General features: G+C 44.2%; 2 protein-coding genes across 4 annotated transcripts; one reads left to right on the top strand and one right to left on the bottom strand.

Moving 5' to 3' along the window:
- Positions 1 to 26,137: 26,137 nt before the first annotated feature.
- Positions 26,138 to 110,724, bottom strand: LOC147893624 (Ribosomal protein L4/L1 family). 3 transcript variants are annotated; one of them, XM_087385822.1, is made up of 8 exons: positions 110,527 to 110,724; positions 109,723 to 109,868; positions 103,419 to 103,488; positions 89,879 to 90,027; positions 78,504 to 78,611; positions 77,765 to 77,884; positions 77,507 to 77,683; positions 26,138 to 27,048 (listed from the first exon to the last, which is right to left on the bottom strand). In XM_087385822.1, exons 2-8 carry the CDS (start codon positions 109,807 to 109,809, stop codon positions 26,947 to 26,949), a joined length of 813 nt encoding a protein of 270 aa, XP_087241948.1. In that variant the 5' UTR covers positions 109,810 to 109,868; positions 110,527 to 110,724; the 3' UTR covers positions 26,138 to 26,946. The 3 variants fall into 3 exon arrangements, with proteins under 3 accessions (XP_087241948.1, XP_087241946.1, XP_087241947.1); XM_087385820.1 differs by having other exon boundaries at positions 26,139 to 27,048; positions 109,723 to 109,924; XM_087385821.1 differs by lacking the exon at positions 110,527 to 110,724 and adding an exon at positions 110,351 to 110,475 and having other exon boundaries at positions 26,139 to 27,048; positions 109,723 to 109,924.
- Positions 110,725 to 150,847: 40,123 nt separating this feature from the next.
- LOC147893623 (ABC transporter D family member 2, chloroplastic-like) lies at positions 150,848 to 273,214 on the top strand. Its single transcript, XM_087386424.1, has 11 exons — positions 150,848 to 150,870; positions 150,924 to 151,364; positions 166,723 to 166,909; positions 167,138 to 167,205; positions 182,735 to 183,061; positions 183,208 to 183,372; positions 183,627 to 183,855; positions 195,893 to 196,152; positions 196,252 to 196,633; positions 210,514 to 210,779; positions 272,726 to 273,214. Exons 2-11 carry the CDS (start codon positions 151,044 to 151,046, stop codon positions 272,867 to 272,869), a joined length of 2,349 nt encoding a protein of 782 aa, XP_087242550.1. The 5' UTR covers positions 150,848 to 150,870; positions 150,924 to 151,043; the 3' UTR covers positions 272,870 to 273,214.
- The last annotated feature ends 1,246 nt before the right edge of the window (positions 273,215 to 274,460 follow it).

Raw genomic sequence — 274,460 nt, 5'->3', positions numbered from 1 at the left:
TTCCAACCAAAATCAGCCCTTACTGCATTTGGAAGTCCTTCTTGAGTGCCAAAATCATGTCTACTGAGGTAATTTCATGAATGGTATGCCCCAACAAGATGTGCCTAAAATGCAAGCTACATAAGGAAAAAATGGAACTCATTTTGGGGTTTTTTGGCCAAAATGAAAAATCCCTCTCCACCAATCACAAGAGAGCCAACGTAACATTGGGAAATTAAGAAAATACCAAATAATTTCACATAATAAGAGAAAGAAACAAAACTTTACGGGATATACAACTATATAAACCTGACAAGGAGTCATTTTAAAAAATGATCACGTACTCAAATGTGATTTCTCGAGTCTAGGATTCTTTTGCTTTCCTCCCCAATTCTCCTACTTGCACTTTCCATCGATGGTAATAGGCAACATGGGGCATCTTTCTTGCCTAAATGGGACTTGTTGCTTGTGTTCCTACTTTTCCTCCTAGTCCTCTTACTTGTATTTCACTCATTTGCAAGTTTAGTTCTCTTTCACAAATCATCCATGGCAATAGGCCCGACATCCCAATGCAAAGTGGTGTGTAACTCAGAATGCAAAGACCTTAACATAGAGGTGAGAGTTGTTTCTTAGTGACCTACGACATGTATATCATCTATAGAGTTTGCCAATAGGGTGAATGCAAATAGTCGCTGAGGTAAAATATTATAGTGTCAAAAGGTAGATGGGTGCTAATGCAACCAACGAGGAGGAAAAAACCACGGTCAAATAACATATTTCTGGCCTCTTGGAAAGGCAGGGTCAAAGATTTCAGAACAATAGATGGTTAGAAAGGTATTAAAGAAATACTAGTCAAGCATGTATATATGCACAATGAACTTGTACTCCATGATTATATAGATTATCTTCCATGGTAGAGGCCCAATTGTGAGTTTTTAAACCTTTCAATTTTGGGATGGTACTTTCAAACATTGCTATTTTTTGTTTAAACTAAAACATGCTTTGGTTTTCAGATTTTTATCCATCATCATATGAAGAATGGTAGCCGGTGGAGTGCATTTTGGGATTCTTGGATGTGTTGCATGGAGCAAATAGGAGAATTACAATATCAAGGTAGATCCACAACTCAAATTAGCTTAGACATGTATCTTCTTTTATGACCATTTTTACGAATTGTTGGACAAAGCAAACACTCACGATGTGTTGAGGAAAGAAGATCTTCTCCCATGGAATTTGATAGACTGGCCTATGCCTCCTAGTAGTGTGACAAAGACATATAGGGCCAAGCTATTTTCAGAAGTTCAACGATCTTTATGTCCAAGCATTACTACAAGAATTATAAAAATCAATGTATGCATTTCAATCACTGTTTTTGTTGACATGTTTAACAAGTATCTAGTCAAGGTGTGCAAAACGATGCTCACCTACAAAGCAACTGGAAATGAAGAGAACCTTGACTTCTTGGATGATGGTTGGGATAAATCAACTTCCAACAAGGTCTACTGTGAGGTGGTGCCAAGTACAGTACCATTAAGTATATGATTGCAAGCCATACTTTTATATTTTCTTTCTACTACAAATGCAGTAGGTTCATTGCGGATAAATGAATTCCAATGGACCAAGACCTTAACTCGTTTTCCTTGAAAATGAAGTATTGGAGATCAAGGTCTATGAAGAGAGTATGAAGATGGAACACTAGTAAGTGTAATCTTAATAAGACAGTGATGTATGCTAGCCTGGAGATATAGGCTAGTGTTTTGAAAGAATTCTCATTCATTTTCAACAACAAAATGGTACCTAGAATATTTATACATCGGTTCTTAATTATCTTCATTTGTTATATTTACATGATTCATTAATTGTCTTCATTTGTTACTAACAAAACATTGCAATAGCTATTGCATAGGAGAGAGAGCACAATTCAATGCAAAAGCATCGCTAGAGAGATTATTTATATTACTTCTCAATAACAATGTATAGGACTTCTCATGATTTTAATACATATATAGCAGTTCTCAATGATTTAGTGAGACCAACAACCACAGTGGTCTTAGTAATTGTGTATAGTACTTCTCATGTGTACATGTGTAAATATCTACTACAGTCCAACTCATAGAGGATCAAGGATGTTTTGATCGAAGCTATTCTTATATATTAATATAAAATCTTGGTGAAAGTTTTTTGAGCTGATTTTTTAGTTTCACAATGTTGATAGAAGATATTACAATTTTATATATTTTCTTTTGAATTTTGAAGAAAAAGTTGCGAATCTTGGCAAAACTTTAAATTTTTTCACATAAAAGTTTCAAAACATGGTGAATGTTTCAAACCTTTATTTTTATTAGGAATACAAACTTTTGACACCAATATAAAAGTTTCAAAACTAATTTAAAAAAATCATCCATGTAGAGGATGCTGATCTGATCCTCATTGACATGCTATTGATTTTTTGGATCCTATCCTGGATGTGATTTCTATTGCTGCTACGATGGAGACTTTCATCTTTTGCTATACCTGGATGCTCCTCAGGAGGACTCTAAGCATGTGATGCACCTACACAATCCTCTAACTTCTCCTCATGCATAGCTCCTCTTGTACCATTTGCTCCTCTAAAGTTCACTCCAACACCTCCTCATCATCTCTTCTTGAGATTTTTACTTCTATACTCTAGACTATTATAGAAGCATACTAGAGAACCCCTGCTACTAGTCTAGCTCTATACTCTCAACTATTGGGGAAACATAATGGAGAAGCTATGCTACTAGTTTAGCTCTAAAGCTGAATACATGCTTTGAATTGTAATAGCCCTCCTTCAAGTGTAACAAACAGTAATGCAAACTGAATTTTTAAATCCTATATGAAACTTTTGTACATGAATTATTCATAATGGAAAGCTTATGGTTTTTACAAGTGATAAGGTCTCAACTTTTGCTGGTTTTTATAATTTCCCATATGCTATCTTTAAAGACTTGTAAGAAGGTAGCCTTGAGTCTTAATTTGAATTCAATATTTTTTAAGAAGGTACCCTTGTGTTTTAATTTGAATTCAACATTTCTACCATTAACTAACACTACATGTTATACGTACTACAAAAAAGAGAAAGAATAATTCTACAAATGGGATTAATCATTGAGAGAAACCAAAACCCATATTACATGTCAATTGTATCAATACAAAATCAGTGAGACATAAGCAAAGACATCCCAAATGGGATTGTTGAGATAAATCAAAACTCATGTTATAGTTATTGTATCAATACAATAAGCGAGTCATAATCAAAATCTAAAGTACCACTATGATGATAGTATCTACTCCTATGCAGACAAAGTTAGAGGCTACTATGAAGGGTACTCATTAGGCTACTGTGAAGGCTGCTCATCAGGGTGAGGCTACTCATTAGGATATTGTGAAGGCTACTCATCAGGGTGAGGTTGCTCATCAGGTTATTTTGGATCCTCCTTATGTAGATGATGGCCCTCACTAGGAAGCTTCTCCTTTACTTTTTGCAACTGTCCTCAACTACTACTATAATGATTTTCTCACCCCCCTCCTCCTTCATACCACTTATAATGGTAGGATCCTTCCCTTCAGCAAGGCTCCATGATAGTAGTAAACTCCATGATAATGGGCTCTGCATCTCCCTTGGGATGCTTTATGAGCACAACCTAGGAGTTTTTCTATGACCATGGCTCTATATCTGTTCACATACACTAATGTAAAACTATCCTTTATAACTTGCAATCAAGAACAAGAATAAGAAAGATTAGATTATATTTTGTTTCACAATGGCATTTGTACAAGAGTAATTATGAATATATAGATTTATATACTTACCCTGTCTGGTTGCAAATCTGTAAAGTAAGTATCTAACAAACACTTGGCATGGATCATTGTCCTCCAAGTATCTAACAAATACTTGGTATGGATCATTATCATCCATCCAAATGAATGGGAATCATCCTATTGTGGTGCCTACACAAACTTGACAACCTTAAGATATGGTTTATAATTCAGGAGGCCAAAAACATTATTGTACATCCAAAGATGTCCTTACCCAAAAATGTCCTTACCCTTAAGTTAACAATTTGAGCAATATCTAGCAAGTCTATATTTGGAGTACAATGATCCAAGAAATCCAATAACATTTTCACACCTCTGCAAGATAAAATCCTATTGTTAAAAATGGAATTAACAACTCATAACTTTATTTATTAAGGCATGCTCTCTCATGGCCTACTCATAAGCAGCCTTGCCCCTTGTGTCCTTGCTATGTGTTACCTCCTCTATTTGTATTTCTTCATCCTTTGGTTTCCTTGATGGTGGAAGTAATAGAATATCCCTAAGTTTTTTCCACCCAATTGCATGGATGGAGTCAATTGTATTATCTATAACAAACTCGCTTGAGTATCTCAAAATCATTCACCATTAAGGTGACTCCATGAGTATGAGCAGTAACAATCATGCTGTCTTGGAAGAATTCTATCATTCAATCTTCAAATGACTCTTGGAGGGCAAGCATTGCAGACCCATGCCATCTATATCCTAGCTGATTATAATCATAGATCTCCCTCACAAGCCTTTGAAAGGAAGCCTTTGGAATTGCATATTCTATGGCCTTTTGTTCCTTCTTTATCTGCCTAAGCTTAGAAACCTTTTGGGAAAACCTCCAAATTCTTATCTTGTTTGTGGATATGAACTGAATCCCCTTCCACTTATAAGAATCTGCACCATTGGCAGTGGCATCTTGAGCAATGGGAGGCCCCTTACCAACCACCTTGGTTATTTGCTTTGTCCTCACCATGATAGTCTTCTAGTCTACAAGCAAGAGCTTAATTAGAGAAGTAGTCCCAATTGGCCCTGCAAAGGAAGAAGAACAAGAAAAAACATGCAACATAAAACATATGTAATAGTGTGCTTAAGAAAGAATTTTGAGTGTTGGGAATTGTCCAATAGGCAAAATTGCTTTCTTAAGCACATTATTGAAAAACTATCCCACACAATCCATTTGTCTCCCAAATTCCATTAAATTTATCAAAAGTCCAAAACATTTGAAAGATGACACACCCAACACTATAGAATATATGTAGAGTACTGGTGTGTGAGCTAGAGGGAGTTGAAGTCGTCTACATTTGGTAGCAAGTGGTTGATTAGAGGTGACTAGAAATCCAAATACAAACTAAAAGAATTGATGGTACAACTTTAGAACAAACTTCATACATGTGCCTAAGAAAGAGATTTTAAGGTTTGGGGGGATGCTCAACATCCCAAATCACTTTCTTGAGCACATTTCACCTATTCCTCCAAATTTTCACATATTGTTGGAGTTACTAACTACCTTCAGAAGCCTGAAGAGAAGAACAACACCAAATATCCCAAAAAAAGCAATTGAGAAGTGTGGTTAAGAAAGTGATTTGCAAAGTTGGTGATAGGTCCAACATACCAAATCGCTTTCTTGAGCAACTTTCCAATGTGCCAATTAGATTTCAAACATGAGTGTATTTTGTGCTCTTTCCAGAGTTACTAACTACCCATAGTTTGAAAATGAGTGCATTTTGTGCTCTTCTTAGAGCAACTTAAGAAATGTGCTTAAGAAAGTGATTTGGAGTGTTGGAGTTTGGCCCAATAGCTCAAATCGCTTTCTTAAGCATAAGATGGAGAAATAGAGTAGATGTAGAAAAGGGTTGGACTCCATCATACCAACTTTTGTGTGTGGTAGAGCCTCTCTCTACAAATTGGTTTATGAAGTGTGGCGAGATGGATCCTAGAGCACAGGTGACAGATGTGGAGTGTGTGCGATGGAATTTATAGAAGAGATCTCGAGTAAACTAGATGAATGAGGTACCAAGCAAGCTATATGCCAACTGCCTCCATAAACGCGGTGAAGTCACCTTGAAACTCGTATACATGTGTGTGCCATAAATAGAAGGATGCCACATTTAGACCCTACCACACCTTCCATAAATAGAAGCATAATGACATCAAACTTGAGACCCCTACTCCATGTACGACTAAGTACGGACCTTGGTAGTCATTCCCATGGATATAGAAGGCTGCAATAGGTTACTTTTGGCCTCCTACTCTTCATGTCTCATTTCCCTACTTCTGTTCTCCCTTCCATCCTTCTACAGCACCACTGTACTCTCCTTCTTCTCCATGAGGTATGCTCTTCCACCTCCATTGTAAGGTTACAGTAGCAACAACAACATTGGCTGTGCTAGGAAATGGAGCAGCCGACAAGAGGCATGTAATTACCAAATGATCCAGAGAATGCAATCTGGGATTTTGGAGGCATGTCCAATAAACACTAAATTGGAGAATTTGGGAATTTTAAGATAGTTTAAGAATTCCCAACATGGTCAAATCTTAACTCCTTACTTGAAAGTGGAATCCACCCTTAACACTATATTTGGGAATCCTCCCAAGTCCCACTTTTAAATGAGGGGTTAAGATTTAGCCACATGGTCAAATCTTAACCCCTTGTTTGAAAGTAGGACTTGGGAGATTCCCAAATTCTCTAATATAGTGTTAATAGGTGAATCGTTTTCTTTAGCACAATCCTAGAAATGTGCTTAAGAAAGTGATTTTGGACTGTGGAGGTTTGGCCAATGGGCCAAATCTCTTTCTTAAGCACAATCTTGAAAATGTGCTTTAGAAAGCAATTTTGGGCTTAAGCACAATCTCGAAAATGTGCTTAAGAAAGCAATTTTGGGCTTAGAAATGTGGCTGACAGGCCAAATCGCTTTCTTGAGATCATTTTTTAGGATTGCTCTACTTCCATTATTTCTTGGGTTCAAGACTCTAAACTATTGTGTTTCCTTTTAAATCAAAGGGATCTAGGCCGAGTATCCCAAAAAAGAAGGCTAGACTTCACTTCTCAGATTGTGTCTAGGCAACATCCTATACCAAGTAGAATCATCACTCTTTGTATCAGGAGTCCTATTCCTCTAATGGTTTAATTTAGACTGAATGTAGATACTAAGTAATGCAGAATTATGCTTAAGAAAGTAATTTTTCCTATTCGAGATGTGCCTAATAGGCCAAATCACTTTGTTGAGCACAATTCTAGATGTGTGCCAAATTACTCCTCTAAACACATTTTTTGCTCTAGTTCTTCTCCCCTTTTGGTTGCTCGTGCTTTGTAAATATGCTTGCTTGCCAGATAAAAAATTTTAGGGTAAAGGCTGCCAAATTTGTATCCTAGACCAGTTATGTTCATCACTCTATGTGTGCTTTTCTATGTCATGAGTCCTTCACAAGTATGGGGCCTCGATTGAGTGTGGATACTAAGCAATGTAAAGGTGTGCTGAAGAAAGTGATTTTACCTGCTGGAGCTCTATCCAATAGGACAAATCGCTTTCTTGGGCACAATTCTTCAATATGTGCTCAAGAAAGTGATTTTGCCAGTTGGACAATCCTACAACAGGAAAAATCGCTTTCTTAAGCAAAGTTTTACATTTTGTTAGTCATATACATATAATAGTGGTTCCACACTGCACAAGGCCTCAAAAAGTCTATAGCTATTATATACAATCCCACAAAAAGATCTCTAATTACTATTTTAGGTGTGCCAGATTGCTCTCTTAAGCACATATTTTTCTCTGGTTCTCCTCCACTTTTGGTTGGTCATGCTTAGGAAACACGTCTGCTTTATTATGTAGTCTCTTTGTGATGTTGTGAATTGCATATGCTTGTGTTATTTTTTATCTTAGGTTTGTGATGTCAAGCATGGCATGATGTGCTTTCAAGCACATATGTAAGTGATTTCATGTTGCTTTTCAATAGATGGATAGTGAAAATCACCATCCAACACATCCAAGGAGTGCTTTCAAGCACATTGGTTAGTGCTTTATAGCACAATTGATATTTCCTCTCACCTATTTTTTCATGTCTTTGTGATGCCATGAATTTCTTGTACTTATGGTATTTCTTGTGTGAGCTTTGTGATGTCAAGCACTGAATAAAGTGTTTTCAACAAGATGTCTCAGTGCTTTCAAGCACGTTGCTTACTACTTTATAACACCAGGATACATCCCTTTTCTACTTTTAATATAAGAACCAAATTGGCATGTGCATTTACATTGAATCATGGGCATATGAAGCACATGTGATTCAGTGTTTGGTCCATGTGGTGGATTCTTTTGCAGGCACTCTTGGCAATGAAGGAGAAGTTGCATGTCTAATGACAAGCAAGTGCTAGAAGCTTGTTCCCAGATGAAGAGTTGGGCTATTGAGCTTGGTTAGCCTCCTTTTGCTCATCCACTTCCATTCTCCCTTTATTGATGTGTATGATGAGAGTTATATAGGATAATATCAAAGTTGTTGTGGATGTGGGTTCTCATTAATGCAAGAGCTCTTGAAGTCTTCTCCTTGCCTTGTCACTTCATGTGTTATGTGCACATGTACCACAAGATAGGCATGTATATAGTGAGTGGATGCAATAATGGCATCCCTATGTTTTCTATGAGTGAGGAAGCTACTACAAACATGGGGAAGAAGACATGATTTAGTGCTTGTAAACATAAGCTCCATGCATATTCATTCTTATATTATCATGTATGTAGATAGTTCTTTTACAGCAGATAACCTAAGTTGTAGGAAAGAAGAAGAGAATGCATCAAGTGAGAAGACAAAGAGTTCATCAAAGACATCCTTGGGACTTGGAGATATGGCTATTCCATCTCCTTGAACTAAGGATAGCAAAGTCAACACTCCCAGGAAGAAAGAAACACCGATTGAAATTTAATGGGAAGTTCATAACGTGGAGGCTGGGGCAACTCGTGAAAACTCTCCTAGTAAATCAAAGGGCAAGTCTCCTTTGAATTCACAAGAGAAGTCAAGCAAAAATATGGTGCTAGATGATAAGACCCTATGTTGGCATGAAGGTAAATGCAAAGGCATGCCTCCCAAGAAGAAGATAGGTATAGACAATATTGTTTACTTTGTGTTGTGTCTATTTTATGTTCAGGTCCTCATCTCCTTAATTTATTGTCATCCAAATTGAAAGTCTTGGGTTTACTGATTTTTTAACCTCTATGTCTGATACATTTTTTACCTTGGGGAAAATTGAACTTTTGAATCATAAGAGGATCATAAGATGATGCCAACGTATGAAAAGAGTAGGAAATGAACCCCAAAATCTCTTGCTCTCAACCCTAAATTCATTGAAATCCACCTTGGGATTAGAACATACCCTAGAATAAGTTTGATCCTAAAAGCATTGATGATATTAGAAAAGCAATCGATATATGCATTAGAATGCCTTCTAATAAAGTTTCTAAGGTTTCTTCATTGAAAAAAGCATACAAAGATGAGGGCTAGAAAATTAAAAGTTTGGCAAGATAAAATGACATCTTTAGCTTTAGCTTTTATTCCCTCAAACCTTGCCTTTACCCTTATCAGCTCATTGGTCACCTCAATCTCTCACCTTTAAACCCTATTTTTCCCTCTTGCCTTGAAATCCCTATCACAATTATCTCCCTATTCTTCCCATCAATTGTCCCATTGTATCCCTCAATCTTTCTTACTACTGATTGTTTTCCATAGGGTATGGGTCACCACCATATATGTGTACAACAAGTGGGGAAGTCCCTTGCATTTGATGGGATTGAGAGTCCTAAGGCCAATTAAGCAATAGATCCACCTACTCCTCCAATTCAAACAAGGATTGGATTTTAAGCTATTTTTATACCAAAGGAGCCATTTTTCACTAAGTTGGTCATATGGGGTAGGTAAAGATGATATTGGGGAAATGTTCTGGGTTCTTTGGTAAGAGGGTCCAAGTGCATCCCTTGAAAAGTCCTACACACAATGTCACCATTTTCTCAATAATAAAAATTGATAGATTGGCGCATTCCCTAAACATAAAAGAAATTTTTGGAAGGCACTATGTCACTATATGCATTTTAACAAAAAGTGAAATTTTTCAATGTTTACTTTGATTCTTTTGCTAATATTTATTTTCTTTGTTGATGTCCAAGTCCTAATGTCCAAAACTAGTTGTCTACTCCTTATGCCCTGCTCAAAATAATTAACATTCCCTTAACATTCAAGCTATTGGTGGTTGTGAATCATGATTTTTGCTCTAGTTGCTTGAAGCCGTTCACGGTTCCTCTTGTATCAGGAAAGAAGTCTAGCTAGCTAGACATGGCATGGAGGCATATTTATTAGTCTCTTGATAGTATATGATGATAACACATTGCATTGAAGTGAGTCCTCTATTTGTTTTACAGCAGTTGGCTAATCCAAACAAGGATTGCAACTAGCTTCTATTTTTATACTCACATCAACATTAAGTCATATTTCTCAAAGAATTCATAACAAGTTTATTTAATCTAAATTTATATTGAAATTAAACACAACAAAAATGTCAAAATTTTAGTCACTTTAATCAAATCACAATAGCTATCCGAGTGACTGCTTCTTGTCTCTTTGCATTCAATGAAATCTAGGATCTCTAAAGGTTGTAAAACAACCTTGTTATTACACCAAAGAAAAATTCTCATAAGGTATATAAGGATGTATTACACAATCTTCTCACTTGGGCTCTACCTTTTAGATAGGAGGATAACAACTTATAAGAATTGAAACAATGTATTGACATTTCATATTATTTTGAAAAACAAGACTAATTAGTAATGAAACCAATCCTCACTTAGAATCTCAATGAGACTTTGGCCATGGGGTAGAGCAAGAAGAAGACCCTACTCCCTTGTCTTTGAGGATCCATGTCTAACCGTCTTTGTAGAGAGGTAGAGCAACTCGAGCTAGAACAAGGGGTCAAGTTGCATCAATTATCTCTAATTATGTAGTTGTATCTACTAGTAGGCACCAGTCATTAACCACACAAGGAAAGTAAGGGCAAGTTACATGATTTAAATAAGCAAAATAAGTGGTATGGGTGGTAACAGTAAGGCCATGCCACCTAACATGCATCCACAATGGTAAGCTTGCACTCTACGCAAGGAGGGCATTGCAATGTTGGCCTTGAGTTTTCCTCCTAGATGGAAGTGATGTTGGGGATAATAATTGAGTTGTTGTAGTCACAAGTAAGCTAATTCTTGAGAATTGATTCTGTCATCCTGAGGGTATGAACGTTCTCCTGATGAGCATATCCATCTCTAGTGGCTCATCAAGTGGCTCATCAATTCCCTCTCATTATATAATTATAACTAACAAGCACATTGACTTCCCTGGTTTCATAACACTAATGCATTCACACATGCTACAAATTAGCATAAATGGTAGGGGAAGATGCATCCATAGCCTTGCACTAAGTCTAAAAATGACAATGTAGTGTGGATTGCTTTTTCATCTTGAGGGTATGCACATTCTCTCACTTAGCCTCTTGATCTCCATAGATCCTAGCAACACCATGAATTCAATCCTCTAGCTTTATCACTAGCACTTCCACCTCTTCAAAAGATTTAATGTTAGTGATCCTTCAATGTGTTTAACTTATTTTTGGAATACTCTAGTTGCTTCTACAATTTCTCAAGGGAAATGGAAACCTCTTGCACAATTTTATTATTTGTTTTATAGGTCCGTGTGCTTACTCAAATGCTTAATCTGCCTGGGATTTTGTAGCAGCCTAACAATCTCTACTTGGATTGCAAGCCTCTTCACCTTTTTGTGTGCTTTGTTACCTTTCTTTCAGTGTCATAAGTTCCTTTATGTGACTCATCTACTGTTCATTATTTACATTATACCTTTGATACTATTGCCCAATAGATGCATCCCATCCTTCGTTCTTTGAGAATATGAGTCGATACCTACTTACCACTACTAAAAGATTCTTGCCAAGCTGTTAGCTTCTTGTCATTGCTATGTATTTCTTGAGTTCTTCCATAGCCTCCTCCCAACCTTCTCACTATAGAAGTTGTATATTACTTGTAGATCAAGTGTGTTACTTGCATGCAATAGTAACTTAGTGCCCTTGTTTTTGCCAAAAAGGTTCTTCTACTTTACCTTACTTCATGTATTGGTTGTAGAAAACTTGGGGTGCACACCACCATTCAATTGCTTTAGCACAACACTTTTCTACTAATAGCTTTTCAAAGAAATTAAAAAATGGATGACCTTGTGAACGGATCCAATAACAATCTCAATCAATTTATAATAGATGATTTATAATTGATGTGAACCATGTGGGCACTCTAAAACAAATGCATCTCCTATTGGGATTGATAAATTTCGTAAACTATTCTTGGAAAAAAGTATTGGAGTTTTTGGAATGACTTCCAATCCAAAAAAGAATTTGCATGCACTCCAAAAAGGAAAAGTGATCGCCTTTTTGAGCTCTACGTGCTATCAAGTCAATTTTGTTGTACGCAATTAGGCACTTCTAGATTTAAAATTTTCTTCAATTGGTAAGACCTTTGCAATGGCAATACACACCCCAACTATTGAGAAGTTCACTGGGGAAGGATTTCACACCTAGTCTACACAAATAAGGTATCTCTTGATGCGTCAAAATCTTTGGAAGACTATAAAAGAAGACATGCCCATTGCACAAAATGATGCCTAGAAGGAAAAAATATGAAGCAGCACTATCACTCATTGGTTGCACTTGGGTCCAAACATAATTCATCATATAGACTCCCAGGATCATGCCAAAGATGCATGGGATGAGTTGAACACAGTGTTTGGTGCAAAAGCCAAAAACCAAGAAATTCATCTTAAGATTGAATTCTATGTGCACATGAGCTTCAATGAATCAACAGCATAATTTGTCAACAAAATCAAAAGCATTATGACCCAACTAGAAGGCATAAATGCAAAAGTAGGGGAAAAGGATGCACTTGCAATCCTCCTTAAAAGCATGCTTGCAGAGTACAGTGCACTAACAACCACTTTGAAGAATTTGCCAGATCCAAAGTTTGAGGAATGTGTATCCTCTCTTCTTGAAAAAGAAGAGAGTTGAAGGCATTGACGTCGACATTGACATCGACCTCAACATGTAGCAGCAATAATGACAAAGCATTGTTCAGTAAAACATCAATAAAGTGTTACCATTGTGGAAGGATGGGTCACTATCAAATTGACTGCAGACTGAAGAACCAACCAAAGTGTCACCATTACAAGAAGCTAGGACACAAGGAAGAAGATTGCAGATTGAAGAACCAACAGGTCAACTGCATGGAGTCATCATCAAGCCATGAGTATAATGACAAGAGCAACAAGTATTCAGAAGCAACATCCTTGCCACCTTCAGCCCACATGTTTGTAAATCAAGCTTGACCACCTACTAAGAGTAGCTATGAAAGCATCGAGGGAGGTATTAACTTGTAAAAACCACACTTGACCACCTTAAGTAACAAGGTATGCACTAAGGGGAGGTGATGGAATGCAAACTCACGTCTGACCACCTTGCACAGTAAGCCAATGGATCATGGAACCAAGGAGATGTGTTGAGATATGGTGCCATGCGCACATAGATTAAAGGCTAAGGTATGGTATAGAAAAGAATTAAAGTAGCCACCCTAGGATGTGGACTACATGATGTGGAGATGTGGATCAAGGATATCCACAAGGAGAAATGTGGATGAGAGGATCCCACATTTTTTGACTATTCTAGAGGCTCTCTCTATATAAGAAGCCTATCATGTATTGTTGATTACACCTTGCAATAGATTGAGTGTTTGCTATCCTATGTCTCTCTTGTGGTGCTTTGATCATCCTTGATCCCTCACTTTAACAGTGTGTCACCAGTTCCATGTGACTCCACAGTGAAAGCTCCTCGATTGGTTGGATCCCTCATCATTATTGCTTTCCATATTTTCAAAAAAGTGAGCATCAAACTCACACTTTCTTTTCAAGGACTCTAGGAAATCATTTTCGAATTGAGTAAAACTCAATTCATTTTAACAATTAGCATTCGGCTTTAGAGTCTCTGCTACCACATTGAAGTTCCCCTTTGATATGTTAATTGGATATCAAACACTTACATTTCTTTTTTTTTAAGAAAAAAAGGATTATATTATAAACGATTTAGAAGATATACAATCATGATCAAAATACAGTTATAGCATAAGTATTGCTTATCCCAAGATGGACAACTGGTTATCTCTATCAAAAGGAGACAAAGAGATCACGATCTCATAATATATGGCTCCTTTGAACCTGCATTCTTCGTTAAAAGACTTGAGGTGCTCTTGCTCATGGTCCTGAATCTCCGAAAAGAAGTGTTCAAGGTCACTGTCATAAATCCAAGATGCATGCTAACAAATGTTCAAGTTGAACTGAAAATCATTTATGGAAATCCAAAAAAACCATAAGGCGTGTGCCCGGAACAAGTGCCCAGTGTGAGTGTTTGACTTTTTATGCATCCCCAAGAAGTATTGCTTTCTAATTGACTGGCTCTCCTGGCTGCATCTGCACCCTTTTCTAGACTTTCTTAGCCGATGGTCATGCCATGAATAAATGAAAGACATCCTCTTGGGGTCCTGGGCAGTGTTGACATTTTCCATTGCCTTTTCCAATCCTTAGCCCCCTTACATTGGTCCACAACACCTTATGCATGATGAGCCAGAGCAAGATTGACATCTTCTCGGGGATAGCTTATCTCCACTTCCAACACTGATCGGAGTTGAAGGTGTTCCAACTAGCATTCGGGATAGGGATCATGTCTCCTATATCATCAAAGGGAGTAGGCACGGGAACCAAGTGGGGGGAGAGGATCCAAGTGAACTCTAAGGCGTAGTAGTTAAGAACCCTGCCCCCCTTCCACTATATGGTTCCTTCCCAAAGTTCTAACCTAGTAATGACAAAAAGAGCATCTTGATTGGTGAGTCTAAATTCCCTTCTCATTTTGAGCATACTTTTCTATCTGAATTGGTCATTGTGCCACAACTGACCCCAAGATTGGAGGCCCTTGTTAAATAGAAAGAAAGCTCTAAGGAAGTTTCCATTGCCGAGAGTAAAGCTTTTCAATGCAAGGAGTAGGTCCATATGGAATCCAGGTGCATAAAGGACCTTTCTCGAAGAATAGTAGCTAAGTTTTGATTGACTCTCAAGAGCTGTCCAAAGAGATTTCCATAAGGCACTTCCCTTATTGAGCAAGGTTCGAGGCAAAAAACAACAGAAAGATTTGGGTATCTTTTCCACCCCTTGACTCTGACAGGTCTGATGTGCTTGAAATTCTATACTAGAAGAGTGGCCCAATCAAGCTCAGGGCTTAGGAGTCCTTTGATAATCCACCTTCAAGCTAGTTTTTCCGTCGCATGTTTGATGTCCACTACTCCCAATCCTACTTCACTCTTGGGTCTAGTACAGAAGCTCGATCCAACTTTGGCGATCATGTTTATTCCACCCCAAAGGAAAGATCTACATTTGGAAATCAGTTTATCCAACCCTGCCTGACTGGGGTGCCAACAAGAGATGTAAAGATAGTAAAAGGGTACAAGAAATGATTAAGAACCATTTGCCTTCCCACTAGGTTGGCTTGAAATCCTCTCCACTTTTCCAGCTTGGCACTGAATATGTTTAGCACCTAGTCCCACCGTTCCTTCAAGGATACTTCGAAACCCATGGGTATGCTGAGCAACTTGAAAAGCATACCTTTCAAAATCACCTAACAGCCCAGGCACTCTAGTTCATCTTGTGGCCTTCCACTGAGAGTGCAATATCCCATTTTGTTATGGTTAATGAGAGTACAATAGGTTTCTAGACATTTTATTACCTCTCGCACATCTCGAGTGGTGTTTCTAGGCATGAGATTAGTATCATCTGCAAATTGCTGCATAACCAGCTACTTTCCAGAAGGCAGTTCAATTCCGATTAGCATGCCATCAAAAGTTTTATGGAGTAGTCATGGGTCTAGATCTTCAGAGCTTGGAGGCCCCTCTTTCTCTAAAGGAACTCAAGGAGGTGGTGCTGGTCATGAAGGATGGCAAAACCCATGGAGAGGACAGTCCTCTTGATGAGTTTTATAAGTCTTTTTGGGATTGGCCCCACCCTACTGGAGGTTTGGCAGGAAAGTGTTTCTACCTCCTCTCTTCTTGAACACTTGAACAATGGTTTAATCAAGCTGATTCCCAGAGAAGGAAGGAAATACTTGATTAAAAATTGGAGACCTCTAACTATGCCTTACTGCAACTACAAAATCTTTGCCAAAGCTTTGGCCCTAAGGATTCGACACAAGATGGACAAATGGATTTTGCAAGAATAGAAGGGTTTTATAAAAGGGAGGCACCTCCTAGAGGCTATTGTAAACATCTGGGAAGGTTGTGAACATAGCAGACTAGCATATGTTCCTTGCTCGTACCACTTCTCCATCTGACTGCATAGTATTTGATAGCAGGTTCTTAAAATGGTCACAAATAAAGTCATTGTTTTCAATGTCTGATTATGCCCATCTTTTTTCACAGACTTCAAGAAAAGGGACTTCCTTAGCAACTCTTATCCTGCGAATGATCTCGAATGTTTCCTTGGTCAGTCTATCCTGTTTGCCTACCCACCATCCTCTGGTGTATAGTCTAGCTGAAGAATATTTTATGAGCTCTAGTTTGGCAAGCTCACTCTTGACAAGGCGAAGGTCAATCTGTGCTTGAATGTCCCCGTTGTGTGCGCATGAGTCTCCAAAACATCGAGTCTCTTTTTTATAGCATCTAGCCTCTTATGGCGGACTTTATCTCTATGTTTTCTAGCCTACTTTAATATTTCCTATGTTTCAAGAACATTTCGTAGCCAAAAGTCTTAAGCTGATTCATCAATGATTCTGGGGGTAGTCCATAGCTCCTTCACTTTGTCTTGCACAGTTCTAGCTCGAAAAGACTAGGGTCAACTCTAAACCAGGATGAGGCCCTACTCCTTGATCCAAAGTTGCACTGAACCAATAGCGGTTTGTGGTTAGAAATTGAAAGGGTGGGATAGACAGTAACTCTAGAGTTGGAGGTGGTTTGGAGGAGACTTTGAGAGAGGTAGGCTCTGTCAAGCCTTGCTTCTCTCCTTAACTCCCCTATCTATCTGTTGGACCATGTTAGGTCCCCTACACAATTCATGTCAATCAATTGAAGAGAATATTTAAGGTCGCTCCATGATTGGAGCTCAGATCCTCTTATTTCAATACCTTTACCCAACCATCTGTCTGTATTTCTTTCCACCATGTTAAAATCACCTATTAACACAACCTCATTACATAGACTGGATAGGGACTGCTAAGTAGAACTTGTCTCATGACAACTTGTGGGGGCATAAACTGACACTAACGAGAACTTGATTCCTTTGAGAAGGCATTTCAACAAGATCCATCTGTTGCCTGTGCGAACCACAACATCAAGAACTCTCTAGGAGTAGTGCAACAAAATTCCAATGGTGCTCCCTCCTCTACCATCTTCGTGGGAGGTGGTATACCATGTCCTCCTCTTATCAATACATCTGAGTCGTGTGATTAGAGCATCACCTATAGTTTTAACCTCTTGTAGAGCTAGAAAAGTAGGAGAAAGAGAGTTTTCTCTTAGCCAAGTGGCCAAGATACCTACCCTGTTGGGGTCGGTGAGACCACATATGTTCAAGGAGAGGAACAAAATGGGTTCCTATCCGAAAGACACATTCTAAAAGCTTGTTGATTGTGTGGCATTGGGTTCACAAACTCTATAGCTCATTCAAGCCCACCTAGTAGAGAAAGGAGCACACATACATGGCAAGAGGTGGAGATTATATAGCTTGTTGCATGGAGAGTAAGGCCCCCATGGTAGGGAGAAGCCTTTCACTACCTATGCTTGCGTAGAGTGTGACCACTCGCCTAGGTCCACTCGCCTAAACTCTGGCCGCTCGCCTAAAAATTTTACCCCTCCAATAGACAATAACTCTGGAGTTGGAGGTGGTTTGGAGGAGAATCTGAGAGTGGTAGGCTCTGTCAAGCCTTGCTTCTCTCCTTAACTCCCCTATTTGCCTATTGGACCATGTTAGGTCCCCTACGCAATTCATGTCAATCAATTGAAGAGAATCTTTAAGGTCGCTCCATGATTGGAGCTCAAATCCTCTTATTGTAATACCTTTACCCAACCATCTATCTGTGTTTCTTTCCACCATGTTAAAATCACCTATCAACACAACCTCATCACATAGACCGAATAGGGACTGCCAAGTAGAACTTCTCTCACGACAACTTGTGGGGGCATAAACTGACACTAACGAGAACTTGATTCCTTTAAGAAGGCATTTCAACAAGATCCATCTATTGCTTGTGTCCAACCACAACATCAAGAACTCTCTGGGAGTAGTGCAACAAAATTCCTATGGCGCTCCCTCCTCTACCATCTTTGTGGGAGGTGGTATACCATGTCCTCCTCTTATCAATACATCTGAGTCATGTGACTAGAGCATCATCTATAGTTTTAACCTCTTGTAGAGCTAGAAAAGAAGGAGAAAGAGAGCTCTCTCTCAGCTAAGTGGCCAAGATACCTGCCATGTTGGGGTCATTAAGACCACATATGTTCAAGGAGACGAACGAAATGGGTTTACTTACCATGCTTTTTTTGCCCCTTTTTGGCCCTGGGGTTTGGGCTACTTACATGCGCAGAAGGACCTTTAGCTATCGATAGCCTCCTCTTACTGTGTGCCATGATAGTAGGTTTTCCTTTGACCACTATATCTTTATCCGCTTGAGGAGGAAGAGGAAGATCTTCCTCAGAGTCATCAAAGTCCTCAGTCAACATATCATCACTCTTGTTGACTTCATCCTCAAAATTCTTGGCTCATTCCTCTCCTGGTTCAAGCTTGGGAATAAGCTGAAGGTTGGGTTCAGGAATCCGCTCTGATAACCCCTCAAAAGTGTTTTTCATCGAGATGTCAGGAGTAATATTGGGTTCTCTGAGGGATGCTATCATTTATTGGTTTAGAAGGGCTGCTTGGATGCATAGGAGCTTCCGGCTATTTGTTGGGAATCCACTTTTCCTTTGGAACCTGAGGAGGTTCAATGTTCACTTTGGGCTTGGTTCTCTTCAAGGGACAGTTCTTAACTGTTTGGTCAAATAGATCATATAGAAAACATGAATTTGGCAAGTTCTTATATAGAACTTTTGTTTCTCTGATCACTCCACCTCTACAATTGAGGATTACAATAGTTTCAAGTAGCTCTTCTGCTAGATCTAGCTATACACACACTTGCGGCTTCGCCCTAGGATTAATGAACTGCTCTCTTTCCACGCTTACTACTTCTCCTAAGCTACTGCATATCAAAGCAGCTTGATTATACATCAAAAAAGGTAAGTTGGGAAGCTCTACCCAGACTGGGAGAATAGTGGACCTGGGGTTATCTGGGCTGAAGGACAGAGACCACTTATCCAGATGCAGTGATTGATTGTTCAGTGAGCAAGGATGAAACATGTTAATCTCGGCTCTCAACTTAGATTTTAGACCTACCACATACTTCTTGCATTGATCTCGCTCATTAACTTTCCTAAGGACTATAATTGGATCAACGTTTGCCAAAATCTATTAGTATATGTGATCGTTTCCTTATCAAACTGCCTAAAAGTATCCCACTGTTGTCTAGCTTTTGCTTTGAAATGTGAGGGAAGAAAATCTCTCTTGATGAGCTTTTGAAAAGACTCCCAAGATTTTAGACACCTTTTACTGTGCTTAGTGATGTTCCACCAAAGTGCAGCACTCTCTACTAAATGATTTGCAGCACATTTAATCTTATCTTTTTCAGAGAATTTCTCCCCTGAAAAATAATCATCTAGCTGGCTGATCAAGACAAGGCAATGCGTGTTTATTTCTTTCCATCGAAATTTTGAAATGAGAAAGCTTTTCTACTTATCTTACTCTTCTTCCTCGAGTTTTGTGCTCTCAGTGTGGCTTTGATCATCCTGATAATAGGATCATCATCAAAATCATCATCAGATGACTCATTATCAAATGAATGCCTCTTCCTTTTCTTACCATTGATTTTCTTTTCCAATCTCTCCCTATGCTCATGCTCATTGGCCAACTGAGCCTGAAGTGCATCTGCTCTTGAAGCGTGAGTGGTTATGGCTGATGCACCATGATAATGTGATAAATACAAATAGAGCAGAGCAGAGAAAAATAAGGATACTATGTGTATGAGAATTAAACGGATGAAAAAGTGTGATTCGAGTGTATGATAAGAAATGGATGGCGGAAGATACTAAGTGTATGAAATATAAAGCAAAAGAAATCACTTATCTCGCTCTTTGATCGAAGGTAGAAAGGACTAGAGTGGGAGATATATGACCGATGATGTCACTTGTAGTCGTCTTTGCACTCGACTGATCTCCAATTAATTGCTCGGTGATTCATGGTTCCAATCACCTTCTTGATTCAAGTATTCAGATTTGGCTATGGTCTTCACCTTGTTGAGCCCCGATCACCTTGTTGAGCCTCGTAGCTTGCTACATTTTCCTCTCTTTTTTCTTTTTCTTTTTTTAAGAGGGCCTTTGAACCTTGGGGTCCCTTGCTTTGTAGGAAGTCAAAGGAACCTTTGACTTAATATGTTGCAGAAATCAACTCGAACAAATTTTTCTTCTACAAGCCTTCATGATCTTGTGCATCATGTGATGGCAGAACCTTCCCAAAAGGCAACGCGATGGAGTCTGTGGAATAATTGCAGACTTACTTGAGTCTGCGCGCGGAATCATGGAAGGCCAGAGGCGTAGGGCCACCAGCTGCTGTCACAAGTACGCACGGGTAGCGGGTTGCAGCGGCTGCTGGTCCTACACTCTGCAAATAGGTGTACGGAGAGAAGAGACTCCCTAGTCCCAAGGTTTCCAAAGGCAACGGTTGCAAAGGCTGAGTAGACGCAAAGCTGCAAAGTCCTTGTTATTACAGTTTACAGGCGGGCGGCACACTAATCGAGGTCACGACGGCTGAAGGTCTGCAAACGAGCTTCTCTTTCCAAAGTAGACCACTCACAAAGAAGCTCTTGTCACGCAGTTCTCTCCTTTTTTTAAAAAAATAGATCCATGACCTTAGATATAGGTCTCGATAAACCCGTCCTTTATTGCCCCCATAACTTACGATTAGCTCCTTACTAGGTGGTGGTAAAGCTATTACATCCGCAGAGAACTTCTCATTTCTCACGAGCTGTGTACTTTTTAAATATGCCACTTTTCACACATCCTTGGTTCCTTGAATTCTCTCTGCGCAATTCAAGAGAGAGCTTCCCCTCTCCAAACCTTAGAGCATACCAAAGCTCTGATACAACTAAAACCTTAAAGGAATTTATCTTCCACACACAAATTCAGCACTTAATCAATTGGAGAAGAAAAGAGCACAATCACACCACAAAAGCGACAGCAGACTGGGTACAATCTCCCCCCTCCTAGATGAGTGGCTCATGCTTCCTCATGTAGAGTATTTATGATATTTCATAAAAGCACCAAGGAGCCAAAATTATCCCTCTCTTCCAAAATGGGGGATTTGCTTTACATAGCCATTCTCGGGCCCAAAAATGAATTATGTCCATTACAAAATATATTGCTCAAACTTGCAATAATAAAGTAAATACAAAATTGGCCCATGGCCATATATAATGCGTTGTGCGACACCTCAATCGGCACCCTCACACTAACTCCAATCCTCGCTATGAGTTCCATCACTTATACTCAAGCCTCCAATTACATTAGTTATTAATAATCAATTGAACGAATCACCAAATCAACCGATCCCAACATAATCGCGCTCAAAGCACAATAATCAAGCACAACACCAATAACACTAGCGACATCAGTATTAACATGGAATCAACCACTATACCGACCATCTAGCATGGCAAACACAAGCTAGTCAGGCATCCCCAACTAACCACACAAAGTATCCACTAGGACCCTCGCCGCGTCCGGTGCACTCCTATGGAGTACTTTGCCATAGTCACACTTGACTAAAATAATAATGTCCAAAGCAAGATATATTAGATATATAATTTTCCGTAACATCTTTTGACCTCATGTTCTTTTGTTTGACTAAGCATATAGGGTGGTCTACAAATAGGGGTAGAATAGGAATTATGTGTATTTTATGATCCACATCTCTCTCAAGAGTTAAACCATAAGGTAAATCACACGAAAAAACATTTTTAAATTCAACTATTAAATCATTAAAATAAGATTCATACTTTTTAACAACATCAAGAGAAAATTTACTCTTTTTAGATGTATAGAAATAATATCATCAATAAAAGTAAGCTCACAGAGATATCCTATCGTTTTCTCTTACACTCATCCACCATTTATAGGCCTTATTTTCAAGGGAAAGGCTCGCTTCCATGACATAATTTTCAAGAGGGGTGTTCCTAAGCCGATGGAAGTCTTGCCATTTTTGCAAGAACATATTTATTGCATCCTTGTTTCATTCTGTCTCTTCCCCATTGAAAATTGATAGTTTCAAATCCTTAAGAATGTTAGATGTTTCTTTAAGTCAAGAGGTAGATCTCTCAACTTGACTTGGATGAGTTGCTGATTTTGCCATGGAAGTTATTGATTGAGAATTGGAAAACTTGGATATGGCTTGTTAGGGTCTCCAATGTATCATTAATAGATCCTAATTGTTTTTCTATATTTTGTGTTCTATTTTCTAGTTTAACAAATTCCAAATATGGAATTCCATAATCATTGTAAATCTATATCCTCCATGTCTATAATATCCTCATGTATTTCATCTTTGACTATAACCTTACCCTTGCCTTTCTAGCACTTTTGTCACTTCCCTTAATCATTCTATCTCTTTTTGGACTCATGTTTTTTCCTCTCAATGAGAATTTCTCAAATATTATAAAGTCAAAAGATTTATAAGAGAAAGAAAATTATGATGCCTACGTCCCTGGTATTTGTTCAAAGTCTTGGAATTGATTCGAAGCCATCTCACTCTTTCCTTTGTAATCTTAGCTTTCGATTCCACTCTTTACTTTTCCTTCCTCGATCTCAATCTCCAAAACCCCTTTTGCTTTTCAATCCTTTGGTTGAAAAAGATGAGGCTAATAAGTTCAAATAGCTATGGATCTTGGGCCTTAGAGAGGGGGAGAAAAGAAGAGGCTTATTGGGAAGATAAAATGGCTTTTTGAACGTTAGAAGCAAGAGGGGTATCTAAGGAGTGACGAGGTGGCTTGTTTTTAAAGGTCAAAGAGGAACGACTAGTTGGCAAGAATCTTCAATTATTGTATCCACATCAATAGATTGTAAAATGAATGCAAGATTGTAGCAAAGAAAATGTAAAGATGGAGCTATAGAGTTCATAGTAAATCCCCTTGGACACTGATGTAGAGGCAAGTAGGAGGAACACTATTGCTTATTGAGTGAGAACCTATTGTAAGTTACCCACTTTGAAAATTCCCTTTAAAGAATCCAAATTGTATATGTTCTTTTTTTACTTCACTTTTGGTAATCTTATATAAAAATTATATCTATTCTTTGATCTTAGATAATGCAAGAAATTTGAGAAGTCAAAAAAGTCAATATTTTCATGCTACTTAATACACATAAAAATAAAACATCCCAATATCCTAGAGGTTTTCTAGAGGGAAACCAGGTGCCGGCACATGATGCCATCAACCTCCTCTAAAAACAAGTCATGAGTTTCATGAATTCAATAAACAATATTTACCAAGCATCAAAAGAGAAGGTCTCATATGTGGGATAAAATCAATGACATTTGGATGTTCCTTTTCTAAGTGGCTTGGTAAAGATGTCTAGAACATTGTCTTTGTTTGGCATAGTGTTGTAATATGGTCTCACCAAATAGCAGCCTTTTTCCTAATGAAGCTCTCTTTGACATCAATATGATTTATCCTTGAGTGAGTTACTAGATTCATTGCCAATGCTTGTGTTGGGTATATATCATATTATATGATTGTTGGTTTTGTTTCATCAAAATAATATGTCTAGGAAAATCATTCAAAGGGTTTGGCCCCCATAAGCATCGGTATGATGACGTCTTTCATTAGTGCTAATGCAAAAAGTACACAGGCCAGGGTGGGGAACGTCGTCTAGATCCCACATGAGATTTCCAAAGCCTAGGATTTTGGATAGGAGATCGAATAATATATATTGTAGTCATCTACGAATATGACATAGTACAAAGCACCATTGATCCTTCTTGTCTATGTACGACCATCTTTCACCGAAATGTATAAGTCTAAAATATGTCTTGCTCGTGTTATGCTACTACTAAAATTGGGTCTAGCTTGCTTGCCAAAAAAACATGCTTTGCACACCTTACCAATAAATCTGAGTCTTGGTATACCAATACCATATTGTTATTCCTGAGTTCTGTTAAGATTTTAAAATTCACATGACCACCACACCATTTGTGCCATAACTTTGAAAGTGCATAGGTTGCCATCTTGCAAACATTGCATTTAACTTTGGTAGCAAGGCTACAATTCTAATAACAATATTTCCTTCATTACCTTTCCAATTGGCATCCTTGTGATTTTCCCCTAATAATACATTCATCACCAATAAGTATTACTTGATAATTCTTCTCTAATAACTATCCAACTAACAAGAGATTATTAGTTGCTAATAACTAATAATAACTATCCAACTATTCTCTAATAACTAATAATAACTATCCAACTAACAAGAGATTGTTGTTGCTATCTTGGAGCATGGAGTATACGTTGACTAATACTTTCTTGCTTGAAAATTCATCCATCATACATCAATGCTTCCTTTGGTGTATTAGTAGAGATATTCTTTGATCCTTCTAATGGTTTCATTTCTAAGAGCATGGGGGGTCGTGCTTCATCATGAAGGTGCCATGTGATCGCCTTTTCCATGGCTTTTATCTTTTTGGTCTACATATTGATTTTAAATATGAATGTTCCCTTGTTAATTTTATTTTCCTCCTCCTCTGTTCTATCCCCCTTGATCGTAGCATTTCTTTCTACAATCTTCTTAAACAATTCCAAAATTTTTGAAAATAGTTGCATTGTAAGGTTGAATTGTATCGTGATGATTGCCTTTACCTTTTTAATAATTCATGTTTAAATCATTATTTCTATTTTAATAATTGCCTTTACATGAATGTTGATGTTTCCATAGTTTTACTTTGTTGCTGATTTTGGTTTTGTTGTTGATGTTAGTGTTGTTCACTTCCTTTGTTCATTACACTTTCTGCACCTTTGTCTCTACTAGTTATTGAAGTTGCTTGCTCATTTAAAAACCTTTTCTTGCTTGAATTGATTCTCTTCACTAAGAAATAATGTAAATCTTCCAATGAGGGCATATGTGTATGCTCCAAATACACCCGTGCTAAGGTCATAACTACAATGTTGGCAACGCTTATAACCATATTACACTTGGAGGAGCACCATTAGATAAGATACGAGCATAGACAATATTGTCCTATTGTTTTGGGAGGTCTCAACAAAGCCATCTAACTCTTCTTTTTTTGCAAATGTAATCCTAGAATGTCTCGACAACAACCATGTCACTCTAAACTAAAAGAATCCTAAAATGTCTCGACAACAACCATGTCACCCAAACTCAATGAAGACATATTACAACAAAGCTATGTAACCCTTTCCAAAGAAGACTAGTTCAAAAGGGATGTATGACTACTTTTCCTATATAATTTTAATTTTTTGAACTACTTACCCTTGTTTAAGCAAATTTACATGAGATTAAACCCTAATCTTTTTTTCCACGAGTAGTTTGGTGTAAAGCTCTTAGAAAATATGGAAGAAAGAACTCGAGTGCGGCTCACTGTCTAGCTGAGACAAACCATCTAAGGTTGTTAAACCCTAGCTACATCTCATCTAGCAAAGAATGCTATGAGTAGCTGCCTTCTTCCCATGCCCTTATCTTAACCCCCCTCGCCCTTTGATTTGAATCTCCAGCTTCAAAAAAAGAGTAGATTTGCTACTACTTTGCACCCCTTGTTCTATAACAATGGTGATTCATGGCAAATGTGTTCTTGCATACTAACAAGGTTGAGATCTCCTTCAAGGCTATTCAAGTAAAGAGCAAAGATTTTATTTTTTTTAAAAGGCTATTCAAGGTAGCAATCATGTAGATAGGCACCACCACAATAATGGTCCGTTGCCAATATGAAAGCTCCCTGTGAACTCATAATAAACTTGAAAAACGTAGATTCACAAAATGGTGAAGCGTATTTGTCTAGAAGCCCTTGAGTTTGTTGTTCCAACCTGAGTTCCTAAGACTACTTATCTACATGCAAGGATGTCTCCACCCAAGAGTTAATTGGTTGCAAGTAAAACTCATTATGGGAGTTTGGAATCAAAAAAGGGTTTCATAAGGTTTGGTTAGGAAGTCTGCATTTCTCAATTAAATGCACCATTTGCCACTGATAAAATGTTTAGGCCACAGGAAATCTGAGCAGAAGATTATAGGCCATTTCAATGCTTATCAGCACCCCTTCTCAAACAGTGCTTCTGCATTTCATCCACATTATAGCACCAAGCATTACTCTTCTATACACAGATTCATTGAAGTGTACCGATACTTAGGAGAACTTGAAAATCTGTCTTCAGTCATCTGAGAACATAACAAATAGGCTTGAATCTAAGTACTAAGACCGACATTTTCATCCATGAGAATGATCTGCCCAAATTGAGATCGATAGTCCTCACTGCAGAAATTCTGTGGAATAAGATATCTCTGTTTTCTAAATGATTTCAATTGACAGGGACAACGTGTAAACATTAAGCCAAGCAAGCAAATTAAGTGTCTTCTGAGGGAACACGCTCTCTTCCTATAACTGCAAATCTGTCAACCATTCCTTTTGGCAATTGCTTATTGCAATGTCATCTTCCTCTACTTCATCTGGGTTAAATGCATTGCCTTAAGGTTTGACAACTCTCAATGGTCCGCTGATAAGCAAATTGTGCATTGACCTGTAATTTTCCCTTATGTTGAGACATGCTCAAGGCTCAACTATGACGACAACCAAGGAAGTTATCCCTTGCATGAGAAGCACCCATCTAGCAGTGCTTCGTGCATTATCTAAGACTCTCTGTAATGCTTGATGTGTAGAGAAAACAGGTCATCAACGATTGATCGGGGTATGCATACGCTCTTCAATTTGACGGACTGCATTGACTGTCATAACCAAAGTATCATGCTGAAGGATGCTGTAAACATTTAAACCCTGCAAAAAGCCAAAAAACCAACCAGAAAATCAGAATCTCTCTCTCTCTCTCTCTCTCTCTCTCTCTCGTGCTATCATTACTCTTGATTCACGAAATTTACAGATCAAGCTTCTCCAACAATCTTACAAGGTGAAACGGACCAAGGTATGGATAGCTGAGGAACTCACACAAGCTCAATTGAAAAATGAGGCAGCAAAATTAGCCAAGGTCCAGGCTGCTGGAAGGATCGAAAATGGGCAGTATACTGTGAGGGCATAGCACTCATCAAGGAGTTTAAATCCAAATCAAAAGACACTCAGTCTGAAACTGATGTATGGCTGATTGTGTTTTTTATTTCCAGACTATAATGTAGATACTCTAAATAACTAGGAGCTTCTTTTTGCACTCCTTGGGAGCTGCCATGTGCCCGCATAAAGCGGATGTACTAGCTGGTGTTTTGATGTCCCATAGACCTATTTGTCTCCCGTGGACATTAACAGACTACATCGTCCATGGGGATGATGACTAGGGTGACATGTATGATGATATTATTGACTATGTCTATACAGTTTTCTCTAGCATCGGTTAGGATGTTCCCTTAGTAGCTCCACTCTTTTGCTCATTGTACCAGGTTTTCTATCAGTCTCATAGACCCATCGGTCTTTAGCAGACTTTAATAAACTCTCTCTCTCTCTCTCTCTCTCTCTCTCTCTCTCTCTCTCTCTCTGTGCGAGTTTTTGACTCAGATTGTACACACATGCAACGGCAAAGAAACATAAAGAAGCAAGACCACTGAGGCAAGCGTGCATAAAAGTGTGCCAAGTGCTATCACTTAAAACAGAAAATACATTATGATAAAACTCTTATGAATGGAATGTAGAGTGCAAACTGTATGTGAGTGGATGAGGGGTCTCCCTTGTAGATACATTAGCAGCCAACACTTAAAATGTCACTCTTCATGTAACGTCGCAGCACGATGAAGAGGGTTACATTGACAGACTCTCATCCTTTGGTACTCCGCACATTTCGATCAAATAAGCTCCTAACTCAAGTTTAAACTACCCCAATTTTGAGACTTAGTTCCGAGTTACGACACCCCTAGGTGAGCTTGTATATATGAGTTGAGGGATCATTTGTAGAGGTCCCTTGGGATGGATTCCATGGGGATACAGGGGCCTAGGGAAAGCCTAGGCTTAACACCTCACTAGAGAAACTATACCCAAGAGCTAGTGAGCTGACCACCCCACCATGGATCCAGTATAAAGAATCACCCTCTGAGCGTGAGGTTAGCCAAGCATCGCATTGCATCCACGGGTACAAATCATGGGTCTCCCATATCACAGGAGTTTCTTCATGGTACAAACTCTATTGCCAGATTTTTGGCACGTTGCCACATTTGTTTGAGGACCGATTTTGTGCGTTTCATCAAAGATTATTTAGTTGAGGATTACCTCCTGGACAGAAGCTTTAAAGACAAAGGTAGTAGTAGACGCAAGTGAGCACAAGTTCCCTATACCTTGCATCATAGAATCAATGAGATTATGGAGCACATTTGCTTCTCTATGGAGGAGCATGTTCGCTTCATTGATTGAACTGCCCAGCTGAAATGAATTGCTGGAGCATGGAGATTGTCAGACTATCGAATTGCTAAGCATGGGGGAGTGCTTTAGATGGACGATTGCTGGTCGCCAAGGAGTTCCTTTACTTAATGAGGGCGAGTGACAGTGCTAGCAGTACAATGATGTTTGAGCATCGTTTTGGAATGTTTTATCAGCCAGGTTATTACAAAGTTAAGGGTGAACAGCAACATGCAGTTTGTGGGCTGCGGTGTAAACAGAAAACACGTTTCGTGGGGATGTGCACAGTTTTCGAGCAAAAACCTACGAGCAAAGAAGTCCGAGCAATAGTTTTTGACACCAACCATGCTTGTATATTTCTCAAAGGAATATACAATTCTTTCTTAATTTCTCATTTATGGAACCATATACTTACTTATTTTTCATTATAACCCTCATTTTAGAGAACATCATCTATATATGAACAAATAGTGAACACTTTAGAAACTCCTATAAATGCCTCCCTACCATACTGTCTTTTGAGTATTATGGTAATTCAATCAATTTAAAAGACTTTCCCTAATCTTTAGCAATCCCATATTTGAAGCTCTCATATAACAATGTATACCATATTCCTTGGATGAGTAGGAAAAAGATTAGAAACCTCATACTTGAAGCCATTATAATCGATCATAAATTAATCTCTAATACATTATCAAATATGGGAAGGCAAGGTAGGGATTTTAAAAATATTCCCAATTCTCTAAACCTAAGTACTTTAAAGGAAATGTGGTCTCCACTGAACTCCTTCCTACCATAATATGAATTAGGGAGAAGTTGTGTAACTCTCATATACATCTTGAATTTTTTTAATTTTTCTCTTTTATAACTATAAAAAGTATAATTTTAAGCCTACCATTGCATAGATCATTAAATTTTGAACATTTTTCCTTTTTACAGCTCCTCAATCTGAGCTAAGGAGCAAAAGTTATGACCCCTTCTGCGTAGGCTCTCCAAGGGTATTTCGCCGGCGGAATAGGGTTGGGGCAAGCTCTTCAAACCATATTCCTCTGGCAAAATACACTAAGAGGGTCTATTAAAAAGGTACTATTTGTTTTTCTTAGGTCATCCCGAGGAACCGTAAAGAGGATATTTGCTCAAAATTTCATGATCCAAGCAATGGTGAAAGGAAAAGAAAGGATTATTCAACGAACGAACTGCCTTGCCTTACGAACCACTTGCCTTGCCTTAGAGTCCCATTGACCGAACCGTACCCGACTAGGTCGAACAGTTCTATATGTCCCATCTTGTCAGTCCTGCGTCGACCCTCCCTGTCAGTTCCGTCGGATTCGCCTCCCGCTCTGTGCAGCCCCACCACGGTTTTTGGCGCCGCTTGCCTTTGTAAAGGTCTCCTCAATGCCCTCGCCATGAGCCCGTGCCACGCCAACGCCTTCCCTGCCTTCTCCGCCGCACCGCCCCGTCGACGCCACCCCTTTCATCTGTGCTACGCCACTTCAAAACCTTAGCAATTGCTAAGGTCGCGAGGGTTAGATTGGTTGGGTTAGTTACTTGGGTTAGGTTAGTTAGATCTAGTTAGCTAGGTTAGGCTTAGTTAGTTGGGGTTAGGTGTTAACTAGGGTTAGGTTGGCCTAAGTCAGTGTCCTAGCAGTGCTAATAGTCTTAGGGTAGTGCTGTCATATCTGTCCTAGGTGACTTAAGACCCCCAAAAAAAAACAAAAAAAAGGTCAACTTTTCAAACTCTTTTAGGGACCTTTCACAGCCCCGTTTGGAGCCATTTCAACTCCATTTTGAAGCCTCTTCATTGATTGTCCTCTCAATCATGGCACTTTATGAGAGAGTCTCAGGCAGAGTTCGGACAAGCACAGGTTGAACAAATGAGATCTTGAGCACCATACGGGTCAAACAAGGTTGTCCCTTATCACCAACCCTGTTTGGCCTCTACATCGATGAGCTTGAGACTTTCATGGGGCCTTCCGAAGGGACCGGTTGCTCACTTGCCGGGATCATCATCAAGATTCTTCTTTTTGCAAATGATGTGGCACTCTTATCATCCACACACGAGGGGCTCAAGCGACACCTGGACGCACTGCAAGCTTTTTGTTTATCCCATGATTTGTAGGTCAACCTTGGCAAGACCAAGGTCATGATCTTCAACACCTCTCGAGCAAACATGCACGGGAAGCAGTTCACTTTTGGTGGGTCACCACTTGAGATCGTATCCTCATACATTTACTTGGGGGTCATCTTCCCCGGCCCGACCTTCATGATGAGACCAACGATGCAGGCCAGACTGAGCAGAGAATATGCCTCACTGGCTCGGCTAGAGAGACAGTGCTTCCACTCCCACTTCCAGGACCCTCGGACCAAGGCTCTTCTCTTCGACTCCTTGGTCCGACAAGCCAGTATGTATGGCAGCCCTTGTTGGGGACCTTACATGTCAGATATAGAGTGGACACGGGTGGAGCGCTTGCAGATCCTTATGCTCTCACGGATGATCCAAGGGAAACCATCTGTTTCACATCATATCATTCAGGCCGAGTTTGGTGCTTCTCCACTGCAGCCTTTCAAACCATCACATATCTACACCGGGTTAGATCATATGGGGACTGCACATCAGGGAGACAAAGGTTGCCATGGTTGGCTCTCGATTCCTCCATGAGGTTGGCAGCCGAGGGAGATGAGCGAGGCTGGTATGCACGGACTCACAGATGGTATGTGAGACTAGGGTTTCACATCGATAGGATATCTCCTTTTCAGTACAGTTTGGATGTCCCTTCGATACTCCCACCCACCATCCCGATCGGGCCACACACCAACCAGGTCATTCGAGAGGATCTCCCGCAGCTACATACCTTTAGGACCTAGTTGGAGCCGAGGGAGCTTCCAGTGAAGCTGAGCTTCTACAGAGATCACTGTCTTCGTATTTCGGAGGGATTCATCACGCCACCAGGGTACACTAAGCTTCACATGCCTCACTCACTACGGATCTCCATCGGACAATTTCGGGTATCGTCACACCGCCTCCACATAGAGAGCAGCAGAGCAGAGGGGATTCCTAGGGAGCATCGCATATGCACATTGTGCGACTGCCAGGAGGTTGAGTCAAAGGAGCATTTTATTTTCAGGTGCCCAATGTACTACGAGATCTAACGTCGTTACCACTGTCTCTTCAGAGACGGCTTCAAGCTTCTTTCCATATTCCTCACCTACCCAGATCAGAGATGCCTAGCGGCCTTCATTCACGAGGGGATCCGACACAGAGAGTACTTACTCAAGCGACGGGGCTTGGCCACACCACCAAACACCTCTCAGAGCAGGATCACAGAGTTCTTCCCATCGAGTGATATTGATCGTCCAGCCTCTAGACGCAGACGTGACAGAGACCCCGACTCAACGACCGTAGCATGACACACGAGGCATCGAGGGGACACAGATCACTCTAGGGGACCTCCCGTCATTGTTTAGAGACCCGGGGCACGCCCAACGAGAATCACGGTGGCTTTGGTCTTGCGTCGAGCCTCCTCTAGGAGACCGAGACGCACGGCACCCCTTGACAAACGCCAACGTCCCATCATTGGCTATGCACCAGCCAAGGCGACATGACATACAGAGGATTCCGCTCCCGCTCTAGTCTTTTTTCTTTTCATTGTCACACTCAAATGTATTTGATTATGTATGATCAGACTTAGGACTCAGCACGGGTGATGATGCTCGTTTAGTAGCTCCACCCTTACTATGATTTGTATCCGGTTTTCTTTCAGTCTCATAGACCCATCGGTCTTCTGAAGACTCTAATAAAATTTCTTTCTTTCTTTCTTTCTCGAGCTTCGCCATCAGCCCTTTTACGCTATCACGTGCTCATTACAGCAAGGTTTTGCTGTCTACTTCATTTCCTTCCCTGCATTCAAGCTACTCTCTCCAGGACAGCCACCATGCCACCTAAGCGTGCCCCTTAGGATACATTGCATGATAGTGATGAGGTTGTTCAGCATGAGCAATTGCCTTCCACAATGGGTGCATCCACTCGTGGTACAGAGATCCCTACAACTCAGCCTCTCTCATACATCTTGAGAAGCGCAGGCAACGCAAACAGAGTTTTTGGATACCCTTGCTTCTATGCTCCGAGGTGCTTTCCGCTAGATGGCACAAGAGTTCAGCCAGCAGCTTACCACGGCCATGGCTATGGCAGCTCGAGCAGCAGATTGACCAGGGTATGCAGGACAAGGGCAAGCAGCCCACACCCCAACAAGGGGAACACTCAAACAATCAGGTTGTCTTTTCTGCTCCACGCAGGGGTTTTATGGAAGATGCCCGCCATGCCTATGAGCATCAATCTTTTGGACTGTTGCATGTACCCCAGCATGGGGATTATTTGGACTTAGATGATGCATTTTTTGTGCCGCAGAGCATCTTCTTGCAAGATGTCAGGCCATCTTTCGGCTCACAATTTTCTGCAGCTATGCAAACTGAGCCGTCTCTTTTGGGCTGACCCGTTATTATGCATTCGATTAGTGCTCCTTTCACCACACCAGCGAGTATGCTTGGAGCTGGTTTTGGTTTATATGGGAGCCACACCCCTGGGAGAGAGGTCAGTCGTCTTCTCAACCCTTTGGCATGCCATCATTTCCGAGAGATGCATTTGGCAGAGAGACCCAGCCAAGGCTTCATGTATCTATCGCTTCGCCAGTGAGCACATATGGCCAGACTCAACCAGTGCATTAGAAGGCAATAGCTAGTACGCAGCAGGGGGTTAATGGTGGGCAGCATGCCACTTTTGATGAGATGCTGGCAGATTCCTTGCTTTCATATAAGGCCCTACATGAGGCCATCAAACTTGAGATGTCTTTCTCGGATTATGTGAACCTCAAGCGTGATGATGCCCGCACTTTTGGAGGTTACGCACACATGAATTATGCAGCCAAGGATGTCAAGGACAAACTCACAGTGCATAAGTTCGAAGGAAGGAGCATGCCCTCTATGCATTGAATGTGTCAGTATCTCAGGGGGTAGCATTCCTCTTGCTGAGGATTGTGTGCAATAGTTACTCTCGGAGTTTGTTGATGTATTTCCTGATATGCCATCCCAATTGCCTCCCAAGAGGTATGTGGATCATGCCATTGTTCTAAAGCCTGGATGTAAGCCCATAAACAAAGCCCCATACCGTCTCTCTAAGGTTGAGCGGGAGGACGTGGCAGTACAGGTGCGGGAATTTCTTGAGAAGGATTTCATCTCTCATAGCACTTCTCCTTTTTCCCCCCCGATGCTTCTAGTGAAGAAGAAAGATGGATCTTCTCGCATGTGCATTGATTACAGGGATCTAAATAAGGCCATTATCAAGAACAAGTTTCCAATCCCCAGGATAGATGACCTGTTGGATGAACTCAAGGGTGCTCAATTTTTCACGGAGATAGATTTGATGTCTGGTTACCATCAAATCAGGGTGAAAGGAGATGAGCACAAGACGGCCTTCCACACAGAACGGGGCTTGTATGAATTCAAGGTGATGCCTTTTGGATTGACTAATGCACCGGCCACCTTCCAGGCGCTGATGAACAAGATATTGCAACCACTTCTTTTCAAATGTGTGCTGGTTGTCTTTGATGATATCCTCATTTACAGCAAGGATAGACAGGAGCACATTAAGCATGTGAAGCAGGTGCTGGAAATTTTGAGGATGCATCAGCTTTATGCAAAAGCCAACAAATGCACTTTTATAGCAGAGTTTGAGTACCTGGGGCAAATTGTGAGTAGATGTGGCATTCGGTGGATCCCGCAAAGGTGAAATGCATCAAAGATTGGACACAGCCACAAAATCCCACCTAGTTGAGAGGATTTTTGGGTCTTGCTTCCTTCTACATGCGCTTTATTCACAAATTTGCCAAGAGGGCAGCTCCTCTTACTGACCTCTTGAAGAAGGATGCTTAGCTTCGAAGATATGAAATTTGCTCTCACTCATGCACCTATCTTGGTATGCCTTGATTTTTCGCTTCCTTTCATTGTGGAGGCAGATGCCAGTGGCAAAGGATTGGGGGCTGTTATGAGACAGGAACATGGGGTAATAGCCTTTGAAAGTAGGAAGTTTGATGCCAAAGAACTCCATTACCATGTTTATGATCAAGAGATGTTGGCTATCTTGCATGCTTTGAAGAAAAGGCACCGCTATTTGTACGCGAGTAAAATTAAGGTGAAAACAGATCATAAGACACTCAAATTCTTCCTCGCCCAGCCAAATTTGTCATATAAGCAGAAGAGGTGGTTGGTTAAAGTCCAATCCTATGATTTTGACATTGAGTACAGAAAAGGGAAGGAAAATGTGGTTGCAAATGCCTTGTCGAGGATGTGGGCTTGCAATTCGTCTGCTATCTCTACCATATATCAGGAGTGGATTCATGGCATTTAAGAAGAGTATATGCAGAATGCTAAGGCAGCTCACAGGAGTGGATTCACTTCTTGTCAAGGTCATCCAGAATTCAAATTGCATAATGGGCTGTTGTGGTGCCAGGACAGGATTTATTTAGTGCCAGACTCAAAATATAGACAGTTGGTTTTGCAAGAAATGCACTCCTCTCCCATGGTTGGACATGCAAGTATCACTAAAACATATGAAAGAATCAAGTAGAGCTTTACCTGGGAAGGCATGTGGAGAGATGTGGTTAAATACATGCCTAGATGCTCGCCTTGCCAACAGAATAAAGTGGACAACAAATCCGCAACAAGGTCTACATAGAGTATCTTATCAAGTGGCGAGGACTCCCTGAGGATGAAAATTCATGCAGCTAGAAAGTATTGTCCAGGATCACCCCTATCTCCTACCGGGCTGATTAGCAGTTGCTGTTTGCTGCACTTTTTGGACAGCCATGTTGGGCAAGATACCATTTTTATTAAGAGATATGGCACATCCGGCACAAGGAGGTCAGTATGCAAGTTTTGTGGTGAGACATTGACAGGTTCTACCCCTCGAGTTACAAGCGCATTTCTTATGAAAGGGAGGCAAGGGTAAAGGTTTTTGCCATGCTATTCCAAAAGGGATCATCTTGGCATATGGAGGTACCTCTACCAAATTTGTTAAGATTCGACACCTCCTCCATTCTGTGATCACGAATCAGGTTCTTCAAGCGAATGTGTTGATTGAACAGCAGAAGTTGGGCATTCAAGCAACCGTCACTGTCACATCATCCCAGTCAGATACTGGGGATATGGAAGATTCGGGTATGTCTCACTCATAGCAGGAGGGGGAACCATCTGCATGGACATCACAGGTGCATGGGGGAGTGTCTCTGCTGAGCCTCTACATGGCACCACTCCACCGGCATTCATGTCAGTTGGGTTGTCCACTATGCAATCAGCACCTCCACGGTCTCCTGCCAAGAGGAGAGACGTGGTCCAATAGCTGCCACTCCGAGAGTTACTCTTATACAGGCTGCTTGGACACCATGCTCGTAGAAAAGGGGGCAGGGCACATTTGAGGAAGGGGAATAGAATAGTAGGAGGGAGGTAGAGATGGGGGAGAAAGAGAGGGGAAGGGGAAGGAGAGAGAAGGATGAGGGGTAGAGAGAGATAGTGAGAGAGTAGGGAGGAGACAAGATGGGAGAGTGTAGGGACAGGAAGGAGGTGGGAGAGTAGATAGGATTAGACATCACATCAAAAAGTATACAAATAGAGGGTGGATGGGGACTTATATAGTCCCTCCACATTTCTCAGCAAAGAGGCCTATGAAGGTCCTCTAAATTGCCCCTTTTTCCCCTTCATTACAGCCATTCTTTCCCATAGAATTTTGCCCTCAAAATTTCAACACATTCCACCTTGTGCTTCCACCGGCACGTCTCGAGGCCATGGTATGGATAATGGGATGAAGAAGGGAGAGGGAATAGACTCTAGAACAAGGGATTGGCAAGGCTAGAGGTTGGAGAGGATAGAGGAGGCAAGTAGAGATTGGAGAGGATAGAGGTTACAAAGGATAGAGAGTAGAGGAGAGCAATGGATAGAGTAGAGGTTGGAGAGGATGGAGGATAGAGGTTGCACAGGAAGAGGTTGGAGAAGGCACTAGGTAGAGATAGAGGATAGAGGTTGGAGAGGATAGAGGCTAGAGGAGAGGGCTGGAGAGGCTCAAGAGAGTCTAGAACTAGTTAGGCAGCAGGCTAGAGGGTATAGGCTGAGATAGTAAGGGCTTTCAGAGGGTAAAGCAAGGAGTGCACAGAGCTGTCACACTAAAACGGCAGCAAAAACGAGGTGAAAACGAGCAGAAAGATCTTTGGGATTCGCGTCACGGGATTTCGTGCCAAGGCGTTTCGCACTAGGCAGCAACATTTCTTATATCTATCTTTGTATGACTAGAATAAATCCAATCGTACAAATTTAGAAATTTTGTTGTTCTAAAGTCCAAAAACACACAGATAGAGCTCTAGAGTAGCTTTCCAAGAAGTACGTTGGGTTATTATCTTCTCCCCTCTTTACTCCGTCTGTTACTCTCCCTCTCTCTTTTCCCCTTCCTGGTCATATAACTCAGCAAAAGCTAGTAGAAGAGACCCATGGCCAGCCACGTCCCAAAGAAAGTGGTCAAGCCTCCACATCTCGCCTAGCCAAGCGTTGCAAGGTCATTCCAACTGCCCCACTTTACACTGAACATTCCATACTACGTCCACCACTTCCCCTCTACGTCATGATTGGCTAACTGCTCTCAATGGCTTGTCCATCCACTCGTTCCACTACAAGCCCCACCTGGACTTCCGCATCTCCTATCATACTTACACATGTTATGAAGCTTGCCATGACCCCAAAGTCCAGCCCTACCTCGAAGACGTTGGCCTAATGCCACTGGTGGAAAAGCTCCACTGCTACCTGGATCTCAATGTAGTGATGCAATTCATCGACAACTACAGGCCACAAAGTTGACATCCTTCACCGATGAACGGGGGATGACCCACCATTTCTAGCTTAGAAAGATGCCATTAGGGCAATTTTTGGATTTTTGGTTATGACCAAGCCCTTCATTAAAGTCTGATACATGGAGCAGAAGCTCATGAAGTGGGTCGATCATGACACCCATCGCCACAAGGGGGTATCACATTTGATGACATCAAGAACCCTGCCTACATCAAGCCAACCCGAGTACTCAGAATGCTCACTAAGGTTGAGATGTCCAACCACCAGAATGTGGTAGTTGCCAACCTGCTACTGAGACTTCTAGAGCCCCTACAATTCACGACAAACTGGGCAGTGTGAGCCATAGGTTTTAAGGGTGATCCTTCCTCTTCCTCTTCAGAGGATGCAAGATTCATCTGTTGATCACAACAGATCTTGGAGAGGAGCCAAGACCCTAGGCTCCCCTAGCTCTAGCGACTAGAGTGTAGGCCGTAGCAGCTAGCTTGTAGCATGCTGCCTGTAGGTCTTCGACTTGGACCCTGGTTTCATAGATGTATACAGTTGTCAGTATATCATTATCACATCACACACGTCACATGTATTACATTTTTTTGTATGTTGTATCGATGATTGACTCTTAAGTCTTGAGCAATAAAATCTGATCCATAAACCGTCTTTCATAATGTGTATCTTCAAAGTTTAAACTTTAAACTTCAAATGGGCATTAAAAATTAAAATCGAAAGTTTAATTTTAAGCTTGAACTTTGAAGTTGAATGAATCATGGTGAAATTTGAATCTTGATTTTGAATTATAAAGTTTACTATTTAAAATATGGGCCATGGAATATGCATGCATTGTGCAACATAATGTACTTGCAACCAGTAAGATCTATGTCGGGACTCGGATGTAAAATTCTATACCGTTTCTAGAAATATCTATAGGCTAATATCTGCAAATGATATAGCCTAGGCCCTATTATCTGCAGAATTTTACATCTAAATGTAAAATTCTGTAAAAATATATGCAAAATACATATTCTAGGCGTTTCTAGACGAAACGCCTGTAAAATTCTATAAACGTTTCTTGTGACACTGGTGGGCTGTTATGTCCAAGTTGAAGGTGTAAGTTGTGAACCAAAGCAAGAACACACACATCTCCCACGATTGTGTCTGCATTCAAATCTGAGGCAGCCAAGCTTCTGGATTGAAGCTATCGGATGCTTTGCACGTGTATGCATGCTTTAGAAGTCCAATGTGCATACTTGTGTGAAGGAATAGAGAGAGTGAGAGCAAGAGAGAGTGAGAGAGTCGAAAGCTTGGAAGCTGTAGTTGCACAATAGAGTGTAAAGAGAACAACACAAAGTAGTGTAGATAAGGTTTTGTCATAGTGACAAAACCTTAGTAGTCACTAACCATAGTTAGTGAACTAACTGCAGTTAGGGGGAAAAACCTCTAAATGAGGGAAAAGTGCCCCTAACTAACTTATTATATTACATTGGTCACTGCTGAATTATAGATATAATTCCAACACACCCCTGCAGTGCCAATGTCATGTACAAGGCTGATCAATCACCAAACGGATATAAGTTCAGGGCACTGCGAAATGCCTCGAACTTCTCACGTGGTAGTGCTTTGGTGAAGATATCTGCAACGTTGTCATGTGTGGACACAAAGATCATACTGATCTCTCCTGCATGTAACTTCTCTCTGACGTAATGATAGTGAACCTCAATGTGCTTCGTGCGAGCATGGAACACTGGATTCTTTGCCACTGCAATGGCACTCTGACTATCAGTGAGAATTGGAGAAAGACCCTCCAAAGACAGATGAAGATCAGCAAATAAACGTCTCAGCCAGACACATTCCACTGTTGCTGTGAAAGCTGCCCTGTACTCAGCTTCACATGATGAGGTAGCCACTGTAGATTGTTTCTTGCTTAGCCATGAAATGCAAGATTTTCCCAAAAAGAAACAATTGCCACTAGTGGACTGCCTAGTGTCATAATCACCAGCCCAATCTGAATCACTGTAGGCATGCATCTGCAAGTCACCCCCCCTGGGAAATAGTAGGCCAAAAGACTTGGTGCCTTGCAAATAACGGAAGATGCGCTTAACTGCCTGCCAATGCATAGTTTTAGGGCTGTGCATATACCTGCTCACCTGAGATACTGCAAACTGAATATCAGGCCTAGTATTGCAGAGATATATGAGGCATCCAACAGCTTGACTGTAAAGTGTGGCATCAACTGATTCTCCTGCATCATGCATTGTGAGTTTCAGCCCCGGTTCCATAGGAGTAGATATGGGCTTACACTCTTGCATGTTAAATCTGTCCAAAAGTTTCTGAACATACTTGGACTGAGACATAACAGTGCCACGTCTCTCATGAGAGAACTGGATCCCCAAATAAAAATGAAGCAGCCCCAAATCTGACATATCAAAGTGGGTCTGCAAATCAGTTTTGAAATCTGCAATTTTGTCGTCATTGGACCCTGTGAGCAGTAAGTCATCAACATAAAGAAGGATGACTAATATTTCCCCCCCATCCATCTTGATGTAGAGGGTGCTCTCAGTAGGACTATTGTGCAGCCCCTTGCTGGTCAAAAAGGCATGTATTTTGGCATACCATGCACGAGGGGCCTGTTTCAGCCCATATAAAGCTTTATTAAGCTTGCAGACTTGAAGTGCATTTGCTGTAATTCCAAAACCCGGAGGTGGTTTGACATACACCTCTTCCAGCAAGTCCCCATTTAAGAAGGCTGTTTTGATGTCCAACTGATGAACATTCCACTCAAAATGTGCAGCCATTGCAATTACTGATCGGATGGTGGTCATCCGGGATGTAGGAGCAAAAGTCTCCTCATAATCTATGCCCTTCTTCTGAGCATAGCCTTTAGCAACCAGCCTGGCTTTATATCTGTCAATGGAGCCATCTGGCTTCCGTTTGACTTTAAATACCCATCGTGTGCCAATAGCATGTTTACCCTGTGGCAAGTCCACAACATCCCAAGTCTGATTTTTGGCAATGGACTGCAACTCATCGTGCATGGCATTCATCCAATGCACATTACCTTGTGCCTCTTCAAATGTGGCAGGCTCCTCTTCATCAAGGAGAGTACCTGCATATGCTGATTCCACTGAATTAGCACCTTCCATGTGCCTTGCTGCACTGCGAGTCCTGCCAGGTAACGGGGCATCAAGTTTACTCTCCCGGAGAGTCTGTAACAGCCAGTTTGGGACTGTTTTTGCTGCATGTATGTCTGCAATTTCTTGCTGTACCACTTGTTCCACTTCCTGTGGAGGAGGCATGACATCCCGTGGCGGAACTGAAGCATTTGAAGGTTGCTGTAAATTCTGATTTGGATCAGAAAAATCAGCAGGGGAACCCAATGCAATGGGTAGCAACCCTTGAAATACATCTTCTGAAGGTGAAGGCATTTGAAAATCAGCCTGAGTGTAAGCTGAATTTTCAGAAAATATCACATCTCTACTTACAATGATTTTGCGTGTAGCAGGATTGTAGAGACGATACCCCTTGCTTTCTGCACTGTATCCAACAAATATGCATTTGATGGCTTTATCTGACAATTTGTGCCTAAATTCAACTGGCACATGTGCATAGGCAAGGCATCCAAAGACTCGGAAGTGATCCACTGAAGGCTTCCTGTCATTCCAGACCTCAAAAGGAGTTTTTGTTTTTAAAGCCTTAGTGGGAGCCCTGTTTAAAATGTAATTGGCACACATCAAACCCTCTAACCAGAATTTATGAGGCATGTGTTTGCTTTTCAGCATACATCTGTCCATTTCCATGAGGGTTCTATTTTTCCTCTCAGCGTTGCCATTTTGCTGAGGGGTCAGCCTAACTGTGAGCTGATGCACAATACCCTTTTGTTTGAGGAAAGCATCAAATTCTGCAGATAGGTATTCCCCACCTCTATCCGTGCGTAATATCTGTATCTTGAGCCCGGTTTCATTTTCAACCATGGCTGAAAAGTGTTTAAACACTGTGAACACTTCAGATTTCTTTTTCAGCCCATAAACCCAAGTAAAATTGGAGTAGTCATCAATAAATGTGACAAAGTAGAGATGACCACCCAATGAAGGAGTCCTCATGGGACCACAGACATCACTGTGTATAAGCTGCAATTTGCGAACAGCTTTAACTGAACCATCCTTCTTGAAGGGAAATCTATGCATTTTACCTAAAATGCACCCTTCACAGGCATGTGGAGGAGGTATCTCAAGAGGTGGCAATGCATCAACCATTGAAAATTTCTGAAGTGTCATTAAGCTGTTGTAATGCATGTGGCCATATCTGGCATGCCATAATTCTGCATTTTGCATGGCAACTGTAGGGGAAGAAATTGCCAAAGCATGAGCTGCTCTTTTCTGAAAAATATCAAGCTGAAAAAGCCCACGCAGCAGAGTACCAGATAACATTAAGGCATAGTTAGCTTCCCTGTCCCGGACAGCACATTTGTCATCCTCAAAGATGACCTGAAATCCATCTCTGTTAAGAGTGGACACTGAAAGGAGATTTTTGGTTATGCCAGGCACATATAAAACATCAGAAAGTCTGAAAATTGAGCCATCAATTGCAGTGAGCTCAACTTCTCCTGTGCCACGTACTGAATATGAGGAGTTGTTGGCACAAGTGACTTTCTTACCAACAGGGGGTGGATGCAAGGAAGTAAAGAGACACTTCCTCGAAGTGATGTGCTTGGATGCACCGCTGTCAAAATACCATGTGGTCAGTGTTTCATCAACACTGAAGGCAGATGCATCTGAAGGAGAGTCAAAACTGCAAGTCAAAAATGCATATGTATCATCACTGCAAGAAGTTGAACTATCCCGATCATCTGGAACAGCCAACCTAGAATTAGAAATGCAAGATAAAAAGGCATAATCTTGACCAACAAAGTTGGCTGTAGCATCCCCACTGTCAGATGCACAAGGGGCTGAATCTGAAACAGCCATTCCTGAGCTGTTTTTCTTTTCCTTTGCAATCCTTTTCCTGCATTCTGCTATGTGATGACCTGGCTTTTTGCAGTAGTGACAAAAACCCTTCTTTTTGGGCTTGCTTGCATCACTTTTAGCCTTTTGTGAAGGCTGTCCTGACCCACTGGAAGGCTGATTTGCTGCTGTTTTTGCCTGTCCCTTTGTTTTTTATTTGAATTTTGAGAGCATGGCTTGTTCACCTGCACGTGAAGCCAAATTTTTCCTGGTCTGCTCTTCCTGAAGCAGAAGTCCTATCAGCTCATGAAAAGAAAGAGGATTTGCACCCCCCCTCAATGATAAATTCAGCAAAGTATGAAAGCTGAGATAAGACTCAGGAAGAGAATTCAGAGTGGTTGTAATCATCTCTGAATCAGGAATAATTTCATCTATATTTAACAACTGCTCTCTGAGATCCTGTAGCTTAGTGAGGTGGGCTGACATGGAGTCACCCTCCTCCATATGTGTATTGCTCAACTCTCTTTTTAAAAAAGATACCCTGGCATCATTCCGTGCTGCATACATGCTTTCCAAAATATCCCACTCTGCCCTGGAGGTCTTACACGACCGGATATGCGGAATGATTGATCTTTTCACTGAAAGAGAGATGCAAGACAAGGCTAAGGCATCCCGTGAATCCCATCTCTTTTGCTCAGGAGTATTAACTGTAGCTGCACCAACAACTTGTCCTGCAGCTGCACCTTGTGCACGACCTCTTCCACCTCCTTGGTGAGGAGGGGTAGCAGGTGCAAGATCTGCTGGTCCGATTTCATCCCCATTGACATAATCCCATAAATTGCGAGAAATCAGAATATTACGTACCATGAAACTCCAGAGGGAGTAGTTGGTACCATCCAATTTGTCTTCCTGAGAAAGACCACCGAACTGAAAATCATTCTGATTTTGATGGGCCATATCTGAAAAAGGAATTGAAGCAGATACAAAGCTGAATTCCCTTACTGGGAATAAAATGCACAACTCCCAAAAACCACACCCAAGCACGGGCTGTATATGCAACTTAGATTTCTGCACTTGAGCTGTCAGAAATCTGTCCAAGCATAAAACACTCTCCAAAATCTGCCAAAAGTGTTCCAAACACTCCAAGAAAGGCAGTATATACTGAATACTCCAAAAAATGCTCTCCAAACACAAAAGCCCCAATTTGTGGCTAGAAATTGCAGCCAGAAAGGGGTAAAAATGCTAAAAGCCCCAAATCTGCAATTTTAATACAAAAGCCCCAAATTTCAGACAAATCTGCAATTTTGCTCTTGTGATAGCTTCAAACTTGCCCAATGATTGCAATGGCTGCAATCTGCAAAATGCCCCAAATGTTCTTGCAGAATACTTAGCCAAACAATGGCTGTCTGCAAACTTAGCCTGTCAAAGATCACCTGCCAAAGATCACCTGTGGCTAAATGCAACCTGTGAAAATCTGCAAGTACAGATCTGAAAATGCAGAAATGCATACAAATCTGTAAAGAGTGCAGGAGGTTCGGTACAGCACTAACTGTACGGTGGTACGGTACAGTACGGACTGTACCGTACAGTCGTACGGTACAGATTGCGATGTACGGTATAGATTGCTATGTACAGCGCTGTACGAAAGCAGATGACGAACAGTTGCGGCGCTGGTACGGCGAAGTACGACTGCAGGTATGGATTTGTACGGAACTGGTACGGAACAGTACTGCAGCAGATGACGAACAGTTTCGGCGCTGGTACGGCGGGCGAAATCGTACGGCAGGCGTAATCGTACGGCAGGCGTCAGACTTCCGTACAGTCGTACGGACTGTACGGGCAGATTTGCGTAGGCTGAAAGTCGAGGCTGAGGTTGAAACTTGAGGGAGCAAGGAGCACCAGGCTCTTGGACCTGCTCTGATACCAAATGAAGGAATAGAGAGAGTGAGAGCAAGAGAGAGTGAGAGAGTCGAAAGCTTGGAAGCTGTAGTTGCACAATAGAGTGTAAAGAGAACAACACAAAGTAGTGTAGATAAGGTTTTGTCATAGTGACAAAACCTTAGTAGTCACTAACCATAGTTAGTGAACTAACTGCAGTTAGGGGGAAAAACCTCTAAATGAGGGAAAAGTGCCCCTAACTAACTTATTATATTACATTGGTCACTGCTGAATTATAGATATAATTCCAACATTGTGCTGGGTACATGTCGGAACATGCATATATAATTGAGGACTGTATGCATGCCATGCAGTGTTGGTAATTTACATGCACTTGTGTCTCAAGTTGCATATCACTTTGCATGCTTATGCATGTATTGGAACGTCATGCACGTAAGTGCAGAAGGCTACTTTTAGTATGCCAATGGCTTATCGAGTTACATATACCACTTTTTGAGTGTACATGAGGGCATGCAAAGATGCATTATATTTTTAGCACTGCCTTCCAGGCAGCGCTCTACTTACACTTTCATAAAAAAGTGTCCCACAGAGCCTTTTGCCACATGGATTCTTTCTATTTTTGAGCTCTCTCTCTATTAGTTGGCCCCCGCCGCCGAGCCCCACCAGGTACTCCAGACATGGTAGCAGACTCCCCCCCCCAAATAGGGAGACATGGTCTATGAGATTCAGACTCAGCACACAGTACCCTTGGCATGCACCATATGGAACTGTAATGGTACCCTATGGTCTGGCCCTGGGAACTTCTCAGAGTCATACACTGGACGGGACATCGTTTTCTATACAAAGACACATGAGAGCCCCGAGCGCCCTCTCCCCTCGGTCAGTGGCTATACCTAGGAGTCAGTATTCCGTGAGGAGACCAGATATACTGGGGGGGTCCGAGGGTCAGGCGGAGTTGCAGTACTCCTTCGTTCAGCGCTCACGAGCTTGACATCCGTGGTTAGACGGGATGTCCATGCCCGTTACCTACGGCTCCGATTCCGACGCCCCTCCACACGCGACCTCTTTATTGCAGTCTGCTACTTTCCTCCTGAGACGTCACATTTCGCACAGATGCTTCGTGAGGATACGGGGGTATCCCCCTATCTAGATCTCTACTCAGACATTGTGGAGTTCTCCAGACGCGGAGAGGTCCTCCTAGTTGAGGATTTCAATGCAAGGACAGGTGCAAGTCAGACATCACTCCTGGACTTCCACTCAGATCCAGTCCTATTACCTGAGATGGACACAGAGGACTCGAGCTTCCCCCGCTCCTCGGCTGACAGTCGCGCTCCCGTTACTGGGTATGGGCAGGCTCTTTTGGACCTTGGACGTATACATGATCTGGTCATCTACAATGGACTAGACCGGTGGCCTGCCTCCTCTGGTTTCACATGTTTCCCACATGGCAGAGGAGCCAGTGTCGTCGACTACATTCTGGGATCTCCTGCTTTAGCCCCACAGATCACTGACTTCCGCACTGCACCCTTACCCCCAGGAGCCGATCACACTTACCTGTTCTTTCATATACTTGCGTCCCGAGCCCCTCCCAGCCACACCCCGCACTACACTACCTATCATGATATACACTTCGATCATAACCTCTCACCTGATTACTCAGCCCACCTAGCCTCCCTCCTCAGACACATAGACACCATACCCTCTCTAGATCACCAAGCCACCCTTATCACCCACTCCCTTCACAATGCAGCCCGCCACATCTTTCCTTCCACTACTCGGTCCACCCGCCCTCCACCCGCTGGCTCCACCCCTTGCAACAGCTGGTATGATGACGAGTGCAAAGCATTACGCCGCACACTCCGACTCACGACCTAGCGAAACGCTAGGGCCAACCCACGTCTCACCAGGGATTATCGTCGACTAGTCCGTCGCAAGAAGCTAGCCTTCCTACGCCTAAATGAGGATACGCTACTGAACATTCTGTTTAGTAGCAACTCCAAGGATTTCTGGAGAAAATTCCTGGAACGCCGATCCCCCTTCCCCCTCACGGACACTTCCCTCTGGCACACCTATGCACGCACACTCTATGATATCCCTGATCAGCCTCCTCCCAACCTCTCAGCCACCCCCTGCCCCAATTCTTGTATCCTCTTCACAACCCAGGGAGTCACCCACGCAGCGCATAAGCTTCATAACGGTCGAGCTAAGGATCATGAGGGCCTATGCACAGAGTTTGTTGCCTATGCCATCAAAACTCTAGCCCCCATCCTGGCAACGCTGTTCAATGAAGCTGTCTGGCACGGGTTCCCCAGAGCCTGGACCCTGAACACTATCACACCCATCCACAAAGCAGGAGATCCCATGGATCCAGGGAATTACAGGACCATCATGGTTGGACATGTTATGTCCAAGATCTATGCATCAGTGTTAGATGGCGAGGTCAGTGCTTGCGCAGAGGTACAGGGGCTCAAGGCATCCGGACAGGCCGGCTTCAGGGCGGATCACTCGACTTACGATCACATTTTTACACTTAGAGGGATCATTGAGGAGGCCAGACACAGGAGACAGAGAGTATATTGTTGCTTTGTGGATTTCCGCAAGGCATTTGACACCGTTCCCCGCTCCCGACTCATCAGACGTCTGCAGGAGTTAGGCTATGACTCGGTGATTATCTGGGCAGTAGTAGCTCTCTATGAGCGGGTGACAGGGCAAGTCAGGATTGGCACCAGCTGGACCCCAGAGATCACGAGCACTATCGGAGTCAAACAAGGATGTCCCTTGTCACCAACTCTATTTGGCCTCTACATCGACGAGCTCGAGACCACCATCAGGACACTCAGAGGTGCAGGCTGCTCTCTTGCGGAGGCTGTCATCCAGATTCTCCTATACGCAGACGATGTAGTACTACTATCCTCTTCTGCTACTGGTCTTCAGCGACACTTGGATGGACTTCAGGTCTTCTGTGATACACATGACTTGAAGGTCAATCTTGGGAAAACCAAGGTGATGATCTTCAACACTTCCAGACCCGCTATGCACCGAGAGCAGTTCCTCTTCGTCGGCAACCCTGTTGAGATAGTTGACTCTTACACATACTTGGGCGTTGTCTTCTCAGGCCCGATCTTCACGATGCGCCCGGCCATGCAGGCCAGGATCAGCCAGGGATACGCCGCTCTTGCCAGGCTGGAGCGACAGTGCTACCACTCCCACTTCCAGGACCCGCGGACCAAGTCTCTCATTTTTTATTCTTTGGTCCGCCCAGCAGGCATGTACGGTAGCCCTTGGTGGGGAGTCGACCTTTCACACACAGAGTGGGCTCGAGTTGAGCGCCTACAGATACTGATGTTTGCTCGGATGATCCGTAGCAAACCATCAGTACCACACCAGATCATTCTAGCAGAGTTCGGCGCCTCACCCCTACAGCTTGATGCGGCTTTTCAGGCTATCACCTATCTCCACAGAGTCAGGGATTTCGGCTCCTCCGCTGACGGTCGCCTCCGCCTACCTTGGTTAGCCCTATCCTCCTCTATGGCCTTATCCGTTGATGGGGACCAACGATGCTGGTATAGTCGTCTTTCCAGTTGGTTCACCCGACTGGACCTCGACTTAGACCGGTTGCCTCCTTTTCAGTACAGCCTCGACGCTCCACCATCTCCCCTCTCCCCCACTGACCAGGAGGTCAACCAGCTCATTCGAGTGGATCTGCTCCAGCTCCACACCTGGCGGACATGGTTTCTTCACTCCGAGCTTCCTGTGAAGCTCGACTTCTACCGCCATCACTGCCTCCAAATCTCACAGGAGGGCTTCATCACACCTCCGGGTTACACACAGCTTCATCTACCACATGCGCTTCGGATCTCCCTCGGTCAGTTTAGGGTCTCGTCACACCGATTACGGATCGAGAGCGGACGCGCAGAGGGTATCCCACGAGAGAACCGCCTTTGCCCACTTTGCGACTTGCAGGAGATCGAGTCGGAGGAGCACTTTGCTTTCAGATGTCCTATCTATTATGCCATTCGAGGCCGATACCACTGTCTCTTCCGCAACGGATTCGGCTCCCTCCCACACATGCTGCAGTTCCCGGATCAGCGATGCCTAGCCGCTTTCTTACATGAGATGACTCGCCACCGAGATACCTCTCTCCGAGCACGGCGACACGAGCAGCACACACAGCGTGAGGACACCCAGCGGCCTATCACTGACTTCTTTCAGTCACAGGATACCTCTTCTCAGTCTAGCCGACGACGCGGACGTGAGCGAGAGCCAGAGCCACGACAGCTGCGTCAGTGGACAGACTCACACATCCAGGTCCATGACATCTCGTCTCTGCTCTCTGCCCGCCCCACTGGGGTTACCATTGCCCTCATCCACAGGGCCACCCGCCGCCCCGGACGACCGAGCTCGACTAGGCCGCGTGACGTCAGAGGCCAATCATCTATCGCAGGGTTTTTTCCGACCTCCCATTTGACGGCCCCTCTATGATTGGTCTCTGACAATCACCACCTACACATGTATACTGTATCTCCCCCCTCTGCCCCATTTTTGGTGCCCCCCCCTTCTTCTTTGTATCATTTGGAGGTAGACACATATTTTTTGTATCAGGACTAGACACACAGTCCTTCATAACCTCTTTTTTGTAGATACGGTTGGTTGGCCCGTTTTGAGACCACCACCGTTATGCTCATTGTATCAGTTATCTTTAGTCTCATAGACCTTCACGGTCTCCCGAAGACTTTAATAAACTCTCTCTCTCTCTCTCTCTCTCTCTCTCCCCCCCGAGTAGTAAAGGCACTCCTTCTCTGCCTCCCTCCCTCCCTTGGTAAAGGCATTGCTCACGAGTACTTGCACTCGCTTGTTACCCACACTTCACCTCAATTGGATGATTTGTACTCCAAAATTCAGCTTTGTCACTCCACCTTAGGTGGCATGCAAACCACTTGTGTGAGTGAAAAAAGTGCATGATCTTACACATGGCATTCGTGCAAGTGATAATGCATGCAAAAGGATCCCATGTGCTTCTACTAAGCCATGCTTTATGGGCAAATCAGGTGTACTGATTGTCGACACATTTCTACTGCAATTTGTCAGCCATTTTTGTTTATACAGGCGCCCCAAGCCTTCTACCATCATTTGGCCCTGTTAGCAAGCTAGCTTACTCGCCTATACACCCATTTCTGCTGGTTCGCAGAGAAGTCCTTGTTTCCTCTTCGTAGCTTCACCCTTTTATCATCCCTCCCTTTCTAGCATTTCTTTCCTTCGATCGTCTCTTCACCTCAACCAATGGAAGGTTGGGAGCTCCTATGGAAGGCACTGAACATCATGAAACAGCCCTCCATAGCCGCCACTTCCCGAGTCCTCATCAATGACTCAAACAATTGCTTAAAGCACGTACATGAATCAGATGGTGGCCCATTTGTAGCAATAGCAACAGCAGCTTCAGCAACTGGCTATGCCTACTGTACCATAAGGACATCGCCTCTCTCTCGATCCTTTTGCTAGGAAGAAGGAGGAGAAAAAGCCTAAACGTGTGCAGTACTGGCTTAATCATTGGGATGCCCATTTCAATTTGGTGAGTTATGCGGAAGTTCGTCGTTGTAGCTGCCGTGGAACCATCTCGAAATAGGTCAAGTATCAGAATGAGACGCTATAATAAAATCACATCTCTTGAGGACGTGGATTGCTTTGCAAAGACGTATGACAATACCATCGCATCACGTGGCAGCCCAGATAAACCAAGTGGCTCAAGTTTAAGGGGGAGAGAAATCCGAGATCATTATTCCAGTCAAAATGTGGCCTTCTGAGTAAAGTTTGCATCCCAAATGTCTAGGGACGCAAGAAAAAAGGTCCTCTTCACGTGTCATTACATCCCTTGTAGTAGGCATCCTGGTATCCAATGAACGTTGGCTTCGGTCAAGTAGAACTTCAATTGGCCTAGGTGCAGACTAATGTCGAACAATATGTTCGAGAGTATCAATAAGGCGGAATGCCTAAGACAAGATGGCTTGCTACATCCATTAGAAATCCCAAATAGGAAATGGAAGAGCAGTCCATGAATTTTATAGTTGCTTTATCATGAACCAACCATGGGCATGATGCCATATGGTGGTTGTGGCTAGAGTAACCAAAATGGCTAGGTTTGTTCCAAAACAGACTAAAATGTCTATTTCACAACTGGTACAGGTGTTTGTTCAGAAGTTATTTAGTCTCTATGGCTTCTAGCTGAGATCATCACTGATCCTAATCCTAAGTTCACGAGGTGTTTCTGGCAAGAAGTGTTCAAAAAGATGGAGATGCTGAGCATGAGTTCATTGAGCATCTCGAATCGGATGGATAGACATTAATCAAATTCTTGAGGAGGATATGCTTCGTAAACATGTCTCTCGAAAGGAATGTCAATGGGAAGAGTATCTTCTCATGGCTGAGTTTGCATGCAATAGTGTGAAACATACAGCTGCTAAGCTGAGTCCATTTGTTTTCATGTATGGATTGCAGCCTAAGGTTCGTGGACTGTTCGGTCTGTAAATAAAGGTTCAAGCGGTTACTGATTTTCTGCAATTGCAGCAAGGTTTGTCGCAATATGCAAAGGAAAACTTTCACGTAACAAAATCTAGAGCTCAATTTTATGCAAATCAGAAGCATTCACCCCATGTATTTACGGAGGGCCAGTTTGCTTATCTCAAAAAGCCAAAAGATTCTAGAGCTTTATAAATTGGTGAATTTTATTAACTGTCAACTCATATTATAGAACTGTTAAGGTTATCCTCATAATAATGCAGCTTATAAGATGAAATTACCTCCCTATGTGAAGGTATAGCCGGTTTCTTCTCTAAGTCGCCTAAAAGAGAAATTAGGCGCAGCTAACAGCTTAGTTTCAATAGAGGAGGTTGTCTGTTGGTATATATTCCCCATGAAATAGAAGCAGTTCTGGATTATATGAAGACACCTCTCAAAAATAGGATGCTCATTGAATTTCTTATCAACTAGAAGGACAGGCCTAGTGATGACAACTCCTAGAAGAGTGCCACGTCTGTCGAATGATAGTTTCTGGGTTTCCTAGCCCAAAACTTCCTAGTGCAGGTTGTTTTGTGGTGGGATAAATAAAGACCCTATTGAAAGAGGTCATGAAATACTTTAGGATTATTCCCCGTGTACAGATACCCTTCTATTAGGGACACTCCTATGTGAGTCATATGAGCTGAGGGCTGGTTTCCTAGTATGGACTCCATGGGGATACCATGACCTAGAGCAAGCCTATAGACACCTGGACTATTGATGCCTCTTCCAGTACCGCAGTCACCTTGGGAGAGCATAGCAATGGATTTTATTTTCGATCTCCCGAGGTCAGAACAAGGAAATAATGGGATCTAGACTATCATTGATAGATTCAGTAAGCAAGCACACTTTGTACCATAGTTTTTTCCATACGTTACCATACGCATGCGTCATACGGGTACAGAAGTATGAATGGAGTATGGTTCAGTCTCTAAGGTTGCATCATACATGACACCCAAAAAAGGTAGGAAAATATACATTGTACACATTTACTTGAGAGAGAGCTAAAAAACTTTCAACTTCAAACTTTTATTAATTTTAAAGTCATGAATCATGATTCATGGAAGAATCCAAGGATTGGATTCTGACATCTAATACATAGTGATAGACACCAAAACATCATGATCAATCATCAAAGGTAGCAGGTAGTAGATACCAGAAAAGTGAAAGAACCCTGTAGGCTGTAGGTACTACACCAAAACATCAAAGGCAAGCTGGAAAACATCATATAACAAACTGAAAAGGCTGCCAGCCTGCAGGCTGCCACAGCCAGGAAACAAAACTGAAATGCATCACAACTAATGAGGCTCAAACCTCAAGCTACATCCTCATCATGTGCCTCATCCTCATCATCATGAGCAGCAGTGTCATCCTCCTCCTCATCCTCATCATTGTCAATCTCATCTGCCTCACCATGGGACTCCAAAATACTGGAGCTGCTTGAAGCTGCAGCAACATCCATCCTTCCTGTAACAAGAAGGGCTGGTCCGGCTGGAATCTCCTCTTCTCCCTCTGTAGTCTCTTGCAAGCAAGCAGCCTCTCATCATCCTTCTCCTTGTTTATGATTTCCAAGGTCACTTCTACCTTCTTAAATCCCCTTTCCTTGATTTTGAAGATCAGTCGCAAATTAATATGGATGTATACTAATTTTTCTGTGTTCTTTGTAAGTAGCCTATTCCTTCTTTTGGTATGCATAAGAGAGAACGTGCTCCAGTTCCTCTCACAAGGAGAAGCACGTGTCCCCTGCGAGAGCACTCGAATAGCCAACTACTGCAAATTTGGAGTGTGAACCCCAAACGTCTCCCACCACTTCACCCCTTGGTGCATCCTCTTATCATCCTTCGCAATTGCCCGAGCAAATGTACCTGACATGGACTCGTAAACATCATAATCATCAAATAAGATGCCCTACCTCTCAACATCATACTTCGTGTGCCACTCTATGGCATCCATCCACCCATCATGCACCTCCTTATCACCATCTAGATTTTTCTCTCTCCAAATAGGATGGAGAATAAAAGCCACTACATGCAAAGGAGAGTGCATCATATCCCACCTATTAACACACAAGGCTCTAACATCAACCGACTTTGAGGAGTCTATTCCATCCATAGTCTGCATCTTCTCCACCATTCGATCAGTGACCTCATATACAAGTCCCATGGTAGCACCTTCCCTATCAATCAAACGAAGGATCTTCAGAATAGGTGCACATATCTTCACTATGACTCTTGCTTCTTGCCAAAATGAGGCACCCAGTACAATGGAAGGCACCTGTTGTGCTTTCACAAAGCGTGATACTTTCTCCCTGCAGTACTCATCCCTCACAACCATATGGCGCAATCCATTGTAGACTCTGTCATCCAACAAGTTTGCTAACACGATAAACATGTAAGCAAACCACGTCTGTGCAGGTTTCACTAGTTCCTTCTTGCTGAAAGTTTTGTGTGCTTTTGAGTAACAAACGTCACAATCATGTTGGCATGTGCTAACACTGGCTTCACCCAAGAAAGCTGCCCACTGTCCTCAAACAAGAGGTCAAGGCGATGACATGTGCATCTAGTATAGAAAATATAGGGCCCTCCTCCTCTATCGATTCTCCTGCTCACACACAGTTAGATGCATTGTCCATGTACACTTGCACCACATTATCTGGCCCAACATCAAGGATGGCATCTTTTAATATCCAAAAATGTATTTCCCTGATCTATATTGCCCACTAGTATCCACAAACTTCAAGAAAACACTTCAAGAAAACACTGCCAAAATGCATGAGACCATGATATTAATGATAGGCCTACGCCGAGTGTCAAACCAGCCATCACACACTATGTTGCATCCATAATTTTTCCATTTCTCTCGAAACTACAGCAACTCTTGATCTATGCATACCACCTCATTTTTCAGCTCCGAAGTGCACAAGGCTTTATAAGATGGAGGCTTAAAGCTAGACCCAACTTGGCCAATTGCACAGACCATTTCCAAAAATATGGACTCCTCACCTTCCAATGAGGAATGTCCTCTACAAAGAAAAAATGTTGAAGAGCAATGTAGGCATCCTTCCATGCCTGGGACTCCCATGCCTTGACCAAGGCTCCCTTTGACACCTTTTGTTTCTTCTGTTTTGGCTCATGTGCAAATGCACTTGCCCTTGCAACACTACTCTCCAAGGCGGCCCAAGAAAGTGTGCTCTTATGCGGGTAGGTCCTCCATCCCATTTGTGAAGACAGTACTTGCATTTACAAGTGAATTGCCCCTTTCCCAAAGGCTTCAGTGTCTTCACAAATTCCCATTCTTCTCCTTTCTTTCTTCCCATCTGCGAGAGAGAGAGAGAGAGAGAGAGAGATGAGAGACTCCGCAGAAAACTTCAAGACTAAAGATCCAACAGAAGCCATGGGGGAGGTAAGAGGGAGTGACCTCGGTCCTCCTTCAATCGATTTCTAAGGTCACAGAGCTAAGAGAGTCTCCTGAGTCCTGAGTCCTATGTTGAAGGAGCTTGTTGAAGCTTGAAGGCCAGGCTCAAGCTTGATCCTGTGGATGTACGGCTCACTGGCTGCCTCAAACGCTGGCTGTACGACTGTTGGAGTATGGGTGAGGGTACGGGTCACGACCACGGCCTCAGAATGCACAGCGAAGGAGCAAAAGGTTTGATGTACGGTCTGGCTGCACGCGCAAAGATATCGACTTTTGACATTTTTTATCCACCAAAAAAAACATACCAAAAGGTATTCTGTACGTGTACAAAAAGGCTGTACGGCAGACAACCATACACGTACGGTTCCAACTATGCTTTATACATGTTGGGAAAACCATCAAGCTGATCATATGGCTAAGGTATTTTTAGCACAAGTTTTCAAACATCATGGTATGCCTAGTCCATAGTCAGTGATAGAGACCCCAAAATGACCAATCTATTTTGGGGAGCTTTGTTTGATAATATGGGAACTAAGTCTTCTTCCTTTCATCCTTAATCTGATGGGCGAAGTGAAATAGCTAATTCCATTGTTTTAGACATGCTGAAATGTTATGTGGCTAATCAAAAGGTTGAGAGGGAAAGATATCTTCTGTTGGTGGAGTTTGCTTACAAGAATACCATCCACATCTCCACTGGGAAGGATCCTTTTGAGGTAACTTATGGTAACATTATGCTCCCACCCATCCTCACGACAAAAGATGAAATTTTTGCTGCTGATCAATATGTATGAGATCTGGAAACGGATTTTGAGCGAGTTAGGACAACAGCCCGATCTCAGGCAAAACAAAAGAAAGCTGCAAACAAGCATCGAAGGCAGCTAGACCTTCAAATTGGCAACTGGGTGCTGTAGGCTCATGGAAGCATAAGGATGCACAAGAGTGGAGAAAGAAGTGGAAACCGTCACATCAACTAGATGAATGAAAATGAAAGAACAAAGTACTATAAAAGAGAACCCTAGGACCTAGTGTCACTAGTACTAGGTATCATAAGACACTAAAAGTACTAGGTGACCTAAGTGCCAATAACTAAAGCTACATGGCACATACCAGGGCCCAGAGGGCATCAATACGACCGGGAGAAGATGGCCTACAAACCCCCCTCCATGGTATGGGCTGAAGTATTATGGAAACATCTCAAAATACCTGGTATTTTCTGGTCATGGTGGCACATGTTCGTCCAAAAGGATATAGCCACCTATGAATATACAAGTTATGCCAGATCATGTAACAAAGGGAACCAAGTGTAAAGCCTGTCGATAGACTTCGAACTTGGGACGAGAAAGTGCCTTTGTAAACATATCTGCTATGTTCTCCTCTGTGGGAAGGTAGGACAACTCTATGTCTCCTGCTGACAACCGCTCTCGAACATAATGATAGTGAACTTCAATGTGCTTGGTACGCACATGAAACACTGGATTGCGTGCAATGGCCAAAGCACTATGGCTATCAGTGTAGACCATAGTGGAGGATGTCTGGCGAATACCAAGATCTGTAAGTAACTGTCGAAGCCAGACACACTCTACTGTAGCGGTGAAGGCTGCCATGTACTCAGCCTCACAACTGGATGTGGCAACTATTGGTTGCTTCTTGCTAAGCCAAGAGATACATGAACTGCCAAGCAAAAAACAGTTGCCGGTATATGACACTCTGGTGTCGGAACTGTTGGGGTAAAGGCACATTGCCACCCTTTAAATGTTATGACTGCTATGACTGTCCTAAGACAGTCATAGGGTGAATACCTAATCCTAATAAAACCTTTGAGTTTGTGGTGTGGCTCAATGCATTTTTACACACCCACACTCCTTGTGTCTCTGTCTCCTATCGTTCCACCCCCTCTTTCCCTCACAAGTGGTATCAGAGCCACCCTCTCCCTCTCATTCCGGTCTACCCCTCCCTCTCCCCTCGGGCCTCGTGCCCTCTGTCAGCAGGCAGCACGCAGTGTGCTTCAGGGCGCAGCAGGGCAGCAGCAAGCAGGGCGCAGCAGGGCAGCAGCAAGCAGGGCGCAGCCGCGCGCAGCAGGTGCGCGACCAGCCGCGCGCAGCAAGTGCGCGTGCAGCCATAGCTGCAGCAGCAGCTAGCTGCTGCTAGCTGCTACTAGCAACCGGCGGCCGCAGCCAGCGGCTGCAGCCAGCCGACCGGCTGCAAGGCAGCAGCCGACCAGCCAGTCGCGACCGCGACCAGCCACGACAGGCAGCTGGCCGTGCAGCTATTAGCTGCCGGGTCGTGTGACCAGCAACAGCCGACTGCACACAGGCAGCCGACCTCCATCAGCGGACGCGTGCACGTACAAGTACAGCCGTACCGGCTGTACCCTCAGCCAAGGGAATTTCGACTTTTTTTTGGGGATCCGTGCCCTCGCAAGTACAAGGTACAGCAGGTACTCTGTGCAGGCACAGCAAGTACTTGCAGGTACAGCAAGCACAGAATTTTTTTTTTTGGGAAGAAGGAAAAGAGTGAAGAGCACTCTGCTCTTTTGCATGGTACATGCAAGTACGCGCAGGTACAAAGTACAACAAGGCTGTTTATACATTTCCCGAGGAAAACTGTTTTTTTTAGGTACAACAAGTACTCTCATTGTCCCTCTTGCTAGGAGGTGACCGGGGCCACAGTGTGTGGTTGTTTGCACAGTTTTTTGACGGGAGATCAAATGCCTTGATTTTGCAGAGGGCTATTATGCTTTTGCTGAGTGCAAATCTCAGTTTTCGGGTGACAATTTCATAGGGCTTTTGCTTGGAAGTGTATGCAGTATATGCCTTGAGGCAGTGTGGAGCCAGGGTGCACACATTGGTCTCATTTTCCGCAGTGTATCAGTGACATTTCTTTGCAGGTCACATTTTGTGTATGACACTTAGAAAATCTCAGTTGAGCCACGCTTGGCCAGGGCGCATCGAGTTTACTCGGTCCCTAACTGTCCATCGTTGACAGTGCTCAAAAGAAAAAAAATTTTCGGTGTTTGTACGTTGGGATCTGTGTTGCTACTGTGCACACATGCAGTTTATGCATTACATTGTCAGGTGAAAGTGCCAGGAGAGCGCTGAATTTTGTATGCTACCTCATTGTTGAGGGTGTTTATCACTTGGTACAGGTATTGATCAAGGGGCTTTTGCCCAGATTGTGCTTGAGAGCACTTTGGTCACTGTGTAGAGACTTCAGATGTCTTTTATCCCCTTGGCAGAAGGGTGATTGGTTGGGATTTGTCCCATGCTTTGTTGCAGGTTTGTGACAGGCTGAGGTGTTTGGATTTTTTTTTTTCAGTGGACAAAACAGTGTATGCCAAGTGGTTTATGCATATAAAATCAGTGCAATACCTCATCTGAGGTGGGAGAAGTGTCCAGGACAGCAGTGTTTTGTGCTTCGTCAGATGATGATGCACTGATAAAACACTTGTGGAACAGCTGCAGCATTCTGTAGTTACTGTTTTATGCCTATTTGAGCACGGTACAGTGTGTCAGAAGGTACAGTGACTGGAGGGAAAATTTTCTGTTTTGCTGCAGGATTTTTGACAGTAAAAAACAGCACTATTGTGAGTGCTCCTGGCTCTTGATAGAGCAGGTTTTCTGAGAAATCAGAATTTTATTTAGTCATTTTTTGACTTACAGAGAGTCAGGCACTTTCCTTGTCTGATATGGCATCAGGGGGAAGTGAATCCTCAATACTGAACATAAAGAAATTGGAAGGGGCACACAATTATGCATTATGGGCAGAACAGTGTTTGAATGTACTTCTACTAAAGAAGATTTCTAAGCCCATAAGGTTGAAGGGTGTCAAGCCATCTGGGATGGCAGATGATGAGTGGGAGGAGCTTGATTTGTCCGCAAGGGCGGCTATCATGCTTACTCTCACTGATTCTCTTGTGTTCAATGTTCAGGCAGAAAAGACCTCTTATGGCCTATGGCAGAGGCTAGAAGAGTTGTATGCCCAAAAGAGTTCAGCCAGTAAGGTTTATTGGTTGAAGAAGCTTGCCGACCTTCGCATGAAGGAAGGTACAACTATGACCTCACACTTGAGTGAGTTCAATGCCATCTTTACTCAGCTTATTGCACAGGGTTTTAACTTGGACGAGGAGTTCAAGGCTGCATTTTTGCTGTGTACCCTCCCTGAGAGTTGGGACACTTTTAAGACAACCCTGTCTAATTCAAATGTCACTCTTATGTATGCTGATGTGGAGAGCTCTCTTCTCATGGAGGAGATGAGCAGGAAGAATAATGCGGGCAGCAAGTCTTCCAATGCTTTGCAGGTACAGGAAAGAGGTAGGACTCAGCAGAAGGGGAGATCTGCTGGCAAGTCCAAATCCCGCAGTCATTCCCGTGGCAAAAAGGATATTGAATGCTTTTACTGTGGCAAGAAGGGACACGTGAAGTCTAAGTGTTTCAAGTTTATACGGGATCAAAAAGCCAAGAAGGCTGAGGCAAAGGATGCAGGCAGTGGAAGCAAAGGCAAAGGCAAGGCCAAGGGAGATGACACTGATGCAGTGAATGTTGCAGCAGAGGACAGTGACAGTGACAGACATGATGTATTATGTTCTTCTGCTGTAATTGCACATACATTGGTTGTTGATGGCCATGACATGCACACCTGGCTCTTGGATTCAGGTGCTTCTTTTCATGTTACGCCTCATAGGGAGTGGTTTACTTCCTACACAGGTACTCATGGAGTTGTTCACCTTGGGAACAACTATGCATGTCAGATTGCAGGGATTGGCAGTATACAGATAGTATTCCCTGACGGACGCATATTTATGCTTGATGGTGTTCGCCATGTGCCGCAAATCAAGAAAAATCTGATTAGCACTGGCTTATTGGATGACAGTGGTTACCACACCACATTTGGGGATTCCAAATGGGTAATTACTGATGGCCAGGTTGTAGTGGCTGAGGGTTATAAGAGTGATACCTTGTACCCTCTTTATGTTTCCAGTGTAGGTAATCATGTTGTTGCCATAACCGAGCTGCCGAAGGTTTCATTGTGGCATAGCCGGTTGGGACACATGTCCGTTAAAGGAATGCAAGAACTGTCACGTTTGGGTTATCTGCCGTCTCTTTCATTTTCAGATTTGCCTACTTGTGATCATTGCATTTTTGGAAAGCATTCTATGACTCCTCATAAGAGGAGAACTCCCCAGAATAGAGCACCGCTTGATCTAGTGCACACTGATTTGTGTGAGATGCCACAGCTATCACTAGGGGGTGCAAAGTATTTCATTACTTTTATTGATGATGCCACACGCAAAGTGTGGGTCTATTTCTTGAAGCATAAGAGCGATGCCTTAGATGCTTTCAAGAAGTTTGTCGCTCAGGTTGAGAATCGGACAGGATGCAGGCTGAAATGCCTCAGATCCGATAATGGGGGTGAGTGTGTGTCACATGCTTTTGTACAGTTATGCGAAGCTAAGGGCATTAAACAGGAACTCACAGCCCCTCATAATGCATCTCAAAATGGTGTGAGTGAGCGAATGAATCGGACTATCCAGGAGAAAGTTTGTATGTTGTCTTATGCTGCATTGCCCCATGGCTTTTGGGCAGAAGCCGTGCAAACAGCAGTTCACCTAATTAACAGGTCGCCGAACAAGGCTTTGGAGCTGAAAGTGCCAGAGGAGGTGTGGTCCGGCAAGCCACCTTCATACAAGCACTTACGTGTGTTTGGCTGCGAGTGTTTTGCCCATGTACGCAAAGAACTGCGCACCAAACTGGAACCAAAGTCTTTCAGATGCATCTTCATGGGTTACGGTGACGAAGGTGAAATGGGGTACAGGTTATGGGATCCTGTCAAACGGAAGATTATACGCAGCAATGACGTCATCTTTAAAGAGGATTGTGTACACAGAGAACCCGTGCAACCTGTGGAATACAGGAGGGTTGTTTATGATGATGTCGGACAGCAAAGAATGCCCATTAATATGCAGCAGCAGGCTGCTGTAAATAACCCTGTTCAAGAGGGTATACAGGCTGAAAATCAGCCAGACAATTTTGCCAATGATGCACCACTGGATATGCCAGCAATGGCGCTGTAGGACAGCCAAATATGGTGGTAGAGCCACCCGTCATGCATGACGAACAGGCTAGACAGCAGCCTAATACGGAGCATTTTGTTAGGAGGAGCACCCGTGTACAACAGCCTCCTAACAGGTTTGTTCCAAGAGCCAATAATGTGGCTGATTTTATCATGCTGACAGATTGTGGTGAGCCTTCCAGCTTCAGGGAAGCTATGGGAAGAACAGAGAAAAGGAAGTGGGAGAAAGCCATGCAGTCAGAAATGGACTCCTTACTTCATAATGATACATGGGACTTGGTGCAGCTACCTACAGGCAGAAAGGTTTTGCCATGCAAGTGGGTTTACAAAGTCAAAGTGGATTCAAATGCTTTACCGAGGTATAAGGCCAGATTGGTTGCCAAGGGATTTAAGCAGGAGAAGGGCATTGACTTTGATGAGATTTTTCCCCCTGTAGTCAAGATGACTACTTTGAGAGCAGTGTTAGCTCTTGTTGCTCATGAGGACATGGATTTATGTCAGATGGATGTGAAGACTGCTTTTCTTCACGGAGATCTCCATGATGAGATCTACATGAGTCAGCCAGAGGGATATGCTGTTAAAGGGAAAGAGCAGCTTGTGTGTAAGCTCAAGAGGAGCTTGTATGGACTCAAGCAGGCGCCAAGAGAATGGTACAAGAAGTTTGATGCCTTCATGCAGTCCCAAGGGTATCATAGGTGTGAGACCGATCACTGCTTGTACACCAAACGGGCAAAGGATGGCAGTTTGATGCTACTCATTCTATATGTGGATGACATGCTGATTGCCAGCAAATCTCAGCAAGAGATTATTGCTTTGAAGAAGCAACTACATAAGTCTTTTGACATGAAAGACTTGGGTGATGCAAATCACATACTAGGTATGCGGATCACAGGAAGAGTACATTGGCAAGGTACTGCAGAGGTTTAACATGGAGGGGGGAAAGTCTATTAGTACCCCGTTGCCTCCTCATTTAAAACTCAGCAGTAAGGACAGCCCCAGATCAAATGATGATAAAGCTGAGATGGCCAAGGTTCCGTATGCATCTGCAGTTGGTTCTTTGATGTATGCCATGGTTGCCACTCGTCCGGATATTGCTTTTGCGGTGGGAGTCATCAGCAGGTATATGGCAAATCTAGGCAAGCGGCACTGGGAAGCAGTGAAAGGCATCTTGAGGTATCTCAAGGGTACCAAAGACTTGTGCATATGCTATGGTAGGCAGGATGCATTGGTGCATGGTTTTACAGATTCAGACTATGCAGGAAATGCAGATAACCGGAAGTCTACTACCGGTTATATTTTCACATTTGCAGGAGGTCCTATATCACGGGTGTCTCGTTTGCAGAAATGCATTGCACTGTCAACCACTGAAGCTGAATATATTGCAACCACTGAGGCTTGCAAGGAAGCAATATGGCTTACTCGGCTGGTGGGAGATTTGGGCATTACAGGGGATATACCAGTTTTGCATTGTGATAGTCAGAGTGCTATCATGTTGGCAAAGAATCCGGTCTTTCATCAGAAGACCAAGCACATAGATGTGAAATATCATTTTATCAGGGAGGTACTGGAGGACAAGCAGCTTGAGCTTGTGAAGGTGCACACTGATGATAATCCTGCAGATTTGCTCACTAAGAGCTTGCCTACAGAGCGGTTTGCACATTGTCGCCGCATCATGGGATTAGGATGAGACCATTCTTATTTTATGGTCTTGTATACAGTAACTGTATATTGCTGTAATTTTTATTCTTTTCTCCCCTTTAGGCACATTGGCCTTTAGGTGGGAGGTTGTTGGGGTAAAGGCACATTGCCACCCTTTAAATGTTATGACTGCTATGACTGTCCTAAGACAGTCATAGGGTGAATACCTAATCCTAATAAAACCTTTGAGTTTGTGGTGTGGCTCAATGCATTTTTACACACCCACACTCCTTGTGTCTCTGTCTCCTATCGTTCCACCTCCTCTTTCCCTCACAGGAACAACCTGCCCAGTCACTATCCGTGTAAGCATGCATGGTAAGTGAACCCTCATCACCATAGAAGATGGCTAAATCCTGAGTGCCTCTGAGATATCTGAAGACTCTCTTCACTGCCTGCCAATGCTGTGAACTGGGCATGTGCATGAACCTGCTGAGCTGGGATACTGCATACTATAAGTCAGGCCTGGTGTGACATAAGTAAATGAGACATCCAACAGCCTGATGGTAAAGAGTGATATCACATGGTGGGCTCCCATCATGAGCTGAAAATTTGAAGCCAGGGTCCACTAGAGTAGACATTGGCTTGCAATCCTCAAACTGAAAATGATCAAGGAGTTGTCCAATATACTTGGACTGTGACATCATGATACCCCCCTCAACATGAGCATACTGAATGCCCAAATAATAGTGCAGCTGTCCCATGTCTGACATTTCAAAAGCTTGCTGCAAATCAGCCTTGAAAACTGCAATATGCTGAGTATCAGGGCCCGTGATCAACATGTCGTCCACGTATAAAATCAGCACTAAAAAATCAGATCCACTCCCACGAACATAAAGAGTGGGCTCTATGGGGCTATTTTGAAAACCAAGGGACAGTAAGTGTGCATGAATTTTAGCATACCATGCCCAGGGTGCCTGCTTCAAACCATAAAGGGCTTTTCTCATCCGGCATACCTTGTTTTCAGAGCCAACAACCTCAAAGCCAGGAGGTTGTGTCACATAAACTTCTTCCTGCAGATCCCCATGAAGAAAGGCAGTCTTGATGTCAAGCTGGTGCACTTGCCAATGGTGATGGGCTGCAATGGCAATGACACATCTAATAGTAGTAATCCTGGAACTGGGAGCAAAGGTCTCCTCAAAGCAATGCCTTGTTGTTGGGCATACCCTTTTGCAACAAGACGAGCTTTGTGTCGATCTATGCTACCATCAGATTTCCTTTTTAATTTGTAGACCCACCGGGTACCAATGGCATACTTGCCGAGAGGAAGATCTACTAATTCCCATGTGTCATTTTTTGCAATAGATTGTAGCTCAACTCTCATTGCATCCATCCACTCTTTGCTGTCAAAAGCATCTTTATGGCACAAAGGCTCTTCATTGCAAGCTGTAGCAAGGAGTGCAAACTCAAGAAAGTGACCATGCATTTGTCTATTCCCTGATCTTGTCCAGGCAGCAAGAGGTTGATCTTGTTTGCTGTCCCTCAATGTGTCAAGAAGCCATCTGGGAGCCTGCCTTTGCTGTCTATTGACAGCTCTTTCTTCAATCACTGCATCAATGAATAGTGGGATCATTTTGTGCTGGAAGAGGAAACTGCAAATCAACATGGGGTGCTGGCTGATCATTACTTGTTGGAGGGCCTGCAGGAGCCTCATGTTGATGGTCAAAGTCCCCCTCTGAGGGAAGCAGAGGTAACCAAGAGTCAAAGGCATCAAACATGTCAACTTTTGGCTTAGCTTTGCAGTCCACAAGAGGAGAAGCCGAATGTTCAGCAAAGATTACATCTCTACTAACAATAATCTTCCCAATATTTGGTTGATACAACCGATGCCCTCTGCTGTCCTGGCTGTAACCAATAAATATGCATTTGATTGCCTTGTCATCAAGCTCATGTCTCAGCTGAGATGGTACATGAACATATGCAAGAGACCCAAAAACTCTCATGTGTGAAAGTGAAGGCTTCCTGCCTTTCCATGCTTCATAAGGTGTAAGCGTCCTCAATGCCCTTGTAGGTGATCTATTCAGCACATAGTTGGCACACATCACTGCATCAAGCCAAAATTTATTGGGCAAAGACTTGGCCTTAAGCATGCATCTGGCCATCTCCATAGTGGACCTGTTCTTCCTTTCAGGAATAGGATTATGCTGAGGAGTGTAAGGAGTAGTGCATGAGTGAACAATGCCCCGTGAAGACAAAAATGCATCAAAATCCTTTATACTCTCCCCCCCTATCTATGTTGAGGGTGACAAGCTTGCATCCTGATTCATTTTCAACCATATTCAGCCACCTCTGAAAGCATGAGAACACTTCAGATTTGGCTTTTAAAGCATATTCCCAGCAATATCTTGTGAAGTCATCAATTAGAGTCATGAAATATATGTACCCCCCAATGGCATTTGTCCTCATTGGGCCACAGACATCATTGTGCACTAGCTGCAATTTCCTTTGTGAGAATTTTGGACAATTCTTTTGAAAAGGAAACCGATGCATCTTTACCCAAAAGACAACCCTCACACACATGTTTGGAAACTGTGTGAGTTTGAGGTACATAATTTGCCATGCCCTGTGAATGTAACTTGGCAAGAGCTCTATAATTGAGATGACCCATTCTCTCATGCCAAAGATGAGTTTCAGCAAGCTGTGAATTTGAAATAGCAAATGCTTCAATAGAAAGTGCAGCTGAGTGATGATCAAGGTGTTAAAGCCCCTTTTGCAAAGTGCCAGTGAGAACTATGGCATTGTCATCACGAAGATCATATACTAAGCATCTGTATCCATCAAATATCACTCTGAAACCTGAAGTGGCAATTGCTGAAATTGAAATCAAGTTGACTTCCATTCCAAGCACAAAAAGAACATTTGTCAGAGTGACAAGATAGCTTGAAATGGATGTGAGCTGCATATCTCCAATTCCTTTTACCGCATAGGAAGCATTATTAGCACATGTGCCAGTCCCCACTCGAGGTGCATTAGCTAAGGAATGAAACAACTGTCTACAAGAAGTGACGTGCTTGAAAGCACCACTATCAAAATACCAAGACTGAGCATCATTAGCAGTAAAGAATGCATCAACTTTGGAGGGATCAAAGAGCAATGCCCAATCATCCTGGAGAGCATGTGCATGTGAGGCATCTGCTGGCTCATGGAATTCAATTGCATGTGAGGCATTGACTGTCCATCCTGGTTTCTTTTTCTCCAAAGCAATGTGCTTTCTGCATTCTGAAATTTCATGCCCTAGCTTGCGACAATAGTTGCATCTTTTCTTCTTTGACTTATCTGCTGTATTTTGAGATGCATTGGAGGAATTGTCACTGTTAGGCGCATATTTAGGCTTGCCCATAGGCTTGGAAGCTTTGCCTTTTCATGTCTGCTGTGAAGCAAATGCATGATCAGAAATAGTAGCTTGCCTATTAGCACGACTTTGCTCTTCCCACAAAAGCAAAGTGACTAACTGATCAAAGGAGTAGTGGTCTGGATTACCCATGGCCACTAGTCGAAGGGTTGTAGCAAACCCTTAATATGTATCTGGCAGCCCATTCAATGTGGTACTGAGAAGCTGAGCATTTGGCACCACCTCATCAATATTGGCAAGTTGTTCCATGAGGTCCTTGACCTTTGTCAAGTATGCATCCATAGAGTCACCTTCATTCATGCTGACTTCCTGCAATTGCCTTCTTAAATATGCAACACGTGCCTCATTGCGAGTCTGATGAAGAGAAGCCAATTTGTCCCAAGCATCCTTTGCTATCCTGCATGACCGGATGTGTGGAATAATGATTCTCTTGCATGGTAAAGCAATACAGGAATGTGCATTTGCATCTCTTGCATCCTATCTTGTTTGTTCCTGAGTTGGAGGAGCAGCAACAGGGGTGCCAGAGGATAAAGCATCAGGAGGTGTACCCTCTACAGAGGGACCAGCAATAGGGGTAGCCACTGTAGCATTGGCTGGCCTCAGATCAACCCCAGAAACAATGTTCCAAAAATGCCTTGCAACAAGAATATATTTCATGAGATAAGACCACATCGAATAGTTGGTGCCATCCAACTTATCATCTTCACGAAGAATGCCAAATAAATCATGATTGTTGCCGACCATTGCAAATGGGACAAGTCAAAAAGCACTAACAAAGTGACCCAAAAGATAGTCTCAAGGCTTGCAACTGCAAAAAATAGGACTTGCTGTCCAAATCTGAAAAAAGCCCAAAAAGAAGCTGTAATTTGCAAATGTGATCAAATGGCCTGCAATTTCTTGCCAATTTCACTGCAAATCTGAAAGTATCGTGCAATCTGCCTGCAATAGACCCAAAAGCCCCAATTTGTAGAGCAAAACTGAGCCAAAAATGGGGCAAATTCAGGAAAAGCCCCAAATTGTCTGCAAAACTGCAATCTACCTGCAAAATCGTAGCCTGAATGCAAAAGCCCCAAATGTCACCAAAAATTGCAGATTTACTGCAATGTCTGCTCCCGAAATCGAAGCCAAACAATGGCTGAATGCACAGCTGAACCTGCAAGTACAAAACAGTACGGACGGAATTGTACAGTCAAATCTGACCTGGTAGTATGGACTGTACGGACTGTGTGAGTACGGACGGCCGTACAGGACTGTATGGACAATAAAAAAATTTACAGCTACCACGCCATACGAAAATCCGTACGACTGTACGAAATCGTACGAACAGCAGGTCGCGGGGTCACGTCGGAGCTGTGCGGGATGTCCGGTAGCTAAGCTTGACGATGGAGCTGAAGTGCGGGAGCTAGAGCTGGAAGCAGGAAGCTAGGAATAGGGAGCAGGTGCGGGAAGGAAGTGCTCTGATACCACTGTAGGCTCACGGAAGCAAAAGGATGCACAAGAGTGGAGCAAGAAGTGGAAGCCGTCACATCAACTAGATGAATGAAAATGAAAGTACAAAGTACTATAAAAGAGAACCCTAGACCTAGTGTCCTAGTGGTACCACTAGTACTAGGTGTCATAAGACACTAAAAGTACTAGGTGACCTAAGTGCCAATAACTAAAGCTACATGGCACATACCAGGGCCCAGAGGGCATCAATACGACTGGGAGAAGATGGCCTACAGGTGCTCCTAAATTTTGAAAAGGCAAAGCTTCCAAATCTCGGACATATTGCTAATCAATATGTCCGAGATCTGGAAATGGCTTTTCAAAACATGTAAGTCCATCTTCTCTCTCAGTACTACATCAACAAACAGCAGTTATTATTTAGAATCAAGATTATAACGGGTGCAAAAATTTGACAAGTTATACAATTAAGAAACTGTCGCACACACGTCTATGGGACAACATACCAATCTATGAGGGGACACATTTGCTCAGGGATGACAAAAAAGAAGTAAAAGAAGGCATGGTTGTGCCAACAAAGCTGATCCAGCAACGGAGGCAAAAGAGAAGGAATATGCCAAACAGCTTGTACAGCTGGCCTGACAAGGAAATCAAGTGGACATTTGATGTAGTAAGTTGTGACAGAGAGCTCCTGTGAGCTTCCCCCCTACCGCCGCTCGCTCTACCTCCCTTAGCTCCTCCTCCCGCCGCCACCACCTCCGCTCCCTTCCCTCCCCTTCCGCCCTCGCCCCCCGCTCCCCCTCCCCCTCACCCACCGGCCACCTCGCTGCGCCCCTCCCCTCGCCTCGCCTCGCTCTCGCCCCCCCCCCTCGCTGTTCTCTCTCGCCCCCCGCCGCTTCGCTCCAAACCGCCCCCCCCTCACTGTTCTCCCGCCCCGCCGCGCCGCTCCATCTCCCCTCACCCCCCCGCCGCCCCCTCCCTTCGCCTCTAATCCCCCCTTCTCCCCCGCTCCTTCTCACCTCACCCTCGCCGCCCCCTCCTTACGCCTCCACCCCCCCCCTTCCCCTCGTCTCAGCCGCCCTCTCATCCCCCCCTCCGCTCTCATCCACTCCGCCCCCCTCCGCCCCACCTCGCTTCACCCCTCCCCCCCCCTCGCTTCGCCTCACCCCCTCCCTCCCCCGCTCTGCCTCACCCGCCGTCCCCTCTCACCTCACCCGCCCCCCCGCCTCCATTTCGCTCTCCCCGCCCCCCGCTTTACCTCTCCGCCCCCGCCACCCCCCCCCCGCCCTCCCGCGCCCCCCGTTCCCCGCACCCCGATCCCTTCACCCCGCCCTCCGCTCCAACCCCCCCCGCCCCCTCACCCCGCCTCGCCCGCCTCACCCCCAGGCTCCACCTACCGCTTCGTCCCCCCTTTTTTGGGGTGGCAGCCTGTTCATACTCCCCATCGGAAGCTTGCACTTAGTCTTGGCGGTATGGCGGCCCCCTGCCCGGATCCGGAGGCCCAGTCGGACCCTCCCTCTCCAGATGCCTACCGCGTTATCCTGACAGAGCGACAGTCATCTCGTGTTCAGGAGGTTGCCATTGACTTTACGCGTACCTCTGTTTACGGTAGAGTCATTGGTCACTCCCCCTCCAGGTTAGCCATCAGGGACTGGCTCCAGTCCACTCTCCTGCTAGAGGATGGCCATATTGAGGAGGTGGCCCTTATGGGAAGGGGCATCTTCTGGCTCAAACTCTCCACTGAGAAAGCTGTGAGCAACCTGATTGCCAGTTCCCCCACCTCGGTGGATGGGAAGATTATCATGATAGTCCCGTGGTACCGTGGATTCAGCGCAGCGGAGTTCGATGCTCGGTTCCGCATACCTCGACACCCAGTGACACTTGTTTTTCCAGGGCTTGCTGCAGAGTTGCGCCCGATTGTCAGGGACTTGGGCTCCCATTTTGGCTGGGTTATGCACGACACCTTTGCCGACGCGGTGACCACGGCAGGAGCCCCCTGAGTCCGAGTGGCGGTGGCGGATCCTGCGACTCTCCCTGCTGTGATCGAGATTGTGACAGGTGCCGGCAGTATCACCCAGAGCATGATAGTCACCGGACAGCCAGGTCAGTGCCTGCGGTGCCACGGCTTTGGGCACTTGGCGGCTGCTTGTCCACGGTTCGCCAGCTCGTCTCGACCTCCCCCGCCCCCGACCCCTCCGCCCCCACCCCCACCCCCTGGACAGCCACGTCAGGAGGAGCCGAGACAGCAGGAGTCGGGTCCAGAGGTTGTGGGCGGTTGGACCGAGGTTAAAAGGAAAAGGGGAAAGAACAAGAAGACTTCGGATAAAGGCAAGGAGGCAGAGGTTACCCTTCCTGCAGCAGCACCCCAGAGACCTGTCAGGCAGCCGCCCCAGGGGTCTGGGAGAGCTTCTTCTTCGACGGCAGCCCGCCCTCCACAGCCTCAGTTCCCCCTCTCTCCCGTTCCCCCGCCCCTTTCCTCCCCGCCCCAGCCCCCTCCCCAGTCTCCCCCCCCCCGTCGCCCGACCCGCAGTTTCAGCCCCCGCCTCCTCTTCCTCAGTCTTCTCTTCCTCCCTCTCAGCCCCAGCTCCAGCTGCACCCCCATCCCCCCCCCCTGGTCCCCCTCGCCTCTCCTCAGAGTTAGCTGCACCACCGGCTTCCCAGCCGTGTGCAGCCCCCGCTCCACCTCCTCCACCTCCTCCGCCAGTCGCCTCCGTGGAGTCAGAGCTGCCTATCCCTCAGCCTCCTCCCCCTCCCCCCTCGCTGGCAGGACACCCGGAGTCTACACCACCAGTGGAGCAGGCTTCCCTTCCCGCTAGCCCCTCAATCGTAGACTCAGTTGGGTCTCAGCTCCATGAGAGAGAGCTTCCGCGAGACTTCTACAGATCTGGCCCCTGGGACTACCTGGATGTAGCCGACCTTGGGACCTTCCCGGCTTGTCTCGACATCAGTATTTTCCTGCTCCGCAAAGGGGCGGATGGGAGGATTGGTGCCTTGGCTCCCAGGGATGGCCCTAGCTTCGCTTTCACGTTCCTCAGTGATGGCACCGAGACCTGGACAGACGACTCGGTTTGGGAGGCTCTCAGAGAGCAGACGCACGCCCAGGTGTGTTCCTGGATAGGCCCGTCCGGTGGGCAGCTCCTCGAGACTCAGTGGTCCGAGGGCGACGTGCGCTTGCGGTGGCGTTGCGCCGCCAAACGCTTCCGACTGATAGTGATCCTCCGACCTCCCCTGTCATGGCCTCTCCCCCAGGATGTCAGAGCTTGGTCCCAGCAGAAACTCCGAACCTTCTACGGGATGACCTCTTCAGAGATCTCGAGCTGGCTCGAGAAAGCATTTGTTCATGGCACCAAAGGCCTCTCGCCTTTGCTGAAGGTGTTGAAGAACGGGCAGGACGACCCCGTCTCCCCCTCCAAACCTTCTCATAAGCGGCAGCGCCTCCATTCCGATACGTCTGGTTCTTCTTCGACTTCGACCGCGAGCAGACAGTTGTTCGCAGCCCCCCCTCCCTCTCCATGAGCTTACACCTCGTATCCTGGAATGTGAACGGGTTTCACTCCTCTGGCACCCGTGGTCCCAGGAAGCTCATTTTGCGGCAGGAACTTCAGCCTGCAGTGATTGGTCGTTTGGATGTACTTCTGCTCCAAGAGCACAAGCTTTCTGTGGCTCATTCCCGTAGCTGCGGGAAGATTCTCCCTGGACGGTCCTACACTTACTGGGAGCCTTCTATCGGCGCTCAGGGGAGGAGTGGGGGTGTCTGTACTTCCGTGTGCGAGCAGTTAGCCCAGGGAGTTTTTGGTCACGGCACGTTGATTCCTGGCCGAGCCCTTTGGGTAGGCCTGGACCTGGAGGGATCCAAAATAGGCATCCTCAACATTTATGCCCCCACAGACCTCCGTTGCAGAGCCACCTTCTGGAGGACACTTACAGGGATTCTTCCAGACATGGATTCCTGGATTGTTGGAGGAGACTTCAACAACCTGGAGACCCTGGAGGACCAGCAGGGCAGAGGCCCGGAGTTCACAGGTATGGCCCAGGCAGAGCAGTCAGCTTGGGACTCTTTCATCTTCGAGACGGGAGGGAGGGACAGCTGGAGAGACCCGTCCTTCCGGCGTTGGCACGGGAGCCTGGACTTCTCCTGGGGCTTCCGCAGGGAAGGAGGCAGACTCCTGGAGAGGCTTGATAGATTTTATGTCAGTGACTGGGCCATCAGCAGAGGCGGCCAGGCGGGTATAGTTCCAGGGACGACACTCTCCGATCATGCGCCTGTGCTCCTTTCCTTAGATTCGGCAGCCCAGACCCTCCCCTCCCGATCTTGCAGGATTCCCGACTCCATCTTCTCGAGGGTGGACGTGCGCAGTAGCATTTGCAGTCTTTGGGACAGAGATTGGGGGGAGGGCGTGGATCTGGTAGACTCAGTCGCACAGGCTCTGCAGGAGTCTAGCCAGATCTGCCAGCTCGCAGCTTTACAGGTTCGACAGGATTGGTGGGACAGAGAGAGAGCTCTTCGGAGGGACCTCGCCTCCATTCAGCGACTCCAGCAGGCTTCCCCGGGTTCGGAGGAGCTGCGGATCCAGGCCCTTCGAGCCAGAGCCCTCCTGGAGGAGACTTTCCAGCGTCGCTCCGAGTTTTCCTTTCACGCCTCTCGCTCCTTTTGGGCCCGAAAGGGTGACCGGATGTGCAGGGAGTTCTTTAGGACGCATGGCCAGAGAGCTGCAGGTGATCAGCTTCGGAGTCTCAGGACAGCGGAGGGTCACATCGTTACGGATCCAGGGGAGGTCCTGGGGTTGGCCACGGACTTTTACAGGACCCTCTTCCAGCAGGAGCCGCTTGCCCCTCGTGCCAGTCGGGCCCGTGAGGAGGTGTGGAGGCACATTCCATCCCTGGTCCAGCCTAGCATGCAGGCGACGTTGTTGGCGCCTTTCACCTCGGATGAGATGTTGGAGGCCTTGATGGCTATTGATGGTCAGAAGTGCCCAGGTGAGGATGGGCTATCCCGAGCTTTCTTCACCTCCTTCTGGGACCAGATCCATCAGCCCCTCCTTGCAGCTCTGCAGGGGATTTTCAGCAGCGGGCAGATGCCAGAGAGCCTTTCCTCGGGACTGATTTGCCTCATCCCGAAGGGAGGAGATAGACAGGAGATCCGCCAGTGGCGTCCGATCACTCTCCTTACCACTGCCTACAAAATCCTCGCCAAGATGATCAGTGCCAGAGTTCGACCTCTACTTCCAGACCTCGTCCATGACACTCAGACAGGCTTTGTCCAGGATCGTAGTATCCTGGATAATGTCTTCACCTTTTCAGAGGCGGCGGAGTGGGCTCAGTACAGCGGATCACACCTTGCCATTTTACTTCTCGACTTCGAGAAGGCCTACGATCGCGTGGATTGGTCCTTTTTGGAGGGGACTCTGGAGCGGCTAGGTTTCCCGGCAGGCTGGATTCAGGGTATCTCAGCTTTGTACAGGACAGCGTCCAGCAGGGTCATCATTGGAGGCAGGATGGGTGAGCGATTCAGCTTGGAGAGATCAGTACGTCAGGGCTGTCCCCTGGCTCCTTACCTGTTTCTCTTCTTCGCCGAGGCCATGACTTACTACCTTCGGGCGAGGTCCACAGGGCTCAGGGGTGTTCGCCTTCCACTCCGGGAGGACACGGAGCTTCTGGACTCAGAGTACGCAGATGATACAGCCCTTTATGTCCAGGACGATGAGAGGATGCTAGAGAGGGTGCGGATGGCCCTGGAGGTTTTCTGCTCGGCCGCTGGTGCGAAAATCAACTGGAACAAATCAGTTGGTGGGGCGATTTCTGGGCTTCAGATGGATTCCACGTGGACAGACAGCTAGATACCTTGGCTTCCAGGTTGGCCTAGACATTACGCCAGCTCAGCAGTTTCTCCCGGTGCTAGATTCCATCCGACGGAAGCTGGCTTTCTGGAGCACTGCTAAGCTTTCCCTTGCAGGTCGTGCTTTGGTAGTTAACCAGGTCCTTCTAGCCACGGCTTGGTATGTGGCTTCCTGTTGGTGCTTCTCGAGATCCAGCGTGGCACAGCTCAGGAGGCTGGTTCGGAACTTTCTTTGGTCTGGGGAGGATGGGCATAGAGATACCAGAGCCAGGGTTGCTTGGCAGACAGTCATTCTTCCGCAGGCTGAGGGTGGTCTGGGGGTCATTGATCCAGAGCTTCAGAGTCAGGCCTTGTTAGGCAAGCTTATCATCCGCGGTTTGACCCCAGGGGGGCAGACGTGGAAGATGTTACTTCAGCAGGGAGTCGGCTCTTGTGTCCCGCGCCGAGGTGGAGAGTGGCTACCGTCCTTCAGGTGGATCTTCACTTCCGCCCCGCTCACTCAGCCCCGCTCCCCACTCGTTCGTAGCCTCCTCATGGTTTGGAGGCGGCTCCGTCCCAGTCTCATTCAGTCCCAGCCCAGATGTCAGGAGGAGATCGATCGACAGCCGCTCGTCTGGAATGGGCAGGTCAGAGACGCCGAGGGCCTTCAGTTGGGGGAGAGATCACATATCAGGTGGGACGGCTGGATGAGGGGGCCAGCCCGGTCCCTTCGAGTTTGGAGGGATACGTACAGACATCTGGAGATGGCCGATCTTGCAGACGCAGCTGCAGGTGCACGCGGAGTCCAGGCGAGACGCACAGAGATCGACGGTGCGATCCCAGCCGCTTGGTTAGCTCCACCTGAGCCTCAGGTCCTCATGCCTGGAGACACCCACTGGCTGGGACAGTTCACCCCCCGTGGCATCCCACTGGTGGTCGCAGGACGTTTGGATGACTCCTCTATTGCCTTCTTCGCGGTTTCAGGGGATGGACGACTCAGGAGAGAGGATGCGCTCATCGACCCCCTACTCCCGTGGCAGAGGGTGAGGGTCGTAGGCCTTCTGGGGAAGGTCTGGCATACCGACCCTAGTATCGAGCAGGACCAGCTGCAGCTTTGGCGTCTTTGGCTCTGGGAGGGGCGGGCCTTGTCAGAACTTGAGTGGGACCCAGGAGAGTGGTGGTGGCCAGAGATTGTGACAGGACAGGGGCCGACTTCCTTCTTCGCTTACAGTACGACTCTGGGCAGGCGAGTTCTCGGGAGGATGCAGAGCCGCCCCCCCACCCAGCGTCCTAGCTGGTACGCACAGGGTATTTCCAGGTTCTTTTTGCAGGCATTCTGGAAGGCCTTGTGGGAGAGCTGGCGGCCGCGGAAGATCTCATACTTCCTGTGGCTTCTTACCCACAAAGGTCTTCCAGTGGGGAGCTGGTTGAGGCAGATAGGCCAGGACGGTTGCTGCCAGATTTGCCATGCGGATGAGGAGTCACCAAAACACTGCCTGTGGAGCTGCACGCGCGCCCAGGAAGTGTGGAGGTGGACTTTCGGGCTTCTTGCTCGAGCAGCACCAGAGCTAGGAGTGATCACTTGGGGCGCGTTCTGTTGGTGCAGCACCGCACCTGGTCTTCATCACTTGTTCGAGGCATGCCAGCAGGACCCCACTTTCCTTATCACACAGGGGACGTGGGGGCCGCTCGAGGGTATCCCACAGCACCTAGCAGAGGCTGATACAGGAGTTCGGGAGCGGCAGCCAGTCTGGGAGATTATCAGCAGCATTACAGGATGGCACATCTGGACCTCGCGCTGCGCGCAGATTCTTGGTGGCACCTCCTTCTCGACTGCCCAGATCATGGCGGAGATTTGGAGTGAGATTATTCATACCCTCAGAGGCCAGTGGGACCAGATTCAGGGAGACTCCCGGGCCGGTCAGGAGAAGCGGAGACGCTTCCTCCAGGCTTGGGACACACAGAGCCTCTTCTTCGAGCAGACTACGCAGGGCCTTCGGTGGCACTACTCACCACCCCGATGGCTGTTCATTCACACTCAACATATCCCTCCGTGAGAGTATGATCTATTATGCTACCTTTTGGGCTGCGTCCGGTTTGTGAACGCAGCCCGTCAGCTATAAGCTGACCTCTTGTATCTTGTTTTCGAAGTAATATAATTAGCACTGTTTTTTCGGAAAAAAAAAAAAGTAAGTTGTGACAGACACGATACTAATGGTTGAGTTAGGAAGGCAATTGCCCGCTCTCAGGACAAACACAAGAAAGCTGCAGACAAGCATTGGAGGCAACTAGACCTTCAAATAGGCGACTAGGTGAACCTAAATTTTGAAAAGGCAAAGCCTCGAAAGATGACAAGAAAGGAATACGTCTATCCAAAGCTGTCCACGACATACTATGGGCCATTTCAGGTCAGATGAAATCAGTGAGGTTGCTTACAGACTGGATTTACCTGAGCATTGGAAGATTCATAATGTGTTTCATGTGGATCTTGAGCCAACTCAACCTATTTTGAAAGAGCCACCAGAAGTAGATGAGTTGGAGGAAATCCATCAACCAAAACAGATTGTCTATCATATAGAAAGGAGAGGACCTAGAGGCAAAGTTTTCCGCCGCTATCTTGTTAAGTTCAAGAATTATTCGGCACTCGGTGCCAAATGGGCTGATGATTACTTTACAGAATATCCACACATCCTATAGATGTATAAGAAATCCTTTTAATTGGGGACAACTGAATAGAAGCCGAGGGGATGTCACAAAACCGTATTTATCCCCAATAATAAAGAGAAAAATAATTTATTTTGACTTTGGTCAAACATTATTGACTCCAGTCAAAGCGAGTTGACTTCTGTCAACTAGAAAAGTTTCTATCTTTTTAATTCAGTTTTCTTAGTTGCATAGTGGAGACACCCATGGAGAACTAGGATTAGTCTAGAGAATTAGAATGCATGCATTAGCTAACCTTTATCTGGTTAGTGGTGTTTTATTTATGTGCAAGTGCTTGGCTAAAATCAAGGGAAAAAGGCATGCAAACTAGACGCCCAAAGTGCTAAAGAAGTTCCACGTTCAAGATTGCTATTTTTAGCAAGAATTGCCACAATTAACACTCAGATCGCCTCTACTAGGGAGAAGGACGAAGTTTGGAGCTGGCTGCTCAATTGTAACAGCGATTTTGCTCTAGCTTCTTCTATGTGCTCCACAAAAGTGCATCTTTGTAACAACCTATTGAGATTCTAAAGCAAAAACCTTCATGGGAACCCAGGGGGGTGCGCCCCTTGCTTCTGGCCCTAGTGTGTGTGTTCTCTGTTCTTTTCCCCCCTCTTTCAGTTGGATTGGATTCCCATCAGAAATTCGCTGTTGTTTCTCCCAAAAGAAGTGATCAGATACAAGTTTTCCCCTGTTTTCTCTGAGATTCGACTTTTCCTTGGTGTTTATGTGCTGCGAATTGTACCAGGCTGCTACGAATTCTGTTCAACCACGACGATTTGCTTCTATTTGCTTGAGATCTCTAGCTGTGAATCCTCTTGCAAGTGCTGCACTAGGGTTTCCAGGCTGATTACAGATTCGTTTTTAGGGTTTCAGGGCTTATTACATGTGTTACATAGGTAAATGAGGCAGCCAACAGCCTGGCTGTACAGAGTAGCATCAAAAGATTCATTGCCATCATAATTGATAGCTTAAGCCCACCTTCAACCGGCAATGAAATTGTCTTACCATTCTTCATCCTGAACGTGTATAGCAGCCCTTGTCTACACTTGGACTGTTTCATGAGAATACCCTCTTCGAACTGCATAAACTGAATTTCCAAGCCATAAAGAGGAAAGGAGGAAGAATAACAAAGGAGGTCAAGGTTTCAAGAGTTCCAAAGCCACCCGACCAACACCTCCACAAAGGAAAGTGAGACTTTCCAAATGGCACCTTTAGACCTTGGAGGAGCCATGTGCATCAATTCAGGATCCAAAATCCAGTTTTACAAAGGTCTCTGAGGCTAGGGATCAAGGGGCACCAGACACAAATGGTTAGTGATTCTTTGAAATTTCTAGACCAAGTACTAGTCCAGAGTGTGGACATTGTGGGGCGGGGCAGGCGGAAGGCGGAAGGGAGGGGGGGGTGGGGGGGGGGGGGGGGGGGGGGTGGGGGGGGTGGGGGGGGGTGGGGGGGGGTTGTTTGGCATTGCCCTGTGAGTCATGACTTTCAGCTTCTTCTACAGCAGTGTCTTCGAGCCCGGTTTGCTTTGGCAAGATTTTTCACTTAGATTCGCTACTGGGAACTCTAGACTCTGTGGAAAGACAGACATCATAGAGTCTTTGGAGATTCTACTTTGTCCAAGTTTCACTACTTCGGGATGTCACTAGCAATCTTTCTATGATAGTCTCTGTGTTCGTCCGATAGATTTTTATGTTTACTTGTCTTACACTGAAATCTTTTGATATTATAAATTGCATGTCCCCAAAGAGGGGACTGCTTCTTGTAATATAAATATACATGGATTTCACAGTTCACCCCAAAAAAATGTGTGGGGCGAGGTGAATGATCCACCCACTGTTACCCACCATAGCTTAGTTGCTCACTTGTAAGGCCCCCAAATCAGGAGAAGCTATGAGGATAATCCTATATTGGAACACATAACATCTACATCTCCTAAAACACTTGAAATAGGAGTACCTAAAAGATTGCTTGAACTTCATTGATCATAATTGATTCCAACTTGGTGGAACCTGCTTTGGACTCATCATTTCTGAGCTTCTTTTACACAATTTCATGGGCAGAAAGAATTGTTTGAGAGATGTTGCAGACTGTTCTGTCCCACTTTTATGTATTTTATTTAGATTTACTTCATGCGCATACCTTTGCTGGCAAGACATCAGCACATTGCAGATTGCTAGTCGATCTGCACAGCTCCGTATTTACTTTGTCCGCATCATCAACAAAGAGAACTTTTCTGCACTGCTCAAGTCCAGATATATACTTGGCCATCTCCTTTGTTTTATGTGAGGCAGGCACAACCTTGTCAACTAGCACAAGCTGCAGCAAGCAACTTGACCTGTCAGGAAAACGATGAGGGAATATTCATCTCCAAGGCTCCACCAAAGCTTGATAACGAACCTTCCCCTCCGCGACACGTGCTGAAAGCGCTACCTTGAGTCCAAGCCTCCGCACCTTCTTTGGTAAACTATATTCATAATCTCGGGGTTTTGGTCCATGCACAGTGGCACCGTGCCTAAACTGTCCATACAAAAACCAGACTCTTTACATTTAAATCAAGCAACATCAAGAAAGCACATCTATGAAGTACAGCAGGGTAGCAGAAATTCTTGTCATGTCATTAAAAGAAGAACCAAAGAGGATGTACTTGATTAAAAACGTTGGCACCCATTCTCAGCTAGCAAGCTACAAAAGGATATTCACAACATGTAAATGATGAAGGTGAGCAGGAGAGACATACACTTCACTTGGGAAATAAAAACATATTTGCAAATCTGCACACCACATTAGTAAGGGAGTAGTCCAATAACCCAACTCAATACTTCAAGAACAGTAAGAAATGAAAATTGCAAGGAGACAGAGACAATATACTAGGAGCAGTCAGCAAAAAAAGAGAAGAAATGGAGGCAAATAACATGATTGACTGATCCTGTGTCTCTGGGGTACAAAGATCGTTTCAAGAAAAAACAGATAGCTTTTTGGACTTCAAAACTCAGAAATCAGTGTATGGATCTGATTGATTCAAAAAATTTGCATGGAGTTACAAGCAAAACAAGGTAAAAACCATAAAGATCACACGCCTTTTCTACGCAATATTCATCCTTCAGAAAATTGTCAAGTACAAAGCCTTTAATCCAACCTGCGGGCCACGGAGAGTCCCATGTCTAGCTTGGCCAGTGCCTTTCTGTGAGTATGGCTTTTTCCCAGTGCCACTGACTTCGCTTATTGTCTTGGTTGAATGGGTGCCCTGGTAAATTCCATAACAATTCAACAGCTCTAGGTTAGAAAATCTGCCAAAGAGGTAAACAAACTAAATTCTTAGTCAAGATAGATGGTCATTCATAGAGACAGAATACCAAGATGCTAGATGCACATTTGTCGAGTAAAGAAGGTAAATACCTGTTGGCCAACCAACAATGCCTTTTCTGAACATTAATTTACTGTTTTACATCACATCATAGCAACAGCCCTTCAACAATGCCTTTTCTGAACATTAATTTACTGTTTTACATCACATCATAGCAACAGCCCTTCAAACCAAAAAAATTACAAGGTTCCCCCAGCAATCACTAAACTAGATTGTGCAAGACAAAAGACAGGGATGACAGCACTCATAAAATCTGACTCTTTATGATGACAACAAGACACTCCTTATTAAATGTTGCAAGACAAAAGATAGGGACTACAACACTCATTAAATCTGACTCATTCTGATGACAACGTAGGCACTTCTAATAAGAAGCGAGCAGTGGTTTCCATCCCATAAAATAAGCTTGATCTGCATAACATTTTCTAAATAAGCTTGATCTGCACAAACTGAAAAGAATGCATATTCAAAAAACTCTCTCATACAACTATCCAATCAGGATCCTGCTTTCTTAGTACTGCAAGGCCATCAGGTATATATGCGGATGACATAGTCCTCCTCTCATCTTCGGCAAAGGGACTACAGAGACATCTAGATGCCCTAGAGGTGTTCTGCAGAGAGAGAGACCTGATGGTTAACCTTGGGAAGACCAAGGTCATGATCTTCAACACCTCCTACACAGCGCTTCACCGACGTAGCTTTACTTACCAGAGTCAGCCAGTTGAGATTGTGCAGTCCTACACATATGTCATGTGCACGGATTGGTATCTGACGTGTACTGGGTACACAAGACTAGCTCAGGTAGCCTGGGGAGGCTTAGAGCTAGGCAGGCTTGATTCTCGGGTTGAGTGGCAAGGGTACGAACCAGTTTGAGGTCTTCGCTATTTTTGGCGCTTGGGGCCCGAGTCTATAAAAGGGGCCCAGGTGAGCCGATGGGAGCAAGTTTCGTTCCCAGGTACTAAGTCTGATCCTGGATTGAGTCGCGGACGCGCGCCTGCATCTTAGCGTAGCCCAAGGCCCAGTAGCAGATCCCAGGCTTCACAGCGCCACCTGGTGGTATGGGACACCAGGCTGGTTTGGATCTGGTTGGGAGTTCGTGCCAGTAGCTCAGCTCGTGGCTCGGAGGGGACATCTCCTGATTCGGGATCACATCCCGTAGATGTCATGGTTGGGTGGTCAGCAACCTACTCAGTTTCTCACGTTGTGTGTGTTTGTATGCAGATCAGAGGTTTCAGGAGTGCTGGGACGTGTCAGTTGGTATCAAAGCCAGGTCCTGAGGTAGGAACTTCTGATGCGAAAACTTTGGACGATTTCTTCCTCCAGGTATGCCCTAATTTCGAAATCTAATGCTGCAAGTTCTTGTTGGTTCATGGGTTATCGGGGGTGGTCAGGATGTAAGGAAAAGGTAGGAGAAGGAGAGTCTTGATTTCGGGATTTCTGAAGGGATTAGTGAGAGAGGGTTGAGGCGTAGCTAGGAGAGAGTGGAGATGCAGGTAGGAGAGGCGTGAGAAGAGCTGAGTGGCAGGCGAGGAGTTTTCGTCGCTGGTCAGGGCTGCGTAGGGGTAGAGGACGCACGTGCTAGTGGCTGAGAGGTGCGCCATGGCTGGAAGGTAATTCGGCCAGGCAGGGAGGTGCGCTAGGGGCTGGAGCAGGGTGCGGCCACTCTGTTGGAGGTGTTGCTTTTTTCGAAAAAGCACCACCCTCCAAGTTTGGGAGGGTGAGCTTTTCTGGGAAGCATAGCTTCCTAGATTAGCTGCACCATCTCCTATATAGACTGGCAGGGACCCAAGCTCAGCTATAGCCTCAGCTAGTGTGCGCAATAATACCTCCTTGCACATCTATTGGACTGCGCCATCTAGATTCGGTACAGCTTGCAACAGGCTACCGTACAGCCTGCGTCAGATTCGGATCAGCCTACGACAGGCTACCGTACAGCCTGCATCAGATTCGGATCAGCCTGCGACAGGCTACCGTACAGCTTGCGTCAGCATCCGTACAGCCTGCGACAGGCATCCGTACAAACTGCGTCAGAATCCGTACAGCCAGCCGGAGGATTCTGTACAGTACGGTCTGCTGCAAATTTCCGTACACTGCAGCCTGCAGCGAAACCAGCAAGGAAAGACTCCGGGATCATCTACGCCCGCTGATCGTCAGTTTCCAGCATCTTCTTTCGTTAGCATCTCTTGGAACGGTTTTTCTCTGCTCCACTCTCCTTCTAGCTTCGATTCCCCCAGTTATTTCTCTCAGTTTTATATTCTTTTCAAATCAGATTTCAGACATGTCTGATTCTGTAAATCCCGAGTTTGCCATGGGAGATCAGGATTTGGATTACCCTGCTGAGGAAGACCAGGGTCTTTATGACGATCTGATTACGAAGAAGGCCTTCAGTGAATTCACCACTGCTCTGGATGGAAAATTCGAGCAGGTTAATGCGAATCAAACGGGGTTGACACAGCAACTCCAAGGGATTCAGACTACTCTCACACTTCTGACTAGCACTGTGCAGGCACTCACGCATGTGGATGCCATGGCTTCAGTGTTAGGTCCGAACATAACTCCAGACCCTTTTCCTGGAGATCAGAAGTCTCGAACTAAGGAGGTTGTTGACACTTGGTTACACAAGTGGCAGGTACACTTCCAGTTCCACCCGTACCCAGATGAAAAGAAAATACAGCTTGCAGCCGGTTTCATGTCTGGAAAGGCTTTGTTATGGTGGAAGGAACTCCAACCTAAGCCGTTAACATGGATAGATTTCGAAGGGGTCTTTAGGAAGAAGTTCCTGAAGAAGGAGGACGACTATGATATCGTAGGCAAGCTTAAAGCCCTCGATATGTCTAAGCTGAACTTGACGTTTGAAGTTTATCTTCAAAGGTTTCGAGATCTACAGACCAGGGCCACAAAGATGGATCCAGTGACCTTGTTAGGTTTCTTTGTGGATGGTTTGCCAGATTCGTACAAGTTGCAGATTAAGAACAACAAATGTACAACGTTGCAAGAGGCCATGAATTACGCGCGTATTTATGATGATACCATGGCCGATGCAAAGGCAACTATAGTTTTCGACACGAGTGGAAAGAACAAACGGAAGTTCTTTCAGTCTACGACTGGTACCGGGGAGACGAAGTCTATAGACAATGCCTCCAAGAAACACTTGACTCAGGCAAAGAATGGTCGAGCCCGTTTCCTTCGTACCTTGAAGCTTAAGAAGGAAGGACGTTGCTTCTACTGCGAGGAGCGGGGCCACGCCTAGAATGAATGTCCAAAGCGCAAGAATCAAAAGTTAGCGCTCGGAGCAAAGCTCCAGGCGGGTCCAGGTACCAAAGCCAAGGGAGCGAGCCAAGTTTCGATGACAGGTATTTCTGTAAATGTCATTACATGACCAAAGGGTTCACATTCTCTTTGACCCGGGCAGCTCTTACAACTTTGTTAATTACAAATTTGTGCAGAAGATGGGGCTGTCCACGATACCTAGCGATCACACCTATGAGGTGCAGCTTCCAGCTGGGAAGCAGTTTTGGGATCGCAAGATTGAAGCGCTTCCTATCCGGATTCAAGCATACACAGGGGCTTTTACGTGCTATGTTATGCACTTGGAGCATGTGGATTTGTTAATCGGAATAGAGTGTTTAAAACCCACAATATTCGGATTGGATGGACGGAGCATACCCTTTCTTTTGTAGATCAGGACACCCAATTTTGTATTCAGTGTGATAAAATTCCCTCTTCTCAGGGACCTATTGTATTTGCGATGCAGCTTCGGAATATATTAAACACTTCTCATTATGATGTCTATCAGTGTGTTTTGATTCCGCTTTCTTCATTTGTTGTCTCTGAAAATAACAAGAATGATTTAAGTGTGTTTGAACACCGTGAATTGAGAATGTTGCTAGATAGTTTCAAGGATGTATTCCCTGCTCAACTGCCGGAAGGTTTACCTCCAGAACGGGCAGTAGATCATCGCATAGACTTAGTCCCTGGGGCTCAACCTATTAGTGTACCACCATATAGGATGAGCCAGCTTGAGGAGGATGAGCTAGCTACACAGCTACAGGATTACCTGAATATGGGCTATATACGCCCAAGTAAATCACCTTGGGGTGCACCTGTCCTCTTAAGGAAGAAGAAAGATTCTACATGGAGAATGTGTATAGATTATAAACGATTAAATAAAGTGACCATTAAGAATCAATACCCTCTACCTCGTTCCGATGATCTGATCGACCGTTTGGCCGGAGCGAAGTATTTCACTAAGATTGATTTGCGTACGGGTTATCACCAAATCCGTATCTATGCTAACACATAGATAGAACCGCATTCCGAACTAGGTATGGTCACTACGAGTTTCTTGTATTACCTTTTGGTTTGACCAATGCTCCTGCCACCTTCCAGCAAATGATGAACGATTTGTTCCGAGATTTTCTGGGCAAATTCGTTTTAGTGTTCTTAGATGACATTTTGGTATATAGCCGAACGCTTGAGGATCACATAGGACACCTCCGGATTGTCTTAGTTATTCTAAGACAGCATAAGCTCTATGCCAAGATGAGTAAATGTGACTTCTTTGTGAAGGAGATCATTTACTTAGGACACAAGATTTCTTCTGAAGGTATTAGCATTAATCTAGATCATATCCAGAAGGTTTTAGAATGGCCTATCCCTCAGACTCTGAAACAACTTCGTTCTTTCCTAGGATTTACGGTATTTCTACGGAAGTCTGTGCGTGATTATTCACATATCACGGCACCCCTGACAAACATATTGAAAGGTCGTGGACGCAGGTCTACCCAGCCGATCTCTTGGAATGATGCATTGAACAAGGCTTTTGAAACCTTGAAGTTTTCTATCAAGGAAGCACCCGTTCTTGCATTACCCGATCCTACCCGGCCTTATGTTCTAGAGGCCGATGCGAGCGATTTTGCGATTGGGGCAGCTCTATTCCAAGAGGGTAGACCTGTAGCTTTCGAGAGTAAGAAGCTAGACGACACCCAATATCGTTGGCCCACACTGGAAAAGGAACTTTATGCTGTAGTGTATGCCCTTAAGGTTTGGAGACACTACTTATATGGTTCAAAGTTCCTTGTATTGACTGATCATCAATCAATTAAGTATGTGTGTGATGGATCTGAATTGAGGGGCCGGAAAGCTAGATTGGCAGAATTAATGCAAGATTTTGATTTTGAAATACATTATCATAAGGGTTCGTTGAATAGTGTGGCGGATGCCTTAAGTCGAGTCAAGTTTGTAAATGCTATGTCATTTACGGAAATATCCTCAGACCTATTTTAATCCTTGAGAGGGCTATACGCAACTGATAGTCATTTCAGTTCTTATTGGCAGAGAGTCCAGGATGGGAGCTCCATGGTTGACCAGGACTCAGGGATTGTGCCACCTACGGTACAGGAGGCAGGAGGTCATTGGATGATTAGGAACGGCTTGCTGTTCCGGAATGGAAAGATTTGTGTGCCAGATGTTCTGGACCTTAGATCCAAGATTCTCTGGGAGTGTCATGATGCTCCTAGTGCTGGACATCCGGGTATACATAGGACTCTGTCTCTTGTGAAGCATACCTTTTATTGGCCTAAGATGCATGCATTTATTGAAAACTATGTAGCCGGGTTTGTCAGGTTTCCATGGATTTTATTATTGGTTTGCCTCGAACGCGCAAGGGTCATGAGTCCATTTGGGTCATAGTTGACCGTTTGACAAAAATGGCTAGATTTTTACCTACTAGAACAACTATTTCAGCTGTTCAGCTGGCTCACGAGTTTGTGGACCACTTGTTTAAGCTCTATGGTTTGCCATCTGACGTAGTCAGTGACAGGGACTCAAAGTTTACAAGTAACTTTTGGACACTTGTTTTTGAGAAGTTAGAAACTACTCTAAGTATGAGTTCCTCAGATCATGCACAATCCGATGGCAGTACAGAGAAGGTTAACCAGTTGGTTGAAGACATGCTTCGGGCATATGTATCTAAGAGACAGTCTTCATGGGAAGATTATCTACCTATGATAGAATTTGCTTACAACAGTGCAAAGCATTCTAGTATTGGTTACAGTCCTTTTATGCTTATGTACGGGTTTCAACCTAAGTCACCAGTTATGGTTGGGTTAAAGGGTATTCAAAATGATGCTGCTAAGAACTTCTTGCTAGACATGCAGGAAATGTTGCAGTTTGCCAAGGAGTCTATTAGAAGTGCCCAAGATCGGGACAGATTTTATGCTAATAGACATCGTTCACCTAGAGAGTTCTCTGAACAAACGATGGTATATTTGCAAATTCCCAAGGAATCCAAGAGCCTAAGTATACTGGTTTGGTTCCGAAATTATCCCCCAGATACTGTGGTCCGTTCAAGGTCATTAAAAGAATTGGACCAGTTGCATATCGACTAGAATTGCCTCCTGATGTTAAAGTACATCCAATCTTTCATGTTAGTAGACTGAAAGAAGTCTTGGGTGCGGATGATCAACTTGTTTCTCCTCACGAGATAATAGAAGTTACAGATTTGACTTTTATTCCACACGAACCTGAGTGTATTCTTGAATTTCGTGACAGACAGATTCGTAATCGATCTATCACGGAATACAAGATCAAGTGGAAGGATCGTGTTGAGAAGGATGCAACATGGGAGACATTACAAAACCTCCAAAGAACATTTCCGGGTTTTTTAGCGAACTCAGGAGTGAGTTCTTAGAGGAGGGAAAGTATGTCATGTGCACGGATTGGTATCTGACGTGTACTGGGTACACAAGACTAGCTCAAGTAGCCTGGGGAGGCTTAGAGCTAGGCAGGCTTGATTCTCGGGTTGAGTGGCAAGGGTACAAACCAGTTTGAGGTCTTCGCTATTTTTGGCGCTTGGGGCCCGAGTCTATAAAAGGGGCCCAAGGGTTCAATTCTCAATGAGCCGATGGGAGCAAGTTTCGTTCCCAGGTGCTAGGTCTGATCCTGGATTGAGTCGCGGACGCGCGCCTGCATCTTAGCATAGCCCAAGGCCCAGTAGCAGATCCCAGGCTTCACAGCGCCACCTGGTGGTATGGGACACCAAGCTGGTTTGGATCTGGTTGGGAGTTCATGCCAGTAGCTCAGCTCGTGGCTCGGAGGGGACATCTCCTGATTCGGGATCACATCCCGTAGATGTCATGGTTGGGTGGTGAGCAGCCTGCTCAGTTTCTCACGTTGTGTGTTTGTATGCAGATCAGAGGTTTCAGGAGTGCTAGGATGTGTCAACATACTTGGGTGCAGTTTTTACAGGACCAGTTTTCACAATGACTCACGCAACCAGAGCACGACTCACACGAGGGCATGGTGCCTTGGCCCGACTAGAGCGACAGTGCTTCCACGATCCACCGACGAAGTGTTGGCTTTTCGACACTCTAGTGAGGCCGACCGCCATGTATGCGGCACCGTTTTGGGGGTGTGATATTTCAGTAGCACAGTGGAAGAGATTCGAGCGGCTACAGGTGATTATGGGCTCCAGGATGATTCGGAGTAAGCCCTCGGTCCCCCAATAGATAGTACAAGCAGAGTTTGACCCCTCTCCAGGTTGATGCCATCTTTCAGACAGTGACTTTCCTCCACAGAGTTTGGGACCTACCTCGTGAGAGACTTCCGAGACTAGCACTAGAGTCCTCCATACGACTTTCTGAGAGTGGGGCAGGTACAGCATGGTTTGCACGCATCACCGCATCGTTTGCTAGTCACAAGATTCAGATGGATCGGCTTCCCCCGTTTCAGTATAGCATGGATGCACCGCCCGAGTCGATCCCACGAGATGAGATTAACCGCATCATACCATTAGATCTCCTCCAGCTCCACACATCTCGCACTTGGGGCCGGGGGGGGGGAGGGACCAAGAGTTCCCCATCTAGACCCAGCTCTACTATGACCACTTTCTCAGAGTATCGGAAGACGGACTCATCATTAGACCTCAGTATCTCGAGGACAAAGGAGTCTCACACGCACTGAGGATTGCCATCGGACAGATGCAAGTCTCATCCCATCAACTGAGGATAGAGACAGGGAGAGCTGCACGCATACCCAGAGAGCAACGAACATGCAGGTTGTGCACGATGGGGGCAGTCGAGACAGAGGAGGACTTTCTGTGTGTCTGCCTAGCCTACTATGAGATTCGAGGGCGCTACCACTTCCTTTTTCAGGAGGGATACAGCTTTGGCCCACTCTCTCGACTGATCCACTTCCAGGACCAGATCTGCATTGGGCTCTACCTAATGGAGATGCAACGACACAGGGAGATACTACTACGACATATCAGAGAGCACAGAGAGCAGGAGGATGGGACCACCGCACCACAGGGTACCGTGGTAGACTGAGCACAAAGATAGGTCACGGATTTCTATGCATTTGACTCAGCCCCAGGGCACTCTGGGATAGAGGAGGAGGAGCTAGTCGACATGAAAATATATGGATCAATGGGGGTAGCTGACACAGCACTGCCAAACGAGGGGCACAGAGACTGAACACGATGCAACAGGCGACCAGAGCACACACGATCGAGGTTTGACCTATTTCAACTCTCCTTAGGGGAGATCGACCGAGGCGAGGCATCACTCTTAACATAGCCCATCGGATCAAGAGATCGAGGAGACCACGTCCTCCACCACCACGGGAGACATCCCGACAGATGTAGATAAGTGAGCTCTTTGCATCTCATCAGAGATGCCATCATAGAGCCTGGATATGTAGAGCCGGTCCACGCACTTGGGATTCTAGCTCTGAGCACTTGACATCTTCATGTCACTCTCATTTTGCATTTTGCTACTTTGCTACTTTGCTATTTTGTACTAGTATAGCATTTTAGTACTTAGCAAGGGCCTTAGTGAGCCCTTTGCCCCAGCCCACAGTGGTTTGTATGAGTTACTTGATTCCGTACTTTGTCCCGTAGGCCCGCGAGGCCTCCCATGGATGTTAATATATCTTTCTTTCTTTCTTTCTCTCTAAATGAAAGAAAGAATTTACAGAATCAATGAATTATTTAAAACAAAAAATATTGAAGGAGCCACGTACACTTATGTACCGCTTTCTACAAAGATGCAAAATTAGATTCCTAACTTCGAAAGCACATGCATAAACAATTAAACTCTCTTTTGAAACTAAAAGGAAAACAGGCTGTTCAGCTCCCCGCTTTTTGTTTTCAGCTTATGTTCAATCATTCTAAACATGCCTACGGCCAATACACCATAGATAAAAGACTTCATATCTAAGATTGTGCGTATGCCTATATGAATCCAGGAACATTCCCAAACTTATTCTCTAAAAACACGACATAGTGCAATTCAAACTCATGATAGTCACTCATAAGCTTGAAAACCATAAACTCCATCACGCATAGCAAGCACTAGCCACTATGACATCCCCACTAACGTCATTAGAGCCTAACAGTGGGTGTAGACCATAGTATAAAAATATGCTCTCACACATACGAATCCACACACCCACACATACTTGAACATCCATTTATACAAATTCTTCATACTGAGTTTCTTTTGGCACTCCAAAGGTGAAGGGCAGACTCAACAAGGTGAAGGGCAGACTCAGCCATGACGAAGGCTAGCACTAAAGGAAAAGGCTAATCAAAAAGTAGTCCAAAATCTCTTCATTCAAGCTACAACTGCTTGTGAAGTCTAAATGATTTCATTTTAGTCTCCCAGAAGATTGGTACAAAGAGAAGGACACATTTGGTGAAGTATTGACAAAGATCAAAGCAAGCTTGCCCAATATTGAATGGATGAATGATGATGAGCAAGATGATGACGACTCCAGGCCAGCTTCTATTTTGCACTAGAGGTCATGCAATCCTTACTCTGAAGTCAAAAGATATGCAGCTCAAGCTTCTTTAACAATCTTACAAGTTAAAGGGCACCAAAGTATGGATAGCAGAGGAGCTTACACAAGCTCAACTCAAGATTAAGGCAACTGAATTAGCTAAAGTAAGGGCTGCCAGAAAGGATGGAAAATGAGCAGTTTACCATGATGGCGTAGCACTAATCAGAGAGTTTAAATCAAAACCAAAAGACTCTCAGTCTTCAACTGATGTATGGCTGTTTACTCTTCCAGATTATCATGTAGGTACTCTAATTAATATGGGTTGCTTGTTTGCACTCCATGGGAGCTGCCATGTGCCCTCCCTAAAGCAGATGTACTAGAGGATTTCTTGCTGTCCCATAGACCTTGTGGTCTCCAGTGGACGTTAATAGACTTTCTTTCTTTCTTTCTCTCTCCCAAAGGAGCATCTAAATCTAGCTAATAGGTCAACGCACCATTTAAGATAGACAGAATTTACGCAATACCAGCAGGCCGCAACATGGACGAAAACTTCACAAGGTGGAATTTGCATGTCCGCTAATGCAGCAGAAGCATATACCTAGATGTATCCAAGAACATTCCCAAACTCATCCTCTAAAAACACGACATAGTGCAGTTTCAATTTCATGATAGTCACTCGTGAGGTTGAAAACCATAGCAAGGACTAGCCACTATGACATTTTTCATTATTTTTCTTGGATTATACCTCTAGTGTATTAGCAAAGTGATCAAATTACTACATTGAATGATAAAAAGACTACTTAGTTGTGGAAAGGCAAGAAAATGTGTGGCATTGGGAAGAAATGACCCCATATTTTGCCAAATCAAAAATGTTTGAGTCAATGTGAGGCATTTTTATAATGTGAAGCATAACAACTATTACCTTATCTTCATGTTTTCTTCAAAACTTACGTATCAAAAATATAAGCAAACATGAGAATAAAAAGTGTAGCCTTACTATCAGCATCTTTTAAAAATGCTAATTTCAAGCCTTTATTAATATGCAAGACCTTCCACAATACTCAAGACACTGAGAACAAACTACAATGTCCAACAGGATAAACGTAAAAATTGAATGGGATACATATGTCAAGCACTCACAAAGTCCTTTGTAGGTTAACAAATAAACCATTATGCAACCGGTGAATAAGAAACGCCTAGAAAGTAGCTCTAAAGACTTAGTAAGAACAACACATTAATAAATGAACCTCTCCTTTATTTTAAAGCTTGACTTATGTACAAATCATAGATCCCAAGCAAAGAAGACCTTGAAATGCCCACAACCAAAAACTACAACCATATGACAATTGTCACAGGATGAGTATTACCTGGCGGCGCTTTGCTAGTTGCCAACGTACAACACGATGAACAATGTCTTGGCGAATAGGAACATCAAAGACATCTCCCGAAAGCACGGCTGTGCCTTTGTCCTCATTGTTGAAATCAGTTACCCTTATAACTATGTCATTGTATTTACCTGATGTATAAAAAGTTTGTGATATAGAACCTTAGAGTATTTAAATACAAAAAGTTTGACAAACCACATTACTCAAGAAAAAATTGATGTTATTCCTATTGGATAAGAAAGAGAGAAAGTGGAAGGGGCGCAATCTTTTTCCTTGGGTATGTTAAGTGAATAGTGCATTAATTTGTTCCAAACAAAAGCTAAAACCAAAACATTCTTTTTATGACAAAAGGTTTTGGAGCAGTTTTAGATGCATGATGCCAAGCCATGTACACTAATGCAATTTGAAGCTTTCATAGTATGCCAACTCTTTGGACATATGTCCAAAAGAGTAGATATACTTGACAATAAGCAAGCTAGATTTGAATTATGGAGTCAGAGTGTTCATCTATTATATGTAGAAATCGCCTTAGAGTGCATTTCATGATGCGGGCTGCTTGCTAGGCGCCCTGAGCTTTGTAAAATGCTCTCATGTCATTTTGAGTTGTGTGCATCACTTCGGAGCAAGTTTAGGGGATGTAACTTCTCGATTAGTTTTGAATTCATAGGTGCACGAGCTTATACAAGACCTCACTTGTGGAGTTTGTGAGAGGAAAGAGAACACACAACGTTGGAGAAAGCTAAAGAACATGTAGGATGTCTAAGGTGCAAATCTCAATTACAGTGTTAAACATTGGGTGTTTCTAATAAACATATTCAACAAAGGTGCAACATGCGGCAATCCGGGTGCAAAGTAGACAGAAGCAAGGACATGAAAGGAAAATTGCAATCTAGGAGTGCACACATTGGAGAGTGAAGCTCATAATGAGAGCGAAAGAGGAGATACTTGGATAGTCGCTTAACTTTCAAGCTAGGTTAGGTTAATACAAAGCAAGGGCTAAATTGTAAATAAACAACAAGAACTTAACCTTTGGTTCAAGGTTGAGTTGATTTTAATTGCATCTTTGGCAAATCCTCTTTTGAAGCCCATTATGAACATCCAAATTAATTGGGTCCTATAGAATGCATTTTTTGTCAAAATTCTTTGTTTCGTAGCTAGGGCTAGAGATCTCAATTTTACACAACAATATACTAGTGAGAATATACTCCTGCTTGTGTGGCAAAACCAAAAATTACTATGAACTTCTCAAGGTTAGACATGCCCTAGAGGTCATGTGCATTACAACTCATAAGGTTTGAAGCAACCTCTTCTCCACCTCATTGATTTTGTATTGCACTTGAGCATACACAAAGCTCGACTCCAAAGCCTCAATTAAGATGTTGGATATTGTATGTGTGGAAATGAAAGTCATGTGGAAGTGTGGAGTAATGTTGATGAATCCATCCAACCAAGGGTGCAAGAAGGATGATTGGTCATCACGGCTTGGAGAATGACAATTATCAAATCACACCGTGCAGAGGGTGCCAAAAGTACATGCAAAATGGACTTGCAGAAAGGAAAAACAGGCATATTGGAGAGGTATCTCGTGCCATGCTCAATGAATAGTCGTTTTACCACTACAGCAAATGTCATCATAGTCAATCATGTACTCCTTTGCATAGAATCTAGCCAACTTGGTGCTGAAAATGGTGGTGCCTCCCTGAAAATCCCACGACTCCTATGCATAGCCTTTTGTCATTAGTCTTGCTTCATACTCGTCAACTTAACCATTTGCTTTGCGTTTAACTATGTAAACCCACTTGCAACCAATGCCATGCCTATTTGTAGGTAATCCATCCTGTCTCATTATCCATAATAGCATTGTATTCCCATCCGTTAGTGCTTGTCATTATGGGTCCTGTGATGCCTCTTGATAAGTTGTTGGCTCATTGATGTTCATTTCTCTCACCATATATAAAAGTGACCTACCACTCCAATCCACAGATGCATGCTTCAGCTTTATCTCTTTCAGATTTCAAGTCAGCATGGTATTTTGACAACAGTGCTTCTAAGCACATTACCTTTTGCAAATCTCCATTCCAATCCTTGAGGAAAACCTTTGCTATATAGGCACAACTGATGCTCCACACTGAGATGATACAAGTGAGGGAAGAGGGGCCTCTATATACGTAGCCACCCCCCCAGTCGGCTGGTCATGTGGGCCGAGACCCCTGCCCTAGATGGGCCGACCCCTACTGCACATGGGGGCTGGCACACAGCCCTCTAAAGGGGCTCCCCCCCTGCCATAAACAGACCGACTAGGCCGCCTCAGCCTCCTGCCCTATAAAGGGCTGCCACGCAGCCAAAAAGGGGCTGACCCCTTTCCCTACATAGTGCAACCAGGCAGAGTAGGTGGCGGACCAGCAGGTCAGCCCACCTCTGCCTACAAATAGGCTCTTGGGCGGCTGGAATACTGCAGGTATGCTGCCCCAAAGGTGGCCACACAGGCCGACCACAATGGCCTGACATAGGCACCTCCAAGAGAGCTGCCACGCAGCACATAGACTGCCCCTGGCCAGCCCATAGCTGGTCTGAACCTGTCTGCATACCTCCCGAGAACATCCATAGCCAGCATGTCATCATGGGCTGCCAAGGTGGCGAGCAAACACATCTACCCTCTCTGCCCTACTCTATATTACCCTCATAGGTGGGGCAGGCATACCCACAAGCAAGGCCCTCTCTGTCTACCTAAACCATGCGACATTAGGAGATGTCCTCCAACACCCCCTCTTAGCTCCTGGATGGAACATGATCTCCAAGGAGCTGGGTGTGCCGCTGAAACATTTGGAGGAATTCACCATGTGATACTCCTTCGTTAAAGACACCCACAGGCACAAACTATCTTAGCATGATCATTGGAAACCTGAACCTGATGCTCCCAAGCCACAAGTGCTAGGCATATTCCTCTGGTCTGATATTGGTACAATAATCCAACTGATATAGCCATTGGTGCAAGATCTATTTCCTTGCATGAGCAACTGTATCTCAGAGCTATACGGTCCGCTCTGAAGCCCCCTCTCAAGTCCAAACTGGTACAGTGCCCCCCCAGATCGATGAACCTTGGTGATCCAGAAACAATGGACATCCAATTGCTCGCTAGGCTCAATCTGCAGTGTCTAGATTACCGCACTGGCAATCATCTGACCCATCCGGATCTTCAACATCTCAACAGACAATAGTTGCAACAAAACACAAGGAAACCCCTGCAGATCTGCCAGGTCATGTCGCTCAAACAGATATACACTGGTAAACATACTACCACCTGAATCAACGGGAACAACTCCTCATAGCTCGATGAAAGCCTGCCTCGATCAAAGACTCCTTCGCCACTGTGCTTGTCCAACAGGTCCGACTACCACATATAAGCAAGAAATCATCTATCTAGAACCAAAAAGCCTGCTGACGATGCACTGTGTCTCATGCTACTAGAAGGTTGGATCAATCGACATGACGGTCGCAGCACCTTCCTTCTGCTCACTCGTCCCCTTATTGATCCTTTGAGGACACTGCCGCCAATAATGACCTTTCTCGCCACAGCGGTTACAGGTACCTGAGGCCTTTAATGCTTCCCTTTCCTCAGCTATCAACTTCTTCAAACCCGTCTGCTCATCTAACAAAGCCTCTGTAAGAATGTCATAGGTACAATCTACAAATCTATCCTCCTGGTCAAGCACCATCCGAACCAATTCCTCCCAGATCAACGTATTCATCTTTCCATTGGTTATCAAGGACGAAAAGAATGCAGCTACTGAGAAGACAGGTGGGACAGCAATATTATGGCCATGTCCTCAAATGATATCTGCTTCCCTGCCTAGAGAATCTCTTACTGAAGTTCATGTAACTTGTTGATGTGCTCCCGCATCGATGAAGACCTCGTGGGATTCAACAATCTCACCTGGACTTCCAAAGAGACCCTCTTCATGGGAGAGGTTCGATTGTAAAAGGACGTCAAAGCTCCCAGATACTTTTGGCTACCATCATATGCTTCACATGATTAATCCCCTAAGGAGCAGTTCAAGAATATGAATGACCTTACCCTCGCATTGAAATTTGACACAATCCCACAACTGCAACAAGGTCTCGGCCTCCTTTTGCTGCAAGATCCCTAGATTGGATGCAAGGGGATCAGGCCTATCAACTCCCTCCAATATGAAGTCTACGAAATCATATAACTGTAGCACGGACTCCATCATGACCTGCCAGACACCGCAATTGGGGCCATTCAATTGACGGTCGATTGGGAATACTGGAATTTTGGCCTTGCCTCAGCCAAGGTAGACATGTCGGATTGAAGAGAGAGTTAAACTAGAAGAGAGAGTGGTCGGGAAAGAAGATAGAGAAGGCGAGTGATGGAAAAAAGAGAGGAGCCTATATATAGCCAACCCCCCCAGTCGGCTGGTCATGTGGGCCAACCCCTGCCCTAGGCAGGCTAACCCCCTACTGCACATGGGGGCTGGCACACAGCCCTATAAAGCCCCCCCCCCCCACCATAAACAGGTTGACTAGGCCGCCTCTGCCGCTTGCTAAAGGGCTGCCACGCAGCCAAATAGGGGCGACCCCCTGCCCTACATAGCCCACTAGGTGGCCAACCAGCAGGTCAGCCCACCTTTGCCTACAAATAGGCTCCTAAGGGGCTGGAATACTGCAGATATGCTGCCCCAAAGGTGGCCACACAGGCCTACCACAATCGCCTCACATAGGCGCCTCCAAGAGAGCTGCCACGTGGCACATAGACTGCCCCTGGACAGCCCATAGCTGGTCTGAGCCTATCCGCATACCTCCTGGGAACACCTTCCAAGTATCAAGAAGAGGTTGATTTCACATATATATGTATAACTATTTCAGTCAATCCATACATGGCTTCAAAGTTCTTTTTCACGGTCATCATTGTGCGGTGTATGAGAACCGCCACGATAACCGTATTGTACTCACTAGGACACTTGACAGCGGGCTGTATCACCTTGATATATTTGAAAAACATGCCATTGCTGAATCTGTGGCATGAACGATTGGAGCATCTAAACTTATCAGTTTGGTGAAGATGCATTGTCACCAGCCTTCGGGTTCTCCAAAGGGCGGTAAATCCGAAATAATGAGCAAATCACTTAATTACACCCACTTAGAAAATTCAAGACAGCAAACAAATAAACTTCCAACACACAAAACAAGAGCTAGAATGCCCTTGGTCTGCACCACACACTAGATTGGCCCCAAGAATTGTTGGTGCCCCTTGAGGTATTTATTTAATTAGTGAGATCAAAATACAACAAAGCCTCGACTTTGTACACCACCTAAGAGATCAATCAACTGAATACTCAAGCAGCCTTGCCGCGGCTTGCAAAGGCATCAAAACCCAGTGCAAATTCCATGGCCATCCTGGCAAAAACCTATGGGCAATCTCTAGCAAGAGTAGGGCATCCAACAACCAAAATACCGAGTATCCGGCGACCCCTGGCTCAACCAAACCCTGTTGAACCAGGCCAGCTAGGCATAAACCAATAAGAACACAAGCCTAGCAGGCAAAATCATCAGCAACAGCCTAGAGAGGTGAAAAGCAGAAAATCAACTTCCTTCTAGCACCCCTCTGTCCCCTCGCAGCCCAATCCTAGAAGGCGACGTGAATCTGGTAGCAATATGGCACCCTGGAAAGCTGCAACAGGATTTTGACCTGTTTTGGTGGCCCTGGACAGCTCCAAACACGTGCGAATTCTGCAAAATCTCTGTGTGTTGACCCTGGGAAGGATCTCGAAGCAGCAAAACTGGTAAACAGCAAGTCTTGCAGCCCCGAAAGGCCCTTGGCAAGTGCAACTCAGGATCTTGCCCAATCTAGAAGCAAATCGGCCTGCTTGGGAGCTCAAAACAGCCCTGAAAAGTTGCAAAACTGATGGTGCATGGCCTGAAAGGCTCCTGGAAGAAGTGCGATCCTGGGGGCTTTGGAAGGCGTGGACAGCAAGTATGCAACAAAAAACGAGCTGATCTGGAGGGTCTTGGCACAAAATGAGCTTCTAGCAGCCATGGTAGCCCACCAACAGCCCACACATTGCCCTGGTAGTCAAAAATCAGCAAGGCGCTGTGATAGAATACCCCTGGAGCACTCTCCCAGCCTATGACTTGCCTCTCCCTGTTCTTCTGTGGTCCAAAAACAAGCCTTAGAGCAAATTTTGCCTTGCTAGCCAAATGTGGCTCCTAAATCTAATTTTAGCAAAAGGGATTTTTACCCCTCTCTTACCCACTTGCCCCTTGCCCTTATTAATGCACTAGGTTAGCGTTTTTACCGCTGTCACACATAAATTTCTAACAATTAGAACATAGTCACAAGAAACGTTTCGTCCGTTTCGTTGTTTCGAGGTTTCGACAGGTTTTGTTTCGTTTCGTTTCGAATCTTCGGACGAAACGGATAGGTTTCGAAATGATACTTGATAAATACAAGGATAGGGGCAGATAAGATGTGTTATATTCAAGCTTAGAGTGAACAAAGAGAAATACAAGTGTCAAGTGACAAGTCCTTAGTCAAGACACCCAGTGTCTAGCCTCTAGGTAATCCAAAACACAAACACATTCAGAATTCAAGTCTCCTTTCTCAAGTTTCAAATTTAGACCAATTAATATTTATGGAGTCAAAACTTAAAAGCATATTGACATTGGACATTGGATTCTAGCATCTAGACTCTAGAGATATGAACATCATTGATTCATTGAAATTTGAATCTAGATATATGAGTCATTACTTTCCAAAATGTCAAGTAAATATAAGTTCCCAAAATAGACATATGAAATAATAAGTTCCCAAAGTGACGAGTTGTAAGCTCAAACTTCAAAGTTCCAAAAATGAGTAGCATGAGTGATAACAAATCATAATTTGAAACTACTCAGTGCTCACTACTCTCTCTACCAAGTTCACTATCACTATCTGCATCTTCATCTGTGGATTCTGTGCCATCGGAACTCTCTTCCTCCTCTACCCTTGCTACCATCTCCTCAAAGGAATCACTACTATGACCACTAGTAGCAAGGGTACGACCACGATCTCGTCGGCGTCTATAACAGCGTGGTGAAGATGAAGTGCCAATGCTTGCAATCAAGGGTGGTGCACTAGTAGATGCTTGTGCAATAACCCTTGATTGCGAACGTGTGACGCGTCGAAAGCGTGCCTCATCTTCTCGAAGGAAATCATATGCTATACCCTCATTGCTGCGCCTTTGGATGAATGATATATCAATATTCTCCCCTCGAGCCAAGCCTTGCTCAAGCTTTCTTAGAACTTCAGGATCAACCTCTTTCACCTTCCAATGTAACACTTCAGCCCCTTCAGCTCCACTGGTACTTTCTTTGTCTTTGAACCGCTCCAAGAGACGAAGGTTGGCATTTACATAGACCAACCTATCAAGCTGTGATGTGCTCAATCTGTAACATGATACATCACATAAAACGTAAATATTTTGAACTAAAACAAGATTGAAAATGCATCTAGAATCTAGATTCTAATTAGTCATGATTCATAAAATTGGAGAAGACTCAAGACTCAAGAAATGCATCCAACCATTCATAACTTATAAGTTGGATTACCTATTTCTTTTCTTAGTATGGATGTCCGCACATATGCTCCATATGCGCTCAGCTGATCCACTAGTACAATCCTGTGATAAAACTCGAAGAGCTAATCTTTGCAAAGTGGGAGTAAGTCACCCATTTATCTCCCACCATGATACAGCAAATTTCCTTTGCTCTAGACTCATAGCCACATCTCGCCTGAATTGGCTACGGTCATGAACATAGAGGACAGACTCTCTTTCAATCCTATAAGATGAGTCATGGACATTGCTTTAGTGTTAGATAGGAATTAGGATAATGATTCATGAAGTAGACTTTGAAGGCATGCATGCCAAAGTCAAAAGAGGTTGCAAGTAAAAGCTAATTGATCGTACAATATACTAGAGTCTAGAATCAAGAATCAAGATACTTAGAAGTTAGTACTCACATTCCTTGCTCTTCAGAGGGGATAACTGTATCCACATAGGATGTCCATCCATTCATAAGAACAATATCGGACCAATGACTTTCCTGCTTGTACAATGGATGCACCATGTAGGAAACAATATGGATTGGTTTATGAAACCAATTCCATCTTTTTGTCCATATGGCACGAAGATCATCCACCCTGTAAATTGCAATATATTAAATTTCAATACTATGTATAAATAAACATTCTCTAAATTCTATGTAGCAGCTCATGAGTCATGATAGAATCACTAAAGAGTTTGCATACCTATGACTTGAGAGAGATCTACAATTGAGCACACTCTCTTTAAGCTTTTGCATGTAGTGATAAAGATGACTCATTGTACTTCCCTCATGGTCAAATAATCTTAAAATGAAGTACAAAGGTGCAATGGCAGCCTTTATGGCTGCAGCTTCTTCCCAAAACATACTGTCCAAGATGTATGAAGTGATTGTACATGCCTCCGCTTTGCGGCTTCCTCTCCAAGCTTCCCACTCTTCACTACAAACGAGACGCCTAAGCGCATCTTTCGTTTGTGTCATCCTACAAGTTTAGGACAAGTTAAGAATCAAAATTTGATTACATAAGTATTAAGAATTGAAAATTGAAATTAACTCTCAATTGGCTAGCTAAAAAAGGATGTTGACTGACCTTTGAAGAACAAGAAAGAGATAGCCAAATCTTGTCTTAGATGGCTTCACAAGATCATACTTGCATACTGCTCTGAAAAGAGCTAATGCAATGCTCTTTCTTGTTATGAACTTGATGATTTGGCTTGCTTTATTAAGAGTAGATTGCACCCAATCCAACTTGGCAATGTCCTCCATCATCAAGTCCATTGAGTGAGAAGCACATGGAGTCCAAACAATGCTTTTATAATCTCTCTCAACCAATTCTCCCATCTTGGCACAATTGGAGCCATTGTCAGTAATAATTTGGACCACATTTTGTGGCCCAACCTCCTCAATGGCATTTTTAATGTGTCCATAAATCCATTCCCCAGTGATACTCAAGCCAGGGGTGGAGGCATCAACTACACGAAGTAATGTAGTGCCAGCACAAGATGAGACCAAGATATTTATCATGTGGCGCCGCCACTGGCCACATATGGCAAGTCACAAGAATCAAGATCCATAAGTAAATCATACATTTGTTATTAATACTAAAATCAGCCACCACAAATCTTACCAAAGACTCAAGAGTCAAGAGTGAAGGGTTGTACTTATAACTTACAGTGTCACTCCATCCATCTGACACGATGCTACAACCATATCGCTCCCAACAAGCTCTCAAACCCACAAGCTCCTCTTGAATCTGCCTCACTTGGTTTGTCAAGTGGGTAGTTCTCAAGGACTTAGAATTTGCTGGTTGTAGACCTATAGCTCCTACTGCGGCTGCTGCCACAAGTGCACAATGGAACTTTTGGTATGCTGGACATCGAGCTACGTTGAAAGCAAGGTTGCATTGATAGAAGAAATGATGCTCAGCTATTTGAGCCTCTTGCTTCAACTTTGGAGCAAAGCTAGCATCAAGGGTGATTTGGCGCCTTGGCAGGTCTCTTCCCCTCTTTCTTGTTGTTGCAGCCTTGAGATGAATATGGGAGGATGTTGGGATCCTCTCATGACCCACAGCAACACTAACAAAGCTTGATGAATGTGGAGAAGCCACAACATGCGAGGGAGCTTCATCTGCATTGACATTGGGTAAAGACTCACCAATGTTAGAAGACTCCGGGATGATATGAACTTGGGAAGAAGCCCCAGTATTACTTTGAGAAGACACTTGAACTGAGGTTCTTGTTGAAGTAGAGGCCCCTCTTTTCAGCGCTTCACTTTCCTTGGCTTCTTGCACCTTCCCATCAATTATCTCCGAAGGCAAAGGTAGAAGGAGCAATGACCGGACCTCTTCAAACTTTAATGGCAATCCACCATGGGCCAAAAAAATACCTTCTGGAACATGAGTGCAGCCATGTGTTCCTTGTGCTCTCTCCCAAATGTAATGTGCCTTCACCCGGTTTGATGCTCCTCGAATTGTTTCCCCACAATACTTGCAAACCACACATTTTGTGCCAGAAGTACCATATTTGCTAATGAGAACTGAATCTTGCCAAACATCACGCTGAGTGGGAGACTTGCGAGGAGGCATGATGGAGAAGGCCTTGAAATTTGGAAAGAAACAGAGAATTGGGGCAAATTGGGCTGTTGCTCCTTGATCCAGGTGCTGCTCCTTGAGCAGAACCAAAAAACAGCAGCAACAAAGGGGATGGTGGGCAGGATTGTCGATGGCAGCAGGCTGCAGGCCCTAGGCGTGGACGGTCACCGGTGGGAGTCGAATCTCGATTGCAGCCTGCAGGTCGTTAATGGCGTCAGAGCGTGGGAGTCGATTGCAGGCCTTGTGTTAGTGGTGGCTAGCAACAGCTAGCTTGAGCCTTGCAAGCAGCCTGCTAGTCAACGGAGCAGCGGCAGTGCTAGGCTCTGGCACATATGCTAGCCCACAGGCCACGAGCCACAAGCTCAAGGGGTGTGATGGAATGTAATGCTCAGTCCTTCTTCGATTCCCCAAAATCATCATCTTGAGGGAAGGCCTATTTCATGACGTTGATCTTGAGGGAAGGTGTTGAGAGTTCAAACTCAACATCATGTGATCATGTGTGCATAGCACCATCACGTGATCATATGTGCATAGCACTAACCTTATAGAGTGCTATAAAGGAAAGGGTTAGATGCCCTAATGTGAAGTTTTGTCCAGGTTGCAGCTTGTTGATGTTTTTTTTATTCTTTCTATTTCAAGCAGTGCATTGGCCTATTTCTAAGTTCTTTTTTCTTACGAAATGCTCGTTTGGGAGAGACAAAATGAAATACTCTCGTATTCACATCAAAATTCTTTTTTGCTATGCCTTGGGTTTGCAAACAGCCCTACAGAGGCCACTCTTTTTGTCTGAAAGCGTGAATTAAAATTTCTGAATTTTCAAACAGCCCTACAGAGGGTTTCCAAACAGCCCTACAGAGGCTACTCTTTTTGTCTAAAAGAGTGAATAAAAATTTTTGATTTTGATTCTATATGTGGGTGACGCCAAATGCTTTGTGGCCTTTAAGTAACGCAAGATCCACTTCACTGTTTGCCAATGCTGTGTGCTGGGCTTGTGCATGTACATGCTTAACTAGGAAATTGCATAATGCAAATCAGGCCGGGTTTGACATAAGTAGTCCTCACTCTGCTGATAAAGAGTGACATCAAATGGGGCATTGCCATCTTCGGAGGAGAAATGGAAGCCAGGTTCCGATAGAGTTACAATCCTTGAATTGGAAGCGCTATAAGAGCTGTCCAATATATTTAGATTGGCTTATCATTATTCTCCTCTCATTATTGGCAAACTGGATGCCCAAATAGTAGAGCAACTTGCCCATATCTTACATTGCAAATGATTTCTACAAATCGGTGTTGAAATTTGCATTTCTGCATGTCAGGCCCAGTGAAAAGCATGCCATCCACGTAAAGAATTAAAATCAGAAATTCTGAGTCACTCTTTTGGGCATAAAGAGTGGCCTCTGTAGGCTCTTCTGAGATCCAAGGCATAGCAAAAATGAATGTATCTTGGCATACCATGCTGTGGTGCCTTCTTCAAACCATAGAGGGCCTTGTTCGGCATACCTGAGTTTGTGAACGTGCAACCTCAAATCTTGGAGGCTGAGTGGACCTCTTTCAATAAATCTCAATGAAGGAAAGCCCACCTAGTGGACCTCCCAATGCCTGTGAGATGCAAGAGCAAAGATACATCGGAAACTGTAATGTGTGAAGTGGGAGTAAATGTCTCCTCGAAGTCAATGCCATGTTGTTGGGCATAGCTTGTCGCAACAAGGCGGGCTTTGTAACGATGAATGTTGCCATCAGCTTTTTCCTTCAATTTGTAGACACACTTAGTGCCTATTGGTACCCTTGCTTGCTGGCAAGTCACATAACTCCCATGTGCCATTTGCATGAATGGAATTAAGCTCAGCTTTCATGGCATCCATCCATTCTTTGCTATCAAATGCAAGAGAGGTTCCTCATTACAAGCAGTAGCAATCAAAGCAACATGAAGCAAATTGCTCTACATTTGTTTTCGTGCACCATTGGTGCGAGCAGCCAAGGCTCAACTTGCTTGCAGTCTTGTAGAGTATCCAAGATCCACCTTGGAACTCTTTTCTGCTGTCTAATGACAACGTGATCCTCATCAACTGCTTGATCAATGGCATGATCATCAAGTGGCTGCAAATCAGGCTGAACATGGGCAATAGGATGAGGTTGTGCTTGTGTCTTGTCCATGCTTCATAAGGGGTCATGGTTTTAAAGGCTCGAGTGGGTACACATAGCGGCATCCAACCGGAATTTATTGGGCAAAGACTTCCCCTTAAGTTGAGCACATAGTTGGTACAATAGCTGCATCCAACCGGAATTTATTGGGCAAAGACGTCCCCTTAAGCATGCACATGCCCATTTCCATTTTTGTACAAATTTTCCGCCTTGCAAGTCCATTTTGTTGCGGAGTTTGTGGTACTGTGCACTGATGTATGATACCTCGGGCTGCTAAAAAATCAGAAAACTCTCAGGATAATTATTCACCCCCTCGTCAATGCGGAGGGTCAGAGAGTTTTTTCCCACACTCATTAGGTGCTAAGGCAAGAAAATGCTTGAAGCAAGAGAAGACATCCGACTTAGATTTTATGGGATAAATCCAAATAAGCCTGGTGAAGTCATCTAGAAAAGTAACAAAGCTCCCAAGTGATGCTGTCCGCATTGGCCCACATACATTGCTGTGTACTAGAGGCAACTTGTTGGATGCACAAAGGGTCCCATCGTTTGGGGACTAATGCATTTTCCCAACAAGCAGCCCTCACATACATGTTTTGTAATTGCATGCATGAGTGAGAGATCTACCACCATGTCCTTTGAATGCATGTCACGGGGGCGTGATTCTAATTCATAGTCACATGAAAACGCATTTCGTCCTGTCGAAACAGGACGAAACGTTTCGTGCCGAAACGTTTCGAAACAATACGAAACGCTCCCAACGAAATGCATGTTTCGCCCAAATCTCAAAAAGGCGTTTTTGCCCGTTTTTTCGTTTCTGCCCTTCGCGAATCGATTGCGATCCTCCCGCCTGATTTCGTTGCTAGTCCGCAGCCCGCTTCTGCTCCCTATGCTTCCTACGTTGAGAATGCGAATGTCCTTCCTCTACGTCAAACCAAGAGCTAGTCGGTGTTTCTCGAATAGCTCTATTGCTATCATGTCTACTTCATTGTTGCAGGAAATCTCCATGCATGTAAACCCACAGACGGAAGGGCATGGCTAATGTAGATTGATGTGTATGAAAAACGTGAGATGCGTACAGATCCTATTGAAGCTCCAAAAACATAACTGCATAAAGAAATCCACAAACAAATAAACCAATAGTCAATGGAGTTGTTTTTCTCTAAATAAATCCAAACCACTAAGCCTGCATACCTTGCTTGTCTCCTAGTGCATGAGTTGCTCGCAATATCGATACACCTCGGTCTTGCACGAAATTCCATGGCTGCAGCAAAACATTTGAAGTTTATCTTAACTACAAATCACTGGACAAAACACCAACTTTTACCACAAGCATAGCTAAACAAGAAGCGCAATTTGTTATATATACCTTCATAAGATATCCAATCTTATAGTTTGAATTTTAGAGAGAGAGAGAGAGAGAGAGATGATATGTTACGATATATATGTTGGAGAGGTCACCGCCCCATCTGTAAGCCCCCATATGAGGAGAGCATGGGGGGGGTGAACCTAAGCACAAAAGCATGGCACCCAGGTGCTAGTGAAGGGCCTGACAGAGGCAGCTCAAGGAGCCTTCATGGCAGGATGCAGTCACGGAAGAAGCGACCTGGATGGCAAGGGTTGCAGGCAGGATCTCGACCTGCAGCAAGCCCTGGACAAGGCGCATTGACAGCAGCAGGAACAGCAGTGCTTTGGGGCCTGGAAAGAAACCTGGCAGGCCAGCACAGCAGGCTGGAACAGGCGTCACATGGAGGCAGACAGTGGCGCAGGGCCACGTGGCAAAGAGGGGGATCAGAGGCTGGACTGGACCCTATATTTATAGGGCATCTGCCCTTGAAAGGTGGGCCAAGGGCCCTTGTATTGAGAGCCCCAAAAGGGCAGCCCACAGTCCCATAAATAGGGAGCTGTGGGTCGGTTTTGGTCGGCCAGGGGCAGGGGGCTGAACCGACCAGCAGTCGGCCCTTTCTAGGGCTGCTGGGTCGGTTGGCTGGCCAGGCTCTTGGGCCTATATAAAGAGGGCATTCAGGCCTTATTTTGACATCACTTGCAGTAGCAGATCCAGAGCAGAAAGGAGCAGCAGGCAGCCACCCTCTGGACCTACATTCAGGAGGATAGAGAGGTGCTAGCAGGGCTGCAGACTTAGCCAGGAGGCTGCCCACCTAGGCTGGTTTCCAGACAGCAAGGTGGAGAGGATCATTCACAGAGGACCACACCATTGGTGGGACTCTGGATCTGTCTCTCTTGTATTGTGTCCATAGTTGTGGACGGAAATATATTATATGGTGGTTTCTCTATCTAGTTTGGTTCATTGTCTATTGATGAGTCTGCACACCTATTGAATGCACATAAGTAAAGAAGTTTGTGATTCCACACCCACACCGCACACTGTGTGAGCTCCTGGGCATTATTTCCGCTGCGTGTACCCTCTGTTGGGTGTTTTCTAACAATATATCTCTAGATGAATCCAGGAACATGCCAAAACTCATCCTCTAAAAATACAAAACTCATAGTGCAGTCTCAATCTCATGATAGGTTACAATATGATTGTATTAAAGTCCACTTCACACCAACTTTTACCACTAACATAGCTAAACAAGAAGCGTAATTCTTACATATACCGTCATAAGATATCCAATCTTATGGTAAAATTTTGGAGAGAGAGAGAGATGATATGTTACAATATGATTGTATTAAAGTCTGCTTGAGACTCTTTGTAATCTATGGGACTGAACACCACTATCAAATAGACAGTAGCTCTTACATCCAAAAAAAATTGAGAAAATTTTGATACAAAAACATGCTGTGTTGTATGTGTCTAGCTAACTGGTCTGCTTGGTCGAGGACTTTGCTGCAGTGCCCTAAAACTTCCTTTAGGTAGGAGCCCAATTGCTTAGCTGGCTGTTCCACGAGAGTTTTGAGACTGGTAGCATTGCTGTATTTTTCCCTGATAGACATGTATGCTTGGCAATGGAGGAGTCTGTGTTCTTCATTTTCTACCTCCCCTATGGGGCAGATTTTGTGAGTTCACTCATCCCTTGGAATTCTGGGTCTTGTCCATCTGCCCCTTTCCACCTCTAGATCATGAGAGCTGGTCCTTATATTGCACCTTAAATGCCATTTGAACAATGATACGTCATCCACGAGATACTCGTGCGTTTCATATTTATCCATTGGATTGATTTCCTGTTTGTAGAACTCCATTTTTCGTCCCGAGAAATAGCCATAATCTCTGTAGCATTTTCTGAATAACAGATTTCTGATATCTCCCACATCCTCAGGGATATCTACAGCCTGTATTTCCCACAGCTCCATCCATTTGACCCCTCTCAGTACCATCTCGTGGTCTTTGTGGCCTCCATATATATATATATATATATATATATATATATATATATATAGAGAGAGAGAGAGAGAAGAAGAAGAAGAAGAAGAATATATTATCGTCCTCTGAAGACCAAAACCGGCCTATGGGACCTGAGCAATACAATATCACAAGTACATGAAAGCTCCTCCCGAAGATGGGAGGGTGGAAAGAGAAACCACCTTCTAGGATTCAGAGAGAGAGAGAGAGAGAGATGCGGACAGTAATTGACTATGCTCAAATAGAAATTAGAAACAGTACCATGTATTGCCCCAAAGATGGACCAAAACCATGTACTAAAGGTGTGAACAGAATGGCACCATTTAGCAGCAGGATGCTGCCTATATATGGACCTTTGTGACTCCAAGACTGTTCTCCTACCTCCTCCACACCTTCAAAACATGCTAAGCCTGTGCACTCCCCTCAAGCTTCAATGGGCTGTGTAGTGATGCCCCTCAAACACGCCTTCTTGCTGATCCAGTGGACAGCCAATCGTAAGGCAGAGTTTGTTGCTTGATCCTTGACCTCCTTGTTGAGTCACAAGTCTCCCTTGATTCTAGTCCTTCCCGCTGCTGTCTTGGCAGACCAAACTAAGGAACCAGAGACCCTGCAAAGTGAATATGGAATGCCCTAGAATCTGCCCGACCAGTCTGCAGACTGGCCGACCCAGCTCTGAAGATGAAAGTATGCCCAATCAGGGCACCTTGTGCCACATGGCAGCCCCGTGCCAGGTACCTGTCCGCTGCTCATTTCTGGCCTGCCCCAACCTGCCAAACAGCTCCAAGCTACACTGTCTGCTATGCGTTTCTCCTGTGCAGACATCTGGTGTTTGCAGACCTGCTCCAGCCATCTGGCATGCCCTGACAGCCCAGCCTTGCTCTCCTTGCAGTGAATCCTCTGCTCCAGGCTGGTGCTGACTCAGTCACATTCATCTGACAGCTCTCCATGCTGTCTATGCCGCCCACATGGCAGCTTGTATGCTGCCCATGAGGCAGCCCTTCATACAATCCTAGGCCTGCCTTTATGGAAGTCCCTTTCCTTGTCCACGTGGCATTGCTAAATCCCTGTTGGTACTCTGTGAACTTAAGAAGTATTTATATGATATATCTGCTTAAAGGGAGAGAATTGGGTTTGTTGAGAAGTGTAAGCTATGGCGGAAGCTCAATCTAGATTCTTTAATTTGTTTATTGCTGCTGCATGCTGACACACACGGAAGATTATATTTCAATGCACAGGCAGGCACACAGGTGCGTCCACACCTTCAAGCGTGCATGTAGTAGAAATCCTTGATCAGGTATTCTTACCGTGTGCAGGTGGATGCATGCATGCGTAAGCATGTAGCTGGGCATGTATTAGTAATACTTGATCAGGTATTCTTACCACACAGGCAGGCATGTAGGTGCATGCAGCCTACACATGCACCCAGAATAGATATACTTGTGAAGGAGATCAACAATATCTACTGTCTAAGCAGCACATGGAGCACACAGGGCGGTACAGCTCATTAAAAGGCTCAGCTTTTGTCTAATGAAGAAGTCATTTCATTGGAATACCGGATGGAATCCATCCATCAGTTATTCCCTCGTCATAAACGTCGCAACACTCCTTCCATCATAATGTTAGTAACAAACCTTGTAGCTTCCTCGCCTAAATACAAGCCATGCTAAGACATGCCATCTCTAATGCAGCAAAAGCAAGCGCAATTCACAGCATTAACAAAGAATGTACAACTACATTCTACTAACGTTGCAATGGCCTACTGGAAACCACAGGCAATAGCTTGCTGCCAGACCAGGCCCCAGCGTACACCAACCAAACAGACTATCTCTGCACACTTCCTTTGTCAGTGTATACCTAGATCAATCCAGGAACATTCCCAAACAGATCCTCTAAAAACAAAACATAGTGCAGTTTCAATCTCATGATAGTCACTCATAAGGTTGAAAACCATAAACTCCATCATGCATAGCAGGGACTAGCTACTATGACATCCCCACTGACATCATCAGCGCCCAACAGTGGGTGTAGACCATAGTATAAAAATATGCTCTCATGCATACAAATCCACACACCCACACATACTTGAGCATCCATTTATACAAAGTCTTCATGCTGAGTTTCTGTCGGCACTCCGGAGGTGAAGGGCAGACTCAGCCATGACGAAGGCTAGCACTAAAGGAGAAGGCTAATCAAAAAGTAGTCCAAAAACTCTTCATTCAAGCTACAACTGCTTGTGAAGTCTATACGATTTCATTTATAGATCTAGATGAATCCAGGTGCATGCCCAAACTCATCCTCTAAAAACTTCCTTTGTCAGTATTTGCTCTAAGATAAAGCCCTCCATTTGCTGCACATGGTTGCTGCACCCCTGGAACATATCATCACAATAGCCATATCCTGATGGCAATATCAAAAACACCAGAGGCACTTCAAGACAAGTGCACTCCCTCAGCTATGCGTTGACTCCTGCATTATATAGGTCCCAACTTGTGATCATGAATTAGGCAAGACCAACCTGGGTAAACTTTCTCTGACCATCCTCTCCTTAGTTGCCAATTAAACCTACAATGCTACATCATCCCTTTGACACAGAAAACTCCCAGTTTCATAGCAGCATATCACACCATGTGCTACATTACATGACTGAACAGCATGAAATCAGGAAACATGAACACTCGTTACTTTAAATGCACGGGAACACTGCCGGTTGCACTTTGCTACGTGTTTGTAATCATTAATATAGTTTTTACATTTTATAACAAGAGGGACAATGCCCATAACTTCCATTACATACTGGCCCAGCATAATGTGACATTCCTCAATGACACAAATTCCAAATTGACATCTCATGCATTGCAATGCTACATGCAACCACATACCTTACACCATGCTGTCCCACGCATTGAGGGCACCTACACAACAGATTTAGCTTAGATATAGCTGTATTTACAACGCATTGAGGGCACCTATACAACATGCATTGTGCTTGGAGTCAATAGCCAAGTTAGCCATTGTCTGAGCACTACTAAGCTGATGGACCAATCTAGCGTCTCATTTGGCCATGTAGCATATGCCTATACAAACTACAGTATGCCAGAAGCATCTACGCAGAAAAGAGATGCAAGGGAAAGGGAGATATATCTTTGTCTAATGAATTTTGCCTACTTTTCCTTCATTGCTTCTTGTCTTCTCAAAAACCAAAATCTTCTAGCACGATGTGCACCTTGTTCTTTTTCCCCATCAACAGGAACTTGATAAATCACCATGTACAGATCAACATCTGTCATAGCTTACACATGCAAACCTCTTTGCAACTGTTTCCTGGCCTTTCAGGCCACACTTCACACAGAACACTTCAACCTCCAATACCCTGTATTTTTCTCCTCCTACTTTCAGCAAGCCTCTGTAACAATAAAGTTAGTTCCAAACGAATACAAATTTCCATTCACCCTGAAGAAGAGCACAATCTTACCTCCTTTGAAATTTTGACAAATTCTTTATGCTTCATCAATTTGTTGCCACGTTGGCCTAAAACACTTATTTAAGAAGTTCTAGAACTTCATACAAACTAATAAATACCACCAGTGGTTGCCCAACCATAAGCTAGGCAAGTTCAGCTTTCCTACGTGAAGATATTTGCATTATTTAAGACATGATTCAGCTGAGCTCCCGTGATGTGGAAGCTCCTAGCTGCAGAATCTGCACTCTCTGTGTTAGAAAGAGAGAGAAAGAGAGAGAAGATTTGTGATCTCATTATGTTTATATCTTTCGGCGTTACAGCATTGTAGTAATTCATGCTGTTTTTACATGTCAATTGCTTGCATCCCATGATTCGTTCCCCTTTCCTTCATTTGGTTATGGTTCTTTTGTATTCCGTCCATGGCCTGTCGTTCCAACCACATGGCAAGCAAGATAAAACTGCCTCTCTTCTTTGGAGCCTCCTTATGGAGATATGCAGTAAATTCTATAATAGCTCTCTCTCTCTCTCTCTCTCTCTCTCTCTCTCTCTCTCTCTCTCTCTCTCTGCGCGAGCCGGCGATGCCTTTGTGATGTCAAAAATTGCTCCTTTTATTCTTCTTCTTCTCTTTTTCTTCTTTCTCTCGCTGAAATAGAAGGCTTGTTCTTAACCATGCTTACCAGCTTTGCAACTAAAGAACCATCACCCGTCCATGACCTGCTGACAAAGAGTCGCGCACACTGACGTCCCAGCATCCTCCGATACATCTTGAAATGGCAAAATGTGAATACTTATGCCACACGACGAGTCCCAAGCATTCAAGCTTCTGCAACCACTAATTTAGCAGAAGGTTCCCATTGACAAAGTCGTCCACATGTCGAGCTGTATAGCAGTTTAAACGGGTTGAAGGTGTTGAGCAATGCAATGAGAACTCACCAAGTATAACAGCTAAAGAAAAATCACACCCCCCACCTTAATGCGAGCTAGCTTCCCAAACAATACAAAAGTAAAACCCAAACAATGCAAAAGAAGAGCCCCTCTGGAATCATGTACGTCCCAGCCATCTCTCTCTCTCGCGCAAAAGAAGAACCCCTCTGGAATCATGTCACGTCCCAGCCATCTCTCTCTCTCTCTCTCTCTCTCTCTCTCTCTCTCATATGAACGTAGATACAGAGCGCCCCGAGACCTGAGCAACCTATGCCTGCCGCCATTCAGCCAGCTGCGATCGAAGAGGATAGTTTCCCTTTCTATATTTGCATTCCTTTCAGTCATTTCCTCGTGGATTGAGAAGCCTTCCCGATGTCTGACCTGAGACTATTACGATCCTCACAGGCTTCTTTAGCTGTTCCTTCCACTTCCCTAACTATCGCATTTTTCTCAGTCTGTTTCAGACGCTAGCTCAATTGTTCAACTATCTCTCTCTCGCTAGCGCTTGCGTAAACATATATCAAATGCAAAACACAGGAAAAAGGAAGAGCTCTCACCTTGCTTGCAGTCCTTGAGGAGAAGTGGTGATGATTTCCCAGCATGCAGGAAACCTCTTCAAGGGCACATTTGCCACACGAACATGGGAGGAAATAGGATGATATAAGATGGGAATGGGAACTTGTTATTCAAATGTGGTCGCTTAGGCTCGCTTCACACCACCGGTCTGGCCCCCGAGAAGCAAATAGAATTGGAGGATGGCCACCTCGTATATTGGTTCACACTGCCCGCCGCTGGTCATCAGCTACTACCATGGGTCCTTAGAGTTGCCCAAATGGGATGGCAGTTTGTTATGGTTGGGTAGAGCCTTTACACATAGAGTGCCCACCCAAACATGCATAAAAATTTTGAACAGCCCATTTATTGGATTCTTCTAGCAAACAAGTTGAATTATATTCAAAAGGCCTCTTTCATGTTGTATTATTCAGGGGAATTGTAGTGTACAAAAGGGACCAATAAATATAGTTAGAACCACTGATGTTGTGTTTGTCCATATGTGGTCTAAGGTTGATCCATGGATAGTGGTTGGTGTAAATATTATTTGTTGCATTTTCATATTATTCATAAATTGTAGAAGTTTTGATTTAACTGTTATTAGTGTTGTAGTCGATGCCAATCATGTAAGTGGTTGTTATCTTTGTATTTGCTTGAGTTGTTTGTCAATGGAGTGAAGAAGGGCATTTATATTTTCTTTTGGTGAGTTGTAGACGTTGATGATTGATAGCCTTTCTAGGGGTTCTGAGGTGAATGTTGTAAGGAGTGTATATATAGTTAGCCTGGAGTAGTTGTAGATTTGCTTTATAGGATGTGGAAATGCCTAGCCCTTCATGGTATAGTATTTTGTTGTCTCTTGCAAGCAAACTATTTTTATGCTCGCAGACCTTTGCATGATATAATGTCTTCTTTATGTCGTGAAAAGGCCCTTGTGTTTATGAGCTGTTTGTGTTTAATTGTTGCGTAGCAAAGTCAACTTGTTGTATGGTCCATGACCATGAAGTTCTTAAGCATTCAATCTCTTTCCACTTTGACGTTTTTTAGTTCAAGTGGTTGTAGAATGTAAAGATTATCTGGTTCGCGTACTCATGAAAGGGTTGTATAAAGAAGCCCATGTGCCTTTATGTATGTCAGATCGAATGCGAGTGAGTCCATGGTTAGTCCTTGTGCACAATGAATTGTTCTCGCTAAGGTTGGTTGTATTGGGAATTGGCATCGGCAAATGGTGTTAAGTGCGTTCTTGCCTACTTACGAAATTTGCATGATAGGAGTCCAGTGTCGAGGTGTTGCTTCATAGTAAATTTAGGAGCCCTTTAATTGAGCTTGTGTTCCTCTATTCTTGGTTGTGAATTCAATCCACACGATAGCTGGGGGTTTTTGGGTTCCGAGTCCCTGAAGATTCCATCTGCTCCATTCACCAGCCCAGCTGCTATGTCTAGATTAACTAAGCATACTTCTACTATCATTCTTGGTTTTAGTCATAGCTTTATGTGTAAACCTCCTGTGCATTTTTGATCTGTTGGTGCTTGGATTATTTTGCTGCAGTCTTTTGTTGGCCTTGCTTAGCAAAGATCTCCACAAAGAATGACATCAACACCGCCAAATGGCTCTAAATGGTTTTGTTCTATCTCTCTTAAGCACAGGTTAGTTGCCACAAAAGTGTTGTGGCCTATGAGGGAGACTTCATCAAGTACCACCAGTTCAATATTTTTGTAAACGCTTGATAGTGCTTGTAGTTTCTTGCCTGTTAATGCTTTATAAGATGATGTTAGTAGAGGTAGATGAAGTCTTGTATGTATGGTTGTTCCTTCTACATGCCGTGTTGCTTTCCCCGTGTATGCCATCATAAGAGCTCTAGGAGAATCTACGCTCGTGTTTTTGTTGTGTGAGAGTAATGCCGTAGTAGTCCTTGTACTAAGAGTAATAGTGTGAATGTTTTTCCTATTCCAGCATTTCTTATTAGGAAGAGGCATATGCGTTTTGACGGTTACATCTTCTAGTATGGTGTGTTGCTCTGAGTTCAATTTTCTTATCATGGCAAAGTACTCATCATTAGGCTGGATGGTGTATGCAAAGTTCATATTGTAAAGTATTCGGCTCATTAGTCGTGTAGTGTTAACCTCGATTTGAAGGTCAAATTTGTATTGTGATGCTTGTGAGTTTATGTTACTTTTGGAGGAAGATGTGCATGTTATTAGGGGTGGAGTTCTTGTTGTTAATTCTAAAATTATATTGAATTTGTTTTGGTTGTTCTCGATTGTTTGTTTGTGTTCATTCTACATGTCGTGCGATCTCGGTATGTCATTGTTTAACATGTGTTCGTCTTTGATGAATGGAAAGTACAAAAGGCAGAGCTCCCTAAAGTGGTTCTCAGGGTCCTTTGTGTTGCTGTAGTTATTAAAATGTATTATTTTTCAATCGCTTTCTCTTCTTGGTATGTGTGCTAGTTACAATGCTTTCACTATGATATGTTGCAAGGCATATGTCACTGAGATGATGTTCTCGCATTCAATACTTACTTATGATATCTGCAAAGAGGATGTCGTCACTCTGGGGGTCCATCTTCTCTAGTTGTGCTCGGCGTTTCAGTAGAAATGTGCTTTGTTCATATGGGCTTGTATAATGTAGTAGAAGTCCTGGGAGGTACTTGTGAGGGGTAATGACAAAGACAAAACACGGCTTGTTGTGAACTTATATGTTATGTGTTTAAGATTGCATTTTTTATTCTATGTACATGTTCATTGGCAAGGGCATTGGTTTGCATGCATTCATTGAATGTAGCTTTGACAACCACCATTGTTGCTTTATTGATCTTTGTCATGTACAAAGTGTAGTATGTTGCAGCGCCATGCGGGCTCAAGATGAATTGGATGTCAGTATTTGCTCCCCATAGTGTTGAAAGAGTCAGGTTGAAATTGTTTGTGTACATGTCAATTGGCTTTCTCCTAAGAAACAGTGTTGGTTGTGTGATTGTTGAATGCAAGACAATGATGTATTCGGGCTTCAGTTATGTGCAGTGTGTGAAGGACATTGTCAAAGTCAATGAGAATTGTTGAGTCTTTTGAGAGTGTGGATGAGATGTGTTTCCAATTTGGTTTGACATGTGAGGTTATTAGGTCTTTATCCAGTGGAAGTAATAGTTTCATCATTCGCATAGGAGGATGTGGAAACCCAAAGCGGCAACTTGTTTTCTTTTTATGGCATGTCTTCCTATGCTTGTGGGTTTGCAGGTCCTCTGGTAGAGGGAGTCATAGTGTATAGTCTGATGTATTCGGCCACGAACTCCTCAATCTCCTTGCACAATGATGTATTGTACATTGGTGTACCTTCTATCCATAGTAGCCCATTACCATGTTGGCTCCCTCGGTTTTAGAACTCTGTGAGACAAAGAATAAGTCTGTGAGTTTTTCAAGGGTGTTCGACGGGTCCTGCTTCAACACATGTTTAATTGCTTGGAATCTGTGAACGTAGTATTGTGATGTTGTCACATGATCACCACACAAATGAGCTTTTGAACTTGATCAGCTTCGGATGTTTTCTTGTTTAGTGGGTTGTCTGTACTCTTAGTTGGCCCTTTCACATGCTAACCCAAGATGATGACAATACTTGCTTGATAAGGACTTTCATCGTCTTAAAGAATAGGTTTTCTATAGGTGTGGGGAACCTTCTATCCTAGTCAACATCTGCGAAGATGTTTATCACATTACTGTTCACACCATATTGGCTTTCGTAGGTTAGTTTTTGTATCTGTGCAAAGGGTATTCGTATTGAGATGAGACGTAACTCAACTCCATTTAATGATGATGTGTACCTTGTCTTTGGTGCCAAAGGCATGTTGTTCTAAAAAAATGTTGTTTCTTAAGTTGCTCCAACACCTTCCACATAGACACTTTGTTCCTGGGTCGATGGTCTATGTGCCCATGCCTTTGTTCTCCAAACTCTGCATCATTGTTGTCATCCTCCTCAATTTGGAGCGGAAAGTCAAGTAGTCATAAGAAATGCAAGCGTATTTAGGGGTGTCCTCGATGTGTCTCACGTAATTGTTCTACACGGTTCTTTTGCTTTCTTGTGTATTCTCAATGTGTCTCATGTATGTTGTACATGGTTCTTTTGCTTTCTCGTATGTAGTGTGTACATGTCGTTGGCTCTAGTTTCTAAGGCCCTATTAGTTGGGGAAACATGTGGTGGTGTTGTGGATTTGAATCCTATGCAGTATTTCCTTCTTGGTTATGATTTTTTTAATTTTATATATCTTCTGCATGATGGATGTAAGGGGGTATGATTTTTTTAATTTTATATATCTTCTGCATGATGGATGTAAGGGGGTATGTTGTATTGGGATATGTTTTTTATATAAATTTGCAATTTACCTTGTAGTGAGGTTTGTATACAATTGGAGCAAACCTAGCAATTGTTGTTCATGGGTGGCATCCCATGACATATATGGTCTTTTCTCTTTCTTCCGGAAGAGAGGGCTTATGGTTGCAAGTGTGGAACTCTCATCAAGTAGATGTGCATGCTAATGATTGTTGTAATTGTTGCCTACATCAAGAAATTTGAAATATGTGCCATCACAGAAGGACCACAAGTGGAATGTACACCCAAGAGCTTGTCCCAAGTGTTGCAAAGAATGATGAATCGCAGTTCATGAGCCTAACCTGTTTTCAATTTATTGGATGATGCTCGCTTTAAGTCCTGTGATTGCTTGTACTTCTACGGCCCAATTATTTTTTATTTTATTTTATTTTGGCCAGAAAAAGAATGTGATATTATTATTTTATAATATTTTGTGCATCATCAGAGTTCATATATACTAGCAGTGCTAATCACATAAGCACTTCCATAGAAGCAAAAACATAGAAAGTAAAGTCCTCAAAAAAGACTGAGAGGAGCTTCTTAGATGTGGAACCACGGCAAGTCCCTGAATCTGATGAGAAAGGGTAGAGGGTAGTTGAGTAGAGACACTAGCACAAGGAACTTGAGTGTAGGATCTAGAAGAAGCAAAAGGTAGTTGATGTGAAGTGTTCACATCCATTGGTTGAAGAGGCTAACCACAAGAGAATAGAGAGAAGGGCCGGCAGCATCTGAGGGGAACTGCAGATAAGCAGCATCAGTAGAGGTAGATGAGGGGGTGAAGAAGCTCTAAGAACTAGTACCAACAACAAGAGGGCTTTGCGCACCTGCATCAACAGTAATGAAGGAACCTTGGGTGAGGAACCAGCCAAATTAGAGGGAGCTTGAAGGGGACCATCAAAAGATTGTGGGGAGGGTTCTGGAGGAGAAGAGGGTATCTGATTGGGAGAACCTGCTGATGATGCTTTCCTCTTCAAGAAATTGGGTAGCTTGAAATGTTCATCTAAGATAAAACAATGACATTTATGTCTAGAAATGTCTGCATTTAACCTCTGATGTTTCAGGTTGTAGGCACTAATGAAGAAGTCAAGTCTTCTCTTTTCCTGTCCCACCATGAAGCAAACAGAGCATCAATACATAAATCTTTATAATTAAATTGAAAATTATTTCTAGAGACCCATATGAACCATAGAGCATGGGCCCTCATTTGGAACCAAGGCTCATGCCTTACTTTGCGTGCATCATCTAGTAAGATAGCTTTCCAATTTACAAGTTCTCCACACTCAATCTGAATAAACTTCCAAACTCTTATGGCACGAGGGCAAGCAACAAATAAGTGAAAAACATCCTCCACAAAGTCTAGGCATCTCATACACTTGCCATCTCCCTTACTAATTTTGAGTCCTCTAGAATTAGACCACACTACTTTGTGAAGAATAAGCCAAGCAAGGCAAGACATTTTGTCAGGCACATTCCTAGCCCAAATTCTATGGAACCTGGCATACCATTTTGATCTATTATCTTTCAGTTTCCATCTATCATTGAGGGTTCTAAGTAGATCCTCCATGTCTGCAGTAGGTGTTGGTATAGGCAGTAAAGAGGAGCACCCTACCCAGCTGAATTCTCTGTGTAGGCAAAGGACTGAACGTCCCTTCCAACTAATCTCTCCCTTCCATAGGTCCAATCTCTCCATGACCAGTCCCTAATGTTGGTTAGTTAGGGAAAATTCCCTTTTGATTTCATGCCATGTCTTCCATTTGAAAAGTTATTTATTCCATAGATAACCCCAAGATTGGATACCCTTCTTGAATAAGATGGCTGCCATTGTAAACTGTTCATCTGTCAAAGTACAGCTTCTGAATATTAAAGACACCCAAACTGAGTCAATGGCCATAAATGCTCCTTTGCCATAGAATTGTAGGAAAGCGTTTATTTCTTCAAATGCACCCAGATATACTTCCAAAGGAGACTCCCCTTGGTCTCACAGGGTTCAAGGTTAAAGAAAGCAGAGGTAAAAGGATAATTCTTCCAACTTGGAGCCTTGCACGGTCTAATGTGTCTCATGTTTCTCATTAGTTATAGCTGAGCCCAATCATCATCTGGATGTAACAAAGCTTTGATAATCCATGTAGCAAAAACCTTTTTGGTAGCAGAAAAGATGTCTATCACCCCTAGTCCCCCTTCTTCCTTAGGCTTGATACAATAGTCCCACCTTACTTTACATATATTGATGTTCCCTCCCCATAAGAATGATCTGCACAATCTGATGAATCTATCAAGACCTGTTTTGGAAGGAGACCAATAGGAAATATAAAAAATACCAATGGGGTAAAGGCAGTGGTTAAGAACCAATTTTCTTCTAGCCAAATCTGCTCGGAAGTTTCTCCATTTTTCTAGCTTCTTTTGAAATCTATCTAGTACCCAATTCCACCTCTGCTTCATTGTGACCTCAAATCCCATTAGAATGCCCAAAAGTCTGAAAATTGTCCCTTTTTGTATTTTGAGGCACCCTAGCTGTTGGAGAATCCCGTGACCCTTGCCACTAAGAGTGTCATACCCTGTTTTGGAGTGGTTTTGATAAAGGATCTTGCGGCTTGACAAAAAACCTCAAGGCAATCCATCACACAATCCATCACAAACCTAACATCTTGATCAGTATTTCTAGGGGTCAAGGTGGTGTCATCAGCAAATACTGTGACAGACCAGTTGTTTACCATTCATCAATTCAATACCTTCAATGCTTCCCTCTTGTATTTGACTTCTAAGGAGCCACCCAAGGGAATCTGCTACTATAGCAAACAAAAGAGGAGCTAAGGGACACCCTTGTCTGAATGATCTCTTCATAAAAAAGGAGTCACTCATCTTCGCATTGACATTAACCTTGGTTGTAGCATTAGTGAGAAGAAGTTTGACAACCCCAGGCAAAAAACCCACTAATCCATGAGTTCTAAACCAAACCACAGAGTCATGCAACAATGTGTCATCCAGGTAGGCCTTTACTGTTTTACTTGTTCTAGCTGCTTGACTCTCCCGATTAGACTGTTGTGTTCCTCTGGCATCTTATTGTGTTTGTGTAGCATGCTTGGGTTCTGGGATTGACGGTGGTGGCGGGAGACTTTCAACTTCAAATGATTACATGGCTGTTGATGTGGAGTGCTGACATGGCATGCTAACATGGTAATCTGATGTGGTGTGCTAACATGGTGTAGGTGATGTGGTAGCTCAATCAGTGTGCTGACATGGTAGGTTGACTGGTTAATGATGATGTGTCAAATAATATGATGTGGCACTTGAGATATGGTTGTTGTGCTGGAATGGCACTATGTCAACAACTGATGATCTAGCATTGTGCCCTATTGTTGATGTGGTAGGATAGGGTGCCACATGTCACAATTATGACCAGACCCTAAGAATGGGTAAGATTGTATATACGTGGGTTGCCAATGTGCCACGTGTTTAGACCCAAGGTGAGATGAGATTCACTGAAATATTTGTGGATTCTATCAAAATCTTAAAGATTCTATTTGCGGAAGACTCCAGAACTTCAAATCTACCTCACCACAGGCTCATTGAGTGTTTTGTGTGCTCTCATAACCCTTGAGGCACAAGAAGAGCTGTATGCAAGCAGTATTATCACTTGCCCTACCTCAAAAACGTAGGGTTCTTTGAATTTATCCGTATAAAACAGAGTGTAAGAGAAGATCCAGCCCAAGAGAGGAAGTCGCTCACCTTTTGTGACCATTTGGAAGCATCAGAATCAAGATACAGGAGGCGTCGCTAGACAGCTTGACAATAGTTCACTGTTTTGCTCGTAACTTTTGCATACGGTGTCCGTTTGGGGAGTTCTAGTGCTCAAATCGAAGAGGAGAACAAGATCTACAAGTTTATGTCATTACACATCTATTTTTCGAAGTTCTTCAGGTCTCTGTATAGTCCACAACAGAGACGACTTTTTTAAGACTGCATATGTTGTGACATACAGCAGGTTTTGTGGATTTCATTGAAATGGCAAGTGAGGCATCTGTGAATGCATCAGCTATTACCGGTGAGAAGCTTGGGAAAAAAAACTACCTAGCTTGGCGTTTTCGCATAAAAAATTATCTAATTGGAAAGGACTTGTGGGATATTGTGGATGGTACTGAAATAAGACCTGCAGGAGATAATGCAAATGCAGCTGTCAAAGCTTGGAAGAGGAAGACACACCAAGCTATTCACTATATTTCAATCACTATTGAGGATTCTATTCTTGGTCATATTCAAGATAAGAAACGGCAAAGGATGCTTGGGATGCCATTGCCAAATTGTTTGAAACGAGTACTAAGGCTCGAAAATTGCAACTCAAGTAGGAATTGCATGAGGTTGAGTGCAAGAATGCAAGTATTCAAGACTGTCTCGAAGATTCGTGGTATTGTTGATCAGCTTGGTAGTATTGGTGTCACAATTGATGATTATGATATTGTAGCTGCATGCTTATATGGATTGGGAAGAGATTATCAGTCTTTTGTCACTAGTATACATGTCAGGGAGAACATTCCATCATTTAATGATCTCATCCCACTTCTCATCAGTGAGGAAACAAGGCTAATAAAAGAGGGTGTGGTTGCTAGCACAAGTGGTGCAACATCCAACAAGTCAGAGCATGCCTTAGTGATTGGTGTTGGTAGAGGAAAAGGAAGAGGATATGCACGGGGTCATGGAAGAGGCCAAGGACGTGGTGGAGAGCCACAATATGTGCAGCAAAATCAACAATTTCAGCAAGGAAATCAGCCCCATTACAACCTCAATAGAGGTGAATATGCTAGAGGTAGGGGGAGTACAAGAGGCCGTGGAGGTGCTCATCCAGGGAGGAAACTAGGCTCATGCAATTATTGTGGTATTGCAAGCCACTATGCATATGAGTGTAGAAAGAAACAAGCTGACATACGCTTAGAAAAAATTCCACAAAGTAACTATGCATCAGAGCATCAAGCACAAGGAGGAGACTTGTTGGCCATGGAACATGTATATAGTGCTATGCACAAGGGCACTAATGAGTGGTATGTGGATTCCGGTGCATCCAACCACATGACTCCGCATGTGGATTGGTTTGAGAGTATGAAGCCTATGACTCAAACATCATTTGTGTATACAGGACATGATAGTAAGCATGAGATCACACACATAGGAAATGTTCCCATAGAGAGTAGCAGTGGAGCTAAGCAGACCCTTGGAGATGTCATGTATGTGCCCAGCATTACCAAAAATCTTGTCTCAGTTGGCCAAATGACAGAGAGAGGTTTTGAAGTTCGTTTCAACAAGCATGGTTGTATAGTTTTAGACACACGACATAACATGCATATTGTAGCTTGAGGAGAAAAAACTGGAAGGATGTTTAAGTTGTGTGCCATCATGCCTAAGGATAGGCAAGACAATTTAGCTATGCAACATGCTGAAATTTCTGATATTGAGATGTGGCACAAGAGGATTGGGCACATGATATTTCAGCGATTGAAAAGTCTTCCAAACTCAGGTGTTGTCATAGGTGTTGCAAAGTTAAAGGCTCCAGCTTCATTATGTATATGCAATGCTTGTCAGATTGCTAAGCAAGCACGCAAATCATGCAAAGAGAGTTCACAGGGTATTGGAGCTCATACATACCGATGTTTGGAAGCCATCTGCACCTAGTGTGAGTGGGCTGAAATATTATGTTTCATTCATAGATGACTATTCACGAAAGACTTGGATTTACTTCATGTGAGAGAAGTCTGAGGTGTTGGAAAAGTTTAAGCAATTTCATGCTATGGTAGAAAGAGAGATTGGAAAACGTCTTGTGACCATCCATTTGGATGGAGGGGGAGAATATACATGTAAGGAGTTTATCAATTATTTGATTTCTCATGGCATTCAGAGGAAGGGCACATGCGCTCATACACCACAGCAAAATGGTGTAGCAGAGAGGAAAAATCGCAGCATTGCAGAGGTTGCAAGAGCACTCTTGAATGAGAAGCATATGCCAAGACATTTTTGGGCAGAGGCAGTGCAATGTGCAGTCTACATTATGAACATGATGCCTACCGCAGTAGTGCATAGCAAGGCACCAGAGGAGATGTATTCAAGAATAAAGCCAGATGTGTCTCACTTTAAAGTGTTTGGCTGGTTTGTTATGTTCATGTGCCAGATGAGAAGAGAAGGAAGTTGGATCCTAAAGTAGAAAAGTGTGTCTTTGTTGGTTATGCTTTAAAGCCAAAAGGCTACAGGTGTTACAATCCAGTCACACAATCCAGTCACACGTGAGTTACGCATCAGTAGTAGAGATGTGATATTTGATGAGCTTAGTAGTTGGTATACTCCGGTTGCTACTTTGCATGATACTTTCACAGATGTGGCTGGAAATGAAGTGCAAGGACAGGAGCTGTATCTAATTCACGAAGTGGTGTTACTACCACTGGGACAAGTAGTCCATGTTCTGGGAGACTAAGAGCAAGTTCTAGCATGACTAGAAATGTGAGAAGTATGACTGATATTACAGCAACAAATCAGCCTCAAACATCTAAATTTATAGGCTCAATATAAGCCCAAATTCTCATGCCCAAGGAAGCACTAATATTCAGCCAGTTGATCATGACTTTCATCTTTCAAATGTAACATCAGGAGCTGCAGATTTGGAGCAGCAGCTTGGCATTCAACCTCATGATGGACGTTCAATACAGAGTGTTCTACCTCATAGATCTACTCGAGTGAAATATCCTGTCCAAAGGCTCACTTATGATGGATTTACAACAGTACATCATGCCTACATGACAAATGTTGTGCAACTTCAAGAGCCAGAAAAGTTTGAAGATGCAGTAGGACAGCAAGAAGGGATACAAGCCATGGATGAAGAGATGAATTCTTTGGAGCAACAAGGTACATGGTCACTTGTAGATTTTCCTGAGGGAAAGAATGTGATTGGATGTAAGTGGGTCTACAAGATTAAGCATAACTCTGATGGCAGTATTAGAAGGTATAAGGCTCGGCTTGTAGCAAAAGGATATGCACAACGATATGGCATAGATTATGATGAGACATTCAGCCCAGTTGCCAAGATGGCTACCATTCGCATGATGGTTGCTTTAGCTACAGCAAATAAGTGGAAAATGCATCAAATGGATGTAAAGAATGCATTCTTGAATGGTGATTTGATAGAAGAGGTGTATATGCAGCAACCACCAGGATATGCAGATGAAAGATATCCTAATAAGGTATGCAGATTGCAGAGGCTATCTATGGGTTGAAGCAAGCGCCACGAGCTTGGCATGGTAATGGGGTAGAGCACGTGGATTGTCAATTCGTCTTATCTTGTTTTCTTAGTAGTTGTGTGTTGTACTTAGTGCCCACGTATGTAAGGCATAGTAGCTCTCTTTATGTAGAAGAGTTTTCATGAGTTGAATGACAAGAGTCTTTTGCTCCCTCTCTGTGTATGCTACATACTACCTGTGTCTTCACTTTTGTAATAGATATCACTTGCCAACCCTTTCAGGCACCTTTGGTGAGCTAGCATCATGAAAATCAAGCAACAATGAAGTCCTATTACAACAATCAACACATTAGATGGGAAAGAGTCTCATACAGGGTTGTGAGTACTATTATTCAAATAAGACAAAGGTGAAGCTGATCAAGAGTAGACAAAAGAAAATTGAAAGAAAGAAGACTCCTTGCAAAGCAGCAACAAGAAGCGGTTACAGATGCATGCATTCGATCATTGCCATCAAAGCGAAGAACACGAGTTGTGGTGTCACGATTGGTGGGAGCATATAGAGTAACAATCCTACCAATACCTTGGGAGATGCACATCCAAGAGGCGATGCTCTCTAACCTAAGAAATGGCCTATAAAAAGTGAAAGGAGTGCACAGCTTAGATAAATTAGCTACGAAGAGGGCAACATTAGCTATGTTGGTGTCCCCTGAAACAAAGGAGAAACGGCTTGGGCACACCAATGTCGAAGATGTTGTCAATCAAAAGGACCAACATGGCTCCAATGGTTGAACGTAGAGTAGAAGCAATGCACGATCATCCCGATCCGAGAAGTCTGTGGGCTTCAATAGAATGCAAGAAAAGGAGAGACAGCCTAAGTGTGGAAGTCATTGCTATAGTGATGAGGCTTTGGCATGAAAATACGAGAGTTTCTCCAAATAGAAAGGACATCCGTAAGAAGCGGATGGGACGCAAGGTATTTGAGGAGCACATCATACACATGCTAGATACAATGTAGGTTAGTGATGCCTAAACCAACCCGGTGGTTGTTTGTAATTGAGCTTTGGGATAGTTTACTTGTTTCATTTCTTAAACCAAGCTTGGACTAAATGTGATTGTCCCAGCCCAGTGGTTGGAACATCATGCAACCGTAGGCTGGTTCAGCTCAATCGCCAGTTATGTGATTGTCATGAACCAGTGTGGTTGAACAAACATTAGTTGTTGTCCAGCCTGGTGGCATGGTTGAGCAAAAATTAACAGCAATATATTTTGCAATATATTGTTATTTTACTAAACCAGCCCGATGGTTAGAACATCATGCAATTGTGGCTGCTTCAACTCAATCACCAGTTATGTGATTGTCCTAAATCAGCGTGGTTGAACAGACATTAGTTATTGATCAGCCCGGTGGTTGAAATTATTGTGTTTCTTAGTACTTAAATTCGTTAAATTTAATTTCCTGCTATGCGGGTCACATACCACTATTAAATTGTGGAATTTAGAAATGAAAAGCAATATATTGTTATTTTCTAATGGTGAAATTCAGAAATGAAAAGCAATATACTTGTTATTGTCTAATATGTGAAGTTGAGAATGTCAGGCTAAACCATCCCAACAATGACAGTGTCCTAAACCATCCCGATGGTTGAAATTGTGACTGTCCTAAACGTGTCCTAAACCATCCCGATGGTTGACTATCCTAAACCAGCCTGGTGATTGAAATTGTGAGTGTCCTAAACCAGTGCAGTGGTTGAACATTGTTTTGCTTCATTATATACTTTAATTAGACTGTGTTTTGTATTCTTTTAGAAGTCGCAAAAAGGGGGCTCATTATTCTGTTGTTCCCACATGTTGGGTCAGCAGATGGAGTTGTATATCAAGTTTGTGGATCAGAATCCAGACATTTCAATTGGACAGAGGAGCTTTGAGCATTGTAAGCCCTGGTATGTTAGGAAACTCGAAGACAGGAATGTTTGTTGTTGCAAAACACACATAGACTTTGACCTAGCCCCAGCAAGCTATGAATGACTTGAGATCGGGTCGTGTTGGAGCATTGATCTATGGGGATTGATGCCCATGCCTTCCCAATGAATGCGCAGTCTGTTGGCACCTGGATCCTCATCATGTGTTGCAAGGGAGGGCAGGTTTTGTAGCATGAGGTCTTTGTGGGAGCCAGTGGGGAGACCCTGAGTAGCACAGGATTGAATGCATTTGCGACACATGCAAGCATTGCAGTTTGAAGCTGAAGAAGAAGACATTCAATGTCTGTCTAAATGAAATGAGGGAAGACAACCACGTTGCTCTAAAATGGAGGAGATTTGAAAATGTCAATGTTGAAGGATCTGATAAAAAGAGATGGTTACTATCATATAAGAGCACCCAGCCAAGGGAGCTTGTAGGTCACGTGGTTCAATCCATTCCAAAATATGTGCTTCACAATTTCATGGCCAGCTATGCTGGCAGGATAAGCAGTTCAGGATGTGCCTTGCCAATTTTCCCCATGACACTATTGTATTTGTCATAGATTTTGTAGAAAATTATTCTTTTCAAGAACAAGATGAGATACAAAGTGCTCACTGGTACAACAAGCAGATAACAATTCTTGTGCATATCATGTACACTCATTTGCATGATTCTTCCATGCCTTATGCTAATCTACCTGTTACTGACTCACAGGAGTCCAGGTCAGTGCAACGCACTTACCATTTCTACATTTTAGATGATAGGGAACATGACACCCTATTTGTGTAGCATTCTTTTCTACTGCATTGGGAATGGCTGAAAAAGGAAAATCCCCATGCAAAAATAATAAAACAACATTGGGTGTGGTCAGATGGTGCTTCCTCTCAATTTAAATTAGCACGTGGATTCTACTTCATCTCAAGGTTCAAATCCCTGACCGGCGGTCTAGACATGATGTGGAATTTCTTTGGGTCTAGCAATGGCAAGGGTGAACATGATGGATGCGGTGTTGTTATTAAGCAAGCTCTGTTAAACACCAATTAGCATGCCCTCAAGAAAATCTCAATGATGCCCATGATGTTGTAACATGGCTTACAGCCAACCTCTCCACAGGCGCGCATTCAACATATAGTAAACAAAGCCTTAAGAATACTGTAGTACGCAGAGTGTTCCATGAGGTGAAAGTGGATGAAGTGCAAAGGAGAAGCCAGCACGATTGTGAGAAAATTAAAGGAGTTCATGGTCTGCACAGCATATGGGGCTTTTTAAACAACCAACTGATTAAAATGAGAACTTTCTTGTTTTTGCAGTGTGTGCATCATAGGGGATCATGACGATTGTGAGAACATTGCAACTGCGAAGACATGGGAGCAAGTTCAAGTTTTCCCTCTACATTCAGATGGAGTGACAAACAATGGAGAGACAAATGACTCGCCACAGTTTGGGGAGAGTTTCGATGACCTCACTAACTGTCTGGAAGAGGGGGATAGCTTTGTAGTTGTCGCAGATTCTAGGGAGAACGAGCAAGATGACCCATACTTTCTATTGCAGTGCACAAAACCTAAGTACAATGTTGAGGAAAGATTTAAGGATAATTGGGGAACAACCTATGAGAAGTGGGATGTAGTAGTCGAAGCTTTTTGGAACAAAAAAACATCCAAGAGAGGCTGCAATTATGAACTACTACATAAGAGTCCACAAACATGTGTGTACTCTCATCTAGTAAGAGCTATTAAGTTCTAGATGCAACCTCTGCCACAACAAAAGAAGGGCAAGAGTGTCTTCAAATTGAATTTAGACACGCATGAGCACATCTTGGGGTGTCTTGGAGTGATGGACGAGGACGATTGAGATAGTACTAAGAAAATGTATGTAGTCTCATTGCATGGAAACAATTGAGATAGTACTAAGAAAATGTATGTAGTCTCATTGCATGGAAACAATTGTGTGAGTTAATCCCTCTATATAAAGGATTTTGTAAGATCATCTAGTCATCTATACTTATCCGTTTATCCCATGCTCTATAAGGTTCATCAAGGCCTTTACATGCCTTATGGTGCCCATTCATAGCTTTAAAAATAATGATATCCATATTTCTCATGCTCTCAGCATCCAACCAAGCTTCTATTGCTTATATATCACGTCCATAATTTTGACGTATGACAATGTCATCATAAGCATGTGTGTGTGTGTGTGTGTGAGTGTGAGAGAGAGAGCATGCTTGTGCACACACAAATTGATTTACCAAATTTGTGTATGCACGCGTGTGCGTGCACACACACACACATACACACAAAATACATAAGATCTTATGCAATAGAGTGGAAAAGAGAGGAAATAGCAAATTTTGTGTCCACTTGTCCTACAAAATGGAATTTGTATTGAGACTGCTTCTTTTTAGTATATCCCAAACAACCACCGTGTTGGTTTTATAAAATTATTTTTGTAAATCCCAAACGGTAAAACCCATGCTTGTTTTTAGTATATCCCAACAACCACCGTGCTGGTTTCCCATAACGAATCCACACATCCTACAAATCCATTCATCTTATAATAATAGAAGCAAGCCACCGCATTGGTGGTTGTTCATATCCTAGTGTAAACCAACCACCGCACTGGCAATAAATTATCATGTACTAATCCTGCACTACTACCGTGCTATCCCTACACTATTGCCATGCTATTCTAAAATTTGTTGCACAGTGCTATACTTAAACAGTGCCCTTTAAACTGTTTATCGTTTCGTTAACCGCCATCAGATTTCATCCCATGCTTGCTTTTAGTATATCCCAACAACCATCGCACTGGTTTTCCATAACGAATCCATTCATCTCATAATAATAGAAGCAAACCACCATGCTGGTGGCTATTCATATCCTAGTCAACCAACCACCGCACTAGCAATAACTTATCTTGCACTAATCCTACACTACTACCGTGATATCCCTACACTACTGTCGTGCTATCCTAAAATTTGTTGCACAGCCTTTAGACTGGTTATAGTTAACCATTAGATTTCAACTACCAGGCTACTTAAAACATTTAAGTACTAACATGGAAGCAAGTCGATACAAAATCAGGTATTACTAGCACCATGAGAATATCCACAAGTTTAAGAAATGTCTGCAAGATTTTTATTATTTCAAAATACAACATCATTTTTTTTTTCAAGGAAATTCCAAACTTCCAACTATCTTATCAACCTCTCTATAGCAAGAATCTCCCAGCTCTTGAGGCCAGTCTGCTACACAATGGAAGACCTCTTCACACACTCAGATTACACACTGCTTGCTTGACTCTGCCGACTTATATACCTATAGTAACTCCTCCTTTTGCTAAGGGTCCTCTTCATCCTGCTCTTTGCACTCTATACATCTTCGCGCCTCTATCATGTCCTTCCAAAAGAAAGCTACATCATGAGCTTGACAAGTACCTTAAAGGAGCAGGAAAAACAATAGCCAGGGAAATTAATATTCACCGTCTGTGCTGACTCCAAGTAATATACTCACCATCGAAGCATGTCCTCCTTGCAGCTATTTTCCTCCTTCTCCGGGTCTGTTTCTGCGAGGATGCCATCCAACATGATTTTTAGATAGAACAAAATCATTCCAAAGTCTTTTGGTTATGCCATAGATTCGCAGTAGGTGGATCAGTGTACAGAGTTTTGGGGCTAGATTTCGTAATGGGCTCTTAGTTGTGTCTGCACTGCACTTAAATAAGGAGAGAGTTCATTGAGCCCGACCTTCTCATTCTTCAGTCTCATGTTGGTTGTCTAATCTAAATCTTTCATCTCACATTAGTTGTCTAATCGAAATCTTTCGTCTCACATTAGTTCACTAATCGAAATCTTTCGTTCTCACATTAGTGATTTAATCGAAATCATTTGTTTCACATTACTTGTTAAATCGAAATCTTTCATCTCATTAGTATCATCTTGCTGGCATGGATCAAAGGACACTATCTACTCACACAGCTGAGAAAACAATGATTAACAATGATTACTTTCGATTAACAATTCAATAGATTACACACAGATTACATAGATTACAATTCAAGGACTCCTTTACTTCAGATTACATCTCAAGGACTCCTTGTTGAGCTCCCTGATTGCAAGCTCGGCCCTCCTTGCTCCTTTCTAGAATGGGGCTAGTTCCTTCTTGTAGGGACCCGGCCCTTCCCTTCAAGCCGCTTTCTCTTTCCTTGATTTGAGCTTCCCGGTTGTAGGCTCAGCCCTTCTTGCTCCTTTCCTGAAGGGGGCTGGTTCCTCCCTTCAGGCTCCTTTTCCTTATAGTCAGGTTCAGTCTTGGCCTTCTTCAATTTGAGCTCCTTGTCTTTAAGATCTTTTGCCCAAATGGCAAATTGAGCTGCAGCATCTACTTTCTCGTCGTAGATAGCTGTAGCAGGCAGGCACATTTGATCGTCCATGACCTGGGCAATGGCAAATGGCATTCTCTACATAGCGATTTTGTATGCACAAACACTCCAAAGCAAAAACCGTGCACAGGGTGGTAGCACGCAAGCCATCAGATACAACAGTCATCTATGATGGGGGTATGGTAGACCATGCATTTCAGACCCTATTGCATAGCAGCATAGGCATCTGATTTAACTATTGTGGCTGTCAATACCACAATCTTGCTCTATACATGACAAAGTTGCTTCTTGATTCCTTCCTCCCTCATCCTAAGGCTGTGGATGTTCTCCTTCATCTCCTCTACTTTTTGCTCACTCTATGCAGCAGCTTCATCTGAATCCCTCAGCATCTGTTGAAGCTACGTAAATTGCTGAAAAACATCTTCATAGGCAATTTCCAAGACTTCCACTCTAGTTTGGAAATCTCTCAGGATGACGTACTGCTTTTCATAATTGTTAAAAGCCATGACAAGCTTGTGCAAACATCTATCTTGATCTTCTTACAAGGTCTTGTAGCTTGCTCTTTGGACTTCCAATAGTGTTTTGACAAAACAACCCTCACCATGGCTGCTGCAAATCGCTCCACCGTGGTGGTTGGAACTTGTTGCTCCACTGTGTGGCTGGAACTTGCTCCACCGTGGCTGCTCTCTACATCCTCCCTAGCCTGGGGAGGTGCCTCATTGTCTTCTCCACCCTGCCATCCTTCTTGGCCTTGAAGCTCTCTCATAGTTCTTGCATCACCTTTTTGGTTTCTGCAATCTCCCTCTTCAGCTCTTCTATCATCTAGTCTTTTTCAATGTTCAATGCGTTCTGCATGTTGCAGAGCTATTTTTAAAGACCCTCTTTTTTAGCTCTCTGATCTTCAAGATCCTTTCGCATCTTTTCTAGCTCCTTTTCCACCATGTCTCCGTCATTTCTCACTTCTTCAAGCCTATCTCAGAGCTCCTTCATGTGCTTCTCCACTTCTCTTCTATGCCTTTCCATGTCGACCAATTTTGTAGTAGCCTCAGCTTGCTCTTGTGCTTGCAAGGCCCTCGCTTATGCCTCCTCTACCTTGGCTTCTACACCTTCCTTGAGACTTTTCTCAAGTTGCACTGCCTTTGCTACATTGGTGGCTCTCTTGTAGAAAAGTCACCTTCTAAGACATCTGCTTATTGTATTGCTCAGAAATTCCTTTGAGGGTAGATGCCACCAGGTGCATTGCAACTCCAGCAGACTGAGATGACCATTGGGATTCTCTCTCTCTCTCTCTCTCTCTCTCTCTCTCTCTCTCTCTCTCTCTCCCTCTCTCTCTTCCCCCCTCTTTTTTTCTTCTCTTTCTCTCTCCTCTTTTTCCCCCTCCCCTCTCTCTCTCTCTCTCCTCCCCCCTTTTTTCTTCTCTTCTCTTCTCTCTCTCTTCCCCCTCCCCTCTCTCTCTCTCTCTCTCTCTCTCTCTCTCTCTCTCTCTCCTCCCGACCACTCCTCTCCCTAGCCTATTCTAAAGGCCTAAGGCCCTCCCTAACCTAAGGCCTAGAGACCTAATAACAAGGGCTTATAAGCCCTTGCCTTGCCTAAGGCAAGGCTATGCCCGATGACTTACGCAGCGCTCGCCTACGCGGCGACGTGCTGGTGGCGTGCACCAATTTGGGTGACGCAGTCGCTCTCCACCCATCTACAGCGGCGGCACTTCGCCAAGCATGCCGCACTTGTGGCAGCGATTCAACCCCGCCCCGCTACCCACATGGCTCTGTCGCGCCACCCCCGCGGCCTCATTGCGCTCGGCCTCCTCTCGTCGGGTGCCTGCTAGCCCAGCCAAGCCTCCACAAGGCCTTAAGGCCCTCTATTAGGCCTCCTCTCCCCGTCCATTTGCAACCTCCCCTCCTCCATTTTCAATGCTCCCCCACCACCACCCTCAACCACGCCGCCCATGCCCCCTCGTCTCAAAAAAAAAAAACCAAATAAACCCTAACCTTAACCATAGTTTGACCTAGGGTTAGGTCAGACTAACCTAAGTTTGGTTAAGTATGATAGCTTAGGCTAGACTAACCTATGCTAGGTTAGATAAACTCTAGTAAGATTAGGAAAACTTAGGTTTAGTTTAGTTTGATTCAAGTTAGGTTAGACTAATGGGATTCTAGTTAGTGGCTTAACTGTAGTTAGTTAGGATAGTTACTCTAACTACACAGTTAGCTTAACTAGTAGTTAGCTTAACTTCCATAGTTCAGTTAGTCCATCCTAGTTAGAGTTTAGGATCATTCACACCAAACTTAAGGCCAAGGACCCCCCCACAAAAAAAGACCATTTTTACCTTTACTTCAACCCCTCGTAACTCACCTGTTTGGGACCCGAATTGGACCCAAATTGAACCACAACTTCACACATGAAACCATTGAGCTACAAGAACTTTTTCCAGCCAATCCCACACAATTTAGGCATCCATAACACACGTCAATTTGCACCCCCGTGTGGGCCTTTTTTTCGCACTATTTCGCTCATAGGATTCCGCTGAGAACTTCGATTGACAATCTGTCTGCACCGGCACATTTTCCCACCCACGTGAAGCATTCCTAGGCACATTTTTAACACGATGATCCCTATGACACTAACACATCTCTAACCCCCTTAACAATTTTCTCCTTTTTTGGGAGCCCGTATCATGGCCGTTTGAAGACCAAATTGCACCCGAATTGAACCCAGATTTCATGCATGTAAAGATCTACTATAAATGAAGTTTTTTCAAAGTCTTTAACCATTATTTTTGGACTCCAATAGTTGCTTCATGTAGGCACTAATTTCGATCTGCCGCTTGCTTATTTTTTACCATTTTTGGGTCCACAAAGGTCGAAATCATAATTCGCAGTCATATGCACCCACCTGAAAGGTCACAAATAGGACTTGTTTATGCACCTGAGATCAGGAAAAAGACTAGAACTTGCCTACTTCTGGGAGCTTTCTTTGACCCTCGATGCTCTTGAAGAATTCAACCCCTCACCATTGACAAGGAGCATGGAGGAAATAACAACTGAAGAAGAACTAAGTAGCGATGATCAAAATCCTACAGTTCTACCTTAAAGAACAATGCAACTGCAACAACAACAATGGTAGATGACACTTTGGTAAATTGGAAATGCCAAAGTACAATGGACGAGGGGATCCCGCCAGGTTCGTTCAACTCTTCGATGCAACATGTTGTGCTGGAGGCGACGATCAGTCAAATGAAGCCAAATTTGGTTCCCTATGGCCCTAACCAATCAGGATTCGGAATGGTACCTCGACCTTCTCGTAGAGGAAAGAGCCACATGGGCACTGCTATCTGACCAATTCAGAAGAAGATTCCAAACAGAAAGGCTGCAAGATGACCCCGCATTACAATTAGGCAATATAGATATGTGCAAGAAAGAAAAGGTCAGAACATACTTGGGAAGAATGAAAAGATTAATAGCAAAGTGTGATCCCCGTCTAAACGACAAGTACCTCATAGCATGGTTGAAGAAATCCATTCGCAAGGACATGAAAAAAGTCAGCAGCTATGCATATTTTAGTGATGCTCATGAAGCTGCAATTGACATTGAGGACATCATGACTGATTTTGACAACAATAGTGATGGCTATAAATCAAGTCAACGTGACAAGAAATCTTCAAAGAAGGGAAAAACTTCCCACAAAGATCGCACCACCAAGGATAGAGTGGAAGCCATGGCCCTAAGAGTAAAAGATGAAATGATGCAGGCCATCGAGCAAAAGCTGCATGTCTCTCAGCCACCATAGTACCCACGAAGAGAATATGTTTGGTGCCCACACTGTATGGCCAACCATACAGCCAATGAATGCCCAATCTTAAGGAACAGACTAAACCCACAGAAGTAGCTCAGCCCCCACACTTATGGTGCCCCATTTGCAATGCTATAGGGCATGATGTAAATACTTGTTTCTACAATATGAGGGTAGCACAACCCCGGCCCCAACAATACCAACAACCGTCGTAAATCCCAATGTACAGACAACCGAGACTGGCACCTAATGCACAAGTGCCACATCTCAACCCACTCCCGGTGAGAATACAAGTGCCTCAACTAATGAGGAATCCCAATCCTCTACAATATCCACAGGCTCCCAATCTTGCTCTAGTAGTTCTGATGCAACAACTCCAAACTGAAGAGCTGGAACCTCACTATGATTATGAAACAGAATACCCTATGCACTACATGGATGGTGCTGAAGGACTCATCCCGGCATATGCAAATCATGTAAGACCCACCACATATCAAACACCCATCAAGTGTTTTGGTTGTGGAGAAAACCACCGCATAGCAGAATGCCCACACAAGGGTAACTCCATTTCATTCCAACCTGTGTGCAGGGAATGCGGAGTTGGGCATGCTTGCATGGATTGCCCACTAAGAACAAAGCCTCAACCAACCACGGAAGTAAAACTTGAAGTACCCCTGGGGATGATAGGTGTGGAAAATCACAGTGTGGCATCACAGCCAGTCTTGATCATAACACGACAACAGAAAGAAGTGGCATGGCAAAAACTCCTTTTCGCTCAAAAAGCAAAGAGCCCTGTGGCAAAACAAGCCATGCTAATCCCATAACACAGTGAGACCTGCCTAGCACATCCATGGAAAGTGCTACCCAAGGAGCCAAGGAAGCATACCCCAATGGTGAAACTGAAAAGGCACGTTACCAAGCCTTGAAGCAATGGTTACAACAAGAGCAAGAAAAATTTGAGGCAAACAGGATGGCAGCAGTAGAGGTTAGAGCACCATTAGCACCCAGCATTGACACATTGATTGATCCCAACAACTTCCAACGCGTAATAGAGCAACATGCAAAACATCCCCAATTGGATGGCACCGCACTAGCAAGCTTGATAAGCTACCCTGTCATAATGCCAATTGGGACTTTACTAAGAAATTGCCCTACAATGTGGGAGAGCTTCAAGGGATGGATTGAATCTTCACAATACTTCCCCCCACCTGAAGAAGAGGAAAAGGTAATTTCAGTAAAATTCGGTGCTAGGGATGACGTAAAAAATGTAACCATCCCGCTGGAGCATAAAGCCTATGGTCAATACCTGGCAATAATGGATGACGGAGCCGTAGTAAACATTCTGGCAAGAGAGCTATATGAAGAATGGGGCCTACCTCCAATGCAGAAGGCCACATTTAACATCCGCCTAGCTGACCACACGAAAATGAAGCCATTGGGTATCGTTGACAATGTGTCAACAAAAATTGCTAGAGTAAGATTCACGCTCTAGTTTACTATCTTGGATCTTCCCAAGGGCACCACAACATACCAGATATTGTTGGGAAGACCATGGCTTTGAGAAGCATCGGTACTCCATGATTGGGGCACCGATAGGATCACTATCCAAAATAGAGAAACCGCTGTCAAGATAAATCTGGGAACAAGGAAATCAAACCTACTATTCCTAGAAATGTTGAAGACAATTCTTCCACTACCGCCACCAGTCGTGCATCCCTTGTACCTACTAATGCACTAAAGCCCATAGAGGGGGACACACAAAGTGACATCAATAATTGGATACAGATGTTGGCTACAATAGATAATTGTAAAACAATACATCTAATGTTGCCAGATGTGGATGCCCAAATGATACAACTAGAAGCACCAATCTAGGATGATGAATCAGAAGTAGTGGAAATGCAAGTCTTTATGATAGGCATCAAATGGGACATTGACCCTGAAGAGTCCATAATAGAAGGCTACGGTGCCGACATAGAGTGGGATCTGGAAACAGAAGCTGATAATGCATCCTTGGAAGGCCAAGTTTTTGACAATGACTTGGCAATCCTATAGGCACTCATGGCCATTGAATACCTCAAGATCGACCCTCCAGCACAATCCAATAGCAATCAGTCCAGGAAAAAAAAGGAGGATGTATAGTGCCAAAAGTCCAAGATAGAGCACTTCAACGAATTCAAAAGAATGCAAACCAGAGTGGTTGAATTGTACTTAACTAAGACCACAAAACCACCTGAGGCCCAAAATTTTAAATGGGATCCTAAAGGGCTTGAAGGTGTTTGTATGGCAAAAGAACCACTCATTAGGAGTGAGACTCCTATTGAAAATCCATCACTAGTCTCACAAAGCAAAAGGTTTAGAAAGTTCAAGCCCAATGTGAGAATGAAGAGTGAAATGATGAATAGTAACAAAACAGAAGAACAAGGGAACACATGTGAATTGGACCAAATATCTTCTAGTGGAGCTAGTAGCCAAGTAAGCACCTCAAAGTGCCTTGAAGGTCTAAGCAAAGTTCCCAATTACTTCAAAAACTACACTAGAGGAGAAGCAAGTACAAATTGCACCTCAAGATCAGGCAAAGACAGTGTTTGCCACAGAATGGGGCATTTTTGCATACAGTGTCATGCCATTTGGCTTATGCAATGCCCCATCTACTTTTCAAAGGGGGTAATGTACACCACCTTCAAGGAATTTCTCAACAAGTTCCTACAAGTCTTCCTCAATGACTTGTGCGTACACTTAGGAAAAAAGGATCACTTGAAATGCCTTGAAGAGGTCCTTAAAAAATTCTAGGAGTATGGAATCTCTTTGAATCCTGTAAAATGCCAATTCTTGGTCACACACAGAGTAGTCTTGGGACACATAGTCTCTCGACATGGGATTGCAACTGACATGGACAAAATAAAGATCATCATGGAAGTCCCCCCCCCCCCGCTAAATGCCAAGGGAGTTCAAGTATTCATGGGACATGGTGGATACTATAGAAGATTCATAATGAGGTATGCTATGATTGCAAGACCCCTATACAAGCTCCTAGTCAACTTCATCTGGACAGACGAATGCGAACAATCATTTGAAGCCCTCAAGTGGAGATTGATCACAGCCCCTGTTCTAATGGCATCAAATTGGGACATAGACTTTCATGTACATACTGATGGTTCCAATTATGCAGTAGGGAGTGTGTTATGTCAACTTGGTAAACACAATAAAGACTACCCAGTATACTTTGCAATAAGCAGATAGCTAAATGATGCGGATGTGAATTACACCACAACAGAAAGAGAAGCCTTGGCAATGAAATACAGTGTGAAGAAATTTGAACACTATCTATTGGCTACTGACTTTATCTTCTACACAGATCATCAAGCCTTATTATATCTTGTGAATTGGCCATGTACCATAGGCCGAATCACTCAATGGCTTCTACTGCTACGAGAATTCAATTTCAAAATCGTGGTGAGAAAAGGAGCTCAACATTTCATTGCTGATCACATGTCATGATTGAGGACAGGAGAAGAGCCGGAAGGAATAGAAGATGACCTACCAGATGCCGCATTATTTCAAATAGAGGCTATGCCTGATTGGTGTGCAAACATCATTGGGTACTTAATGGCAGGAAGACCACCTCCTGAAATGAAAGTAGTGGATTCTAGGAAACTAATTCTAAAAGCTGCACCCTATTAACTCATTGCAGGACAACTATACAAGATGGGCAAGGACCAGGTTTTAAGGAGATGTGTGATGCCACATGAGATCATGCCAATCCTCAGTGAAGCACATGAGGGCATTGCAAGTGGACATTTCCAAGGGAAAGCAACAGCAAGAAAAGTCCTCCTGGCAGGATACTGGTGGTCAACACTTTGGTCAGATGCCTATGAATGTGTCAAAAGCTATGATGTATGCCAACGAACTTCTAAACCACAACACAAAGACTTCAATCCCCTAACAATAGTTGTTGCACAAAAACCCTTTGAAAAATGGGAGATTGATTTTATGGGTCCCATCCATCCAACAGCAAAAGAAACACAGGCACGCTACATCATTGTGGCCACTGATTACTTTACTAAGTGGGCTGAAGCTAAAGCCGTCAGAAAGGCAGATGCCAAAAGCACAACAAGGTTCTTGTACGAGAATGTGATCACCCGATTTGGATGTCCCATTTAAATTGTGTTAGATAGAGGCACACATTTTGTCAATGAGGTCATCCAAGAACTCTTGTCTGAATTTATGGTGAGCCATAAAAAGAGCACACCTTACTACCCCAAGGGAATGGACAAGCCGAATCCACCAACAAAATTCTATGTATTGTCCTCATAAGGTAGTAGAACCAAAGCGTTCTGATTGGGTAGAGAAACTAAATGTAGCCTTATGGGCATACAAAACCACACTCAAGGTCAGTACAGGAAATACACCTTTTGAATTGGTGTACGGCCTTGAAGCTATGGTCCCATTGGAATTTGTTATACATAGTCTATGCATAGCAGTACAAGAACGTATGGGAGATCATGCAATACTGAAAGAAAGACTCTACCAATTAGAGAAGCATACAGAGACCAGATTAGTTGCCTACCATGACATGACAATAGAAAAACGAAGAAGGAAGGCATGGTTTGATAGAAACCTCAAAGACAAAGACATCAAGGAAGGTGACCTGGTTCTGCTGTACAATACCAAAGTCCATAAGGGCAAGCTCAAATTTCTAAGTCAAGGACCTTATAGAGTCAAAAAAAAGATCCCATCAGAGCTGTGCTGCTAGAAACACTGGATGGAGTCCAATTCACAACAATAAACCGGAGCCGACTAAAGCACTACTACATCAACATGCAAGCCATCCTCGACAATATTGACGATTTGGGGGCCCCAAGTCTTCCATCATTAGGACTAGATTGTATCACGAGCACTCACTAGCATATGTATGCCTTCACACATATAGGTAGTTTTAATCGATTTCAACCTAGGGCTCAGAGGTGAGTCCTAGCTACCCTATGATTCCCTTAGCAAATTAAGCATATAGGAGGAATGCCCACCTCACTAGTCATGCATAGCATACCCACATGTTTCGAGCACCACGAATAAATTGCACGAATAAAAGCCCCAAGAGATACTTGTTTTGATCCACACACATGACACCCTCATCACAAAAAGAGTAAGCTAACAACTGTTGCAAGGCATCCTCCAGCAATGCAACAGTTGTTAGCGCAGCAGTTACAAGCAGCATTGGTAAGTCCGAAGCATTAGCCACTCACAAAAGAAACATGCACTCTTAGCACATGGCACTATATTGGCACTGTTAAACTGGGACCTGATTCATGTGTGCAATGCCAGGGTGAAGACAGTCCAATAAGATGGAAAAAAGGCCTACAACGCCACCGATAAAGCGACACCATTCCAAACGGCCCAAGCCTCAACCTCAATAGCCCTCCTCAAATCACCAACCTGAAGAAGGACACGGTCCAGAATCACCAACCTAAAGGTCAGCACCAAAATGACCATGGCTAGTGGTTTTGTACAGTGATACTGATGAGCAAATAAATGCAACATGCTAAGAAGAAATGCCACAGAACCAAGGGATACTAGAGGTAGGAGAAATTGAGCTAGAGCAATTGACTATTCAAGATGTAGGTGCTAAACACCTTGAGGACAAGACCAACAAAGAGCTAGCAACAAATGGAACAATACAACTTGCTTGGCCACGAGTCTCAACGTTTGCCATGTCACCCAATGCTTACAACTTCTTGCAGTCAAAGGGACTAGGTAGTCTTTTTGAGAAGCTAAAATCCTTCTTACCCACACCTGCTATGACAGAATACATTTGTCAATTCATAGCATCATATAAAAGCAAAGAGTTGGAGAAAGATAAGTATGGCACAGTAACATATAAAGAAAAACCCTTACAAATCTACCTCAGTAGATCCACTATGCAGGAGGCTTTCTCATTTTCAGAGGCGCAAGAAGAATATCCAAAGAAACATTTGGATGCAAGATTCTCTGAAATTCACAAAGTCACAAAGCGGGGGAATACGCCATGATATGATTCTAGATCCCATATGCAAAGAGGCAGCTAAGTTTTTGGCTGACATTTTCAATCATACAGGAGAGAAAAAACTATATGTCAGTAAAAACTCTTACACTCCTTGGTAGAGCAAAACTATAAGACTGGGCTCAACACATATCCTTGCTCCTGCTAACCAATTATGTATCCACTACACATAATGGCAAAAGCTACATTGCCCATCTATTGGCCATAATAATTGGGTTTGCAATAGAGCAAAGAGGATGACTCTACACCCCTCTCAACACAAGATATAGAGGACTTTGAAACATTGATATTATCGCCAGAATGGGAATTAGACCCTCCATCTACTCTCAATGCAGATAGCATGGAAGGGCAACAATCCGAATAGATTCCAGAGAATGACAATGTGGAACTCTACCAAAGAATACTGCGACTCAGTTTAGTCTTGCTCCCGCAACAGAAGGACTCGACCGTGGAAATCCAAGAAAATGCCATGCCACATAATGACTTTGCAAGAGAGCCAAATAGCATGCCTTTCCAAGAATCACAAGTCACCAACATTGATGACTCCACGACTCTAGAGTCACAACCCCCAAATGTCTCTAGTGGCACCATACAACAGAGTGCTGTTCAAGAAATAGATCAAAATTCCACATGGGCACATGGGAGTCAATTGTATGTCCAATACAAGCAAGGTCATAGCACGTTCCAAATCATACAACATCACAACCAACAGTTACAACAATGGTCTCAATTATTTGCTACCATGGCGTTAGATGAGCAGGAAAGAGAAATGGAACGACAAATGCTTCCATCACTCCAATCCAAGTTGCAAAGTGCCGAGATTGAAATTATGAAGCTCAAGGAAAGCATGGTCGAACAAATGCAGCAATAGCTCCTTGCACAAAATGCTCTAGCAGAAAGTAGAAAGGATGCCCTACAAGCCACGGTTTCTCTCCAAGAAAAACACCTACAGCTATCTAATGCCTTGAACCAAAAGGAAAAGGTTGAGTTATCCCTCTCCCCTATGCAAGCCACTTGTGATGATATCAATAAGGAATCGGTGCACTTAAATGAAAGATTACTACTTAAAGAGGATCAGCTCCATGTCACATTAGACACAAACAATGAGTTGCAGAACAACCTCAGAGAAGGTAAACGTCAAATTCAAGCACTAGAGAAGGAATGCATGGCATCAAGTGAGATACTTGTGCACACCAAAGCAGAACTGGACGCTCAAGAGTAAGAGATACTCCAACTCTGTGTGCTTAATGATCAATTTCTAAGGCATCCAAAAGTAGCTCAACAATTCAATAGTCTTGCATACACCTCCACATTGGGTAAGTATAAAGACAAGTGCATGGGATGGCAAAATCAAAAGGCAATAATTTCCAAGTTGGAAGTTCAACTACTAGGTCAATGACAATGCGGAGCGGTCAGCACAAGATCTTCTGCTACAAGGCATGACTACATTATACCAAGAGCTTGTTGCAATCCTCCAGCAAGAGGATCACCTTGAAGGAAGAATACACATACTCTGGAAACACTTGCAAATCAAAATGTTACATGTAGTATCTGGTCTTGATTGGACCAGACCAATAAACACCAACACTCTTCGAGATCTATGCCAACATATGGATGAAGATGAGAAGAATGTTTCTGTCTCTCAGTGCATGCAAATCTCATACGGATAAAAGCTGATGCAATACTACTATATGAATGCTTGATGGGAAGCCCCCCTCTTTGGGTAGTAGCTGGACTCCTACCTTTACTGCAACAATCACCAGCAACTTCCATGGGATATAACTCCAAGAAGAATCCAAAATTACAGCTGTCAATACCTACAAGCGACAAGGATCTGCCAGAGGAATATGTGGTCTACCTTCAATCTAATCTCCCCTATCTTGCCACTCTCTATTCTAATCTACTCACATCCCTACCTATCTCCAGTATCATCCTCCATACCTTTCCAAAAATCCACGCTAATCCATATTCCTTGCCATGCCTCTTTGCCCATGCCTCTCAACACTATCGCCTAATCCAAGAATCTAACTCCTATCATCCAGTTACACCTAACTTTTTCCAACACTTGACAATCCATCCCTTGAGGATTATCAAGTTTTGCTAAATCAATTTGCACTGCTCTCCCTCCACTTTCCACCAACATCCCCACTTCTACCTTCTCAAATTCAATACTTGCTTCGACCTCAAGCTTTTCCCCTATAACCTCTTCCTCTCCCCCAAGACCACATGTTCCTCCAATCTCCCTTGAGTTTTCAATGGAAGACACTATTAATGATTCCATCAATGAGCTTCAAGAATTGGATAATCCAATTCGCACACCCACAAGGGAGTTGCAATAAGATATAGATAGGATTCCCATGCCCGGTAATCCCATTGGTGATTTTTGGAGGCAATACCCAAACATGCAGTCAAGAGGAGGATGGGACCTCTCCGTAATTTCAATGATTTGCCAAGCACAAATCATTCCAGACATCAGCATGAAATTGGAGCCATAGCCTGCTTGGCATAGACCAAAGCTGCTCAATGAAAAGTACCTCCTTGAATACACACAAGCTCCATCTTCCTTTTGCACACATCCCACATTTGATGCGGTGCCCCATTGCTACCGATGGGATGCCAATCATCATGATCCAGATAATGCAGATGCTCCTCGCAATTGGCCGTTAATCAATAGAAACTCTAAAATCAAATGGACAAGCCAAGAAACACTCATCAGAGCCTTGGACAGACATGCATCAATTATGCAAAGCAGTTATGACAAAACACTCAAGGAAAGTGCAAGATACAGTGAAGCCTTAGCAGTCATCCTAGAGGTGTCCCTCACCATTGACGACCATTTGCCCAACCTCAGCTTCAATTCAAATCAACATATAGATGCTCAAACAACAAGTCGCCTCTTTCAAAGGGCCATATCTCTTCAAGGGTGTTATGTGTGTTTGTTTGAAGAAATGGTTGACATTGGCTTCTTAAAAAATGAGCAAGCAATCTATGGTGTTCGTGGATTACAAGGAAAAGATCGACAAGGCTTGCTCCATCTATCACCACCACCATCTTTACCATACTCATTGGGTAATGACAACCGCATCACAACATCGTCTACAAACCCAACCATAACCCAAGGATGGGTTATCAAGTCGGTCAAGGGGAGTTGTTAACCCTGTGGCAAACAAGGGCCAGAAGTGCAGTCTAGGACAACAACTATGAGAGAATTGCGGCAAAGCTCCGCTTGTAATATTTGGAGTCTGAAAGATGGTATGATAAATCTTAAAGGATGAGGATAGCCAAAATCCTCTCTAGAAAAGATCCAATCATACTTGCAAAATCAGGATCTAGAAAGAGAAAGACTAAATCTAGAGAGAGAAAGACTAAAAGCCTACACTTTCGGAGGTCCCTCCACTTTGTGTAGAGACCCAAAAGGTCCCCCCACTTTGTGGAGAGACCCAAAAAGTCCCCCCACTTTGTGTAGAGACGCGAAAGATCCCCCCCAAAAGTGGAGGGACTCCTGTCCATGTCACAGACCAGTTGGAGGATGCACATGTGTGAAAGAATGACGCAGAAATTGGGAAACATTGGCCCTCCAAATGGGGTGGAAGGAGTACCCACATGAGCGTACTTTTGGTATTGACAACTTTACAATCCTCATGCAATCCACAAACCACATATGAATTCATAATGCCTCATGCACCATTCCATGCATATGAGAGGTGACAACCTCTCATGCCTCTTAGGTTCCATCCCTTGGGCATACCCCATTATTCTACCCTTAGCCTATGACTCTTTTATGCCTACCATTTATAAATGCATACCTATGCATTCCTACCCATTCCTATCCTAGGACCTACATGTGTGAGTGCTCCATTTATATTAATCAATTAACATATCCAATACATTATCCATATGGCATTTAGCCATTTAAACCTACCTAGCCTACCTACTAATTATTACATTTGATCATGCTAGCCTAATACATTCTAGACTGCAAAATCATCTCGTGACATGCCCTCTTGCTTGGGGCATAGATGTCCTCATCTATTAGGTACTCTTCTTTGACTTCATGATTTTTAGCACTCTTTAGGTTCCTATATAAACTTCCATACAACAACTTCAATCTTTCATCTTCATATTTGGTACTCCTACCAAACAAGTCCAATATTAGTATGTTCCTTTAAATAAAATTTCCAAATAAATCAATAAGAAAGACATAGTACTTATCTTTCATGTTGTGTCGTCCATATACTCCTTTGCTTTGGACATTCCTACAAAGACTAATTCAACTTTATCCATTAGTTAGTAGGAGTCTATTTCTATTCTACTTTTCCTTTCCAATAAGATACCATTTCCTAATCTATCTCTCTCATATGCATGCATTGGTCCAAGTTCCAAGTGACCACTTTGAAACCATTAGTTTTAGGTTGATCAGACCCAAAATTTACAAGATCAGGATCACCAAATCTTAACGAGTACTTAGTCTAGACCACCAGGTCTAATTGTGGATCCACCCATAGTCATGCATCCATGACTTACCAATTACTTGAGATCTCTCTAAGGTCACCAAACCTTACTAAGCGCTTACATATCCACCACCTAGTCCAACACCTAGGTAGGACTATGGACCCTTTCAGTGATGATTCCAATTGAATCACTCTTTTAAATGTCATAACTTCTTAAGATTTCAACTCAACTAATCTAGTCTAATTTAAGGTTACGAAACCTATGGCCATGTATAGCACCCTCTTGCTTGGGAAGAGCCCAAGTACTACCTTGGCTCATCAACCCAACCTAAGAGAATGACTAAACCATCTCTAGTACTCTAACTTCAAGACTCTTAGCACCATGGATGCCTTCCAAAGCCCACCTTGCCAACGTCTTTGTACGATACCATTGTGTATATTTCCAAGGTAATAATTGTGCATGTGCTCGATTCTTGAGTTTTTTTTTCTACCCCAAGTGTATGATCCTACATGCAAATGCATTTATTACTTCATTATCCTACATGCAAATGCATTATTAATTCATTATCCTAAATGCTCATCTTAAGTTTAAGCAGATCAATCCTTTGACCCTTGTCATCATCATGCAATTGTGTATTCCATTCTTTTCTAGATGACGAGTCACTTTTGTAGCCTTCATTCGAGTTTCCTCCACTTTTGAATAGTGTTTTGTAGTAGTCCGCTCCTTGCTAATTGTGAAGCGACCACGCTACATCTATAGTACCCCTTGATTTTATGTTCTCATAATCTTTCCTAAGTTCTATATCCTACAAATTACTTCTTTGCCCTTCCTATATCGTCACCACTACCTCATTGTCCAATGTTGCCTCCTCCTTTATCACCACTTCATTGCCCTTTTTAAATGATATTTTTCTTTCTATTTCTCTGATTATTATTGTTTTCAAATGCCAATTCTTTTTATTTTCTTTGATATTTCCTTTATTTTGTATCTCGAATAATGTAACTATTCTTTTTCTTCTTCTTACTAATTATGAAGAGACCACGCAAAATTCCTGTTACTCCCTAATTAATGTCCTCCCTTTTGTCTCTCTCATTAGATTTTTTTTAATTTTTAAAATGGCAAGCTAAGGGGAAGAAAGGGACAAAGGAGAATTAGAGAGAACTAAGGGGGAAAGAAAGGGGGACTTACAGAAAGGAAGGGGGATTTTTTTTTCTTTTTTTTGAAAATGCAAGGGGGGAGAAAAATGCAAGGGTACTTAGAGAAAGGGGACAGGGTAGGGGGGGGGTCTGCAAAATGCAAGGAGGGGGGGGTAATTAAAAAACGCAATGATGAAGGGGGGGAAAAAAAAGTTAATGCTGACGGCGGCAAGGGGGGGTAGAGGCGGCTCCTGTAGGGCAGTTGGCGGGGCTGCAGAACTGGCTGGCAGTAGAGGATGCAGCATTAGCGACAACGGGCAACACGCAAGACTGCAGAGGCAGCTAGCGGGTGGTAGCTACAGGAGGTGACAGAGGGGCAGATTGGACAGACGCAACGGCAGAGGTGGTAGTCGACAGCAGATGGGGAGGCAAAAGTGGCAGAGGTGGCTGGCCGCATCAACACGTGGCGGCTTCAAGAGATAGGCAGGCTGGCGGCCAGTGGCAAAGGTTGAGCCACAGGGTGGCCGCGATTTGCGGTGTGGATCGTGTGCGATTTGGGGTGCCGTGCGCCACGCGGCACATGGGCTACGCCTCGAGGATGACGGGGAGCCCAAGGCCTCATAAGGCATTACTCAAGGCCTTCCAAAAGGCCTATACAAGGCCTTACTTAGGCCTTATTACACATGAGTCAAAGACTCAGATGTTTTTGGTGCCGCTACCGGAGACCGAACCCGGGTCACCCGCGTGATAGGCGGGAATACTTACCACTATACTACAACGGGAATACTTACCACTATACTACAACGGCAACGGAACCACGGTCCAAGGGAGTTGTTAACCCTGTTGCAACAAGGGCCATAAGTGCAGTCTAGGACAACAAATATGAGAGCATTGTGTGTGTAGAGTAGCGGCAAAGCTCCGCTTGTAATATCTTGAGCCTAAAAGATGGTATGATAAATCTTAAAGGATGAGGATAGCCAAAATACTCTCTAGAAAAGATCCAATCATACTTCCTCTCTAGAAAAGATCCAATCATACTTGCAAAATCAGGATCTAGAAAGAGAAAGATTAAATCTAGAGAGAGAAAGACTAAAAGCCGACACTTTCGGAGGTCCATCCACTTTGTGTAGAGACCCAAAAGGTCCCCCCACTTTGTGTAGAGACCCAAAAAGTCCCCCCACTTTGTGTAGAGACCCAAAAGGTCCCCCCCAAAAGTAGAGGGACTCCTGTCCAAAAGGTCTCCTATAAAAGAGGTCCCACCACGGAGGTACATACGGATTGTGTAGAGATCAACATGTATAAATATCTCTCAATGGAATGAAGCTCCCACTCTTTGGGGTTCAGTGTTCAAGCTCACTATTGTGTCCATGCGATTGATCTCCATTGCATCCATGCTCTCTTACACTATCATGTTCTAGCATGCCCTTACCCTTGCACTCTCTACCCTTGTACTCCTTCCTCCTCCTCCTTCCTCCTCCATCCTCCCTCTTCCTCCTCCTCCCTCCTCATCCCTTCTCCTTCTCCTCCTCCTCCTTCCTCCTCCTCCTCCTCCCTCCTCCTCCTCCCTTCTCCTCCTCCTCCTCCTTCCTCCTCCTTCCTCCTTCCTTCCTCCTCCTTCTCCTCCCTCCTCCTCCTTCTCCTCCTCCTTCTCCTCCTCCTCCTCCCTCTCCCTCCCTCCTCCTCCACTCTCCTCCATCTTCCTCCTCCTTCCTTGTCCCTCCTCCTCAATCCTTACCCCTCGAATCCACGAAGGAGACTAGCTCTCCACTCCTCAACCTTGGACTCCTCCTAAACACTGCAACCCCCTAAACCCTTGAACTCCTGTGGAGGCGAGAACCTCCACAAATCGTTATGATAAAGCTCTCTTTCTCTTTCATGCGCGCATGAGATCTGCTTTCCACACTTTAGCCTACACCTCTCACTTGTGAACAAGCTATGCTACAACGAGCAACGACACGGCTGTATGTGACCAACACCCTCGGAACCTGCATTTGGGTAAAAGAGAGACAATAGGATGCTAGAAAGAACACTGTACTCAGCTTTGATAACAAGTACCTGGAAAAACCTCTATCTATTGATGAACTCTTTGAGGCTATCAACGTGATTGCAGATGGCAAAACACCAGGAGAGGATGGACTGCCAATTAAATTCTTCAAAAGAATTTGCCCCACTGTTGGTCCTTATCTCCTACTGTTATAGCAAGAGTGTGTCAATAATGGGAATCTGCCTACTCATATTAATGGGGGTGTTATTAAACTTATTCCTAAGGAAGGGGATAAGGATGAGCTAAGAAACTAGAGGCCTCTCACTATGCTTAACTGTAGCTATAAAATTTTTGCTAAAGCATTGGCTCCAAGAGTTAAGAATAGAATGGCCGTGGATACTTCTAGAACAGAAAGGCTTCATAAAGGGCAAACATATGTAAGTATGTTTTTCGAGAAAGGCTTCATAAAGGGTAGACATATGTAAGTATGGGAGGGATGTGAGTATGCCAAAGAAACAAAGCAAGACATATGTTTTTCGAAGGTTGACTTTGACAAAGCATATGATAGACTTGAATGGGACTTCATCATCCAGATATGGGCCTTGGCCCCCTGTTCATCTCTTATATCAAAATCCTTCTCGCTAATGCTACAACCAAGATTTGTGTTAATGGGATCATGAGTCAACCCTTTGTCCTTAAAAGGTCTATAAGATAGGGTTGCCCTATTGCTCCTCTACTTTTTGCAATTGCTACAGACTCATTAGGGTGGCTACTTCAACATCAGAGTCAAGAAGGAAAGGTGAAAGGCATTGAGTTACCCTCTGGCAAGCACCTTATATGCCAACAGTTTGTTGATGATACAAACTTAACCCTCAGGAATGATACCAAGATATCAAAAAGGCTATGGAGTCCTTGGAGATCTTTTGTAAAGCTTCTGGCTCCAAAATCAACTAGTCCAAAACTGGATATGCAACTCTCAAAGGGGATGACCAGGCTTTCTTGGAAGAGATGGGCCGCCAGAGAATCAAACATGGCACAGTCTTCAGATTATTGGGTATCCCCATGGGTTTTGACATTTCCCTCAAACAGAGATGGGATTGGTTTTTGAACAGGTTTCAAAACAAGATTGAGAAATGGAGAGGGTTTCAGGCTAGTTTGGCTAGAAGAAGAACTGTTCTCAACCACTGCTTATACCCTATTGTCATATTCTACCTCACTTCTTGGTCCCCTTCTAGAACTGAAATTGACAGGTTTATTAAAATTTGCAGATCTTTTCCTTGGGGGGGCAAGATAGCCAAGGTTAGATGGGATTTTTGTATCAAACCCAAGCTGGAAGGAGGCTTAGGTGTGATAGATATAGAATAGGCTAATCTGAAACTATCCTCAACTTGGATAATTAAAGCAATCCTACATCCTCTTGAGGATTGGGCCCAAATCCTTCTAAGGAATGTCAACTCCCTAAGACCTCTGAGAGCTCCCAAGTGGAAAAAGTACCCTATGCTTTTAGCTATATGTAACCTTAAACCCTGCAAAGCTAAAGGCAGTCAGCTTTGGATCTCACTATGGACAGCCTTTGAAGGAATCAAAAGCCAAATTGTCTTCTCTGGCAAAGGAGCTTTTATGACATTAGACTCAATTTGGGTCTCTGTTATCTTCAAGGATGCTGTTCTCTCTGATGAAGACTTTGCTAAGGCCGCTTTACTCTTCAAAAAGGGACTGCAATGCTGGGGTCAGCTTTGGAACAGAGCTAAACTAAGATGGAAAACTTGTAGTGAGATTAAGAGAGAGTTCGGGTTAAATAACCAAAGCCAAACACTTGTCTTGAACATAATTCAACTCTAGGAGGGCAATCATCAATGGAAAGGTGGATCTTTCTTGGTCTACAGTAGAGAGTTCAGTTGGGTGGAGAGTACTTTTTTCTTTTCTATCCCCACTCCAAGCAGGGACATTGGAGATCTCTGCATGGTCCTTAATACTAGGTGGAAACAGCAGGACTCTAAGGGCAAATGGAAATTCAGGTTCTGCTCCATTTGGTCAACCTCAATCCCTGACAAAATGTATGCCTTGCTTTGGCTAATAATGCATAAAGCTGTGTAGACTAACAATAGAGGAATGAGGATTGGAAAGGGAAATGGCAAATGCATGAGGTGCCCCTCTACAAATGAAGATATTTTCCATCTCTTTGTTGCCTATCCTGTTGCTAGAAAGGTGTGGAAAATAGCTCAACTTGAAATAGGGGAACCAATAAATTGGAAGGCCATTTTACTATGAGACTCTGCAAGGACAAAATAGAATTATGGACACCTAATAGAGCAGATGCACTTTGGTTTATTTGGATAACCAGAAACGATCTCCAATTTAATCAAATTGTGTTGCATGCTGACTTGCTTTTTATCAACTGGTTGAACAGGACCAGAGGAAAATTACAGAAATGATAAACCATTTCAGAACTGAGGCTACCCTCTTTAATGCTGACCTCCAAGACCATACTCAAAGCTGTTTTGGGATTGACAACACCACACCTTTTGAAATCCCATATGAGATTATTGATTTTCATAAACAGGTCCCCCCTCCAACTGTAAAGAAGGAGCCAATGTCACCCTGTGAAGCCTAGGCTACTGCCACAGATGACTCTGACAGCTCTGGTGATTCAGAGAACTTCAACTACTCTGACTACTTTAATGATGATGACATAGATGATACAGATGATTCATATGTACCTCTCTTTAACTCTGCTGTTGCTGCTATGACAACTTCAGAAGTTCTCAAGCTCATGAGTACCTGTTAGAAATGTTTTGGTAAAGAAACTTCTCCCCATGGGGGCTGGCTGTTCTATGCTAACGAACATGTACTTTGAACATTTATGATGATGATATAATATAATACAAACTTTTTTTCTACCCAAAAAAAAAAAACTTGCTGCTAAGAGAATCGCCATGCAATCTAGTGCCCTGCCTTTACACAACTGTGCATATGCCCCATGGTAATGAGTCTTGATGCAAGCAGGTCGAGATGAGTTGCGTCTCCCGCAAGTTCTTCGTCTCTGTTACTGATTTTCTGTCGAGCTCTTCTTCTACAACAACTATGCTCTCCTTATAATCCCAAACAAAACTATTTGCTGCCTTGGTAAATCATTGGGCAACCTTACAAGTGCTTCCCACGGCTCGCAGAAGCACCGTCGAACCTCTATCTGTGCTTTCTCCTCTTAGAAATCACCCTTCCAATTGTTATTGAGATTTGCATGCGCTGCCCACCTTTACAAGGTTTAGACTAGTGGCTTCTCATGCACATTCAGCCCAAGTCTATTTCCCTTGCTCGACCAACACGATCAGCTCTGCTGCTGTCAAACAGAGCCTTGGCCACCCCGTAGAACTGAGCCCATGTCTTGAAATGAAGTAAAACTTTCTCCCCTGTGATCATCCATGAACCACTGGATGGTTTTTTCCTGGCTTTTCTCCCGTTGTGAGCTATTGTCTATAGTGTGACCACAAAGCATAAGAGCTGTAGCTGTTCCGCGCATGTTCCCAAAACCTTCACACTAATTCTCTAATCACTGTTGCAACCTTGAGTTGTATGAGGTTATCCCAAGTATTCTTGACGAACCAAAATCAATCCACCTTCACCAATTCCGCAACACAGTTAGCTATGTATATCTTAAACAGTTTCACAATGGCCCGTGAGCATAACTATATTGAGCCGCCTTTGAAGTGCGATTATCGTGATCACACACAAAGCCACCTTGTGGAATTGATAATACATCTATGTCTCATAGAAACAAAGCAAATCTCTCACAATAAAATTAGCCACCCTATATCTTTCCAAATGAGCTAAGAGCTGCTCATCAACCTCTCACCACCACTGATGGCTCACCACAGGGCTCCCACAACCTGATATCTTTCTAAATCGGCCACAACCTTCAAGAGTTGAAGAGATGACAATTTTTCGAGGTCATCATGACCCTTTGAACTACCTTTAAAGTTGATTGTAACAACGAACAACCTAGTGGTAGAGCAATCAACTACTCTTTCCAACTGATGTATTGAAACAAAATCAAGCAAACTGTGAACGTAAATTGGTCAGCTTCCTGAGCATTGAACCAACAAACCTGGATGGGCGACTCATGGGCGATTCCCACCATAAATTCAAAGGAAAACACTTATAAAAAGAATATGATCAACTGCCCTCTACAACCTGAGATGAGCATGAAGATGCCTATGGACTGAAATTGGTTGTCCTTCTTATGGACGGCCAACTAGTAGTTGCTTTTCACTTCCTTTACTTCTCATCCCTAAGGCTTGCAAGAGATTGGTTCTTTTTCCATCATCAATAGGGACCATCCCTTCTTTTATTTCCTTGTGGCCCACTCTTCCGTATGTGGACACGCAAAGTGTTCCTTAAGTGTAGTCTTTTAGAAAAGCACCCGTCCTTCTTCAGTGCCTTAGTGACCACTCCCTTCACTGCCCTTTCACCACTAGTGCTCCCTTAGAGGATTTTTTTCGTACGTTGCACTTATTGATGCCGAGGTTCCAAGCTCCATGGCCATCCAATCACCACATTGGCATCAAAGTTCATATCATTATTTCCTACAATAAGGGCTCTCATACAAGCAGTTTTTTATTTATAAAATGTATAGTCAATACAAAACATTCTTTCAAAAAACAAAAGAGACTATTGTCGTGTTATATACTAGCTATCATCTCTTACCCCTATATGTGCGAGCTACACATGAGCCTATCAGTGCTACTTTCTTCTACACATGAGTGCTCTTATCTACGATCTAAATGGCATTTTCATCCGATACAAAGTCGCACAAAAACAAAGCTCATCAAAGTGTTACATATCAATCGCCGCGGCAGGTAATTCGGGCAGATCTGAGGTGAGAGTTGGTCAAAAAATTCGATCCAAAGGCTGAGATCGACGCTGCGTGGGGCACGGGGATGGGGGGGGGGGGGATGGGGTGTTGGGAGCCATTCTGGAGTGTATGGAGTGTATGGGCGAAATGCAAGGAAGAGACGTGAGGCCAATGAAGCTTCGTTGCAATGGAGAGTATGGGCTAAATGCAAGGAAGAGAAATGAAGGTTCGTTGCTATCCATTGAAGTAATAAGAAAGAAGACGAGAAAGCTGACAAGTAATGTTGAGACTGGAGAGCATAAAATCATCCGGAGGTTTTACGTAAACGAGAGGACGAAAGAGAGAGAGAGACGTAGCAACGAAAGCCATGGCAGCCTCACCCTCCCCCTCCAACTCCCTTCTCCTCTCTCGCCATCGCCCCTCTCAGCTCCTCCTCCTTCACTCAGCTTCTTGCCTTCTTCCCCGCCCTCCTTGCCTCTTTCGATGCCTCTCTTCCCCTCTCAACGATGCCCACCTCTCCTCTTCTCGCACCTCATCTCCTTCCCCCTTCCCCACCTCGCCTCCTCCTCCTCCTCCTCCTCCTCTTTCTCAGTTCGGTCCTCTCTCCTCCTCGGTTTCGCCCCTCCCGGATTCTCTCCCCCCTCCCGACGTTTGTGTCCCGGATGAGCAGCCGCCTTCAGAACAAAAGGTGCAGCCGTCCCCTAGTCCACACACCTGACGCCTGAGATTGCTACTTGAAAATATCCGAAAACTTTTGCCCGACCGCGTTCGTAAAATCTTTGCATTGCTCTTTGGTTTGTAACCCATATGGAACTCATTGGTAAGCTGGTTAGTTGACGATTTTATTAGTCTCATCACGAGCTCGGACGGAACGCAAGACAACACCAATCGTCCATTCTCCGCAGAATGCACTGCCAAGAAACGAGGGAAATGCTTGTAAGGGTTCGCTTCTGTCGCCTCTGCCTTACACGCAGCAGTGGTTGCATGCCACCCTCCTAGTGCATGATGGGCTTGAGTGCTTGACGGTGATTGCGTAACATAGTTCCCCTCAACCTCGTAATAAAGAATAGGATACCTTTTGGGATAGGCAACAAATGCGGCAAGACAACCGCCGTGATTAGGAAAAATAAGAGGTAGCAAATCATCAAATAGGAGGCCGCAAAACATCAAAGCAGCTTGAAGCACGCGTGGTGAGAAGCCGGTTAATTGAGTGCTTGAAGCACGCGTGGTGAGAAGCCGGTTAATTGAGTGCGTGGTGGCTGAAAAGCAGCATGCATAAGCATTAAAGACGAGCATTATAAGAAACGACACAAAAATAACGTGGCAGCAAAAGCAAGGGTTGCGGTGCAAGCTTTGTTGTGCCCAAGGAAGGAGTCCGAGCAAGAGAGGCCGTAATATGCAGTCGCTATGTGCTGATTTCAACCCGAGGACGCAAAGAAAATCTTTCCCACCAAGTGGGAGTCAGATTGGTCGACTGAGTAGTTGTGCATTCCTGACAGTACAATTCAAGCATCCCTTGGCCTTTAAATCCTGGGAACTAGAAGCCTGGATGGAATGATGCTAGTATCCTCTCCTACATAATCCATCCTCCTAGCACATGGTGGGAGCTAGAAGCCTGGACGGAATGATGCTATTGTCCTCCCCCACATAACCCACGCCACTGTCTTGATTGTTTGCAGATTGTGGCATTGAGGACAATTTGGATAGCATGAAATAGGCTGGGAGCACCTTTTCCAGTTCTTACCTATTTCCTCCCATGTGCTAAGATTCTAGCGTCTATGCTACTTGCATATGACACTGTTTGGGAGCTTATAGGTAGTATAGATGTGGATCTCTCGTTGCTTTCAGGTGATGGGTGTTTGGCTCCTGGACATTCTTAGATCTATCTGTTTTGATTCCTACACATTTTACAATGCATGTGGGATTGCTGTCAGCATAGCTCACGTCTGGCTCAAGATGGTTGTGTTACCTTTCTCAAGACTTGGAGCTTCGACTACTTGTTTTCCAGGAATGTACATGGCATGACTTCGCATTATCCTCCTCTAGGATGGTTTACTTCGGAGTTACTTTTCCTTCCTGATTTGTCACCACAGTAGGCTGCTGTGCCTCCTAAATGGTGCCCTGTGTTTTCTGGCTGGTTTGGTCTAATTCCTCTTCCACAGTTGGGATTTGGCTTAAAACCTCCTTCTCCTCAATCCTCATTGATAATGTTTTGGAATTGAAACAATTATTTCAGTCTATACAAGCCACTAAGATACTCACGTGCTTGTTCCTCCTTTGACTTGTTCTCAAGAGATTGTACCTTCAAAAGCATTGTCTAGCTCCCTCCCTGACTCGACAGGATGAAGAACCTACCGAGGAGGTGGAGAGGGGGGCGGAGGGGGAGGGGGGCAAGTGGTGAGGGTGACCATAACAGGAGGGGCGAGGGGGGGGGGATCCAAGAGGGAGGGGGAGGAGTGGAGAGGGAGCGGGATCCGGGGGGCGGGGGGAGTAGGGGTGGCCATAGGCCCCCCTGCTGATGAGGCTCGCAGGGGCTCTGGCTAACGTCCGCAGCTTCCGCCATCGCAATGTCAGGAGCTCCTGGGACTCACTATTGATGCAAGGGTGAGTGCAGACTATGAACTTCCATCACGGGAGGATCCTCTGGTTGAGCAGTGACCCCCTTCCTCTTGGGGAGGTGGATCTCCACGTTAGGGCTCGTGCTGCTGCTCCTCCACAGGTGCCTCTCAAAAAGTCCTGTCTCTCTCTCTTTGTGTCTAGTCCTCTGTCTGTGACGCTTGCGGGCTTGTTTACTTGGTTTCCTTTTCTTTTTAACCTGGGTCCAGTCCCCTTCTGAGGAGGTCACCCAGGGGGTCTGAGACTCCTGCTGGCTCCTATTTGGGGGGTGCTGGGCTCTGGCCTGTTGACTCTGCCTGCTTTGCAGGGGTGGGGGGGGGAGGAGCTCGGCCTTGGCCGCGGGGACAATCTCTGGTTAGGTGACCCATCTGTCTGCAACGAAGACACTGGCTTGGTAACCCAAAAATCTCCACTCGCTGGCGAAGTGTGCCCCCTTCGAGGGTCTCTAGGAGGATCAACTCTGAGAGGGACTTTGGGATGTCAACCACCAGACTGATCCTGGGGACCCCGTCATCTGCTACCACTTAAGCAACCAAATCTGGCGGAGACTCGAGCACAGTGCCAAATGCCCGACCAATGGAGGGGAGGATGGCTCTATACTCCTTTGGGAGCCCTAGAAAGAGGAGCGTAACCGGGAAATGGCATGGTGTGTCGTGTCCATGTCCTCCACTGTAAAGCCATGGTACCAAGGAAAGAGGTACACCAAATGCGGGCCAAGGAGGATGGGGCTTTGCTCCACAAGTGTCAAGGCAGTATTGGGGGAGCTCAGTCGAATGAGGAAGACGCCTCTTCCATAGTTGGTGACCTCCTGAATGTGGTCACTCTCTAGTGCCAAGCTCGCCTGGATCCACTCTTACATCTGTCGCCTTGTGGGTGTGAGGCCCACAATTCTGCCCACAATCACCTTGTCCTGGAGGGACTGAACTGCTTGCTGTACCTGTTGCTTGTCGGTTGGAGAAAGGATGACTTGAACGGATGTGGGATTCGAGGGTGCTGCCATAGAGCCCCTCTGGCCAGACCAAGGGTCACCACCAAGACTTTCTTTCTCCAAACAAGCACAAAAGCTCCCACTGAACGGAAGAAGAGGAAAAAACATAGGGAAGGAGGCAAAGAGGGGGGGTGGGATGAGGCGGAGAGATAGTGAAGGAGGAGGCAGAGATAAGGCGAAGGGGGCAGAAGAAGGCAGGTTGAAGGAAGGAGGGAGAAGGCGGGGAGGGAGACGGAAAAGAGTCGGGGAGGCGGCGGGGTGGAGGGAGCGGAGAAGGCGAGGAGGAGAGGTGGAGAAGGCGGGAAGGAGGAGGCAGAAGGGGGAAGGCGGGAGGGACAACGGGGGGGAGCAGGAGGGCAACGGGAAGAGGTGGGGGGTAGTGGGAGGTGCAGCGAGAGGAGGCGGAGGTGGGAAGAACAAGTGGGGCGGGAGGGCAACGGGAAGAAGTGGGGGGTAGTGGGAGGTGTAGCAAGAGGAGGCGGAGGCAGGAAGAGTAGGGGGGGCAGGAGGAACAGCAAAGGCGGAGGGGGGAGCAAAGGTGGAGGAGGGGGCAGCGAAGGCAGGGGGAAGGAGGCGGGGACGGAGGGCAGCAAAGGCAAAGGAAGAGGCAGGGAAGGAGGGGCAGTGAAGGCGGAGGAAGAGGCGGAGGAGAAGGCGGTGGAGAGGGAGGAGACGGTGGGAAGGAGGTGGAGGAGGGCTGCGGGGAGGAAGAGATGGCGGAGGGGGGTAGCGGGAGCAGCCAGGCCAGCGGGCTGAAAGCTAGCACTTCCGCTTCATCAAATGAGTCTTGAGCAATCAATGTTCAGCTCCCAAGGAAAGAGGTCATTCCTCACATTTTCTCAAACCTGCTCAACTAGGACACTGCATATTGAATGTCAAGACGTGTGTTGCATAAATAAATAAAGCATCCCACAGCTTGGCTGTAAACAGAGGCGTCAAAAGGTTCACAGGTATCATGAACGGACAGCTTAAGCCATGGGTCCATAGGAGTAGAGATGGGCTTGCAATTTTGAAATCTTAACCGTTCCAGGAGCTTACCAATATACTTGAACTACAACAGCCCACCATGTTGTATAAAGTGGATGCCCAATTAGTAGTGAAGCAACCCCAAATATGACATCTCAAACATCTGCTGTAATTCAGCATCGAAATCTGCAATTTTGGCAGCATTAGTACCAGTGAGTTGCATGTCATCGACGTAGAGAACAATGATGAACGAATCCCCCCCTTCCTTCTTGACATAGAGAGTACTCTCATGCGGACTGTTCTGCATTCCCTAGCTAGTCAAAAAGGCATCTATCTTTGCATACCAAGCTCGTGGAGCTTGCTTCAAACCATACAAGGCATTTCTCAGCTTGCATACTTTGTCTTCCTTGCCAGGTTCCACAAATCCAATGGGTTGAGAAACATAGACCTCCTCCTGAAGGTTCCCATTCAAGAATGCAGTTTCAGTGTCCAACTGAGGGATCTTCCATCCATGAAATGCGGCCAATGAAAGGAACCACACACCTAACAGTGGTCATACGAGAAGTGGGAGCAAAGGTTTCATCATAATCTACGCCTTTCTGTTGTGCATAGCCCTTTGCTACAAGGCGAGCTTTGTACCTGTCAATGGACCCATCTGATTTTCTTTTTACACCCAATTCGTGCGAATTGCCTTCTTGCCGGCGGTAGGCAAGTCCACCAACTCCTAAGTGTGGTTTTTCTTAATGGAGTCAATCTCCGCTTGCATTGCCTGCATCCAATGCACATAATCTCGTGCATCATCAACACACTCAGGCTCATCTACCTCCAGTATGCTGCTGACCCATGCAGACTTATAGAAATAGGCATCCTCAGCGTCTCTAGTGCCACTCCATGTATGGATAGGAAGTGGTGCTGAAAGCTTGCTGTCCTCTAGAGTGCGGAGCAGCCAACGAGGTACTGATCTTGCTTCTTGCACTGCTGTACTTTCACGTGCTACAGCATCATCAATCTCTTCTTGAGAAACAAGCTAAGCCATAGGCTGAACTGAGGCATTACCCACTAAAGTATCTTGCTGCAAATTCTGATTTTCCACTGTGCAGCATCAAAGGAAATGGGTAGTGTCCTGTCAGAGGGTTCAGAAGGACCTAGATTTCTGTCAAACTTGCAAAGGGCAGATCTGCATTTTCAGCAAAGATAACATCCTGACTAGTGATAGCCTTCTTGGTCACGGGATTATAAAGTCTATACCCCTTTCTTTCACATCTGTAGCCAATAAAGATGCACTTCTCTACCTTGTCATCAAGTTTGCCACGCAACTCTTGAGGCACATGTGCATACGCTACACAACCAAATGTATGGAAATAGCCCACATCGGGCTTAGGACCAAACCATGCTTAAGGTGTCATGACCTCAAGAACCTTCATGGGATACCTGTTTAAAATATGATTTGAGCACATGATGGCTTCCATCCAAAATTTGTGTGGCAACCCTTTTGCTTTTAGCATACATCTCTCATCTCCGAAAGTGACCGATTTTTTCTTTCACCCTTTCCATTCTGGTGAGGAGTATACCTCATGGTAAACTGATGTGTAATGCCTTCTCGGCAAAAAATTGTTGCAATGCCTTGGACATATATTCCCCCCCTTGATCTGAACGGAGAGTATGCAACCGGCATTCAGATTGATTTTCAACCAAGGCTACAAAGTGTTTGACCACATTGCAAACTTCAGACTTCTGCTTACGAGCAAAGACCCTAGTAAAGCATGTGAAGTCATCTATGAATGTAATATAATAAAGATGATCTCCAAGAGATGGACTGCGCATGGGTCCACAAACATGAGTATGAACGAGCTGTAATTTTTGTATGGATGCGTCAATTTTACGAGCAAAAACCTATGAGCAGGTTTATCCGAGCGTGTTTTTCAAGAGATTTTTAAAAATGTTTTTCTTTAGGAAACATGGTTTTTACACTTTTATTTTCATTAGAACTAGATCCCTTTATCATAAAAATATACAGACTAGTCACTCATTCATTTTTACACAACATAATTTTCTTATTTAGAGACATCCCTTTGTACCCCTGTTATTACCTTAAAAAAGTGTTGATTCCTTTAAGAAACATTCCTCATAATCACTCTCAATGTAATAATACTATGCATATATAATTACTTATTAACACATTTATATCATATGGCAATATCTTTTTAGTGTTTTTATAGCATATTTATGGACATGTTTCTAAAGAAGTTTAAATTACTATAAATAAGTATTAACTTGGGCTTATATATCACTCTCATAAAATACATGTAATATTTAATACTATATATGAAAGATTTTTCAAAATATAACTCCATAAATGTGCTCAAATGGGGTGTTCCGATCAATTTGAGTGGTTGAATGACTACATTGGATATGAAAGTTATGTCACTTTTAAAAGTGCTGTCCAAGGTAGTTTCGCCAGCGAAACTACCTTGGGAGACTTGCTTCAAAGGGGTTTCGCTGGCGAAACTACCTGGATGGCTTGCTTCAATGAGTTTTCTTTGAAGAAACTCTTTCATAAAGATAGGTTGAGAGAGGGTTTTCAATGTCACCCCGTATTAAGTAAAAGTTGTAAGAAGGATCATAAGGGAATTTTCATAGAGAAGTCTACTCTACATGTGGGTTTCTTCAAAAGCCATCCCATTATGCTGTCACCATTCCTACAGATTCACCTAAAGATTTTTGTATAAAATAGGCATTGCTATAATACTTTGCATATTTCTAAGTGAAACTATGTTTTCTTCTGATCGATTTTTGCCATATTTATGCATAGTTGGAAGCTTTTTTTTTCCTTCGCTCGGACGCTCGGAAGATTTCGCTCAGAAAATGCTCATCCCCTTTTTGTATACCCCGGACTGCACCATCCTTGGGAAAGGAAAAATGATGCATTTTACCCAAAATACAGCCCTCACATATTTTGTTTGGAGGAGTTTCCAAACGAGACAAAGCATCAACCATATTAAGCTTCTGCAATAACATAAGGCTGCCATAATTTACATGCCCAAACCTGGCATGCCATAACTTTGCATCTTGCATGGTAGAGGTAGAAGCCACAAAAGATGAATATGCTCTTTTCTCATAGGCATCAAGCTGAAATAACCCGTGACATAATGTACTGGTGAAAACCAAGGCATAATCTCTCTCTCTATCATGGACCGTACATTTGTCATCCTCAAAGATGACTTGGTAACCTCTTCGAGAGAAAGAAGAGGTAGAAAGTGAATTCTTCTTAATTCCAGGGACATACAAAACATCCTCGATGCAAAGATCTGAACCATCCACAGTTGTGAGTGAAATTTTCCCAATCTCTTTAAGAAGAATCATTGGCACAAGAAACTGTTTTGCCAATCGGTGCACTGGATAACTTATCAAAGAAAGATTTAGGTGAGGTGATATGGCGGGAAGCACCACTATAAAGAAAGATTTATGTGAGGTGATATGGTAGGAAGCACCGCTATCAAAGTATCATGTCTTAGTCGTCTCATTCACGCTGAAAATAGGTGACTCCCAAGAAGCATCATAGCTGCAAGTACAGAAGGCCCAATCATGCTCAACAAAATGAGCAGAAGTTTTCTCAGAACCTGCATGATGAGCTGAGTCTGAAACTGCCATACTAGACTCTGTCTTCTCCTCTTTTGCAAGCCTCTTGGGGCATTCACTGATGTGAGGACCAGGCTTTTTGCAATAATGGCACTTGCATTTCTTGAAAGGCTTTGAGGCATCCTTTTTATCTTTCCCACTTGCATGTGCATGTCCATAACCATTGCTAGAGGCATGACTTGGCTGAACTTTCTTTTTGCCCTTATCCTTCGTTGAAAAAGCATCCTCCTCACTACGAGAACATGAAGCCATATTCTTGCGCGTCTACTCCTCTTGCAACAAGAGTGCTACCAACTCTTGAAAAGTGAGGCGATTCTGATTCCCTTGCATCGAAAGGTTGAGAGACATATGAAAAGAAAGATAAGACTCTGGCAAGGAGTTCAAAGTAATAATAACAAGTTGTGAGTTTGGAATGGCCTCATCAATGTTCAAGAGTTGCTCTTGCAAATCTTGAATCCGGGTGACATGTTGCATGTCCAGAACCATTGCTAGAGGCATGACTTGGCTGAACTTTCTTTTTGCCCTTATCCGTCATTGAAAAGCATGCTCCCCACTACGAGAACATGAAGCCATATTCTTGCACGTTTACTCCTCCTGCAACAAGAGTGCTACTAACTCTTGAAAAGTGAGGCGATTCTGATTCCCTTGCATCGAAAGGGTGAGAGACGTATGAAAAGAAAGATAAGAGTCTGGCAAGGAGTTCAAAGTAATGGTAACAAGCTGTGAGTTTGGAATGGCCTCATAAATGTTCAAGAGTTGCTCTTGCAAATCTTGAATCTAGGTGACATGTTCCTGCATAGAGTCACCCTCATCCATGTGCACATTATCAAGCTCTCTGCGTAAATATGAGATTCTCGCCTTATTACGAGCTTGATACATATGTTCCAAAATATCCTAGGCTTCTTTAGCAGTCCGGTAGGACCTAATATGAGGGACAATAAACCTCTTGATATTCAGTGAAATCAAAGACAAGGCTTAAGCATTACGAGGATCCCACCTCCTTTGCTCAGGAGTAATACCGGCAGGTGCTTGCCCAAACGGGACAGCTTGTTGTCCTTGTTGCCCACGACTTGCACCACCACCACGACCCCCCCTTGCTATGGAGGAGTACCTGGTGCTATAGATCGGGACGTTCCTCATCACTTGTAACATAATCCCAGACGCCCTTGGCAACTAATAGATTGAGAATCAAAAAACTCCAAAGAGGGTAGTTGGTGCGATCCTCCTGGGCAAGCAAGTGAAAGACAACATTCGGATTTTGTTGTGCCATTTAAGCAAACAAAAAGAGCCAAATAATCTCAACAAAGTTCACTTGCTGTGAACACCCCGCCCAAGTAAGAGATATCACTAGGCTTGAGGATGCTCCTTAAATTCACCAGAAAGATCCCACGTTGGGATATGTGCTGCAATCTCAAAGTTTCCCCTAAAAAGCCAGCAGCTCAACAAGGCATAAGCCCAACTGAATGCTTGATTGTTCCTGCAAAGGCAAACCCGAGTGGCATGAGGGCCAACAAATGCAAGCAATTGAGAGGGAAAAGAGTTTCCAATGCAAGCAGTAACAGAACTGAAAGTTTACTAAACTAAAACCCAAGTAAACGGGCTGCAAATGCCTCCAAAAAGAGCTCCAAGATGAACAGAAAATGATCTCCCACGAATTATATGTGCTTTCCTTCAAAATTGCTTGCCTTAGCAAGCAATAAATGACTGATTTTTATCTCTGTTTTGGAAAAAACAATAAGTCCCCAACTGTATGGACTGAAAATGCACCTGGAGGTGCAAAAATATGAGTGTCCTTGCACAATACTGCCTGAGACAGATTCAAAACAGCAAGGAGAAGTTTCCAGAAGCTCCAAAACAGTCCCGAGAGTGGTAGAAAAACTTCAAAACAGCAAAACAGCCTTGAAAAACACCTCGAAAAGTGTGTCCACCCCTCTAGAAATAGCTGCCCAGCCTAGGAATGATTGCTGCATTCGAAAAACAGCAACAAATCCCGCAAAAAACAGGTTAGCTGCCCGTTTTTGTAAAAAACGGGTCCGAAATGAGGTCGCCTAGCCCAGAAGAAGTTCCTAAAGGAGGTGCCCAGCCTTGGACTTGTAGTACGAGGCGGTGGCTAGTCCAAACCAGCTCGAAATCAGCAAAAATAACCTCCAAAATTTAGTCACCCAGGTCCAAAACAACGCTAGAACTTCTCCAAAAGCGGTGCCCAAGCAAGAGGACCCTATAGAAGGTGGCTGCCAGCAAAACGAACTGTTTTGGCCAAGTTCTTCGCGACAAAAGTGAAGTTTTCACGACAGAATCGAAGCTAGAGAGTGTGGGAGGTGTGGGAGCAAAGGGGAACCTCCTCTGATACCAAATGTTGGAAATGGAAGCCAAAGAACGCGAGAGAATGGAGCTGAAGCAAGGTGGAATGAAATTGCAGCAACAACAAGAAATTGCAAAGCTAGGGTAATCATAGGAGATGAAACCCTAGAATGAACCCTAACTTACCCACCGACTCAACCTCTAACTAAGGTTAGGGCTAAAAAACCTTAATAATGGGAAAAAGTGCCCTAGTCCCTTATTACATAACATTGGCCACTGCCTTAGGAAATATAAATATTTCTAACAGTCTACGAGGACATGACTGTAGGATTTGTTCTAGCCACAGCCTCAGGTCCTCCTAAAAGGATCATCTCGGTAATCATTTAGGACCTTGACAAATTAGTAGAAGGGAATGATGGGATATCTCAAGGTGTATGCCCCAGGCACACCTTGGTTTCTATTGTGTGTGCTAGAGGCACAGTTAGGTGCCCATAAGCACTGTTAGGTGGTGGTAGAAGCCACATAGGATGATTGAGAGAATCTAGGAGCAGATTGAGGAGATGATTGTGGAGCTCAGAGGTCATCAGTGATATCAATGATCATGTAAGAGGTGCCTACTTAAGGACCTCACCTTTCTTCATTCCATAAGCAAGAATTCTCAGTTTGTGTTCACTCCATGCTTTCCTTTCAGTTTTCCAACATGGTATCAGAGCACTTTGATCCTCCTTGAGCCCACTCGTGCCACATCATCTTCTTCTTCTCCATTTTCTTCTTCTTCTTCATCTTCACCATTTCTTCCCTTTCTTCCCAAATCTTGCTAAAGCTTGTTCTCCCTCAGTTCTCCGCCATTCTCCAAGCCCTTCCTGCTGGAGATACCCCTCGTTTGAGCAAACTTCCACCTGCAAGCAATTGAAAAAAAAACGTCTCTGCTGGCTGCCATTCTCCAAACAGCGCATTTTTTCGTCATTCTTCTGTTGCAAAATACTCCGTGCCTGCTGCACCATTGCTCGAGCCCTCTTAGGAGTAGATGGGCGACCTCAAGACGAACATTTTGAGTCACTTTGCAGCCCATTTGGTTCAGTAACGAAGGAGAAAACGTAAAACACAGGTTCAGCCTGCAGTAACTCCCCCGGGCAATATCGCGCGCCATTTCGCCCAACCTCTGTGCTGGATCTTCTCTGGTATATGAGCTTTCTTTTGCTTCAGAAAGCCCTCTTTTCTTTGCTTTGAAGAGTGAGATACAAGCCCTCCAAGTTCAGGCCTCTGTTTTGGACAGTTTTGACAAGGTTGTGAGTGTGATGTTACATTAGATGCTGCTTTAGCATTTCTGAGGTTTTAAAGTTTTGAAAAGCATCAGTTTAACTGTGGCTACATTTTTCTTTTAAGTTGCTATACCTGGATTTCTTGGAATACTTTCATTTAGTCACCTCTATGAAGCATGCAAGTGAAAACATCATTGATTTGTAGTATGGATTTTAGTTGCAAGCCTTTGCTACTCTAAATGCTTGTGTTTTGAAGCTCTTCAACTCTTTCTAGCCTTGTAAGAGAGTAGACACTGCCCTTTCTGGGTTAGACCCTCTCATGGCTACCATCTTGAATATGGATAAGTTCAATGGTAAGGGCTTTCACACATGGCAGATGAAGGTTAAGTTTGCATTGATGAGGGAAAACCTCTGGGGGCTTGTCAAACCGGCTTCAACTTCTTCTTCAATAGCCTCCAATGCTGGAGAATCCTCAGCTCCGACACACCCGGCAAGAGATCTTGCTAGAGAGGAGAAAGCCTATGGCATCATTGCTCTTGCCTTAGGAGATGACTATATTCATCACATCTTTGACTTAAGTCTCCTTCAGAAGCTTGGCAGAAGCTTGACATTATTTTTGGTACTAGCTCTCACATCTCAAAATTGTCACCTAAGATTGCTTTCTTTGAATTGAAGATGGTTAGTGGCACTCCTTTGGCTGCCCATGTCAATTACATGCGAAGTCTCATGACTCAACTTGCTTCTATCAACTCTCCTATCACTACAGATCATGCAATGGCAGTGTTGCTCAAGAGTATGTCTGAAGATTATGATCATGTTGTTACCACTTTGAAAAATCTTCCTAATCCTAATCTTGAAGGTCTTATCTCTGCTCTTCAAGAAGAAGAAAGGCACATGGAACTCCGGAAAGGCAATGACACAGCCTATGCCATAAAAATCCAGAAGGGCAAGTTTTCACCTTGCAATCATTGTGGGAAGACTAATCACCTCTCAAGAGACTGCTTCAAGATCAATCCATGCAAACACTGTGGCAAAAACAATCACCATGAAAAGTTTTGTAGAGCCAAACAGGAAGCAACTTCAAAGTCAGAAACTGCCAATCTACTTTCAGTTGATGTGCCTCCACAAGATGAGGCATCCTATGAAGATTATGCTTTTTGAATCATCTCCATGTATGCTCCAGATCTCTCTTTTTGTTGAGTCAAGGTACTCAGCCTGGATAGTCCTCCAAAATGAATGAAATAAACTATTGTGTGTTTTGTAAACACTTCTGGTCACCATATGATGTAGGCCATGTGTATGTGTTTTGCTCCATGGTACCTCCTGCAGACATTGTGTGCATGTACATGCAGGGGAGATAACCATTGGAAGGTCTTTTGTATCCCTTTTGTTTACTTCACACCCTTGGGAACCCCTTGCTAGCATGAAAACCTAGCCATAGATTTATCCTTGACCACCATGAGATGGCATGAGAAACTATGAGACTAGATGTATCCTTGACATAGCCTGAGGCATTCCCTTGAGGGGGGGTATGATGGGATATCTCAAGGTGTATGCCCCAGGCACACCTTGGTTTCTATGTGTGTGTGCTAGAGGCACAGTTAGGTGCCCATAAGCACTGTTAGGTGGTGGTAGAAGCCACATAGGATGATTGAGAGAATCTAGGAGCAGATTGAGGAGATGATTGTGGAGCTCAGAGGTCATCAGTGATGTCAATGATCATGTAAGAGGTGCCTACTTAAGAACCTCACCTTTCTTTGTTTCATAAGCAAGAATTCTCAGTTTGTGTTCACTCCATGCTTTCCTTTCAGTTTTCCAACAGGGAAAATGAGACAAGTGTTCCACTATGTTTTAGTGTAGTTACATGGTATCGGTCTTGGCGAATTTTGAGAGTTCAGAGGATATCATTTCTACCAAAGCAGCCAAGATAGCTCTTTTCCCCATGGAGTGTATGGACCACAACGGAGAATTGGGGGCCAAAGTGTTGAGAGGAACTTGGAGGCCAAAGCAACTGACTTGAAGATTCCAGGGTGGACTGATAGTAGGACTCTGTTGTACGCATACAGGCAACATATATCATCTTGGATATGTGGTTGAACATTAGTCTTGAGTCTGACCAGTGAAGTCACAACCATTGAGTTCAGCCAACTAGTTGAGGCAGCAGTTATGCAAAGGAACTCTTAAGTTTTCCTATGACCAACTAGAAAGGCAAGCCATGTCAAATCTATGAAGACGAAGAGTCAGCCAGTCAGCTTTACTCTCAAAGCATTTCAAAGCTTTTCACTGGCTTAAAGAAGCAGTTCCACAACGGCACCTTTCTAGGCTCTAGCTCAGCCGGTGCTAGCCCTTTGATGTCACCTGCCTACCCCTTAAGAACCTAGCAATGGGAAAGAACTTGACGAATGCCAAGTGAAGACCAATGCTAGTGACTACGCCCTCTTAGTGCGTTTGGGGCAAAAAGGTCATCCGATAGCTTTTGCGGGGTTCAAGGTACTTCCAGCAGCCAGAAACACATTGATGATAGAACCCTTGGTGTGATTCATGCCCTCAAGACTTGAGTATATTGGTTGCTTAGACAAGACTTTATAGTTTGGACCAACCATGAGGGGCAGTGTTTGCTACATATGATGCTAGCTGCCTAGTGATTGGGACTGTCAGATCAGTTGGAGGCAGATATTCTAGCGAATCAGGGGAATGAATAACGATGACCTAGGAGCAGAAAGTCTTGTTTCTGATGCTCTTAGATGCAAGGGTATGGCATCCAATCTTTGTTTTTTTGTCTCTTAGAAGCCATATCAGGGGCCGAGCAGCCCTAGATTGTTGGTTGAGCCAGAGCTGAGATCTTGCCCCTGAGGTTCAAGAAGGGTAACCAGAAACCACCTGAGATTGTATGCCATCAAGTTCAAGCATTGGGTCTTCATGGGTGGTGGAAGGATGACAACCCCACCTCCTTTCAGCATATAAGGAGGCTTTCTATCTTCTCTAGCCCGTTTCAGCTTTAGCAGAAGGGGATGTCTCGGGCATGCATCAACCTATGGATGTTTGGCTGGTCTCTACAACCAGCCTGCATGTTTAAGGTGCGGAGAATGTTGAACTATTTAGTAGGATGCATAGTATGGTCAATGACTTCATACTATAGAGTCTCCATGACCCTTTGGAGCCCAACAGGAATATTATAGTTATGGAAGTAATTTCACAAAAAGACAAAGGTCACACACATCAGCCTGGTTATAAACAACTCTTCAAATAAATATTGATCTGAAGTTTTCTTTTATGGTACTGCATGTGCTTCCTTGGCTGAAGGCACAACTTTCTATTGAGGTGCACAACTACCATAAGCAATTCTGTGCATGTTCACAGTTTTAATATTACCTTCTTACTGTTTATCGAATAAAAGAGCCTTGAATGCTGTTACTGAAGCTGGATTTCCTACTTTCTACCTAATAAAAGGCTCTTGAATATTTCAATGGAACCTGCATGTTACTTTTTTATAGCTTACCATCGTCTAGTGAGATGCTCTCATGACTTCTTTACCCCTGTAATTGGAGATAAACAAACCACTAGTGGGTGGAGACAATTACATCAAGTGAATGTTCAACTTAGGTCGGTCAGGGTTTAGAGTTGAAATACTACCTGAATAGGCCAGGGTTGGGCACATATAGCCGACAGGGTTTGGAATGCTCTTCCCGAAGAGCAGGTGCTGCAGGAGCCTGGACCATTGGGGTAGCACCTGTGAGCTATGTTTGAAGGAGATGAAGCTGTCAAATGTCCTCATCGATATACTCATCAGCTAGTGGGAAAATTTTAGTAAGGCTAGCAAATATCGATTGAGGCCTCTATTTACTGCAATCCAAGATGAGATGCGCTCTTCCAGAAGGTGTGTTCATAGAGCAGGTGCTGCAGGAGCCTGCACTATTGGGACATGCATGTGTGAGGCTATTATTAAGGAGATGAAGCTGTATAATGCCCTCACAAATACACTTATCAGGTCACAAACATGGATCGAGGACCCAATTTACTGCAATCCAAGACTTATTGTATGATCTATAAGTGCTTTGTCTTCTACTTTCCCTTGAGTATGTTTGCTTGGTTGAGTGATGTATCGATGATGTGGGAAGGGCTACAGGGATTCAATGCATATGGAATCTCAATGTATTTGGTTTTATGTAAATTTTCAAAAGCAAATTGAATATCCACTTGATCCTTCTAAAATGAGAATTAGCAGATTTCAACTTTCTTGCAAGTTTCTCTAATTAGTGTGTTGGTTGTAGCAGAGAACTGGATCAGATATACAGACAATCTTTAGACGGTTTTGGAAAGTAGCTGCACCATATTGGAGCTCAGAAGATAAAGTCCAGGCTAGGTTGAGATTGGCTGGCGTCTTTGCTCTGACTTTGGCAACAACAGGAATCAGTGTTGGCTTTAACTTCTTAGGGCGAGATTTTTACAATGCCCTTGCAAGTGAGTCATTACTGATCTACTAAAGTATACTCATTAGATATTCAAACTTTAGACTTGGTGGAAAGCGGCATATGTGCTTGCTACCTCTACATGATTTTACTGTTTCATTGCTGTATATTGGGATTACTTTCATGTGTGTATACTCCAATGCTCGCCTGCCATGGAAAGTTCTCTAACCTGGGTGTTCTTCATTATCTGGCTTTCTTCTAAATGCTCTTCCTTTAACAGGCAAGGATCAGGAACAGTTTACAAAACAACTTCTTTATTACTTGGGTGCGTTCATTGGAGGCATTCCGGTGAGCTTAATGCTGCACTCTTGTAGGTACTCTTCTGTACACTTTTTGGATATAAATTTATGCCATACTTGCTTTTCAAAGTGCTAACCTTTGGCCCTACCCAGTTGAAGCTTAAATTGGTTGGTATCAAAAAGTAAGCATTGTGTTTGCATTTTGGAATATCAAAAGATCCAGATGGCAGCTTATGCTTGGGTACTGATGAGCACATAAGCATATCTTCACTTATTAAGTAGTTTTTTTTGGGGTACTGTAACACAAAATCTACTCTTTCCTACCGCAGATCACGGGAGCAGCACCGGAGTTAATCCACCCAGCCAACCTTGCTGAAGCTTTTTCAAGCAGACAGAGAATTGCTAATCAAAAAAACATGAAAAAAATCCTGCATTCTCTTCTCTCTCTAGCTTCAACAAGCCCCATCTCCCTAGATAGATCTAGATGCCACATGTCATCCATATAGGGCCTTTCTAATGCAACATTTCACCCCTCTCTTGGGATGCATTAAATCCTTTGCCCCTAGGCACTTTCTTTGCATTAGGCCCTTAGCCTTAGATCCACCTAGTCTGGTGCTATCAACCCTCACCTAGGACCTTGACATTAATTCCCTCCCGATCATTTACATGAAGCGCAAACAAATAATTACAAACATAGATCCTTTAAGGGAAATGTCGACTGATTCTTCCGAGGTCATGCTACCTCGGCTAGAGCATAACATTCCTTCCCTCTTCAGACATCAGCGTCCTCGATGATAAAATCTGGGAACACTCTCCGCAACTGGTATACGGATTCCCAGGTAGCTTCGGATAGAGGCTGACCATGCCATGCAACCAACACCGTGGGTATCTTCCGATTTCGTATTTGCATTGTTCCTCGGTCCAGGATTCTTGTTGGTTTGCGCCTCGCATTATCCTCTATCTCCTGAAACAAAACCACACCTTCGATTAGTGAGTCACCTGTATGTAAAAATTTCTTTAAGCGTGAAACATGAAAAACCGGGTGCACCTTACACCCCTGTGGCAATTCTAATTTATAGGCTACCTTGCCTATTCTCTTTAGAATTAACCACGGCCCACAGTATCGAGGTGATAACTTAGCACATTCTCATGAAGTTAACGACTTCGAGTGCGAAGGAACTCTGAGAAAAACTTTAATACTCTTATAGACCGGTTTTCATCTGCATACACCTTGGCTCTATCCATAGCCTGGCGGATATTAGCTCTCGCAAGTGCTAGCATCTCCCGCATCTGAACCACAAAGTTCACGGCACTAGGCACTTTCTGAGGTACTCCAACTATAGTTGGATTGGCTGGTCTATAACCATAGTTCAGTTCAAACGGACTGAACCCGGTAAAGGAATGTTTTCTATCATTGTAGGCAAACTCCAACAATGGCAACCACTTGTCCCACGTATGTTGCCTCAATGACACATATGCCCTTAGCATATCCTCTAAAGTCTGGTTGACTCTCTCCGTGTGACCATCCGTCTCAGCATGATCCCCACTACTCATTCCCAATTCAGTCCTTAGTGTCTCAAATACCGCTGTCCAAAAATGACCGGTAAATCTGACATCTCTGTCCGACACTATGGATCTACGCAATCCATGCAGACGAAATATATGTCTAATAAACAAATCCGCCACTTGCGGGGCACTAACAGACTCTCTAGTCGGAATGAAGTGAGCCATCTTGGTTAGACGATCAACCACCACAAGGATAGAATCATACCCTCCTTGTGTCGTAGGCAGCCCTACAATAAAGTCCATGGAAATGCTCTCCCACTTACTTAGTGGTATCTCCAAGGGCTGTAAAAGTTCGGGTGGCTTCACCCGCTCGGCCTTACTTACCTGACACGAGAAACACCGTGTCACATATTCATGAATATGCTTTTTCATCTTTGGCCAAAATCTCGCTTCACGAGATCATATGTCTTCTCGACTCCTGGGTGTCCCGCACACGGGCTATCATGGCACTGTCGAATGACTCTCTGCCTGAGATCATTCTGACTAGGTGCTACAACCTTGCCATTTCTTTCAAGCGTACCATCCCTTATGGTATATCTTGCATAAGTTTGGCCTTTTCTGGATGCCAGGTCATCCTTTTCATTTTCCCCAGGTTCTAACACATGAGCCTTAGGCCATAAGCTCTGGACAAACTCGTCCACCTTTTGAGTTTCTCTAATCTCGGTCATTAGAGCACTCTCTAATACCGTGAAACTCAGGTTGTGCATAATGCGAGACAACGCATCAGCAACCTTATTGTCTTTTCCTCTTCGGTACCGAATCGTTAAATTAAACTCCTGCATGAGCTCTGCCCACCTAGCTTGGCGGCCCCTTAAGTCAGGCTGTTTACAAAAATGTTTCAGAGTATCATGATCCACATCCACATAAAACTCTGAACCATACAAATAATGCCTCCATGTTTTCAAAGCATGGATAACAGGCCAATTCCTCTGAGAGGGAGAAAGCTTCTTGCTTTCAAAGGCTACTGGCCTTCCCTCTTGAAGGAGAACTGCTCCTACCGCAATGCCACTTGCATCGGTTTCCAGGAACAACGGTTTCTGGGGATCAACTATTTTTAACACCGGTCCTGTGACCACAGCTTGTTTTATGGTGTTAAAACTTTCTTGTTGATTCTGTCCCCATAAAAAAGGTACTTTATCTGAGGTCAGATCAGTCAATGGCGATACTATCTCGGAATATGCTTTGATATGTCTTCTATAGAACTGGACAAACCCCAAGAATGATCGCGCGCGGTCAGACTCTGAGGGATTGGCCAAGTTAGTATCGCAGCCACTTTCTTTGGATCCATTTCTACCCCCTCTGGAGTAATTATGAATCCTAAATATTCAAGCCTAACCATACACAGTATAGTTTTCTTTTTATTTACATAAAGACTGGCTTTCCTCAAAGTACTGAACACTACCCTTAAGTGTTCATGATGCTCAGTAATACTTTTACTGAATATCAGGATATCGTCAATAAAATGTACTACGAACTTTTCGATATACGGACGTAATAAATCGTTCATAAGCATGACGAATGTCGCTAGAGCATTGGTAAGTCCGAAGGACATTACCAAAAACTCATAATGACCAAACCTGCTTCTGAAAGCGGTTTTATGCACATCCTCGGCTCTAATCCGGATCTGATGGTAGCCACACTTAAGATCTATCTTGCTGAAAATCACGGCTCCAACTTGAGGTATTCTTCCAGTTGTCTACGCACCTCCGCCTCTTCAGTAAAACTCATTCTATAGGGAGGTCTATTTACAGGTTCTGCCCCCGGGATCAGCTCAATTTTATGCTGAACATTCCGCTTTGGAGGTAACCCATAAGGTAGTTCATCCCCAAAGCATTCAGAGAACTCCTCTGTTATAAGATTAGCCAGCTTGGCCATCTCACCACTTTGCGTAACATCAGTGCTAGCCGAAGAATCATCAACCGGCTCTACCGATGCTGTGCAAAGGAATAACAACTCTTCTTGAGCTTTTCGGATTTCCATCACGGAAACCAATGGTCCCTGAGGTATATCTTTCTCACCTGGCAAGACATAAAGCACATCATTCATCTTGAATTGATATACGTGCTTTTTCCAATCAATGGCTGGATTCTTCCTAGAATGCCACGCCATACCCAGGGCTATATCTGCATGAGCAAGCTTGGTCATTTCAAAATCAAGCTTCTCAGCATAGTCCTGAATACGAAGCTCCAACTGGGTAACCCTTTGGTCCCATACTTCAGTTGAACTTCCATCTGCCATCCTGACTGTATATGCATAGTCAGATGGACTTGTCTTTAATTTCAGGCTCTTCACGAGCTTGGAGTTAATCACATTGTGAGTTGATGCTGAGTCAAACAACACAATGACATCATGATTGGCCACTTGTCCCTTCATTTTAATTAACTCCGTATCATTAAAGGCTGTATACCCCGTTGCTGCGGGATTAGATAGGATGTTATCAGGTGCACTCGTCACTAGCTTAGCAACAGACACACATAACAAACAAGGTACTAACCTCTGAGAAGATCCCGCTAGCTGAATCTGCATCTCTTCCGCTCTGGGACTTCCCTCCATCTCCACGTCGCAGTCTGAGATCACCATCTCAGCCATTCGATGATCTTTGTTACGTGGACAATCCTTCCACTGATGAGGCTGAAGGCAATCAAAACATAAGCCTTCTCTCCTCGCTTTTTCCCTTTGTTCTGGGTTCAAGGGAGACTTAGACCAAGCCCGGGCTGCCATTGGGGTTACTTTCCTCTTCACTCCAATGCTTCACTCCAATGGTGGTACTTGGTTTAGGAGTTTCAGCCGGTTTCGCCTGCTTGGCTTGACCACTCGGCTGAGAACCACTCCCTCTACTAATCCATTTCTTCTTAAACCCAGATTTCTTTGGATACCCATACTGGGTTCCGACCTGTGCAAACCCACTTGGCTTGCTGCCCTTGGCATCTTCATAGTTCAGGGCTATAGCTATTGCATCATCTAACGTGTTCGCGTACTTAGCCCGAACTTCCATTTTTATTCGATCATTCAATCCAAATATGAAATCTTTCACTTTGATTGATTGAGGCAGGGGTTCATCAACCTTCATTACACTCTCTCGAAACTTATCAGTGTATTCTACCACCGATAAATTTCTCTGACGAAGGTTCCTATATTGATCCCAAGCTCGGGATGCTTCGTCAGGAGGTAAGAAGTGTTTCCTGGTCCCAGGTAGTGGATGCTATACCATCTTTTTGTTGTTTAATCCACCACCGATCCGTTGCCTCACTAAACATGTGGGTGGCCTCGCGGATCTTCTTGATGTCATTTTTGATTTCACAAATGGCAAATGCCTCGTCCCATTTGTGTAACCAGGTCTCAATGACATCGGAGCTACGGTCGTTCATCCGACCAGAATACTTTTCCGGTCTGTAATTGGCAATATTTGGCACTTTAGCCTTCGTAGGCTCGACCGTATGGACACTAGACTCCGGTTCCATTGGAGCCTTTCCCTTCTCCTCTCTCGAGGTCTGGCACTCTCCTAAGTTTAGACTGCCCTGCATTGGCCTGTAATTGTTGCGCTAACAACTGTTGCAAGGCATCCTCAAGCAATGCAATCCTGCAAGATAAAGTATGCGCTAACAACTGTTGCAAGGCATCCTCAAGCAATGCAATCCTGCCAGATAAAGTATGAGCTACTGGGCGCGACACCTGCTGGGTCGGCCGGACTCCTGATTCACCAGGGTCCCTCCTGGAAGCTCCTTCTTCTGCTTCCTTTCAGTTCAATGGGTGTTTTGTTTTGTTTTGTTTTGTGTTTATATATATATATATATATATATATATAAATTAAAATTAAAAACACCGCTAGAAATCTGTATTTACAAACTGACGCAATTCAGTCTACTTGCACGCTTACACAATTCCCTATACTAGGGAATTCCTGCAATTCCAGATTCACACTGACTAGGCATTTAACACAGGCATATATCTCAAACCGCGCTTTTCCCTATACTAGGGAAATTCCTGCAAACTGACTCTGACTGAAGCACACAGGCATATGCACAGGCATAATCTGACCTTGCTACAACATCAAAGCCTCATGCAGGCTGATCACTCACAAGATCCTGTTTATGAAAGCAGAGCATTAACCAGAAAAAAAAAAACACGGAATTGATGGAGGTCAAAGAGAGCTCCCTGGTCATCAACGATTTCACCACAGCCTTCTTGGATTGTGTGGCCTCTTCCTTTGTCTGCCAAGGTGTAGATGTCTGATCGAGATGTTCTCTGGCTACGGGTTGCCCATCCCTAAATCTTCTCGAAGATGCACACGAGCTACCACGCTGCCAGAAAAGAGAGAATATGCCCCTGAGTATCTACCACATCAGCAATGAACCGGATGCCCAACTTCATAAGATTGTAAGCTCTGATTGGTTGTTGTACAGCAAGAGGAGAGTAAAAAACAGCACTCCAATGAAGGCTTTCCATTCGAAGCGAGGAGGCTATAGAAGTAGGATGGGATGGGGAGACCATTTGATGCGAGAGAGCACTTTCTTCCAATCTTGAATCAAGGAAGTAGAAAATGGACAACCAGGGATTTTACCTTGAAATTTGCCAAGTACTACTTCTGATGGATCAACTAGCCAATGTCCATAAGCATTTGTGCGCATCTGATCACACAAAAATGTCAACATGATAGACCAAGGCTGCTCTTGTTGAAAAAAGGTCTTGAGCATAGTGATCTTTCTTGCCAACACATGAAATTTGATGTTTATAATATTCAAACCACCATGCATTCTTGGTGAGCAAAGCAGGTCCATTTTGAGTAACCTTAAAGCTTTTTTATGAAGCTTAGTTTTCCAAAAAATCTCCATGGCTTGAGACATAAAAGAAGAGAGATCTCGAGATGACCAATGTAATAGAGGAAGGTAAAACTGGACATAAGCTAGAACAATGGACTGGAGAATTCGAAGCCGAACATGCAATGGCCAAGTGGAGATCTTCCAATATTCTAATTTGTCCTGAATTTTGTTTAATACCCAAGATATTTGTTGCTTATTTCTGATTTTCTAGCCAATGGGATAACCCAAATGTCTTACTATGTTTTCCGGATAAATAATCTGGCCGGGCCAAAGGATAGCAAGCCAATCACAATGCTTGAGAGGCAAGAGTTTTGATTTCTGAAAATTAATTTTTAGACCAGCTGCCAACCCAAAATCAGAAAGGGTATCCATCAATAGGCGAAGCTCCAGAGGACTGTTCTTTGGCATGAAGAATGAATCATCTGCATAAGCCTGTGCAATGAAAGGCCGTGAACCAGGAATCTGAAGCCCCACTAATTGTCCAGTATCAACGAGATGATCCATATAAAGAAGCAAAGGATGTGAAGCAATAGCATAGAGCAAAGCACTGAGAAGACATCCCTGTCGAACTGATCGTTCCAGAGTCCAAGACTCAGACAAATGATTCCCTATAAAGCATCTCGCAGTGGAATCTGAGTGAAGCCAATATATGACATTAACTAGCTTTGGCCCAAACCAAGTTTAGACATGATTTGAGAGACATAATCCCACTGTACTGTATCAAATGCCTTTGCCACATCCACCTGCATGACCAAAACATCTTGAGCTGAATATTTTGCATATTCCATTGCGATGAGAGTATTGGAGATATTATCATGTATATTCCTTCTTGGAACAAAACCATATTGCCTGGGATGAAGTCCATCATGAAGGATATCCTTTATCCGATGAACCAACATTTTAGCAATAAGTTTATATATAACAGGCATCAAAGTGATGGGCCTCCAGTCATCCATAGTCTCACATAGAGGTTTTTTGGGCACAAGCTTAACCAGACCATGCTTCCAAGCTGAGGGAAGATGTTGATGCTGCCAGGCTACATTAATGAGCTTCAAGATTGGACCCTTCAATTCAGCCCAGAAGGCTACAAAAAATTCAACCGTCAAACCATCCCAGCGAGGGGATTTATGTTTACCCAAATGCTTGAGGGCTTCATCCAATTCAAATCTGAAAAAGACATTTCCAGCATTGAAGCTTTTTGCAAAGAAACAATAGGAGAAACAAGCTCAATAAATCTGGTCCGAGCCAATTCAACCTGAGGAGTAGAAGAAGATGGCTGAGAAAAAAGAAGCTGAAAATGATCCAGACATTGTTTTTCTAGTTGAGATAAAGTCTGGGTCCAAAGACCATCGGGTTTCCTGACTCTCATGATAGATTGATTTTGTCTATATGCATGTAAATTCCGAAAGAAAGATTTCGAGGAACAACCCTTATCTAGCATAGGCTTAACTCTAGCCCTTGTCTGCCATTTGGAAAGTTTGCGTTTATCATAAGCATCAATTATGGGTTGCTGCCAAGCACCCTGGGGAGAGGCATGAGATTCTGAAATCTTGCCCTTTCCTTTATCCTTTTGCTTGGCTGAAATCTGAACCACATTTTCTTTGGGAGGGACAGATTTAGATGCCACATCACCCAATTTGCTAGGCATAGCCTTAGGCCCCGGACCATAAGTTGAAGGGGAAGTGTTTTCTGGAGCAATAGCCGTAGGTGGAAGTTGATGCAGAACTGCAGGACATTGTGAGGCTAAGTGACCAAATTTATGACAAGTGAAGCATGCACCTGCAAATACTCCCCATTTCAAGTCGAAATATTTTTCACCTAAGGGAACATCCTCCACCTCTACCACAATGGAAGGAGGGGTTGGATGATCTGTATCCCAAAGAACACAAAATCGATTTCGATTACCCGAAGGACGGGGTGGGCATACAACTTGCCCCAAAGTAGCGGCCAGACTTGGTAACTCAGCCCTCATATAATCCGGAAAATCCACTACCTCAACCCATACAGGGCAGTGATGTCGAATGAGACCATGATAATCCTTATTTGGCGACCATGGCATGACATGCACCATTTGTCTGCCATAGAATAGAGGTGACATCTCCAATATTTGCTGACGATATGAGGCATCCATAAAGTGCACTTCATAAAAACCTCGAGAAGCAAAATATACTGTCACAAGCATCCACACGCCCATGGCCATGCTAGCTAGTGCCATCGCAGGCAGCCAAGTCAACGGCCACGTAGATGTTCGTACAACCATTCAGGCAGCCCTACACAATCAGTAATCAGCACATAGTCAATAGGCAGTCAGCGCCACGTCATCGTATGAAAATGCAGAGTTGACTTTTTGGTCAAAAGTCAACGTGTTGGCTTTTTTTATTAGAGTTGACTTTTTTGACCGACTTGGTCAACGGTCGGGGTTGACCAGCTGGCCAGGTCAACAGTCGGCGTTGACCAAGTCAGCCAGGCTGACCTATCAGCCTATAAAAGGGCAGCCTTTGGCCCTCATTCTTCATCTACTCCTCAGGCCTTCAAGCCTTCAGAGCAGCAAGAGTCAGGCCTCTCCCACAACAGACCAGCAGGTTAGCCTCAGCCTCTTCACGGATCTAGTGAGGATTCACCTCCTCTAGCTAGTCTAGTCTTCTAGTTTTGCGGTGAGGGTTTCAGCCCATCCATACAGTTGTATTCAGCCCTTTGGGCATTCATTATTCAATTGTATCTATTTCCTCCTCGGAGGTCCACTATATTCTCTTCCTCTGATTCTCTCACTCACATCCACAGCTCACTTTGTGTATTGAGTGCATCATCTTGCAGTTGTAGTTAGTATTGGGCAGGAGAGAGAGTGAGGATAGCCTATCTCCCGCTACATTGGTATCAGAGCTTTAGTTTTCTTTCTTAAGATAGGGAGGGTCAATTTAGGGGCAGCTCTATTGGTTTATGGTCCAGACAAGATCCGGCAAGGATACCATGAGCACTAGTGAGCAGTCCAACACCAGGGGGGGGTGAGGGTTCAGTGCCTCAACCGCCACCACCCCCACCACCCCCACCACAGAATCCTGCGGACACTTCCATGTCTGCCATGACAGCCATGTTGTAGGCTATGATGCAACAGGCTATGATGCAGATGCAGCAACAACAGTCCGAGGCTCTCTTCACCCGCATGACCCAGCTTCAGGAGATGCGGGAAGATTGTGAGCAGGCCACCAGAGAGCGTGAAAGGCTAGCTCGGGAGGCCAAAGAAGAACCTGATTGAGAGGCTCAAGAAGCAAAAGAAAAACGCAATCGAGAGGCTCGAGAAGCAAAAGAAGAACGTGATCGCGAAGCTCGAGAAGCCAAAAGGGCAGCTCAGTAAGCAAAAGAAGAGCACAATTGGGAAGCTTGGGAAGCCGAAAGGCAGCTCGGGAAGCAAAAGACGAATGCGATCGAGAGGCTCAAGAAGCCAAGGAACTCCGGGACCGCAAGGCTCAGGAGGCCAAGGAGCTCCGAGAACGTACTGCTCGAGAAGAGAAGGAAGAATGGGATCGGCAGCTTCTCATTTCTCTACTTTGACCAGAGGGGGGAGAAAAGGAGAGACTTCCACCTCCAGCCAAGCCTTCTTTTCCAGGGAAGCTCAACTTCACACGATACGATGGTAAGCAAGAACCCTTAGTGTTGACTTCATGGCTCAATCAGTTCGAAAGTTATTTTTCAGTGATGCCTACGAAGGAGGACGAGTGGCGCATCCTAGCATCTATGCACCTCACAGGTGAGGCGGTCACCTGGTGGCTCAAGTGGCAAAAGGACCACTATGATGCAGACGAGGAGACACCTCTCTACAGCTAGACTGAATTCGTGAAAGATCTTCGATCACGGTTCCTGCCACTGTAGTACTTGGATAGGCTCCAGAGTCAGTTCTACGAGCTACGCCAGGGAGACACCGAGACGGTGAATCATTATGCCAATAAGTTCACTCAAGTGTTTATACAGTTGCAATTGGAGGACAGTCTGAAGCTGAGCAAATTTCTCCATGGGCTGCGTACAGACATCCAGTGGTATGTCAGAGGTTTCAAGCCAAAGGATTATGAGGGTGCCTATGAGCTTGGTCAGAATTTTGAGCTCATGCACAAGGGTCAAGGATCCAAGCAGGTCAACAGTAAGAAGTCCCAGGATTCCACACCAGGTGATGGTGGGAATGGGCAGCAGCAGAAGAGCTGGATGGCAAAGGATAGCAATGGCTATGGCAGGTACTTGGATACAGTGACATGAGCACTCTATGCCAAGGGATGCTTCCATTGTCATGTGCCGGGCCATAATAAGAAAGATTGCCCGGATTACCAGAAGCTTCTAACAGCAGGAGCCGCGTGAAGTGGTTCAGCAACAACAGCTTCAACAACCTCAGTAGTCATTGAGGAGCTTGATGAACAACAGACTACAGGAGCTTGAAGCTCAGTAGAAGGGGGAGCCTCGCCAGTTTCCCAATATGTTCCAGTTTTATGGACAGGTCGGTGGTCAGAAGGTCCTTATCCTAGCACACTCAGGCAGTTCCGAGGACATCATCTCCACCAAAGCAGCTCAAAAGGCTCAGTTGCCTCTTACGCCAACGGAACCAATGACCTTGAATGGTGCATTTCCAGGGCAGCAGATAGAGAGCAACATGCAGGTAGCTTCAGCCACTTTGAAGATCTCAGAGTGGGTACACAGTCGACCACTCAGGGTCGCACCTACTCAGGCAGCAGACGTCATCTTGGGAGCATGATGGTGGCACCAGTTCAAAGTCCAACCAAATTATCAGCACCAAGGTTTGGATGTCAAAATCCCAGGCCATGGGTCCAAGTTCATCTATTGGAGCAAGGGTGTTCCACCTCGACCTTTGATATCAGTCATTCAAGGGGTTCGAGGTTGGCGCCTCTGTCAGAACGATGGGAAGCCTCTTTTGTACCCTAGTTCGAGTTTCAGCAGAAGGGGATGTCACGAGCATCCACACGCCCGTGGCCATGCTAGCTAGTGCGAGCGCAGGCAGCCAAGTGAACGGCCACGTAGACGTCCGTACAACCATTCAGGCAGCCCTACGCAATCAGCAATCAGCACACAGTCAACAGGAAGTCAGTGCCACGTCATCGCAGTTAAAAAATGCAGAGTTGACTTTTTGACCGACTTGGTCAACGGCCAGCGTTGACCAGCCGGCCAAGTCAACGGTCGGCGTTGACCAAGTTGGCCAGGCTGACCTATCAGCCTATAAAAGGGCAGCCTTTGGCCCTCATTCTTCATCCACTCCTCAGGCCTTCAAGCCTTCAGAGCAGCAAGAGTCAGGCCTCCCCGCAGCAGACCAGCAAGGTAGCCTCAGCCTCTTCAGGGATCTGGTGAGGATTCACCTCCTCTAGGTAGTCTAGTCTTCTAGTTTTGTGGTGAGGGTTTCAGCCCCTCCATACAGTTGCATTAAGCCCTTTGGGCATTCATTATTCAGTTGTATCTATTTCCTCCTCGGAGGGCCACTATATTCTCTCCCTCTGATTCTCTCACTCACATCCACAGCTCACTTTGTGTATTGATTGCGTCGTCTTGCAGTTGCAGTTAGTATTGGGCAGGAGAGAGAGTGAGGATAGCCTATCTCCCGCTACAATTACAAGAATAGTCACCTCAAAACAGAGGCGCTAGAAAATACATCAACTGAAGATCTCAGTATAAGCCAAATATACATTCTGATCTATCTGGCGAGTCTGCAAGCAATTGCTGTAGAGAATGCTTAAAGAAAGCAAACAAAGAAAAATTGGGTTCACTAAAGACTTTACAATTGTGGTCTGTCCATAAAGTCCAAAGTGCCCAATAGTGAGCCCAAACAAAGAAAAGATAAAACTCCGGTCGTTGTGGATGAAAACCAAAGAGCTAGAAAATTTTCTCGAAGTGAAGAGTCGGGAATCTGGCTTGTAGCCGTTGTCGAAGAGAATCTAGAAACTGCCGAGAAGATGGGCAATGCCAAAATAAATGAGGCATAGTCTCCTGAGAAGTCAGAACACCGATGACATAAAGCAAGAGCAATGTGCCTACGGACCAGTAATTGTCCAGATGGAAAAATTCCCAGAAGCACTCGCCATAAAAAAATATGTCGCCGAAGTGGAACCTTGTATGCCCAAAGTTGCCGCAGTCTTTTCCTCCACCACTTAGCAGGCCGATGCATTTGCCAAAGAGAATTACCCCTTTCTGAAACCCAAGGTTGAGGCAAAAGGATTTTGTATAATGCAGGCACAGTAATCTAAGATAGCCTCAAAGGATGAGAGGAGGACCCAAGGGAAGTCAATGTCCAATCCTCTAATCGATCCTGGAGTTCCAAAGGGGGAATCGGAACCAAAGGCGAAAGCATACAAGTGATTTGCTGCCACAAAGTTGCAAGAATCCAGTCAAACTGTTGGCGATGAGTAATCATCCAACCTAAAGGGTAAACAAGATGGTGAACCTGGTGAGTGGGTTGGACAATTTCCCTCAGCCATAAAAGAGAATGCCAAGTCTTTGGAATGCAAAGGAAACAACTTAGATTTTTGAAAATTGACATGAAGCCCATTCGCCAGACCATATAAAGATAAAGCATGCATCAGGGGGGATAGATCCTGCTCAGTATTTCGAGGAGTAAAAAATGAATCATCGGCATAGGCCTGAGCAATCATAGTGTTGCTTCCAAGAATCTCTAATCCATGCAGCATGTCCGTTGCCACCAGATGATCCATGTATTGAAGCATGGGATGCGTGGCAATGGCATATAGAAGTGCACTAAGTGGACAGCCCTGACGAACCGAAGAATGAAGAGTCCATGCTTCAGAAATATCCCCTGACAGTATGCAGGCAGCTTTTTTGTCACTGTAGAGACAATAAATAACATGCTGCAATTTCTGGCCAAAACCCAATGCATGCATAGTCTGCGATATAAAATCCCATTGGATTGTGTCAAATGCATTGGCAATGTCAACGTGCAGTAATAGAACATCTTGCTCTATGTATTTGGCATATTCCATTCCAACATAAGCATTTGCAATATTAACTGTGATATGCCTGCGAGGAACAAGTCCATATTGAGCGGGATGAAGGCCGTCATTTAAATGTCCTTTGATACAATCAACCACCATTTTAGTGATAATCTTGTAAATAATAGGCATGTAGAGTGATAGGCCTCCAATCAGCCAAGGATTCACATATTTGCTTCTTGGGAAGAAATTTCCCAAGCCCTTTTTTCCAGGATATCCTGCATGTGTTGATTTTCCCAAGCAGAATTGGTCATACGCAGCAAAGTTGATTTAAGGATATCCCAATATGCAAGAAAGAATTCAACAATGAGACCATCCCATCCTGGAGATTCCGCGCGCGCACACACAAGATTAGGTGAAGTGGTCCAAGGGGATGTAGCTGCAAGGTAAGAGGAGGAGCTTGCATGGACAAAGGAGGATAGTTAAAGTTAACTAGACCTTTAAGCTTTTTACCATGACCCTTCTGCCCTTATATACAAATATTTAATTAACTACAAGGGTCCTTAACATTGAGAATTCTAAGACTCATATCTAGAGCTAGAATCTCATAATTGACCCCACAATTGAATTGTGTCATTGCTTGTACTCTTGGCAAATTGTGAGTGAAGCATATGTGCAATATATTGGTTATTTTTTTATAAATCTTTTTTTTGGGGGGGTCTAATTGAGTTCTCATCGATGTCCCCTCTCCCCCCCCCCTGCCCCCTTCACCTTCAGCTCCCTCACCTTATGCTAGTAAGTTCATGTAGGCACTCCTCTTCACCCCTCTATGCTCCTCCCTATTAATTCTCCCTTCTTTCTTACCCTCCGATTGTGTCCTCATTGATGTCCCCCGGCCACCCCATCTCCCTCCTCCGGTATTCCCCCTTTATGCTAATTCTCCCCCCTCCTTCAATTATGTCTTCATTGATGCACCCCCTTCCGCCCCTCCTCGAGCCCCGCTCATCTCCCTCCCCTTATGTTAATGTCTTCATTTAGGCACTCTTCTTCTCTTCCCTCTATGCTTATATTATTCCCCTCCTGTCCCTTATCTTCCCACCCTTCTGCTCCTCCCCTTCGGCTAATCAACACAAATTTTATTTTTTGACCGATTGAGGGGCCTCTATTCCACTAAATCTCACCATATCTTACTGATCTCAAATCTCCTAAAACTTTGTACCTCCCCCATCATTGTCACGGATCACCACCCCAGGCCACTGAAGAATGATGGTGTAACATCTGTGTTTACGTTGATATGATGATGGGGTGCAGGGTGATCTGTATATGGGCTCTGTATAACTAATTGTTTGATCTCTGTATGACCAATTGTTTGATCTCTGTATAAAATTGGAGCCTCCGAATGCTGTAATTCCTTGTGGAGGGGTATACCACATGCACTAGCCTGGCTCTTCAAGAATATCAAACGTTCTTTGATGCCTGCCATTGAATTTTCAGAACGTTCATTGAATCTGAAACTGTGAGCCTTGTTGTGTAGAGTTGAAACAAGGCACAAATCAGTAACATGTGCTGAAAACATAAAATAATGTAGCATCTGAAATTTGACATTAGTTAACATGGGAGATATACACTATGGTGTTGTAAGTGGATATTATGTTTGGATCCTTATGAATTGAGTGTCTGATGAAATGAGTAGCTGTGACTGCTGCAAATCATCTTCCAGAACTTCAGAACATGTGCAGAATGGTGTTTCTCTTAAGGGGTCATTTTCGTTGGAAAGATATTTAAGTTTTGTAGCGTTAGAACTTTTATCACATTCAACGATTTCTTGGGAGCACTTGAGAAAGGAAAGCATAGAGTGGAACGACCTTCTTTGGATCTAGGGAATAATAATTCAAACACATGGAATAATGGATTCACTATCTCTTTCCCTTGGACAAAGTGGAATTTACAATTTAAACTGTTCTTTGACCTTCTGGCATGACAGTGGAGACATGAAAATCATAAGGGGTGAGAGGGCTGTGGGAGATCATGGGTTTTCCCATATAGATAAATTTACTTTTGATATGTCTTAGAAACAGCATAAGGCGAGTTGGAGAGTGAACAATGAGCTGATATCAATATACTTCAATGCTGTTCTCATGTTTTTCCCAAAATGCAATGCTTGATCTTAGTACATCAACAGATTCTTGCCAGGACACGTTGTGCTTGCTTTTTTTTGTTGGAAAACCAAACTCACAGTTATCATAACCCTTGGCAACAGGTATTTGTTCTAAGAGACTATGGAAGGGACACACTTGCTCTGAGATGGCGGGCTTGGATGACCAATTACTACATCGATCGTTACTTTGAAAATCGAACCTTCTATCAAATTCAATCGCAATCACTTATTGACAATCCTGATCAACGGATTGTTGATGATCTGAATTCTTTTACTGGAACTTCTTTATCCTTTGCATTAGCTCTTTTCAATGCTACAATTGATCTCATATCATTCAGTGGAATACTGTTCGGAATTTACCCACCACTGTTTCTTGTGCTTGTTATCTACTCTATTGGTGGGACAGCTATAAGTGTCGCTATAGGCAAGGTATCATGTCTCCCAAAGGATTACCTTCTGATTTGTGCATATCTGTGACTTGCAAAATATGTGCATGGAATGAGTTTTTATTATATTACTTGCAACCCTGTTGTTCTTTAGTACTTTCACATATAACTTACAGTCTGATTTCACAGGGGCTGGTCAATCTGAATTTTTTACAAGAAAAAAAGGAAGCAGATTTTCGTTATGGCTTGGTACGAGTAAGGGAAAATGCAGAGTCCATTGCCTTTTATGGGGGAGAAAGGAGTGAAATACAGCTGCTTCTCGATCGCTTCAAACAATCATTTGAAAATTATAGTGTGAGATTCTCCCCTAACATTGAGCATCTCTTTACTCGAGCGCATTTGAGAGGAGGCCTGATCAGTTTGCATTGATTGTCCTGTTCATTGGAATCACAATTTGGTTCATGCAAGTGTTGAAGTATTTCCGATGTTTAAAGGTTTCGCTCTCATGTATGATTAGGCTTGGTTATTTTTAATAACTAGGTAAGAGGAATATGCATGGACTACATGCACACACTAATGAGGCATATATTATTTTGTTGTGCTTGCAGCAACTGCTAATAGCCTCAAGGAATTTGGAATTTTTTACCAGTGGCTATCGTTATCTTATTCAAGTTTTACCTGCAGCTGTTGTTGCTCCGATGTACTTTTCGGGAAAAATTGAATTCGGTGTTATAAACCAGTCATATTCTGCCTTCAATCATATATTGACTGATTTTTCAATCATTGTTTATCAATTTCAAGCATTAAGTGCTTTCTCAGCTGTTATTGATCGCTTGGGTAAGCCTTCCATAGCCATCTTGTACTGTATCATTCCTGTGAGCATGCGAGGTGATGATATAAAATTCATAAAAGCATCATTGAGAAGATATCCACTTGGAAGAACATCTAAGTATTGCTCCCACAGTTGATGGATATATGTATTGGCTTTGATGTATCAAAAGTTTATTCTAAAAGTTACGACTTGCATGCAGTTCTAATGTGTATATTGTTGATTTCATGGCCATGAGAAGCTAACTTTTATGCTTCAAATTTCTGCAAGAAAGTGTACTGCTAGAAGGTATAAGCTTTTAAAAAGGGTACTGCTTGGGGCAGAGGATGGATACATATATTTGCTTGTATTAAAAGTCGGTCCTAATAGGTCACAGCTTGCATGCAGTTGTTAATGTGAACCTTTTGCTTTTTTGGTCTTGAGAACCTATCTATTATGCTTCAATCTATTAAAAGATGGATACTGCTAGAAGTTTCTAAGAACAAACTTGGCAGGAACAGGTAAAGGTACATCCACAAATGGTCACAGGTCGGTCTGTCTGTGCAGCACGTGCTTTTAATGGGCTTTTTAAAATTTACTTAGATATGATAGCACGTTGAGAGCCTGTTTCTTTTGAAGATACTTGGAATGAAGACTTGACTTTTTGAGTACATGGTCAAGATCACAACCTCTACCATTGTGTGCTGCCGAATGTTTTGGACTGGAATGTGACTTTTGAATGCATTGTTAAGATCACAACCTCTACTGTAGTGTTGTCGGATGTTTTGGGCTGAGTGCGAGCATATTTTTAACTCTGATACGACCCTAGATTCTGGTCATCAATTATGAAAATGTTTATGGTGTGATCTGCTTGGGGGCTGATCATTATGTTATTATTACACTTGATATTTTTGAGATTTTACATGTGAAGCCTTCGTCTGTGTGTTGCTGAATCCTATGGCCCCGTTGAATACAAATTAAAGCAATTATAAAGTCTGATAAGCTGCATGCCCATGGATGTGATGCCTTTATTGTTATCATCTGAGACTCTGTTTTGAGTTTTTGCTGCCTTATTGTTACTGAACATTTCCTCCATCCCTACCTCTACTAGCTTGTTTGGAGTTTGTCGTCACATTGAAGCATTGAGCATCAGGAGTCGTTTTGAGTAGTGCACAGTGTTTTTCCCAAATGCAGGAAATGTTAGGCTATTGGCTCGTCTTCCTTCCTCTCTGATTGTTGTCTTGTCTCCTTCCTCCTTTTATTAATTTTCCTTGACCATTTGACCCTTTTGAAATTTCCTGTTTAAGTGTTTAGTGCAGCCATGGCACCTCCATAACAGCTTTGCTTGCCACCCCCGTGGCATTTTCCACCAACCATGTAAGGCTTGTGTTATCTGCTTCCAAAGATTTCATTGTGATTTACATATCTTCAATTTCTGTTTGGTGGGAGTGAATCAATGAATAGGTTGCATATTTGTCAATTGTCTTTTCAGTAGACTTGATTTTTTTGCTCTGAACTTTGTCTATTCTGCTTACACAGCGGTGCCTTTCCCTTCCAGCCTATTCTCCTAGAATAGGACCTTTGCATCTGTCCATTATTGCTGCATATGTTTGATTGTCTCTTTGCATTTTTTCATTCTCAATCCCTTGCATTGGTTATTTATTATCCCTTTGCATTTGACTGCATTGGTTTGCTACACCGTAGTTTCTTCTACCATGGTTTTGTATTCAATGTTTTCTATATCCATCGTATTAATTTACGATAAGAATAAAATCTTTGAATATAAAAATACTCTCCTTAAGTGCCATTCGATCATAGCTAGGGGAAATGGGAAACGGAAATGTTTTTGGATTTTTGGGAGGGCTGAAACGGGAAACACCACGTCAGCAAGGGGGTTTAGAAAAGGGCTGAAAGAGAGGGCAGAAGGAGTGGAGGCTGAGCTTTGAAGGAGGGCTGAAGGGGAGTGGCTGATGAAGGAGTGCTGAAGCAGCATGCAGGATTGAAAGGACTTCAAAGGAGTGAATGGGGCTCAAGGAGGGCTGGAAAACCCTCAGGAGTGTAAGAATATGAGGCTGAAGGAGCAGAGGGAGTACAAGGCTGAAAGTGGAGGCCAAAACACAGGTAGAAACAGCAAGAGGAAAAATGGTGGGGGGTTGTTGCCTGAAACATCCCGTTTCAGACTTCTGAAACGCGTTTCAGCCACGTTTTGCGCGCGTTTCAGCCATGCTAAAACGTTTCAGGCAGCTGTTTCAGAAGTCTGAAAGATTTCAGACCTGAAATGGCTTTTCAGGCCTTGGACTTCTCTGAAACGGCATTTCAGGGCAGGATGCGTTTGAATGTAACTATGCATTCCATATGGAATGGTGCCCCCTTTGGAATGCCATTCCATTGTGGCCTCTTGTATATGACATTTTTTCTGTTTTATTTCGTATACCATTGCCTAGAGAAGCAAATTTGGACCATTCTTAGTTTTTGTCATGTCCCTGGATGCTAATCCTCGGACTAGTAGATGTAATCCAGCAAGGTTAGGGGGCCCTGGATTAAGGAATGCAGGCTAACGTGGGACTAGAGGACTTGGAACATTACGAAAGGGCGAGTTAGCTATAATATCTAAGACATTTTCCATAAAGTGGGATGCTCTTCTATGGCCACGGCTATGGCGTTTGCATTTAGTGTGTTGACACCACTAGATGGTCTAGTCTGGATCATGAGCCTAGACTCATGCCCTCTAAATGGCGGATCATGAGATACTATGCTGAAGGTTCCTTGTGGACGGTTCCAATGGTATGGGACGCCGGAGCTATGGGCATAGCCTTGTGGGAGTCTGATCTCTAGCCCACATGCTCGAGGGTGGGTAGCTGGGAGGTGATTCGCTTGACTGGATGGATAGAGGAGTTCATGAGCATCATCGTGGTCAAATGGGGTTGCCCTTTATCACCGACCTTATTTGGGCTATACATTGACGAGCTTGAGTCATTCATCGCTACACTAGGTAGGACAAGGTTACCCTTATCCGAAACCTTGGTCCTAATTCTCCTATATGTAGATGATGTGGCCTTACTCTTCTCTGTTGTTGAGGGTCTCCAATGACATTTGGACGCACTTCAGACTTTTTGCGAGACACACGATTTGAAGGTCAACCTTTGGGAAAACCAAGGTTATGAACTTCAACATGTCCCGAGCGGCCGCCTACTGAGTGCAAGTCCCTTTGGATATCGCATAAGTGGAGGTCGTTGCATCTTACACATATCTCGGAGTTCTCTTTTCAGGTCTGATCTCCATGATGAGGCGAGCAAAGGGTATGTTAACTTGCCGAACTTGAGCGTCATTGTTTCCACTCCCATTTTCAAGATCCCAAGACCAAGTCTCTCCTCTTTAAATCTCTTGTTTATCTAGTTGGGATGTATGGTAGCCCTTTTTGGGGAAGTCATCGATAGCACACTGTATCTTGCTAGTAGAGTTTGGAGCTTTTCCCTTATAGCTTGATGCAACCTTTTAAGTGGTAACAGACTCCATAGAGTTGGGTACTTTGGCACCGTGACATCAAGACATAGCAAACTTCCTTGGCTGGATCTGACCTCATCTATGGCACTAGTAGCCGAGGGACACTAAGGGCGCTTAGTACCCATGCAATATACTTCATGCATATCTCCTCCTGACCTTTCCTTGGCCATTGTGAAACATCAGGGCTATATGTTTGATATCACCTATGGTAAGAAGTGAACAAGAGGTAGGGTGCGAGAGGTCTGGAGCCCTCTAATGAGGGATGGCATAACGTGTGATGGCTCTCTGGCGGGCTGCAAAAATGTCTCGTATTTGCGTCTATCGAGTTGTCTCGCGCTGTGGTGGGGGGCGCGGTCTCCTTGCTCTCTGGACTCTCTGGGCTATGTCTAGAGTGACCCCTCATCTCTGTCGGTCTCCCCTGAGGAAAGCTGTGATAGGTCGGACCTCAATAGAGTGTACTTTGGGGGCTCTCTGTCACACATGTGGCCTCTACGCCCCTCTCTCGGTGGTACTGTGCCGGCTGCTCATCCAGACTGCTCTCATATCAGCTAGCTCCTCTTCCTCCACTCCACTGTGTCCGGGGGCTGACTCAAATGTATAGAAGTCTATGACGTGCCGCTGTGCCCGGTCACCCTCTATGTCTTGTAGTGGTCTGACCATCCCCTACTGCTCTTTGATCTGTCATAGAAGCGCCTCCCTGTGTCGCTGCATCTCCATCAGATAAAGCCCGATACAAACCTGGTCATGGAAATGGATCAGTCGTGACAAAGGACCGAAGCCACTCCCCTCTAGTTAGAGACAGTGGTAGCGTCCCCGAATCTCGTAGTAGAGGCTAGGCAAACACAAAGAAAATGCTCCTCTGTCTCAATCACCCCCAGCATACATAGCATGTAGACCCGCTGCTCTCCCTGTCTCAATCCTCAGCTGATGGGATGAAACCCACATCTAACCAATGGCAATCCTCAGTGCATGAGATACTCCTCTATCCTCGAGATACTGAGGTCTGATAATGATTCCCTCCTTTGAAAAAGAAGTGGTCGTGATAAAACTGGGTCTTGGTGGAAAGCTCTTGGGCGGCACCCCCCCCCCCCCCAGTTCGGGATGTGTGAAGCTGGAGGAGGTCTAACTGTATGATACGGTTGATCTCATCTCGCAGGATTGACTCAGGAGGTGCATCCATGCTGTACTGAAAGGGGGGAAGCGTGTCCATCTGGATACCGTGCCTAGCAAGCCATGTAGATATGCGTGCATACCATGTGTCTACCCCGCTCTCTGCGAGTCGTTTGGATGACTGTAGGGCCACCTCGGAAGTCTCGAATGGGGTAGGTCCCAGATTCTATGGATGAAAGTCACTGTCTGAAAGATGGCATCAACTTGGAGAGGTGTCATGGTGAACTCTGCCTGTACTATCTCATGTGGAATTGAGGGCTTACATCAGATCATCTTGGATCCCATCGTCACCTGTAGCCACTCGAAGCTCCTCCAGTCTGTCCTCAGAAGATCGCACCCCCAGAAAGGTGCTGCATACATGAGAGTCGGCCACACTAGTGGGTTGAAAAGCCAGCCCTCCGTCAATGGATCCTGGAAGTGTGCCTAGAAGACTGCTGCTGCTGCTCTAGTCTAGCCAAAGCACTACGCCCTCGTGTGAGTCGTGCCTGGGCTCTGCTTGTTTCATCGTGAAGATGGGTCCTGTGAAGACTGCTCCCAAATATGTGTATGACTGCACTATCTCCACTGGTTCACCCCACGATAGGTGAAAGTAAGTCGATTAGTCATTGCTCGTGAGGTGTTGAAGATCATGACCTTAGTTTTCCCAAGGTTGACCGTCAGATCTCTCTCTCTGCAAAACACCTCTAATGCCTCCAGGTCTCTCTGCAGCCCCTCCATTGAAGAGGATATAAGGACTATATCATCGGCATATAACAATATCTGTATGAGGAGATCCCCTAATAATGAGCCCTCGCCACCTAGGCGATCTAGATGCGATCTCATCAATGTAGAGTCCAAAGAGAGTCGGTGAGAGAGGGCAGCCCTGCTTCACCTTAATGGTGCTCTTGACCCAATTCGATAGACCGCCTGGGGCATGGACCCTGCCTGTGACTGACTCATATAAGCTCATCACACCCCAAATCAGCATCTGTGGGATCTGCATCTCCTGTAGTCTCCTGATCATGCGGGATCGCGGAACAGTGTCGAAGGCTTTTCGAAAGTCTACGAAGCATGTATAGACTCTCTGATGTCTGGACCTCGCCTCCTCAATGATAGCCCTCAGAGTGAAGATGTGGTCTAGAGTAGAGTGCTGCCTCCTGAATCCTGCTTGCCCTAGGTAGAGAGAGAGAGAGAGAGAGAGAGATGTATTAACGTCCCTGGGAGGCCTTGCGGCCCTATGGGAGACAAGGTACAAAAGATCATAACCTTGATCTTGCCAAGGTTGACCATCGAGTCTCTCTCCTTGCAAAACACCTCTAGAGCCCCAATGTCGCTATAGGCCTGCTGCAGAAGAGGAGATGAAACTATGTCATATGCGTATAGTAAGATCTGTATCATCAAATCTGCAAGCAAGGATCCCTCTCCTCCTAGGCGGTCAATGAACGTCATAATCTCATCAATGTAGAGCCCAAAGAGTGTCAACTAGAGGAGGTATCCTTGCTTCACTCCAATCATGCTCTCAATCCAATCTGATAGACGGCTAGGCACACACATCCCCCCTTTGACAGACTCATATAAATTCATCATGCCTAGATCATGACTCTTGGTATTTGCATCTACTGAAGCCTTCGTATCAGGCAGGCTAGTGGGAGTGTGTCAAAAGCCTTTCGAAAGTCTGTGAAGCAAGCATAGACATTCTGGGATTTGGATCTCGCCTTCTCAATGATTGCCTGTAAAGTGAAGATGTGGTCAAGGGTGGAATGTTGTCGTCGAAAACCCAGTTGTCTCAGTCCCTGCTGTCCACGTGCCTCTGTATAGAAGCTGATCTCTCACTCTAGCAGCAATCTATATATCTTGGCCAACGTGTGGCCTATCATGAGTGTGTGGTAGTTTCCCGTATCCATAGGGTCCTTTGCTTTGTGTATCATTACAATAGTAGTGGTGCTCCAAGCAAGAGGAAAGCCATGACATATTGCATGATTAAACATCTGTGCTAGGATCGGGGCCAAGATCTCATGCCCATGTTTAAAGTATTCTGTCCTCAATCCCTCATGATCCATGGCTTTTCGGTTGTGGAGCTAGCGTAGCACAGCTCGTACATTATGTACAGTGAACAAAGAGAATGTGGTGGGCTTGGGTAAGGAGGACAAGTCCAATGGGACATCGTAGAGTGAAGTCGCATATGTGTGCCAGACCCTTGGGTCGGTGATAGGAATGGGTGACTTACCCTCAGAAAGGAGACCCCATGCAAAGGTGGGATCACCCCCTCGAAAAGATCTGATAACCTCATCCATCCGATGTGAGAGGAAAGCTCATCTCTTTCGACAAGTCACTCGACGTGATATCCACTGTGCCTTGATACTTGTAAGGCGCCCCAAGGCTTGCTTGCGTATGAGCATTGAGGTGGGATCTCATCTCTCGACACTCGTCATCAAACCATGGGTTTCAGAGCATTTTCCAGCTGGCGAGCATGATCTAGATCGAGTCATGGGGAAGGATCTGACTGCATCATGAACCACTGATACTAAAGTGTCTGAGGCATGGGTGAGGTTTGCATAATCCCTGAGGGAGTCTAGTAGCTCACGGGATAGGTGGCTCATGTATACTGCATCAAGGGCATGATCAAAGTGCACTTGGACCTGAGTGGAGGTTGATGGACCCTGTCCTGTGGCCGGCATGGAGGCTGAGACGCTGAAAGTCAGATAGGAGTGGCCAGCGCCTAGTGGGGGGGGGGGGAGGGACAACGAGATCATACTGAGAGCCTCAAATTGAACAAAAGAGATTACATAAATGTAAAAAATCAGCAATTGTGAGAGCCTCAAAGACCAAAAGATTACATCCAGCGAGCTAAAAGATCACTGAGAGTCTTAGAGGCCAAAAGATTACATCCAACCATTGCTAACTAGTTATTAGCCTCGTTCAGTAAGAGGAAATTTGTACAACTCAGTTGTGACACAAATGCCGAAGATCCCAAAAGGTAATCTACTGTACTCGATCCCCCTCGCTGTTGAAAGTAGGTGAGCCCTTGCGACAACGGCCATCTGAGAAGACCGTTGTATATAATCAGATTATGAATTGCTTCTGTATCCAATAGGTGTTGGCCATAACCAATGATATGTAGTGCATCCTCCAAACGTCTCGCTATGCCAAGCTTTGTCCAGTCTATCTCCAGTACTCTGGAGGGGGTGAGTCTTGAAGTCAAGTAGGCCCACTTGATTGTTCCTTGTACGTGCACAGAGAGAGAGAGAGAGAGAGAGAGAGAAAGAGAAGTAGAAGTAGAATTTATTATCATCCTCGAGGGGCCAAAAATGACCCATGGAACCTAATCAATTAGTACAAAAATCTCCTCCGATGTGGAGGGGTCAAGAATTTTGTTCTTGACGGTACGAAAAAACACGGGTGACAAAAGATCCCAATGTTGCCGGAGGGGCAATGGTGAGAACTAATGAGAGCTGAGTGGTGTCTGCCAATATCTACTGGTAGTCGTCCCTGATATGTGTATATCTGGGGCATTGTAGGGCTACATGTGCCTCTGTCTCGACTGTCTGTGAATCACAGAATTTGCAAACTCGGGTATGTCGTGGCAAATTCAGCCAAGATCCTTTCTCTATTGCCAAGGGGTGTGATCGTGTGCGGAATCTGAAAATATTCCTACAATAGAGAAGAGGGATGGGAGTGTTGATGTATGGCTGAGCAGAGGCATCTGATGTCATGAATGAGGACCAACATAGGGGGTTTATTTGATCCTGGTAGTATTCTAACTTTGTCTTCTTTTTTGCTGTCAACCATTGAGCCTGTAGGGTGCATAGTAAGGACAATTGAAATTCTTGTAGATTGAGAGAGAGAGAGTGAGAGAGAGTCAACGGAAACTGCAAAGTGGACCAAATCAATCTATCTAGTATCAGGAACAAACTGAAAGACAAGTCAGTTTCGAAGCTGGGACGCAGAATTAGAATCATAAACTGAAGCTTGGCATAGTGATGGCTCTCTGGTGAGTTGCGAAGATATCTCGTATTTGCGTATGTTCAATTGTCTCGTATCCCGTAACTGGCACTGCGGTGGGACGCGCGGTCTCCTCGCTCTCTAAGCTATGTCCAGAGTGGCCCCTCGTCTCTGTCGGTCTTCCCTTGAGGAGAGCTGTGATAGGTTGGACACTCAATAGAGTGTGCTCTGGACACTCTGTCGTGCATGTGGTCTCTGCGTCCCTCTCTCCGTGGTGCCGTGTTGGCTGCTAGTCCAGACTGCTCTCATGTTGGCTAGCTCCTCCTCCTCCACTCCGCTCCTTCTTCTCCACTCCGTTGTGTCCTGGGGGTGACTCAAATGTATAGAAGTTTGTGACGCGTCGCTGTGCCTAGTCAGCCTCTATGTCCTGTGGTGGTCTGGCCACCCCCTGCTACTCTCTGATCTATCGTAGTAGTGTCTCCCTGTGCCGACACATCTCCATTAGATAGAGCCCAATACAGAACTGGTCATGAAAATGGATCTGTTGTGATAGAGGATCGAAGCCACTCCCCTCCAGGTAGAGATACTGGTAACGCCCTTGGATCTCATAGTAGGCTGGGCAAACACAAAGAAAATGTTCCTTTGTCTCAACCGCCCCTAGCGTACGTAGCGTGCAGACCCGTTGCTCTCTGAGTATACCTGCCTCGATCCTCAACTGATGGGACAAAACCGGCATCTGACCAATGGCAATCCTCAGTGCATGGGGGACTCCTCTGTCCTTGAGATACTGGGGTCTGGTGATGAATCCCTCCTCTTATACTCTCAGGAAGTGGTCGTGGTGGAACTGGGTCTTGGTGGGGAGCTCTTGGTCCCCTCACCAAGTCCGGGATGTATGAAGCTGGAGGAGGTCTAACCATATGATACGATTGATCTCATCTTGTGGGATCGACTCAGGAGGCGCATCCATGCTGTATTGAAGGGAGGAATCCTGTCCATCGAAAGTCTCCAGTGAGGTAAGTCCTAGACTCCGTGCATGAATGTCACTATTTGAAAGATGGCATCAACCTGGAGAGGTGTCATGGCGAGCTCTGCCTGCACTATCTCATGTGGGACTGAGGGTTTACACCGAATCATCCTGGATCCCATCGTTACATGTAGCCGCTCGAAACTCATCCAGCTTGTCCTCGGGAGATCACATCCCCAGAAGGGTGTTGCGTACATGGCAGTCGGTCGCACTAGTGTGTCAAAAAGACATCCCTTCATCGGTGGATCCTGAAAGTGCATGTGGAAGCACTGTCGCTCTAGTCTAGCCAAAGCACTATGCCCCCGTGTGAGCTGTGCCTGGGCTGCATGGGTCACCGTGAAAATGGGTTCATGTGAAGACTGCTCCCAAATATGTGTACGACGGCAGTATCTCCACTGGCTCGCCACGATATGTGAAACTAAGTCGGCGAAGCACTGCTCGTGAGGTGTTGGTTGAAAGAGAGAGAAGTAGAATTTATTATCGTCCTCGGGGGGCCAAAAATGACCCATGGGACCTAATCCTCAGTACAAAAAAATCTCCTCCGATGTGGAGGGGTCAACAGTTTGAGAGAGAGAGAGAGAGAGAGAGAGAGAGAGAGAGAGAGAGAGAGAGAGGTTTACTAACGTTTGAGGAAGACCAAAAAGGGTTTATGTTACCAAAATCTGAATACATCATGAAATAGGGGAACTAGAGGTGTCTATTACACACCTCGTAAAGTGCAAATGACATAAATGAAACAACTGAAGTATCTGAGGTATAATCTGAAATGCTGGAAACACTGAAGATACTGAGAATACAGTGGTACTTTAGCCGTGATCTGTGTCTACAATCCAGTGGGCTCTGATATATTTCAAAAATGTCTGAAATCTGCAACTGTTGTCCCCTGATCTGCCCCCTGTCTCGCGTGTGGGAAAGGTGTGCTGGTCATCGGTCTCCACCTGTTGTAGGTCACATAGGGTACATAGTTTCAGCTCATGGTGGTGTCGTGTGGCCTCGACTTCTCATCCAGTCTCAATAGTACTGCGGGCATCTCATGAGCATGTGCTCATCGGTCTCCACCTCTCGTAGGTTACATTGGATACATAGTCTCAGCTCATGGTGGCATCGTGTGGCCTCGACCTCTCATCCAGTCTCGATGCGGAACCTTGGCCCATAGCTATCTGTACTGCATGTGATAGATGCGTCTACAAGTATCCTGGTGGCTGAATGAAACCGTCCGCAGTGAGACGGAGGAAATGATCTTTGTAGAGGGCCATCTTAGTGGCATGCTTCTGCGTCGGGGAGGAGACCCATGTCTGCTGAATGTAAAACTGCCACAGATGATCCCCGATATCCAATTATCTCCTGTCACTTCAGCCATAGAATTGATGCATCCATAAAGTACTGCTATGGAAGGAGGTGATCAATGGACTTGCCTCCTTCATGGAACCATCTGATGTTGTGTGAATACCAACAACTTGTATCTTCATCGGATGCCAGCTCCATAGAAAGAAAGAAAGAAAGAAAGAAAGTTTATTAAAGTCTTCGGAAGACCGATGGGTCTACGAGACTGAAAATCCCGGTACAAACGAGCTGTGAGGGTGGAGCTAAGCTACTAAACGAGCATCCACACCAATGCAGAATGCAAAAAATGAAAAATGGTAGTACTAAGTACTAAGTACAACATAGTCATGTCAGTGGTCGACTACATATCAATCTCATCATCATCATCATCATCAGGATATCAGGGTGGATGAGGCAATGGAGGCATGAAATCGGCGATAGAGAATGAGGAGGGCTCTCCATGGTATCTGCTGTCATGTGCCCGGACCTTGTCTAGGTATGTGATGATCTGTCTGTATGCATGGGACAGGCTGTGAACTTGGCCAATATGACGTCATGTGCTATGCACCTCTTCCTACGGATCATGCGTGAGACTCACCTGTAGCCTCTCAAAGCGGCCCAGTCAAATCCTCGTGTCTCAGTCCTGCCATATGCTTGGACCCTGTCCAGGTATGCGATGATCTGGAGTGAGAGGGTTTTATGCATGAGACAGGCTGTGAACTCAGCCAATATGATGTCATGTGGTCTGCACCTCGTCCCGCAGATCATGCCAGAGAGCATTATGACTTGTAGCCTCTCAAAGCCAGGCCCACTCCAATCCTGTGGCGGGAGATCCAAGCTGTGAAGAAACAGCTTGAACGTCAGTGGGGGGAAAGAGACCAGCTAGAGATATGTGACGTTTGTGAATTTTATTTGCTGCCATGAAGGAGGTCTGTCTGACATGATTAGCTCTCCACCTTTGTTTTGCCATTGTAACTACCTTAGATGGCATTGAAAAACAAGAATGACATCACATCATTTTAGCTAATGTTTTGGCTCTCAATTGCATGTAACTTGAAATGTGACTCCACGGATTGCAGCAGTCTACATGTTTTCTGAGTTGCTTTCGAATGTTGTCTCCGCAGGTGAATTTAATGACAACTTAGAACAACAAAATGCAAGCTTGGATACAAGTGTTGGTGGAATTTCTGTCCAAGGTGCACTAACTAGTAGACCATTGATCAACATTATTGACCTGCAGAGCCCCCTTCCTTCAGCTGGTGCCATTTTTACATCTGATTCTCTGTTGCTGCAAATAGAGAATCTCACTCTGCAGACTCCACAATACTCGATGACTTTAGTAGAAGATTTATCACTTGCAGTTCATCAAGGACAAAATGTCTTGGTGAGTCATCACCCTTTTTGTGAGCTTACGTATACCTCAGGTGTGGTTGATTGCACGGTGCTAATTGTTGTCATTACTGAATGTTTATTAGTGTTGCAGATCATGGGTGCCAGTGGAAGTGGAAAAACTTCTCTGCTTCGAGCCATTGCTGGACTGTGGAAGTCTGGCACAGGCATAATAAAACGGTATATCTCTATTGATAATGTGGAGAATAACGGGGCTGCTTTGAAAAGTGCGAAGGATGCTGTTGCTGATGAAATTGATTCCCAGCCACAATCCAAAGTTACAGGCCTCTCTACCATTTCCGATGAGGTTCAAGAAGAAGATGCTGGGAAAGTTGTAAATTCAGGTTCAGATGGACGAGGAAACATTTTTTTCCTACCTCAGCGACCATATATGGTGCTGGGTACTTTGCGTCAGCAGCTTTTATATCCCACATGGAGTGAAGGCACTGAAATAGATGCAGTTGCTGATGACAAGGGTAGGAATTGGGATTTTCCACATTCAGATTTGCTTTTGGCCTTCTGAACGAGTGAAAACACTTGAGAACTGGTCCTTGAGTCAACACTTGCTGGGCCTTATGGGTTGTGGGTGGGGTAGTCATTTAGTAGTTATGTGCTGTCGGTTCTACTTGTTTTTGTTAGAATTATTATTATATTCTAGTAGTGACCAATGTAATGTAATAAGTAGGTTAGGGGCACTTTTCCCTCTTTAGACGTTTTTCCCCCTAACCACAGTTAGTTCACTAACTACAGTTAGTGAAGGATAAGGTTTTGTCACTTAGACAAAACCTTTCCCTCTTTTTGTATTACTCACTTCATCTATTGCAAACTTACGTTCAGCACTCTCTTGCTCTCTCACTCTTCTCTATCTCCATCATTTGGTATCAGAGCATCTGCTTCTCTCCTCGAACTTCTGCCATTGTCCGTGTGTGAGAGTGCTCTTAGATCCTGAGCTCCTGCTTTCTGGACTAGCTCCCACATCTTCTACTTCAGCTCCCAAGCTCACGTAGCTCAACCTGCACACCAGCCTCTAGGTGTCGTACACTCTGTCGTACAACCTGCACTCCTGGACCGTACAGCCTTCCGCTCATCGTGCGTACAAATCAGCTGTACGAATCAGCGCCGTACGCTCTGTTTCGAATCAGCCACCATACCTTGGTACCTGCTCGTCCGTACAGCTATACATGCATCAGCACCGTACAGTGATAGCACATGCACGCAAGTAGCAGTACAACGTTCGTATGCTGTACGGATTTCAAATCTGCACTTTGCCGTACAACAGTGCAAGGCTTCCGTACGGTGTACGGCTTTCAAATCTGCACTTTGCCGTACAACAGTGCAAGGCTTCCGTACGGTACTTGTAACGTGTACTGTGCTTACTTCAACCGTACGTGCGCCACGCCATCAACTCCAGTACCTACAAGCATCTTTTGAACGCTGTTGTCTGTACAGGCTCAATCCATCAATTGGATTTCGTTGATGCACAGGTTCATTTGACGTAAAGTGGTATTTGCAAATTCGTTTTTCATTTGCAGTCAAGCTTTTTAGCAGAAATTTGGGACTTCTGTGCATTCTGGAACAGAGAATTGGTTTTTGGGTGAAATTTGGCTCAATTTCAGCTCAACATTTGGGGCTTTTGGCATTCGGATGCATTTTGGCAGTGTACAAGCAATTTGGGATTTTTGTAGGTTTTTTTTGGACTCAGTTTGAGTCACATTTGAGCACTTGGGAATTTTCATTTGGACACATTGGCAGTAGAATTTACTTCTTTTGCAGATAAATTGCAAATTGGGGCTTTTAGATAATTTGCCCCTTTTTCAGTTGCAATTTCTTGCAAAAATTTGGGGCTTTTTGCTTTACACAGCAATTTCTTGCATTTTTGGGGCTTTCAGGCAATTTGCCCTCTTTTGGATGCAATTTCCTTGAAGAAATCGGGGCTTTTGGCATTCTGATGCAATTTGGCAGTGTACAAGCATTTTGGGACTGTTGCAGGTATTTTTGAGTGACATTGGAGAGCATTTGCAGGATAATTGAAGTGCATTCTGAGCCTTTGACAGGCTGTGACAGTATTTGTCACTGTGGGCAGATTTTTCTTTGCAGATTTTACTTGTGCATTTTATATCCCAGCAAGGGATTTCACTTGGTCAGTCTGCTGTATTTTTTGAGATTATCTGGTGAAAATGGCTTTTAACAACTCAAATGAGGTGTTCGGGGTTCTCACACAGGAGGATAAGTTGGATGGCACCAACTACGCCTTGTGGAGTTTCATGGTTCGTAATACCTTGGTTGGCAGACATCTTTGGGATTATGTCAATGGGGATGAAGCAAGACCAGATACAGCTACTACACCTGCCACTCCTACAGCTGGAGGTAGGGGTAGAGGTATAAATGCAGCACAGGTGGTTGGAGCAGCCGCTCTAGGAGCTCCCACAGCAGAACAGAAAAGATGGGACTCTAGAGATGCACAAGCTCTTTCAGTAATTTCTCTTTCTGTCAAGAGGTTCATTATACCTCATATTCGGTCATGCAAGACATCTATGGCAGCTTGGGAAATACTAGAGAGTATGTTCATAGCAAGAAATGATGCTAGGGTTTCCTTTTTGAAGCGAGAACTTTCCCATACACATATGGAGGAGGGAGATTTCATGAATTCTCGCCTCACAAAGCTTCAGGACCTCAGGGAACAATTGATGAATATTGATGAAGTCATTCCGGATTCAGAGATGATCACCACCACTCTGAACTCTCTTCCTGAGTCCTATCTCGGTTTCCACACCTCGCTGAATTTGTCATTGAGGGGAGGCAGCAATCCTCTCTCCTTTCACGAGTTGGTAGGACTTCTATTGCAGGACGAACAAACTCGTAGAAATATGGCAACCCGCACTGGCGAGCATGCTATGCTCTCCAGATTCAAGCCCAAGGATAAAGGGCAGCAAAAGCTACATGCCAATCAGCCCACACATCAGCATAACGCTGATTCTGGACAGCCTTCTTATAAGGCAAAGGGTGATACAAATAAGCAGAAAAAGAAGGGCATCTGTCATTATTGCAAGAAGCCAGGTCATTATATTGGAGAGTGCAAGAAGCGCATAGCCAAAGAGAAGAAAAGGGATTCCGGTATGGCTGTGTCAGATGCATCAGTTCCACATTCATTCTCATGATGGAGGAGATGTTGCAGCCAACTTGGTTGAAGAGCACTATGCCTTTCTATCTTGCACTTCAGATTTTTCAGTGGGTAGTTCTGATATTACAGCCACTAATGATGATGACCCATATGCTTTCTTGACTTGCAGTTATGATCCTTCAAAGGATGAATGCTTGGTATTTTGACAGTGGTGCTGCTTCAAAGCACATCACTTCCAAGAAGAGTCTGTTTGTAACTCTGCATTCTTCACCCACCAAGAAGAAGGTAACTTGTGCGAATAATTCTTCTTATTCAGTGTGTGGAGTGGGAGACATTATTCTCACATCCACCGATGGCACATATTTCAGAATTTCAGATGTTCCCTATGTGCCATGGATAAAGAAGAATTTGCTTTCAGTGTCCTCACTCAATAGAGGAGGATTTCGGGTTGTTTTTTATGATGACAAGTATGCAGTCAGAGACAAAGAGAATGACTATGCTTTGATGTTGTCTGGCACTTTGTATCGGGGTCTTTTTCAGCTTGATCTATATGAAAAAAGATCCCATCTTGCATTATCAGTTAGCACTCCCACTGATGCGATGCAGAATGCGGAGTTATGGCATGCCAAGTATAGGCACATGAGCTATGGCAGCTTAATGACACTTCAGAGGCATGATATGGTTGATGCATTGCCTCCTTTGGAGTCGCTCCCTTCTCCTGCATGTGAAGGCTGCATTCTTGGCAAAATGCATAGACTTCCCTTCAAAAAGGATGGTGCAGTGAAAGCTACACGGAAATTACAGCTTATTCATAGTGATGTCTGCGGTCCCATGAGGACACCTGCTTTTGGGAATTATCTCTGTTTTGTTACATTCATAGATGACTTTACCAACTACACTTGGGTCTATGGTCTCAAGGAAAAATCAGAAGTGTTTATGCATTTCAAACACTTTGTGGCTATGGTTGAGAATGAGACAGGACTCAAGGTGTAGACACTTCGAACAGATAGAGGGAGGGAGTATATGTCTCATGAATTTGAGACATTTTTGAAAGAAAAAGGCATCATGCATCAGCTTACAGTGAGGCTTACACCTCAACAGAATGGCAAAGCTGAGCGGAAGAATCGCACTGCCATGGAAATGGATAGATGCATGCTCACAAGTAAGAAGTTGCCTCACAGGTTTTGGCTAGAAGGCCTCATGTGTGCCAACTATATTTTAAATCGGGCTCCTACAAAGGCTTTGAAGACAATCACTCCCTATGAGGCATGGCATGGGAGAAAGCCTTCAGTGGACCATTTCAGAGTTTTTGGTTGTGTTGCATATGCCCACGTGCCTGTGGAGTTCAGACACAAGTTGTCGGATAAGGCACTCAAATGCATTTTTGTGGGATATAGTTCACAAAGCAAAGGCTGTCGTCTCTACAATCCTGCTACACGCAAGATTTTTGTTAGTAGAGATGTTATATTCTCTGAAAATTCTGCACATACACATGATGAATTTTAGATTCCAGCCTCTTCAAATAATATGTTTGAGGGGATGCTTCCTATAGCATTTGGTTCCCCCGCTGAAACTCAAAATTTACAGCAACCTCCGCCAGATCCACATGTACAGATTCAGCCCCCAGCTGATTTAGTACAACCTCAGGGTGTGGATGAAGTTGTTAGGCAAGAAATTCAAGAGATACACGCAACCAAAACAGTCCCGAATTGGTTGCTTCAGACTCTCAGGGAGAGTAAGCTTGAGGCTCCATTACCTGGCAGGACTCGTAGTACAGTAAGGCACACGGGGGGAAATCAGATGGCATCTTCACGTCTGTGTGTAAGTCTTTGATCCTCCTTATTCTCAATGATCTTTTAAAATCAAGCTTTAGTCATACTTTCTAAGTTGCTACATCCAACATTCTCAGGGCACGAGTGGGCCAAGCGACTCCCAAGCGATGACACAAGTGAGGGTTGAGCAAGAAACAATCTTTAGTGGCTACCTCCTCATGTGAAGCTGAGTACAGGGCAGCTTGCACAGCGACAGTTGAATGTGTTTGGCTGCGTCGTTTGTTTGTTGATCTTCATCTTTCATTGGAGGGTCCTTCTCCAATTCTCACTGATAGTCAAAGTGCTATAGCAATGGCAAAGAATCCTGTGTTTCATGCTCGCACGAAGCACATTGAGGTTCACTATCACTATGTCAGAGAGAAGTTGCATGCAGGAGAGATCAGTATGATCTATGCGTCAACACATGACAATGTTGCAGGCATCTTCACCAAAGCACTTCCACATGAAAAGTTTGAGGCATTTCGCAGTGCCCTGAACTTATCTCCTTTTGGTGATTGATCATTTCCTTGTACATGACATTGGCACTACAGGGGGGTGTTAGAATTATTATTATATTCTAGCAGTGACCAATGTAATGTAATAAGTAGGTTAGGGACACTTTTCCCTCTTTAGAGGTTTCCCCCCCTAACCACAATTGGTTCACTAACTACGGTTAGTGAAGGATAAGGTTTTGTCACTTAGACAAAACCTTTCCCTCTTCTTGTATTACTCACTTCATCTATTGCAAACTTACGTTCAATACTCTCTTGCTCTCTCACTCTTCTCTATCTCCATGAGTTTTGTCTTCTCAAACTACATACAATTAATACAATGTACCTCAATGGAAGGTGTAGCTAAGTTCTGTAATGAGATGTTAAAGTATTTTTTTGAATTGTGGTTATCTTAGTTTGGAAGAACAGTGAAAACTTGTTTCGAAGAAGTCTTTGTTACTTTGTTGCCTCTCTACCTGTGACTCATCTGAATAGAGCTTTTATGGCTGTGTGAGAGTCCATGGTTCGATCTCCAACACAATGACAATTGAAATCTTCTAAGTCTCTTTACCTGCTGGATAACTTAGTTTAAGATAAGCAGTGTCTCCTTCATCTTCAAATTCTGAGGCAGTTTTGACATCAGGGCTCTTAGTTTGGGAAGCACATGAATCTATTAGCCTCACTCTGCTCTTTGAATTAGTCATGGTGGGAAGGGGGCTGTGGGAATTTGAAAGAAGAATTCAAATGGTAGATAACATGATTGCCCCATTTCTCCTCATATATTTATTTTTAAAGACCTGATTTCCATTGTTCTCCCTATCAAATCTTGCCATCATATCATCTTTGTTCACCATTAGGATCAAGCCAAAAGCTCGTTGTTTCTTTCTTCCCAATTCATCATAGCCACACCTCCCTTGATCTCCTCCTCCGTATAAGGAAACATATGCAGACCCATCCTTGGAAAAACAACACTTAGAACTTGGTATGGGAATGCCAGGAGAAATTTGAGCATAGGCTCAAGGCCAATAGAGGGTCGGATACCATCCACCAGGACCACCTGAGCACTCATAGGGGGGGAAATGCACTTAGGTTGCCAGAGAGGGTGGAAGAAGAGGAACGATCTATCTCCGGTATATCAGAGGCTCCAGACTTGATGCAACAGATGTTCCAAAAGGATCCAGTACTACAGAATCTATGAGAGGAAGGAGACATCTACGGTCTTGAGGATCTGCTATCAGTAGGTAGGGAGACCTCTTAGGAACCATGCGATAATGCTGGGTTAGCAGCCTCTCCATAGAGGTTAAGATGCCAATCGCATCCTTATTAAGAGGGAATACTACCCTCTGGTGACACCTCTCAAACTAGATGAACAGGCAATTCATGCTACGGTTCATGATGAAAATTTCTACTTGCTGCACACACTAGGCCCATTGACACACTTTTTTTTTGTGAAGAAATCTTTTATTGCTGTAAAATAATTACATTCATAGTTACTTCGAAACTGAAGTAACTATTACTCAACTAGAGATCTCAGTATAAGCTGTATACACATCCTGATCAATCAAACGAGTCCGAACACAATCATAGAATGATTGCTGCAGAGATCGTTTGAAAAAAATAAAGGATGAAAAAAGGGGATCACCAAAGACTCTATGATTTCTGTCCATCCATAAAGTCCATAGTGCCCAGTAGCGTACCCATATAAAAAATAGACCAAAACCCTGTAAAACCAAACAACCAGAAAAGCCTACCAAAAGTAACAGTAGGAAATCTCGCTCGAAGCCTCTGTCAGATGAGAGCGATGAAGGTACAAGTATGTGGACAGAACCAAAAGATGTGTAGCACAGATTCAGTGGGGTGTAAGCATCTGTGACAAACAGCCGGAGCAATATGTTTGTGTGCAAGTAGCTGGCCAGATGGAAAAATGCCAAGCAGGACTCGCCAAAGAAAAAGCTGTTGTCGAAGAGGGACGTTGTAATGCCAAAGGAGACGCAACCTTTTTCTCCACCACTTTAGTGGGCGATCCATATGCCAAACAGTATTTGCTCTATCAGAAATCCAAGGCGGAAGTAATAGCACTTTATACAGTGATGGCACTGTGATATGTGAGAACTTCAAGGGATGGGCTGAAGAGTAAGAAGAGCGTAAAATCCAATCCTCAAGCCTATGCTGAAGTTCCATGCGAGGTACCGGCAAAAACGGTTGAAGCATTGCTGAAATCCGATGCCAGAGAGGACGATAATGAGCTCCCAAACCGTATTTGCTAGCAGCCATAGAAAAGGATAAAAGTGTGCCATCATCCTGAAGTACATCTGCCACAGATGCGATGCCTTTAAAGGAGAGAAAGTAAGAACGTCTTGGTTCTTGAATGGCCAAAGAAGGGTGGAATACTTTAGACCAATAAATATTCTCAGCCCTCAAGGAGTTTCCCGACAAAGAGTCTCGGCCATGCCATTTCAAGTGGGATAAGATATGTTTCCAATCAAGAAGCAGGCGAGAAACAAAAGGGCAGCCTCTGATCTTGCCTTGGATAGAGCCAAATATGAAATCCCACTGAGTTGGCTGCCAATGCCCAAATGCAGAAGTATGAATATGTAATAAGAGAGAGTGGATCATTAAGGCCCACGGCTGATCTCCTTGCATAAACTGCAACATCATTTTTCCTCTGTGAGCAAGTAAATGCATGTGAATATTGAGAATGTTCAGTCCCCCGTGCATCTTTGGAGAAGAGAGACGATGCATAGAGAGTAATCTGAGACTTTTCTTGCCATTTTTGGCACACCAGAAAATTTCCATGATAGCTGACATAAAGGAGTTCAGCTCTGCCTTAATGAGAGGCAGATAAAACTGTATGTATGCTATCAAAATGGATTGTGCGATTCGCAAATGAACATGTAGTGGCCAAGTTGCAAGCTTCCAATATTCAAGTTTTGCCCTCAACTTTGTCAACACCCAATCAGTTTGTTGGGAACGGGTGAGTTCCCAACCTAGAGGATAGCCGAGATGTCGAATAAATTGAGAAGCGGGGACAATTTCCCCAGGCCACAGAAGACTGTGCCATTCTTGTTCATGCAACGGCAACAATTTTGATTTCTGAAAATTGACCCGAAGACCTGCAGTCAAACATATGTAGAAAGAGCCTGCATAATCATGGACAGATCACTCCGAGTATTTTTCGGAGTAAAGAATGAATCATCAGCATATGCTTGAGCGATCATGCTGCAACTGCCAGTAATCTCCAAACCATGCAACTGGTCAGTGTCCAAAAGGTGGTCCAGATATTGAAGCATTGGATGAGTGGCTATTGCAAAAAGTAAAGCACTTAGAGGACATCCTTGCCTAACAGAACAGCCAAGAGTCCAGGATGTAGAAATATCCCCTGAAAGTATGCAGGCAGCTTTACTATCTCGATATAGCCAAGTGATAACTTGCTGCATTTTTGTGCCAAATCCCAATGCATGCATAGTCGATGAAATAAAATCCCATTTAACCGTATCAAAGGCTTTGGCAATATCAACTTGCAATAATAAAACATCTTGCTGCGTGTATTTGGCATATTCAATTCCAACATAGGCATTAGCAATGTTATCTGTGATATGCCTATGCGGGACAAAGCCATATTGGGCAGAATGCAACCCATCATGTAAAAACCCCTTTAGCCGATCGACAATCATTTTTGTAGTGACTTTGTAAATGACTGGCATAAGGGTGATAGGTCTCCAGTCTGCCAAAGATTCACAGATTTGTTTCTTTGGAAGGAGTTTAACAATACCTCTCTTCCATGCGTCTGGCATTTTCTGATTTTGCCATGCAGAATTCACCATATGCAGCAATGTATGCTTCAAAAGAGGCCAATATTCTAGAAAAAACTCAACCGTAAGACCATCCCATCCTGGAGATTTCCATCTGCCGCAAGATTTGATTGCAGCTGAAAGTTCCCTCTCAGTAGGTTCCTCCAATTCCAACGCTTGAGTAGTGGAAATAATAGGAGAAACATGCTGTAACAGCAAATTTCATGCAACCAAAGCTTGCTGTGAGGGAGGAACTGTAGAACCAAATTGCTGAGAGAAATGTTGCACACAAACAGAAGCAAGTTGTGACTGCGAGGTGGTCCATGATCCATCAGGCATAAGTACCCTTCAAATTTCTGTTTTTAATCTCCTCTGATGCAAGCTTTTGAAAAATTCTTTGGAAGAGCAGCCTTTATCTGTAAAGGCTCTTTGTCTGGCTCTAGTCTCCATTTGCCAACAAACGAGCCAGCCAGTGTGCGAGTCAACCAGTTGCCTATCTCTGCAGCAGGTGGCATCCGGCCAGGAAAAAATAAAATTACTTGCATTTTTAGCATATTCTCTGACGGGATCCACAATTTCATCTACTTCCACCATGAGGCCAACTGATGGAACCGAGTCTTTCCACTCTTTCCTGGTGTCTGCAAATCCTTCATGCATGACATCGTAGACCAGTTGGGCCTCAAGAGTATCATGTACCGGGTCATGCTGACCCTCAGCCTGCTTTTGCTTCTTGCAGTGAACTGAATGTTCCTTTTGAAATGTCTTTTCATAGGAATATTCAGCCATAGCTTTGTAAAAAATGGAACTCAGAAAGGAGATACCTGTAAAGTGGTGGTGGAGGAAAAAAACCAGTCCCAAAAAAAGCCCACAGAGAAGAGCAAAAGAGTATATTTGTAAGAAGAAAGAAGGGAAAGAGGGATGTAGAGGCCAAGATAGGATAGAAAACAGTTTTGTAGAGGAAAAAGAGAAAAAAACCAGCAAAAAACCCCAAATGAAATATATTTCAGAGGGAAATAGAAGATTTTGGCGATGGGAAAGGTGCAGCAGACCCAGAAGAAGAAGAAGAAGAAGAATATATTATCGTCCTCTGAAGACCAAAAATCGGCCTATGGGACCTGAGCAATACAAAATCCTCGTACACAAAGACTCCTCCCTTGGAGGGGAGGGTATTAAGAGAAACTACCTTTATGTCTTAGGTGAGTTCCTGTGCTTGAAAAGCTTATAGACAAACGTTCCTAAAGCTGGGGGTGACCCGCTATGTAGCATATCAGCCAGTCTGTTATGTCCCTCGAGAAGAGAGCTAAATGCTTTACCTCCTCTGGAGAGTAGTCCAAGTACCTCTCTACCTCCCATTTTTGGAACCATTTTTTTAAATCTAGTGCGCATCCAGAGACTGAAGAGGAGAGAAATGGGAGCGAAGGCCTTCAAGATCAGGGCATAGCTGTAGTCCGGATGCAAAACCTTGCGCAGAAAACAGACCAGGAACCAGAGATGATGTAGGAGCAACAGGCGAAAATGGCGGTACAGGCCGTACAGCTGTACGGAGGTCTGACAGTACGGCAGCTTATGTCTGCTCCAAAAGATCAAGCAGCGCAACAGGGTGCTGATGCTCACGGGCTGGTTACGGGATGCTTTAGAGCTGATCTGCAAGGGCTCTCTCTCACACACACACCACTCTCCATCTCCACTCCCTCACACACTCTCCATCTCCACTCTCTCACACACACACTCTCTCTCTCACTCTCTTTCACACACACACACACACTCTCCATCTCCACTCCCTCACACACTCTCCTACATTCTTCCAGCCAACCTGACACACACCCTAGCCTCTCCAACTAGCCAATTTAACCCTCTCATAGGGCATGGAGCTTGAAGGAGAAGGTCAAGGGGTGAATCTACTTCAACATTGTTTTGCGAGCATCGCAACTGTGAGCTGCAATGTGTTACACTTCATACATCCACTGTTTGTATACTTCTAGTTTCAGCAAGTTGTTTCCAGTTTTGGCTGAATAATATAGGTTGTATTGAACAAAGATCCTAAACCCATGCATTTGCCTTTCTTAAACAGTGAGTCCTCGCATTAGCTTTGCATAGGAAGATGGTGTGAGTACTCCACTATGTGAACTCAATCATGTAGAGCTCAAATTTGACACACTCATACTTTGATCGAACGGCCATTAGGAGCCTAGCTGTTGCTCCTTGAGTCTCTTTGTAGAAGCAACGCCTCGATGAAATGCTTGTACCTCCTCGTATAGAGGCTGGCATTTCTCAATGTAGTGCTGCATTGCTTTCCCTCAAAGGCATCACCCATCCAAGGTGCCTAGCTATGTGATGGGTAGGTGTTCTCCAAATTTCATATTTGTGTAATAAGCTCCATGACCTCCTCATCCTGGTATACAGGTAGTGTGAGATCTTCACTCCTTGTTGCAAATTTCTCTATTGTGGGTGATCCAGGCACGGGACTATGCGGGTGTGATCATACATCCTCGTACCAGCAAAGATCTGTGCTGTACCTTCTCTGTGCATGGCTCAGTCCCTATCCTCTCTAGGAGATTGCCTTGTCTACATTGTCCAAAAAAGTAGAGGTTGCGCTACAAGCTGGTGAACTCCGATTCTGCCCTTAGATTTCTACCTCTGATGGAGAAAATTAATTGCTCCCAATAATCTCTCTTGGCACAAAAGGATGCCCTTGCAAGTTGTCTTTTGCAAAGTCTAGGTTGTTGAAGTTTCTTTCGTCAATCCAAAATCTACGTTATGTAAACAATCTGTGACCTAATGCCAAATTGGTCCCCTGTATTATCTACAAGCTGGAGTATACACATTTAAGATGTTAATCATGAGGTCTCCAATTCACGATTTGATCCACACTACATGCTCACTGTGTCGTGAATGTACACAGCCGAAAACATGAAGCATGGGTATCTATTGGGCTACCAGGTAGGGATCATTGTAGTGCTTGATGAGAGTCAATCTCTACAGTTTTTGCCTTGTACAGTCATGGAATTTGTGCACGTGCCTGCTGATTATAGTCAAACTTACCCAGAGAATAGGGTGTTTTTTTTTGGTGAGGGGGTTGCAAAAAAGTGGACTAATATTAAGTAAAACCAAATACATGGAAATAAGAATCCAGTGGAAAAAAAAATGAAGTAGAGAAAAGGTGAGGTTGTCATAACCAATTTGGAGAGTGGATGTGCCATGAGGGCTTGTAGCAATGTAAACACCATGGTCCCACTCTCTCATTAAGGCCACTCTCTTGGCTTAAGCCTTGGACCTTGCTCCAAGGGGCCATCATGCTAGATCAATAAGAGTGAAGGATAAGATGGTTGTGAATAGTACCGTCTTGGAATTCGTTGGCTGTACATATGAGTTTGCTACAAAGGATTTTGCAAGAGGTGAGGCGGGCGAATAATCCAAGTTAGTGCAATATCACCGACTCCAACACCACATTATAATTGTTGAGAAACCAAGAAGCAATTGGGAATACAAAAAACCCTCATTCGAGTTCTAAGTCTTTGTGAGTTCATTCTTGTGCAAAGTCTTTTAAATGAGATTGCATTACATCGATGACTCCTTTGGTTCAAGATTCTTCCATTTTTCTCTATTCTTCTGCCCAATGGGAGATCTAGCTAGTGTTACGGTGAATTTTAGCTTATGAAAAAAGGTGTTTTAGTGTGTGAAGTTGTAACCTCTCTTTGCTACTGACTCTAGAGAAAGAAGGGAAACTTCGTGAGCTTCAAGATGTGAGAGATCCTGAAGATTGGAGGTGTTTAGGAGGAGTTGTGTAATTAAATATCCGATGGTCACAATACTTTGCATGCACGTCAATCCCACCTATCTTGAGACATGTGCAAAGTACCTTAGCCCATTGGATATCTGTTGGGAGTTGTTAAAATTGGTGAAGGGTTAAGGTATAATGTAAATAAGGGAAGAAAGAACGATTTAGGGGATGAGGTGGCGGGAGAGAGTTCGAGGAAAGGTGAAGGAAAGAGAAGGAACGTGATGTACAATGGGTTGGAGAAGCTTGTAGGAAAGAAATTTTGCAGATCAGCAGTGACTATCCATCCCTTGATTAATAGGCACAGCCTTCCCTCAAAAGTCAGTAACATCACAGTGTTCTATGCCACTTGGGCTGCAGACCTGCTCCATAATGGCGTGGAAAACATTAACAAAATGAAATATACTAACCATGCCAATACAACCTGCTTGAGTAACACTTCCAAGCAAGGTGTGTGCTGCTCCACCATAGCAGCTTGCGAGATTGGCTCTTAAAAGGTTGAGGCAAATTACTGAGCTAGCCTAAAACTTAAATTATTTGATGCTGTGGGATCCATCTGAACGCAACATTTTGTCCCCATGCAGGGGCCTCTTATGAAAATTCTTAGGAACAAAGGTTATTATAAAATTGTAGCATGGATCTGCCCTTAAAGCCCTCTGAGAAAAGTGCCCTTCTAAAGAAGAGAAAGTCCAGATTGCCGTCTCGGTGGGGAGGTCATGAAAGCAAAAGCATGCACATTGGAAGAATTGAACTAGCAATGCAAAGCATAGGGAGTCCAAGTAGAAATATACTCCTTTATGAGACTACCTTCGAGAAAATGTTAGAGAAATGGTCATGGAGCTGATAGGCAGTATTTGGAAATTCCTACTCTAGATTTAGAGAAGGGCACTGAATGAGAAGATACTTGGCTAGGTCAAAACCGGGCGACATGTAGAAGCCGACATTCTGAAACCCATCCAGACTACTTAAGCTTATTATCAGAATGAGAAGGTAGTAGAGAAACTTCAACAATGGAAGGCTAGAATGTCCAAGATTCCTTATAGAAGAGAAACAAAATAAAACGTGTCACAAGAAGTAAGGGAAGCACTTGTTCTCGAAGGGAAACTTTAAACCTTTCTATAAAGAAGTCTAGGGTCAAGTGTTTTAAACGTGTCATAAGATAAACTGTGCAAGAAGGTGATTGATCTCATAAAGGGTGGGAAACTATATGTTTGCTTCATTTCACTTCATCTTTTCTTTACCTAGTACAAGTTACAACTATTCAGTAGAGGGCTCTTTCCTTCTTGTTAGCTCACTGTCTAAAGGTTCTATCTTGCGCTATTTGTTATACTTCTTTCCATGTATATTAATGTGCGATGTTGCAGGTTCTTGGCCCTTACCTCGCAAAATGGGCCAGCATTCTTCCAGTCTCCGGGATAAACCATCTGATGAGCATCTCATGCAGGCATTGAAAATGGTAAACCTGTGTCATTTGTTGGATCGATGTGAAGGTCTGGATTCTCAGGTTGAATGGGCCAGTGTACTGTCTCTTGGTGAACAACAGAGGCTCGCATTTGCTCGGCTTTTATTGGCAAGACCGATATTAGCTCTTATGGATGAATCCACAAGTGCATTGGATGAAGAAAACGAGGTATGTTGTCTCAACGCTAATACTCTTACCAAAGTCTTATCTGGCTCAGCCTCTGCACCAGGTTCTAACACATGGAATTTTTCATTACTTAGATTCAGCATGCCCTTTGATATTTTATGATAACGAGTTGTCTGCACTGGCATGTCACCCTTGTTTCGGCTAGAGGACCTTATTCTAGATGCTAATGAAGATGTGATATAGTCACCAGTAATTGCAATCTCTATGTGTGATTCTTCTTGACAGAGTTCTTTGTTTCCTTGTCATTAGATTGAAAAACATTTGCAGGTGCCAAATGAGATATTTGAGGCAGCTCAAAAACTATATCTTCATACTTTCATGTTTGGCATTCATATAAACATTCTTGCCTCTTGTCTTTGTATGCTAACTATCTTGTTTCAAAGGGATCACCTGCTTTGTGAGTAGGCTAAGATTACATTAGATGCCAACTCTATATCAAATAACTTTCTCATTGAAGAGAAAAGTCTGAGAGAAAGGGTCTGAGGGCATTGCTCGTTTTGGTCCAGTGAATAGCAGAACAATGGAACTTTCTGGGATTTCTATCCCAAAAAGGTCCTTTGAAAGCTGGTAGATTGCATCTGCAAACCAAAGATGACAACTGCAATTCTCCCCGCAGATAAGTTGTGGATAGTAGCTGTCTGGGTTGGTTGATTCCAAGGATTGCTGCCAGCTCCATGTCAAGCTTTTTATCGCATGTGCATGTTATCATCTCAACGCCTAGTCTTAGAACATATTCCATAAGGAATGTTAGACTAAGTAGTCAAGGCATACAATGCTAGAAAAGGAAATCCCACCAGAGGGTATCCGTAGTTGGAAGACTGATAGATGAGCCTAGGAATTAGACGCGGAAGTGTTTCACTATGGAATCAAACTTGTTAACATGTGTGTACTTCACAACCATTGATTGTGTGCAAGCCAGAATAGACAATGCATCCAAGACAAATATATAATCAACACTTATATATTTCCGTCCATCCACAAACTGGACACCTCCGATCTTACCAGAATGTCCTCCTACTATATGCTTGGCACCTCTAGAGCTCTGAGCCCGCATGCTCCTCTGAGCTTATGTGGACTCTCCGTCCAAAGATCCTTTCCACCTTGCTGCCCGGGTAGTCAGCCTTGTAGGTTTGCTTCACCTCCTGGACGTAGGCCCAAGGAAGCCCTCCTGCTGCTTGTTCCCGCTCCTGAATCGGCTGCTCCAAGGATGGTGAATGGAGACCCAAATGGCCCCCTTATATAGGGTACAAGGCCCTCACAAATCCACCAACCCCCCAAGGTCATTTGGCCGACCCAGGGGTCGGCCTACAGATGACTGGAGGGGGAGGGCTATAAATGTCCTCCTGGGTCCTTGTTTGCAGGTTGTTTCTGCCCCACCTGGGACATGGCAACAGCCAGTGGCCCAGGCTGATCCAGCCCACAGTAGGGACTGTTTTCTGCCCCATATCCTGCCATATCTCCCACAAACAGTGTGCCTTCTTCCAGCCTCTGTTCCACACCATTCCAGACTCTGGAACTGCTCTAGGGATGCCCGTATGGCTTGCTGTACTGTCTGGAACCTTGCTGATGTGAGTGCCCTGTCCACGCGGTCTTTGCTTGCTGGAAAACCTGCCCAGATCTGCCCTTTGCATGTGTGGACAGCCTTTACCAGATCTGCCCTCCATGGTGTCTCCTCTGCCAGGGATCTGTGTGTGTGTGTGTGTGTGTGTGATATACAATCCCGCCCTGTTTCCCTCCATGGAGGACCAGTTCAAAAGTTACTCTCGCAAGGATTCGTCCCGGGACTCCAAAAGACAGCAACTTGATTTCTCTACTGCAGATTCTGTAGACGCTCACTATGTTTTTGACATGCTTAAAGATGAATTTCATCACAGCCGGAAGGAGTGGGCCAAACCTCCCCTGGCCATCAAGTATAAGTTGAAGCTGCCTTCATTGGTTGCTCCTCTTCGAAAGTTCTCTCAGCAAGCAGTCATCATTTTCTTCCCAGGAAAGTTACCTTCAGCAAATGATGTGGCCCAGTGGGTTCAGGCATTGTTGGGAGGCTGCTTTGTTGAAGGAGTATACTTTGCTTCCAGAGGTTTTTATGAAGTGCATTTTTTGGATGCCTCATATCGTCAGCAGATATTGGAGATGTCGCCTCTATTCTATGGCAGACAAATGGTGCATGTCATGCCATGGTCGCCAAACAAGGATTACCACAACCTCATTCGACATCATCGCCCCGTATGGGTTGAGGTAGTGGATTTTCCGGACTATATGAGGGCTGAGTTACCAAGTTTAGTAGCTACTTTGGGGCAAGTTGTATGCCCACCCCGTCCTTCGGGTAATCGCAATTGCTTTTGCGTTCTTTGGGATACAGATCACCCAACCCCTCCTTCTATTGCGGTAGAAGTGGAGGATGTTCCCCTCGGTGAAAAATATTTTGATTTGAAATGGGGAGTCTTTGCAGGTGCTTGTTCTTTGCAGGTGCTTGTTTCACATGCCATAAGTTTGGCCACTTAGCCTCACAGTGTCCTGCAGTCCTGCATCAGCTCCCACCTACAGCTATTGCTCCAGAAAATACTCCCCCCCCAACTTATGGCCCGGGGCCTAAGGCTATGCCTACCAAACTGGGTGATGTGGCATCTAAATCTGTCCCTTCCAAAGAAAATGTGGTTCAGGTTTCAGCCAAGCAAAAGGATAAGGGCAAGGGCAAAATTTCAGAATCTCATGCCTCTCCCCAGGGTGCCTGGCAGCAACCCGAAAAGGTATTCGCTCTCAAACCACGTCCGTTACAATCTCGCCATTGGGATGCTTTAACTTCTACCCCTGGTCAGACCTCTACCCCTGCTGACAGCCTCACTTCCCAATTGTGGGTTGATGTGCTAAAAAAGGGCATCCCTGTATGCGACAATGATGAGGATCATAGAGCTAATGATCCAGGAGGCCAGGTGGATGTTGATGTCATGGTTGAGGCCTGACAGCTTATACTTTACTCTGCTTTTGGTTTGACTATACATATCTTCTATGTCTACTTCAATTACTTGCATCACATACAACGTTCAGGGTCTTTGCAATGTCAATAAGTGGAGACTTTTCTGGCATTATGTACATAGAATGCATCCCGATGTGATCTCTTTACAGGAACACAACCAACACTTCTTGGCTGGTCAGCAAGGCCACTATGCTGGTTATGATATTTTTTATGCTGGTACAATGCACTTTTCGGGGGTCTGCATGCTGGTAAAACATGATATGCAGCCCACGGTTGCTTACAATGATCCTTAGGGTCGATGGATGGTAATCAGGTGCACCTGGCAGGCTGATCTCTATGAAATAGCATCTGTTTATGCCTCACAAACTTCTGCGACTAGAGCTCAAATGTGGGTCTCCCTCAAACAATATCCATGGCTGTCCAATGCTTTTTTGTGTGGAGACTTTAACAACTCACCTGCCACTCAAGACAATACCACTCATCATTCTCACATGATCCCCACTGAGCTTCGACATTGGGAAGATATGCTCTCATCCCTGCATGCAGAAGATCTATGGCTCTCAACAAGGGACAGAGATATGGGTTATACATATCATCACAATGCCTTTACTCATTACTGGGCTCGACTTGACAGATGGTATTTGCTGCATGCTCAGCAGTATGCTGATTTTACATGTACACTATGGGTTGATCATTCCCTCTTGCTATCTGATCATTTTCCAGTATGCTTGACATTATCTATAGCACGTCTGACATATGATATGCCTTTTTTTGGTCGTCGACTGCTCCATGTTAACAGTGCTTATTTGCTTCATCAGCAATTTCAGAACATGGTGAGAGTGGCTGTCCGTCCCCTCCTCTTACATGCTCAGGAGGACATGGATTTTGCTTGGGTCAGTCTTGCTCATCGCTTGCAGGCTGTTATTCAAGATTATGGACAGAGCTACATGGGTAACCTCAGGCTCAAGCTGAAATGGGCTCAATCTCACAAGCAGCAAATGGATGCAATCAGTTCTCATAGACAGCTTACCTCTTCTGAACAGGATTCTTGTGCTTATGCGGTTCATATTATTCACCAAAATGATCTTCGCAAATTAAAGAAGTCGCAAATCCGAGCTCGCATGAAACCCCTTTTGCGGATAGGCGAAAGGAGGATATTTGCAGGATCAAGAAAGATGATGGCACCTGGACCACTTCCAAATCAGAATTGGAATTGCAATGTTCTAGTCATTTCCAGCATCTCCTTTCTCTTCAACCTGATCATTTGATGCAAGTGAATGCAGCTAGGTCTCAATTTCTTATGCATGTCCAGCCCATATTGTCTCGGGAACAGGCTCATGCATTGGAGCAGCCTTTTATGCTTAGTGAACTGGATGATGCTTTGAGTCATCTACGCAAAAGCAGCTCTCCTGGTTGGGATGGATTGACTGTCGAATTTTTCCGTGCATTTTGGGGTGATCTCAAGAACACTCTTCTTCTAATGATCAATCATGCTTGGGCAGAAAAATCTCTTCCTCCATCCTGGAAACATGGCCTAGTCAAATTGATTCCCAAAAAAAGGTTGTGTGAGACGATGGCTGATTGGCGGCCTATATCTCTCATGCCTGTTATTTACAAACTCATCGCTAAAATGATTGTCCTCAGGCTTCGCTTCCTTTTGCAAGCAGGACTTCATCCTAGGCAGTATGGGTTTGTCCCCAGAAGGCAGATCACTGACAATATCTCCAATGCTTTGCTTGCGATTGAGTATGCCAAATATTCTAAACAAGATGTTCTCATTCTGCAAGTAGACATTGCGAAAGCATTTGATACTGTCCATTGGGATTTTATTTCTCAGACTATGCATAAATTGGGATTTGGCCCTCGGCTCGTCCATATTATCTACTGGCTCTATTCTCATGCCACGGCGCAGTGCCTGCTTGGTGGTGGATTGTCAAGAACCTGGACTATGACCCGCTCAGTGAGACAGGGTTGCCCTCTTAGTTCCTTACTGTATGCCATTGCTACCCATCCGTTACTGTTGCATATGGACTATCTTGCAGACACAGGACAGCTTCATGGCTTGCAAATTCCAGGGGCACAGTCATTTCTTGCACAGGCATATGTTGATGATTCATACTTTATGCCCTGGAATTCTCAAAGTGACCTTTCTCATTTGATGCATGCACTGAATGACTTTGGTATAGCTGCTGGACTGCATATCAATTTTCAGAAATCAAAACTTCTAGCTTTGAAAGAAGCTGATTGGCATGCACTTCTCTGGCCAGGCCACATTATCTCTTCCCATACTATTGTGAAGCATCTAGGCTACCCCATTGGCTGGAATATTACCCCGCAACACCAGCTCAAATGGGTGCTTCAAAAGATCAACAAGAAGCTGGAATACTGGCATTTGTCCACTTGGCCTCTACATGTTCGACTTCGGATAGTACAGTCCATCATTATGGCATATGTGCAATTCTATTTACCTCTTCTTCCCTGGTCTTTTAAGCAGTTGGCTTCCTATATGTCACAGGCTATGGAGATATTTTGGAAAAGCAAATCTCATAAAAAGGCTTTGCGGCTACTACCAATGCAGTCTATTTGTTCACCCAAGACTCATGGGGGGCTGAATATTCTCAATCTCCAGGTTCATGTGTTGGCAAGAAAGAGCACTATGATTGCTGATTTTTTTCAGCAAAAACAGCCATGGGCTATTATGTTAGCAGCTATGTGTGGAAACACGACGTCCCATGCATATGGGCATTGGATTACAGATCACTGGGAAGCAGTCATGACCACATTTCAGGGGAAAATTCCTGGTTACCCTGTTTCTACTGCTTTTATTCATGATTGCAAGAGAATTCTCTCATATGCTAAATGGACAGGTGCTTCCTCTCGTCATGGTAATTCTTTTCGCTTGGAAAGCATCCATTGGAGCAAGGTGTTTGAATCGCCTCTCGCTTTACAGGCACCTATTAAAGCATACAATCTCATGAAATTGGGCATAAGATTTGTTGGCGATGTTGTGGATCAACAAGGTTATATGCTTTCATTTCCACAAGCTTGCAAGACATTCTCCTTGGGTCTGCATCATAGGTCCATTTGGAAAATACTTTCAACTATGTTGCAGCCATTTGTTCCGGTTCCTCCACTGTTTGTACAGGACAGATTACTGGACTGGAATTTGACTTCCTTACCTCCTGCTACCCATACGCTTTCAATGCATAATCTGACCTCCTCGAAGGTCTACAGATTTCTTCTTCCACCGCCATGGATTGACAAGCATGCCAATACTCTTTGGAACTTGGATAGGCCTTTATCTTGGTGGCAATCACGACTCATGAAAATCTGGAAAGCCAAATTGCCATTAAAACAAAGGCTTTTCTTTTGGAGATGTATAGTGGGAGCTTTTTCCATTGGGGTGAAATTGGCAGCACGCCGCATTGCTTCCCCTTCCTGCCCCCGTTCCTCTCATCACCGCGAGACAGTTCCTCACCTATTATGGTCTTGCCCACACTCTCGCATATTGATCACTGATGTTTCCCATTTGCGGCGGCTTCGGTTTCTCTCTATCAGATTTGGGAAACTCTTCTGGATGTTTGGATGCCTCTCATCTCAGATGTCTCCATTCCTCTTCTTCTTTCACTGGACTCGCTTTTGGGTACTATGGACCATTTGGACACAGAGACTGCATTCCAGGATGGGTCAACAGTTTCCTCAGGCATATATTTTCTTCAGAATGTCCCTCAAGCAATCCTTATATGATAGTTTTGTTGCAAGGGACTTGGATGCTACTAGCCTTGAAGTGTTCTCTCACTGTTTTTGAGTTCTTCCATTGGGCTCTCCTTTGGAGTCTAATGTCATGTACATTGATTTTATGTTAATATAGTAATGTGCTTTCACCAAAAAAAAAAAAAATGTGTGTGTGTGTGTGTTTAGTGTGGTGGTGTGTGTGTGTGTGAGGATCTCCTTGATAGCAAGCATCATAGATAGATTGCCGTAGGGAGAGTCTGAAATATTCATAAGATTGCAAGGAGATCTTCCTCAGTCATGCCTGGAAATAGTTTTTCTTTGCTTTTGATTTCCTGTTGAGGCTCTCTGCTTTTTTGAGACCCTCATGTAAATTTTGCTGATAATATGATCATGGATTTACCAAAAAAAAAAAAAAAAAAAAAAAAGTGTGTGTGTGTGAGGTGTGTGTGTGTGTGTGGTGGTGTGTGTGTGTGTGAGAGAGGAGGAGTGGAGACAAGAGGGTCTGCCCGCCTGCTGTACAACCTCCCCAGGACCTCGTACAGGATCGCGACCCGTCCGTACAGACGTACGGACGCCGTACGATCACTGCACCGCCGTACGATTTCTTCGTCCCCTCCCTGCGCAGTCCTCAACATCTCCGTCCCTTTTCCATCGTCACCTCCGTACCTCTTCTAAAACTTCCCTTGTATGTCCGTACCCTCCAGCCCCCTTCCGTACAGCCTAGCATTTCTGCCTACTCTTTCCCTCTCGTACAATTTCTGCTTGCCCCCACAGCATCCCCCTACCGTTTAGCCTGTTCCGTACACCTGTACGATCCGTACAGACCGTACAATCTGTACTCTCACCTTTACTTTGTCCGTACTCTCTGCCCGTACATACCCCTCCGTACAGCTCTGTTTTTTCTGCAATTCCATTAATCTTACCCTGTTCCCCTCCATGGAAGACCAGCTTAAAAGCTACTCCCGCAAGGACTCGACCCGGGACTCTAAAAGACAGCAGGTTGATTTCTCTTCTGCAGCCTCCGTGGATGCTCACTATGTCTTCGACATGCTTAAAGATGAATTCCATCACAGTCGAAAGGAGTGGGCCAAACCTCCCCCTGCTCTCAAATATAAGTTAAAGCTGCCCTCCTTGGTCGCTCCTCTTCGAAAGTTCTCTCAGCAAGCAGTTATCATTTTCTTCCCAGGAAAGCTACCTTCAGCAAATGATGTGGCTCAATGGGTTCAGGCTTTGTTGGGAGGTTGCTTTGTTGAAGGTGTATACTTTGCCTCTCGAGGTTTTTATGAAGTGCACTTCTTGGATGCCTCATATCGTCAGCAGATATTGGAGATGTCACCTCTTTTCTATGGCAGACAAATGGTGTATGTCATGCCATGGTCGCCAAATAAGGATTATCACAGTCTCATTCGACATCACTGCCCTGTATGGGTTGAGGTAGTGGATTTTCTAGATTATATGAGGGCTGAGTTACCAAGTTTAGCAGCTACTTTGGGGCAAGTTGTATGCCCACCCCGTCCTTCGGGCAATCGAAATCGGTTTTGTATTCTTTGGGATACAGATCACCCGACCCCTCCTTCCATTGCGGTAGAAGTGGAGGACGTTCCCCTGGGTGAAAAATATTTTGACTTGAAATGGGGAGTATTTGCAGGTGCTTGTTTTACATGTCATAAGTTTGGCCACCTGGCCTCATAGTGTCCGGCAGCCCTGCATCAGCTCCCACCCATAGCCATTGCTCCAGAAAATACCTCCCCCCCCACTTATGGCCCGGGGCCTAAGGCTATGCCAACCAAGCCGGGTGATGTGGCATCTAAATCAGTCCCTCCCAAAGAAAATGTGGTTCAGGTTTCAGCCAAGCAAAAAGATAAAGGAAAGGCCAAAATTTCAGAATCTCATGCCTCCTCCCAGGGTGCCTGGCAGCAACCCAAAAAGGTATTTGCGCTCAAACCACGACCGTTACAATCTCGTCATTGGGATGCCTCAACTTCCATCCCTGGTCAGACCTCTACCCCAGCTGATAGCCTCGCTTCTCAACTGTGGGTTGATGTGTTAAAGAGGGGCATCCCCGTATGTGACAATGATGAGGATTCTAGAGCCAATGATCCAGGAGGCCAGGTGGATGTTGACGCCATGGCTGAGGCCTGAGAGCTTATACCTTTGCTATGCTTTTTGGTTTGACTGTACATATCTCTCATGTCAACTTCAATTACTTGCATTACATACAATGTTCAAGGTCTTTGCAATGTCAATAAGTGGAGACTTTTCTGGCATTATGTACATAGAATGCACCCCGATGTAATTTCTTTACAGGAACACAACCAACACTTCTTGGCTGGCCAGCAAGGTCACTATGCTGGTTATGACATTTTTTATGCTGGTACAATGCACTTTTCGGGAGTCTGCATGTTGGTGAAACATGATATGCAGCCCACGCTTGCTTACAATGACCCCCAGGGTCGATGGATGGTGATCAAATGCACTTGTCATGCTGATCTCTATGAAATAGCATCTGTCTATGCCTCTCAAACCTCAGCGACAAGAGCTTGAATGTGGGCCTCCCTCAAACAATATTCATGGCTGTCCAATGCCTTTTTGTGTGGAGACTTTAACAACTCGCCTGCCACTCAAGACAATACCACTCATCGTTCTCATATGATCCCCACTGAGCTTCAACATTGGGAAGATATGCTTTCTTTCTTGCATGCAGAAGATCTATGGCTCTCAACAAGGGACAGAGATATGGGTTATACATACCATCACAATGCCCTTACTCATTACTGGGCTCGACTTGACAGATGGTATCTGTTGCACGCCCAGCAGTATGCCAATTTTACATGTGCATTATGGGTTGATCATTCCCTCTTGCTATCTGATCACTTCCCAGTATGCTTGACTTTATCTATGGCAAGTTTGATAGATGATATGCCTTTTTTTGGTCGTCGCCTACTTCATGTTAATAGTGCTTATCTGCTTCATCAACAATTTCAAAACATGGTGAAAGCGGCTGTCCGCCCCCTCCTCTCACATGCTGAGGAGGATATGGATTTTGCTTGGATCAGCCTTGGTCATTGCTTACAGGCTGTTATTCAAGACTATGGACGGAGTTACATGGGAGACCTCAGGCTCAAGCTGAAATGGGCTCAATCTCACAAGCAACAAATGGATATAATCAGCTCTTATAGGCAGCTCACCTCCTCTGAACAGGATTCTTGTGCTTATGCTGCTCACATCATCCATCAAAATGATCTTCGTGAATTAAAGAAGTGGCAAATCCGAGCTCGCATGAAACCTCTTTTGGACAAGGGCTGCTCCTCCAAAGCTTTCTTTAAAAGCCTACATGCAGATAGGCGAAAGGAGGATATTTGCAGGATCAGGAAAGATGATGGCACTTGGACTACCTCCAAATCAAAATTGGAATTGCAATGCTCCAGTCACTTCCATCATCTCTTTTCTCCTCAGATTGATCATTCCGTGCAAGTGAATGCAGCCAGGTTTCAATTCCTTACGCATGTTCAGCCCATATTGTCTCGGGAACAGGCTCATGCATTGGAGCAGCCCTTTAAGCTTACTGAACTGGATGATGCTTTGAGTCATTTACGTAAAGGCAGCTCTCCTGGTTGGGATGGATTGACCGTTGAATTCTTCCGTGCATTTTGGGGTGATCTCAAACACACACTTCTTCTTATGATCAATCATGCTTGGGCAGAACAATCTCTTCCCCCTTCTTGGAAACATGGCCTTGTCAAGTTGATGCCCAAAAAAAGACTATCTGAGACAATGGCTGATTGGCGGCCCATATCTCTTATGCCAGTCATTTACAAACTCATTGCCAAAATGATTGTCCTCAGGGTTTGATTCATTTTGCATGCAGGACTTCATCCCAGGCAGTATGGGTTTGTTCCCAGAAGGCAGATTACTGACAATATCTCTAACGCTTTGCTTGCAATTGAGTATGCTAAATACTCCAAACAAGATGTTCTCATCCTGCAAGTAGATATTGCGAAAGCATTTGATACTGTCCATTGGGATTTTATCTCTCAGACTATGCATAAATTGGGGTTTGGCCCGCGGCTGGTTCACATTATTTACTGGCTCTACTCTCATGCCACTGCGCAATGTTTGCTTGCTGGTGGGTTGTCAAGAACCTGGACTATGACCCGCTCAGTGAGACAGGGTTGCCCCCCTAGTTCGCTATTGTATGCCATTGCTACCCACCCGTTATTGTTGCATATGGATCATCTTGCAGATACAGGGCAGCTTCATGGCTTGCAAATTCCAGGGGCACAGCCATTTCTTGCACAGGCATATGCTGATGACTCATATTTCATGCCCAAGAATTCTCAAAGTGACCTATCTCATTTGATGCATACTTTGAACAATTTTGGCATAGCTGCTGGACTGCATATTAACTTTCAGAAATCAAATCTTCTAGCTTTGAAAGAAGCTGCTTGGCATGCACTTCTCTGGCCCGGTCACATTATTTCTTCCCATACTATTGTGAGGCACTTAGGGTATCCCATTGGCTGGAATATTACCCCGCAACAACAGCTCAAATGGGTGCTTCAAAAGATCAACAAGAAGCTGGAATATTGGCATCTATCCACTTGGCCTCTACACGTTCGACTTCGGATAGTCTGGCATATGTGCAATTTTATTTGCCTCTTCTTTCCTGGTCTCATAAGCATTTGGCTTCCTATATGTCCCAGGCCATGGAGATATTTTGGAAAAGCAAATCTCACAAAAAGGCTTTGCGGCTACTTCCAATGCAGTCTGTTTGTTCACCTAAGACTCATGGGGGGCTGAATATTCTCAATCTTCAGTTTCATATGTTGGCAAGAAAGAGTACTATGATTGCTGATTTTTTTCAGCAAAAACAGCCATGGGCCACAATGTTAGTAGCCATGTGTGGAAACATGACGTCCCACACATATGGGCATTGGATTACGGATCACTGGGAAGCAATCATGACCACATTTCAGGGGAAAATTCCTGGTTGTCCTCTTTCTACTGCTTTCATTCATGATTGGAAGAGAATTCTCTCTTATGCTAAATGGACAGGTGTTTCTTCTCATCATGGCAATTCGTTTCGCTTGGAAAGCATCCATTGGATCAAGGTGTTTGAATCGCCCCTCGCTTTACAGGCACCTATTAAAATGAAATTGGGCATAAGATCGGTTGGAGATGTAGTGGATCAACAAGGTTACATGCTGTCATTTCCACAAGCTTGCAGGACATTCCCTCTACATCATAGATCCATTTGGAGAATACTTACAACTATGTTGCAGCCATTTGCTCCTGTTCCTCCGTTGTTTGCACAGGACAGATTATTGGACTGGAATCTGATCTCTCCATCACCTGCTATCTGTTCCCTTTGAATGCGCAATTTGACCTCCTCGACGGTCTACAGATTTCTTCTTCCATCGCCATGGATTGATAAGCATGCCAACACTCTTTGGAATTTGGATAGGCCTTTATCCTAGTGGCAATCACGACTCAAGAAATTTTGGAAAGCCAAATTACCATTGAAACATAGGCTTTTCTTCTGGAGATGTATAGTGGGAGCTTTTTCCATTGGGGTGAAATTGGCAGCACGTCGCATTGCTTCCCCTTCCTGCCCCCGTTGCTCTCATCACCGTGAGACAGTTCCTCATCTATTATGGTCTTGCTCGCATTCCCGGATATTGATCACTCATGTCTCTCATTTGCTGCGGCTTCGGTTTCCCTCCATCAGACTCGGGAAACTCTTCTGGATGTTTGGATGCTTCTCATCTCAGATGTCTCCATTACTCCTTTTCTTTCACTGGACTCGCTTTTGGGTACTATGGACCATTTGGACACAGAGATTGCATTCTAGGATGGGACAACAGTTTCCTCAGGCATATGCTTTCTTCAGAATGTCCCTCAAGCAATCTCTATATGATAGTTATGCTGCGAGGGACTTGGATGCTACTAGCCTTGAAGTGTTTTCTGACTGTTTTTGAGTTCATAATATAGTTACTAGTTTTACAAAAAAAAAAAAGTGTGTGTGTGTGTGTGTGAACAACAGCCATGGACTTGTATGATAGCATCCATGTGTGTCAACATGAGGACATCTGCTTATGGCCATTGGACTACTGATCATTGGGAGGTTGTCATTGGGAGATTTGTAGGGAAGATTCCTGGCTGCCCTTTCTCTACTGCTCTGATACTGGACTGGAAACAAGTACTTTCTAAGGTCAAATGGACTCCTGATAATCGCTCGGGGACAAACTCAATGAGGAAAGAAAGTATTCATTGGAGTGCCATCTTTGACATTCCACTTGCTTTACAGGAACCTGTTCGGGCATATAATCTCATGAAATTGGGAATTAGATACATCAATGATGTGGTAGATGATCAGGGCTATGTCTTATCTTTTCCTCAGGCCACTGCCTCTTATGCATTGGGAATGCATCATAGGTTGATATGGAAGAAAATTGCTGATCTCTTACATCCTTTTCTACCTATTCCTCCTGTGGCTGATACAGACAGGCTTATGGATTGGCAATTGCACCCCTCTGCTACATGCTCTCATCCTATTCCTCTGCCTGTTTTGACCTCCATCAAAGCCTACAAGCTTCTTCAGCCTGCCCCATGGATTCATCAATATGCTAATACTCTGTGGCATATCAGGCAGCCCCTTTCATGGTGGCGGAAGAATCTCCAAATATTATGGAGGTGTAAAATGCCTTTGAAACAAAGACTTTTTCTTTGGAGATGCATGACCGGCGCATTGTCAGTGGGAATCACACTTGCCAAACGCCACATTGCACCATCCACATGCTTATGGTGTCAGGCTCCATCAGAGACTGTCCCTCATTTGCTTTGGCACTGCCCGTCTTCTCGGAACCTCCTTGGGAAAATTTCAGATCATCTTCGCCTCCGTTTTCCGAGTCACAGATTTGGGAAACATTTTTGGTTATTTGGTAGATTTAGGAGGTCTTTATCTCAATACTCACTATTTCTCTCATGGGTGAGATATTGGGCTCTTTGGACAATTTGGGATGAGCATAATTTGGCATACTTGGGCCGCCAGATTCACAAGTCATATGAATCTTTCAGAGCCTCATTGCGGCAATCTTTATATGATGCCTGCCATGAGGGTTATATACATGCTTCTTGCATAGAGCTTTTCTTTTTATGCTTCTGATCTTTGGGATACTCTCCATTTTGGAGACTTCCCTTTTTGTAAAGTTATGAGAATATAAATACAATGCACTGGATTTTACAAAAAAAAAAGTGTGTGTGTGTGTGTCTTGTCATTGGGAGATTTGTAGGGAAGATACCTGGCTGTTCTTTCTCTAATGCTCTGATACTTGACTGGAAACAAGTCCTTTCTAAGATCAAATGGGCTCCTGACAATTGCTCGGGGACAAACTCAATGAGGAAAGAAAGTATTCATTGGAGTGCCATTTTTGACATTCCACTTGCTTTATAGGAACCTGTTCGGGCATCTCATGAAATTGGGAATTAGATATATACATGATGTGGTAGATAATCAGGGCTATGTCTTATCCTTTCCTCAGGCCACTGCTTCCTATGCATTGGGAATGCACCATAGGTTGATATGGAAGAAAATTGCTAATTTGTTACATCCCTTTCTACCTGTTCCCCCTGTGGCTGACACAGACAGGCTTATGGATTGGCAATTGCAACCCTCTACTACATGCTCTCATCCTGTTCCTCTGCCTGCCCTGACCTCCATCAAAGCCTACAGGCTTCTTCAGCCTGCTCCATGGATTTAGCAATATGCTAATACTTTGTGGCATATCAGGAAGCCCCTCTCATGGTGGCGGAAGAATCTCCGGATATTATGGAAGTGTAAAATGCCTTTGAAACGACGACTTTTTCTTTGGAGATGCATGACAGGCACATTGTCAGTGGGAGTCACACTTGCCAAACGTCGCATTGCACCATCCACATGTTTAAGATGTCAGGCTCCTTCAGAGACTGTCCCTCATTTGCTTTGGCACTGCCCGTGTTCCAGGAACCTCCTAGGGAGAATTTCAGATCATCTTCGGCTCCGTTTCCCAAGTTACAGATTTGGAAAACATTTTTGGCTATTTGGCAGATTTATGAGGTCTTTGTCTCAATACTCACTATTTCTTTCTTGGGTGAGATTTTGGGCTCTTTGGACAATCTGGAGTGAGCATAATTTGGCATATTTAGGTCGGCAGATTCACAAGTCATATGAATCTTTCGGAGCCTCATTGCGGCAATCCTTATATGATGCCTACCATGAGGGTGATATAAATGCTTCTTGCATAGAGCTTTTCTTTTTATGTTTCTGATCTTTGGGATACTCTCCTTTTTGGAGACTTCCCATCTTGTAAATTTATGAGCATATAAATACAGCACTGGATATTACTATAAAAAAAAAGTATGTGTGTGTGTGTGTGTGTGTGGATCAAACTGACTGATAATGATCAGAGGAAATTGCACAAATGGCAGATTAGAGCAAGAATGAAGCCCCTCATGGATAAGGCTGCTCGTCAAAAGCCTTCTTCCAGGGCCTGCATGCTACTCGAAAGAAAAACTCATGTCTAAGGGTAAGGAAGCTAGATGGCTCTTGGACGCACTCTTTCTCTGATCTCCAAGATGAATGCCAAAATTATTTCCAGAAATTGTTCTCTGCTCCTGGTTCCCCATCAAATCAATTGACTCATGCCAGGACTGAATTTCTTCAATATGTTTCTGAGATAGTGGAAATGGATGATGCTCTTACATTGGAGAGCCCTTTTACTGACACACAACTTGATAATGCATTGTCCCACCTCAGCAAATACAAGTCCCCTGGCTGGGATGGCCTTACGGTGGAATTTTATATTTTTTTTTGGGATGATTTGAAAGATGTCGTTTTGCAAATGATCAATTTTGCCTGGCAAGAAAATCACTTGCCGCACCTTTGGAAGCATGGCGTAATCAAACTTGTGGCCAAAAAACATCTGTGTGACCATATGTCAGAGTGGAGGCCTATTACTTTGATGCCTGTAGTTTATAAACTCATTGCCAAAATGATTGTGTATAGGCTTCACGGGATACTGAATGCGGGCCTTCATCCTCATCAGTATGGGTTTGTGCCGCGAAGACAAATCCATGACAATATCTCCAATGCATTGACTGCAATTGAATATGCTAAGTACTTGCATCAAGATGTACTCATATTGCAGGTAGATATTGCTAAGGCATTTGACATTGTTCAATGGGATTTTCTCTCTCAAATCATGACAAAGTTGGGCTTTGGTCCCGAGATAGCAAATGCAATTTATTGGCTTTATTCAGGCTCTACTTCTCAGTGCATCCTTGGGGGTCATCTATCTCGGTCATGGACATTGGGTAGATCAGTTAGACAGGGCTGCCCTCTTAGTGCTCTCTTCTATGCCATTGCGACCCATCCCCTCTTGATGTATCTTGATCATCTTACAAACACAGGACAGATGACTGGTCTTAAAATCCCTGGGGCTGCATCTTTTTTGGCACAAGCATATGCTGATGATTCCTTCTTTATGCCCCAGAATTCTCCCTGGGAAGTTCACATGCTTATGACCACACTATCATTGTATGGATTGGCAGCAGGATTGCATGTCAATTTTGACAAATCTAAATTGCTTCCTCTGAAACAATGTGACTGGCATTCTATTCTCTGGCCAGGTCAGGTGGTGCATTCCAAAGATGTAGTCAGGCATTTGGGATATCCTATAGGATGGCATATCACCAGGCAGCAACAGTTAAAATGGATCTTCCAAAGACTTCAATATAAACTGGAATATTGGAAAATTTCTACTTGGCCACTTCATGTCAGGCTCAGAATAGAGTCCATTGTTATGTCCTATGTCCAATTCTTTTTGCCTTTGCTACATTGGTCCTCCAGAGATATTTCAGCCTTTATGTCTCAAGCTATGGAGCTGTTATGGAGGAAAAAGACTGCTGTGAAAGCATTGAGACTGATGAAGATGGAAATGGTGTGCTCTCCTAGGATGCATGGTGGACTTAATGTTTTCAATATAAGATATCATGTACTTGCAAGGAAGGCGGCTATGCTCCATACTTTTTTCCGTCAACAACAGCCATGGACTTGTATGATAGTATGATAGTATCCATGTGTGTCAACATGAGGACATTTGCTTATGGCCGTTGGACTACTGATCATTGGGAGGTTGTCATTGGGAGATTTGTAGGGAAGATACCTGGCTGTCCTTTCTCTACTGCTCTGATATTTGACTGGAAACAAGTACTCTCTAAGGTCAAATGGGCTCCAGATAATTGCTTGGGGACGAACTCAATGAGGCAAGAAAGTATTCATTGGAGTGCCATCGTTTACATACCACTTGCTTTACAGGAACCTGTTCGGGCATATAATCTCATGAAATTGGGAACTAGATACATAACTGATGTGGTAGATGATCTGGGCTATGTCTTATCTTTCCTCAGGCCACTGCTTCCTATGCATTGGGAATGCATCATAGGTCGATATGGAAGAAAATTGCTGATTTGTTACATCCTCTTCTACCTGTTCCTCCTGTGGCTGGCACAGACAGGCTTATGGATTGGCAATTGCAACCCTCTACTACATGCTCTCATCCTGTTCCTCTGCCTGCCTTGACCTCCATCAAAGCCTACAGGCTTCTTCAACCTGGTCCATGGATTCAGCAATATGCTAATACTCTCTGGCATATCAGAAAGCCCCTCTCATGGTGGCAGAAGAATCTCCGGATATTATGGAAGTGTAAAATGCCTTTGAAACAAAGACTTTTTCTTTGGAGATGCATGACCGGCACATTGTCAGTGGGAATCACACTTGCCAAATGTCACATTGCACCATCCACATGTTTACGATGTCAGGCTCCTTCACCCTCATTTGCTCTGGCACTGCGCGTGTTCTAGGAACCTCCTTGGGAGAATTTCAAATCATCTTCGGCTCCGTTTCCCGAGTCATAGATTTGGGAAACATTTTTTATTATTTGGCAGATTTATGAGGTCTTTGTCTCAATACTCACTATTTCTCTCATGGGTGAGATATTGGGCTCTTTGGACAATCTGGAGTGAGCATAATTTGGCATACTTGGGTAGGCAGATTCACAAGTCATATGAATCTTTCCGAGCCTCATTGCGGCAATCGTTATATGATGCCTGCCATGAGGGTGATATACATGCTTCTTGCATAGAGATTTTCTTTTTATGTTTCTGATCTTTGGGATATTCTCCATTTTGGAGGCAAATGCTACTTGAACTTTCTCCCCTCTTTTATAGGAAGCAGATGGTACATGCTATGCCCTGGTCCCCAAACAAGGATTATCAAAGTCTTATACGACATCATTGTCTTGTATGGGTTGAGGTTGTTAACTTCCCGGATTATATGCATGAAGAATTGCCTGGCCTGGCTACTTCCTTGGGACAAGTCATTTGCCCTCCACGCCCTATGGGAAACCGTAACAAGTTCTGCATTCTCTGGGACACTGATACACCCCTCCTTCTATTGCAGTGGAAGTTGAGGGAGTGCAATTGGGAAAAAAGTATTTTGAATTGAAATGGGGTGTGTTTGCAGGAGCTTGTTTTGCTTGCCATAAGTTTGGGCATCTAGCCTCTGAATGCCCCAATGGTTCTGCATCAGCCCCCTCCCAATGCCTTGCCGCCCCAGACACGGGAAAAGAATGAGAATTTGCAAGCTAAGACAGCAAATAGAAATGGAGCAAAGAATGCCAAACCAATTAATCAGGTGCAATCACTTCCTGGAAAAGGAAAAGATAAAGAAAAAGAGAAGATGAAGGAATCTGCGGGAACTGATCAGGATGGTTTTCAACAGCCTAAGAAGGTAGTTGTAATGAAGCAATGCCCCTTTCAATCTCGTCAAAGGGATGCTTCTTCTCCCTCACCAGGACAAGCTTCTACTTCAGCTCCTATCCTTCAAAATTGGGTGGGGTTTTGAAGAAGGGCATCCCCATATGTGATTCTGAAGAAGGGGAGAATGCTACTTCTTTCATGGATCATGAGGGAATGCAGCCCATGCAGGCAGAGGCTTTGCCTCTTTGACATCTTGTTCTATCCTTATACTTTACTGTATATACCTGTTTCATGCATCAAACACTTAAGTGCTTTGCAGACAATGTGCAGAGCCTCTGCAATGTCTCAAAGTGGAGGCTTTTATGGAATTATGTACATAAATGCAGCCAGATATTGTTTGTTTGCAAGAGCATAATCAACACTCTAAGGTTGGTCATCATGATTATTTTGGCGGTTATGACATATACTATGCTGGTACCACCACCTACTCAGGTGTATCCATATTGGTTAGACATGAGCTGGAGCCTCAGTTAGCCTTCAATGACAGCAGTGGCAGATGGATGGTCATACAATGTAATGTCAATGGTGATATTCTTGATTTTGCATCAGTCTATGCCTCCCAGACGTCTGCCACGAGGGCTTCTTTATTGGATTCTTTAAGCAAATATCCATGGAGATCTAATGCATTCATCTGTGGAGATTTTAATAATTCCCCTCTGCAAAGAGACAACACCACTTCAAGATCTCATATGCTATCATTGGAAAGGCAGAAATGGGATAGCATGCTTCTTTCTGTGCAGGCTGAAGATTTGTGGCTGCTCCTCCAAGGGTCAGTGCCTGGCTATACTTTTCATCACAGTGCACTTACTACATCTAGGCAAGGCTTGATAGATGGTATTTGTTCTACCCACAACAATATGCAGATTTTAGCCCTCATCTCCTCGTAGATTTCTCATTGGGCTTGTTAGATCATGCCCCATTATGGATGAATCTGCACCTTGGTATGCCACTGGATGATTTGCCACCCCTTTCCAGTAGATTATTACATGTTAATTAGGCTTATTTCCGACATCGCTATTTTCAGCAAATGATCAGACTAGCGATTCATCCCTTACCTTTGCATGCCTAGGAGGACATGGATTATGCTTGAGACAGCCTTGTCTCTCGTATACAGAATGTCATTAGGGAGTATGGAAACTGGCATATGACTAAATGGAGGAATGAGGTTAAATGGGCAAAAAGGACAGCACAACAATTGACTGAATTTTCACATTTGAGGCCTCTCTTTGAATCATAAAATGATTCCCTTTCACATGCTCGGATTAAATTGACTGTTAATGATCAGAGGAAATTGCACAAATGGCAGATGAGAGCAAGAATGAAGCCCCTCATGGGTAAGGGCTGCTCATCAAAAGCCTTTTTCCAGGGCCTGCATGCGACAGAAAAACTCATGTCTAAGGGTAAGGAAGCTAGATGGCTCTATGTCAGATTAGAGGCGTATTACTTTGATGCATGTAGTTTACAAACTCATTGCCAAAATGATTGTGTATAGGCCTCACGGGATACTGAATGCGGGCCTTCATCCTCATCAGTATGGGTTTGTGCCGCGAAGACAAATCCATGACAATATCTCCAATGTATTGACTGGAATTGAATATGCCAAGTACTCGCATCAAGATGTGCTCATGTTGCAGGTAGATATTGCTAATGCATTTGACACTGTTCAATGGGATTTTATCTCTCAAATCATGACAAAGTTGGGCTTTGGTCCAAAGATAGCAAATGCAGTTTACTGGCTTTATTCTGGCTCTACTTCTCAGTGCATTCTTGGGGGTCATCTATCTCGGTCATGGACATTGGGTAGATCAGTTAGACAGGGCTGCCCTCTTAGTGCTCTCTTCTATGCCATTGCGACCCATGCCCTCTTAATGTATCTTGATCATCTTACAAACACAGGACAGATGACTAGTCTTAAAATCCCTAAGGATCCATCTTTTTTGGCACAACCATATGCTGATGATTCCTTCTTTATGCCACAGAATTCTGCTCGGGAAGTTCACATGCTTATGACCACTCTATCATTGTATGGATTGGCAGCGGGATTACATGTCAATTTTGACAAATCCAAATTGCTTCCCCTAAAACAATGTGACTGGCATTCTATTCTTTGGCCAGGTCAGGTGGTGCATTCCAAAGATGTAGTCAGACATTTGGGATATCCTATAGGATGGCATATCACCAGGAAGCAGCAGCTAAAATGGATCTTCCAAAGACTTCAACATAAACTGGAATACTGTAAAATTTGTACTTGGCCACTTCATGTCAGGCTCAGAATAGTACAGTCCATTGTAATGTCCTATGTTCAGTTCTTTTTGCCTTTGCTACATTGGTCATCCAGAGATATTTCAGCCTTTATGTCTCAAGCTATGGAGATGTTATGGAGGACAAAAACTGCTGTGAAAGCATTGAGACTGATGAACATGGAAATGGTGTGCTCTCCTAGGATGCATGGTGGACTTAATATCCTCAATATAAGATATCATGTACTTGCAAGGAAGGCGACTATGCTCCATACTTTTTTCCGCCAACAACAGCCATGGACTTGTATGATACCATCCACGTGTGTCAACATGAGGACTTCTGCTTATGGTCATTGGACTACTGATCATTGGGAGGTTGTCATTGGGAGATTTGTAGGGAAGATACCTAGCTGTCCTTTCTTTACTGCTCTGATACTTGACTGGAAACAAGTCCTTTCTAAGGTCAAATGGGCTCCTCATGATTGCTCGGGGACAAACTCAATGAGGAAAGAAAGTATTCATTGGAGTGCCATCTTTGACATTCCACTTGCTTTACAGGAACCTGTTCGGGCATACAATCTCATGAAATTGGGAATTAGATACATACATGATGTGGTAGATAATCTGGGCTATGTCTTATCTTTTCCTCAGGCCACTGCTTCGTATGCATTGGGAATGCACTGTTGGGGGTAAAGGCACTGGCCACCCTTGTAACAGTTTTATTCTAGTACTACTAAGTACACTAAGTACACATTGTACTTAGGTACTTAGTGGCCCTAGTCTTATCCATAGATATATACTAGTGTGTGTACTTGGGGAGGTACCACTTATTGTTTTATCCCCACCCACTGGTGTGTGACTACGGTGAGTGTGTCTCCTTCACTCCCTACTCCAAATCTCTCTCCCTCTCAATCTCTCAACTGGTATCAGAGCCAACGGGCTCTCTCTCTCTCCCTCCTCTTCCACTCCCTCCTCTCCCTAGCCTACCCCTTCCGTACGGACCGATCCGTACGGCCGTACGACGTCCGTACAACCGTACGGACGAATCGCGCAGGGCGCGGCTGCAAGGGCGCAGGCAATGCGCGAAGGCACGGCTGCAACGGCGGCTGCAAGGGCGCAGGCAACGCGCGAAGGCACGGCTGCAACGGCGGTTGCAAGGGCGCAGGGCGCGGCTGCAACGGCGCAGGCCAGGGCTGTAGGGCGCAGGCAAGGGCTGCAAGGCGCGGCTGCTAGGCACGGGCGCGGGCGAGCTAAGCTGCAGAAGCAGCAAGAGGCATAGGCAAAGGCGCCGTCGAGCTCCAGCTGGGCGCGGTCGAGCTCCAGTTCCCCCCCTTCTCTCTCGAAATCTGGTACAGCACTGCTGTACTTGACTTTCACGTACAGCCAACAGTCAGGGTACCACAGATCGAGGAACATTTCTTTTCTGTTTATCTGTTTTCCACGGGAAAACATTGTCTTTCGCCACTGGCATTTGAGCCAGGTGTTCTACTTGGGGCAGGGCTTACACTCGCACTGAGGCATTATGCCGCAAACAGTGTTGAGACAGGTCTTATCACTTGGCCAGTGATTGTACACAGTGGTGGCATTGAGAGTATGCATTGGACAGATCTGTACTTGATACTTGCAGTGTATGCTTTGTTGGATGCAACTCAATGGATTTGCAGTCAAACGCCTTGTGTGAGCAGTAGCAGTTGATGCCATTTACTGTGTCAATGCACAGAATGTGCTGCCAATTCAAGGGGCTTTTGATGCTATTATGCTTGTGACAAATGCTTTAGCTTGTTGCTGAAAGTACAATCACATTTGGTACAGATTTGGTCGAGTTTGACCAAGTTTGACTTTAGTCAAATTTGGGGCTTTTGTAGCCTGACCGGAAATTTGTCAAGTGGGAGCACTCTACATGCATCAGGCTATCTTGTGGAGCACTACTATGCTTTGAAAGTGCAAATTTGACTTACAGTGTTTGGTCAAAGGTCAATCTCTCAAATTGGAGGTCACATCCCTGATTTTCTTCATGCATTCAAAGGGCTTTTGAGCCACCTTACTTCCAAACTGCAAATTCAGTTGAGGGGAAGTTTATGAAGCATATGGAGGTCTAAAATCAGGGATTTTCATCAAAAATCAGAGATTTACAGTTCCTTTTTTTTTTGACAGTCCGGGACTGTCAAACATCAGGTTTGGCTATCAACAAAAGTAAAAAATACTGCTGTTTTCTATTATATCAGTTCTGGGATTTGTCTGGACCGATTTGACGCAGCCGTACCGCACTTTCGCCAGCGAAAAACACAGGAACAGTTTGCTGTACTGTTTCTGCAGCAAGTGGGAGAAAAATATTCAGTTGGTTTTGTGCCACTGAAACAGTACCAAATTCACTTTTGATCGTACTTCCGCTGCGGGGGAATTTTCTTGGAGTGACTAGTGCTTAATTGCACGACTACAGGGAGTCAAACTCTACTTTCTTTACCATGAGTTCCGGCAGCGACGTGTCGTCCTTGTTTCAGATAAAGAAGCTTGAAGGAGCTAAAAATTACGACATATGGAGGACACAATGCTACAATGTGCTGATGCAGAAGGACCAGTACAAGCCTATAAAGGAGAAGGGTGTTAAGCCCCCCAACGTTACTGATGAGCAGTGGGAGAAGATGGACGGCTTGGCCAGGTCGACCATTATGCTTACAGTTGTTGATTCACTGGTTGTAGGCATCAGGGATGAACCTACTGCGTGGACGATGTGGCAACGTCTTGAGGATACTTATGCCAAGAAAAGTGCCACGGGAAAAGGTTACTGGCTAAAAAAGCTTGTTGGTCTTCAAATGAAGGAGGGGACAGCTATGTCCACTCATATTATTGAGTTTAACAGCATATTCAGCCAGGTGATCAACCAGGGGTTGAAGCTCGATGATGAGCTGAAAGCTACACTCATCCTATGTTCTCTACCTGAGTCATGGGACACATTCAGGACTTCTACCAGCAACTCAAAAGCCATTCTGTTATTTGCAGATGTGGAGAGTGCTCTTCTACAGGATTTGGGATCCCAAGAACAGAAAACTTATACGCAGCAATGATGTCGTGTTTGATGAAACAATCATGTTCAAGGAACCTGTTGTACAGCAGGGACCTTTAAAAGTAACTATTGATGATAACAGGCATCATGGGCAACACGAACAGGCTGTAAATCAGCCACAACAGCAGCATAACCAGCCATTAAATGATGCTGCAGCAGGTCCTAATGGACAGCCAGGTATGGCAGAAGACATCCCAATGGATGAAGCACAGTTAGGTGATCTTCTGGACATGCAAATGCAGCCAGGAGACATGGGACAGCCACCTTATCTGGGTGATGAACAGGCTGGACAGCCAGCTCAAGACGATGGTCATTGGGTTAGAAGGTCAACTAGACCGACGCGGCAGCCAGAAAGATTTGTTCCAGGCATTGATTATTTGATGCTCACTGATTGTGGAGAGCCTTCATGCTACAGAGAGGCTAGGCAGAGGGCAGACAAGGTTCAATGGGATCTTGCTATGAAGGCTGAAATGGACAGCCTTCACAAGAATGGCACTTGGGAATTGGTATCCTTGCCTACTGGTAAGAAGGTACTGCCATGCAAATGGGTTTATCGACTTAAGGTCACACCTGGTGAAAAGCCAAGACATAAAGCCAGACTGGTTGCCAAGGGGTTCAAGCAGGAATATGGTGTTGACTTTGACGAGATATTCTCTCCTGTTGTTAAGATGACAACACTCAGAACTGTATTAGCATTGGTTGCACATGCAGATATGGACTTGGTCCAAATGGATGTCAAGACAGCATTTCTTCATGGTGATTTACATGAGGAAATTTTTATGCAGCAGCCAGAGGGTTTTACAGTGAAGGGCAAAGAGAAGCTTGTATGCAAACTAAAGAAAAGTCTTTATGGTCTAAAGCAGGCACCCAGGGAATGGTATCATAAGTTTGATACATTCATGCGAACCCAGGGTTACAGGAGAAGTGACATTGATCACTGCTTGTATACCAAGAAAGCTTCAGATGGCAGTTTACTTATCCTCATTTTGTATGTGGATGACATGTTAATTGCTGGAAAATCTCATAATGAGATGAATGCCTTGAAAAAGAGATTGCACTAGACCTTTGATATGAAAGATCTTGGTGATGCCAACCACATATTGGGTATGCGGATACTTCGGGATAGGGAAAAGCGGTTGCTATACTTGTCTCAGAAGGAATATATTGGCAAGGTCTTGCAGAGATTTCACATGGAAGGGGGGAAGAGTATTGGTACTCCATTGCCTCCTTATGTGAAAATCAGTGCTTTGGACAGCCCTCAGACAGATGCTGAAAAAGCTGAGATGTCAAAGATTCCGTATGCATCAGCATGTGGCAGTCTCATGTATGCTATGGTTGCAACCAGGCCCGATATTGCGTTTGCAGTGGGAGTGGTTAGCAGATACATGGCTAAACCTGGCAAAAAGCATTGGAATGCAGTAAAAGGTGTCATGAGATACCTGAAGGGTACACAGGACTTGTGTATATGTTTCGGCAGTCAAGATGCAAAAGTGCAAGGTTATACAGACTCTGATTATGCCGGTCACCCTGATACCCGGAAGTCTACTACCGGATACGTTTTCACTTTTACTGGAGGTGCAGTGTCGTGGGTATCTAGAATGCAGCAATGCGTTGCATTGTCTACTACAGAAGCTGAATATATTGCAGCCATTGAGGCGTGCAAGGAAGCTATATGGCTATCTCGGCTAGTGGCAGATTTGGGCTACTCTAGTGATACTCCATTGTTGCATTGTGACAGTCAGAGTGCCATACAGTTGGCACGAAATCCTGTTTTTCATGCAAAGACGAAGCACATCGACGTGAAGTATCATTTTATCAGGGAGGTGCTTGAGAACAAGCAACTTCAGCTTGTGAAAGTTCACACTGATGACAATCCAGCAGATCTGTTGACCAAAGGATTGGCTGCTGAGAGCGGTTTGCACACTGCAGACAGCTTATGGGTATAGGATAAGCATACCAATTGGTCTTGTACATGATGATGTATATTGCTGTTTTTTCTTTACTCTCTCTTATGGGCACACTGCCTTTAAGTGGGAGGTTGTTGGGGGTAAAGGCACTGGCCACCCTTGTAACAGTTTTATTCTAGTACTACTAAGTACACTAAGTACACATTGTACTTAGGTACTTAGTGGCCCTAGTCTTATCCATAGATATATACTAGTGTGTGTACTTGGGGAGGTACCACTTATTGTTTTATCCCCACCCACTGGTGTGTGACTACGGTGAGTGTGTCTCCTTCACTCCCTACTCCAAATCTCTCTCCCTCTCAATCTCTCATGCACCATAGGTCGATATGGAATAAAATTGCTGATTTTTTACATCCTTTTCTACCTGTTCCCCCTGTGGCTGACATAGACAGGCTATTGGATTGGCAATTGCAACCCTCTGCTACATGCTCTCATCCTGTTCTTCTGCCTGCCTTGACCTCCATCAAAGCCTACAGGCTTCTTCAGCCTGCTCCATGGATTCAGCAATATGCTAATACTCTGTGGCATATCAGGAAGCCCCTCTCATGGTGGCGGAAGAATCTCCAGATATCATGGAAGTGTAAAATGCCTTTGAAACAAAGACTTTTTCATTGGAGATGCATGACAGGCACATTGTTAGTGGGAGTCACACTTGCCAAACGTCGCATTGCACCATCCACATGTTTACGATGTCAGGCTCCTTCAGAGACTGTCCCTCATTTGCTTTGGCACTGCCAGTGTTCTAGAAACCTCCTCGGAAGAATTTCAGATCATCTTCGACTCCGTTTCCCGAGTCATAGATTTGGGAAACATTTCTGGCTGTTTGGCATATTTATGAGGTCTTTGTCTCGATACTCAGTATTTCTCTCTTGGGTGAGATATTGGGCTCTTTCGACAATGTGGAGTGAGCATAATTTGGCATACTTGGGTCAGCAGATTCACAAGTCATATGAATCTTTCCGAGTCTCATTGCGGCAATCCTTATATGATGCCTACCATGAGGGTGATATAGATGCCTCTTGCATAGAACTTCTCTTTTTATGTTTCTGATCTTTAGGATACTCTCTATTTTGGAGACTTCCCATCTTGTAAATTTATGAGCATATAAATACAGCACTGGATATTACCAAAAAAAAGTGTGTGTGTGTGATATTGTGTGTGTGTGTGTGTGTGTATACATGCTCTCGTCCCATTCCTCTGTCTGTTTTGACCTCCATCAAAGTCTACAAGCTTCTTCACCCTGCCCCTTGGATTCATCAATATGCTAATACTCTGTGGCATATCAGGCGGCCTCTTTCATGGTGGCGGAAGAATCTCCGACTAATATGGAGGTGTAAAATGCCTTTGAAACAAAGACTCTTTCTTTGGAGATGCTTGACTGGCACATTGTCAGTGGGAATCACACTTGCTAAACGTCACATTGCTTCACCCACTTGCCTACGGTGTCACGCTCCTTCAGAGACTGTCCTTCATCTACTTTGGCAATGTCAGTCTACTCGGAACCTCCTGGGAAAAATTTCAGATCATCTTCGCCTCCGTTTCCCGAGTCACATATTTGGGAAACTTTTTTGGTTATTTGGCAGATTTAGGACGTCTTTATCTCAATACTCACTCTTTTTCTCATGGGTGAGATATTGGGCTCTTTGGACAATTTGGGAAGAACATAATTTGGCATATTTGGGCCGTCAGTTTCAAAAGTCAGATGAATCCTTTAGAGCCTCATTGCGGCAATCTTTATATGATGCCTGCCATGAGGGTGATATACATGCATCTTGCATTGAGCTTTTCTTTTTATGCTTCTGATCTGTGGAATACTCTCCATCTTGGAGACTTTCCCTCTTGTAAAGTTTTGATATTATAAATACACAGCACTGGATTTTACTAAAAAAAAAAAGTGTGTGTGTGTATACATAGTGTGTGTGAGAGCGTGTACAAAGGTGCGATGGAGATCTCCTCCTCTGCACAGCCAGCTTCGTCTCCCTCTCTATTTCCGTCCGTACAGCCCCCCTCCACGACCTTGCTGCCTACCTTGTCTTCCGTACAGCTATCGTTAGCTGTACGGCCCTCCGTACCCCTTCCGTGCAGTTTGCTGCCCCCCGTACCGCCACTCGTACAGCTTCCCCTGCAGCCTCCCGTACCGCATCTCGTACAGCTGCCCGTACAGCCGCCCCTGCAGCCTCCCGTACGTTTCCCATACTCTGTGGCGCCCCCTGTACAGCCCTTCGTCCTTGCTGTATGGCCTTCCGTACAGGTTGTACGGTCGACCGTACAACCTGTACAGTCCCCTGCGCAGCCTCCTTCCCCCTTTATTTTCTCCGCCTCAGCACCTCCCTCTGCCTTTGCTCCTACTCGCGTTTTTCTCCGACGAAAGCATGGTGGTCTGCCTGTTTCCCCTTTCATCAAATCGGCAAAACTGGATGATTCTGATGGCCCTTCTTCTTCCCTCCAGCTGGACCTTCTTCGCCAATTGTGCTCTGCCTTTGTCACAGAAGTTCCTTCATCGAGTTTCCCGCTTCTTCGTTCCTTGGATTCTGCCCTTTTGGTTTCTGGTCTTCAACAGGCTCAGCAATTTGGAGTCTGCCTCTATTTCATGGGCAGGATTTTATGTTCACCTCACCGTCATTGGGCTGATGTTGCAGTGGGTCTGGACTGTGGGTCTGGACTGTATTTCTTTCTTTGTCTTTTTAGGTAAGGATTTTACTATGCCCATTGCTCTTCGACTGAGGTGGTAGAGCGCCTTGTTAATGATGCTGGTGTTTTAGGAGCTGGTTTCTTCGCATATGTTATGCCCTGGGATCCACTTTTCGAACATTCTACAACACTTCTGACTCATTGTCCAGTTTGGATTACTCTCAAAGCGCTGCCTGTGCCTCTTCTTCAGCATCTTCCAACCCTTGCAGCTTTTTTGGGAAGGCCTCTTCATGTTCCGAAATAGGAGTTCTTGCAAGCCTCCCGTGATGTTCGTCTTTGCATTCTGTGAGATATGACGCAGCCCGTGCCATCTACTTTGGATCTTGATTTGGGATTTGCTCATCCGATGCGCATCAGGCTCCATTTTGCATCTTTTCCCACTGCATGTTATCGGTGTCGATAGGTTGGTCACTTTGCACATGCTTGCCCTTCTCTATCCAGGCCCATACCACCTACTCTTTCTTCAGCTGTCAAGGTTACTCTCCCTTCTCCTCCGGTTTCTGCTATGGTTTCTTTGGCGAAGCCCTCTACTGCTTCGAAGCACTACTGGAGGAAGGTTGATAAATCACAGGCAAATCCTCCTCTTGCTGAAGAAGCTCAGGATTGCACCCTTGTTGAGCACCATCAGTCTCCTTCTACTCAAGATATGGATGTACCCCTTGCAGAGGGCAATTTACAGGATGATATGTATGCTCTCTCTCAGGATAATGCCCCTGCTCTTACTCAGACTGATCCTCCGAATGAAGCTCAAATGCTGAATCTTACTTCATCGGAAGATACGGATGTTGATTTAGCTTCTTCGCCTTTGATGTCTGTGCTAGAGTTTTCTTCTGTTAGGGATGCAGAAGTACCTTTTTTACTGGAATCTTTTCATCCCATGTTACAACAGGTTTTTGACCCTCTGATTCAAAAATTTCGGGTACCAGCCTATATCAAGAAGAATCACAAGGGCAAAAAACAGCTTGTTTTTATTGATGGTGTGGTTTTATCACTGCATCAGTTTTTACAAAGCAATAATTTGAAGCTGGAGGATGCTGTGTTTGATTCTCCTCCAGCTTGATATGTAACTTTTTACTTGGCTGCCTCATGACTTTTGCTCTGAGGTTTTACTTGTAAAACTTTTTCCTTGTACTTATTGGTGGGTTTTTACCTCTTTTGAGGTTTCCCACACGCCCGCCAAATACTTCCTCTTGTTGTGGCCCCTGTAATCTCTCCATCTTCTCTCTTTGCCTTTCTTGCTCCCATTGTTGGTCTAAATGTTCCACGCGAGGACCCCACGGAGGAGGGAGGGGCAGATGATCAGGATTGATTGGACTATTTTGCCCCTCTTGGGAGACCTCTCTACTTCCACGGTTAGTTGTGTGGAAGGACTGAGAGGACCCCTCATCGTGCTTGGATCCTTCATTGTGCTGGGATTCCCCATGGTGCTGAGATCCCTGGGATCCCCCATGAGAGTCATATAAAGATTTCACAAAAAAAAAAAAAAAAAAAGTGTGTGTGTGATATTACAAAAAAAAAAGTGTGTGTGTGTGTGTGTGTGTGTTGGAGAGAGAGAGTGCGGCCTCTGTTGTTCAGCCTCGCCAGGATCCCGTACAGCCTCCCCTCCTGTCCGTACACCTGTACGGTCGCCGTACATTTTCTGTACGACCGTACGAACAGGTTTGGCTCACCCCCGTGCAGCTCCGAGCAGTCCCGTACCTGTCTGCATCGCCATCGCCGTACTTTTCTTGAAGACCCTTCCGTACGTCCGTACAACCCTATCCATTTCGTGCCCCGTCAGCATCTCCGTGCAGTTCAATTTCTTCCGTATAGTCTCCTCAGTGTGTCCGTACAGTCTCCCCGTGCCCCGTCAGCATCTCCATACAGTTCAGTTTCTTCCGTACAGTCTCCTTCGTATATCCGTACAGTCCCATCTTGCCCGTACAATCTTGTACCTTTTCAGTACAATTGTGAGTTGTACGCCTGTACTTTTCCGTACAGTCCTGTTTCTTGCTTGTTTAGATTCTGTACCCCTCCGTACAGCCCCTCTTGCCTTGTCGTATTTCAATCATGGCTTCAGGTTCGGATGTTTGTACATATGCTCAAAAAGAAAGACCTGCAGATGCTATGCGCTGCCCTTCACAGCCTGCAACACAAGATGATGAACTTACAATGGAAGCTCAATACGTGTTTGATACACTTAAGGATGACTTTCAGCAGTCACGACAGGAATGGGGCAAACCAGTCCCATAGGTCACATACAAATTGAAATTGCCATCCCTCATGAATCCTCTCAGGAAGTTATCTCAACCCGCGGTAATAATATTCTTTCCAGGAAGAATCCCAGCAGCCAGTGATGTTGCACAGTGGATTAAGTCCATCCTTGGAGGATGCTTTGTAGAGGGAGTATATTTTGCATCTGGAGGCTTTTATGAGGTGCATTTATCAGATGCTTTGTGCAAGCAGAGGCTACTTGAGCTTTCTCCCCTCTTTTACGGGAAGCAGATGGTACATGCTATGCCCTGGTCCCCAAACAAGGATTATCAAAGTCTTATACGACATCATTGTCCTGTATGGGTTGAGGTTGTTAACTTCCCGGACTATATGCATTAAGAATTGCCTGGCCTAGCTGCTTCTTTGCGACAGGTCATTTGTCCTCCACGCCCTATGGGAAACCGTAACAGATTCTGCATTCTCTGGGACACTGATACACCTACCCCTCCTTCTATTGCAGTGGAAGTTGAGGGAGTGCAATTGGGAAAAAAGTATTTTGAATTGAAATGGGGTGTGTTTGCAGGAGCTTGTTTTGCTTGCCATAAGTTTGGGCATCTAGCCTCTGAATGCCCCAATGGTTCTGCATCAGCCCCCTCCCAATGCCTTGCCGCCCCAGACACGGGAAAAGAATGAGAATTTGCAAGCTAAGACAGCAAATAGAAATGGAGCAAAGAATGCCAAACCAATTAATCAGGTGCAATCACTTCCTGGAAAAGGAAAAGATAAAGAAAAAGAGAAGATGAAGGAATCTGCGGGAACTGATCAGGATGGTTTTCAACAGCCTAAGAAGGTAGTTGTAATGAAGCAATGCCCCTTTCAATCTCGTCAAAGGGATGCTTCTTCTCCCTCACCAGGACAAGCTTCTACTTCAGCTCCTGTCCTTCAAAATTGGGTGGGGTTTTGAAGAAGGGCATCCCCATATGTGATTCTGAAGAAGGGGAGAATGCTACTTCTTTCATGGATCATGAGGGAACGCAGCCCATGCAGGCATAGGCTTTGCCTCTCTGACATCTTGTTCTATACTTATACTTTACTGTATATACCTTTTTCATGCATCAAACACTTAAGTGCTTTACATACAATGTACAGAGCCTGTGCAATGTCTCAAAGTGGAGGCTTTTATGGAATTATGTACATCAAATGCAGCCAGATATTGTTTATTTGAAAGAGCATAATTAACACTCTAAGGTTGGTCATCATGATTATTTTGGCGGTTATGACATATACTATGCTGGTACCACTACCTACTCAGGTGTATGCATAATGGTTAGACATGAGCTGCAGCCTGTGACCAGTTGCTTGCAGTGACCGATGCAAAAAAATGCAGCTTTGGTGTTCTAAACATTTTTTAATGACTAACTCAGGTGGTGGTGTCCATGTAGTTGCTGGTGTCAACATTGGGACAGAAGTACCCATGCCTACGGTATGCAGCATTATATGAGGGATTGCTGGCTGCACTTAAGCTGAAAATTCAGAAGATAATGATCAAGGGAGATTCTCTACTGACTTCCCCCATTTATCTGTGAACTGGCAATTGGGGGGGTTAGGATACCTAGAGCGAACAGTAGCGAGGGTCTCATCAGCCAACCTCTTTGGGTGGTCTTTGTAGTGGATAAAGAAATCTCTGTAATTGTTAGCAATTACAGAGCGCATGAAGGCCATGATGTCCTTCCCCCGCGCATCCATCAAGATGCCTCCTGTCTGAGTGATGTCATAATAAATCAGCCTTCAATGACAGCAGTGGCAGATGGATGGTCATACAATGTAATGTGAATGGTGATATTCTTGAGTTTGCATCAGTCTATGCCTCCCAGACCTCTGCCATGAGGGCTTCTTTATGGGATTCATTAAGCAAATATCCATGGAGATCTAATGCATTCATCTGTGGAGATTTTAATAATTCCCCTCTGCCAAGTGATAACACCACTTCAAGATCTCATATGCTATCATTGGAAAGGCAGAAATGGGATAGCATGCTTCTTTCTGTGCAGGCTGAAGATTTGTGGCTGCTCCTCCAAGGGTCAGTGCCTGGCTATACTTTTCATCACAGTGCACTTACTACATCTAGGCAAGGCTTGACAGATGGTATTTGTTCTACCCACAACAATATGCAGATTTTAGCCCTCATCTCCTCATAGATTTCTCATTGGGCTTGTCAGATCATGCCCCATTATGGATGAATCTGCACCTTGGTATGCCACTGGATGATTTGCCACCCCTTTCCAATAGATTGTTGCATGCCAATCAGGCTTATTTCCGACATCACTATTTCCAGCAAATGACCAGACTTGCAATTCATCCCTTGCCTTTCCATGCCGAGGAGGACATGGATTATGCTTGGGACAGCTTTGTCTCTCGTATACAGAATGTCATTAGGGAGTACGGAAACTGGCATATGACTAAATGGAGGAACGAGGTCAAATGGGCAAAAAGGACAGCACAACAATTGACTGAATTTTCACATTCAAGGCCCCTCTCTGAATCAGAAAATGATTCCCTCTCACATGCTCGGATTTAATTGACTGCTAATGATCAGAGGAAATTGCACAAATGGCAGATTAGAGCAAGACTGAAGCCCCTCATGGATAAGGGCTGCTCATCAAAAGCCTTTTTCCAGGGCCTGCATGCTACTCGAAAGAAAAACTCATGTCTAAGGGTAAGGAAGCTAGATGGCTCTTGGACGCACTCTTTCTCTGATCTCCAAGATGAATGCCAAAATTATTTCCAGAAATTGTTCTCTGCTCCTGGAAATGACTGATGCGAGGACTGAATTCCTCCAATATGTTTCTGAAATAGTGGAAATGGATGATGCTCTTACCTTAGAGAGACCTTTTACTGATACAGAACTTGATAATGCATTGTTCCACCTCAGCAAATACAAGTCCCCTGGCTGGGATGGCCTTAGGGTGGAATTTTATATTTCTTTTTGGGATGATTTGAAAGATGTCCTCTTGCAAATGATCAATGTTGCCTGGCAAGAAAATCAGTTACCGCACTCTTGGAAGCATGGCATAGTCAAACTTGTGCCCAAAAAACATCTGTGTGACCATATGTCAGATTGGAGGCCTATTACTTTGATGCATGTAGTTTACAAACTCATTACCAAAATGATTGTGTATAGGCTTCATGGGATATTGAATGCGGGCCTTCATCCTCATCAATATGGGTTTGTGCCGCGAAGACAAATCCATGATAATATCTCCAATGCATTGACTGCAATTGAATATGCTAAGTACTCGCATCAAGATGTGCTCATATTGCAGGTAGATATTGCTAAGGCATTTGACACTCTTCAATGGGATTTTATTTCTCAAATCATGACAAAGTTGGCTTTGGTCCAAAGATAGCAAATGCAGTTTACTGGCTTTATTCTGGCTCTACTTCTCAGTGCATTCTTGGGAGTCATCTATCTCGGTCATGGACATTGGGTAGATCAGTTAGACAGGGCTGCCCTCTTAGTGCTCTCCTCTATGCCATTGTGACCCATCCCCTCTTAATGTATCTTGATCATCTTACAAACACAGGACAGATGACTGGTCTTAAAATTCCTGGGGCTGCATCTTTTTTAGCACAAGCATATGCTGACGATTCCTTCTTTATGCCACAGAATTCTCCCCGGGAAGCTCACATGCTTATGACCACTCTATCATTGTATGGATTGGCAGCGGGATTGCATGTTAATTTTGACAAATCTAAATTGCTTCCCCTGAAACAATGTGACTGGCATTCTATTCTCTGGCCAGGTCAGGTGGTGCATTCCAAAGATGTAGTCAGGCATTTGGGATATCCTATAGGATGGCATATCACTAGGAAGCAGCAGCTAAAATGGATCTTCCAAAGACTTCAACATAAACTGGAATACTGGAAAATTTCTACTTGGCCACTTCATGTCAGGCTCAGAATAGTACAGTCCATTGTAATGTCCTATGTCCAATTCTTTTTGCCTTTGCTGCATTGGTCCTCCAGAGATATTTCAGCCTTTATGTCTCAAGCTATGGAGATGTTATGGAGGACAAAAACTGCTGTGAAAGCATTAAGACTGATGAAGATGGAAATGGTGTGCTCTCCTAGGATGCATGGTGGACTTAATATCCTCAATATAAGATATCATGTACTTGCAAGGAAGGTGACTATGCTCCATACTTTTTTCCGCCAACAACAGCCATGGACTTGTATGATACCATCCACGTGTGTCAACATGAGGACTTCTGCTTATGGTCATTGGACTACTGATCATTGGGAGGTTGTCATTGGGAGATTTGTAGGGAAGATACCTGGCTGTCCTTTCTCTACTGCTCTGATACTTGACTGGAAACAAGTCCTTTCTAAGGTCAAATGGAATAATTGCTCGGGGACAAAGTCAATGAGGAAAGAAAGTATTCATTGGAGTGCAATCTTTGACATTCCACTTGCTTTATAGGAACCTGTTCGGGCATACAATCTCATGAAATTGGGAATTAGATACATACATGATGTGATAGATAATCAGGGCTATGTCTTATCTTTTCCTCAGGCCACTGCTTCGTATGCATTGGGAATGCACCATAGGTCGATATGGAAGAAAATTGCTGATTTTTTACATCCTTTTCTACCTGTTCCGCCTGTGGCTGACATAGACAGGCTATTGGATTGGCAATTGCAACCCTCTGCTACATGCTCTCATCCTGTTCCTCTGCCTGCCTTGACCTCCATCAAAGCCTATAGGCTTCTTCATCCTGCTCCATGGATTCAGCAATATGCTAATACTCTGTGGCATATCAGGAAGCCCCTCTCATGGTGGCGGAAGAATCTCCAGATATTATGGAAGTGTAAAATGCCTTTGAAACAAAGACTTTTTCTTTGGAGATGCATGACAGGCACATTGTCAGTGGGAGTCACACTTGCCAAATGTCGCATTGCACCACCCACATGTTTAAGATGTCAGGCTCCTTTAGAGACTGTCCCTCATTTGCTTTGGCACTGCCCGTGTTCTAGGAACCTCCTCGGGAGAATTTCAGATCATCTTCGGCTCCGTTTCCCGAGTCACAGATTTGGGAAACATTTTTGGCTATTTGGCAGATTTATGAGGTCTTTGTCTCAATACTCACTATTTCTCTCTTGGGTGAGATATTGGGCTCTTTGGACAATCTGGAGTGAGCATAATTTGGCATACTTGGGTCGGCAGATTCACAAGTCATATGAATCTTTCCGAGCCTCATTGTAACAATCCTTATATGATGCCTGCCATGAGGGTGATATAGATGCTTCTTGCATAGAGCTTTTCTTTTTATGTTTCTGATCTTTGGGATAGTCTCCATTTTGGAGACTTCCCATCGTGTAAATTTATGAGCATATAAATACAGCACTGGATATTACTATTAAAAAAAAGTGTTTGTGTGTGTGTGAGAGAGAGAGAGAGGAGCGACCTCTGCTTTTCATCCTCGTCAAGGTCTCTGTACAGCTTCCCTTTCTGTCCGTACACCTGTACGGCTGCCGTACAGTGATCGTACGCCCGTACAAAGAGATAGGCTAGGTCTGACGTACCTCCACGCAGCTCTAAACGCAGTTCTGTACCCATCTGCATCGCCGTACAGTTTTTCAGGACAACCACGTTCCGTACGTCCGTACAGCCCCGTCTGCATCTCTGTACAGTCCCGTCTGCTGTGTACTTCTCTGTACAGATTTCAGGAAGACCGTTTGGATCTCCGTATAGATTTCAGGAAGACCGTCTGCAGCTCCATACAGTCCTTCTGTGTACTTCTCCGTGCAGTCCTGTGTCTTTTCCGTACAGTCCTGTGTTTTGCTTCTATACTTTTCCGTACAGTTCTGTGTCTTGCTTGTTGTCTCTATACTTCTTCGTATAGTCCTTCTTGTCTTGTCGTATTTCAATCATGGCTTCAGGTTTGGATGTTTGTACATATGCTCGAAAAGAAAGACCCGCACATGCTAAGCGCCGCCCTTCAGAGCCTGCATCACAAGATGATGAACTTACTATGGAAGCTGAGTACGTGTTTGACACCCTTAAGGATGACTATGAGCAGTCACGACAGGAATGGGGCAAACCAGTTCCAGAGGTCACGTACAAATTGAAATTGCCGTCTCTCGTGAATCCTCTCAGAAAGTTATCTCAAACCGCGGTTATAATTTTCTTTCCAGGAAGAATCCCAGCGGGCAGTGATGTCGCACAGTGGATTAAGTCTATCCTTGGAGGATGCTTTGTAGAGGGAGTGTATTTTGCATCCAGAGGCTTTTATGAGGTGCATTTATCAGATGCTTCATGCAAGCAGAGGCTACTTGAGTTCTCTCCCCTGTTTTACGGGAAGCAGATGGTACATGCTATGCCCTCGTCCCCAAACAAGGATTATCAAAGTCTTATACGACATCATTGTCCTGTATGGGTTGAGGTTGTTAACTTTCCGGACTATATGCGTGTAAGAGTTGCCTGGCCTGGCTGCTTCTTTGGGACAGGTCATTTGTCCTCCACGCCCTATGGGAAACCGTAACAGGTTTTGCATTCTCTGGGACACTGATACACCTACCCCTCCTTCTATTGCAGTGGAAGTTGAGGGAGTGCAATTGGGAAAAAAGTATTTTGAATTGAAATGGGGCGTGTTTGCAGGAGCTTGTTTTGTTTGGGCATCTAGCCTCTGAATGCCCAATGGTTCTGCATCAGCCCCCTCCCAATGCCTTGCCGCATAGTGGATTAAGTCCATCCTTGGAGGATGCTTTGTAGAGGGAGTGTATTTTGCATCCAGAGGCTTTTATGAGGTGCATTTATTAGATGCTTCATGCAAGCAGAGGCTACTTGAGTTCTCTCCCCTGTTTTACGGAAAGCAGATGGTACATGCTATGCCCTGGTCCCCAAATAAGGATTATCAAAGTCTTATACGACATCATTGTCCTGTATGGGTTGAGGTTGTTAACTTCCCGGACTATATGCGTGAAGAGTTGCCTGGCCTGGCTGCTTCTTTGGGACAGGTCATTTGTCCTCCACGCCCTATGGGAAACCGTAACAAGTTCTGCATTCTCTGGGACACTGATACACCTACCCCTCCTTCTATTGCAGTGGAAGTTGAGGGAGTGCAATTGGGAAAAAAGTATTTTGAATTGAAATGGGGCGTGTTTGCAGGAGCTTGTTTTGTTTGGGCATCTAGCCTCTGAATGCCCAATGGTTCTGCATCAGCCCCCTCCCAATGCCTTGCCGCCCCAGACACGGGAAAAGAATGAGAATTTGCAAGCTAAGACAGCAAATAGAAATGGAGCAAAGAATACCAAACCAATCAATCAGGTGCAGTCACTTGCTGGAAAAGGAAAAGATAAAGAAAAAGAGAAGATGAAGAAATCTGCGGGAACTGATCAGGATGGTTTTCAACAACCTAAGAAGGTGGTTATATTGAAGCAACGCCCCTTTCAATCTCGTCAATGGGATGCTTCTTCTCCCTCACCAGGACAGGCTTCTACTTCAGCTCCTGTCCTTCAAAATTGGGTGGGGGTTTTGAAGAAGGGCATCCCCATATGTGATTCTGAAGAAGGGGAGAATGCTATGTCTTTCATGGATCATGAAGAAATGCAGCCCATGCAGGTAGAGGCTTTGCCTCTCTGATGTCTTGTTTTATTCTTATACTTTACTGTATATACCTCTTTCATGCATCAAACACTTAAGTGCTTTACATACAATGTACAGAGCCTCTGCAATGTCTCAAAGTGGAGGCTTTTATGGAATTATGTACATAAAATGCAGCCAGATATTGTTTGTTTGCAAGAGCATAATCAACACTCCAAGGTTGGTCATCATGATTATTTTGGCGGTTATGATATATATTATGCTGGTACCACTACCTACTTAGGTGTATGCATACTGGTTAGACATGAGCTGGAGCCTCAGTTAGCCTTCAATGACAGGAGTGGCAGATGGATGGTCATACAATGTAATGTCAATGGTGATATTCTTGAGTTTGCATCAGTCTATGCCTCCCAGACCTCTGCCATGAGGGCTTCATTATGGGATTCTTTATGCAGAGATCCATGGAGATCCAATGCATTCATCTGTGGAGATTTTAATAATTCCCCTCTACCAAGAGAAAACACCACTTCAAGATCTCATATGCTATCATTGGAAAGGCAGAAATGGGATAGCATGCTTCTTTTTGTGCAGGCTGAAGATTTATGGCTGCTTCTCCAAGGGTTAGTGCCTGGATATACTTTTCATCATAATGCACTTACTACATATTGGGCAAGGCTTGACAGATGGTATTTGTTTTACCCACAACAATTTGCAGATTTTAGCCCTCATCTCCTTACAGATTTTTCATTGGGCTTGTCAGATCATGCCCCATTGTGAATGAATTTGCACCTTGGTATCCCTCTGGATGATTTGCCACCCCTTTCCAGTAGATTATTGCATGTTAATCAGGCTTATTTCCGACATCACTATTTCCAGCAAATGATCAGACTTGCAATTCATCCCCTACCTTTGCATGCCCAGGAGGACATGGATTATGCTTGGGACAGTTTTGTCTCTCGTATGCAGAATGTCATTAGGGAGTATGGCAACTGGCATATGACTAAATGGAGGAACGAGGTTAAATGGGCAAAAAGGACAGCACAACAATTGACTGAATTTTCTCAGTTAAGGCCTCTCTCTGATTCAGAAAATGATTCCCTTTCACATGCTCAGATTAAATTGACTGTTAATGATGAGAGGAAATTGCACAAATGGCAGATAAGGGCAAGAATGAAGCCCCTCATAGATAAGGGCTGCTCATCAAAAGCCTTTTTCTAGGGCCTGCATGCGACTCGAAAGAAAAACTCATGTCCAAGGGTAAGGAAGCTAGATGGCTCTTGGACGCACTCTTTCTCTGATCTCCAAGATGAATGCTAAAATTATTTCCCGAAATTGTTCTCCGCTCCTGGTTCCCCATCAAATCAAATGACTGATGCGAGGACTGAATTTCTCCAATATGTTTCTGAAATAGTGGAAATGGATGATGCTCTTACCTTGGAGAGACCTTTTACTGACACAGAACTTGATAATGCATTGTTCCACCTCAGCAAATACAAGTCCCCTGGCTGGGATGGCCTTACGGTGGAATTTTATATTTCTTTTTGGGATGATTTGAAAGATGTCCTCTTGCAATTGATCAATGTTGCCTGGCAAGAAAATCAGTTACCGCACTCTTGGAAGCATGGCATAGTCAAACTTGTGCCCAAAAAAACATCTGTGTGACCATATGTCAGATTGGAGGCCTATTACTTTGATGCCTGTAGTTTACAAACTCATTACCAAAGTGACTGTGCATAGGCTTCACAGGATACTGGATGCAAGTCCTCATCAATATAGATTTGTGCCGCGAAGACAAATCCATGACAATATTTCCAATGCCTTGACTGCAATTGAATATGCTAAGTATGCGCATCAAGAAGTCCTTATATTGCAGGTGGATATTGCTAAGGCATTTGATACTGTTCAATGGGATTTTATCTCTCAAATCATGACAAAGTAGGGCTTTGGTCCCAAGATAGCAAATGCAGTTTACTAGCTTTATTCTGACTCTACTTCTCAGTGCATTCTTGGGAGTCATCTGTCTCGGTCATGGACATTAGGTCGATCAGTTAGACAGGGCTGCCCTCTTAGTGCTCTCTTCTATGCCATTGTGACCCATCCCCTTTTGATGTATCTTGATCATCTTACAAACACAGGACAGATGACTAGTCTTAAAATCCCTGGGGCTGCATCTTTTTTGGCACAAGCATATGCTGATGATTCCTTCTTTATGCCACAGAATTCTCCCCGGGAAGTTCACATACTTATGACCACTCTTTCATTGTATGGTTTGGCAGCGGGATTGCATGTCAATTTTGACAAATCTAAATTACTTCCCCTGAAACAATGTGATTGGCATTCTATTCTTTGGCTAGGTCAGGTGGTGCATTCCAAAGATGTAGTCAGGCATTTGGGATATCCCATAGGATGGCATATCACGAGGAAGCAGCAGCTAAAATGGATCTTCCAAAGACTTCAACATAAACTCGAATACTAGAAGATTTCTACTTGGCCTCTTCATGTCAGGCTCAGAATAGTGCAGTCCATTGTAATGTCCTATGTCCAGTTCTATTTGCCTTTGCTGCATTGGTCCTCCAGGGATATTTCAGCCTTTATGTCTCAAGCTATGGAGATGTTATGGAGGAAAAAAACTGTTGTGAAAGCATTGAGACTGAGGAAGATGGAAATGGTGTGCTCTCCTAGGATGCATGGTGGACTTAATGTCCTCAATATAAGATATCATGTGCTTGCAAGGAAGGCGACTATGCTGCATACTTTTTTCCACCAACAACAGCCATGGACTTGTATGCTAGCATCCATGTGTGTCAACATGAGGACTTGTGCTTATGGTCATTGGACTACTGATCATTGGGAGGTTGTCTTTGGCAGATTTGTAGGGAAGATACCTGGCTGTCCTTTCTCTACTTGACTGGAGACAAGTACTTTCTAAGGTCAAATGGGCTCCTGATAATTACTCGGGAACAAACTCAATGAGGAAAGAAAGTATTCATTGGAGTGCCATCTTTGACATTCCGCTCGCTCTACAGGAACCTGTTCGGGCATACAATCTTATGAAATTGGGAATTAGATACATACATGATGTGGTAGATGATCAGGGATATGTCTTATCTTTTCCTCAGGCCACTGCTTCCTATGCATTGGGAATGCATCATAGGTCTATATGGAAGAAAATTGCTGATTTATTACATCCTTTTCTACGTGTTCCTCCTGTGGCTGACACAGACAGGCTTACGGATTGGCAATTGCAACCCTTTGCTACATGCACTCATGCTGTTCCTCTTCCTGCCTTAACCTCCATCAAAGCCTATAGGCTTCTTCAGCCTGCTCCATGGATTCAGCAATATGCTAATACTCTGTGACATATAAGGAAGCCCCTCTCATGGTGGCAAAAGAATCTCACGATGTTATGGAAGTGTAAAATGCCATTGAAACAAAGACTTTTTCTTTGGAGATGTATGACAGGTACATTGTCAGTGGGGGTCACACTTGCTAAACGTCGCATTGCACCATTCACATGTTTAAGATGTCAGGCTCCTTCACAGAGACTGTTATTCATTTGCTTTGGCACTGCCCGTGTACTAAGATCCTCCTCAGGAGAATTTCAGATTATCTTTGGGTCCGTTTCCCGAGTCATAGATTTGGGAAACATTTCTGGCTCTTTGGCAGATTTATGAAGTGTTTGTCTCAATACTCACTATTTCTCTCTTGGGTGCGATATTGGGCTCTTTGGACAATGTGGAGTGAGCATAATTTGGCATACTTGGGTCGGCAGATTCACAAGTCATATGAATCTTTCCGAGCCTCATTGCGGCAATCCTTATATGATGCCTGCCATGAGGGTGATATGGATGCTTCTTGCATAGAGATTTTCTTTTTATGTTTCTGATCTTTGGGATACTCTCCATTTCGGAGACCTCCCATCATGTAAATTTATGATCATATAAATATATGCACTGGATATTACCAAAAAAAAAAGTGTGTGTGTGTGTGTGTCTCTCTCTCTCTCTCTCTCTCTCTCTTTCTTTATGCTGCATACATCGCAGCACATGGGCAGCCCATGTGCTGCCCATGTGGCAGCTCCATGACTAGTCCTATCATCCTATGGTCCACCCCCCAGATGTACTCCTCATTCGGGGGCTCACAAGGGGAGGTGACCAACCCTATTCCAACATACACTACGTGAAATAGATGTGGTGTTAAGGAAGAACTAAGAGCAGTTTCCCCTCTGTTTTTAGCTTTTCTTTTGGGGAGGCAGCGTGGGGGTTAGGGATGGAAATGGACGTCTCTTCAGGCAATAGAAACTATTCCAGTTTTGGGGGGTGGGGGTGGGGAGGTGAAAAAGGACATTTTTCCTTGAGCAATAGCAACATTTGCAACTTCAAAGATATTAGGTCATTTAGGTAGGTACGTTCAAAATCAGTGGCATCTTATGTACACTTGTTTGGGCAGAAGACTAGGTTGTGCGATCTTGAAAAAGGGGATGCACAATTGCCTTAAATATAGTGACAAAAAGGTACAACTTATTGTTTTCAATGAAGTTAGAAGGGCCCACAATACGATTGGTGATTGTTTTCGTCCACTATGCAAAAGTTTAAGGATAATGATAGGGGTGACTATGAATGCTGAGCAATGGGTCATGGTATGCTATATCTATATGGTGACATACCTGTATATGTCGATGTATGGGGAAAATGGTTAGGAATCTAGAGAACTTTAGAAGGGAGTCCTTATGGACTTAGTGCAACCCACTTTATGGCTTAGTATATATGCTTTCTTTTTTTTTTTGTCAGTATGAGATAGTGTACATTCATATAGCCAAGATGGCTATGTCTGTTCCATCTTCACTGTGTGTAAAGTGTGTAGGCTGTGTGTTTACTTCAACACGGTATGAGAACTTTTATGTTTCAGCCTGGAAGGTGAGAGTGAATGAGCTGAGATCTTGTTTCAACTCCCCTTTTTTACTTCAGTTTCCTACTTTGGAATGTGAGAGGGTGAAGGTTGAGGATCTCGATTTTTGTGCCAAACTCTGCTGTCAGCTCTCAAGGTTTTGGACTGTGTGTTGGTCCCTCCTTCCTCGGACTGTATCTCATATCATCTGTGTATGGGTTTCCAAACTCCCTAGACTGTGTGTCCTTGCTTAGTGAGTTTGAGAGTTTTTTCAGTTTATGGGGGAGAGTGGGTGGGAACTTCAAATTCTACAGCAAACTTCAACTTCCAAAAGCTTTAAAAGAAATGTCGTAGCTGGAAGACCCCCCTCCAAAGGTTCATTTTGAACAGTTTGAGTTAAAGGCATCAAGTTTTAAATGCCATTTGGAAGACTCAAGGTGGCTTTAGACTCCTAGGCGACCTCAAGAAGACAAGGTCATTGCTCGTGTAAAGCTCATAGTGAGCTAAGAGCAAGACTTAGACAAGCCAACCCAAAGCCAAAGTAGTGGGCAAGAGAGCTTACAGCAGCCTTGGTGACCCTAGATGAGCAAAGAAAGGCTTTGAGGAGCAGCAAGGTCAAGTGAGACCTCAAACTACCTAAGCGCAAAGGGCATGCTAGTTCATAGCAGTTATGACAAGCCTTGTGGAGGCAAGATTTTGAGCAAAGGCTGGCAGAGAAGCGCAATGGCCTGTTAATGAATGCCTCTCATGGGTAGGAGGAGCTTTAGTAGCACAGGCTGAGCCAAGTGACATAACAAGTTCAAGCAAGACCTCACACTACCTGAGCACACCAGCCAAGGGCATGCTAGTTCGTTGCAGTTTTGACTAGCTTTGTGGGGGCAAGCTTGTGGAGCAAAAGCTGGTAGAGATGCACAAAGACTTGCTAATTAATGCCTCTCATTGGTAGAAGGAGCTTCAGCAGCACAGGCTAAGCCAAGTGACAGAATAAGTTCAAGAGAGAGGTGTGGAAAGAAAGACGATAGAAAGGAATCCCATTTTGCTAATCCTAATGGAGATAGTATACACATGTACTGGCATGCTACTACTCCTTTTGCTTTCTTTTTCTGCTGCATTGATTTGGATTGTCCATCTCTACATTTTTCTTTTTCGGTGAGAAAATAGCCATTGAAGTATTTTTCAAACAACCTCTATGATGTCTGGAAATAATATGAATTTTAACATGCATATGCGATATATGGAAAAACATTATTAGTGAATTGGGATTAAATTACCTTTTTAGATCTTTTTTCTTTCTCCATGGGGCCTTTGATGCACTCAAAGGTCCTGTGGGGTTCTCCATACATGCTTTTGTCTTGCATTTGATCATAATAGAAAACTTCTAAATTGTTAGGATACTACACGGCTAAGAATAATATTTTGCATATAAGAATTCATGTATAACAATTTGTTTTTTACAATCTTTCCAAATTACAAAAGGAATGTCAGTACAGACCAACCTTCCCTTGTCAATCCACTCCACATGTCATCTTCTTATTCTAAGGACATCACAACCTTATCTAGTAGTTCTTTTCTTTGTATTTGATGCCCACATTAATAGGGCATGCATGCCCTAGTGATAGGAACTTTGGCCTTTGAACAAGACGAATTAAGTTCAAATCCTGCTAGTGCAAGGCAGAAAGTTCACTTTGGACAAAGCTGATTTTTGGACAGAACTCTATTAAAGCTGACTTTCCTAACGGCAATGAGAGATCCTTCACAGCTTGCAAAGGATCCGGTGGCAACATTGAAAATTAAAGGAGACATTGGCATCTTGAAAACGCCTTTATTGCTTGCAATTTTTATGTTTCTTCTTTTTTTGGGGGGGGTGGGGTCGAAGTCAAAATCTAAAAAGTTGAAGGGGTATAGGCAAATTGGCATGAAAGGCATCCGTGTTCGGAAGGGCATAACTTTTTGCCAATAGCTCCAAATCACAAATCCATCTACATGATCCATTGCTAGGTTTGGTCTGACCTTGCAATTCATGGACTAGCTATTAGTACATACATCATTCCATGGATTTTGTGAAATCCAAGTGCGCATCAGTCATCACCAAGATGGCGTTTGTGGTTGAAATTTGAGTGCCTGAGATTTTAGTCTTTGATGGTAATAACTTCCATATCTGAAAATGCTGAATAAAGAATCTCTTTGTGGGGCATAACTTTTTGCCGATAGCTCCAAATCACAAATCCATCTACATGATCCATTGCTAGGTTTGGTCCTGGGTCTGACCTTGCAATTCATGGACTAGCTATTAAGTACATACGACATCATTCCATGGATTTTGTGAAATCCAAGTGCGCATCAGTCATCACCAAGATGGCGTTTGTGGTTGAAATTTGAGTTCCTGAGATTTTAGTCTTTGATGGTAATAACTTCCATATCTGAAAATGCTGAATAAAGAATCTCTTTGTGGGGCATAACTTTTTGCCGATAGCTCCAAATCACAAATCCATCTACATGATCCATTGCTAGGTTTGGTCCTGGGTCTGACCTTGCAATTCATGGACTAGCTATTAGTACATACGACATCATTCCATGGATGTTGTGAAATCCAAGTGCGCATCAGTCATCACCAAGATGGCGTTTGTGGTTGAAATTTGAGTGCCTGAGATTCTTTGATGGTAATAACTTCCATATCTGAAAATGCTGAATAAAGAATCTCTTTGTGGGACATAAGTTATAGGCACTTATTGATGAAAAAGTGCATGGAGTACAATTCACCACAGAGGTGGAGAAAGATGCCTATGATGAGATCAATGCCAAAGCTATTGACATATTTACAGCATGTCAAGAATAAAGTGTTGGCCCAGGTGATGCATATGACAAATGCTTCTGAGTACGATGACGTCCATTTACGAGAGCATGACATTAGTCATGTGCCCCGATTTGAAGACAGGTTTCAAATCTCAAAATAAGGGATGGTGATGCAATGATGGATCATTTGTACAAGATGAAAGTCCTCAAGTATAGACTGACTAAGAATGGCTTTGAAATGGAAGATTCTGAGTTTGTTGACCAAATACTCCAAAGTCTAATGGAAGAAGAGGATCGGAGGAAAGGATTAGGGAAGAACTATGGTAAGGGTACATTGGTGGGAAAGATGTGTCATATGCAGCTCAAAGGTAGTAAGCTTTAGAAGAATGCACAGCATAGTGACAGTTTTTGCTCCAATCTTGGGAAAAATAAGGACAATCAAAGTTAATAAAGACAAGTGGCTTATGGCAAGAAAAAATGACCAGCAAAGAATAAAATGAAGTGTTATAAATGTGGTAAAATAGGCCACATTGCAAGGGATGCACTAGCAAGCCTAGGGCTGGGCAAAGCAACAAAGTCAAGATACAATTTAGGCCTCATATGTAGCAGAAGCAGAGTATATTTCAAAAGGGTTAGAAAGAGGTGAGGATGCCTTTATGGGAAACAACATAAAGAGTCTTTTCCTAGGAACCAAGCCACTAGAGCTAAGAGACCATTGGAACTGGTTGCAAGATACATGACTCATACACCATCACTCCATAGTAATGAGCACTTTGTCACAACTACACTAGACAAGTATTGTCCACAGGTCTAATCTTCTCATAGGTTTCGAGAATTGGAGACCATGGCAGAAAACACAAATCTTGTTGAATCAAATGCCTTCAGTCAACGCGACCTTCACCCTGCGACCTTCACCCTGCCCGCTGCTGCCCCAGCCCCTCGCGCTGCCTTGGCTCCTGCCCTGCCACTTCCGCCCATCTTTCCCCGCGCCCTCCCCTCGCACTCTGGTCGCCGCCCTGCTCGCCTTGCTGCAAGCCCCGTCCGATGACTGAGCGCTCTCGCCTGCTGGCCGGCTGCCCCTCCTGCTCGGGATCTGTCATGAGCCTCTCTCTTGGATGGCGCTTCCCCAACCGTGGCCTGCTTGTTGATGGCTTCCTTCCCGTGGCAGTGTTGTCTTCCCAGGCTGGTCTTTTGCACCCCTCTCCCTCTCCGTGGAGTAGAAAGCGCTTGAGTTGGGGGTGTTTGAGCATTTGGAGGTGTCGAGCCATTCTTGGCATGGGGCCCTGCACTTCTTCGGAGGGGAGTATCTTCGGCTTCAGCCTTCTCCCTTGCCCTGGCGGTCCTCCACCTTTGCACCTTCACAGCAGCAGTAGGTTCATCTTTCAAGAAGCGTCTCTCCCTTCCCCGTGGCATTTCTATGGCGGGAGGAGGTTTGCCCTGAACTCTCTTGTTCTTCCGGAGTTGGAGCTCTCCTCGCAGCTTGGCCCTGGCGACATCGGCCATGGCCATCCCCCAGCCGTCTAGTTCGTGCCTCCCCGTGGTGGTGGTTGTGCTGCCCTCGTCCCAACAACATCTCCTGGCCGCGATTGGTGCACTGGAGCTGGAAAGACTTGGCCCTTGGACAACAACCCAGAGGGGTCGCGTCTGCTGGTGGCCTCTTTGCTTGGGTCTCCAAACTTCTTAAGACTCATAGTTTTTTGGTACTACTTCGAGCTCAAGGAGATAGAGATGCGAGATGCCTGCCGCCATGGTGGTCAAGAGCTCTTCTTGATGGTCAAGCTCGACAACAAGGATCCTGGCGATCTCAGACTCCGGCCCATGGAACCTGGCTACCTCGACGTGGCTTTACTGCTTTCTTCCCAGCAGGGGTTCTTGGTCGCGGTTGGCACCTTGGTCTTGGTCAGACTCAACTGCTGGATGTTGACTCAGAGGAGTCATATCAATTGATGGCTCACTGTCTCGAAGATTCTCTACCCATAGGGCGGCGGCTCTTGGCTCTATCCTCAGGGATCCCTTCTCTTGGGGCTCTACTTCTTCTTGTCGTACCAGGAGGCACCCCAAGTGGGTTGAGGCCTGCAGATGCGCGGAGCGGGCTACTGGAGTGCGGACTTGCCCCCCGTCAGATGGGGGTTGCTCATGCAGGCGGGTCTCTTCCTGTCGGCGCCCTCGGGTGGGCTCGATGGACGGGAGCTCGGCGGAGGAGGGATCCATACCTTCTTGGATCACGAGTACCTCCAGGTCTCACTTCATCAGGGATCCATAGCTTTTTTGGTTTCGCGGTTGACTGGTTCTCAGAAGACCCAGACTAGGGCTTCTTGCTTTGACAGCATTTTGCAACAGTTTGATGCTTAGCCCTGTGAGGCTTGTAGTTTCGCGGGTGGAATTATCCCTTTGCTCCAGCATTGCTGTTGAGTCTCTTGTAATCCTTGTTTCGAAAGTAATATAATTAGCCCTTCTTTTTGCGAAAAAAAAAATGCCTTCAGTCTAACAATGGGGGAGAATATGTCATCAACGGATTTATAGACCTTTGCAAATATTGGGAAATTCATAGAAAATTTTCCTTGCCTAAGATACAACAGCAAAATGGAGCAGTAGAAAGGAAGAACTGCACCATTGTTGAGTGTGCAAGGAGCATGATGTAGACTAAGGATATGTCTGACAAGTATTGGGTAGAAGCAGTTTGTACAGTGGTTTTTTTGTTGAACCAGTCTCCTACTAATTCCAACATGCTCATGGATGCGTCAATTTTACGAGCAAAAACCTATGAGCAGGTTTATCCGAGCGTGTTTTTCAAGAGATTTTTAAAAATGTTTTTCTTTAGGAAACATGGTTTTTACACTTTTATTTTCACTAGAACTAGATCCCTTTATCATAAAAATATACAGACTAGTCACTCATTCATTTTTACACAACATAATTTTCTTATTTAGAGACATCCCTTTGTACCCCTGTTATTACCTTAAAAAAGTGTTGATTCCTTTAAGAAACATTCCTCATAATCACTCTCAATGTAATAATACTATGCATATATAATTACTTATTAACACATTTATATCATATGGCAATATCTTTTTAGTGTTTTTATAGCATATTTATGGACATGTTTCTAAAGAAGTTTAAATTACTATAAATAAGTATTAACTTGGGCTTATATATCACTCTCATAAAATACATGTAATATTTAATACTATATATGAAAGATTTTCCAAAATATAACTCCATAGATGTGCTCAAATGGGGTGTTCCGATCAATTTGAGTGGTTGAATGACTATATTTGGACATTGGATATGAAAGTTATGTCACTTTTAAAAGTGCTGTCCAAGGTAGTTTCGCCAGCGAAACTACCTTGGGAGACTTGCTTCAAAGGGGTTTCGCTGGCGAAACTACCTGGATGGCTTGCTTCAATGAGTTTTCTTTGAAGAAACTCTTTCATGAAGATAGGTTGAGAGAGGGTTTTCAATGTCACCCCCTATTAAGTAAAAGTTGTAAGAAGGATCATAAGGGAATTTTCATAGAGAAGTCTACTCTACATGTGGGTTTCTTCAAAAGCCATCCCATTATGCTGTCACCATTCCTACAGATTCACCTAAAGATTTTTGTATAAAATAGGCATTGCTATAATACTTTGCATATTTCTAAGTGAAACTATGTTTTCTTCTGATCGATTTTTGCCATATTTATGCATAGTTGGAAGCTTTTTTTTTCCTTCGCTCGGACGCTCGGAAGATTTCGCTCAGAAAATGCTCGTCCCCCATGCTCATATGTCAAAGGAAAAGAGAGGTAAGTTTGATTCCAAGAGTGACAAGTGTTAGAAAATGAAACCCACCAGAGGGTATTCCGCAACAAAAGACCGATACATGAGCCCAGGAATTACACGTGGAAGTGTTTCACTACAGAATCATACTTTATACAGTGTGTGCACTTCACAAACATAGATGTGTATGCAGGCTAGTAAATAGGTTGTGCATCCAAGACAAATATAGAAACAACACTGATATATTTCCGTCTGTCCACAGACTGGACACAATACAACACCAAAATGTTCTCCTACTATATGCCTGGCGCCTCTAGATCTTTGAGACCGCATGTTCCATTGAGCTTATGTGGACTCTCTGTCCAAAGATTCCTTCCACGTTGCTGTCCAGGTAGCCAGCTTAGGTGGGCAGCCCTCTAGCTCACTCTGTAGCTTCTTCTGGGTCACCTTCTCCTCCTGAATATAGGCCCAGGGTAGGTCCTTCTGTTGCTCTGGTCTGCTGTCTGAGGGCTGCTCCAATTCATGATCAAATGAGGCCCCAAATGGCCTTCTATATAGGGCTGAAGCCCCTGCCAAAAAACCGACCAGTAGGGGGGTATTCTAGATGACTCAAACAGCCCCCCCCCAACTGACTTTTATTGCTGCCTATAAAGCCCCCCTTGGGGGCACACTTTTACATATCCAGCCTGACTTCCAGGCCCATAGGCCCTCCAAAACATCCACGATTTCTGTCCTTTCTGTCTGCAACAGATCCACCTCTGTTCAGGTCACTTCCAGCCTCCGGAATAGCTCCAAAACTGTCCGTACATGCTGACATGGCACCCTGTAAAGTTGATGACATCATCGCAGCCTTGCTTGCTGGTGTGCAGTCTGTCCTCTCCAAGCATGGACAGCATCTGGAACCTTCTCTGCCAGATCTGCCCTCCATGGTGGATCTCTGCCAAGTGCTTGCCCTCTTTCTCTGCTGCCCATTTGGCAGCCCCATGTCTACTCCTATCAATCTATGGTCCCGATGCACTCCTCATATGGGGGCTTACAGGTGGGGAGGTGACCAACCCTATTCCAACAACAAGTGCATTATGGCTGGGTATATAGAGGAACACAGCTTATAAGCTGAACCATCCTACAACTTACATAATGTTTTCTTTGCGTGATGTGGTGTCTAATGAGAAAGTAAAGTAAGCTACTTGCCATCATGGTTATGAAGAAGTAGACGTAAGAGCAAATAAGCAAGTGCTTGACAATGTCATAGATGCAGATTTGTAGACATCCCCAATTTGATGATATGCTACGTGGTGTCAGCAGGAGCGGTCAAGAAAACAGGGAAGCATCCCCTATGCAATCTGCATATTCTGAGCCAGAGAATGCATCCCATGGCTAGCATGATCAATAACCCACATCATCTAGGTCAATGCCAAAATGGGCAAAGAAATGGGGGGATGAGATAGAAGACATTTTGAAGGACACGAAACCTAGAAGATAATAAGCAATCTATAGGTGTTGGGTGGCACATGCCAAAGAACCTGCCAACTTTAGAGAGGCAACACCATCCAAGGAATGGGTTAATGCCATGGAAGAAGAATATATCACCATTCTAGAAAATGATATTTGGGAGTTTTTTTGTCCCCAAGAGAAAAGAACTTTCTATTAATGCTTGGCACAACCAACCATACACAGGTTTGAGGTGGCATTTTCAGCCTCAACCTGGCTGCTCTACTAGCTCTTCTTGATGAGCAAGGTGTTTGCCCATTCAAAGTGTTTTGTTTTTCATGCCATGCATGACATATTTCTGCCATGAGCATTGATCTTGGGTTTCTTTCATGCCTAATAGAAGTCTTTCATAGAATCTAGCTCACTGCCTAGGAAATCCATGAAACAGGGGCTAGCAACCAAGGTGGAGGACTATACATCCAGTGAATGCCTCTGACACATGCAGGCCAAGCCTTGTAAAAATACGCTCGCCTCTCATCGATCGTCTGAGATCCTGATGTCCCAGGCTCCTACATGGCACGCATGGCATAGACGATGTCCTTCAAAATGGCAACTATTGGATGCCCATAAGGTGAACCTGATGGCCTTTCATCACAAAACTGCAGCGGGCAACCTAGATGTTCCCAATAGTGATGTTAGACACCTTCTCCCATTACTATTCTTTGGTGATGGAATAGGTGTTGTCAGGAAGGAGGCGTCGTGCCTTGAGCCTCTATGCATAAAACTCATTGACCTTAGATCTTGTAAGTTGGAGAGGTTGGATGGATGGAGAAGTCATGCCCCCCTCCATCAGCCAAGCAACCATCCCCCAAGTGTAATCCGGCTGCATCCCTTGTGTCTTGGCAACAAGCTAGAGGGCCCCATCCAAATCCTTTGTGCTGCGGAGAGCTCCAAAGGCATTGTGGGGATTGTCTCCATATCTATCCATGCAATGGTGACAATGGTGGCAACTAGCATCTATCCACGCAATGGTGTCTGCATATCCATCCACGCAATGGTGGCAACTAGCATCTACGTGCATTTGTTTTAGCCATGGACCAATGGGTAAACCTCCTTGAGCCACCATCTAGAAGAAGTATGAAATCTTTTATGTCCTATGGTTGGTTTACAAGCGTGACCAAGATGTGAAGATAACCTTCTACGGAATCTATGGCTCAACCCAGTTGTACTCTCTTGAGGGAAGTCTAGGCTGTAGCCTCCGACCGAAGGGGACGACCGATGCGAATCGTGTACAAGAAGAAGGGGAGGCATTAGAATTCTTATTCTGAAGCGGGAGGGATTCAGCCTCCAGTGGCATTTTGGGAACACGTCAAGGGCATTGATAAGCGAGTTGCCCAAATTTCTTACATTCAAAGCATGCACCTGCAAATAAACCCCATCTCAACTTATAAAAGGCACTGCCCATCGAAACATTATTAGCTGTAACCGAATAAGATTTTGGAGTTGGATTATCAGTGTCCCACAAAACACAAAATCTATTTGAATTGTCATTTGGTCTTGGTAGATAAACCACCTTACCAATGGAAGTTGCAATTTTTGGTAGAAGAGAAGCGAAGCATTGGGGAAAATCGACCACTTCTACCCATACAGGTCAGCGGTGTCGAATCAAAGCCTGATAATCCCTGGTAGGGGACCAAGGCAACACATGGACCATTTGATGTCCATAAAAGAGAGGAGAATGCTCCAACAAATTTTGTTTATGCTCTTCATCGGTCATTATTTCCTCAAAAAACCCCCTTGCTGCATAATGAACTTTTTTGACATAGCAACCACCCAAAGTTCTAGTCATTAGAGGTGAGAGAGCAAAAAGAACCTGCAGGAAAGAAAAAGAGAAAAAACGGCAAATCTCCTGCAGAGCAAAGCAAAAGACACCTGTAGGGAATCCGTACCAGCAAGAGTACGAAACACAAAGTAGTACGGGAATCGGGGGCAGAATGAGAAAAACATATGGGACAACACGAGAGACCGTATGGTAGCTATACGAAAGATGCACAGGGTGTTTGCACGGAAGGTGTACGACAGCGGCTGAAACTGCACGGAAGATACACTAGGGAAAACTTTACGGAAGTCAGACAGGAAAGCTATGTACGGAAATGTACTGGAACTACACTAGAAATGTACGGAAATGTACATGGAATGTACGATGCAGACATAGACGCTTCGTACTTGGGTACATACACACACACACACACTTTTTTTTTTTAGTAATATCCAGTGCAGTATATTTATATGCTCATAAATTTACATGATGGGAGGTCCCCAAAATGGAGAGTATCCCAAAGATCAGAAACATAAAAAGAAAAGCTCTGTGCAAGAAGCATCCATATCACCCTCATGGCAGGCATCATATAAGGATTGCCGCAATGAGGCTCGGAAAGATTCATATGACTTGTGAATCTGCCGACCCAAGTATGCCAAATTATGCTCACTCCAAATTGTCCAAAGAGCCCAATATCTCACCTAAGACAGAAATAGTGAGTATTGAGACAGAGTCCTCATAAATCTGCCAAAGAGCCAGAAATGTTTCCCAAATCTGTGACTCGGGAAACGGAGCCGAAGATGATTTGAAATTCTCCCGAGGAGGTTCCTAGAACACGGGCAGTGCCAAAGCAAATGAGGAACAGTCTCTGAAGGAGCCTGGCATCTTAAACATGTGGATAGTGCAATGCGACGTTTGGCAAGTGTGACTCCCACTGACAATGTGCCTGTCATACATCTCCAAAGAAAAAGTCTTTCTTTCAATGGCATTTTACACTTCCATAATATCCGGAGATTCTTCCGCCACCATGAGAGGGGCTTCCTTATATGCCACAGAGAATTAGCATATTGCTGAATCCATGGAGCAGGCTGAAGAAGCCTATAGGCTTTGATGGAGGTCAAGGCAGGAAGAGGAACAGGACGAGTGCATGTAGCAGAGGGCCGCAACTGCCAATCCATAAGCCTGTCTGTGTCAGCCACAGGAGGAACGGGTAGAAAAGGATGTAACAAATCAGCAATTTTCTTCCATATAGACCTATGGTGCATTCCCAATGCATAGGAAGCAGTGGCCCGAGGAAAAGATAAGACATAGCCCTGATCATCTACCACATCATGTATGTATCTAATTCCCAATTTCATGAGCTTGTATGCCCATGCCCTAACAGGTTCCTGTAAAGCGAGTGGAATGTCAAAGATGGCACTCCAATGAATACTTTCTTTCCTCATTGAGTTTGTCCCCGAGCAATTATCAGGAGCCCATTTGACCTTAGAAAGTACTTGTTTCCAGTCAAGTATCAGAGCAGTAGAGAAAGGACAGCCAGGTATCTTCCCTATAAATCTCCCAATGACAACCTCCCAATGATCAGTAGTCCAATGACCATCAGCACAAGTCCTCATGTTGACACACATGGATGCTATCATACAAGTCCATGGCTGTTGTTGGCGGAAAAAAGTATGGAGCATAGTCGCCTTCCTTGCAAGTACATGATATCTGATATTGAGAACATTAAGTCCCCCATGCATCCTAGGAGAGCACACCATTTCCATCTTCATCAGTCTCAATGCTTTCACAGCAGTTTTTGTCCTCCATAACAGCTCCATAGCTTGAGACATAAAGGCTGAAATATCTCTAGAGGACCAATGTAGCAAAGGCAAAAAGAACTGAACATAGGACATTACAATAGACTGTACTATTCTGAGCCTGACATGAAGTGGCCAAGTAGAAATTTTCCAATATTCCAGTTTATGTTGAAGTCTTTGGAAGATCCATTTTAACTGCTGCTTCCTGGTGATATGCCATCCTATAGGATATCCCAAATGCTTGACTACATCTTTGGAATGCACTACCTGACCTGGCCAGAGAATAGAATGCCAGTCACATTGTTTCAGGGGAAGCAATTTAGATTTGTCAAAGTTGACATGCAATCCCGCAGCTAATCCATACAACGATAATGTGGTCATAAGCATGTGAACTTCCGAGGGAGAGTTCTGTGGCATAAAGAAGGAATCATCAGCATATGCCTGTGCCAAAAAAGATGCAGCCCCAGGGATTTTAAGATGAGTCATCTGTCCTGTGTTTGTAAGATGATCAAGATACATCAAGAGGGGATGGGTCGCAATGGCATAGAAGAGAGCACTAAGAGGGCAGCCCTGTCTAACTGATCTACCCAATGTCCATGACCGAGATAGATGACTCCCAAGAATGCACTGAGAGGTAGAGCCAGAATAAAGCCAATAAATTGGATTTGCTATCTTGGGACCAAAGCCTAACTTTGTCATGATTTGAGAGATAAAATCCCTTTGAATAGTGTCAAATGCCTTAGTGATATCTACCTGCAATATGAGCAAACCCATACTGATGAGGATGAAGGCCCGCATTCAGTATCCCATGAAGCCTATACACAATCATTTTGGCAATGAGTTTGTAAACTACAGGCATCAAAGTAATAGGCCTCCAATCTGACATATGGTCACACAGATGTTTTTTGGGCACAAGTTTGATTATGCCATGCTTCCAAAGGTGCAGCAAGTGATTTTCTTGCCAGGCAACATTGATCATTTGTAAGAGAACATCTTTCAAATCATCCCAAAAGGAAATATAAAATTCCACCGTAAGACCATCCGAGCCAGGGGACTTGTATTTGCCGAGGTGGGACAATGCATTATCAAGTTCTGTGTCAGTAAAAGGTCTCTCGAATGTAAGAGCATCATCCATTTCCACTATCTCAGAAACATATTGAAGAAATTCAGTCCTCGTATCAGTCATTTGATTTGATGGGGAGCCAGGGGTAGAGAACAATTTCTGGAAGTAATTTTGGCATTCATCTTGGAGATCAGAGAAAGAGTGCGTCCAAGAGCCATCTAGCTTCCTTACCCTTAGACATGAGTTTTTCTTTCGAGTAGCATGCAGTCCCTGGAAGAAGGCTTTTGATGAGCAGCCCTTATCCATGAGGGGCTTCATTCTTGCTCTAATCTGCCATTTGTGCAATTTCCTCTCATCATTATCAGTCAGTTTGATCCGAGCATGTGAAAGGGAATCATTTTTTGATTCAGAGAGAGGCCTTAAATGTGAAAATTCAGTCAATTGTTGTGCTGTCCTTTTTGCCCATTTGACCTCATTCCTCCATGTAGCCATGTGCCAGTTTCCATACTCCCTAATGACATTCTGTATATGAGAGACAAAACTGTCCCAAGCATAATTCATGTCCTCCTGGGCATGCAAAGGCAAGGGATGAATTGCAAGTCTGATCATTTGCTGGAAATATTGATGTCGGAAATAAGCTTGATTAACATGCAGTAATTTGCTGGAAAGAGTTGGCAAATCATCCAGTGGCATACCAAGTTGCAGATTTATCCATAATGGGGCATGATCTGACAAGCCCAATGAGAAATCTATGAGGAGATGAGGGTTAAAATCTGCATATTGTTGTGGATAAAATAAATACCATCTGTCAAGCCTTGCGCAGTATGTAGTGAATGCATTATGATGAAAAGTATATCCAGGCACTGACCCTTGGAGAAGCAGCCATAAACCTTCAGCCTGCACAGAAAGAAGCATGTTATCCCATTTCTGCCTTTCCGATGATAGCATATGAGATCTTGAAGTGGTGTTATCTCTCGGCAGAGGGGAATTATTAAAATCTCCACAGATAAATGCATTAGATCTCCATGGATATTTGCTTAAAGAATCCCATAAAAAAGCCCTCATGGCAGAGGTCTGGGAGGCATAGACTGATGCAAACTCAAGAATATCACCATTGACATTACATTGTATGACCATCCATCTGCCACTGTTGTCATTGAATGCTAATTGAGGCTCCAGCTCATGTCTAACCATTATGCATACACCTGAGTAGGTAGTGGTACCAGCATAATATATATCATAGCCGCCAAAGTAATCATGATGACCAGCCTTAGAGTGTTGATTATGCTCTTGCAAACAAACAATATCTTGCTGCATTTTATGTACATAATTCCAGAAAAGCCTCCACTTTGAGACATTGCAAAGGCTCTGTACATTGTATGTAAAGCACTTAAGTGTTTGATGCATGAAAGAGATATATACAGAAAAGTATAAGTATGAAACAAGATATCAGAGAGGCAAAGCCTCTGCCTGCATGGGCTGCATGCCTTCATGATCCATGAAAGATATAGTATTCTCCCCTTCTTCAGAATCACATATGGGGATGCCCTTCTTCAAAACCCCCACCCAATTTTGAAGGACAGGCAGCCCCTAGTCATTTGCTTCAGAGATTCACATGCTCGTCTAGCGACACTTCGACGCCGAGCCTCTCTACGAGAGCATCTTACCCTGTCCATGGATGAGGACTTGACACGACTACAGATTGATGAGCAACGAGTTCTTCTGCAGCAGCGGGATGTTGCTCGCAAAGAGGGAAAATGGGCCGTGGTCCGAGATGGTAGGTTGTTGACCAGTACCCGTCGGGCTCCCACCCGTACCCCCTAGGGGGACGGGGCCTATGAGACTCAGGTTTTCAAGACCCTAGACTGCACCATTTGGAACTGTAATGGCACCTTATGGTCAGACCCAGGAAACTTCTCGGAGTCTTATACAGGACGAGACATAGTCTTTTACACGGAGACACACCAGAGCCCAGAGCGTCCACTACCGATAGTCAGTGGCTACACATGGGAGTCAGCCTTCAGGGATGAGACGAGGGATACAGGAGGAGTCCTAGGATCAGGCGGGGTCGCAGTATTGTACAGGTCTTCCCTCGCTGGAGCCATCTCCATTGAGAGGAAGGACGCACACTCCCGATTCATGTGGATCCGGATCCGACGGACAGACACCTATGACCTTTTCATAGCAAGATGCTACTTCCCGCCAGACACATCCCACTTCGCCAAAGTGGCAGGAGAAGAGGGTGAGACATCTCCATATGCACCCTTACATCAGGATATCCCAGACCTTTCAGCCCGCGGGGAAGTTCTCCTTGTTGGGGACTTCAACGCCAGGACGAGTACGCAACAGGCACCACTCCTGGACTTCCGAGATGACTCTATCATGCTTTCAGACATGGACCTAGACGGAGCAAGTATGACTAGGACCTCATCGGACCAACACGGGCCTGTTACACCATATGGACACGCGCTCCTTGATTTGGGCAGGATGCATGATCTCATCATCTACAACGGGCTCGACCTATGACCCTCCTCATGTGGTTTTACTTGCTTACCACACGGGGGGGGGGGGGGGGGGGGCACTAGTGTAGTAGATTACATCATGGGATCCCCTACCTTCACTTCATGTATCACCGACTTCACCGTAGCACCACTCCCTCCAGGAGCTGATCACACATACCTATTCTTCACTATCGCCACCCCATGCTTAGCCACACCACACACACCACATAGGAAGCACGACACCTACCACAACATACACTTTGATCACAGCCTCTCACCGGCCTACTCTGGACGCCTAAATAGACTCCTAACCTACATCGATCACATACCACTCATAGAGGACCGTGCTGCCCTGATTAGTCGCACACTCCACGAGGCTGCCCTCCAAATCTTTCCCCACACCACACGGTCCACTAGACTACCACCTTTTGGTTCTGTACCCTGCAACAATTGGTACGATGCGGAGTGCAAGGCTTATCGCCGACAGCTCCGACTTGAAACCAGATGTCACCTCCCGAACACACCAGACACGGTACGCAAGTACCGACGTCTCGTACGTCGAAAGAAGCAGGCTTTTCTTCGTCAAAATGAGGAGGAGCTGCTGCACATCTTGTACAGCAACAACTCTAAGCATTTTTGGCGGAGATTCCTTGTGCATAGGTCCCCATCACCCCTCACCGACACGAGAGTCTGGCACACGTATGCACACCATCTATATGATGTCCCACACCGGCCCACTCCAGACCTCATACACACACCTCGTCCCACCACTTGCAGGTTGTTCACTAGAGGGGGAGTCAAGGACGCGACATTGAAACTGCACAATGGCCAAGCTAAGGATCACAAGGGGCTATGCACTGAGTTTATCGCATATGGGATCGACACGTTAGCCTCGATCCTAGCAAAGCTATTCAATGACGCTGTTTGCCTTGGCTTCCCCCACACTTGGACACTCAACACCATCACCCCCATCCACAAGGTAGGGGATCCCATGGACCCGAGTAACTACAGGACTATCATGATTGGACATGTGATGTCCAAGATCTATGCAGCTGTATTGGATGCATCGGTCAACCTGTTCGCAGAGATGAGAGGGCTCAAAGCAGAGGGTCAGGCCGGTTTCAGGCGAGACCATGGGACTATGGATCACATACTCACACTCAGGAGTGTCATTGAGGAGGCCAGATCACGGAAGGAGAGGGTATACTGTTGCTTTGTGGATTTCCGCAAAGCCTTTGACACAGTACCTCGAGCTCGTCTTATCACACGCCTACAGACACTGGGATTTGATCAGGAGATCATCTGGGTAGTCATGGCACTGTATGAGAGAGTCTCAGGCCGAGTTCGTACAGGCGCTGGGTGGACAGATGAGATCCTGAGTACCATAGGGGTCAAACAAGGTTGTCCCTTATCACCGACCCTGTTTGGCCTCTACATCGATGAGCTTGAGACTTTCATGGGGACGTTCGGAGGGACCAGTTGCTCACTTGCCGGGATCATCATCAGGATTCTTCTTTATGCAGATGACGTGGTACTCTTGTCGTCCACACCCGAGGGGCTCCAGCGACACCTGGATCCACTGCAAGCTTTTTGTTTATCCCATAATTTGGAGATCAACCTTGGCAAGACCAAGGTCATGATCTTTAACACCTCTCGAGCAAACATGCAATGGAAACAGTTTACTTTTACTTTGGGTGGGTCACCAATTGAGATCATATCCTCATACACTTACTTGGGGGTTATCTTCTCCGGCCCGATCTTCACGATGAGATCAGCGATGCAAGCCAGACTGAGCAGGGGATACGCCTCACTTGTTCGGCTAGAGAGACAGTGCTTTCACTCCCAGTTCTAGGACCCTCAGACCAAGGCTCTTCTCTTCGACTCCTTGTTTCGACTAGCCGGTATGTATGGCAGCCCTTGTTGGGGGCTTGACATGTCAGAGATAGAGTGGACACGGGTGGAGCGCTTGCAGATCCTCATGCTCTCACGGATGATCCAGGGGAAACCGTCTGTACCACATCACATCATTCAGGCCGAGTTTGGTGCTTCTCCACTCCAGCTCGATGCAGCCTTTCAGACCATCACATATCTACACCGGGTTAGATCATATGGGGATTGCACATCAGGGAGACAGAGGTTGCCATGGTTGGCTCTCGATTCCTCCATGAGGTTGGCCGCAGAGGGAGACAAGCGATGCTGGTATGCACGGACTCACAGATGGTTTGTGAGACTAGGGTTCCACATCGATAGGATACCTCCTTTTCAGTACAGTTTAGATGCCCCTCCGGTACTCCCACCCACCATCCCGATTGGGCCACATACCAACCAGGTCATTCGAGAGGATCTCCTGCAGCTACACACCTTTAGGACCTGGTTGGAGCCGAGGGAGCTTTTAGTGAAGCTGAGTTTCTACAGAGATTACTGTCTTCGCATTTCGGAGGAGGGATTCATCACACCACCGGGGTACACAGAGCTTCATATGCCTCACTCACTACAGATCTCCATCGGACAGTTTCAGGTATCATCACACCGCCTCCGCATAGAGAGCGGCAGAGCAGAGGGGATTCCTAGAGAGCATCGCTTATGCATGCTGTGCGACTGTCAGGAGGTTGAGTCGGAGGAGCATTTTATTTTCAGGTGCCCAGTGTACTACGAGATCCGAGGTCGCTACCACTGCCTCTTCAGAGACGGCTCCAGGCTCCTTCGAGATTCCTCGCCTACCTAGATTAGAGATGCCTCGCGGCCTTCATTCACGAGGGAATCCGACATAGAGAGTACTTACTCAGGCGACGGGGCTTGGTCACATCATCAGACACCTCTCAGAGCAGGATCACAGAATTCTTCCCATCGAGTGACATTGATCGTCCAGTCTCTAGCCGCCGACATGACAGAAACCCCAACCCGACGATCGTAGCACGACACACAAGACATCAAGGGGACACATAGATCACTCTAGGAGACCTCCCGTCATTGTTTAGACCCGGGATACGTCCCACGAGAGTCACGGTGGCTCTGGTCTTGCGTCGAGCCTCGTCCAGGAGACCGAGACGCACGGCACCCCTTGACGGGCACCAGCGTCCTATCACCAGCTATGCACCAGCCAGGGGGACATGACATATGGAGGATTCCGCTCCGCTCCAGTCCTTTTCTTTTCACTGTTACATCCAGATGTATTTGATTATGTATGATCAGACTTAGGATTCAGTACGGGTGATGAATCTCGTTTCAGTAGCTCCACCCTTACTGTGATTTGTATCAGGTTTTCTTTCAGTCTCATAGACCCATCGGTCTTCCGAAGACTCTAATAAAATTTCTTTTCTTTCTTTCTTTCTCTCTCACACACACACATTTTTTAAATGAGTTGCTTTATATTACAAAATCATCATGCCAGAATATGACAATGAGAAATACATCAAGAGAAAACCTCAATATAAGATAGATAGACATCATGATCCATGCATTTTGTCTTTAAGCAATCATATCCTGTGTCTTTTTGTTATTCAATTTGGTTGTTGTGAATCTAATTTTGCATACTCTCCTTGACATTTCTGTAACAGGCACTTCTGTACCAGCAGGTTAGAGCTGCAGGGATTACATACATTAGTGTTGGACATAGAAGCAGTCTTCGTAAATTCCATTCACTTTTATTGACATTACAGAACAGCCTTGTTCAAAGCTGGACTTTTGACCACCTCGGATAGTTGTGACTTCATTTGTATAAAAACCTGCTTCAATGAATGTGAATCCACACCAATTCACAGTATTAACTCAGATCTGAAAATCAGCCCAAGCCTTCAAGAAGAAGAGATGGATAAAAGGACTTTACTACTATAGAATTGAGGACTTTACTTCTATAGAATCGAGGAGCAGTCATATGTATGATTTATTTATTCAAGCAGGTCCCATATATTTTCATTGTCTTATTTTTTACTGCCCTGTAAGAGAGTGGGAAAGAGGACTTTAGTTCTATAGAATCAATCTATTCATTAAAGCAGGTCCCATATATTTTCAATGTCTCCATTTTTTTACTGCCTTGTAAGCTGGAATGTATGCTCATTTGAACATGGATACTGAAGATGTGTATTGGTTAATTGGCATTCCACCCTCCCGATTCCACAACTAATTAATTAATAGCGTGTTTTTCTCGCTGGGGGGGCCTATTGGTTGCAAGACTTTCTTGAAGATATATTTTATATTGTAAGTGACAGCAAAAGGTTGAAACTCCCATGGGGAATGGATTTATGCAATGACAATTTCTTTTAACACATGGCCAATCATTATTCATGTATATAGTGAAGCTAGGGCATTCAGGCAAGGTGCCAAGTTGGTTTTAGGAGACTATAGGGTCAAGGGGGCTCACGATTCGAAATGTGGAAAAATAAACACAAGACATGACATAAAAACTACTGTTCATGGATGTTCGGGGGATGAAACGTGAGCTTCAGGTGGATGGTGACTTTTCGTGCAAATCCCGTATATGCTGTGACTACAGGTCTTGATCGTATCAGTTTGGTATCAGAGCACAAGGTACGTGGGGTAGTGGAGCGCTGCTTGTAAAGCGATCTGGCATCACCTACATTAATCTGTGCGGTCGTTATGATGGAATTTCAGGCACTCTTCTAAGTCATTTGCTTGACAACATAGCTGTCTTTGCAATTGGATTGCGTTTCTTAAAATTTCGTAGAGCCTACAGCAGCCTCACACTCCTCAAGTGCATGCTCATAATGAAGCCCATCAATGTAGGTCAGGAAGGTGTCTGTACAACGTTGGTTCAGAGGAGTTGGAGTAGTGATGTGGCTCTCCACTCATGTGCATGGTCAGATTATATACTAAGGCGGTTGTGAAGGACTTGTTAGGCAGGCGGCATAGTGCGATCAATGGGAGAATCAAGTCGTGGTTAAGCCACATGTCCCTCTATTTTTACAGCTCCATTCATCTAAATAAGGACCTTGTTTGCTTTTCGATTTATCAACTGATACTTACTCTGAGATGAACGTGAGATTTGCCTTTGCTTGTTCCTTCCCATCACGTAGGGTACTTGAAGCTTTGTTTTGTTTAAGGAGAATGGACACCCTGATGTGCTAGTGGTTGTAGAATCAGCTAATTGTAAGTAGTGCACTTGATGCTCCCAGCAGTGCGTCCATAAAGCAAGCAATTGAGTTTGTAAGCTCTTTCACGGGAAGATACGTCGTGCTTACAGGATCAAACATGGTTGGATTTGTCCCAGTTGTCATCCTTCTTCAGGTTGTGGTGGACTTTTGATCACCGATTCCTGAGTGAACTTTTTCTCAG

The sequence above is a fragment of the Dipteris shenzhenensis genome, chromosome 15, assembly GCF_047967505.1.
Source record: "Dipteris shenzhenensis isolate YYH24624 ecotype China chromosome 15, Dip_SZ_1.0, whole genome shotgun sequence".
Lineage (NCBI taxonomy): Eukaryota > Viridiplantae > Streptophyta > Polypodiopsida > Gleicheniales > Dipteridaceae > Dipteris > Dipteris shenzhenensis.
This window is presented reverse-complemented; position numbering and strand designations above follow the sequence as displayed.

What these genes read in the sequence shown, in the direction of transcription:
- LOC147893624 (XM_087385822.1), bottom strand. Translation starts at nt 109,809, where the DNA reads ATGTATCGGAGGATGCTGGGACGTCAGTGTGCGCGACTCTTTGTCAGC. An exon ending in AACTAGCAAAGCGCCGCCAG is followed by an intron (nt 78,612 to 89,878) that starts GTAATACTCATC and finishes GGAATTTACCAG; the next exon opens with GGCACCCATTCAACCAAGAC. An exon ending in CTGATGTCTTGCCAGCAAAG is followed by an intron (nt 27,049 to 77,506) that starts GTATGCGCATGA and finishes GGCTTTTTGCAG; the next exon opens with GGTTTAAATGTTTACAGCAT.
- LOC147893623 (XM_087386424.1), top strand. Translation starts at nt 151,044, where the DNA reads ATGGCAGCCTCACCCTCCCCCTCCAACTCCCTTCTCCTCTCTCGCCAT. An exon ending in TTTTTACAATGCCCTTGCAA is followed by an intron (nt 166,910 to 167,137) that starts GTGAGTCATTAC and finishes TTCCTTTAACAG; the next exon opens with GCAAGGATCAGGAACAGTTT. An exon ending in CATTGGATGAAGAAAACGAG is followed by an intron (nt 210,780 to 272,725) that starts GTATGTTGTCTC and finishes TTTCTGTAACAG; the next exon opens with GCACTTCTGTACCAGCAGGT.